This window comes from Phalacrocorax carbo, chromosome 6 (genome assembly GCF_963921805.1).
Source record: "Phalacrocorax carbo chromosome 6, bPhaCar2.1, whole genome shotgun sequence".
NCBI classification, from domain to species: Eukaryota; Metazoa; Chordata; class Aves; order Suliformes; family Phalacrocoracidae; genus Phalacrocorax; species Phalacrocorax carbo.
In genome coordinates this window covers 24,068,649-24,277,232 of record NC_087518.1, presented here as the reverse complement: position 1 = coordinate 24,277,232, position 208,584 = coordinate 24,068,649, and the positions used below count along the sequence as shown (strand labels likewise).

General features: G+C 41.3%; 2 protein-coding genes across 9 annotated transcripts; one reads left to right on the top strand and one right to left on the bottom strand.

The window, feature by feature from the left end:
* Nucleotides 1-12,017: 12,017 nt before the first annotated feature.
* WNK2 (WNK lysine deficient protein kinase 2) lies at nt 12,018-136,794 on the bottom strand. Of its 8 annotated transcripts, none has more exons than XM_064454270.1 (29): nt 136,500-136,793; nt 135,402-136,199; nt 89,573-89,745; nt 88,388-88,608; nt 84,762-84,919; nt 72,980-73,068; nt 71,900-72,119; nt 68,806-69,094; nt 65,460-65,656; nt 62,616-62,771; nt 58,844-59,035; nt 57,233-57,772; nt 54,365-54,583; nt 51,493-51,542; nt 48,913-49,078; nt 48,717-48,833; nt 48,386-48,553; nt 48,137-48,182; nt 46,824-46,940; nt 45,289-46,370; nt 43,807-43,879; nt 42,162-42,217; nt 41,399-42,084; nt 39,937-40,151; nt 37,708-37,923; nt 36,650-36,748; nt 31,353-31,397; nt 29,597-29,850; nt 12,018-13,226 (listed from the first exon to the last, which is right to left on the bottom strand). In XM_064454270.1, the coding sequence occupies exons 2-29, from the start codon at nt 136,110-136,112 to the stop codon at nt 13,119-13,121; spliced, it is 6,663 nt and encodes a 2,220-aa protein (XP_064310340.1). In that variant the 5' UTR covers nt 136,113-136,199; nt 136,500-136,793; the 3' UTR covers nt 12,018-13,118. The 8 variants fall into 8 exon arrangements, with proteins under 8 accessions (XP_064310340.1, XP_064310344.1, XP_064310341.1 ...); XM_064454274.1 differs by having other exon boundaries at nt 43,828-43,879; XM_064454271.1 differs by having other exon boundaries at nt 58,844-59,032.
* A 51,087-nt stretch (nt 136,795-187,881) lies between these two features.
* On the top strand, nt 187,882-205,678 carry NINJ1 (ninjurin 1). Its single transcript, XM_064454269.1, has 4 exons — nt 187,882-188,268; nt 196,178-196,412; nt 199,628-199,789; nt 202,775-205,678. The coding sequence occupies exons 1-3, from the start codon at nt 188,197-188,199 to the stop codon at nt 199,777-199,779; spliced, it is 459 nt and encodes a 152-aa protein (XP_064310339.1). The 5' UTR covers nt 187,882-188,196; the 3' UTR covers nt 199,780-199,789; nt 202,775-205,678.
* The last annotated feature ends 2,906 nt before the right edge of the window (nt 205,679-208,584 follow it).

Genomic DNA, 208,584 nt, shown 5'->3' with positions numbered 1-208,584 from the left:
CTAACTTAGTCACCTGAGAAGTACCTTCAAGATGACAGGATTCCACCACTTGGTATTACCCAGTACTGATTCACCCTAACCACATCAATTGGTAATTTCACTTTGTGTATTCTGCAGAACAGACAGCCAAGCTCCTAATAGTTCAGTTTCTTTCTAAGAAATGGGGCATAACTATTTCCCATCAAGAGAATGAATGCAAGTAGACGTCATTGGAGAAATAGCTCCTTTCACTTAAGAGTCCACAGAAATACAATGGCTGTGATATAATGGACAGAAATAGTTTAACCAGGCCTGAAGTTCCTAGCAGGGGACTGAGGAAATCGATAAAGCAAATGGGAGAGATGGACAGTTTATGATGCCTCAGCTACTCTATAATGCCACACAGACTTTTATTTATTAGGAAAATAAATGTATTTTAATGAATGAAATATCAACTTGTGATGCCTTCTATGTTGCAAAAAGGTGAATATATTATTTATTGGGGTGGTCTAGATATTCTCCATTTGTTCACGCACCATGTCCAGTGTGTTCAATCAGAAATACAGGGTGCAGTCCCCTGACAGATGTGAAGCTTCTCGTGCCAAGCCAGCGAGTGGGATAGCAGACGACATGCCCATTGTGCCTCCTAGCACTGAGGCACATGTCCCAGCACCTTCCTCACCCACAGTTCAGAAAATCACAATTTTACACACCTGTTTTTCACTGAAAGACCACTGAGTAATGGGATGGCCTGTTGCTTACAGCTGATCTGTAGAGACCACGGGACACTGCTATATGCTTGGGTAATAAAAGAACCCATGGCTGGAAGGGAGACCAGGGTTACATAGCTGAGGCTCCAACATCTGCATGCCACTGGGCAATAGATGTCTTGGGCAAAACGGTATGAAGGATATCTGCTTATGTGCCACAGGCACACTACCACCAGAGCCTGTAGCAAAAGACCAAGCTGTGGCATGTACTAAGACCAGAGTTAGTAGTAGTCATCAATAGCATTGGTTCTTGATGTGTATTTGCATCCTGATGCAAATTTGTTTAGTGAAAATTGGTGGTGATCTTTAGGAAGTGAGCGATGTTTCCTACTACGCAGGAGGACAAGGAATACCAGCTCTTGGCCATCTCTGCTGCCTTGGCAGGGAGAGGAGCTTCCATCCAAACCAGAATTTGAGTAATCTGACTGTGAGAAACACCAGCCAGACCCCCATGAATTTAATGTTACTTAGCAAATCTCACTTATATCCAGTTTCTGGCTGTGACTAATCTTCAGTGGTTGAGAGGATGGGGAAAAAATAACAACTCAAACCCCCATCTAACTAAACAAGTTAGATGATATACCAACAGGAATTTTTTCTTGTCCCCACAGACAACCAGCAGAAACCTTAGGACTCGTAGACTATGAATCTAGTGTGTGAAGGGGGGAAAACAGCAATCCCATCTCTTTTCAACTACAGCAGCATACCAAATCCTGAAGGACTCACAACAAAAAGCCATTTTCTGTATTCAGGAATTTCTCCTTTGTTGCACGAGCCTTCCACGAGCTTCTCAGACCACCTCTGCAATCACAGGGGGCTCCAGAATTTTGCTCCTCACATTACTGTTAACTGTCTCCTAATTTCCAGTCTGCCTTTATTCATGACTAATTTATATCCATTTGATCCCAGGCTAGCATTAACCTTTAACTCATGCAGTACTTCCTGCTTGATATTTACCCTTAAGGGTATTTATAAATAGTTGCCTTCTATCATGCTTAGTTTGGTGGGGCTAAAAAAGATAAACTGATATTTATCAGTCATGGAAATCCTTCCTGCATGAGAATGAATGTGTCCCTTCATCCGGTGCATCAGCCCAAAATAGGTCCTCAGTTTGTAAAAATACAGCAGTCTCAGTAACATGTAAAAGTTGTTGGTTTTTTTTTTGTAGTTAAAGTTATCAGGTATTAGGTGCAAGTCCCAGCCATATATTGAATGAAGATAACACTGCACTTTCCAGTTATGGTCTTGCTCTGCTGTGCTGCTCTCATCCCTGACAGCTCTACTGGTGATGCCCAGCAAGCCAGAAAGGTCCATGCAGGGACCTACGGACACCTTTACTGAGCAGTGCAGGCAAAACAGTCCCATCACCTTCTGCGATGCTCTTCCCAGCTGGGCTCTCCTGGCTGGTTGAGAACAGGACCATAGTGACGATGTGCACCAGGAGGGGAAGATGTTGCATTCAAGAGTGGTGATATTTGACAAGCCTGGTAATGCTTGGAGACCAAGTCATTTTCCTCCACTAAGATCCTTTGGGCTGGTCAAAGATCAGCTGGCAGCCTCAAAAATACATAAAATGGGTTTGAAACTATCAGGGATTTCCAGCACAAGAGCAGAGCGTTGCTGACAGCAGCACGTTTTCAGAAAGCACCTTGTTTGTAAGGTTGGCTCAGCCTTACCTGAATGTTAGGTGCACGTTGTGTAAGCATCCCCTCAGCAGCAAAGAATTATTAATTGTTCTAATTGTTATCTCCCTCTACCAAACTCTCTCTGCTGCTTTGCCTCAAGATTATTGCTTTTTTTTAAAAAAAGAAGCTTACCCTAGCAGAATTTTACTAGCAAAGAGCAGAGCCTTTGGGAGAACTTCCTTCAGTTTTGGTTAAATTCTCCATGGTGTTTTCTGACGACCATTTGCACTCTTCATTTCCCGCAGAGGCTGTTACCTTCATTCCATGCACTGGTGTCCTCCTCCCACCTTCTCACTGTTCCCTCATTCAGCCTCTCATGGAGCTGTTGCTATAGATCGCTTTGCATTCCTACAGGTTTTGAGCTCTGCTGAGCAGGACGCGGTCTCTGCCCCAGCCCAGCTGGTTCCTTCCCTCCTCCCACCCCTCCTTCTGTCCCCAGTCCCAAATCTCAGACACATACCATACCAGGACAATGACGGTGGTGGGACCTGGGACATCTGGAAAGGCAGCGTTAAACACTGTAACAGTCCCCAGGCGGGGGCTGGAGAAGAACATCTACCACCCATATATTTGTTATATGTGTCCTCCATTGTGTTTACTCCCCACAAGTATCTAGCAAAGTAAGTTTAACAGTAAAAATATTTGCTAAGAAAGCAACCAAAGCAATTATTCCTGCATGTTTGTGGAGTGGGAAAGAGTCCCTGCCACTGCAGGTGCAACAGCACAGCCCTCGGGCAGCAATGGCCCTTCTGTTTGCCCCATCCCCGAGATCCCTGCCTGGGAGCAGTGCCAGAGAGCAAAACAGTGCTGTGAACATGTTCAGCAAATAACTTTATATAATACTGAAAAGGCTGCCTCTACACCAAAATGCATGTGCTTTGATGTGCAGAACTTCATCATCTGTAGAAAATATTTCTACAAAACCCCTACCTGCCCAGAACTGTATCACTTGTAGCAGAACAATGCTTTGCTTCCATATTCACCTGTTTTGCATTCTGCAATACAATTCAATAGGCTGGACTCCGATGAAGCACCTGGACCCAGTGTTTTGCACTGGTAATGAATTACAAGGTTGAAAATGTTCCTGAAAAGCTGAAGGTCACATTTTTGATGGTAATGCCTATCAAGTTACTTTTCTTCTAAACATGCAAAGTTGCAAAATTCAATGTAAATAGAATCCTCCAAAAGAAACAAGTACTCCAACTTAAGAAAAACCAAATATTGAACTTTTTTAAGGAATGGCAGCAAAAATATTGAGAAACTCTTGACACGCCTTCAAAGGAAATTCCCTTTCTGTATTACAGAACTGTTTTTTAGATCACTATGCTGAAACTAGCAATATTGAAACATGTTTCTAGCCATCCCTTAAAGAAATCAAAAGGGATCCCTTTATCTTTTCCTGCAAGACAGGGATTAACTAAATTTAAAATGCTCAATGCTAAACTTTGAAAACATGACTTTAGGTACCTGAAGTTACACTGGATCATGCTGCCTTAATTAAATTAGTTTTCAAAGCAAAAGGCAGCATTGAAAAATTCACTCCTTAGAGACAAAATATTTTCTGTTTTCATTACTACCAACAATCAGGAGTCAGATCAGTGGCTTGAGATTAGGAATGACCTTTTAGGAAAGCATCTCCCAGCAAAGACTATCTGGATGTACGAGGAAGCGATCCCACATACGTGGCTGATTTTCTTTTACGCCTGCAGCCTGGTTCCTGGTGCGTGCGAGGAAATCTCTCTCTCTCTGCTAATAAAGAGGGAAAAAGCAGCATTTGCAGAATGAGATGGTACTTTCTGGGCATAAGGGGAGCTGCAGGCTCTGAAACACTGCTTTGCTAAATTTTTTTAAAAAGTGGAACACAGTTAATTTTCTTAACTTTCACCTAATTAAGCCTTTTTTGAACAGCACTCTGTTAAAAGCTGTCAAACTAAGAGTTGTCATGCAGTGACTGAGCTGGCCAGAGGTGGCTCATGGCTACCTGCTGGCACAGGCAAGGCTGCAGCAAATACAGCCTGCTCTGGATTGAGCAGCACCAGGTTAGACCTGAAAAAGTGCACATGGTTACCGTGGTCTAGTCCAGGCGAATCCATCTGTGCTGCTCCAGCTGCTGGCCTTGGCCTTCAGGAAAGCTGCCCCAGCGTCACGACGTGGACACCCCCAGCCATGTTGCAGCAGAGGGCATGTTGCTTCCCTGGGTGTCCTGGTGGTCCAGCAGCCGACGTCAGCCCAACCAGTGCTCAGCAGCTCCTGGCATTTGCCATGGGTACATCTCAGCCCTCCCAGAAGCAAAGGTACCTCACGTCCTGCTGGCAGCAGGATGGACCCCATTGCCCTCAGCATCCAGGAGCAGCCACCCAGGGCTGGGGACAGTGCACAGATGTTGCTCACATTAACAACCACATTGTGCTTCCAACTGCAGCTTAAGGACTTTATGCTCCCTGAAGATTAGGGCCATGTGCACCCACCTCAGCCAGAGGGGGTAAAGGGAAGGGGCAGAAAGCAGGGGATGCCATCACTGGTGGTGGCAAAGGGGCTGTGGCTGTGTTGGGGGGCCCCTCCCTCAGCCCCCAGCGACATCCCTGCTGCCACACAAAATAAATCTCTGCCTCCCAAAAGCGATGAGAGTGAAGAATGGAGAAAGCTGTTTTCCCTCTCTGGGTCAGGAGACAGCACCGCTTCCTGGGCTAATGGAGAAGGAGCCCTCCTTTTTTACTGCAAATTATTTCTCTTTAAGCACTGCCAAGATTCCTTATTTATTTGGCAGACAATCAAATAACACCCCCTCCACAGTGTGCTGCTAACACAAGCGGCTCTTGGCCCTGACACCTGCAGGCAGATGGGCCCCCTCTCCCCTTTCACCTCCCCCAGGGTGTTACAGGGACAGCTTTGCTGGACAGTTAGCTGGAGCTTTAGTGAAAAAAGTTGATTTTGAAGAATAACCAGCATCACTTAGATCCACTACCTTTCCTGGGCTCATTCTCATTTGACAGAAAGCCATAAGTAAGTAGGAGCCATGGCAGCGCAAGCTTGCCTCTGAATCCCTCAGTCCGGGGCATCGCCGCTGGGGTCCTGCTGCTCTCACACTCCAGCGAAGGTAGAGGAGAGGGATGAACCACCAATAGCTGAGAGAAACTTCTCTGCAGGGCCAGTTTGTATAAGAGCTGGGGAGTTTTCACCTTGGGTGAAAGTGGGAAGTTAAAGGGTCCCCGGGAGGCCCCTTGCTCCCCTCATCTCCATGAGGGGCAGCTCACCAAGAGCCCTGTGCCTATCACCCTCCCGGAGCTGCAGAGCCCCTTCAGCTGCTGGACCCTGTCCCCACAATGCTAACGAGGGGGAGCGGATGAACATCTGACACTGCCAGACATGCAGGGACCCTGAACACCCTCCCACCACTCCCCTCTGCAGTGCTGGCACAAAGGGAGGACCACCAGCAGCCAGGGGGACGCTGCGGTGTCTGCAGCGAACAGTTCCGCATGGGTTGGTGGGGGAAATTCAAGCTCTCCTTGAACCTTGAGATGAGCTGATCAGCACCTACATCCTTAGCCCAGCTTAACTGAGAGGCAGGGAGCACTTCCCCCGTCCTCACTCCCCTCTGCGGAAGAAGGCGAAGGGCTGACCCCACACTGCACTGTGCTCCTGGGGACTGGATGCCAGAGTGGTTCATCCTCCTGGAGAGATACCAAGGGAAAACTAAGGCGCAGCTAATTTTAGGAGGAAATAGGTCTTTATTTTGCTTCAGTTTCTCCTTAAATTCCCCCTTGTCCATAGCAGAGCAGGACAATTGCCAAGGGCACAGCAGCAGCTGATCAGTAAACAGGACACCAATTGGGGACACTAAATCTTCTAAACCCTTCCCTGACAAAAGCAAATGCCAGCACAACTGCTCCCATCTCATGCAAAACGATTGGGTTCCTCTCATCGCTCTTGGGGCTTGCAAATAGATCCTGCGCTTATATTAAGTTTTTAATAAAAATAAGCTCACATCATTGTGCAACTAACCTCACAGCTGAGAATATTTTGTCCACCAGCTGCAGCTGGTACCACATGGCGTTTATTGCTCTCCATCCCTCCTGTGCTCCTGTAGCAGGGGGAGGAGTGAGGAGCTTTGCAGAAATCCCCCCCACCATAATTTTGGCACCCTTTTTTTTTTTTTGGTGGGTTTTTTTTTTTTTTTTTTTTTTTACACAGCAAAGGATGAGCTCAGGAACGAAATGTTTTGATTGGGTTTCTGCCACAACTAAAGCAGCAATAAGGAATGCATAGCAGCTGAAACATGCTGGCTCCCAGTTTTAGTTTAGCAGCTCAGAAGAGATTTTCCAGAGACCTTTTCATTTTTGCGATTATGTTTCTGGGCATTTAAATGATTAGTGAACTTTGCTCACTCTTAATATACAAAACTCTTCTAAGGAGATGAAACAGTCAGCACTGATATTTAGGACGACAGCAGAAATCAAGTCTATCTGATCCTGAGTATTATAAAAACAAGGCACAGGGAATAGACCGCTGCTTTCAGATTACTTAATTAGTTTATACACTGAAACTATGAATAAAAGGGCTGTGCAGTTGCTTTGGCTTTGGTAGTAACCCTGCAACCATGACAACAGTAAAGCATTACTGAATCACCATGACAAAGAATGAGAGAAGAGGCCTGCTGCCACAGAAAAGCTAACTTGGGCCCATCAGAAATTTGGTGTACATGGAAAAACACATCCTGCCGTTGTTGCTTTACTTTAATACTCAGGTTTTAGTGCTCTGTGAAAATAAATGCTTTGAAATGGGATTTGGGCATCTCACAAGTGTCCATGTCATTTCAGTAACTGTTGGTAACAGCAATATCTTGCAAAGCCAGGATGTAATGCAGTTATTTCTTAAAAAATAAAGAGAAAATATCTACAGGCTGGTGCTGCCCCTGCCTCCCTGCCTGCGCCTGCCCGGACCCCAGCCTGGCCAAGCTTCTCCTAGCCTGGGCTCAATGCCTGCCCCAGGCCCAGCTGGGCGCTTGGGAATGCTGCTCTCAGCAGAGCCCAGCTCGCCAGCACAGAGGCTGAGGATTTTGTCCTAGATCTGATTTAAAAGGACAATGAAAAAATATAATGTTTGCTCCCAACCCTTCCCGCCACTTCACATACTCCTAAGAAACACACTCTAAAATGAGTTCACAAGCACAGGGATTAAACTTTCGCGTAGTGTGGAGGTGCGTACCCCCTCATCGCACTCCATCCTGCTTTCTTCTCTCATGTCCCATCAAGCAGCCCTCCAGCTTCAGAGACCCTGCTCCAAAGGGCTGGCATGGGCCCTTGAGATGCTCCTTCTGTACAGAAGATGGAGTGGAAGGAAGAAGGGGTATTTTGCTTTTTCATCTGGAAAACATAATCTCAGACTGACGTCCTGGGCCAGCGGGGATCGCTTGCTCCACCTGAACCCCTGCCACCTCCACACCCATCCGTGGGTCACTCCCTCCAAGCCTGGTGCAGCTATCCCACACTGCCATTTCACAGAGGGTCCATCGTTCCTGTTGACACTCATTTATTATCTTAACCTAAACTCATCTAGCACTTAGCAAAGCAAAACATTTACCCAGAAAGGGTAAATAAAGAAAACGAACAGTGCTGCCCGAAAGACGTGTAATCAATTCATCTACCTAACAGAAATAGTGCTGGAAGCCTGTAAGCATGGACGAGGTGCTTGGGTCAAAGGAGGTAACCAAAGAGCACCTCAGAGTTTATTTTAAAAAAAGCAATGGAGAGCAATGCCTACCTCTGAGATGGTCCTGCTTCTTGTGGGACAGGGGATGGGATAGCCTACTTCTAAGTTGTTTCTAATTTAGCTGGAGCTAGACACGGGAAATCTGTTAGTAGTGGCACTTCAAGCTGAAATAGAGTATTTGGATTTTGCTTGTCCAGCAACTACATTTTCCCACTGAGGAACTATCCAGGCGGGTAATTTTTGAACAATTTTACTTCTCTGCTTTTATAATAATAGACGTTAGAAAACAGCAAAAAATAGAAGAAGAGGACAAATAAAAGGCTCCAAGTGCTTAACTCTGCAAGATGTGTGTCCTTTTACTTATCTTTGCTGTCAGTAAACAGGAATCTTTTTCCTTCTGCATTGCTAATTGCCATCTTTCTTTCATATTATCTCTTAACAATGACTATTCATCAGAAAAAAAACATATGGAAATACATTAATGGAACCCTACTACAAGAGCAAATGCAATGCTGCCACTAATTTTTAGGTTTTTACTTCACACCAGCTAGAGCAAAACCACAGGGATTGTCTTAATACGGTGGACACGTGTCTTCTTCCCAGCCGCCTGCCACCTTCTCTTGTCCCTGCTCCCCCCAGCGTTACATGACAGCATTGAACATGAAAAACCAAGGTTCATTCTGCCACCAATAGGCAGGCACAGCAATGCTGAACTTCATTGACTCCAATTTCTGGTGGTTTTGTTTGGTTGTTGTTGTTGGTTTTGGTTTTGGTTTTTTGTTTTTTTTTTTTGTTTTTTTTTAAAACCAATGCACACTGCAATTTGAAAAGGACACCAAAACCAGGTTACCTTCTAAAGTAACTCCCAAATATAACATTCAGGGCTGCAAAGTCTTACAAAGTCTACACACACACCTCTTTTCAAAAGCACTCACCACATTGACCCCTGCCAGCAGCCGACAGGTGTACCCAACAGCCTTGGCTGGCTGAGCACTTGTGTGCAATTAGTAAATATTTGAGAATTATTTTGCTATGTTTGGGATTCAGTCAAAAATGTCAATTTCCACGACTATGTTAAACACCCCTGGAATCTTTGTTAAACATCTAACAGCCTCAAATATCTTCATATGCCCCCAGCATCAAATCAGTGTCTCACCAAATTTATTCCTTCTTTTCTTTCCAGAAATTCTGCTCAGAGCACTAACTGAAGCCAGAAAATAAGCCTTTTAAATATGCCTTTAAGTTTCACAGAAACTGTACAACTCCAGAGAGGATTTGACAACTTTTCAATTTTTGATCCCCCCCTCCCCCCCCATAAAACCCACTCTGCGTTTTATGAGTGGATCTTAGAAGGATTTGACAGATCAGCCTCATCGTTCTTCTGATTTCATTTGTCAGAGCATATAAATTGCTATGCAAACATACCTGCTTGGTGAGTTTTGGGGTTGCCTTGGTTCTTCAGCCATTCAGCCCCTAAGCTGGGCTCTCAAGGGGTTTGGGAGCCCATTTTGTCTCAGCTAAGAGCTAGGAAAGCATCACATTCAGTGTAGTAACAACAGCGCGTTCAGCAGTGGGGCTACCTTTAGTACACTTACAAAGCCTTTACTAACTAGCTACTCCTCTAGCTATTGTAGAAGCCTGAGGGGTAACTGATAACTCAAACTGTTTTTCCTGAGGATTACACACTGATTAACAGATCACAGAAAATCTTGAAGCTGAGGCCTCACTCTGAGGACATCCCCAAGGATAGTTTCAATATATAAAGATACCCCATACTAACAACCCAGAAAATCTTTACTGAAAGCTATCCCAAGACTTCAGTTGCTTTACATCCATATCTTGGGATGGAAGAAACTGGGAGAACCACCTCTAGGATTTGGTCTACAATTTAGCTACAGACAGGTTGGTTTTTATCTTAGTCTTGTACAACTCTCTCTAAACCTCATAAATAGCATGTCCATAGCTAGATTGTAAACGCTTTATTTTTCCTTAAACACTTGCTTTATATTCAAAGTAATTTCAACACCAACACCAAGGAGTCCCATTCTTATGGGCATGTTCATGGTCCAACCAAATATGCTGGATTGCTCAAATAGCACATAGCGCCCAAACTGGAAGTTTTTGGTTTGGTTTTTTTTTTTAAAAAAGTTGGTTTTTTAGGAGGTGGTACAGGCCTGTATGAACTGCAGTGATTCACAGGTAGCATGGGAGAATATTCTTCAGGTATCAGCATTAGTTGGAGACTTCCTGAGAGGCAGCAGTGCTGGCAGAGGACCCTCCTGGGTTTCCTGTGAACTCAAGCTAGGCAGCAGAGGCAACAGAGGCTGAAAACAATTCACTCCCAATGGCCCAAGGGTCAAACCCAAGGGGCTCCATCACAGGAAGGCCAGGGGCTGCTGCTTGCTGGCAGCTGGCCAGGGCTGTCCACCCATGGGTCCTTGCCCCTGGTCCTCACTGCACACTGCCCTGGCAGCTGCTGAGCTTAATGCAGGTATAAACTAGAACAAGCATGTCCGGCCTCTGTGGGAGAAAATGTGTCAGCACCTTGATGGAATCATGGACTAAGCTTTGCATTTTGGAGCAAAGTTAAAGCTTGAGTCTTTGTATTCCTCCTTTTCACTCTTATGTGCTATGTTAAACCTTGTAATGGTCATACTCACCTGCTTAGGCTTTTGATTATGGCCAGCAGAAAATACTTCTGATTAAAATTTAAACCATAACTTTAGCTTGGCATCACATTGAGAGGAGAACATTTGGTTTTGCTCTGCAAGGAAGAGAGAAACTGGAGACAGCAGGTAGGGAGGAAAAGCACCAAAACCCAGCTCTTCCTCTGCAGAGGATCCCAGTCAGTGGTTCAAATTGGAGGAACTCAAGGACCCTTAGCACCTCTTAGGGCTTTTATTTCAATCTGCAATGCAGGCAGCAGATGTGTGGGCTACACCCCAAAACAGAGCAGCCTTTTGCAAAAAGAGGTTATCTAAAGCCAGGCAAACCTGGCAGAGGTGGGGAGCAACCACCATCCAGGGTTTGCCACAATTTCCACTCCTGATCTTTCATCCTGATACCAATCCTTATATTTAATCTGAATATTAATAGATTATTTTCAGACTGCTTATCTAGAGACATATGCCTATTGGCTTCCTGCAGCTATAGCTGGGGACATGGAGGAGGAGCCCAAGGGCCTGCAGAGCGAAGAGGCTCAGGCATCAGAAAAACTGATCAAGACTGCCCACGCTGAAGATGACCCAGACCTCAGGAGACCCAGCACAGAATTTCCCTGGAGAAAGCAGCCGTGTAAACTTTTAGGGAATAAAAATATCAGCTGAAGGCACAGTGTTTTGTTGTCATGATCGCTGGAATAGCAGCTCATCCCTGGAAAAGCATGTCAGGAACATGACACCCTTGTCCCCTGCATCCAGCCTGCTGGTGGCAGTGTGGGGGACCAGTGGGCGAGGGAGGTATATTCACAGCCATGGAAAGATGACAGCAAGCAAAAAAGAAAATGAAAGGTGTAGTTGGACCCCCCCATCTCCCACCCATTAGAAAGGGAAACAGATCTGGTCCCTCTTACAAGCAAAAAAGCCCAAGACAAACAACAATTTAGCAACAAGCTGTACCACTTATCTAGCCCCTGCTCTCATATGGGAGATCAGTCCCATTTCCTTAGATGGGTATAAGACAAGAGGCACCCCAGAGAAGCACTAAGTTAACACAGAGATATAGTTTTCTGCTTCAAAACTCTGAATTTATAAAGCATTTGAATAGTTCTTTGCTTTAGGGCTCTTCAGCTTCAGCAATATATCTAAATCCACCTGCACTCTCATCACTCTTGCTGATGGGCAAGAGAAGCTGAGGTGGAAAGGAAATAGGGAACAACGGCATCAAAATAAGATTTATTATTTAGAACTGAGATTTGGAAGAGACAGACATGGCAGGTAACAATGAAACAATACACCAGGCTCCAGCTATGAGAAAGGATGGTACTAAAAGTCTTATGGGCAAATAGAAATTCCTGTTTCTCTGGTATCAAAAACAAGAGAGTGAAAAGGTCAGAACATTGTGGTCTCAAACTGTCTAAGGGGGAAGCAACTGAGGTCCTTGGATGCATAGCAGCAGAGGGTCAGAAGAGTTGGGGGGCCAAATGTAACAGCAAGAGCAGCAGTCTTTCCCACTCCTTAGGAACAGTGCTAAAACCCATCTTTCTAAAAAAAAGTTGAGTAGTCCTTTATAATAAATGATTACTCATGAGATTATTGCTACAAACTACTTTATACATCACCTCAACCCAGGAAACAGCTGAAACCCATCGTCAGGGAATCAAAAAGAAGAAATCTCCCACTACATAATTTTAGCTTCTTGAAGGCACTTTAAAGTCTTTTAAAAATTGCTCCAATTACTGACTTGTCTGTAGAAGGATTCTAGCCTTACATTTAAAATTAGAAGTGACTTGAAAATTGTTTTTAACTCTGGCAAGAAAACACGGCTGGTTTATAAGAAAAAAAAAAAAAGAGGTAAAAAGGGAAGTGATAAGTACAAACTTACTCTCCAGTGAAGTCTCTGTAGGTTTCTTTACTTGATTTAAGTGGATTTAAAATAGAATATTATCTTCGCAAAAGAACTGTGTGAAATTTAAATGGAATTGGAACTTATCTTCCTTGTACTAGAATCTGAATACATGTGCCTAGCTTATCTTTTGGAAAATTACTTAAATTACAATTAACTGTGTGAAACAAAAAGTATTTGAAGGAGTGCCTCCTCTTCCTCCCTCTTCTCCAGCCACTGCTCATGGGAACCTGGCTTAAAACAGAAGGGAACGATTTGGAACAAAATCCTTTTCCCCCAAAATAATTCTCCTTTATTTTTTTTTGCATAACATTTTTGTATTTGCAACTGTAAATAAAAAAATGATTAGAAAGAAGTTACAAAATTGCGTTGAATGGACCAGAACAGCACAGAATTTCTCACACATGATAAATCACTTCCCATCTTCCTCTTCCTCCTCCTTAGCCATGGCAGGGCCTCGCGCTTGGCACCGTAGCTGAGGGGGCCACGTGTCAGTTGCTGATGATCTCAATTTCAGAATCTAAAAAAAAAAATCCATATATGGATTTCACATATAGGAAAACTGAAACAAAACCCAAAAGGGCCACATGAGATCATGGACCCGGAGAGCGCAGAAGATGCTTCTGCCAGAGCGTGCCAGCCGCTGCGCATGTTTCGGGTACCGCAGGGAAACAGAAACTGAAATCCTCTGTTAATGTATCACCCATGTTGTACTGAAATCTTAGAAGCATAAACATATTTATGTTGGTGGCAGAACTCAAGAACCTTGTGGAGTCACTCAGACCAGAGTCCCAAGTACCACAAGGGAAGAGCTAATCTCCTAGGAGGCAAAAATAGAGAATGCTAGAGGTGCCCAGTGTTTGTCTCGTTTTATGGGACTCTGACGTTGATTAAGGAGGGGATAGGGACATGGTACTGTGTGCCAACCAGTGGCTGCTACAGGGATGGTGGGGCTGCTGGGGAAAGTCATGGGCACCAGCTCTCCTGCACCTGCAGGCTCAGCAGCATGGCCCAAGCTTGCCTCCTTTGTCCAATAGAAACAGTGCCAAGCCTAGGATCCTCCTCCCACCTGGGAAGCAGGGATGCCATACCCCATGCCAACAGAACACAATGCAGGGATGGGATCCATCAGTTGCCACCACCCTTTGCAGACTGCAGAATGAGATGGCCGGCTGGACACAAAACGGTACAGAGGTGCCGAGGGCTTGAAATGACAGTACCAGAATAACATGCAATGAGGGTGTCAAGAGCACAGCACAAGGCTGAAGCAGCAGCGACACAGGGTACCACCACATGTCCCCCCATCCCACGGTACATGCCCCACCGCTATGTATTAGGTGTGGTGGTGACATGCTCACAGTGACATACGCTAAAGTTCTTCACTCTACAGCACAGAAACACGCACATTGTTATTGTATATGCGAGCGTATACAGTTTTTACATAGCATACAGTTTGCTAGATGCTAGATACTTTCACAAAAAAAATGCAGTGACTCTTTTAGAACAGCAGGAAGAGCAAGGGACATTGGGGAAAAGCATGCTGTGCAAACAGACATCATCTGTGTTTGGCATAGCTCCTGGTGGGTCTCCACGTGTTAGGCTTTGCTTTTATTTTGCAGTCCCAATTTTCTCCCTCCTGTATTTCTTGGTCTGCCTGCTCATAGGAAGAGTCACTTTTAAAGGATATAAAATCATGCCTAGATTGTAGTTCCTCCCTGAGCTTCTGATCAACATCAGTTCCACAGATCCACCTGAATCCACCACCATTCTCAACATCTCACTATTGATAACCAGCATTTGGCACAGAGTTCATCCAGGAAAATAAAATAAGGCAAAGTTAACTGTCTCCAGGTAATGAGGAAAAGCCTTAAGACAGCGGTGGACCTGACTCCTGGTTACATCACAGGTCAGCCACAAAGCCCAAACCAGAGCATGCTCTCCAGGTGCCTAGCTCTTCATACAAACCGTCACAGACGCTTAGCCCATGTCGCAAGCACAGCCTCTTAACTTCTTATTCTGAACTCCATCTGAACTTTCAGTCAAAGACTGAAAGGACAACAGCACTGAAGAGATCAGTGAACTTGGTTATACCCAAAATTTTCTCAGTGCTGGGGAGAACTATGGGAAAAAGGCAGTGATTGCACATCTTGTAGCGGCTGACTAATAGTGAGAACAGTATTAGATATAGTCTATCTAGCCTGATAAACAAAACCAGAATGCTGAGGAAGTTTTCACCTTATTTGCAAAGTAATTAAAAAACCAACAACACAAGAGTAAACAATTTTTTGGGGTATTTTATGTCAGACCTAAAAAACACCTGTTTGAGAAGGACTGGCAGCTGGTTATTTCTTCTTCAGTTTTCTAGGTTTTTACAATGTGTCAAAGTCCCATATATCTCAGAAGAACTATGAACACATCCTGGCTTGTATCAGGAATAGTGTGGCCAGCAGGAGTAGGGAAGCAATTGTCCCCCTTGACACTGGTGAGGCCACACCTCAAATACTTTGTTCAGTTTTGGGCCCCTCAGTATAAGGAGGACATCAAGGTGCTGGAGCATGTCCAATGAAGGGCAACAAAGCTGGTGAAGGGTCTGGAGAACAAGTCTTATGAGGAGCAGATGAGAGAGCTGGAGGTGGTTAGTCTGGAGAAGAGGCGGCTGAGGGGAGATGTCACCACTCTCTACAACTACCTGAAAGGAGGTTGTAGTGAGGTGGGTGTTGGTCTCTTCTCCCAAGTAACTAGCGATAGGATGAGAGGAAACAACCTCAAATTGTGCCAGGGAAAGTTTAGATTGGATATTAGGAAAAATTTATTTACTGAAAGAGTGGTCAAGCATTGGAACAGGCTGCCCAGTGAAGTCATTGAGTCACCATCCCTGGAGGTATTCAAAAGAGGTGTAGACATGCTGCTTAGGGACATGGTTTAGTGGTGGACTTGGCAATGTTAGGTTTACGACTGGTCTTGATATCTTAAAGGTCTTTTCCAGTCTAAAAAATTCCATGATAGGCACAAAAAAGTCTGCAGAAGAGTGGCTCAGGAGGTTCTCACCATGCCCATCCTGTCACCTGAAGCTCCTTGAGAGCAGTGGTGCCACAGCTGCCCTCAGTGGTGCCTCAATAATGAAAGGCAAAGTATAGGGATCTGCTACTTTCCAAGGGAAAAAAAAAATCCTAACTTTTTTTGTACCTAGTTAATGTGCGAATGCAACAACACGCTAAATAAACACCATGAATCCATCTAGTGGCACCACATCAAAAGAAATTAACCCAAGGCTTCCCTTGCTCACCAGACTTTGAAAAACCACTAACTTGTCAGAAGAATTTCACTGTTATAACAGATACTTCATCAAAATAGTAGGTAGTCTTCTACACATAGCTTCTCCACACTTATCAAGCGAAAGCTAAAGTTTAATGAGGCTTTGCATGTAAGCCTGAAAGCTTGAATTAAGCAGCCTCTAAACTTTTCATGTGAAAGTTATTTCAAAGGAGAAGTTTTATAGTCAAATATAGATCCAAGTGTATATAGCAGCAATCTTAATAGTACACTACAAGTATCACTATGAAAAAAAAAAGGCAGAAAGGATCTCGTAATTTACAAAAATTGCTGCCTCCTGGTACAAGCTTGACTTTCAGATGAATCAATTGCAGGTAATCTGTTTACTGACACAGCTAACGTCAGCACCACAGTACATCCAAATCACCCTGAGCAACAAATTCTTTCATATTGCAGAATTTGTAACCTGACAACTCCTAAAATCCATTTCATTGTGTTGCACTTCTGGAGCTTATCTGGATTAATAAAAGAACAAGCATGGTCAAGACTGGAATATCACCTTCCTGCTGCATCTGCAGGGATGGCTCCATAAGCAGACCTACCTGAAAAAGCAAGTATAGCCCCAGTCAAAAGTCATCAACATGTGTAAGTCACAACACAATTCCCATCTGATCAGCAGTTCATTTCAGGAGTATATAGACAGGAAAATAATTTTATTTACTGGGTTCCTTCAGAAGAAACACCACAAGCTTCAGCACACCATACAGCTTGCCCAAATACTCAACCGAAGCTCAGCCAGCCCAGCCAACCACAGCCCAATACCACAAATCAAAGAAATGCTCCTCAAGAATTCAATCAATAATAAGTAACCCTAGCAGGAAATCCCACACGATATGGTTTTGCTGTTTTATAAATTCAATACTGTAGCAAGATATTAATCTGTGATAACAGAGACCACATGAACTCCCTTCTTGTATACTCTGCAGAGACACCTTGCCTACATTCAGCAACCATACACCTCTCCGGCACTCCTATCTTTCCCCACAAGCATCACGAGAAACTGGGGACTGAGAAGGGCAGATGAGGAACCAGAGAATGCAAGGAAGTCTTAAGGTATTAAGCATAGTCACAAACATTTAATTTGTGACTTCTGTCTCCAAGCCAACAATTTCAACAGCAACTATTGAAAACTCAGGTGGGGCTAGTTGGCAGCAAGGCAGAAAAACTAGGTAGGTTTTTGCCATATTAATTAACACCTGAGACATCATTGAACCCTTTGCTTAATTAGCAGGGGGACAGGGAAAGCAATACAGAGGACTAAACATTTCAAGAAGGGAAACTTCTGATTACAACTTTCCAAAGCCAACTTCCAAAGAGCATAGGAGGACACATGTTCCTCCTATTCAAACATACACTAACTGAACAATACCAACATGGACCCACCAAGTACTAAGTCCACGGGGCTTCTTTGGAAAAATTCTGAATGTTCTCAGAATTGAAAATAGTGCACTGGGACAACAAAAAAAGTGCTTGAAGGGAAAGAGCAACTATTGACACAGCCAAGTTAAACTAATGACTGATTCAAAAGTATTAGGGATTTCCTTCCACAAACACCAAACGGCAAAACCTGCAACTTGGTTAAGAAGTTCATTTCAGAAATACTGCCATTTAGCACAAGAGTGCCCTATTCCCAAACACAAATATCTCTGTAGGAGCAAAGAGACTGCCACATTTAGCCCATTCAATCCCTCATCATGTCTTCGATACGAGCCAATGTCAAATATTTCAGAGAAAAGTAAAGTTGTGCAGTAGACAGCAAAAGAGGAGTACTTCTGAGGTAGGTATAAAGTAATATTTCCTCTTTATAGTTGTAGAACGAAGACGAGAGCTAAACATGCAAAGGAACCACAAGGGACAATTTTATCTTTTTTTGAATGAAATCTGTGTCAGGATTTGCAGAAGAGCCTTAAACCATCCAAATGTGTCTCCCTGACACCTCCTGCTCCCCACTTTGCATCCCTGTGGCAGACAAGCAGCACTGGCAGCAGCAGCTCTCCTCCCTGCACAGCCCTGGCTCCAAGCAAGCCAGGGATGCAGTGGGAAAACAAGATGTGGTTATGCATTTAGATACTCCATCTTTATGTACAGCAATTGGAAAGCCAAATTAATGGCATATGGTCAAACTTAATTTGGCATTTCCGAACTACTGGGTGCGTGACTTGGTGGTTTAAAATATTCTTTGAATATTTGTATTAAGTTTCTGTAACTTCTAAACGATTGAGAATTGGGGGATCTGCAAAATCCCCCATTAAACCTCATATTTCAAACTAAGGATCCATACTGACTTACACACATCCTTGCAGAGCCGCTCTGGGAACATCAGGAGATGGCAGAGCTATGGGACATGGTTGCAGGCCTGCAACTGGTGAGGTAAGGAATTCTACCCAGCTGGTTTGACGCCTGTTTGCTGGACATCAAAGTAATATTCAGAGTCAGGAATAAAATTAATTCAGTCCTGGGATCTGCAGGGGAATGTCTTTTTGGGTACAGACCCCCCACCTCCAATAGTGCAGCACAGACCCCTTAAGTCCCTCTCACTCCTTTGTTCAACTTTTTCTCAAGAAGTTGTCCCATTTAGTTCATCTCATGTTAATTGCCACTGAGGCTCAAAGCATCCTTTGACACAATTGGCACGATGGAGGGTAACAAAACATAGCTTGAAGTTAAGTCAGACGAATTGCAGCCAAGACAACTATCAGAAAATTAAAATCATTAATACCAAAATATCAGATATCAACTTCTGAGCCATTATTGGTCCCAATACCAGCTAAAGATGCAATAGTTAGGAACACACCTACTAGAAATTTGGAAACTGCATTTAAGCTTTGCTCACACAGGCTGTCCCCCCTGCCCATCATTGGCTCTGCCTGAGTGCACGGCACATGCAATGCAGCTGCTGGCCTGCAAGAGAAGGACTCCCAGCGAGCTGCAGCACAGATTGCAGACTTTCAAATGTACATTAGCACATACAGCAAAGCCGCACGAGTTGGATGCACAGGAACACAGAAGCAGAAGTATCAAACCTCCTCCTGCATATCCTTTCCTAAATTCTCCTGAAGCCTATACCAATGACAGTGGCCACCAAGAGGGTGCTTGCACAGGGGCCAAATTCCATATCTTCATTTGCTTGCATTCAAATGATGCCAGGATCTAGTCAAAGGGCTTCCCTAGCACTCTTCCATGTAGGAGAGTCAGTCCATGTGCCTCTTTCACCACCTACCAAATTCTAGCATCCTCATGTGTACCACCAGCTATACTGAAGATACCATCTGCTTAAAGGAACCCATTTAATGTTCCAGTTGGGTCTGCTTTGCAGCAGTGTAACGTCACAAATACTGCAGTGGTCAGGCGGTTTCAAGCAACGCAACCTGCAAAGTGGCACTATGCAAATTCTGGAGTACCGTTTCAGTTCTACAGCTGCCAAGAGGTGGGACATGTCAGTTACAGGCAGAACCTGAGAAACAGTGGAGGCATCACATCTGCTCCTTCTACACAAGTCAAGGGATAAGAGTCTGGAAAACAAATGTAGAGTTACCCCAAACAGCCGGGAATGGACACAATTCTACGTTTTAGAAAAACACTGGGTTTTTCACACAATTTTCAAGCACAAAATGTTTATTTTTCTCCTTTTTAATCTATACAGTTTCTTGGGGTTTTTAGTGCCACTGACTTTGTCAGTATACAAGGGATGGACTATACAACAGGCAATAGCGACATAAACTGTAAGATTCAGTGCAAGCCGAAAGAAAACTGGTGTGAGAACATATTTTCCATGTTTGCTCATGAAGCATACAGACATGAATCTAAAAAACCCAAATAAATTAAAGATACATGTTACAGAGAACACAAATCTCTTACTACAGTAAGTATTTTGCTGAGGCAGAAGACTCTGCATAATTGTCTATAAAATTCAATTCTAACTGAATTGATGGAATATTATATTCAAAGGGTACAAACAAAATAGTTTAGACAGATATAATGCTCAAAGTACAATAGAACTATACAATTCACAGCTTGGCAGCACAAGACATCTCTGCCTTTCAGCAGACAGTATAAAATGTCATCGCAGTAGAGACACAGTGCAACGTGCCTTCAGATGTGGCCACATGGTTTGTGACCTGCGCCTGTAATGCTCTCCCTTAGTGCTTTCTGGTGAAAAGAGACTTACCATCAGCAAATCAGTTTTAGTGGTTATCTTGTGCCTTTAGACTGAGAGCTGCAGATGGAGACTGTATGCACAGTAAAATGGGGAAAAAGCAACTTTCGAACAGGAGAGATGTGTCCATGCTACGTAGACTGCAAACTTAACTAAAATAATATAAAATATATATTAAGACCCCCAAATTTTCAAACAAAAGATGGTAAGGCTCCAAAACTGAAGTAGCAGATGTGAAAAAGAATAGCTTCACATTTTTAATCCGCTTCAGCATTAATACTGGTAGCATGTCAGTGGCAAAACACCATTCTTAATCTTGGTGGGTGAACTGAAGCCAGAATCCACACAAATGCTGTACTTACGCAGTTCTTACAGTAACCTGGAGATGTGTTCTCCTACAATCAAGACTTCAGTTACATTTTTTCACTTATGAAACATGCATGAATTTGTAATTTAACTATAAAAGCCCAGTAGGGGAAAGAAAATGTAATCCAATTTGTTGCTGATCCAGAAGAAAACAGTATTTGCCTGCCTGTTAGAGAAATAAGTTGCCATCTACAACAACTTTACCAAAGACTGGGGAAGAGAATGAACTGCATTGCTCGAAGCTATTACCTGTCCTTATATACAACTTACTTGGATCACTCTGCAAATGCTCCCGTTTTAAAATGTGTATTTCACTACTCCTTGTACAAACACAAACAATTTTTTGATTGGCATTTCAAACAAACCTCACCTCACAATATTTTTTTTTAAAAGCTTCGGAAACTAATTCAACCCATGAATTAAAATAAAAGCATTTACAGCAGAATGAAACTGATGAAGAATGTCAACTGTAAACCTTCGATACCTTTGCAAGTAAACAGAACTTCAACTCACAAGCAGATTGTAAATAAAATACACCTTTCAAATAATTTTACATCTCTTTCCAGCTGCAACTGAAAAGCTGAAATTCAAGGCACTGTACTCCTGCAGGGGTTAGTACAATTTTCTAGTCATCAATTCAAGTACATCGACTTTAAGGACCGCAAGTGTAAAACATCAGAACATAATTAAATAAAGTGTCTTCAGCAATGAAATATAAGCAAATATTGCCAGAACAAACAAACTGTCTTGTGAAACCATTTCACAGTGATTGCTGGATGCAGTGTATGGCTGTGTATGGTAGCGGGCCTGACCCGGAGCCCTACCTTGTCCAACACGTATGGCATCTACAGATCAAACACTCCACATAACAACGCTGAAACCATCGTTACCTACGGCAAGGCAACTGAGCTACGTCATTCGCAGGTGCGGGCCAGGTGGCTCCGCAGCAGGTCGCTGCAGCGGCACTGGGTACATCTGCAAGCAGGTTTTGGCAAGAGGTGAAAACCGTGCAATGCTCGGACCTCCGACAATCCCAGGCTGCGCAACTGGCCCCGACCACTGCACTCTGTAAATGGGTGTAGGGAAAACTCCTCCGTACTGACAAAGAGGCATCACGTAAGGTGGCACTGTGCCAGAGAGGGCAGGCCCTGGCATAAGCACTGGCAGGGATGGTGAAGCTTCAGGAGCTAATGCAGCAGGCATGGGGCAAGACACTGGAACAATGCACTTTTTCCCCAATCCTGTTCTTACTGAATTAACCTACAAAAAGAAAAAAGAAGCATCGCTATTAAGCTCCTCTCTTTCCGCCTGCTGCAGGCAGCACTGGCGTGCTGAGACACGCGTGTCCACGCCGTGACTGCGGCGACACTGCTCCCCCAGCTGCATGGCTCCTGCTGCTGCCCCACAGCCCCCCTCCAGCAGCATCCCTGCCTATGTCTGGGCACTTGCAAGTGGGCTGTCAGCCCTGGGGGGAGTGCAGGGGTGGCATGGTGGCCTTGGAGCTTGGAGGTGGGGGCTTTTGTGGGGGGGGTTTGGTTCCCCCCCCCTTTTTTGTTTGTGTTTTTTTTCTTTTGTTTTTTAAGAGAAAAAATTTGGAAATTAATAGCAAAAGTTGATGCAGGGAAGAGGAGGAAGCTGTCTAAAAATATAATCTTACTATTTAAGGAGGCAGGAATCATCGCTGAACAGATGAGAACAAAATGCCACACAAAAAGCCATAAAAACCCTTGAATGTCCAAAGTAACCCAAGTATCTTTTATGCTCAGTCTTGTGCATAGAACAAATTAAGCCAAATCATTAAGAAAACCCCCAATCTTGCAAAAAAACCAAACAAACCCTCAAATCTTGCAAAAAAGCCAAGTCTTGCAAAAAGCCAAAATCTTACAGCCATCCCAGAACAGGTTTTAAAAATTCTAGCAGATATTTCTGTAAAAAGTTGTATGTGCTGTGTCATCTGGCCTTACTGAGCTAAGGGTAGCAAAGAACAGAAAGAGATTTTCCACAGCAGTTAAATAGCCAGCATTGGTTGTGGTTGAGACCATGCGAGGTAAACCAGCAAGGACACAGCGGGAGCTGCTACTGCCTCAGGGTCTGCTGGAACCAATTCCAGATATTTTTCTAAAATTCTATTAACATCCACTACAATTATTCAGTTTTTGCGTGCGAAGGACAGAGAAAGCTCTCTTTCCTAAACACTGGGATAGCAGAGATTCCCAAATTATATGCTCCATCATGTGCAATGCCATGGAAACAATCGTTATCCAAAATGCTGCCCGCTCTCTCTATGGATGGGGTTTGCAGTGTTGCATTAAGTTTTTAACTTCACAGAATTTACAATTCCCTGTTATGGTTTCCACCAAACAGCATCTATTCACGGCATAAGGGGGGAAAAAGAAAAAGGGTATTATTTAAGCCCAAGAATCTCCTGTTCATTTGATATTTCACACTAAATTGATAAAATTGGTATGAAAAAATTTATAAGATTGTGTGGAATGCTCACTGTTTCTGATTTTAGTATCTCTTCTCAATTAAAAGTAAAAATGGCAACGTCGCTCTGGAATTTACTGCTTTGGGGTAAAGCAGTAAATTCCTGAGCTCCAAAGCCAATTTTAGAAAAATATAGAAATATCTGATATCCTTCACTTCACTGTCTCCAGTTCTAATCTGAAACAAATCTGATGGTGAGCATCTAAGAGAAATAGTTGTTTCAGTATAATGAATTTAAAATCATAAATGTATAAAAATCCACCAAAATTAACAGCAGAAACAAAAGAACAATAAACAGAATAACTGAAGAGACATTTTAAGACCTGAAAACTACTTAAACCTATTATTAGACCCATATTTTAACATCCTCAAAATGATCGTTTCCACCAAACTAGACAACTGTGAGTGGATGACAATGGATGGCTGTGAACATACCTAACTCAAGTATATAATTTCTTATACAAGCACTAGATTACACAGTGGCATTGAAAATGGAAGGTGACGTTTTAGCAAGTGGTCTTATTTAAAAATTCTAACTTGAAAAAGCTTACTTTCAGTTCTTTTAAAATGCTGAGAAACCTACCTCTACCTAATTCGTGTTTCTTGACTTTTTCATTCTCAGCTAAATTACTCAGTAAAGAGCAGCTGCATTTAAGGCTTTGTATGTGCAACTGGGACTAAAATTACATCATGCTCCAAAACCAACCATTACACATACTTACTAAAACCTGTTAATGTCATGACAAGTGCATGTTAATGATTTAAGGCTGCTCCTCTACCTTCATCACATGCCTCAAGGGAGCAAAACACACACTTTAAGAGGCAACAACACATATACCTTTTGCATCTTGCCCTGGATAGAAGTCTTGGTCAAAGGCACTTTTTAACCATTATCTTTTAACCAGCTATGATGACTCAATACCAATTGAGGCCAAAACAACCCATTTCTTCCTGCATGTATACACTGACTGAAACGTCAAAACCAACATGCACCAGAACAGTCCTCAAAACAAGCACAAGGAACTATGGATCTTCCTGCAGAGTATAAAGCAGAAGTGGCCTCTTTTCCCTTCCTAATTCAAGTTTAGATGATGCAATGAGGAATGAGACTGAATGTATGACTTAGCCAACTATAGATGGCATTACTTAATTTTTAATATTACAGTATTAATTCACTTCTGTTTGTTCTGCTCCCTGTCTAGAGCCTAGTAAAGTAAGCTGACCTGGCCTTAAGCAGGATGATCAGGTAGACACAGTATCAAACTTACTGAATTTAACAAATGCCCTGCAAAATTTACCTTTGTTGTCACTGTGTAAAAGTCTGTCTACTAGAGATATTTTATAGGTTGGGTTTGGGGTTTTTTGGGGGGGGATTGGGTGGGGGGGTGGAAGGAGACTGTGTTGACATCCTAAAATGTATCCTATATTATATGGGAAGGAAGTGAAATTCTGCCTCCCCCCTTTCCCTCGCATCTCAATTAGCCTCCTCTATAGAAGCAATACACTTACTTAACAAACAATTATGGTGGCATCTCAGCTTGCTACCTTTGTACCTCCGCTCACACCACCTCTTCTCCTGTGCTTGCCAAACTCTCCCTGCATGAATAAACTTCTGCCCTGAAGGCTCATACAAGTCTCTGCCAAGTAAGAGCCACCTTGGCTCCTGCTTCCCCACATGCCTGCCTTCTGATGCCAGTCTTACCCTTGCTGCCATTTATTCCTATTCCCCCAAATAATCATACTCATTTAGATGCTCATACATACGCATTTAGGAAACAAGAATAATATACACGTGAAGAACAATATACACAAAAGCATATGTAAAAATGAAACAAACCCCACTGGACAAAGGCTATGGTATTTCAGAAAAAAAAATATCTGTTCTTTGGACTTTTTCTCTACTTTGTCATCATGTTTTACCAAGTAAGCACTAAAGTGCCACTTTAGCAATATTCATAGCTACAGTACTGTGAAAGTATATAGCTAATAATTGTCTTTGACTTATAAATAACAAACATTTAAGTTTTTACATTAAAACAGATGAAACTGGGTAATTCTGTGTGAAAGCTGACCATAACTATCACAACTCATTCTAAAAATGCAGGATTTATATTATTTTTCTTCCAGCTACATTTTGATGGCCACATTATTAGCATTACTGTTTTACTTCTGTATGGTCCAATTACAGTTGAAACAAAACCGTCTGAATCACAGGACAGGGTTAGAGCTGGCTGCCACAAGCAGGGCAAGGGTGTTAATGCAGGCTTTTTACCACCCTTTTGCAGCTTGCTGAAAACCCAGAATTCTTAGGAGCTACTGAAGATTAGTGTTTGTGGTCTTCCAGGTTCCTGGAAACCTATTCTGACATTCAGACCAAGAAGGCAGTGTTGAATAGCTTCAAACACAGATTCATCCTTTTTTTAAATTATTCTTCTAATCCAGTGGAGACAGAAAACACAGTAAAAGGTGCTAATAGTCATTCCATTCCTTTTTCACATCTGTGGCTATCTCCAGAAAGCTTGCTTGCCAGGCAGTCAGCTCATTTAAGTCAAGATGTACTAAATGCAAACAGATGTGCGGCTATTACTGATGGTGTCTAAACCTCAGCACATGTCACCGACACAGACCTGTATGCTTCACAGAAACAACCCGATTATGGACTTGGAATGTTTACAGCTTTTTTGGGGTACACAGTTTTTTCTTTAAAACGCATGGAGCTATATAACAGTATGAATAACAGAAAACATGTTTTTGGTAAGCCCTTTATTCCCAGGCATCTTCAAATAATACCTTTAACTACACAATATTCAGTACCCTCTACACACAAGGCAGCTCATGTTCCTAGGCACATTCCTTGACTGGTAGTAACCACAATTACCTGTAGAAGAGGATTGTTTGATCATGTCATGTCTTCAACATGGATAAGCATGAAAGAAATAACTATCATTAGACAGTTTGACTTCAGTCCTTCCTAATATCTCCTATTACATTTTTAAAATTAGTGGTGATGAGAATCCATGTGTATTTCTATGTTTAAATAAAACATTTGAAAAAAGGAATACTTCAATGCTCCTGTGACGTAACTGGATGTCTGAAGGTTCCTCCACAAACTTCTAATATGCAACAACCAGGATTTGCATCCAAAGCAACAGGTAACTTCCACAGAAACAAAGCAGAATTTAAAGATTTCCTTTGCATCCTAATTATTTTATTGCTTTCTACCCTTCTGATGATAAAGAAGAAAGTTAACACACTCTTATTCAAAGCAGCACCTCTTTCTCTTCTGAATTTATTTCCAACCTTAAAGAGTAGCCTTCACTTAGTTTAAAAAAAGGTGCCAATAATATATTGTAGTCACACAGCAGACAACTTGCTGACAGTGGTAGAGGAATCTCAAGAAAAAGGATAACTCAGGAAGCTAGTCTTCTGTTTCCAGGGTGAAAGAGAAGACTTGAACTCAGCCATACAACTATCCTGCATATTAGTAACAGTGGGTGGACAGTAAGAAAATTATAAATAATTAAAAACATAAAATAACTCTACCCCTAACCAATAAGGATTTGATGCAACTTTCCTCTGACCTAAGAGACTGAAAAAAAAAAAAACAGAGTAGAAAGGGGCCATTTGGTTTGATGCCTTCTTTGTTATACCTTGTATAACAGAAGCCTTAGGCTTTGACACCACGAAGATGCTTATCACCTACGTGGCCTCTGTGTCACAGAACTCTGTGAGGTGTCAATTCCAGGGGACCTATAACCAACAGAGCACCATGGGACAATTCATGTCACTCCTACTCCAGTTTAACAACTCTTGAAAAGACATCTTTCTGTCAATCACCAGAGAAAATTTAGAAGTGAAGGTATGAATACTGCCTCCTTCTTGTCCCTCATTTCAGTCATTGCAGAGGACCAACAATAGCATCTCCTAAAACAAAACACCGAGTCTGAAGATAGGAGACAACCTGGACTAACAGTTTCCTGCTAGTTTGTTCCAGTCAAAAAAAAAAAAAGGGGGGATAAGAATCACCACACTTCCAATTTATCTAGCCTTTATTTCCAACATAAAACCTATTATAACTCTCTTTGACGGGCTGGAAATCTATTTAGTGCTCCTTATTATTTTCTTGCAAAGGCATTTTTGTATTTGATCAAAAAGATGATTAAAAGATGGTGTTAACAGATGGACTGAAGAAGTACAGCCTCAGCTTTATATGCTTCCTGTTAGAAAGCTATTTTTTCCATCCTTTATGTGATTTCCTGAATTCTTTTTGTCTTTTTAATACCATTTAAAGGTGGACTCAGTGGTGATTCAGTGCAGGTATAACATCTCCTCATGTAACTCATCACTCCAAGAACTGATGTTACGGGTCACTTGTCTGGCTGTCCAGACTAAGGGTCCTTACACACCATTTCCTTCCTCCTGTTTTGGCTATTTTTCTCCCAATATCATGAAGCCCTCTCCTCCCTTAACCTCAATTTCCCCTTTAGGGTGAATTTCAGAAGTGCAATCAGCAGGATGACGCTCAACTCCAAAAAACAGTCCTTGTGCTGTTGTAGAAGTCTTTTAAATAATATCCACTGCCTTGCTTTCTGTTACCTCCAGCACGCAGTGCTATCTTCATGGCCAAAATACCCCAACAATAACCATGCTAGAAAGATTTGCCACCTACCTTTGGCATCTCTTCAGCAGGTTGCACAGCCCTGGAAGGACTTTATGCACAAAACCACCCAGGGCAAGCTGGCGTGGTGCTCGCAAGGTCTCCAACTGACTGCCACTCTTCCAAGCAACAAGAAATTACATGAAATGAAGAGCAGGGAATCCCAGTCTCTCTGAGCTCTTGGTAAATTATCACTAAAAGACTTTAACCAGCCTTGATAATTCTCTGGAACAATTGCCATGTTCTCTAAATGAATAAACCCTCTAAAATCAATGTATTAAGACAGGGACATTCCTGTTCCCCTCACAGCGATAGTCGTCTCCACAGTCTTTGAAACAGAAACACCAAGACTGCATCAGGTAAAATTAATCCTAAATTGATGCTAATGGATGATTTAAATAAGCAAAATAACGACTCTCTTTTCCAGAGTTAAAAGTGGGCAGAACACACTCTTCAAATCCTTCAAACTACTGCAGGATTCTTGGGGAAAAGACATCAAGCTGCAAAAAGCACATCAAAAGAGAGCATGAAGTGACTTAACAGAACAAAATCCATGCCCTCACCATCACTTTCTAGAAATCTTTACTTTGTGTTTACTAGCACCTCCTTTGACTTATTTTGTGAAAACTAATAGGGTCTTAAATAGATGTTGCTGTTACTCCAGAACAGGTTTATACTGGTTAAACCATCACTATGCAGGCAGCTTATTTACTTTGTGTTTTGTTCATTTATGGCAACTAAGAACTGGCATAAAATTGCTTTATAAATTTTCACAAATGCTTTTCCCTGTGAAGTCAGTGACCCTAATAACTCTGAAACCAGCAGGTACCAAGCAGACACGTTAGCGCACACCTCGTGAATAACTACAGAACTACCACTGCTGCTTGCAAGTTTGGTTTTTTTTTCTAACTTCAACATGCCAAAAAGGCAATGGTTTACTATACAGATCCAGTTATCTTGTTTTTAAGGGATTACAGAGCAGTCCCTCACTGGTTTTGTTTTCACTATTTCTTTGCTTTTAAAATTAATTTCTTTTCCTCTATTTTGACTCAATTTCCAGTCTTCCAAAAAAAAAAAAAATAATGAATCCAGCAAAAATGTCTAGTCAAAGAATCATCCAACTGTGAGGAGGAAGAGGTCTGGAAACCCAGACCAGGGTGGGACAGAATGGTAGACTGGGATTCTGGATACATTGTTATTCATTTTTGTGCCTGCCTCGGTATCATCACTCAGACATGAAAACAAGCACTGAACACAGACACAAATGATGTCGCAAGGGGTTTTTTTTATGCTACTGAAAATAAGAGGGAATGAATGGAGGCACTTCCAATTTCCATTTTGTTGTAGTTTACTTTCACAGTATTTCTGAAGATGATATTTCATGAGGCAGAGAGCCTCAGAGATGCCCAGTATAACAAGCAAGGGTTAAAAACACATCCAGCTATCGTCTATCTTGGCGCAGCACTCACCCTGCTTTCACTAAAACAAAGGCTTGCTACCACCAAGCCACCAGCCAGCCACTGTTCTGCCTAAAGAATATTAATATTAAACATCAAAAGAAGAAAACTTTAGGAATAGTTAAAACTTAAGTAGAGCAACATATGGTTAATGGTATGAGTATTGCTGTATACCGCTGTTAATAAGCGTTCTGCAATTTAAAAATATATATATTTATATATATATTGCAGCCCATATATCCCTCAAGATTATTCCAAAAGACAATTTAAAAAAAAACCCACAAAATCTGGTTTAGTACTTAATGAAAGAGATGGACATTTATAGAAATCATCTATCTGAAGTAATTTTAGTCTATGTCCTCCTCCAAATCTGAGTTCTGCAAAGGCTTTCAGACATATAGTAACAGGTATGTTCTTCAAGGAGTGCCACTTACTCCACATGTCTCATTCTGTGTTTGCATGGGATTAGCCTTTGGCTCCATATCTTGCCTTTTTTGGTTCTGCTTCAGTTGGTTTAAAGAAGGTTTTGTCTGTGCAGTTCCAATGGTTTTGCTTGTCCACTGGTCAACCAGCTTATGAAGATCGTCTGTGAACATCCCTTTTTTGTTGTTACTGTTGTTGGCCTGAACCTGCAGAGTTGATTGCGGGAGTGGCTCAGGACACATTACGAGACTGTTTGTCGAGGATCCTGGAAAATCACATACAAAGAAAATTGACAATGGTATCTCTGCTTCACCACTTCGTAACTCAAACAGCTTCTCATCTACTGCAATTCAAATAGTGGCTTTTCAGACTTTTAACCCTCCCCCTCCTTTCTAAAGAACACCTTTGCTTAAAGAAATGGTCCAAGTCCAATGCATTCATATTTTCTATCTCATTATGCTACCTCAGCCACTAGATGTTGCGCCTACAACTTCTTCTCCAGGTGAAATTAACAACTCGAAGAAAAGAAACAAATGCAGTCCCAGTAACACTGACATCCTAAGGCTTACAAAGTCTCTTCAGAGAAGACTACCATGAGAGAGTGGGAGGCAGGATATATTACTTGTTAAAACCGCATGCATTTTAAAAATGAATTTACCATTTATTTTACTTGCATAAGTGTATTGTCCTCTTAGAAAAACTTAATTGTCATATAGATTACAAGTAGGGTTGGCTACTACGCCTCAAAGGTTCTGGGAACCCTCAATCTCTCTCGATGATGTTAGGACCATTTACTCTGCCATTTGGATATTTTTTGGGGAAAAAACCCCATCAGGACCATGAGTGTATAGAAGAAAAGAGAGAGGAGGACATAGTGGGTGTGCAAGTTTCTGAGACAAAGAGCTTTCGGTATAGATAAAAGCAGACAGGGAGAGTATCGACAGAGATTTGGTTTTATATGTTTAGTTATTTCTAGAAGAACTAGGGGAAAACAAAATTGTCCCTTTTTATGTGTAGGTGACTGCAAGTCTGACATAGCAAGATTGGCAGGGAACAGCAACTGAAGGTGCCTGAATTTGACCTAAGCTAACTTATTTGATATAGCTAAAGATTTGAAAGACCATCTCTCCAAGCAAAAAGTTCATAGAACTGTAGTAAAATTATTATATAATCAAACATGAACATTCAGTCTTCTTTTTTCTGTTAATCAGTTACCAGCTAATGAAACCGAGTAAACCAATTAGTCCTATGGTTATATATGTTAATAACCTTTAAATGATCATGCATTCAACCTGCAACATAAAATCTAAGTGAATATTGCTCATTTCCTTTTCCTTTGCTTGGGAGAAGGGACCAGTGAGAAAAATAAGTATTTTGACAGGAAAGCTCTTCAATTAGTTTTTAATATTTCATGCAGTTCAACAGGAAAGAGATTGTTTTAAGCTATAAATTCCTCCAGCAGAAGAACTGCAGTCATATAAAGGTGTGTATTTCAGAAAGACAAACACTGAATCCAGTTTCCTTGCCGCATGCGTGCAGTCTCACACACAAAGAATACCACAACTGTCTTGCAGCATGCGTGGTTCCCAAGACATCACAGCACATGCATTATTATGAAAGTATCACAATTTATACATTCTAATTTCATATCAGTATAAGTGCACCAGCTTCATTTATTAAAAAACTAGCTTTTAGTAAAAAATAATAATAAAGCAAAATATCCCATGCCATAACGGAAATACTGAGAAACAAAAATGGGATAGTTACTACTACTGTGATCTTTGCCTAGACATAGTCGTTTCAAGGTGGACCCTACAAGGTAAAACAATACAAGACATACAGAATTAGGTAAGACTAAACACAACAGATCTGACGGACAAGCTTCTGTACTTTTAAGCAATCAAAAGTAGTTATTATGCAAGAAAGGACAGACAAAGTCAGCAGTTCAGGTGAGTAAAGGAAGTCTAAATAACTGGACAGCTCAAACCTTCCTTAATGTGCAGCCATTCAGAAGCTTTGAAAAGTATAATAGCATGCCAAGGTCTCACGACTTAAAGATGCATTTGTTTGAGGGTTTGTTTTATTATTTTTTGTTTGTTTGTTTGAGGTTTTTTGTTTGGTTTTAATTGCCTTGGCTTCCTAACAGGAGGTTTTGATTCCTACTCTACTTATGCAGGAAATGATGTCAATTCAGTTAGTGATAGGAGGCCAAAAATGCTTTCAGGAACAAGTCAAGCTAGTCTGGCTGCAAAGACAAACTGTAAAACAACCCTAAAAGTCCTGTTTTACAAGTCCAAAAAGATACATTGTTCTGCAGGTCTGAGGCCAATTGCTTCAAAATACTTTATTATTACGATTTGTGTCTGGATGTGAGATTCTGAACTTCAACTGAAAGTAACCATGACTGAATTTCCCTTATCCCTTGTCCAAGTGCAGAAGAACAATCCAGCAGAGTAGCTGAGTTTTCATTTAACCAAACCACATGTTTTTTTTTCATCATTATCTCATTACATCCTTCATCATGATTTTACATATTCTGTTGGATAGACAGAGTGCCAGAAGTGTACCAAGAATCTTACTTGACTGTCAGATCTTGCCAGACATAAGCACTGTTTCTATTTGAGTGCCAAAATTTCCTGAAAGGTATTTTGGACTTGGTAAGAATATCATTATGGTATGGGAGGAGATGAATATCTGACATGGGGCATGGCAAGTTTATTGTGAAGAAGCACTTGAAAACATGAGCAAAATCAGAGAGTGGGGCAAAAAGCAAGATACAGGATGGATGTGCTTTTTCTCTACAGCAAACCAGTGTCGATATTTTATGTTACTGTGCCAGAAATGCAGCTTTAAGCTCAGATATTGCAGGTCCAGGTTGACATAGGCTCTGAATGAGTCTTCAAATGAGAAAGGAGAGACATCAGTCAGAGACTGAGGAAGAAAAAGTAAAGAGGGAGGAAAAAAAGGGAGAAGAAATGTTTGTTTTGCTACAGGTGGCATGAGGAGGAACAGAAGGATTACTTTGAAAGATTTCCTTATTTCATATAGTTTAATGAGGTTTCTATTCCAGGAAAATCAGAAGGACATGACTACAGTAAATGTCTTATGCAAGCACGACCAAGTTTGTTTCTCATCTCAAAGCCTAGATAACAAATAAAAGTCACATTTACAACTGAACAATCCGCATTGTTTTTAATTTTTTTTCCCCTCTTCCCTCAGATAGACCTTACCTGCCTATCTCAAAGTTAGCTAGCAACTCCCATTATGTAAACATCACTGGCAGTAATACTAGAATGCTATTTTCCTAACTATCCTGCAGCATTCTGCATGTAGCAATAGGTAGTATTTGGCACAATATGTATGCAAATGAAAAGGAACTGCCTGTGAAAAATAAATGCAGGCAGCTGACTACAATATGTGCTGAAATGCACATAAAAAAGTTTAATCACCAAACACTCTGCTTCCTGAAAACCGAGTCACAAGTTTATATGCACCTCAGGTGCTAAATCAAACCTGGGGCCCCCATACATGTAAGGAAGCCAGAGAACAGTGGTACTACACAGATTCACAAAATACCTGCATGAGTGGTGCCAGTGTCATGGAAAATACTACAGGAGAGTCAATCACCAAAAAGAGAGCTATTTCTTCCAAATTGTATCACTCCAGCATATTGCTTGGGAGATGAGAAACATTATTTAAGTGGTGATATTGCCTGATGCAGGGACTGACAATCATTGGCTACAATTGGTTTTAAATTCAAATCCAATTAAAAATGCACTTGGTAAACCTAATTCACCAGATTATGTTACTTCTAAAATAGAGTTAAGGAAATGAATCATAATTAAGATTTAATCTAAGACTCCAAAAGTTCAGCATAGTGTTTTACCTCCAGTTCCAGATTTCTTATCTGAGAAATAAAGTAGCTATTCTATCATAAAGGACAGTAAAAATCCACTGTCCCATACTTGCACTCTAACAGCTGCCAAAAAGCTTGAAAGCTAAAATAAAACTGAAATGGCAAGAAACTGTTAGACCATTTCCATAATTGCATATGCGCATACAATATATCAATTACTACAGACCTGACAAAAATTGCTTTACAGAAGATTACAAGCCTAAGCCAAATAAAGTTTTTGAAAATTCCACTCACAATCAGCACAAACTCTTCCCTAAGGCACCCTTGCAATTTAACCCAGGGAAGGAGCTCAGGCTAAGATTATGCTGAAGCTCATAAAAGTATTTTATTCCATAAAAAGTGCAAAGGAAAACTCAATATTGGACATGGGGAACAGATCAAGAAGCTGTTCTGGGAAAACACTGTGAAAGCGCTTAAGTTTGATGGATCTTGTAACCAGGGCAAGATATTTGTTTGAGCTATCTTTAATGCATCTGAACATTTCTTTTTAAAAGCGTGCTGCTAATTTGTCTGCTAATATAGTATGGGCTTCACACTGGATTATCCAAGCTCCCCAAAGGACTATTTTTCCTTAATCAAATGTATAGATTCAGAGCATTTCTGAAAATCCAGTGCGGCTTTTCCCAACAGCTCTCAAGCAAACAAAAAAAAATCCCAGGGAAACTTCAACTTGTAGACTAGACCCAGCACCCTGACCTGCCCAGACACGCCACCGAGCTGCCTGCACTGGGCAGCCACATCCCAGCCCCGTATGCCCAGCATTTGCTCACTGTCTCCAGCACTCTCTCTCCTTGCTCAAGCATGAAGCAAAGATGCAAACATGTTTAGCACCTAGTCCAAACACTTGGCTCTGCCTCCATGCTGGGTCAACCTATGTCCCTTCCAGAGAGGAAGGGGCATGAACCAGCTGGCATTCCCATTATCATCATCTAGCATTATTTTTCCTGAGGCCCATGGTCATAACTGCTCTGGATACCAGCTCAATGGAACCACCAGCATTACATACTTCCAGCAGCAGTCCCAGCCCCAGCCACCCTTGGGAAACAACAGGGCCACATGCAACCTCATCTTCATCACACACACACTACCAATCTGTTGGACTCACTGGGAAAAGAAGCTAAATAACCTGTCCCCATCAAAACCTACCCATAATTCAGCTGTGGAAAACTGTCCAGCAACTCAAGTGACAGGCAGTATTTGAAACTAAGCTGCACTCTGAGCAGCGGTGACTTTGGATGGATGTGTTAGGGTTAAGTGCCTGAAACTCAGTCCATCTCCTTGTATGACTCAGAAATGGGGGAGTACAAACCTCCTTTCCGAACACTTTGCCCAGAAGAAACAGAGAAGAGAGCATATGGGCTGAGAACAGAAAGGAATTAGTCATGCCAAGTTATTTAAGCATTGGGAAACCATGATTTGAAGGATTTACATATTCCCTTGGTTTCATTCACAATATCCATGCACCCAAATATTCTTAATAAACTGGTTTTTAAATGCCATCTCCCAGCCTTTTTGCATCCTACTGAATAGCAATTACAGAATCACAGAATGGTAGGGGTTGGAAATTCTATGAAAGATTAATGAAACAACTTCTGAGAATTACACACGCAGAGGAAGAAACTACTATCTCCATTATTATACAAAATGTGAAAATTTGAACTGAGAATTCCCCTCAGGTTCTCATAAAAAATGCCTGAATTGAAAACTGTCTCATGACTTCAACAGTTCTTAAAACTTGCATGATAATAAGTTCAGTATGCCGAGCAGTAAACATCAGTTTTCAAGAACCTGAGAGTGTTTGGACTTTTAGGGACCTCAAACATGAAAAAAAAAATCAAGATTATTTTTAAAAAAATTGTTTATTCCTAAAATTACGAGGAGCGTATTTGAGTAGTCTTGTGCCTTTGATCTGCACCACTTGGATAATGATGAGCAATGTAGAACTCCAATGGGAGATCTGATATTAATGCAGATGAACAGTTAACCATTTTCTCAAGAACATTATTAGCCTTCCTAATGTTTTATGTAAGTGGCCTATAGTACCTGTTCAGCACAACATATCTTTATTGTACAAGCAAAATCTGGTTGCCTAAAAAGCAGCATATATGATTGGATAAAAAGGTCTTTTTTTTTTTAATTAAGTAGCTTGATGTCATTTGGTTGAATTGCCAATTACTTTAGAAGTCATACAAATAGGGTACAAATAGCAGGTGCGCAATTACTTGAAACAAAAAATACTGGATCCTAGCAATGCATTTCAAAGTATCATCTGAAAATCCGATATTGCTTTTTACTTATTTATGTTTTGATGAACTGCTAATTTGACTTCATCTCTGAGGTCACATAAGGTCATAAGAAAATAAACTGAGTGAAGTGCTTCAGCCAGATCAGCTTACACAAAAAATGTTGATGGTACTCTCCCTTGGAATAACCAGATCTTCCTGCTGCTTACGAGTATGTTAAAAAGTTGCTCACTTAAAGTAATTAAAGTGAATGCATGGGGAAAAGCCCACCTATAAAACAGATTTTGGAAGAACTAGCTGGAGCACTATTGTCTCAGCATTTCCACATGCAAAGAGCGGGGAAAAAAATTAAAGAAAATAGAGTGGATATAAACAGTACTGTATATCGTGTTAATACAGCCCTTGTATTGAAGTTATACCCTTCAGTGACCTTCTAGTTTTGTATCAGCTTGCTACATGCATGTCTTCATAGTCCAAACATGTGTGAAAGAGACCATTCGTCTACAGAAGGATGGATTTCTTTTTGTTGTCGCTGGAACCGGGACAGCAGACATGTATATTTGCCACATTGCAAATAAAATTACTTCAACATAAATCACAAAGTACAAAAGCTTTGATAAGTCCAGGGTAAAATTTACCATAAAGCTATATAATAAATGATGAGATCTTCCACACATGCTTTTGGTGCCCAGGCACGAGCCAAAAGCAGTGCAAAAAAAGCTTTCATATGAAAAATTAATATAAATAAGGTGTGTTCATGATGATTACTTGAAAGAAAGATGAAAAAGAAAGAAAAGATGGTTCAGAAAAAGGGGCATCCTGCCAAACATATTAGAGAGATGGAATTGGAAAAGGGGGTAAAAGAAAGATGGGCTGTGATAAAATACAAAAGAACAAATACAAACAGATGGACAAAGACACAGGTCCACTGAGGAATCTGGTACGAGGTTTGCTACTAGATTTATAGGTCACTCTCTCAGACGTTTGGTGGAAAACCGTCCAGCCTGCAAATGAATATAAAGGGAAGAAAACAAAGACACTTATAAAGTACAAGTAGCTGTGATCAGATGTCCTATACCATCAGTCAAATCAGCTTTGTTAGTTAAACATCCACATCTCCATTTTAACTTTGCCAAAGAGGAGTAAGTTAATTGACCATACACAAAGGATGCAATAACAGCAGAAGAGAACAGATAGATATTTTGTAGATTAGTTTGGCAGGATGTGCAATGAGAGGAAGGTATTTTAATCATCATTATAACTTCCAATATGCATGGCAACAAGATCAGTCAAAGCCTATGGAGGTGTGCAATACACAGAAGTATCAGGTTGGGACTGGGGAACACAGCCAATCCACAGTCATTTAGCTGGGACTTCAAAGGCATGCACAAATTTAACACCTTAGATAAAGGAAGCATAACTTGGTTCTCTGGTTTTGGTTTTCCTTTATTTTTTTCCTTTTCTTTTTTTCTCCTTTTCTTCCTTGCTTCTCCCCCCACCCCCAACATATTTTGGTAGTTTCCAGTGAGGAACTCTGGGTCTACCAGTATCAAGGAGCTAAAAACAAAGCCCAAAATGAACCACAGGAGACTATCTCTTATCCTTTTATATCTTTTTCGCTTTCCTCTTTTTTCTCAGAAATCTGTAATGCAGACTCCAGAAAAGGTGTCAGTATAAAGCCACTGATGGCAAAATTAAAAGGTATTTCTCTCCTAAAAATTAGCATGCCTTCTTGAGTGTTAACTCTTAACACTTGGTAAGATACTTTAACTTTTGTTATTCTGACAACACTGCAATGATCTTTTTAAAGATAAGCCAGTAATTTGGATTGTCAAAGGTTCAAGTTCCTATATCACTAGAAATGAAATCCAGTCCTAAAAATTTCAAGCATAAGGGAGGGGAACTAATTTTAGCATGTGCTGCAAGACATGCTGAACAGCTGGTATGAAAAAAAAAAAATCACCTTGGCCAGAGCTTGCATTCACGTCACCTCCTTCGGGGCCTAAGCCAGAGCAGATGTCAGAAGACAAAGAGGCTTTGACAGAGCACGGCTGCTGTGTCTGAACAGCCTTTCCAAAGGTGGCTGATGCAGGGGAAGTTACTGCTGCAGCTTCAGGAGATCCAGGCTGAGTTTTAGTTGTTTCTTTGTGGGGTAAGTCTTTAGAGTCTGAAAGATTACCTGAAAGAGCAAACAAAATATATGCAATGAAAAATGCTAGGAAACCACTGAATAAAAAGCCATGCCTAAAAATATTCATTACTTTGCCACCAAGAGGAACAGTGCTTTACAATTCTGAAGCACTGTATGAAGCACAGACTTTACGGGTAGCCTGCACCAGAAAATAATCTACATATACGATCGCTCATCCAGTTTTTCCAAGAAGCTTACAGAGTAGGTTTGATTTTTAGTTTCTTTTCTGCATTTTTCAGAAAGGCTGGAGTCAGGACCTCACAAGCAGCACCGCTGAAATAGAGAGCGAGCTGCAGAAGTGCCTAAGTAGGAGGTGGAACGCACAGAACAACAAGAGCGAAACATGTAGGTTTGCTCTCAAATGTGAAAGGTAAAAGTAAGCAAATAGAGAGAAATAAAGAGTTGCTACAAAGACATGAAGAACTTTATTTATAGCTGTCTTTTTATAGTGCTACACGGATATCTCTGGTAAAGAGGTTTTACCACCAGAATACCATTGTAACTATTTGTTACGTGGACTTATCAGCAAAACTGTCTAACAGTGGGAACGACAATTACATCAATAACCAGTAGAAACTGCCTGCTCTTCATCCCTGAGAAAGGACCTAGGAAGGCCAAAAGTAAGGAATCTACACAGTCAAGGATGAGAAGATTCAGGCAGGAATACAGATTCTCAAGATAATGTGAACTTTACACAATGCCTCAAAAAACTGGAAAATAACACAGAAGAAATGCGTGAAGGAAAGCATGCACCAAAGTAGCAGTCTGAGAATATCTCTGTTCTCTAACTGCAAGTGACCAAAAAAAAAAAAGACAAGAAGGAAACAAAAGGAGAATAGGGACATACGTAGAAATAAACTTAAATTCTTTGGACTAGGGTAGCACACTGATATGAGCCAAGATTCATGAGTGGAGACAGATGTGGGGTTTGTGAATAGACAGAGGGAAAAATGGCTAGAGAACAACCCAAGAATAAACTGGAAAGTGAATGGACCAAGGATAACGGACATTCAGATTATCTCATCACAAGGAAAGGAAGTAAAACCTATGCATGTCAGCCAAGCAGCAGCTAAAGAGGTATAAAGCATTGAACATTGCTTCAGTTCCTGTAGGCAAGAATAATGAGATTCAAGCTGGACTGCAGAATATCTTGCCTCTGAATATCTTTGCTTTTCCTATATCAGTTGAAATCCTTAATGAAAAGCAGAAACCTCCAAAACACTCTGTCTCAAATTAAGATTGGTGCAGTGAAATTTGAAGTGGACCTACGATGCAGTGACTTTGAAAATGAGAGCTACCAGGTTTGAAATACAGGGTTAATGTTGGAAGTGCTGCTGCTCCTCTAAATAACAGCATGAATTAGTTGAAGAAATATTATTCATGTTCTATTCTACATTTTAATGAAGAAATAGGTACTCGGGTATATCAACATTTCCCAGTTGAATTATACCTTTATACTTTTCAAAGAGATAACGACTCAAGACTGTACTACTGTTTGAAAAATCCCAAACTCTTTCAGATGGTCAAAGCATCCATCACAGTTTTATAACTGTTTTTACTTCCCATCTTTTGCGGGAGCAAATGCAATCCAATCTTTTCTATATGGCATCTTGTAGGAAAAAATAAACAACAACGAGATACAGCACATAACCACTAGAGGATAACAGCACCTAAGAAGTGAATATAAACATCAGTAAGTTGCATTTGGAGAAAGGATGAGAAAACATAGCCAGGCTGTATTCCAAATTAAAGGGGAATATTGTTTCTCTGCCAAGCATTGTAACCAATGCAGAAAAGGTATGTATGGTTCAGCACTGGGCAGCTGTAATAAGCCTGTCCCAAAGGAAGCCCACTTCAAAAACAGTTTGCAGTATGCAAATTTGAGTCACAGTATTAAAACCAAGAAAAATTCAGTGTCTTTCCTGCAGTCCATGCAATTACACAGCAGAACCACAACCAACACAAACGACAGGCATATGGAAAGGAACCTAGTGTACATACTTGTGCTTGATGTTCCACTCCTGAGCTGCTGGACCAGAGGGTTTAACAGTTTTCCGCCTTTCAGTTTATTTTTGCTGGTTCTTCGGCGACGGCTGCTTGGTGGGGCTGAGTGAAGGAACCCCAGGTTGGGAGGAAGGGGTTTCCCTAACCGAATATACAGTGCCTCTATCTCATTCTTCTGCTGAGTCTGAAGTTCAGCAATTTCTTTCATATGCCTAAACATAAGAAATACAGAACTCTGCTAGTGATGTATTTGATAAAGCACCACATCTTGATGGCATAATTAGTTTTTAAAAAAGAAACAAAACAGTCTTTGGTTATAAAACAATCAACTGCTCATCTAAGAGTATGTGAAGTTATAACAATCTACCTGGCAAATATGGTGACTGACTTCTCAAATATTCATTTATAGGATGGGATCCTAGACAGCTAAAAAGCTTTTCAGCATCCTCAGCAAAAACAACTGAGTTTGACATGAGGTCTGACAGCAACTGCAAACTATTCCAGAATTTATCTTTTCAAACCAGTGTCTTCAAAAAAAGTTAACTCTCAAGGCATATACATCAATTTGAAGGAGTTCAACATGAAGAGAAATAGAAGTGCTTCCCATAAAAACACCATTAGCACATGAATCATTACCTTATTTATAATGCAGATTTCATGATGCCATAAAGTCAGGATAAAAGATTTGTATTACTGTCGTTCTGTTTTGAAAAAGATGCATCATCTGTATTCAGTAAAACCATTATACCTTGAGATAAAGTTTAACATATTGGTTAAACTAACATATAATGCTAGTTTTACCCACCACCTGCCAGGAAAGAAAGAAAATGTTCAAATTTAAAGAAGCTAGCTCTCAGGACTGGCAGCATGAGAGACTCCTGCCAGGCTCACCCAGCCTCCTGCCAAGACTGGACCAATTACTTGATGAGAGATCTGATGGGAGGTGAAGCAACGGGCTCATCTGCCTAATAGATACAAGGTCATCTACTGTAAAAGCAAGTCTGGTAATAGTGATGGGTCCGTAGACCTGATGGTCTAAATCACTCTTATGGGGAAGAGCATGAAGAGAACACGATGGCACTGGTCTATGCAAGCATCCAGGTTACTTCCAGGCCACCTTAAATAGTGTCCACATGGGACCCTACTATGACATACAAGTGCTATTGTTTGCTACTATATCAACATATCTTTTCCACAAGGAAACTAGGTGTCACAGCAGACATGTTTTGGCATTTTAAAAAGTTGTTATTGAATTATTCTTCTAAACGGAATTGACAAAGTGATGCACAAAAAGATGCAGTATGACATTTGGGGGAAGGTCCCAGTGATGTTTAATTTGCCCAGAACCAGTTCACTCGTTACAGCTACGAAAAACCATGCATTTGCTCATCACGTGCAGAGATTCTGCCTAGAGTTCTTAACACAAGCTTCCCTAGCATTGTTTGCAAACCTGACATACTTTTCTCTCAGGTTCTGCAATTCTTTCTTCATATCTGCATCTTCAAATTCTGAGTCATTGTCACTGCTCACGTAGGATGACTGTGAGTGGAAAGATGTTATGTTGATGGTAGGAATTTTTGTTCCTTGCCCATTTGGTGAATCAAGGCCTAGTGAGCTAGCTTTGCCAGATCTTTGCAGAAAAGCAGCTGCTTTTTTAATTAAGTCAGTGGCTGCACTACTGCTTGGGGGGGACAGTTGGACAGCAGCAGCTGACTGAAGATGGAAAGGCTCATCAGCAGAATCACTCGAACCCTGGTCACAGAGGACATCGACAGAAGAGGCTGTCTGCACCCGTCGGACAGCTGTCTTCAGATCAGGACTTGAAGGTAGCTCATCCAAATAGACATCTGGGGGTGCCGAGAACCTTAAGCAGTGTGGTGCCGTTAAAGTTAATTCATCCTGCGTGCTGATTACTGAAAACCTGCCAATAGTTTTGGCTGGTGTACTGCTATCATGAATTTCAGCCTGTTTTCCATAGGAACCAGAGTCTAGAGAGTCATCCCTTTGAAGGTTATTTATCACCCCATCTGCTGTAGATATCTGTGTTACATTATCTGTGTGTGCAGACGAAGTCACAGTCTTTGCTTTCTCGTTCCTTTTAGAAGTTTCCATCTGTTTAGTTATGCTTGATGATGTAGGTGCAACCTGGACAAAATAATGGAGATTAATTTTGAAAGTAACTGTAAAAATCAAGCATAAAACTGCTCCTAGATTCTGGTTACCTGAAGGAGGCCTTTTGTTGTAGTAGCAGGAGCTGAAGTGAAGCTTGCAGCTGAACCTGTTTTACAAGTTTGAAAAAAAATATATATTCATGTCTGGAATGCTTTAGTCTGATAAAAACCAACGTGTTTATTGTGATAAACTGAAACATCAAGTGTAGCACTGAAGAATAATTTAAATATCCAATCTTTGTAATGCAGGAGCTATAATACAGGAGGCACTACCGATGACAATATACAATATCTGCAGGTAGGCGCTTTCTATTGATTTGGGGAATTCTATTGATTTGGGGAATTCAAGTAGTAATAGGAGTGTGGAATTTCATTAGTTGGAAATTTTTAAGGAGAAAATCAGAAGAGGAATGAAATCTGCATGGTATGTTGGGCCGCCATTACTATGGTGTTCTTGATTTCTCAGAAAAGTAATTGCACTTGGCTATTCATGCATACAAAATGCTGCAGTTGACCACAGATGGACTGGTATTTCACACCTTTCATTTGACAGATACTGACACCAACAATTAAAAGTCCCTGAAAAGAAGTTAAACGCACATTGCTGAAAGTGGAAATTTTCAACTCAAAAGATGGTTACTCAGACAACAGAAGCAAGCAAGAAGCAAAATATTACTGGCTGTAATCAAGATGGAACTATTTCACAACCCAGACACTGGTTTTGAAATTAAACCAATAAACACAAGCTTTTCAGAAAGCTGCTTTCTTATGGCGCATTGTATAGAGTGTGCATAAGGCAAAACTCTGTCACTTCATATTTCTGAAATGGTGAAATACATCACTGCTTGATGGTGTCTAAGATACATTAATTTTACTACACATGGCTACATTCCACTTGCATACTCTCTTTTCTTTGTCTGTAGCGAGACAGATGAATGCAGGCTACTCAGTTTTCCCCTCTCACACTGACCTAAAAGCAGTGGCCAATCTACACCCACCAGGATAAGAATGATCTACATTGTTGCACAAACCTGGGAGCCAGCTTTGCCATGACAATCTCAAAAAAAAAAGTATATTATAAGCCCTCCCCAACCCCACCCAAGACAGCAGGAGCAGTTTTGAGTTCCTCAGCCCTTAAAAATTCCCATGACTTGCAAGACAGGTAAATGGAGCATGATAAATATCCGGTTTCTTACTATGGCTACTACTATGTTATTATAAAAAGTGCCGTTGTATCTACAAGTACCTGAAGAAAAGCACTCTTTAGTAGTTCTCTAGGGTACTTCCCTTGAAAATCTTACAGGCTTCCCCCCCAGAGGGGCTACCCTCATTCATGTTATTTTTGTCAACATGTTTTTATGAAACCCAGGAAATCCGAGGGACTTTGTTTGGACTTTTTAAGGGCACTGGAAATTTATTATTTGGAATGTAGCCTTCCATGTGAGTACCACACCGCAGGCATGTATTACATATTTATGGTTTAAAATAAGCCTGCCTGCAAGGCAGTTTCTTTCTAGGAAGCTTGATAGAAGTGAGATGTTTAACATTAGTTATATTACAACAGGATCAGAAATGCCTTGTGCTGGGCGGTGCTCTGCAGTTAACCAGAAGGGTGAGCAACAAGCGGACACTGGAGAAGAGGACCATGCACTTGATTAGATGCGTCACTGCCATTCATCACTGAAAGGAGCATTACCTTTTCTGCTTGCTGACCCACCTCTTGCTTCTGAGGAATGAGCACTGATGCCAATGACCTCTGACTTTTCAAACTTTCAGTTAAAAGAAAAAAGAAAAAGAATTTCAGTCTCATGCACAAAGCAGAAAGGCAATGCATTCTCCCTTCCCCCTCTCTCCCTCTCTGCTCTCACACTATTGTGGAATATTACACTACTTTGTAGTGTCTGTGGAGGTGGCCTTCTAGCTTTTCTTTCAACTCCTCCATTTTTTTTTCCTCCCTTGGAAGACAAAAAACCCAGTGGCAGTGTCACAGAGGGAACTGCAGCCTAAGTTATTAAAAAACTGGGACGGAATTATATATATCAGTTTGGGGTTTTGTTTCGGTTTGCTTTTCCAGACTGTACATTCTTCATCAGTATGTCTGTCTTCAGAAATTGTATGTCTCTCTTTTCTTACCGGCACAGATTTTAACAGGACAAATTCAAGTTACTGGAGAGACATAACACCTTTCATAGAGAGAGAATTTTATCTGCTGTAGAGAGTCATTTATCATTATAAACAATATGTGCTAAAGAGTTACTCAAGTGCAGCCGTCTTTCCTGTAACATACAGCATCTTTCAAGCAGTTGATACAGTTCATCCAGCTGGCACTACAAAGAACAGCCTCATCCTTGCTAATGGTGATGTAATTATCTCCAGAAATGCTACTTTTCAAGTAAAATATACACTGATCTTCCAGCAGAAAGTGCTGCAAATCTGTTGAATTTCATAAACTCAGGATTTTATCTGAAAGAACACAAGGCAGGTGCACAATCAAAATGTTGAGTTATTTAACCCAGACCACCTGCTCCAGATTTCTTTAGATGCTTCCCAGTGAAGTCTTGCTCTGCCAAGTTCAGGAAAAGACGAAAGAAACCATTACTGGAAGCAGAGCAAGCTTCTACCTACAGAGTGTCTTCCTTTAGCTACAGAACTTGAACAAAGCTACAGTTCCTGAAGTGTTTATTTTATTCAGACTGACTTGAAAGGCAGGCATTATAAAAACTGACATTAGTTTGTATTTTAAAAAATTCCTATTGAAGCATGATTGTCTTAATCAGAATTTGAATGATTATACACCTTCATGTGTTTTACATTCTTAAACTACAATAAAAATTATCACATTTCTGTCTGCTTTAGAAACAGGACACGAGAGGAGGAGAATGAGTTAAGATATTATACTGCTTTTAAACCCAAAGGAAAAGTTAGGCTTTCTCTAACAAGCATTTATCTAAAATGAGTCAGAACGCATCTGACAGTAAAAACTTCAGAGAACTTTCACATTGGAAAGCAGTCAACCGACAAAAGGTAATATACCCAGGAGCAGAAACATAAAATGTTTAGAGAACCAAGAAATCTATACATGTCCTACCACAGGCTCATTGGTTCTGAGCTCTGCTTTGGTGGTGTCCCCAACAGCTGGATTTGGGGGTATAAACGGCAGAGTCATTGCTGGACTAACCAGTATCGGGTAGGGTGAGATCTCAGATGGTATGAGTGGCTCTGACTGGGCCTCAGCAGCAGCTTTCACCTCCTGGCCAGTATCTGCAATGCTATGGCCTGGCTCTCTCAAATCCAACGTCAATGTGGAAACTTGGTCTTCAGGAAGATGTGGCAAGTTAAATTCATTGTCACCCTGTTCTAATGGGACAGAGGTGTCTGGAGTCCCTGCTGATGCAGAAGAAGTAGGAACATATTCCTGGTAAAGTAAATTGCGCAATTTCTCATCAAGGCTTTTTATTGTGTTGTCAACAAAGTCCACCCTGGGTGGTCCCTCTCCATCAGACTCAGCGGTGCTTGGCTGCTGCTGTTGCAGCAGACTGATTCCTGCGCAGGCTACAGGCTGCACCTGGGACAGCATCACATGCTGCTGGGATGCAGCCACTGGTACCTGAGTAGGGCTCTGGAGCTGAGACCCTGCCAGACTGAGAGGATCGGATGCAGCAGCTGCAGGGAACGCTTGGTTCATGAAAGGATGCTGCACCATACCAGTCTGGCTGGCCTCTGGCAGGTGAGGCACCTGTGCCGCAGGCTGCCGTTCCAAAACAATGGCATCCGGGAGCACAGGGAGCGGGCAGAGCTCTGCCACCTTTGCAGGAGCTGCCGGGACTGACCTGTGTGGCCCAACACTGCAACAGGCTATCTCTACATCAGGGACACAGGTGCCCTCGTCAGCCTGCAGCTGCAGGTGCTGAGGAACAAGGAGAGCATCAGAACACTCCTCCAGCAAGGCAGCATGTGGGGCAGGAGCACCTGGCTGAGCAGGCATCACTGACTTCAGTGGAGAATACTCCAGCTGACCTCCATTAGCAGCCACCTGCTCTAGAATATTTGGAGCAGACCCCAGTAGTGCTGGAGCTGAAAACTCTGCCTGGCTCGGTAAACTGGCAGAAGATGCTGCAGCAGGAACTTGTGCCAAAGATGGAGAGGCTCCAATGGGGCTGTCACATACACCTGCTTGTAGGGGAAGCTGCTGACCAGCTAAGACAACAGGTGGATCCGTCACCACAGAGCTCACTTGCTGATCATCCATCTGCTCCAGGTCTAGAAAGCATAAAAACATCAGGTTAACTTTAAGCTGCACAGAATGAAAGTTACTGCAAAACTTCCTGGTTAGCTGCAGTGATAACCACATGTAGCCATAACCCATTAGTGCGTCCTGTCAGAAAATAACTGTTATACCAGTCAAATCAGAACCTAAAATTATACATTTTAGAAAGATATTTCACTGAAAAGACACTGCTTATTAAACAGCAGTGGCTAGAGCTTCAGCTACTTTATAGTGTAAGGCAGAGTTAAAATACTGAGGCTGTCCTAAAATTAAAATATTCCTGATTTCATTCAATACCAGAAACACACTTAAAATGTATGACTTAAAATTCATCGTTTTCTTCCTCCAACTAAATGAAATGAAACAATCACAACTAAGTCAGGTGAGAATAGAAATGACAAGGCAACTTCAGAAAAGAAAACATTTTCTTTAAAGTTTGTAACTACCTGGAGCTTCAGATTGCTGTGTACTCTGAGGCACCGGTGGAGAAAATTCTGGTGCATCAGTAGTAGGATTTTCCACAACAGGGCATATAATAAACCACCTTTTTCCAGTATGTAAAACTAGAGATGAAAAGAAAGTAAAGAGTAAACACAATAGTTTCCATTCATTCCAGATCATCCGTCAAAACCTAGTCTTAACTTCCATGTTTAGAAAGAAAATCAGAACTTCTACAAGTATTAGCTAAGATTAAATCAACAACTCCTAATTTGATTCTCATTACTTCTGGAAGGGAGATGATGATGCCTCCTGATTCTGCCACATACTTTACGTTATTTGAAAATTTATTTTCAATTGTTCATACTTTTAGAAGGGTAATAGTTATGTACATGAAAATTTTATTAATGGTACTGTGAACAGTTTTCTCACAATGAAAAATTTGTTAATTTTGTAAAGTTTATCCAGCTTACCTTTTCCATGTTGGAAGTTTTCTAACTAATATTTCCTTCCGCATCTTATCTCAAAGCCTGGCATATGTAAATGGAAAACCAGAACTATACACACTTTCTCACTTTCATTAGTAGATATATAAATGTTATGTTAAAAAAGGTATACTGAGAAAATTATATGACATTTACAGGAAAAAAAAATTAACCAGATCTTCTGAGTACCAAGTCTAGTTTGGAGGATTACCCAGTTTCTGCACTTGTCAGAGAAGTCCTAAATTATCCTTCTTCCCCTGTCAGCATGGAGCAAATACACAGCACCAGGTGCAGTAACAAGAATTTTGGAAACAGTGCTTCCTTCAGCAGGTTTCATTTTTCCCACCAGCATACACTTACAGAGAGAATCAAGGGCCATTTCCCCTTCCTGTTCCATTTATCTGTACAACCCATAAGATGCAATGGCGTTCAGAGGGCCAAGATTGCCCCTGTAATATCAATGTAGCTGAAAACTTACAGGTTAGAAATGTCAATTAAATTACCAATGCAAACATAATCTTTTAGCTTTCTCTTCCAAATGCAGTCATTGTTGTGGAAAGAGTATGCTTGCCCATACCTTCTTGACTGTTCTACCACTGATTATCAGCTTGTGTACTTCACGGCTTCCCTACACACCCCCAGATGTTAGATTCATCCAGGGTAGCCCTGTGATCTTCCAGGTTGCCACAGCAGGGACCACTGTTATACCCATATTTCTAGATACATTTCCAACCACCAGTAACTGGTGGATTTCCTCCTGAATGTAGCAAACTTCTGCATAAGCTCATCACTGCCTTAGACCTTGAGATTAAGATTGTATTCAAAGGCACATTTACCATTTTGTTGATAGACAGGTGTCTTCAATTGAGACTGCCGCTTCTCCTGTTAAAAAAACAAAACCAAAACAATAGAACTAGCTGTCTTGTATCAATGCAAGAGGAGCATCATTCTAAGGAGCACTCACTATAAGCATTATTTTTCTACCTAGGAAACTTTTTATTTAACACAGGATGTAAATTAATTTACAATAACTGGCTGTTAAGAAAAAGGAATCAAACTAGAAATTTTTATTTAACATTTCTTACCTCATTCATTTCCAGTCTATCAGTGTCTTGTTGGGGACTCGTTCCCTGATCAGAACTTCGTTCTCCTTCTGTATCTTCACTGAGCATATCTTCTGCTTTATCAATAATATCTTTCATTTGCTCAATAAATGTCTCTTTTTCACTCTGCAATATGAATTCATTCTCTACCTATAAGGCCACATCAAAATAAAGAGGAAAACAGTAAGGTTTTGATTAATGCCCTGTACCACAGCCTCCAGAAAGCTTGGTCAACAAGCACATGTGAGAATAAGTTGGCTGCAGCAACTTGGTGCCTCAAAAGACTGCAGGCAGCTGCGTCACCAAGTCTTACCATATAAGTAGCAATTTCCTCTGGTGCATCACCATCCAAATCAAACTTAAAAGTCACCATTTTGTGATTGTGTGTTTCAAGTTGGCACTCCACCATCTTATCTCCCGTGTTACAGACCTGCAGGGAAAGATTAACAACATCATTTCTGGCACACCCAAAGGAATCCTAAAGTTGCCCTCAAAGAGATTGTACTTGCGTTTAATATGGTCAGTTTTGGTCTGCTTGACTTCTCCTGGCGTGAACGAGCACGTGTAGATTTTTTATGTTTCTTTGAAGACTTTCCTTCTTGTTTTCCACTTCCTATTGCTCCTTCAAAGCTGTCACTCATCTCTTTACCCGAAGCAACATCTGGACTCATGTAGCTTTGTAAGAGAAAAAGAAAAACCCCAAAATAAAACCACCACCCCCCACACTATAGTTATGCCTAGATAAGATACACAACAAAGACTGCAAAAAGAGTGCACATTTGCATTCTTTTGGCCCAAACTGAGCCCGCTACTCAGAGATGCTCAGAACCTGAAGAGACTGATGCAAATCAGGCATGTTCTCTGGCTATCACACCTAACAGGAAATGATCTATTAACATTTCTGCCAATATCAAAGGCAAGTCCCATCACTCTTAATATATCACTAATCCCCCATATCCCTTCACTTCAGGGATCCTTACAGTCCCTCTCTGAACTGCACATGTTCCTCTTCTTCTAAGGTCCAGTCTTCTCAACTCCTGCCAGTCCACATACACAGCAGAAGGTCTAAACCGAGTCAGTTTATGTTTGCCGGAGATGAAGGTAAAGCATGTGAAGTCAGTACAGCAACCTGTAAGAGACTGCCTCTCCTCTCTCTGCAGATCTCAAGAACCAGAAAGAAGGTTTTTACGCCACAATATCCCAGACAACCAGTTAGCAACAGTATATTATTTTTAGCAGCCAAAACAGTAGCTGCTAACAACCGTATTGTAATATGACACGTACAGAAAACATCAGCATGCAAATAATTTGCAGGAAGTTTTCAGTGGTTCATAAAAACCATGTCAGGAAGGAACCTTGTAAAGGCCATTTGGCCTATCTATTACCTCAAGGTATGATCAGCTCTAAGCCAGTCCTCACAGAGTTTTGTGTAAATTGATCTTACAAAGCTCCTATGAGATTTCATAACCTTCCAGGGCAATTTATTCCTGCATTCAATTAGCCATACAGGCATAAAGGAATTTAAGTCTAACTATGGATGCCTCGCTTAAATTTAAGGTCGTCTTGTTCTGCATGAGTTGCACAGACAGCTTATTTCTACTCTCTTTGCAGCCGCCTTGTACACGTAACTCATACATTAGGAAAGTGAACACATTTTGTGCACAGGAAATACTCCATATCTTTGCTGCAACTGCCAGCCATTTGATTCACGTGCCATTACCCTCCACTCTACAAAAGCACAACTCAACTCCAGTGCTGTTACCTATGCACCTGGAAAGTATGGGACCTCTCTCTACGACTACGAGATGTGTGCTGACACAGACTCTCCATGCTGCTGCAGTCGCAACTGTCAGCTTCTCAAACACAATTCTGGAACAGGCAAATCAGAATTCAATAGATGACTGAAAATTTGATGTGCCTTTCTACAACAGATTAGATAGACAAAATGAACTCATAGAACTAACCTAGTCACAGAAAATTAGATTTCGCTTTCCATGCAGTATTTAAAAACAGCAAATTCTTGGGAAAAAAGGTTCCATTCTAAGGTTGTGGGGTCGCATTGACTTGTGTCAGGCTAACTTTTTTGGTGGGGTAGAACGAAATCAGTAAGAGAGAGGCATCTTAAAAGTTCATAAACTTAACTCGTCTATTCAGGAGACTAGAAAAGGGTCACTAAAATCCTAACCCCAAAGCTTTATAATCAATACAGACAAAGTTGATCCTGGCTCCTGCAATAGGCAAGGCATTCAGCTGCCTATGAACACACACTGTTCGTATCTACCTTATCCATATCCAAACACTGAAAAAACTGGCTTCCTGCTGGTGCTGAAGCAGGAGCTGTAGGACTGGAGCAGCAGATGTCTGGGGAGGGGAGTCCTGCCCAAGAAGCAGCAGCCACTGCCCCCAGTCAGCACCTCTCCAGTCCAGCAGCTAGCCTTCCTTTCCAGGGCTCTTCCTCACTGCTGGTTCCAAACCTTGCTATTTCCCCTTGTGCTTCTGCGTACAGAAACAGGCAGATGAGGGCTGGCAAAAATTGAAATTTGCTTTCTCTTCTGAGTAGTGCTGAGCTGGCTCTGGGGGTTATTTATCATTAGTTCTGTAATTAGTATTACTTGTCTTGAGTGTGACCTCAACATACAGTAACATTACCCACAACATACCCGGGGAAGGATCATTACAGAAGGTGATACAGGCATACCTAGTCTGAAGAGGGAATAAACTATACTCAATTATACTAGTGTGGCATGTCTTTATACAGATTCAACAGCATCCAAACCAGGGACTGTACCACTTCAGTTATTTTAAACAAAAAAAGGTTACATGCTGAAATGAAAGCTGTTGTACATACATCAAAGCTAGAAAGCAGCACTAAAGAATTAAAAGAGTCAGAGGAGCCGGAATAGGCACACTGCACACAAAATATCTGCAGCTTTCTCCCTAGACTTGCACCCTTCCACCTCCTGGTCAGCTCCTGCTACTCTTCTCAGCCAAGGCAAAGGCCAAGCATTTGGCTTAGCCTTGTAAAGAGAGAGAGGAAAACAGCCTCCAGAAATAAAACATTTCCTATGCCAAAGAGATTATAATGATACCTTTCACAGCTCTGTGACAGAGTTTGAAGTTTGTCCTGTATTGCCTGCTCCTAAAATGTAAGAAAAAGGAATTTAAGTTAATGCATTATATTGGCAGATGAAACACACCATTAAGAAAGCTTTGCTGTTGAGACAAGTAATCCTACACCATTCTGTTTAACCAATTCTTGGAACTCAGTGTCCCATTGTACCCTCCCAACATTACTTCTGTCTAAAGCATCAATATCTGTGCACAACCACTTTTTAAGACAGAGCCACTAATCTGCTAGTCCCCTTCTGCTGTCTCTGAAGCAGAAGAGGTGGTAAAAGAAACAAAACAGTTCTCACCACAATGGAAAAATTTGATTGCAGGACAAATCCACATCAGCACCTACTTTTTTTTTTAATGGGTATAAAGTATAAGCTAATTTGCTTCGTTGCTTTGTATAGTTTCCTGAAATATGTTAAGTATTTTCATTGTATTTCACTTATTGTGAAAATTTGAGGAACTTACAAATAAAAGATGAAAATTCATCATTTAAAAATAGCACACTCATATCTTGTCCTCTTTCTCTCTACGCAATAGAAATTGTCCCTAAAAGGTTCCCTCTTCACAGGTTGCAATGCTAGGACAGACATCGATAATGTTATTTTTGCATCAGGTAGACCTGTTTTCACAGAATTTGTGATGATGATGCTACTGGCCCTACTGAAACAAACTTACCATACATATACGCAGACACAAACACACCTGTGCATGTATATAATTGTATTATATACACACACCCCAAATATATATAATTATATATATTTATGAAGATATTTTTATATATATATACAAACATACACCTACAAAATCCTTCCACAGACACACAGCTAGAAACAAGCCCCTTGACTGTCATCACTACATCTCAATGCCAAAGCAATTGGCAGACTGGAGTTAAAATCTTAGTGGTTTACCAGTCACTCCCACCCATTGCTTATAATGCCACACATATGCCATGCCAAGCTTGAATGAAGTTTCAATAAAACTGCAAAATTAATGAACACTGAGAACACAGGCATAATGTATCTAAATTTTAGTAATGCGCTTGATCAAGTACCTTACAAAATCTCATTTGCCTGATCAGTTTGGATTGGTTCAGATTTAAGTACTGCCACACATTTAAACAAAAGATAAGGGATAAAAGCGTTATGGCAGAGTAGCAACAAAATGCTGTGTTTCAAATATATACAGATATGAAACTCCTCTTACACTGTAGAAAACCTCAGCAATATATGTCATAAAATCAGTATGTTGAGCCTGTTGATCAGTTTGACCATCCTATGATACTGGCTTGATTTCTTAATTGAACAAGAGAAGGGAGTTAACTTACAGATGAAATATGAGAACAAGCTTAGCTAAACAGTGGTTAAATGTTCCTAGGGATATGATAAAATTTCAGGACAGACATATGCCTTGGTGGGCACAGATTTCTCAGGTAACACAGGACAACTTGTATCCCCCATATCACACTGCACAATAACCATGAAGGTTATTCGTATTTCCAGAATCTCTAATGGGATGGACCCTACATTGAAGGCCATAGCTTTGACATCAGCATTGAACCTGACATGAGTTGTGCATACAGAAACAAGGCAGTTGGAGGAATACCTTGAGTAAGGAATATGCCTGACACAGCCAGGCTTTATTGGGGAATTCTGCAAGTAAAGCACTATAAACTGGTTCTACCATTTCTGCTATACCTAACCTAGAGGATACAGAAATTCACATGGAAACATCCTGCATCACAGCATAAATATTTATTTGACAAGAATTAGACTGCCACTAGAAGGACAGGGAAAATGGGGAACTAGAATCTCATTTTAGTGTTAGCAGCATCCTTACTGAACATCATCTGGAAGAGGAGTTAAGCTGTACTTCCAATGAAATTTGTAGACTGTACTATGTAGTCAAGGCATGCAGCAAGTGCACGGAAGCATGGGTAAAAAAAATTTTGTTTGAAAAGATGGAAACTTACTTTGGGAGGAAAAGTAACTCAGAACAGAGAGTCTTAAGAGGAACAAAGCAGAATTGCTGAGGGACATTTCCATTCAGAAGTGGAGAACACATTGGACTTTACTGAAATCTGGTAGAAATGCCAAAACCTTTGTTTTGCTTTGCTTATGGATATCTATTAAAAAGTTGAAGAGAAGTGACTCTTCTGTGACATTGTGTCAAGACTGAAGGTTAAACAATTATGGGAGTGGAAAGAAAAGTCAAAATAGCAGACAGGAGGAGCTGACAGTTTTATAAAGAAAAACAATAAAATGTATCTTGCTTTTATGACCACTGAGAATTGGGAATGCCTACGAATATCTGAAGAAACAAAATTCCCAGGGGTAGACTATAATTCAGGCAATACAGGCGGATACAATGCTAAATGAAATGGGAATAAGGCTCAAGCTGAGGAGCATGAACAGCTTTCACATAGTGAAGAACCAGTTTATGAAATAGTTTCTTCAGGCAAATGATGGTTGCACAAGGGCTTGAGATATTTAAAACAAGACTGGACAAAACATGGATGAAACTCTACAGAACAGCTTCTTACTGACCCACAGCACTTTAAGTAATTTCTAGCTCTGTGTTTGTGCTCAGCTATGGACAAAGGGGTACTTAGTTCTGCTGCCTCATTACTTCAAGGAGACATTTCACAAGGTACAACATGCAAGTTTCCAGCTTCATTTGAAATAGCTAATTATTTGCTGACCCAGAGTTGCTAGCATCTAGGACAAGCAGATCATATGTGGTGAGCAGGGATAATCTCCCTTGTGAAATAAGCCCATTATTTCACAAAGAAGTAATAAGGTTAAGGGTGAAGCTAGTGAGTTTCTTCAGAGGAAACAGCTCTACCTTTTGAGATGGCTCTGCAACTGCCTGGACAGCTGAGCAGGGAGCTGGGAGCTGCTGACCCAGTGGCTGGGAAAGATCAGGCTGAAGCTGCAGCAGGCCAGAAGGCTGAAGAGTCAGACAGTGATCTATGGGGACAGGCGGACTAGCTGTAGCAAGGCTGCCATGAATCTGTGAAATGCCTTCTGGAGCGACGCGAGGAGGCAACAGTTCAGGCTGCAACTGCAAAGGCAGTGACATGGCTATTGAAGGTTGCACAGGCAGCACAGGCACCTGGGCTCCAGCTTCCGAAGCATACTGACTGTGTCCAGTAATCTGCTGTAACACAGACAGCTATTAAAACATATCTCTACTTAGAGTGCTTGTGTCTTACACGACAATGTACTAAAGCCACTGAGTTCACAGAAAAAGGATTATAATTCTGCAGTGAGACTGTATTCGTGTGGTCTCTGCTTGGAAAGGTAACTACTTAGGAGTTTAAACTTGCTTTGAAACAACCAAATAAAAACCTAGACATTCTTCCTACATAATTATGTCAGTGTGTATAGTGCTCAGGCACTATTTAATTTATAGAAACAAATGTGTTTTTTGCTATGAAATTAAAATCTTCAGCTATGAATTCATTGTCCTGAATAGTTTGCTCTGCTTTCGACGAACATACCACAATGTCCATGCAGAGGAAAATATACTCTACCCATAAATCTAAATTAGGATTTTTTTTAAAAAAATCTGTTTTATGTGTGGAACCAGTAGCTGGTATAGACCCCACAATTAACTTTTTTTTTTACTGAATATACAACAGTGTCTTACAGAAGACATTGTTTTCTATTTAGTTTGGATGTTTAAGACACAATGTAAACTCTTGACATGCTAAGCACCAAGGCCCAAATTCTGCAAACACTTCCTTGTGTTCCATGCACAGAGGAAGTTTAATTTATCTCAGTGGATTTCTTTAGTGTATTAAAATAACTTCTGTGCGTAAGCGCTTTATGGGAATTGGACCGATGCGATTAGATGCCAACTACCTTAGAGACTATGTTGTTATTCTGCATAATAGTTCTGTTGAGTTGTACATTTAAGAACAGAACATTCTCCTTTTAGGTACATCATGTATTTTTCCAAGGGACTGAGCTTGTGGGAAGAAGAAAGAGGAGAAAAAGGAAAATATGGAAGAAGAAAAAAAGGCTAAAAAGTGTACTAATAAGAGTACTAGGTAAAACTTTGCTTAATTTTTACTTTTTTTAAGTATCATCACCTAGAGATTTAGACTACTTGGAGAATTTATTTAAAAAAAAAAATCAATACTCAGATAAGAACTAGGCCACACAACTTCATTACTGCATGCTTTCTTCAGTGTCTGGGTATGAGCTGAAATTATTCCAGGTTTTAATGTGAATAAAAATAAAGACACGGTGTGCTTCACAACACAACAGTTACATGACTGCCTAAGTGGAGGTTGTTAGTATAGCAACTGTGGTGTACATCACAGAAGAGCAGTGAAATTTTTTTTTAATCTTATATAACCAGAATAATTCACAAAATGTTTCAATGTATAATTTACCTGGGCAAACCTAAACACACAGGTGGTAAACATCAACTGTCAAAATAGCAGTGCACTGGAAAGCCTTTATTTACAGAAATTTGAATTTTTGAATATTCCTCTGTACTTGTCCATTTTGTTTGTAGTAGCTATTTTAATCCTAAAAAAATCACTATGCAATTCTTCCATACATGTTTTATAGGTAAATATTAGATAGATAATGATTGTGTCAGGACTGTTTGGGAACATCAGTTCTCCAGTTTTGGTGCTAGCCATGCTTGCCAGGCATAACAGGCCTGATTCAATTCCCTCTAAAGCCATTGGAAACACTATGGCTAATGAGCTCAGCAGTAACTGACTCATGCTCCATGTTGCCTACATTTTCACAAACAATATTTCTGTACCAAATATATGGCTGAAGACAGAAATTTTAAAATTATGTACTATTTTGAAGATGCCATGATATGGCAGGTTGAAATGGGATGTTATGAATTTTAATCAATGTGTTATAGCACAGTGATGTAGTAGAATACAGATTTTCAAGAATGCTATTATTAATAGATTTAGTGCTCTCTCCTGTTGGGTTAGACTGCATTCCGTGTTATCATATCACAGATGTGGCAACAGGAGTATTTACAGACTGTCAACAAGTCCTGAAACAGTTGTCTTGTAAATACTTCTAATATTAGAAGCTCCACTTCATGCTGCATTTGTTTTAAGGAGGAAAGGGTCCGCAGCTAGAATTCATTCTTGTCTGATAGACCTTTTCCATGCAGTTTTCTGGAGTTGTTATCAAATGGCCATTTTCCTTTACTGTTTTAAAGTAGTTCTACATCAAAACCACTCTTATCAGTTCACTCACTGCTGCCAGCTCGCCCACACTTTGCCAGGAGCATACAACAGCATATGTACGCATCATGCGCAGATGGGAATAAAGCCAAAACCATCAGCAAGGCTGTGCAGCTGCTGTCACGGCTCAGCCTCTTTTCCTGTCACAGGAGAATAACATATTTGATTTCATATTTGAGGTGGGAGAAGGAAGAGGGAATTCAAAAAGTACTCATCTGCTCGCTTTCCATAGCCTCTTAGGTTATTCCCTATATCCCCATGATATTTACCTGTCCCTGTATTAAGACCTCACCTGCTCCACCTGATTTTACAACTCTACTAACCACCTCCAGGACCAAGGTCAAGAAGTTAACAAAACATCTTAAGAGCAAGGAAAAAACCTCCCCACAGAGTGTTTACAACAGAGTGAGCCCCAGGAACGCCTGCATTCAGTAAACACCCTGTGGTATGGCATTGACAGAGCCCCATGCCCAGTGGATTACCTGGTGACCAGCCCCAGGCGCAGAAAGAGTCTGTTCTGAAGGATGAATTATGCTTGGCTGAAGTGACTGAGGAGGTGGAGGTTGCTGCGGCTGGGATACTGCTTGAGTGCTCTGCGTGTGATGGGGAGAGGGCACTTCGTTCTGAATGATCTGCTGGAAGGTGGTCTGGTACATCTGCTGCTGGGGGAGCTGGGGCACCCCGTGATGTGGTGGCAATGCTGGCACTCCTGGCGGAGCCACAGCAAGCAATGGTATCGTAGCAGCTGACATATTTGGCACTATTGTTTGGCAAGGCAAGACCAAAGAAGCCACGGTTGTATGAGGAAGATTGACTGCCTGCATGGGGAGGGCAGGGGAGTTTGGTGCCATAGGCAGAGTGGGGTTCATGGGGAGGCTGGGTAAAATCACAGCTGGAGCAAAATACTGAGAAGGAGCAGGTATGGGGGGCACATTTGCAGCAGGTATGTCAGAGAGGTTTGGAGGAAGGCTGTCAAGTCCTGCCAGAGGAGTAATTGCAGGAATGACAGGAAACTGAGGAATCTGAAAAAAATATAATATCACATAAATTGCAAGTGCTTTCACCGATGGTACAAAGTAGTTTCATTTGCCATAAAAGTACGTAAAAATCACCTGTGCCATTATGATAATTATGTCTGTTTGTAAATCACTCCCATTCATTTCCTGAGGTTTATAAACAGTAATAAAAACCACCTTATACTTAAATTATTAGTAAGAGAGAAAGAATTTCATTTCAGGGGGACATTTTTATACCTTAGAAGCTTAAAACTATTTCTAACACTAGCTTGAAGCCTTCAAGCAACATACTAATTAAAAGCTGCTTTCATTTTAACAGAAATGAAAAGGAAATGGACCAGACAAAATGCAAAACTCTTTCATGCAAAATTCAGTAAGACAATTTAAACCCCTTGTCTCTAAACAGGTTGGCTGGAACCCAGGCAGCACAGAAGATCTCATAAAAAGGATTTTACAGTCAAAACCTCCCAGGTGATGTAGTGGAAGGTAACTACCCTGTCATCACAGAAGCAGCTTGCTTCTTCCCTGTGGCACAAGCTGCTTCACATCATGGTGGCTGTCACTAGCAAACACACTAATAGCACCAGCAAACCCTTCCAAGGCCAAGGAAAGGGTCCATCCCTGCTACTGAAAAGAAACAGGGCTGAAAGCTGGGGTGGGGGGGACAGCGTGTGGGTGATAGGGAAAAGTGGTGAAGTTAGGGGCTCAGAAACAGGAAAAAAAATGGGCAACTTCTCATGCTTTTAAGCCTGGAATGGGGAAGAGAATGCCATTGAGGAAGATAGGGGGAAAAAAAAAAAAGAAAAAACCAAAAAACCACAGTTATTGCAATTTTGTAACTGCCATTAACTGGATTCTCTAGGCATGACACAAGATTACTCACAACGGAGAATTCTGCTTCAAACAAAAACAAATAGTAAAAAAAATATGGGAATTAGGAAAAAGCTATATTCTTATGGACTAATTAAATTGGCATGCATTCAAAATAGCCACACAAAAACTGCAAATCATGTTAATTATTAGCTGGAAAGCTTTTCTCAAACGCATGTGTTCACACACAGTTTTCAAAGATATTACCTGGGGAGGGGCCACGGGTGGAAGCTGTGGCACAGTTGAAATCTGAAGGGGTTTCAGTGGTGTACTGCTAGCTGCCACCTGAGAGGTCTGGGGCTGATACTGGGGCAATAGATGGGTTGCAGGCTGGATTGGACAAACTGGTTGGCTGGCAAGTACCTGCTGCAGAGAAGCTTGCTGTGATATGGGTTGCTGCTGGGAAAGAAAAGAATAAAAAATGTTATAGCCTGTGTATTATTAAAGAACCAGTTCAGTGGGCACAGCTACCTGTTTCTCTCTCTTGTTCAAACTGCACAATCAGAACTGTTGCTTGGAGTAGGGACTATCTATAGAAGAGAAGAGTGCTCCTAATTTAAACACCGTACAACAGCCCATGTTTAAAACACATTTAAATGCAAGATACATTACCTGAAAAGACAAATTCTAACTGTCTTGGAAGTGTTACTTGTAATAACTCAGACTCTCTAAATCCCAAAGATTGTTATAGTTGGCCCTGTAAAATCCCCACATGCTAACTTTAAAGATTCCTACTATGCATATTATACCCAGCCAACCTTGGCATTCAAAAGCTGACTACATAATGTAGCAGGCATTGAAATATACAATGCTTATTACCCGAAACATGACTAAAACACAATAATTATAGTAAAAGCTGGATCCAAGTTATTTCTGAGGTGCTGTAGTAACAATGTGGCAGCCAAAAAAATCAGTTTTACCATTCCAGAGAAAACAGTGCTCCAATGGCCTGCCAGATTTCATACAGTAGAACAGAAGTAAAAAGCTGCATTAAAGTTGAAAATAGTCAGTAACCAACCTTCACATTTTTCATGCCACCCAGTATCTCCTTCTTCAGTTCCTCTAATTACTGCTGAAAGTACTTTAAAAAAAAAAACACCACCTTCTGTTTCAGAAGCACAGCACTGAGGCCCCACATTGGCTCTGGACTGACCTACTTAGGACCACAGGATTGATTGCTTCACCCGGGCTCTGCAGCACATAGATCCTAACATCATGCTCAGTGGTCAAAAGGTAACTGTAAATGAACAGCCAAGCATTAATAATCCTTCATCTTCACCACTTCCACTGGAAATCAGTATCGTAATATTTTGCTCTGCATTTTTTTAGTATCAGGATTCTTCAACCAGAGTCTTTAGGTATTAATACAGTAAAACCGTAGAAGATGTATCAAGGAAGCAAGACACCATCCATCCCTAAAGAGCTGAAATTCAACCACAACTGGTAAGATTCCAGTAAAAGGATTGGTGGAAAAAAAAAAAAAGAGTATTTGGCAACTGGTATCAAGTGTCCAGGGCTGAACGCACCAAATGCCACAAGCAGTGCAAGACACGCTGGAGATGGCATTGAATAAATGCACAGCACCAGCTCAGCTCCTGCAGCGTTTATTAGTCCTATCTGAGCATTCACCTTGCCACATTAAAGAAAAAACTAGTGACATGGCTCTGTATTGCAGTTTCTGCCATTCCAGGCTTTGGGAAAGCTGGAGCATTTACCGAATTTACCCAATCCCAGACTCAAGGGAATGGCAGTGCTGATGCAAATAAGCAGCTCAGCAGGAACTGGCCTGGCACTGGTGATGAAACAGAGCAAATGGGCTGAGATGGACCCCACCTGAGGCATCTGGGGCAGCCCCAACCTGTCCCACATCACAAGGTCTGCTTCACCAGGCTCTGCAACATGGGAAACTCCTACTAGACCTGACCAACCTCTGCTGAACAATCACACTCACATGGTGCTGGACTGGAGCTAATAAACCACCTTGCCAGCACACAGAGCCAGCTTAGGCATCTCAGCATCCCTGGCTGGGTTAATTTGCAGCTCTGACAGGCTGCCCAGATAGCTGAGGATTGAGCACACTGACACAGGCTGTTCAACCCACTTTCAACTTGAGAGGACACTGTTTAAAGCAGAAGAATTGTGCTCATGGAACTAAGCAGCTTCCTTATGCCTCTATTTTCAATTCAGCTTGTGTTTTACAAAATGCTTGCAAACTGGATGAGACATAGGGAGGGGAAAAAATCAAAATCAATTACGCTAACTTTGCCCATTATAACCTTAACATTATAAATGCACAGATACCCAAATTGGAAAAAAAAAATGAAGACATGCAATATTGACCTCATGTGTCTGAGCCATCAGTGAATATTCATACAAGATCAATAAATTCCATTCTGTTAGACAGATTAATTATCTCACCCTGATTTCCCATTCTTTTGTTGCTCTGCCCTACTGCTCATTTACAAAAGACTACAGATCTCCACTGTTCAGAGCATCATGCCTGGAGACTCTGGGAACACCAGACCTACTTCTGTGTAAGGCACACAGGTGCTCTGGGAAGTTCTGCACAGAAATTTTGCCATTTTACCTATTTCTGTTATAATAATATTGTCTCTGTTTTCTAATCTTGCCAGGAAGCCCAGTAAAAGACTGACTTCTTACAGTATTATTATTACCGAAATAGGTAAAATGATAAAGTTACCATCAGGGATTGAATTATTTTAAGAGACAGTGACAATGTGAGGAAAGGGCATGTGAAAGAAAATGAGCAAGTTGGGCAAATATCCTTTTCCAAACCAGCATTTACTCATGGGGAAAAATAAACAACAGATTTTGAACTGTCAGCATAAAGCTACAGAGGCCACTAGAGAGATTTCTGCAACTGGTGAGGTCCTAAATTTGCATAAAAGTAAAATTTTTGGCTGAGAGAACCATGAGAATATGCCTGCTCTTTAGAAAAAACACTGATATATGACAAAACTTCACATAAGTGTGTGTTTTTCAAGGAGACCAAATTACATTGTTCTCATACTGATGCTTTCAGAATAATAGGGCATGTTAAAAAAGGGGGTGGGGGGGAGGGGGAGGGAATCAACCTGTGAGATAAATATTGATAACTAAAAAGGTTTGGAGAGGTATGATACATGCCAGTCACAAAGTATACAGACACTCCCCAGTCCCAGTTGACTGGGGCTTGCTGTTGAGTTGCTGACTCCCCAGTCAACAGTTCCTACTAAGGAAGCCATGCTTTTGGTAGAATCACAAAAATGAGCCACGGATTGCCATGTTGTACAGGTCTGTGGCTGCATTCCTTACAGGCTGACACCACCTCTGCACAGAGGTGACTGCAGCCTTCACAGCAGCCCCTCAGTTGCTTGAAAGACGTGTTTTGTAACTCCCTTTAAGGAACAGAGGTTCTAGGAGGGAATTTGGTAATACAAAACACAAAGAATTACTATTTGGAGACAATTCAGAAGACACAGATTCTTCTCTTGGACGATAAAGCTGCTGGCTGGATGCCTATGCTGAACTACATTTAACACACATGCACAAGTCAAAAAGCAGCATCACCAAGGATCTAAAGACAACCGTTACCAGGCAACAGAGTCTTTTTCTAACCTTTTAGAAAGGTTAGAAAGGAGGGGCCAAGTAATAACACAAAATAAACAAAAAACTATTTGATTTCTAAGGACAAAGATAGTACATTGCAATCAATGTAAGGCTTCAAGACAGTGCTGTTAAGCCACATGGAAGAGAAGCCTTAAGCTACATGAAGACATTCCAAGGTATCACACAATTGTCCTCAAGCCCATTACTCTTCCATCCCTTGAACCCAACACCCTTTGCCCCATCCCTAAGTCTCTCCAGCTGTAGTTCATAGTTTCAAACTCCTCAAACTTGCTCCAGATACGGGTTGGAGCAAAGCACGGGCAAGGAACGGGACGAGAAAAGTGCTTATCGGCAGCAGCCAAGCTCTCACCTGCTGGCTGGCCAGTACTGGCTGCGGCTGTCCCAGCTGCAAGGAGGCAACAGTGGTGGGCTGGACAACAGGGAAAGGCATCGCAGGCTCCTGGTAGTGCTGGGGCCGCTGGGACACCACTGCAGGTGCAGCCTGAACCGCAGGGAGGCCAGGCTGCTGGAGGGAGAACAACTGCTTTAGAGAAGATCCACCCTCATGTTAAGAGTCTCTGCAACTGTTCACCAAGAATGTAATTACAAGGAAATAGCCTACTGGGTACTTGGTTCAAAACAAAGTGGAAAAAAAAGTATGAAAAATTATCTGAAATGAAAGGAAAGTTACTTAATCTAAACACATGGAAAAAGTTGGCAAATTCCAAATAAGACAACCAAACTGCAATGCATTTCTTTCTGGAAGCAAGCATGCAGACCAGTAAAACCACTGAAAGCGCACACACAGAGTGAGACTATACCAACAGAAACAATCTGTTTAACTGGGAGAAAAAGAAATTTATCTTCATGAAGACTCTTAGAATTTCAGAAAGAATCTTTATCTTTAAAAAAAAAAGCAAGTAATTTACTTGAAATGGATGCCAAGAAAATGAATAAAGAAATGAGAAACAAATTAAAACCACAGTGGAAGTGAAAACAAAATAAATTATTTTTTTTTAATTCAGGTAAGGTTTGTAACAGCAGTTCTCTAAAACTTCAGCTCAAAGTAGATAAAAATAAACAGTACATCAGACTGAGGCTCATAAGCCTAAACAAACCTACTACAGCTCCAGTTATGTGCTTGTTATCTTAGTAAATAATCTCCCACATAAATACAGTGAGTTTTCTTTCTTTTTCTTGGAAAATGGAAGGTTTTGAGTTGGAGTTTTGTTTCCTATGTTTGTTGAGATTTTTCAAACCTTGGAACTTTTTACCTAGGTTATTGCAGGAAGAAAAATACAGAAGCCCCATCAGAAAATAAATGGCTATAAGAAATATTTTGCTCATGAATAAAGGTTATTATCTTGCCAAACCCTCAATCACAAAAAACGTAATGCATTTAGGTTAAAGCTACTGAAACGTATCAATGGAAAGAATGAGTCTGCTCTAAAAAAGTATGCTGCACAGCTCAATTTAATAAAAAAAAATTGTGTTCAAGATGTGCCTTTTGAGTGTTATATTTAGAGTTGATAAGGTAGTGCTTCAGGTGAACAAGAAACAAGGAAGGATGTAACCCAGGAGACGTATGCACCTAGGAAATGTGGTTTCCACAGTGGAGGTAGCTGGCTACAGATGCCAAGAATGATTTTTTCCTTCAGGTAAATGGAGTCATGTTTCAATGCAACCACAAAGTACACTACATAATTTGTTGCAGGCATTTTGAAAAATATAAGATAAAACGAGGGAAAATTATGCACTTCCCAAGTACACAGGATAAATCCGTATCAAGCAAGATAAAACCATTGGCCCTGGATTTTATTTTTTCTTAAGTCAAATAGGATGAAACAAAACAAAAAACCTACCACATTACTACAATTTTTACTAGGCAGGTTGCTTCCACTGCTTGGGGTAGCTGCAGTCACCAGCTTGCTCTCCACCAGTGGTGTTTTGCCAGCATACACTTTACAACAGGGCTGGGATCATCCAAGCAGACTGGCTTCTCTGCCATCGCAGGATTCAGAAGGCAGAACGTCTTCTGCAACTCTTGCAGACCTCATGGGAGAAGTACTGGTCTTTTGGATAGTTATGCATTGTAAAGATTCATGTAATAAAGGCAGGTCTAAATTTCTGCCCCGTGGTCTGCTGATTTGCAGGAGAGGTTGAGACACTGAGTTTTCTGGGAGTTGGCTACCTGGGGAGCGAGCATTTTCAACAGGCATCAAGACTTCTGACATGTTTTGATCTTTGCCAGACTGAAATAAATAGGCTAGACATGTCTGCTGAGGCTGTTTAGGAACCATGAGCTCCCATAGGGTGTGCAGAGGTCCCCAATGCCACCAGAGGCAATGAGCCTGCTGCTACTTCTCCGGTCTGCAGGTACGCATTTTCCTCTCCCGGTTCTTGGGGAAGGGACATTGTGTTTGGTGTCAAAGCCACAACGGGGTCACTGTGGTGGCGAAAAGCAGCACGAGCGTTGCCTGTCATGTGTAATGGGTGCAGGCTGGAACTGGAACATGGTGCTGCCACAGCTTCTGACAGATGCAATACACTCATGTTGTGTCTCTCACCAGAAGCGGCTGAAGATTTATGTTCACTCGCATGTGTTTGTTCTTGCACCAGTAGTTCCATTAATTGCTTTTGGTCAAGGTCATAACAGCATGAAAATAGGAGCAAGCATGAATGTCTGACTGGGCTACCAATGCCTGATTTTGGAGCCCCACTAATGGATGTACATCACCAATGTGAAAGATTAAATCCAAACCCAGAGCCAGAAAGGTAGTAACTGGATGTGCAACCTTTGGTCACAACTGGAAGAAACATCAGACCCAAAGAGGCTCTTGAACAAATGGAGGAACAATAACGTGCGGTTATACTGACAGTGAACAAAACCAAACAGAACAGTTCCCAAATACATGCATGAGAGTAAAAGTAATAACTGCAAAGCTACTAGTGTAGCTCAGTGACAACGGATTGATCAGGAGCTTTTTAACTGAAAGGATGACATCTGCCAGTGAGCATTTCTTCAGAATGGCAAACATAGCTAGCCAGACACCATCTCTAAGCACACATTTCAGATCAACCAGGAATGTATCACTAAGCAAGTCACCATTGGTAGAGCAGAGTGAGGAATCCAGACCTACTGAAAACAAGAGTATAAGTGAGCCATTAAGTATGATCTAGGATACAAAATGATTTTGAAAAGCTATAGACTTACTCCTGAGGGCTGCTGGTAGTGCCCCAGCTGCTGAAGGCTATGGGGCACAGCCTGGCTCTCGCTCAGCGGTGGGCTATACACCCGTTGGATAGCAGTAGGTACTGAATCAGGCAGAGACGAATAGATCACACTTTGCTGGCTGCTTTGGGAGTCTGAATAAACAGTGGACCCCTGACCACTGTCAAATGTGCTGTCAGCTGAAAGAACAATATTTTTTATTAAAAGCTTGACAACTCCAAATGTTCAAGTAATGATTTTAGAGCAAGGTCAACATTGGTTTATGTAATTACCATTTTTACTATCCTAGATCATTCCATTATATAAATAAATTATACAACACAAATGTTATTTTCTACAAAAGGCACATACTGCTTTTCTTAAGCCAAAAACCATCCCCATGGATTTCTGTGCATGATGATATTTTAGGCACATTGATATTTCCTTTAAAGGGCATAAGGTTGACATTAAGAATTGCAGACATTTATAGATTTTGTAGGATGAAAGGAGAGGAAACCCTAACTGTAATGTTCACAGCAGATTATGGAGTCTTTTAAGAGTTAGATTTCCCAGGGATACATTGATTTTAACACCTTTTTGCACTGAAAAGTACAAAATTCTTTATATTGTATGCTTTATTAGTTCAGCAAATCATACCCTACTTGAGTATATTGCAATATCTCAAGATGAAGAGCAGATAACAAAATAATTTGAGGGTTTGCAGTGATTTAGGAGTACCATTCAGAGCTCTGTCAGAGTTTCTCATGCAGAGTGTTTGCCCAGCTAACCTGCAGAATTGCACAGCTATGGGTACTGGGCAAGCATCATATCTTTTCTCAAATGGAAATAAATCTTAATTGTACCATTGAGTATTACTGATTTTTATAGTGTCTTTTGACAACTTTTGAAGCCTGTGAAGTACAGGTGCCCAGTTCTTCTTGAGCATAAGATATTGTTTTCACCATTTGAGAAATTAAATTAGACACTCAAGACCGTAGACGTATGTATCCAAGAGAAAAATAGCTTGTAACAGATTTAAAACTCAGCACTGAAAGGAAATTGTAATACAGTTACAAAAAAGTACTTAAATTACAGCTAAATGTAAATACTATTTCTTTTTTGGACACCCTGCATCTTCTCTTTTTTCCATATTCCAAATAAGGTTTTACTTATCTGGCTTTTAAATAAATTATTTTTAGTAGCATCCAAGATTACATTTATCCCTAGTACTCACAAACTATTCTCCCAACAGTTTTTTTGCAAAATTAATCTCCCCTGTATATTTATTCAGCTCATTTCCAAAAAGAGTCAACATGGCCCTACTCTAAGAAGGCACAGATTTCTGCTGCATACACACTTCCATTTTATTGCAAACAACTGTTTTAAGACCTCAAAGGAAAAAAAAACCAAACCAAAACAAAACCAAATAAAAAAATAGTATAATGGTAGAGTGCTAGAGTAAAATCTGAGTCAGTCGCATATTTTTATAGAACAACATGCATTACACACATTATTAGTTTACATTTTTAGAGGTCTTAGGCCTAGCATCACTAAGGAAATGTTCAAAGACATCTCATACTGAATTGTCAAATAATACCAAGTATTGCTTAAAAGTTGAGGAGGAGTAGGAAATAAACTTGGGGGGTTTATATTTAGTATAAAATTCTGCCAACTCATGTCCAACAGAGCCATGAGAAGCACAAGTAGCCTCATTGTATCACTGGAAACAAAAAGTCATAATTATGTTTTTTCTCAAAGGAATAAGATACCATGAAATAAGCTTATGATCCAAAAAATGAAATGAGATTAACTTTACAAAGCTTTTTTTTCCTGAAGTTAATACTGCAATATTCTGAGCCTTATGCAAATATGGCCATTTCTCATATCTTGTAACGGTTTGTTTTCTTGTAGAGGCATGCTTTGTTATTTTAGTATTCAAACCAGACCTCTATATAGCAATTTATACAATACCTGAATTAAAGCAGCAGCTGTCTCTTTGCTAAAGATAATGCATCTTTAATTTAAATATGCTTACATGAAAGTCCAGAAGAGTAAACCAGAAATATTATGATAATAGTTTAGTAGCAAAATACATATATCAGATTTTATCAGAAAAACTGGGTAGAAAAGAAACTCAAAATTTCTAATCTTCCAAGCTAAAAATATCTGGCAACATTTCCTTCAAGATGTTTAAAAGGATAAATAGATTAAGATTTCAATACCAGAGCTTGACTTGGTAACAAAGGTTGATTTTAGGGGACAGATACAGGGATAAGTTACTTTTGGAAAATGAAAACACTACTTCCTCACGCCTTGCTGTTTGCTGGAACTAGGTCTGATGCTCAGAAATAAAATGAAGAAACAAGCAGCTCTGCAAGCAAAGCCAGGTAGTTTCTTATTCAGGGATAGACCAAAATCAGTGCTTGGAATTGAAACAAGAGATGTAACTCCACCTGTCTTGAAATAGATCACTCTTGAATCAACCCCCAGCTGAATGTAAAGACTTGCCAGATCATCAGCTTGTAGCTACCAGGGCCTGGACAAAGGAGAGCAACCACCTACACTGACCTGCCCTAACAAAGATCAAACAACCCCCTTGCTTCAAGGCCATGAGCTCAGGACAAAATAGAGAGCCTGAAGGAACTGACAGAGCACCCACATCATGACCTAAGGCCCCCAGTAATAATTACAGTGTCAGCCCACAAGGTTTGGTGCTCTCAAGATGCAAAACCAAACCACAGTTCATATTTCTCACAAAACAGGGAAGTGTTGAATTACATTATGTAACATTCAGAGATGGATTTTTTTTTCCTGCTGTAGATCTTTGCACAGCTTCACAAAAAACTTCACGCAAGCCATCAAGAGTAACTTGCAAAACAGAAGAAACTGCGGCGCTTTGGTTTCAGCAAGGTCTGCTTTTGAATAAACATCTCCATGTTGCCAACATAATTTCAAAAAGCCACCAGTCGCTCTGACCAGTTTGGTGCAAATTCAGCTTCTGCAGGCTCCGAAACTGTTTCACACAAACTTAGTGTTGATACCACCACCTGGCACAGAAAACATGTATTTTTTTTGTGTCTAGCAGCAGGTCTTCTTGATTTGCCATTTACAAATATATTATGTGTCTGTATTGCTACTGGAGGAGGAGCTATCTCCATATTTTATGCTTTTTCTTAAAACTTTATTTCTTTCAAAATTGATATGCATCTGTCCAAGACAATTCTGTTCTTTTGACCTATTGTGTAAAAACACACACAGCAGCTCATCTCACCACTGAGCTCAGATTATTGTTGATTTTTCCCTTCAGACATTCATCACACTGTGCACAAAAAAACAACAAAAGACTTACATGCAACAGATGTGACACTGGTGGGCAGGTTCTGTTGAAAGGGATGCTGGTCTGCCTCAGGCTCCTCCGACTCCGACAGGACATGGTGACCAGTGTGAGAAAGGTAAGTGACCTGGACCTGCTGCACATGCGACATCTTCAACTTTTCCAGACATTCAGAGTCCCGACGTTCCTCTGACTGCATCCTAGGCCAAATTCTCTCTCTTCTCCATAGTATTAATGCCACTCTGTCACGTATTGACTTCGCAACTATCTTGAGATCATTTTCATGAAAAAATCCAGAGTCAATCTACAGAGGAGGCACAAACTTAGCAAGATTATGTGCTCATGGGTGTGCATGAAGCAGTCTCTTCCTAACAGAGGAAACATCAGTTTGAAATAACATGAATTACATATTTATTCCTCATAACAACAGAAACTCAAGAGCTCAACAGGGGTTTGTGGTTTGTTTTGGTTTGGTTTTGTGGTGGTGTGTTGTTTTTTTTTTTTTTAATAAAACTTCTATCCCTAATGCATTTTAAAACAATATGTAATTTCTAAGACCTGAATATATACTGAGTCAATTTATTCACCAGTTAACATGCATTGAGAAGAGAGCAAGTTTAACTGCAGATGGGTTCCCCTATGTGCCACCCCCCTCTTTTTTTTTTTTTTTTTTTAAGACTAACAGAATAGTCAAAACAGGAAAAAAAAAGATTTGAAAAATGCTCTTTGAACAATGCAACTGGAGTAAACCATACTAACCCTAAATCAGAATTTATTTCCTTAACCTTTCTGGTATAGATTTTCCCAAATTGCTGTGCTTAATATCACAATAAGTCATGAAGTAAAAGATGTTAACAGAATTTAATCTTAAATTTACTTCTCTTAAATGGTAAAGTCAGTCAGTATTGATTCACTTTTATAAAGAAAAAGGTTGTCATTGAATCAAACGTAGTCTGTTCACATTTGACTGAAAAGGGGACCAAGCTTTCTCGGAAGTCAACTGCTCAACAGATAAAATTGAAATTAATCTCAGTGCTATTTGTTTGCATAATCTCCCATAGTGTGGGGTATGAATTTTAATTTAATAATGATCTACCAGAGATTTGTCTGCTCTTCCTACATTCTTAACCTGCATATTCGACACATTTGGAAGCAATTATACCTATGGAGGAAGTCTAGAGGTTTTCCTTCTGTGCTCTTGCCCAAACACAAAATGGTTTTACAGCTTAGATTTTTACTGTTTAAAATTAAAAGGTGCAAATACAGCTGCAGATGGATATGGCTATTTTCCACTAGCTATGCCCTCAGACCTTACTGACATTCCTGAACTGATGATGCAGCAAATGCTAACAACAGAAGGGAATTAGTCAAGAGAAGAACCACGTGGGCCTAGAGAACCTTGTATGGTATTAACTAATGTGCCCAGTAGATTCTTCATGACAAAGCTTAACAGCAAAGCACTGAAAACCTGCCACATTAACAATTTTTTTAAAAACAATTATTATTCCTACATTTCTATATAAAGATGGTTAAATATTAATGAAGTCATGCTATTTTACAGTACGCACTGGTTGTGAAAGGTAACTTGAGGTTGCAAACCCACCAGAACATTTTAAATTCCTTTTGCCCACATTGTTTGGACAGGCTGGAACACCTGACTATTGAAAACCCCTCAATAATGATAAATAATTCCCCATATTCGAAAGGTCTCCCGCATTCTTCTGTTCCACAGCACATAAAACCAACATGAATTAGTGAAAGCACATGACTTTGGCATTCCATACATAATGGCTAGAAAAAGACATCCAGAAATAAACATCCCACTTTGCCTGCCCGCCCCAACAGCCTCAAGTTTGAAAGCATTTCCTATGCAGTCACTTAGGTAACACTTAATGTAGTAGTAAAACACAGGTTTTAAAATTATTTGGGAAAGGGTATAGTATCATAGTAATTCGGGAGTGATCCTTTTAAACATTTTTACAAGAATTATTTCTTCTTCAAAGCACAATATCACAACCATGGGCCAAGTAACCTACAGAACTTCAAAATTCCAATATTTCCATAAATAGTTAAATGCAAAACATAATAGCAAATAACTGCACCAGAGCAACTTTTACATTAAATGAGTTCTGTAACAATACATTGCTCAAAAAATATTGGACCTACTACAAACAAGGCAACAGAGGCCTGAATTTCTCCCCCTAAATTTGGAGTACATGGTGATGAGTCCAAGCATAGTAAGGCAACATTACCAAAATGAGTGCCTCCTAAGCAGGACTGGTGATGGCAACATCACTAAATGGGATCCTTTGGAATTTAGATTATAATAGGAACATTTCTGCAAGCACAAGAAAATTCAGACCCTTGACTCAGTGCTTCCTGAGTCTTTGTCTCCGTGGCATTAGAAAACCTAAACAACTGCAGTAAAGACTAAAATACAAGTTCCAGGACTATATAGTGAAACTGGAGCACGAAACAGTTTTTCTAACAAAACCCCACAAGTTATGAAGACACAGAAATTCACCAAGTTAAGCTTCTGTTAAAAAATCCAAAGCTTATTCATAACTCTGTGCAGTGGGCTTGAATCTAGTTTCCTATTTATATTTGGTGACAGGATGGCTGACCACAGACTTTCCTCATCTACATTCCTCCTAAATAACACTGACAGAAAAGATGGAAAGAACTGTTTTGAAGAATTCAGTGCAAAATCTTTTGTGACTGAATTTTTGAACTCTCCTAATTTCAAGCTGCTGTCTGAAACTGAACAGATTCCAAACAAATTTAAAGACATTCAACAGCTAACAGAAATTGGCAAAAGCGTTTTCAAAATATAAAAGTAGAAGAGACCTCTATGGTCCCTTATCTATTTGAAATGGCATTTCATGAATCTGTTTTCATACTTGGTAAACAATATTTTTCAGTTATTAATTCTCCCTCGTTTACACCTTTCTTGCAGCATTCATTCTAAAAATCAATGCAAACTGCTTATCCTAGTCACCTGGAGTGGTTTAAGTGGAAGTTACTTTACCAGACTCATTCTTCCTGTCCTTTGATATTTATGCACTACTTTATATATATACACATTTCTGTCAGGAGAAGTTTATTTTACCATTTCTTGTGCAACATCATCAGGAGTTTCCTTCTCCAGATCAAAAGTAAACTCAATGGCTCCATTATCTTTGGGTTTTCCTTTCAGTTTCTTAGGATCTTCTACCCAGAGTCTTAAGGCAATAGAAGATTTCCTACCATGGTCTTCTTCTGCAAGTTCCACTCTTACCCCAGTATCTTCAGCAAAAAAGGCATGGCTTAATAAATCTTTAATTTCATATCTGCAATGGATATAAAGAATATTCAAATAATGCAAGACTTAAGCAATTTCAGAGGTCTGTGACAAGAAACTGCTGTTAAAGGCAAAAATATTTACAATATGTTTGGTGTTCATCCATACCAAATTTCTGTTCTTAGCAGAAAGACGTAGTATTTCCGGTGTTACTGAGGACTGATGAAAAAACATCTCTTATTTCACAAAGCTTCAGCAATATTCATACACCATAAGCACGTACAGAAATGCAGACTATAGCTTTGCTCAACTTTTCTTGTGTATCTGAGCTTAAAGTATACTAAAGAAGAGGTTCCCTCTAGGTAAGCAGTTGAAGTCCCTAAAAACTGTACTTGTGAATGTTACGAAATACTGAACACACTCACTCATCTAGGAGAGACCAGCATAAGAAGATTAGGCTTTAAAACCAAAGCTGTAAACAAGGCACAATTTGTTTCCATATACAGAGGCTAACGAGTCAAAGGAATCTACTATAACAGCTTTTGATTAATCTACCATGTCGCATTCATGGTTGACCACCACCACAGTCAATGCTCCACACAGAACATTCTGAGTGAGATTTGACAGACAGGTATGCCAGAATGTGCTAGAATATGCTAGCTCACATGTCCACAGTGATGCTTTCTGACCTCACTGTTTGAAGCAGAGAGGTTGAGACACACAACAAATGCATTTATTCAATTATCCTGGCATTATATGGCAGGAAAGTTGGCAGTTATATTCTTATTTCCATTCTGCATTTTCTTCTGCACAGGTGAGACCCAGAGGCCAGAAAGAAAAATCCACAGACAACTTAGAAATCCCTGCATACACATTATATAATACAAAATTTGATCACTTGAAACAAACCTTTCTTCTTTATTTTTGCAAATGCACTCCCCAATTATCTCCTTTATTTCAGGATCAGTAACTTTCTCAAAGCTTGCTGGCTTTATACCCTATAAGGATAGAGAAAACAATTTAGTTTGAAAAAGAATTACATTATAGCTCTTAGGGACTTTTTTCGTACATTTTACAGTCAATTCAACCCTTGGAGTAACTAATACTTTAAAGTTGTTAGTCTTAAGGCAAAACTGAAGATTTAGGGCTACCATATTTCTAAGTACCATTGCATTTCAAAATAAGCACACTAGTTTGTACATGAACTCAGCCAAACGCAGGGCAAATCTCCCTTTTTCTTTACTAACCTTTGCAAACCTTACCTTTATATCTGTGGACTATGAAGTCAATATTCAAGAAAAAGCAAATTTCAAATTTTCAAATAACTCCTTTCTGAATTTACTCCTTTTACATTTTTGCCTTAACTCTCAAAACACTAAATTAATAAAGACAAGTAATCGTGTTTCTCTTCAGACAGCCAGTTTCAAGAATGAGTCAAAAATTCATTGGAATATTCCATATTCCTGTTTCCCACTAATCTTTTGCCCTTTTATGTCTCCAACACACTGACACCCCGCCCCCACCCCCCCAAAAAACCCAAACAAACCCCAAACCCCAGTCAAACCCCAAAATCAGGTAGGGGAGCAGGAGAATATGCCCAGCAGTTCTGTGTAGCTCTCACATTTCCCCAGCACATTGTCAGAATCTCATCAGGAATGAGTGGCAAAGCAGGTGTAACCTATAAATCAAGTTAAACCTCTGTCAAATGTTAACAGTTTTGCTAAGAATACTGTTCAGTTCTAGAGCTGGAACAGGTAAACTGTGAGCATGGACTTTCAAGGAGAAAACCCAACTGTTCATTGCAGAAGAAAACTTAGAGAAGCAGAACCCACTTCTCCACATAGGGAGCTTAGGCTTGACATAGGTGTAACAGGTATAGTTTGCATTTCTTTCAGGCCAGGTGGGGTTGTTTTAAGATGACAGAGACTATTTAAAAGAAACATCCAGAATCACAGAATAGAAGGGACCTCTGGAGATCATCTTGTCCAACCCCCCTGCTGGAGCAGGTACACCTAGAGCAGGGGGCACAGGACCACATCCAGGCAGGTTTGGGATATTTCCAGAGAAGGAGACTCCACAACCTCTCTGGGCAACCTGTTCCACTGCTCTGTCACCCTCAAAGTAAAGAAGTTTTTCCTCATATTCAGGTGGGACTGCCTGTGTTCCAACTGTGCCCATTGCCCCTTGTCCTGCCACTGGGCACTACTGAAAAGAGTCTGCCCCCATCCTCTTGACATCCACCCTTTAGATATTTATAAGCACTGATAAGAACCCCCACAGTCTTCTCTCCTCCAGGCTAAACAAACTCAGGCCTCTCAGCCTTTCCTCATAAGAGAGATCCTCCAGTCCCCTGATCCTGATCATCTTGGTAGCTCTCTGCTGGACTCTGTCCAGTAGTTCCCTCTCTTTCCTGAACTGCAGAGCCAAAACTGGACACGGTACTCCAAGATGTGGCCTCACTAGGGCAGAGTAGAGGAGGAAGATAGCACCCCTCAACCTGCTGGCCACACTCCTTTGAATGCACCCCAGGATACCATCAGCCTTCTTGACCACAAGGGCGCATTGCTGGCACATGTTCAACTTGCTGTCCACCAGCGCTCCCAGGTCCTTCTCAGCACAGCTGCTTTCCAATAGGCCAACCCCCAACCTGTACCGGTGCATGGGGTTGTTCCTCCCCACGTGCAGGACACTTCCTCTTGTTGAATTTCATGAGGTTCCCTCGGCCCAGCTCTCCAGCCTGTCCAGGTCTCGTTGGATGGCAGCACAGCCTTCTGGTGTATCAGCCACTCCTCCCACTTTTGCGGATGATACAAACTTGCTGAGGTTACACTCTATCCTATCCTCCAGGTCACTGATGAATACGTTGAACAGGACTGGACCCAGCACAGACCCCTGGGGAACACCACTAGTGACAGACCTCCATCCAGACTCTGCCCCATTGATCATAGCCCTCTGAGCTCTGCCGTTCAGACAGTTGTCAATCCACTTCACTGTCCACTCATCTAACCCACACTTCTTACGCTTACCTGTGAGGACATTATGGGAGAGAGTGTCAAAAGCCTTGCTGAAGTCGAGGTCAACAACATCCACTGCTCTCCTTTCATCTACCCAGCCAGTCATGCCATCATAGAAGGCTATCAGGTTGGTCAAGCGTGACCTCCCCTTGGTGAATCCGTGTTGACTAGTTCTGATAACCTTCTTTTCCTCTACATGGCTGGAGATGACTTCCAGGATAAACTTTTCCATCAGCTTTCCAGGGATGGAGGTGAGGCTGACTGGCCTATAGTTTCCTGGGGCCTCCTTCTTGCCCTTTTTGAAGACTGGAGTGACATTGGCTACCCCCTCCTGTCCTCCATGACCTTTCAAAGATGGAGAGTGGCTTAGCAACAGCATCTGACAGCTCCCTCAGCACTTGTGGGTACATCCCCTTGGGGCCCTTGGATTTGTGAGGATCCCATTTGCCTAAATGATCTCTAACCCTATCCTCCTCAACCAAAGGGAAGTCTTCCTTTTTTCAGATTTTCTCTCTCTCCTCTGGGAGCTGGGATGCCTGAGGACCAGCCTTATCAGTTAAGACTGAAGCAAAGAAGGCATTCAGTAACTCTGCCTTCTCTGCATGTTGCATATCCAGGGGACCCGCCTTGTTCAGCAGCGGGCCCGCAGTTTCCCCAGTCTTTCTTTTACTACTGATGTATCTGAAGAAGCCCTTCTTGTTATCCTTGATATCCCTTGCCAGATTTAGTTTCTAGTGTGCCTTGGCCACCTTCATTGCACTCTGCATACCCTAACAACATTCCTATATTCCTTCCAAGTGGCCAGCTCCTTTTTCCACATACTGTAAACCTCTTTCTTCCATTTGAGTTTCCTAGAAGCTCTTTGCTCATCCATGTGGGTCTCCTGGCTCCTTTGCTTGACTTCTTCCTCAAAGGGGTGCACCGATCTTGAGCTCAGAGGAAGTGGTACTTGGATATTGGCCAGTTCTCTTGGACCCCCCTGCCTTCTAGAGCCCTAGCCCATGGGATTCCTCCAAGCAGGTCTTTGAAGAGGCCAAAGTTAGCTGTCCTGAAGTCCAGGGTTGTAATCCTACTTGTCACCCTGCTTCTACCACATAGGAACCTGAATTTGACCATCTCATGGTCACTGCAGCCAAGGCTACCCCTAATCCTCACATCTTCAACCAGACCTTCTTTGTTTGTTAGTATAAGGTCCAGCAGCACATCTCCCCTTGTTAGCTCCACCACCTGTGTCAAAACCGCACACACTTCTAGGGCAATCATAGGTTATTTTTCCCTACTTTCTAATATTTCAGGACCAAAATCTTAACTCAGCATGACCCTCCTTCAGGGTATAAAGCCTCTTAATTAAAATAACATATATCTTACCAACGTAAAGAGAGACTGTAGAAGTAATAGTATGCAAGTTCTCAGGCTAAATAACAGTTTATGTATTATGTCATCTTTCTGTACATGTAATCAAAATATACTAAAAAATAATTACCAGCAACAGCTGGGCAGTTAACACATACATCCAGCTGTGCTTTTTCAAAGCCCAGGCTTAAAATTTCTTCTGATGCCAGGTTGCAGGCAGGGAAGAAGTGATGTTCTGGTAGGAGCAACATCATTTCCTGTGAGGCCACCTTACTGCTCTCCTTGTCAAACAATGTAGGAGCAACTACCAAATACCCAACACCTGTAACACTGGTAATTCATTCCATTCAGTTCAACAGAAGATTTCCTGTGAATACTTTTCATGTATATATTCAGCTACAGATGAAAAGAGTGGCAACAGAAGAAGTTATCCTTTTTGTGATGTTCAGCTAAAAAAAAAAAAAATCACAAAAAAAATTCATCCTGTTTTAAAAACAAGTTAACATCTCTACCTACTAAAACATGATGCATATGAATGAGAATTTGACAAAATTAAATTGGGAACAGATTCTGCAGTTAGACCCTATTACTTAAGGACCCAAGTATTTTCAATGAAGTCAAGAAGAATAAAAAGGAAACATGATTTCCTGTCCCTAAAAAACCCAGAATTTGATTAAGCACATAACTGAATGGGATTTGGACATTGAACTCCATTCAAATCTTTTTAAAGTTTCCCCCTCAAAGAACAGTAAATAATAGGTCATGCAGTGGCAGATGAGGAGACCTGAAGTCCTGATGAATGGCATTTTGGCTCACCTGATGCTGCCTTGGATAGAAATAAAGAAATTATGTATTTCAGAAAGTGTCTGCAAGCACTTTGTTGCATTTAGTCTTGAATAAATTTTATGGGTGAATTTCAATGAGGGCTGGCACCTCTCTAAGAATTTCTGAGTATTCTAGTGTCAGATTATATTTTATCTTTTTATTAACATTATGTTGCCATTCAAGCCTCAGATTCGACTTTAAACTTGGATTTATTTATTTATTCATGTAAGGTCAACTAATCCCTTCTCATCTTAAAACTCAAGAGTGAAATACGTAATTAATAAATTTTCGGGGGAAAAAAAATGATGGAGTGGTCCTACAAAGACTCAGCTTCCCAGTTTTGCCGAGGCAGACAGCTGCTGAGATCCATAAAAAAAACATTCCTTGTGGGAATAAAACAGAATAATCCATACACGTGGCTCACTGGCTGTGACCCACTAAAAAGAATTATTTGCTTAAGCAAACCTAAATCTTGCTTATGAGATGAGAGTTCAAATTTTGTATATTAGAAAAATATGCCAGAATGATAGGGAGTGTCTAGCCTACCAAAGCCCAGGCTTGCTCAAAACAAGCAAAAGCACACCAGAGTATGTCAAGAGTGTTTAAGAGAGCTCTGATACCTGAATTAGAAATGAAAGAAAACAAAGAAGTACCAAAAGACACTTTTAGCATGAATCATCTATAACCTAATACACCCTAAACCTGCAGGAGCCTACTGTGTTCTCTGATGGGGAGGAGTTTGAAGAAATCTTCAGTTCACAAGGGAAAGCAATAGGACAAACCTCTACATTTTTGAATGGTCTAGTTTGCTACAGGAAACCATTGATTTCCATCTTAGTGACACTTATCAGGAAGAATGGATAATAAAGACCGTCATCTTATATAGCTTAATATTTACTGAAAAATATCCCACAAATATGCATCAGTATCATTTTAACTTGGAAAAAAAACCACCAAACACCCCAAAACACCAAAACTCCCCCCAGCAAGGTAGTAGAGGCAACTTTCATCATACTATTCTAAGAACTTTCAGTTACCTAGAGGAATATATTGCTTACGTATCTGTGCTCTCAAGGGTACCTGCCAATTGCTTTTTATAATTGCAGAGTGCTTCATGGGTATCTTAACACAAACTGAGCATATGAGACACACAAACAGCATAAGGCATATTTTCTTTTCCAGAATTCATGAACAATCTTCATTTTACATGGTTTGACTGGAACTCTGACATGACTGGGATTGAGCTGGGCAAGGTATATTGGGCATGTAGAAATTAGGTTTGCCTGCAAATGATCCTTTTGACAGATCCCTGATGACTGGCCCCTATTTTTGACCTTACAAATTGCTTCCACAAAAAAAAAAATCAGCTCCTCCAAACACCATTCTACTTTCAACATCTTTTGAAGGAACACTGACTCCTCTCCAAACATCTATTGTATAATCTACTGAACAGCTAGGCTATGAATAGATGACTAAAACAAACAAGGACAAAATATGCCCAAAGTACTGAAAAAGAACTGCTTTGCAAAAGTGTTTTCTCAATGCCCATATGCTATAGCATGCTTTTGCTCCTTACTCTTCATTAAAATCTCCTAGACCATCTCATTGTAATGCTGCAAACCCTCCCTACAGCACTGTGACCTGATGCTTACCAGCCTCCTGATAATGAAGGGGGGTTATGCAAAACATGGGTTTCTATTTGCAGTTAAAGGACTCGTTCATTTATACAAAAGCCATCTGTCTTTCCTGAGCATTCCCAAGGAAACATGGCACCAAAGTTCAAAGTATATTAGCTAAGGAATTATCCATGACAGTTTGAAAACTGTACAGCCACCTTGTAAAAAAAAATTACTTCAACACCACTGCATCTGAATTGTAGGGCTAACTGTTTGATGTAAGATGCATTGGGGTATTTTAATACAAATTCTTTTAATGCTAATATATATACGTGTGTGTATATATATATAAAGAAATCCAAGAGCAAAATGAGAGGTCATCAAATAATTTCCCTTTTAAGAATTTCTCTGTCTTGAACAGGGTTATTTACTTGGAATCCCTCACCATCACTCAGTCTCCTCACCCTTTTCTGAAGTGATTTGAAATACATTGCACTCCAGTACATATTTGAGTCTACAGTCAGGCACATCTAGGACATGAAAATTTTAACCTTTATATTGGGGGCAAAAACGTGAAGCTTGTTTTTCAGAGATCTAAAAGTAGCCACTTGTCATTTTTCCATCAGCAGAGCATGCTTTTAAAAGAGTAACACACAATGCTTTATAAGATGCACAGTGAATGCCAAACTAATCAATGTGAAGTCTGACCCATGTCAGCCAGTAATTTTTCTAAAGGCTTTCCTTTTACCTGGGACATACCCTCCTAGTCTAGATATAGTCTACTTCAGACTAAAACTCCACCTTCTACCTGAAGGTAGTCTCTAGACTCATGTAGTTACTAGAAAAGGAAAAAACCTCTTCTTCCAAAATACCTGAAATCGTGTTTCCAACTGAAATTCCTCTCTACCACACACTCTTTGAAGTCAATAAAGTGGAGAAATTCTCAATTTTGTCAGGATTTTGTTCCATGACATTCAGCAGCAAGATCACTGCATGCAGTTATAAACTAGTCTCTATTTCACTCCAAAATGGTACTAAATCCTAATGCTAATCTAAGATTATCTGCAGACCTAAGAAAATACCTGAAACTCACAAAATCTCAGTGCAATGACACTCATAACACCATTTCTCTGTTGTTGCTGTGCTAAAGCTATAGCATTTATTCTACCTGTACGAGCAATATACGATACAGTCTGTGAATGTTGAGAAAACATTCAATACAGGTATAAAAAAGGAAACAACATGAAAACATGAAAACTTAAAATGCAAAACTGAACACTATAAACATGTGGGTTGTTTAAAAGCACAGGTTTGTGCTGCTAAACCCAGCGAGGTCACCATGGCAGATGTAGCTGGTCTGCTATGCAGTCTGCAGTGCATCAGTAAGAAAACATTGGACTGGAGCTGCATGGGAAGGTCACAGATTCCAATGTTTTGCCACTTAATATGCCTATTGTCTACATCAACATCACTTGGCAGAATGATCAAACAAAAAATCTGATTAAGAAGAGCCATCAAGTTATGCATGGAAAATTAGATTATGGCATCAGCATGAAGGTCACTGCAAACATGCTGACCAGGAAATCACTTCAAAGTTAACTACAGTAAATGTGGCTTGGACCTGTTGCTTGAAAAGTATGTATTTTCTATTTATGTTACATATCCACTTTTTTAATGTTTACACTCCAGAATCCAGGGTGAAAGTGCAGAGAGGTGACAAACCATAACATGCATGTCTAATCTGGCAAAGAAATGAATCCCCCTGTACATTAGGAAAGAGGCTTAGGAAATGACTGCCACTTCATCCTGACTATTAATACATACAGCTACACATATGTAAAAGCAAGAGTAGAAAACTAAAGCAACAGTCCATGAGAATATGAGCAGTTAGAATAAAAGGTCACTGAAATAAATAAGCATAATAATCTTACACTACAGACATGCATAACATCTTAGCACAAAATCGTAACGTCTCAGAAAGGTAATGTTTCTATTTTCTGTACCAGTAAGGAGTACCAATGCATGTGACAAACACCTGTGACTTCAGATGTATCTTACGTCCTAAAAGCAGGCAAGAGTTTGACAGAGTATTAGGATACAGTAAAAACAATTGAAAAAGGTGTTATAATGGCAAAACCAAAGTAATACGCTGACTGTGCTGGGAAGCAGAGGGAACGTACATCCAAGCATAATCCAAAGTAAGGTCAGCGGCAGTCTAAAGAATAAGGTGGTTATTATACCTTCACTAGCAAGCAATGCTAGTGTTTGCACCAAGCAAACAATTCCAACCCTTTTAGATGCTATTAGCACCTCCTGTGGTTGCCACCACAACGCTGAGCCCAAGGCAGAAGTCAGTTATTTCATATTTTTAAAATAAAAGCATCAGGAAACTAGACAGCAATCACATTTTTACATTACATCGTCCTTCAGTTTAAGACTAAAAATAGCATTTACACCTCTGGTGAAAAAAACCCAATTTAATAAAAATTTAGTTAAATTTCTCACTGACAAGCTGAAATACATGACAGCATTCAGGAGTGCTGCACCATTGATGCCCTCCATCTGGGAAGTTCAGGGCCACCTTCTGCTCCAGTGAGAGCCCCAAACCTCATCTCACACTGAGAAAATGGTGTAATTCAGCCTCTTGGTTTTAGTCAACACTAAATTTCAGTCTAGTAAAACCTAGCAATAGCTGCTGCAAGACCAACCCTAACTCTTCATGAAAAGTGATTTTAAAATGTTTTCATCTGTAAAACATCAAAGCCCTAGCTCACGGGGCAGACCCTACTATTAGGTGATAGCTCAGGACAAGGTGGAGGGACCCCATACCCTAAAATGCCTACACCTCAACAGCAGCAACAGCATCTTCCCTCAGTCCGTGCAGTGCTGGCTGAGTGACTCACGCAGATTGAAGCAGGGTCCCCTCCTGTCGCCAGCTCTTCTGTGGATGCAGCTCCTCTAGAGAAGCTGTTGAGCCACCAGAGAGGTTCTTTCTGGGACTGGGGATTTCCCCCGGGTGCCTGCTGCTCTTCTTGCACCCTCACCAACAGGTCCACCCCCTGCTCCTCCTCCGTGTCTGACAGTTCATGCAGCTCACAGCATTTGACAGGGCTTTTTCCCTCTCCAGAGAGCTGGTTAACCCTTTCCTTGGAACAACATTAAATGCCAATTTTTCCATCTAAGGAATCCCGGTGCCTTTGCTCCCAATGCTACTTCCCTGAGTTCACCTGAGAACAGCAGTAAACACATCCTCCATGTCTGTCCCTGATGCTTTCTGCCTCAGCGTTCCCTGCTAGACAGCTGTTTCAAAAATACCCCTTACAAGTAATAAAATGACCTTTCAACATCATCTGTGCCATTACTCTTCCTTCATGATAAGCATTATTTTCCATCTCTCTAAAGTTGCTAGTATAAGACCAGTTTACAAAGTTATAATAATTTACCATACAATCTTCAGCTATGTAAAGGTTATTGCCACAGAAAATTATCTAGTTCAGGCTTCCATCAGTGTTTAAAAAAATGACTACTTAAGCCTGCAAATTGAAATAAAACATCTAATTAGGAATCCTCCGATTAATCATTATTCTTTGCCATCTTGGACCTTGCTTTGATAAATGAGTCTTAGGAGTCCTACGAAGTCTTAATTGCCAATATTCCAGATGGCTAAGAGTTGTACACAGAGTTTCTCTGGGTATACGGAGCAATGGAAGACATCTATATTATTTGTGGCTCTAAAGGCATACACACATACCCATGTCGTCTTAGCATCAGTTAATCGTGATGGCAGCTCCACAAACAAGTGAGGCATGCTGCTCATGCAACACCTGTCCAAGGCAGCAGGTAACACACCCTACACTTCTCATGAAAACCACTCAAGATCTAGGATTACAAGATCAAATCACATCCAGGAGATGAGACCCCAGAGCCTAAAATTAGAAGAAACTCCTGTTGTCACCACGTGAAGGTTTAGAGCCCAGGGAGGTATCTCCTAAACTACATAGATGGCATTTAGAGCACATCTGAAGGACTACATACCTAAATGAAGCCAGCAAGTCGTCGTGCCTAACAACATAAACTTTTCCTTGAAGGGGAGGAGTGAATGGAATAACAATGTGATAAAGCACTGTGGAATGATGATGTGGAACAAGCAGCCATCCTCATAAGGATTCAGACAAGCAACTCCACTAAGCCATCAAACCTATTTCACTCTTTTAGAAGATGTAGCACGCATTTCCAGCCAGCGCATAGTGCAGAGCAGAATGCCCTGCAGTCAGTAACACAGCAGACTTATCTCTGCACATACTCCCTTCACTAAAGCCCTACAGGGAGCTGCTCCGACTGTAGCAGTTAAGTTATCTGCACTGCTAAGCAGCCTCGGTTGCCTTTTTCTTTAATTATTTCCTAGTAGATATGGGTTCACAGGAACACCCTAGGAAGAGCTAAACTACTAGAAACCAGGGTTGTGGTTCATCAGGAAAGATTCAGCTCTACCAAGCTACAGATGTCAGCTTGCAACAGTTTACACAAACATGGGATAAAGCTACTTTTCCCCTCTTCATGTGTGTCCTCCTGCTTTCAGAAAGTCATGGCATCTCTCTCATTTCCAGCAGGGACATCCTCCTGTGTCTTGTGACACTGACTTCAACTTTCAAACACAGACACCTGAATTGTTTGCATGCTCCCTCTCCCACCAGCTTAGCATTGTCACAGCTGGTTAGCACAGCAATATACAACAAGAGCACCAACTTCCCAGCATCCCGGTCTTCAGTGGTGGGAAAAGACAGATACTGAACAATACAGACTATACCTATAAAAATTAAATTGCACATAAACACATCATTTGGCACATGCAAGTGTTTGGGTATCCAATGAAACTATCTCTATATCCAGTGCACACTGCATCTTTCGGTGATTCTAGAGGGCCAAACCACACAGCTCACTTCTGTCTTTTGTAGCAACCAGATGGAAAGTAGTACCTGGGAAAATCTTTGAAAAACCAGCCTTCTTAACATGATCTACACTGAAAAAACCTCCTGTAACCCTTGGTTTCACTTAACCAAGCAGAACAGAATATAACCATAGCTGCCAAAGCCTTTGGCAAGCCTCATTTCTCTGCAGTTAGTGATTTGCAATCTGATAGCATCTTACAGACTGAGGAGTTTTTTCAGGAGTTTGCAGTACAGCTCATGTGGACAAATACATTTATCACCTGGGGGTGAGAATGTTGGAGAGGGTATTTTAATCAGTGTATACATTATTTTAGACTGACTTCTCCAGCCTAACCTCACCTGCAAATGTTGCAAACCCATTTCCATGGTTCCTATCTGGGGATAGGAACTTGGACTTTGCAGAGTTCCAAAATGCAGAAATAAAGCTCCTCTGGCTGACTCCCAAACTAAACATTGATATCTTTCCCCTTCTATATCTTCAGATAGTTTGTTACACATACAAACAGAGAATCTGTGCTGGAAGCGTGAATCAAGCATCCTTCACCATATAAGTAAGTATTTAGGCTGTAACCTAAAAGTCCTTTTAGCTTTGTGGGAAACTTGATCAAGTCTGAAAAGTCCCCATTTAGGCAGCAAGACTAAAGATTTTTGCCCGCTCATTCTTCCCAAGTTCTATGTATTTTTGGCTGATGGAGACAAATTCAGTAACAAAGATTACTGAAAATATTTTATGCAGCTGCAGTACAGTCAAACACCATCCAACCGTGGAATTGCAAGCTTACAAATAGACCTACAGTAGGTTTGTGTAACCCAGAACTCAGATACCTCAACTTCTACAACATACTATACATTCAACAGTACTGACACCTCATCAAAATACGTTTTAAACTTTCAAATTACAAAATCCCAATGCAAATTAAGAACATTTACTCACACAGGTTACTTTCCGGTAAATTTGAGCAGCATTCTGGCATTCTGAGTAAGGGTATTCTGAGGTAGCCATTTCTAACATGCACATTCCAAAAGCATAGACATCCACAGATTCATCATAGTGTTCCTCATACATTTCCGGGGCCATAAATTCTGGTGTACCTAACACAGACACGCACAAAAAGAATGTAAATTTTTGATAAAGGCTAAATGGCTTTAACCATAATCTTTTTTGCCTCTAAGAAGTATGACCATTAGAGCTGTGTAAGGGTGCATGCAAGATTATTTTGGAAGAGGGAAATAACTAGAATAAGCTCAAGCACCCTCCAGGGAAGAAACCCAAGGTCACACACTTACATATCCATGGCTCAACTGGTAATACAAGGGAGAAGATGGGGGTGGGGAAAAAAAAGAAAAAGTATCAAAATTTCAAGAATTAACAAGAGAATGAGGTATGGCACATTGCCCAACCATACTGGAAGCCATGAAATGGTTTCTTTTTTTCTGGGTGAAGAGAGAATGTCTACAGGCTTCTGGAAGTGAAAAAGGAGAAAATAACCAAAAAACTTTTCTCGTCCAGAGATACATAGCAACAACCCAGCAGACAGACAATGCTTTGAAAGAAAGTGGTATCACAAATCACCTACCAAGTCACGCACAAAACATTAAACATAATTCTGTCACCGGTTTAGTGGGATAAATCAACGAGGCTACTCACAGAACAAGGTCCTACTCAACAGGGATTAGGGTGTCAGAAATCTGATGCAACTGGATAAATATTAAGTTAAGCACTGTACTTATTGCTTCATAATGGGAATTTGCAGCTTTATGACAAGTGGCAACTTACAATGCCTGCAACGTTTGCACAGCAAAGTACTCTGAAAAAGTGTGGTCTTAAAAAGCAAAAGGGAAAAAAATTAACAGTTCCTGGAATAAATTACCTAAGTGTATCTTGTAATGTAATTTATGCTTAGGAGTCAAGACTAATTTATTTCCTTTATACATTTAGAAACGATGAAGGAAGATATCAATGTAGTTGTGTATTGTGGGAGAGGACCAGCAAGCCAGTGAGAGGTCTCGGAGTACATGAAGGACATGCCAAACTCTGCCCATCCAGCCCAGCAGAAGCCACCACCTCAGCACCCACCCCAGAGCCCCGCAGCAGCCTGATGGGTCCATTAGTTTTTTGTTATGACATTTCTACTTCAGCAGCAAAAGCACAACTCTAACATACACTGGGAAAAAATAGTTCTCATATGTTTGGGGACTTGATGTAAGGTTGTTTTTTTTTTTTTAATGGCAACATAAATGATGTCTCTCAAAATTAGGGTCCATTAGTAAAACCTCTGCTTTTGTACGTTTTCTGAAGTAGGCTTGGCCTAACTTCTAAAACCTCAGCACAAGCATTTCTGTAAAATTCATTTTGCAAAATTTGGGAACTGTCTCTCCCCTTGTTTATGTTCCTTCTGCCTCAAAGACACAATTCCTTCAGCCTTTGTAAATCAAGCAGAGTCATCTTGTGAAAGCTTAAGGTTTTACTCCCAGCTGTCACATAGGCCATGGCTGCTGCTCTGAAATGGTTAACAACTGCCATAGAGAATGTTTTTTGGAGCTGCTACCTTGTTTTAGAAGGAACAAGATTCAGAGGCAGGAGTGAATCTCATGAATTATGGAGCATTTAAAGCAAATCTGAAAAAAGCAATAGCAATAGTCTAAGAAGCAAATTAAATTCTTGACACCATTTCAAAATAGCATGAAAATTACATTCCCCCCCCCCACCCCCTGCCTTGGGGGTGGGAAGGAATACATACAAGTATCCTTAAACAAAACAGACCACCTAAATGTAAAGCCACTCAGCATCTATTCAACTCCTCTTGGCAGAAGGAGTTTTGCCCTGGCTCAGCTCCCTGCAGAGATACATTGCAAGGTCAGATGAGCATCAGTGATGGCATGAATGCAGCAAGGGAAAAATTGGACCTCAGCCATGCTGACTTCATTCAGGTCAGACCTATGTAAAATTGCAGCTACTAATATTCTTTTAAAGATATTACATCTACAGACTGGGCAGAATTACTCATCTCAGTGTTTCCAAGCCCTCCTAATTCCTTCCTTGGAGCAGCACTACTCATGAAAAAGATAAGCTTGGTTATATTCCCAAAATGAATGCAACCTGCCACCCTTTTCAGTAGTGAATTCCATTATGTCCCATGGACAATTGTTATTGCAAAAAAACTACGTGAAGAAATACTGACCCTAACCATAAAAAAAAAGGCCAGCAATTATTACATGTTAAAACCAGAGAAACCTAACGGATATAAACCAACATGATTTCACTAAAATCAACAAGGTTAAGCAGACCCTCAGTAGCCAAGCACATATCCAAAATTTCTATCATTTTGGCTTCAACAATACTGGGCTCCCTAAGCATTAAGGTTGATTCTTTTGTACAAATAATTGTAAAGATTATAATCTCTGAAAATTTGAGACGCTTAATTATTTAAGCAACTACTGCTTGAAAGATGGGATGCTATCTTCCTATATAGTAAGGGAACAGTAGTTGTCATTATCAGTTCGCTAACACTAATTACCTAGAATCTAATGTCCATTTATATTGTAAGCGGAAATACAGCTATGTGCATGATAACTTCCCTTACTTCCAGCAACATTTCTCAGGAATTTGCAGCTTCCTGGAACCATCACCTACAGATCTGAACAAGGGAGATTTGCTACAGAAGCTTGCAAAACATAAATTGCCTGAGAACTCAGGAAAACTTTATATTTACACAGAAAACATGAAATTTAACTTTTGTCCTTCTACAGCCATTCATAAAACATCCTCCCAGTTCAGGCAAAACCAAGTTCTAACACTCCTCATGTGGGCACTACCTAAGGGCCTCAACTATTGCATATCCTAGTGGAAAATTCTTTTAACTTTGTACCTACTGATTTTTAATAAATTGCAGATTATGTTTCAGCAGAACCCTGACAGGACAGTATCAAGGCAGGGACAAGCTCTGCAGCTGCCTGCGGAAGCAGTTTGTTTTGCTGATGCCCCAGTAAACGGGGATAAGGTGTTCCAGCCAGACCAGCTCCCCTATGACCTCTCTGCAAAGGAGAGAAACCCAGCTCTGCAGGGCAATACTGCCTCTCTCCTTCAGCAAAAGTAACCATCCTTATCCCAGCATCACTGGAAGCAGAAGAATTCCCGGGGGCTTTCACAAGCTTTTGCAACACTACCCGGTTAGGGAGAGATCAGGACATCCTTCCTCTTCCCTCTCCTCCCTCAGCAGGCACTGAGCCTGTTCTCAGGCAGATGATGCACACAAGCTGCTGAGAACCCTTGTTGCTCCTTTTGAAGGAGAGAGGGGAAGGATTTTTGGATACCAAGTAATATTTCAGTTAAACAAGAAAAAAGTGTTTTACCAGTGTAATACAGAAGGAAGGAGAAGAGGAAGTCATGATACCATCTCCTGATGGAGATTTTTATAGTGGTATAAAGGTCACAAACCCACTTTAATCTCTACTACCAACCTACAAGTTAAAAAAAACACTAATGCAAAATGCAAAAGAAATATTAAAGAGACAACCACCATACCAACAGAAGGAAGCCAAGGAGAACAGGGGGATTACCTATTACACTTTTGGCAAACGAAGCTCTCTTGAGGGTTGCCAGACCCAAGTCTCCTATTTTCACAGATCCAGTTGGTCCAGTAATAAAAATATTGTCACATTTTAAGTCTCTGTGAATTATTGGTGGAGTTCTTGTGTGCAAGAAAAGAAGACCCTTCAGGATTTGCCGGCACCAACTACGCAGGACTTTTGGTTTCATCACTTTAAATCTCTTCAGATACCTAGAGCACAAACATACTCAGAAGTGGTTATAAGAAAATGAAGTGTTATTAGAGATTCTAGCGACTTTGACAGCTGAAACCCCATTCTGGATAAAAGCCCCTTATTAGATGCCAGAATAGCAGCTCAGAAATACCACAAAATTAAAAGAAAGATCTTTTCAAAGAAGGAATTAGAGCATTCATTTTTAGGGAGGAAGATAATAAGCATTTTTGGTGCAAACAGAACCAAATATCTGCAAATCTAATAGTACAGCAATTCACTTAATTCAGAAAACAGCTTCATAATATGTTTCATATATTCAAATCAGAAGAATACTGAAGTTTAATGTTAACCACAAGACTTGGACCTCTGCACCATGATCTACATTTTTCCATTTACTTAAAACACTGATTGGAAGAGTACGTTTCAGAAAAATTTAAAACCTGCTAATGCACTGGCACAGTAGCACACTGGATATATGCAGTGATGAGTACTGCTCCCATTGGGGCTGAAAATCTGTTCCAAAATTCACTGCCAAATGTTTTATATCAACCTTAACAGGACTGTCAGTACCAAAAGCTATTAGTTAATATTGTTTAGTAGGTAACCTAGAGCACCTTCTGCTTCAAAAAGAGATTCTACCATTCAAGTGCTGTTCTATCTGAATTTTCTAACAAAACATGCAAATACAAGCACAAAAGCAATCACCCTGACAAATGAATATGTCACAGGCAGAAGATGAAACACACCAGAGAACAGCTTCTAGCTGCATAACTGAAACAGGAGAGCAGGAAAAGAGACGGAGGCCAGAATTCTTCCTGTCAAATCAATGCAGTTCAAACACAGGGACAAATGACAGACACCAGGACAGATCCATTTTTTTTCTTTTAACTGGAGAAGCCTTTTTTCAGAATATGAAAGTAGGATTTTTCTAAAAATTTCCATCACTATTGTTAGCCTCCTAACCAGGAGTGCAGTACTTACGTCTTCAGTGTTCCAGAGGTCATCAATTCAGTAACCAGCACGATACACCTTTTGCCTTTTACACAGGATTCCCAGAAGTCATAAAATCTCACAATGTTTGGATGCTGTAGACCTTTCAACATTTCTGCTTCCTCTTTAAATCTCTGCCTCTCTACTTTTGTGAGTTTTCTGTCCTATAACATAAAATAAGACGCTATTAGTAGTGAACGTACAAAAATAAAATAAAGGCACTGCATTGCTAGGGTATTCAGAATTTTAGGTTTGTTTTATGCTTGTATCAAGAATAATTATAAAATCTTTTATGTAAGAGATAAGCAGCATGAACTAGTATGAACTAGTACGAACTTCCCTTAAATTCAGTGTCAAGAAGACAACGACTTGCCTCTGAACAAAGAGATGTCTGTGCTACGCTATGCTACATGACAGCATTAATATTTCAGGCAACATAAGCACACCCATGGCTTGATGGATCAACACACAGCTATTTACTTCTTGTTTTGGTTTTGTGAGGCTCATTATCTGAGAGATTAACACACACAAGATTTCACTTCCAGGTATGAATGTCCTCCCAGCTAACTTGCTGCTGTCTTTTACAGCTGTGACTGCTTATCACCTTCCCTGACAGCTTCTGCAAAGCTATGGCAGTGACCAGCAGGTGAGGTCCCTCAGTAACCACACTGGGCTGTACAGCCCATCCCATTTCTCCACAGACGAATTAAAACAACACCCCTCTCCAAGAAACCAATCATTATTTTTTCTATGTTTGCTGTTCTGCCTAATTTTACAGACTTCTCTTTAAAGTTGACAAAGGAAGGATTTAAAGCTGTCCTTCAGCCTTTCCTGTAAGCTGCACATTGGCCACATGGAAACACTTATTCTTTTAGATCAGAAATGTGAGGAATGTCATGTTCTACTACTCTGGTTTTCCTAGAGCAATTTAGGAGCATTCACAATAAACTCCAGGCTGTCAAGTGACCCTGCAAGGAACACACAGAGCCTGTCTCCTCCTCCCCACAAGTCAGCAGAAGCCTACTGGGCTGCCCAGACCTCACTAGCAACATGGAGTCCCTACAACAAGAACGTTGTATCCTCTTTCAACAATGTAAAAGAGTAAAATAGGACTTTCACTGAAGAACACACCGTCATCATCTGGTTTGTCTCACTTGGATGGTTGGCTGGGCTGGGAGAACTTCCCTATGCTGCCCTAGAAATGACACTTTTTTGTTCTTTAAAAGGCACAATTGTGCAACTGTTCTTACTTGCAGAAGCAAAGGATCACAAATCACAAAGTTTAAGTAGTTCATATTTTAGCCTCAGGCATTTTCCTTTCCTTAGGCATGTTTATAAGAGCATATATGTAGTGAATTAAATTGGCACCCAGCTGATTTGTAACCGAAATGCAGAGGGATCAGGCCACTGCCATTTTGATAGCCTGCCCTCATCTGTGATTGCAAAGAACCCAATACAGGAATGCAAATTTCTGAGGTTACAAGCAAGTCAGCTTTACACAGAGACTTCACGAGAGTAAAACCTGGGTTGAAATGATGATTCTTTGGCTCTTCTTGGACAGCAGAAAACCTCCTTCCCCAGCAGTATGCATGTGTTGGGGAAGCATTTCCATTTTACACTGTGGCTACTGAGGAGGTTCTCCGTTTTCTTTATATTTTATGGAGCAGCATCAGAGTTAACATTGCCCCAAGCAACAGCAGCCATCTGGGCTGGCACAGTGGGGTGCCCTTTGGCGACCGATGCCCAGATCCCCAGGGGCAGCCAGGAGCACCCCACGCCCAGCAGTGCTGCCAAGCAGCAGCATGCTGAATGCCAACAGCTGAGAGCAAGGCAGTATTTCTGCTGCTGTGTACCAACTGCATTTTTTGTAAGTTTAAGAAAAATAAAATAAAGGCAGGCTGTCTAATGAGCCAGGACAGAAGAGCCTGAGAATTGCTTTCAAATCCATCACTTCTTCCCCTACTGCTGAGTTTCCTCTTAATTTAAACCCTGTAGAATAAGTCAGACACACTACTATAGAGGAAAAGGAGCAAGTCCTTGCATGAGACAGGAAGAGCAGAGAGTAGGCTAGCAGAGAAAGGAAAAGGCAGTGACACAGATCCAGCAGTTTTTTAAAAACCTCCTAATTAAAAAAAAAAAGTAATACCATACCCTTTGACTCTCATTTCCAGATTTCTGAGTACTGTGAGAAATTTTCCACTGCTACTTTAACGGTAACTTTTAAAAATATCCTTCTGACATTGTAGACAAACAAATTCTGTATATTCTACATATTATGGGCTCCAGATCATTTGGGCTGCTGTCTGAATTCAAAGTATTAAGAGAGCAAGCTGGGCAACTGCAACAAAATGATTCTGGAAATCAAATGTGTGTTTTTTCTACAATGACAGTAGAAAGAATCTGGATTCTTTTTTCCCCATCAGAATGATAGCTAAGCTTCTTTCTCAGGAAAACACCTGGGTCCACTCAAGAGGAGAGGCAAGGGCAGGGAAGAGGTACAGGCAGGGCTTTGGGCAGAGCAGCTGCCCTCACATGCTGTGTTCCCCACCATGGGAGGGGTCTCCGGTGCTGTAAGGACTCAATCTTTTCTAAATTCCTCTAGGCTTATCCTGACACAAGAGTCATTGGCCAAAGCGTAAGCTGTTACTGAAGGGGCTCAACAGTTGAACTGTTTTTTACTCTGAAGTAGCAAAACCACCCATTTAACTACGTGACTCACTCAGGGTTTAATCCAAACCCAAAAAACCTTCACTGGGGTCAGAGACACTTATTCCCCATCATATAATACACACAAGGCAAAACACCCTTATGCTGAAGGTAAGGGTGTAAGTCTGAGACAACCTTAGGACGTGAAATTTTAAGATAGGGAACAGGATTCTTTGGAAAGGTCATGCCAAAGAAACCTCATCCACTCATCTGGATTTAAGGCATCACTTTGCATAACCCAAATTTTGATAAATTTGGGGGAATGGCACAAGTTTCCAGATTCGCCCAAGGAGTGAGCCTTCAGCCATCACGCCATCTGCAGCAGATGTTTACAACATTGTACAGCTGAACAAGGAGGCCTTGTTCACAATGGCCTGCTCCTCCATAGCTCCACAAGTGCAACAGCAACATCACACCAAGTTGACAACCAAGCTCATTACTCAGCCTGCTCCACTGCATTCATGGTAATACTGCTATTCTAAGATTCCTCAAGACACGAGACTTGAAAGTTGGAAAATGTTTTTCTCAACATGATCCAGGAGATATCAATATTCATTTGCAGATATCTACACACTTCCTCTCCATTTAAGGCATTCATACTTCTTGGCTCTTTCCCTCCTCAGTAGGACACAATGTCTTGGCTCAGGAGGCAACATTGTAATTCCATTTCAAATAATTGAAAGCTTCTCAAGCCTACTACTTAGCACCAAGATTTCTAAAATAAACTTCAACCTTCAAACGTCCATAGCAATCACACTGAGCTGGTTCAAGTTTTCCAGACAAACTGAAATTAAACAGAACCAAGCAAGAAGCAAGGCAGCTGCTCAGTTTGTGTTACTACTAAGAAAGAATCTGTAAATTTAACTTGTTTCTCCATCCTAATAAACTGTGAAGAATCATCAGCTTAAAAGGCTTCAGTACAGATTTTGTTAGCGGCACAGCTGGAATCAGAGCACCAGAGGGAATGGACATAGTAACAACGAGCTTTCCCACCCTCAGAGCTTTAGATGTACCAGTTCTGCAAATACATACACAACGCAAACACATCAACTGCCTGTTATTTTACTGTGATGCCATATCTGGAATCATGCCCACCAGCAACAAAAGCAGTAAGACATACAAAACACGAGCTGACAGGACATTGCATCCACTGCCATGCAGGCTATAAAGCAGACTGGTTAAAGAAGGCATTCCCCAGTGCAGGCACACTGATCTGTGGTTGGCTGCCCTAACCCTGTGTTGAGAATTTGACATTTAATTATTACAGCTACTCTGGGCTCCTGCGGTTAAGTGCTTACAGAGTCTTCTGCCAGAATAAACTACAACAGCAAGCACTCATGGTGCATCTTGGGCACAGCATCACCAGTCACACAGACACCATCCAGTCACACATACAACCTGGCTGGCTTATGGCTCCATGATTTCACCTGCCACATAGATAAACAAGCATTAAATGCGTTGGGGTTATACAATGTATCCTTCACTATGAAGCACTGTCCAACACACAGATATTAAACAAGTAGTAAGTAGAGGTTATAAATTGTAAGCTACCTTTTCTTCATTAATTTTCACAGCTTTCCAGCTGCAAATCAGATTAGAACTGCATAGCCAGTTTTAAGCATTAAACCACTGAAAGTTATTTGCTTCTTTTGGAAGGAAGAAATAATTCCCAATTAGTACTTTATAGCCTCACTCCTGGTAAATTACACACCTATTCAGAGAGACTGGAGTAAAATGATGTTTGCAGCAGGAAGCTATGTTAAAGCAAATTTCCTACCTGTAAATCATATATCTGGTAATCTAACATGCATATGCTCTCTGCTTCTCCCTACTCGTTGCAGGCAGGGCAAATAAATACCTCTTTTTGTTAATATAAAATTTATCCCTTCATTAAGTTCCTTAGTGGGGAACAACAGCAAAGACTGGAATTAATAAGTAAATGTGTTAACAAATGAAAGGGAAGCTTGAGAATTAAATTTCTGGAATGACACCCAAATTAAGAGCAGGAACATGTTCAGTTAGTCATCCCCAAGCATAATTTCTTCCAGGTTGTAACATATGGGCTCTGACTAAAACTTTGAAAGTTATACAAGCAAGAAACTGGCTTTCTCCTGAATCTTCAGAAGATTTCTAAGAAAGTTTAACAGAGGTGGTTTCTTGCCTACTTATTTGTGAGGGTCTAACAGATACGGGAATAAACTACATTCTCACCCCACGAGGAATGGGGATTAGATAAAAGAAATAAAAATAAGACCACACACAAAAAAATTATTTTTTACATAGCAATGCCCATAACTATGTAACAGCAAGGTTTGAAACACAGCTGTTACCAGACTAGAAAGTTGTGCTGCTTTGCAGTTTCACTGTGTTTAAGTTCCTCCTTTTAAAGTCTTGAATTTTCAGTAACATTAAAAAAATTAAACTACTTCAAACACTATAAGTAGCAATGACTGAAGAATAAACTCACACTTACTAGTGAGCAAGCCCAGGCCACAGTACTGCTGATTTCAGACAGCCAAAGTTTTCCTGTCTCACCCTGAAAAGACTCTTTGCTATTTTCAGAGATCCCTCACCAGCCCTGACAGGTTCAAGCTGACCACTGCATGCCTTATAGCCTTGCTAAACACTTCTGAAAACCCCCTCTGCTCTTACCCGCACATTTGTATGAGCATGTCTCCTTCCCTGGCATACAACTTGGGTATCTTATCTAGACTTCTTAGCCTAAGGACTTCTACTTCTGGGTCCAGCTAGCCTATAAATACTGTTTGTTTGGTTTTTTACTGCTTAAACTCACATAGCTGTATTTACTGATGGTTATTTAATTTTGCCTAACAACAAAGTCCTCATTTTAGAACAGATTAAGATCTCTGGTGAAGCAAGAAGGAGCAGCAGGTCAGCAAATGAGGGAAGGGTTAACGTCTGTCATGCAGAAGCTATAACATTTCTTACCTATATTAGTGATGAAGAAAAGGAAACTGAAGAGGCACTTCTGACACAGGAACAGAAATCAAGTATCTAAATCAGCAGAATGAACATCTGTTTAAATCATTACATTTTCACATCTGCATGCCAAATCTGTACATTTGCTCATGTACTGCAACTACTCTTCTCAGTTATCACCTTGAGATACAAAATCAACAGTGGAACCAGTTGACAGCTTTCTCCTATGTAGCTGTCTATAGGTTTATTGTGTATTTATGAACAGAAGTGCAGTTCTAGTCTGCCCTGCAGTCACAAATTTGATAATGAGATATCCAGCTTCGTGGGAACAGACAGCAGCCTTCCCAGCCATCCTGCAGTGTAAGCCAAGAACTTGCTTTGCTCTGACAATGAACTTAGGATGCATTAGCTGGCACCTGCATATGACTATTAATTCATTAAATTCTGTATTGTCAGTACTGCCTCTTCAGGGAAACGTCATAATTCTGCAAAAGTTTTCAAATTTTAAAAATTCAAAGGCCTTCAGAAATAAAGATGAACAATGACACATTTTAGAAGAGGAAAAAATAAAAACAACTTTTGTATTTAAAGCAAAAGCTTCGCTTATTTAGCACAATCACCTTTTGCATTTCACATTAAGACTTGTCTAATTCACTGTCAAAAGGAATCTAGCATTCTCCCAAAGACGTAACTGGGAGCAAAAGCAGGCTCAAACATGTAGTAGTTGGGACTGTGAAGAGCTCAAGATGTTACTGAAGTAGCTGTTCTCTTATCAGGTCTATGCCTTTACTATTATTATGCCTACACTATAGATTTTTAATAGCATTCAGGACATTTTATTCCCACACCCTGTACATTCAATTATAAGCACATATCAATTAAAGCAATTCTAAAGGAGAAAATCCCCTTTCTGTGAACAAACAGCAGATGCCATTAGACAACTTGCAAATCAGGAAAAAAAATTTACAGCTTCATCATATATCAGCATTCAGCCAACATTCTTCTTCATTAAGTCACCCTTGGTGAAGTTACAGCCTGCTGTATTAGTGAAGCACAGTGACATTTCCCAGTGGTAACTCATTTTCCAAATGCATAAAAGGCAGCCCTTGCCCTCAAGGATGCTCATAATTCCATGAACAGGAGTTACAGAACAGGCTGAGATTTACTCATTTGCCTGAGTCATTGCTACAAACCTACAGAAAATTAGGGCCTGAACGGCCCAGATCTTTACGGCTAAATCTGGCACTGTAGAAAAGGCTGAGCTTGCATTTTTGCTGTATACAAGTACAGCTTGCTACTTATAAAATTGTTTAAGGGACATGTCAAAGTCTTACAGCAGAGGAATTGAGATTCACGTCTCCTACTGAAAAACTCACCCTGCAAGGTGCAGAAGGAAGGAGAATTGACATCTCAAATCACAGATCTCAACACAAGAGCCATGAGAACACTTTAAAAACCCAACACCATGAGCAGAGACCGTGTTTTACAGATTAAAACCTCCCAACACAACTACACTACAATAGCCTATGGTTAAAATAGTTCTTGTCACAAGCAACTGAATTAATTGCAGGTAGCACCCCATTAACTCTGAATTACCAGTGCTTCACAGGTTCCACGTAAGCTTGTAATTTTAGATGAAATACCAGAAACCATTCAGACTTGCTTCACAAAATGGCTTTTTCAAAGAAAACTGAAATCAATATGTGAACAAAACCTGGACAAACACTGTGACAATGGATCACCTCTGCTCACACAGGAAAAAAAAAACATACCACCAAAAAAACATTTTAGGCACATCATGGGAATTTGGGATTTTGGCATTTTCTAGAATTGACTTCTGAACCTAGTGTTCATTAAAGTTTATGCAACAGTTTGTGCTGTTTTTAAACAGCATTTTGCTTTACCTGCTTCATGGCATCTATAGACAGTATTTGGGCATGTAATATGTCTAACACTGAGGCATAACATCTCAAATGGATGAAGCAAAATGCCTATGTGCCTGTGATCCTGGTCCTGTGTCCCACCCGCAACAGGCTCCTACTTCTGTCTTCATTGCTAAGGGGTTTGGAAGAGCCTGACTTGCAGCCTGGAAGGCTCAGAAAGAAGATGCAAGTACCCCCAGGTACAATGGCTGATGCCTTGCAATTTTAATCACTGTAGTTATAAATTATCCTTGTTTCGGTGCTGGACTCATCTATACCATGCAGCTAGACAGAGGAGGCAGCTCCAGCCATTCCTCAGAGGCTCAGTTGTTCTGGCCTGGGCCACAGCAGGAGTGGAAACACATTTCAGTACTGCTGCCTAAAACATCTTCAGAGAGCTGAAAACATGTGGAGGGAAGAGAGGAGATACGGCTGCCCTCAGAGAGCTGGAATTTCCCAGTATAACACAGGTATAACATGACGGATAAAACCTGTCTCTGGACCAGTACAGTGGCAGGGCATTTGCATGCAGACAGAAGCCATCCGATTTTTTTCTTCTTTCAGCTTCTCTCCTGACTCTAAGGCAATTTCCAGATTAACTTATTTTATGGGTATGAAATCCCCTTCAGTTTCTTTGCTGTGTGCTTGCTAAGTAGCAATATTGTCTTTCCTAGAAAAGAGGGGGTGCCATTCCTCACCCTCCAAGGACACGCAGCCAGAGGAGCACTGCCACCTTTCTCAGCCTTCCAAGATAAACTGAAAATGTTGCTATTTACGCCACATTAACATTCACTGTGTAAATGTTAACATTCATTTGGCTGCCAAAATTAACCCAGCACGAAGAATAAGCAGAATGAGGCAAGTTTTATTTAGCTTTGCCCTGCGAATTTAATACGAGTGTGTCTCGCATAGCGTTCAATCCTGCCTTTCTAACAGGCAAATTTCATTTTCATCTCATTATTGCTACCATTTCCCATCCTGCTATAACCTAGCAATTCCATACTTCAGTTTGTAAAACACATTTAAAGTGAAACATTCTTACCAGTGAATTAACTATAATCCACCAGTAATGTTAAGTAGAGAATAGGATGCTCAGTTACAGTCAAACGTTCACAGATAGTAAAACAGTTTCACTGTAAACTCAGTGCAGCCGCATAACATGTACCTTTTGGCATTGTGTTTTGAATGGTAAAATCTGTCAAAATGGTAAATGTGCTAAGACCCAACAGAAATGTTTGCATGGCTTTACACTTTCAGTAAAATGCTTTGTAAACTATTAAAATTTTCTTAGCAGTAGTAGCAAAGCTAAGCACTAGCTAAACCAGATTCATTTCTATCTACTGACACCTTATAAGTGGAAGAACATAAATGTGACATTTACATAATCATTTTAAAATATTTGTGAAAGCATATTTCATCTTAGTGAAATGCTAATATAGAAGTGTTGCTTAAAACAAACCATTCCCTTTGGAACTTTCATTTAAGCAGAAATGGAATAACAGGAAATATATTATCATGTTTGTAATGGAGATCATTCAAGTCAGAACACCTATTTTTTGCTTCCAAAATTAAGCCCTTGAACTGTGTTGGAGTTGCTACTCAGTGACAGGTTAGGCAGCCTTACCAATCCTAGAAGATACCCACTGAACAGGTCTTCAGACTTAGTCTCTAATTACAGACTAAGTCTATTTATTTTAGGGAACTACCTCAAAAGTTTTTCATATTATTAAAATAACCAAACAAAAAAAAAAAACACAAAACACCAAGACTCCCCACAAACCAGACAGCTGGACTGACAACCATTTAACAGCTCTGCCTGTGGCACGCTGTAGAAAGAAGTATTTTTAGAATTCTTCAAATCATGATTCTTACACAGCAATAAACGCACTTTTAATTTGATCACTCTTCAAAAAAACTACCTTGTGTCACATAATGGCAGACTTAAAGCCATTTCTTACTTGTTCGTGTCCATCCAATGCAGCATAATACTTTAAGACCTTAAAACACATCAGCAAAGCAGAGCTGAGCTCAGGAGAGCACCAAGAATATCAGGAGGTCACAGAACGGCAGGGGTTGGAAAGGACCTCTGCAGATCATCTCGTCCAACCCCCCTGCTTGAGCATGTACACCTAGAGCAGGAGGCACAGGAACGCATCCAAGCAGGTTTTTAATATCTCCAGGGAAGGAGACCACACAACCTCCGGGCAGCCTGTTCCACTGCTCTGTCACCCTCACAGTAAAGAAGTTTTTTCTCACACTTAAGTGGAACTGCCTGTCTTCCAACTCATGCCCATTGCCCCTTGTCCAAAGGGCAAGGTCTGAGGTCCAAGGTCCCTTCGGTCTCACTGGCTGGGGCTGCAGCAGCTGCCCCAAGCTCTCCGTGCGGAACAACTTGTACCTTCTGTCTCCTTTATCTCCCCAATGCAGCATTTAGCTGGACATATTTTCTTCCCAGAGAAGAGCTGTCTTGGTGCACAAGCCAGGTGAGCAAGGAAAACTTGCCTATACAGCCTTCAATATAAGTTCATCATCTCAACTTGTCATGTCTTTGCTTTCACAAAACAAGTAAGACTGAACAAGTGCATGTGCGTCTATGTACATACATCCTGAACTTAATTACAGAATCGTAGAATCGTTATGGTTGGAAAAGACCTCTAGGATCATCAAGTCCAACTGCCAACCCAACACCACCATGCCTGCTAAATCATGTCCTGAAGTGCCACATCTACACATTTTTTGAACACCTCCAGGGATGGTGACTCCACCACCATCTCTCCTGGCAGCCTGTTCCAACGCCTGACCACTCTTTCAGTGAAGAAGTTTTTCCTAATATCCAACCTAAACCTCCCTTGATGGAGCTTGAAGACATTTCCTCTTGTCCTATCGCTACTAACTTGGGAGAACAGACCAACACCCACCTCACTAAAACCTCCTTTCAGGTAGTTTTAAAGAGTGATAAGGTCTCCCTTCAGCCTCCTCTTCTCCAGACTAAACAACCCCAGGTCCCTCAGCCACTCCTCATAAGACTTGTTCTCCAGATCCTTCACCAGCTTTGTTGCCCTTCTCTGGACATGCTCCAGCAACTTGATGTCCTTCTTGTACTGAGTGGCATAATAATTATATATATATTATAATTATATTGAGGGGAAGGAATGTAAGACAGCTAGACAACAGAAAAGTGATGGGTCTTTGCACAGACCTTAATTTGAACTCTAATAGTGGCTTAATGGATTCCTGGAGAAAAACTTTTCCAGTTCTTCCCTCACACTGTGGCCTGCTGAGCCACCTACACTTAGTCATTTAATTCTTCTGTGCCCACATTGCACACCTCTAGGACACAAAAAAGTGGTAAGGAGTTCCTCAGTACACCCTGGAGATCCATGGATAAGCAGCACCATATCCAGCAGTATCATGAACTCCTCCTAACTTGCTTCTGTTCTTTGCTAGGGACATTTTGTAGAAGTTCATTGGAAAAGAATACAGGAAATCAGTCCTTTAATTTGACTTGGTCTTTCTGTTAAAAAACAAAACCAAAACAAACAAAGCACACACCCTTGCAGAGGGCCATAGTATTGCAAATACCCAACTTAAACTCCTACACCTGGAAAGCCAAGAGTCTCAGAGGCCTTGGAGCTTCCACAGGAACACTTTGCTCTCATTACAGCCCTGCTCCACAGCACACAGCACCCGAGACAGGACCAACTACTTGTTGCTGTTGCTGGAAATAAGATTCAAAATAAGGTATGTGAGAAAGATACAGCACAGAGATGAAGGAAAAAGCCAATAGGCCATCTTTTCTGCTCTAACAACTCAGAAACTGGAAACAAGCATTCCCTGTAAGCATGCCTGCGAAACTCCTGGAAAGTAGGGACAGAGACCTTTCACTGCCACAATGACACTTTGCAGATTGGGGTATCCCAGCTCCTGAACACTTACACAGTAATTTAACTAGAATTTGGAAATATCTTACTTGGGAACCTTTTTAAATGCTGAAAAGAGCTGCCACTTGTTGCGCATTCCTACCACCATTTGACAACCTGTTAGAAAACACTCAAAGGCAAACTTCACTCCTGGCCAGGATACATTAATCAGTTTACCTTAACAGTTAAGAATTAAGCAGAAAACAACACATTTGTAACAAAATATTTCCTTTTTCTTTCTTTTCCCTCCTGCAAAGTGTGACATTCTTTAGCCCTGCCCAAAAGCATAACACAAGCTTGTCAGCTAAAACATACTAGCAGCTAAAAATTTAGCTTCCCATCCCTTAAACAGCAAAGCATGAAACGATAACATCAACGTAGGTTTATGAGAAACAGATCTTGGCCACCTTCCAATGAGATTATATGTTTGGGTTGATAAAGATAATAGCATTGACATCATAAACTCAGATTTCTGCAATGCATTTGCTTCACATTAAGAAAGGACAAGAATGAAACAGAAAATATCCATTTACATACATTGATTAAAAATTGGGTTAAACAATCAGTCACAAAATACGTTACACAAAAATACATGTCCTTGATTTTTCAAGAGGTTCTGCAGAGCTTAGATTTTGTTCTAACAGTGTGATTTGTATTTTTATAAAGAACTGTGAAAACAGCCCATTGTTACTAACAAATTTTACACTGTGAAAACAATCAGGAGAGTGTTGAAGCATAAAGATGACAGGTCACAGAGACAGATGCTTGTGTAAGCTGGGTGCAAGCAGTCTAACAATGCTTGACTGACAGGAAGTTGTGTAACTGACCAGAGGCAGATCAGCCAGTGCAGGGGCTGGAGAGCCAGCCTTGCCAAACAGTGATTCTAAACAAGACCTAGGGAGGCCAGGACAGCCAAGCACAGCCTGCCGGGCAGCAGTAATGCAAGGCTGGAGCAGGAGTGTGAAGCAAGAAGAGTCTGCTGTCTTTTGATGCAGAAAGTGCAAAGCACACTTTTCAACATGCCCCTCCAGTTTTAAGGATGGGCCATGAGAATAGCTAAAGAGTTGGGCTGTACTGTCCATGACTCAGGAGTTCAGTCTGCACAATTTACCTGAGACAGGGTAAGGGATTGAGAGATTCATCCAAGAAACTTATGAACCAAGGTGCATAGGAGATTGGATTAGATGATTGCAGTGGTACTTTCTGACCTGAAGTCTGTGACATAGTTATAAGACACAAGCCCTTGGCTAAGGTCCCAGAATACCAATTTGAATGCTAGTTATCAAATGCAAACAAGATAGTTCAACTCCTGGCTAGACAGGACCTATGAAAACATGAAGTCAGCAGTACCAAATCTAAACAAATGTGAGTGATGCTTAGTGATAGGAGCTCCTGCAACCCACCATGATGAGTTTGAAAACTGGAGAAAAAAAAACCACAACCAAAACAAAAACCATATCTTGCACTGGCAGATTCACAACTGGTGGCCATAGATATTTTTCTTACTAATAAGCATGTTCAGTCCCCTTGATGACAACTATTTAATAAACTCTCTAGCCTACAGAAGTATGGATTTTTATAACGTGAGGCAAGGAATGTTCCCTATACTATATTTAACAAACATCAGATGTTCAGAGACTCTACAGAAAGCAATATTAATCAGAAAATTGAGGACAACACACTATATATAATTTTATGAAAGATTTCAATAACAGAATCATAGAATAGTTTGGGTTGGAGGGGACACTTAAAGGCCATCTAGTTCAACCCCCCCTGCAATGAGCAGGGCCATCTGCAACTACATCAGGTTGCTCAGAGCCCCATCCAACCTGACCGTCAATGTTTCCAGGGATGGGACAGCTACCACTTCCCGGGGCAACCTGTGCCAGCATTTCACCACTCTCAGCGTAAAAAACATCTTTCTTATATCTACTCTGAATCTACCCTCTTTTAGTTTAAAACCACTACACCTTGCCCTGTTGCAACAGGCCCTCCTAAAAACTCTCCCCATCTTTCTTACAAGCCCCCTGCAAGTATCAAGAGGCTGCAAGGAGGTCTCCCCGCAGCCTTCTCTTCAGTTGGGCTGAACAACCCAACTCCCTCAGCCTTTCCTCATAGGAGAGGTGTTCCAGCCCTCTGATCACTTTTGTGGCCCTCCTCTGGACCCGCTCCAACAGGTCCATGCCTTCCCTGTGCTGAGGGCTCCAGAGCTGGACACAGTACTCCAAGTGGGGTCTCACCAGAGCAGAACAGAGGGGCAGAATCACCTCCCTCCACCTGTTGCCCATGCTTCTTTTGATGCAGCCCAGGACAACGTTGGCTTAAGAATACTTAGACGACTTTTAAATGGGAATATTAGGTTATAAAAAAGAATGTCCTGGTAGTTTGGGCTTCACACTCAGACAGATACTGTCGACAGACATTATTTGCCAAACAAGTTTTGTTGTGTGTTTGATCATGTATTATTTCCTACATCCATAAAACCCAATACCAGTTAGAAAAATATACAGAAACCTTCCTCTCTGTTCTCTCTCTCTCCCCCCCAAAATGCTATGCAAACAGGAGAAAATGCAAAAGCCAGCTTCACTTTATAAAATCCCTTAAGAAGGGGGTTTATAAAGATATTCTTGGCTATCTTGCACACACTAATCATGTGTACCTATGCAAAACATTAAAATTCTGCTCAATTTGGCTAGTGTTTGACTTCAAGTATACTAACAAGGTACTACAGAACTGAAGAACCCACACACAGAGAAGTAACCCAACAGAAGTGTTTGCCCTTCTCTATTAATTTCAGTAAATAAGGCTAAAATCTCCTTGAACAAAACAAAGAAAACCCAATAGTGCATACAAATATAATATTAATTTGAGTGACATCACCTGGTTTGATTGTTTGGGGCTGTTTCGGTTTGGGGGTTTTTTTTAAAGACAAATTGTATTGCCTACAAAGCTTAGGATTGGAGATCCATTTGGTTCAATGCACACTAAACAAAATGGTTCTGTATTCAGTAGATGAATAATATTGCTGCTAAACACTTTCAGTAAGGACATATAAAGACTATACTTTTTTTTCCCCGAAGATGGACCTCTTTGCTTAGTAAAAGTTAACTGCCTTTAAAACACAAAATACAGCATAGTGAAAATTTGACCAGAAGTTAGGAAAAATGACCTGGGAATTCTGCCTAGTTTTCATATGATTTTAAAACTTTTATAAGTAGACTTTAAACTTTCCAAAACTCAGGTATTTCATCTCTCCTCAGATATTTTCCTAGTAATAAAGATCAATATGCCCTTTTAAGGTTGTAAACACCAGCCTCTGAAGTCCCTCTAGCTTGCATAGCGTGAAAGTTTTTTCCTAGTATGAAACAAGAGCTTAATTATTAGTGAAAGAGCATCAGCAATTCAAGTAAGACATTTTTCAGTCACCAGCAGTAATGGACATTCACCATAAAGAATGTAAATCCTGGAACTGTGTTTCCCACAGTCCCCAGGATAAGTGACAGGTGAGTACACAGAAGGGCTTAATCAGTCAAAAAGTTACTGTTCAATCGTGGGGAAAATGGTACTCAATGGGGAAAATGAAAGCACAGATGTCTGCAGAGTAGACTAAAAAAAAAAAAGAATGCAATATTTAATCACATATCACAGGACATTACTAGTAATTGCCATACCCTGAGGCACAGAGATGTTTTCGGATATATTCTTGCAGGAAAATATTCAAGACCATTACCAAAATTAAAAGCAAAACAGATACCCTCAAATTATTCTATTTACTCTTTCTCAGTAAAATCATTGTTTCTATATAGCACCAATTTTATAACACTTATTCAGCTTTGGCTTTCCCCACCGCTCAGCCTTAGTTTGGCTGGCACCAGACAGCCTCACCCTCCACTAATGCAGCATCACCCCTCATTGTCTCAGACCCTGGAGCTACCATGACCATGTGGAAGAGCAGGTCATAAACAGTTACAGATGCAGTAAAACGCAGCTTAGTCTGAGGATGGCAAATTGCCACCAAGAAGAATTTTCTGGCTTCCTGGGGAAATCAAAGAAAGTGGTGAAGTATGTGTTTTGCATGAAATGCTTTTGCTCAGAATTTCTGAAGCAATACAGTCTCTCTGCTGTGAGGCAGTACTAAGAAGAAATTTCAGAGTCTCTGCATGTGCATTTATGTGTCTCAACTATAATGTTTTCATCCCTTTAAATGAAATATTAAAGATCCCACTTCATGTTTGAATTAATTCTTTTATAGTTTATTTCTTTATACATTTTCTATAGAGATTTCAGCAAAACCTGAACTAAGGCAAGGTATAGCAGAGAGGATGAATGAATTTAAATTGATGAGTTTAATTCAATCTGTAGTATGACCAGAAATGTCACCAATTCTTGCCCAATAACTTGTCCAATTCCTCCCAAACCCTCCCAACATCTCTTTTTTGTATAATTGCATAGCAAATTCAGGTAAGACACCATGATAAAGAGCACAAATCAGGCATGAAAATACCTCAAAAGCTTACATAAGAGGGCATGGGTGTCTTTAATGTGCCAATGAGCTTTAAAATCCAAGGCCATGCACTCATTCATAATTGACTGTACACAAGTTCAAAGCATATGCCACAGTTTCAGTCCATGCAAATGAAGTCAGAAACAGCACTTTGCACTTGTATTTTCAGCTCATGCTGATGTGTACGCTACGGTGAGAGGTACAAAAAAGTTCAGAAAACATATGAAAATAAAAATCACTGTGCAACTTGGCAGCTCTCTGTCAATGAGCTTCACTTATGAAAGCTGCGAAGGATTTCTGAGCCTTCATACTACTTTCCAAATGAAAGCTTTATCATAAATACCATGCAGTGCATTAGAGTTCATTTCTCAGCCACACCAGGACCACAAAGTGTTTTACAGATGCTAACTTTGCCAGGTCACAATTTTGCAGGTAGAAATCACAGCCAGTCTGAACTCATTCAGGCTGTCCTTTTCTGCAAGATTTCTATATAGGACTATCCACATACACACGGTGCAGCTCGCAAGAGCCCACTCTGCAAGCCTGGTCACCCAGAACATGCTGGAATTATCGGGCACGTACAGCCTGACTAACACACACCCACTTGAAAGTTAGTCTGAACAGAGACTGGCCACTTGCCTCAGATCCCTGGACATTGTGCCGTCAAGCCCTCTATTTTCTAAACAAAAATTCATAGACTGAGAAAGGGGAGATACCCAAGAAAGCCTGGGCAACGAACAGCTCTACTTGTCTTGCAGGAAAGCATACAGGAGCTGTTTTCTTCCTTCTCGTGGTAACCATACCTCCAAGCTCTCAACCCTATAAATCATTACCCTGTTAGCATGCCAGGCAGCACCAGATTGGACATATGATGCTTATCTGACTTGTTAACACCATCTGCCTTCGTGTGTGAAGGAACAGTTCAAGTCACATAGACGCTGCATTACTCTCCAGAAGAGTACTAGTGGAAGTGATTAATGCCATTATTAAATATTGTTCATGTTCTGCTAACAAAAACCCAAGGACCCATTTTTGTTTAAGAAAACACTGTCAGGGTCCATTGGTTTAATTTTATCCTGAAACAGGAACATATGGAAAATCATCCCACAGGGATCGGTGGTGTTCTCCTAAACAGATGTTATCACCATAGGAAACATTTAGAAGGAAAACAGGTGTGATGGATGAGATGGCTGACAAACAAACCTTTGCCACAACAGGAACACCATTTCCATTCAATTCTTGCACTACATCAAGGCTTTAGAAGAAAAGCAATCATAGACCTTTGACAGACAGGGAGAAGGGCAAATGCACACTCATTTTTTATCCTTACAGAAACAATGCTGTGTGTTAAAATAATGCCTAGTGAAAGCAGCAATAATCTTTCCAATAAAGTGTTATTATTTCACAAAAAAATAATTCAACATAAGGATTCTACAGTAACCGATTTAGAGCTGATTTACCACTACAACAAATCAGATTAGTTTCTCTTTGTTTATTACTACTCTTTCTCTTAACCAACCCTAAGTTAATAACCAATGATTTCTTCTAGTCTGCTTGGTTGCTTCACTAAATATGCTCCCAGCCAGTAACAGGAGACCTGCTCTCAAGAGATGAGGCTTTGTGGAAACCCACTCATTAACCTCAGTGTTTCAGCCTCAGCCAAAAATTACACATTAATACTTCATTGCTTTTGAGATTGAAGCATTGTGTTTTTTCTCTACTATGACAAAAACTCACCACGTATGTTCTGACAGTATAGGCACTAGCTCTAAATTTTCAGATTACCCTGAGCAGAATCTAGCAAGACACTTGATACACACAATCCTCAGGAAGATTGTGTCCTTACAAACAGCGATCTTGGCAAATGCTCACAGACACAGCATTTCTAGAAAGTATCAGGAAAAGGCTTCTTCATTCTGCAGATTTGCCATATGATGTGCAGTTACCCTTTCAAATTAAGTCATAGAAACACTGACTTAAAACATTTTTCCAACCCTGTCATTTAAAAGAAAAAAAAGGAAAAAGAATCAACACAAGTAGGCTATTTAAAACAAAATCAGAAAGACAGCAGGAAATACCAACATCTACAGGGAACACTTCCACAGCCATAAAAATGAAGCCTAGTAAAGTTAAGGATGACAAAATTAGTTCACAGGTGGAAGGTAAGCCCCAGGGGAATGACAAGACAAAGAGCCATGCAACAATGTTGCCCACTCCCCTTACTAACTCCTCTGCTCTGAGGCTTCAGTGTCTCAGCTGCTGAAGCACCATGATCATCTCTGCGTGCTGAGAAAGTCGGACAGAACAGTATTTTGCCTAAAAATAGTTTGTGTGTTCTGTGCTGGATAAGCAACCATTAGGTCACACCCATTTATCTCTGCTCTCAAGTTCAAGGCTCCACTACGTCAGACACTTGGGTTAGTTTTTCTGACTTAGCCTCCAGCCATTGCCAATAACTCCAACAAAAACTAAATTCATAAACAAAAGTATAAGTGTATAACCTGAGATGCATCATGGCTCATGAACAGAATGAGAGCCTTTCTTCCTGTTTTTTTTTTTTTTAAATAGGAAGCACTATTGGAGAACACAAAGCTTTACTTTTACAGGTATGTTCAAAACCTAGTGATTTATGCAGTTGCAAACCTGACCTATCTTCAGGATACAATAGACCTTTAAAAAAAAAACAAAGCACCAAACAAAAACCACAAAAAAACAACAAAACAAACAAAACCTGAAACAAAAGAAACAAACAGCAACCTAGAAGTAATATGAGCACTTAAAAAAGAGAGATTTCCAAATTAAAGTGTTTTGGGTTTTTTATTTGTTTCTTTTTTGTTTTTAATGTTCCTCTATGAAGTTTCCATTTTGTGCTAGCACATTGCAGGTGTTGGATGAAACCTGAAAATTTTGACAATAAGGTTCCTGTCTTTTGGAAAAGAAAAAAAAAAAAAAAGACAAGCAATAGCTTAAGCTCTTCGCAGAAAGTTTCTTCTTCTTGGAAGCCTCCTACATAGGAACTTTTGAGGTCAACTGCAAGACTTGACAGATAATCTTGTTCATAAATTCAGCAACCTTAATCTTAAAGCAATCGGAATTCTTGTCATGCCACTCCTAAAGCAAATTGGTTCTAAAACCTTATTCCTCCTCTTTGTTTAGTTTACTCAAGGCCAGTTGAGATACAATGCTTCCCGAGCCAATTTCACCCTTTAGCCTTCATGGCTCTTTTCCTTCTACTGAGTTTTCCGTCCTTTTACCTCTCTAGAGAGCGATTACTTCCCCTTTTAGTTTGCCAGGCTAAGCAAGCTAAAGTCTAGCCTTACTTTATAAGCAAGGTTCTCCACTCCCTTAGTTGCTCTACATGACATGTTCTTCCTTCTTGAAGATAGTGACCACAACTGTAAGGGTAGTCTCTGTACCCAGACAAGTCATTGCTTATCTTAGGTGCTTGATTCCTCTGTGTGCAAAACAGGGACAATTTTTGTTGTCTGAGCTATTATTTGAAGTTCCACCATAAGACTTGCAACATCTGAAACCAGTTTAACAAACTCTTAATGAAATGCAAATACAATTTCCCAACAGATCAATTTAAAGATGACTTATGATAAGGTTGGCTTATGGTAAGGTTGGCTCCTTACCAAACTAAACCAAACTTACATGAACCATGTGTTGATTGAAATAACAGTGCTCATGGGACTCACCAAATCAATAAAAATGCAAACCTTGCAACCTTGGTTATGTGACCAACACCACAGCATAGAACAAGAGAATCACAGCAAGTGGGTCTTGAAGTCACCCAGAAATATAAGTAGTCTACTCCCTTGCTCCAAGACAGGAGCAATGACTTCTAAATTATTCCTGACAGACCTGTAGACCAGGTCCAGTGAGCCCCCCTAGTGAATATGTCAATGCTTAACAGCTCTTAGTTGGAAAATGCTCCCTTTTGTCCAACCTACATCTTCCTAGTTTCAATTTAAGCCCATTAATTATTTGCCTCTACATAGTGGGAATGAAGAATAATTTATTCAACTCCTCCTTTAAGTAGGCTTTGGTTTTTGGTTTGGCTGTTTTTTGTTTGTTTGGGTTTTTTCCCAGATACTATTCTTCAAACATCCTTATTTTCAATATCTTTATCTCAGTCACCTCCTCCCCAGACTGGACAAACCATCTCTCACTATCAGCCATGTACTCTAAATCTCTGCTTGCTATTGTAACCACATGCTGGATTCTGACTGACTAGTCCACACCTTTCTTGAAGCAAGATGCATGAAGTGGTTCACACTGGAGAGCATGCTGTAGTTATCCAATGGAATTGTCCAGCGTTCTGTATATTAAGATTAGGGAACATCAGCTGAAAGCAGAGTTTATGGTTCACACCCCCCCTGCGGACACATATCCCAGCTTTTGGGGACAGCAGAGACTCAGCAGGTATTTCACAGAGTCTTAATTAATGTTAAATCTGAAAAATAGTATTTCAATGGTCAGCAGCCAGTTGAGGTTAATACGACTGTTCAAACTTTGAGCTGTTGATTTAGTTTACCTGTGGGATCTGGAACCCAATACTGCTCTAATCCATTTTCCAGAAAACCTTTCAGGTATTGGTACACTCACTCTGCCTTAGAACCATGGGAGAAGGCACCCCAGTGAGAGGAAAAATCCAGAAAAGCCTATAGGCACTGCAGTACTTGGGATATTAATCTTTAAACAGAAACAGTTTTTCAGAAAGGTTTGAGCAGGCTCATACATCCCCATAAGATGCCCTCCTAAACCAACTTTATAAGCAGAGGAGATTGTGCTGCTCATTCTCATCAGGGCATCCTCCTTTCCCAGCAGCTGTGTTCACAACCGTGCCATCTGGGCAAGCTCACTCATTTGCACCTTCCCCCCAGTACCACTGCTTTGTACACAAGAGCATGCTGCCTTTTCCCACAATGGCAAGGCAGGTGATGAGTCAGACTAAAAAGGTACTGCTCAGAAAAACAGCTGAAGAGCAGCACAGATCCTGTGGCACACCAGTGTCATGGTTTAGCCAGCAGCTCAGCCCCCACAGTCGCTCGCTCACTCCCCCACCAGTAGATGGGGAAGAGAATCAGAAGGGTAACGCTCGTAGGTTGGGATAAGAACAGTTTATTAAAATTAAAACAACAACAGAAATGCAACGTAAAGGAGAATAACGAGAGGCGCAAAACCCCGGAGGGGGGAGGGGAACGAACCGCCAAAACAAACCACACATGACACAGCCGCCCACCGACCCGACGCCGTGCTGCTCACGAGCTGCAAAACTGCCCCCCCTCAATATACTGGTCATGGTGTCACATGGTATGGAATGAACATCCCATTGGCCAGTTGGAGTCAGCTGCCCCGGCCGTGGCCCTGCCCTCCCGCCACGCAGCAGAGCACGGGAATCTGGAAAAGTAGCCGACCCCCCACGGTGAGGAGAATTAGCCCCTTCTCAGCCAAAACCAGCACATTCTCCACCCCTTATTCCATACCATTTACACCATGCCCAGGTCCCATATGATGCAATACAACCATACCAACCACCACCCCTCCCCTTCCCGTCCTTTAACATAATACACAGACATCATTCCCTTAGTTCATGGACCTTCCCTGTAAAATGTCCATTAAAATGGCAATTGAGTTCACCCAGTCCACGACTCTGGGCTCCATCTGTCATATCAGTCTTTCAGGGTGGGAGAGATGGTGCGTGGGGCATTGGGTTGTCGCATATCAAGTCAGTCATTGTTTCATCACGACTGCACTGCTTGTTTCATAGTTGATCTTCCATGGGTTGGGAGGCTTGTACTGATATAATTGATAAAACACAGAGGTGAGACAAACTATTATATAGCAGTCCCCAGTGTGCCATTCAGTTCATTGACTGTTTTCACCCAGAATCAAATCCCCTTGAGGCACACATCGGATTTCTCCATCCTCCCGCATCACCCACCAAGTGCACCCAGGTCCTCGAGCAAAAGCAATCCCACAAATGGGTTTGCCTTTGCCTGAGGCCAGAAGAACCCAGACTCTTTTGCCCAGCATACTTTTTGCGTGCACTATAGGGATTCTATCCCCTTCCACAGTATGTAGGATTTCTGACTGGGCAGGGCCAGCTCAATTGGCAGATCCCCTCATGTTGACTAACCACGTGGCTTTTGCTAAATGTGTATCCCAGTGCTTGAATGTTCCACCCCCCATTGCTCTCAGTGTAGTTTTTAACAGTCCATTGTACCATTCAATTTTCTCAGAGGCTGGTGCATGATAGGGGATGTGATACACCCACTCAATGCCATGCCTTTGGCCCAGCTGTCTATGAGGTTATTTCGGAAATTAGTCCCGTTGTCTGACTCAATTCTCTCTGGGGTGCCATGTCGCCACAGGACTTGTTTTTCGAGACCCAGGATAGTGTTCAGGGCAGCAGCGTGGGGGACAGGATATGTTTCCAGCCAGCCAGTTGTCGTTTCTACCATGGTGAGAACATGGCGCTTGCCTTGACGGGTTTGTGGGAGTGTGATATAATCGATTTGTCAGGCCTCCCATATTTATACTTCAGCCATCGTCCCCCATACCACAGAGGCTTTACCCGCTTCGCTTGCTTGACTGCAGCGCACGTTTCACATTCGTGGATAACCTGCACAATAACATCCATGGTCAAGTCCACCCCTCGATCACGAGCCCACCTGTATATGTTCCATCTCTCCCTTGATGGCCTGAGGTGTCATGGGCCCATCGAGCTAGGAATAGTTCACCCTTATGTTGCCAGTCCAGATCCACCTCAGCCACTTCAATCTTGGCAGCCTGATCCACCTGCTGGTTGTTTCGATGTTCTTCCGTGGCCTGACTCTTGGGGACGTGAGCACCCACATGACGTACCTTCACAACCAGGTTCTCTACCCGGGCAGCAATATCTTGCCACAATGTGACAGCCCAGATGGGTTTGCCTCTGCGCTGCCAGTTGCTTTGCTTCCACTGGCTGTAGCCAGCCCCACAGGGCATTTGCCACCATCCAGGAGTCAGTATAGAGATAGAGCACTGGCCACTTTTCCCGTTCCGCGATGTCTAAGGCCAGCTGGATGGCCTTCACCTCTGCAAACTGGCTTGATTCACCTTCTCCTTCAGCAGTTTCTGCGACTTGTCGTGTAGGACTCCATAGAGCAGCCTTCCATCTCCAGTGCTTTCCCACAAGGCGACAGGACCCATCAGTGTACACGGCATACTGCTTTTCATCTTCTGGCAGTGTGTTATACAGTGGGGCTTCTTCAGCACGTGTCACCTCCTCCTCTGGTGATGATCCAAAATCTTTGCCTTCTGGCCAGTCCATGATCACTTCCAAGATTCCTGGGCGACTGGGGTTTCCTACTCGAGCCCGCTGGGTGATCAGTGCAACCCATTTACTCCACGTAGCATCAGTTGCATGGTGTGTAGAGGGGACGTTTCCTTTGAACATCCAGCCCAGCACTGGTAGTCAGGGTGCCAGGTGCCAGGAGCAACTGTGCTTCAGTACCAACCACTTCTGAATCAGCTCGAACCCCTTCATACGCTGCCAATATCTCTTTTTCAGTTGGAGTATAGCGGGCTTCGGACCAGCTGTATCCCTGTCTCCAAAACCCTAGGGGTCGACCTCAGGTCTCCCCTGGTGCCTTCTGCCAGAGGCTCCAGGTAGGGCCATTCTCCCCGGCTGCAGTATATAGCATATTTTTATATCTTGTCCTGCCCGGACTGGCCCAAGGGCTACTACATGAACTATCTCGTTTAATTTGTTCAAAGGCTTGTTGTTGCTCAGGGCCCCATTTGAAATCATTCTTCTTCCGGGTCACTTGATAGAGAGGGCTTACGATCAGACTGTAGTGTGGAATATGCATCCTCCAAAAACCCACAACGCCCAAGAAAGCTTGTGTTTCCGTTTTGCTGGTTGGTGGAGACATGGCTGCTATCTTGTTGATCACATCCATTGGGATCTGACAATGTCCATCTTGCCATTTTATTCCTAAGAACTGGATTTCTTGTGCGGATCCCTTAACTTTACTTTGTTTTATGGCGAACCCAGCTTTCAGGAGGATTTGAACTATTTTCTTCCCTTTCTCAAAAACTTCTTTTGCTGTATTGCCCCACACAATGATGTCATCAATCTATTGTAGGTGTTCAGGAGCTCCACCTTGTTCCAAAGCATTATGGATCAGTCCATGGAAAATGGTAGGACTGTGTTTCCACCCCTGGGGCAGTCGATTCCAGGTGTACTGGACCCCCTCCAAGTAAAAGCAAACTGTGGCCTGCACTCTGCTGCCAGAGGGATTAAGAATGCATTACTGATATCAATTGTGGCATACCACTTGGCTGCCTTGGACTCCAGTTCGTATTGAAGTTCTAGCATGTCTGGCACAGCAGCACTCAATGGTGGAGTGACTTCGTTCAGGCCACGATAGTCTACTGTTAGCCTCCACTCTCCATTAGACTTCCAGACTGGCCATACGGGACTGTTAAAGGGTGAGTGGGTTTTACTGATGACTCCTTGGCTCTCCAGTCGACGAATGAGCCCATGGATGGGGATCAGAGAGTCTTGGTTGATGTGATATTGCTGCCGGTGCACTGTTGTGGTGGCGACTGGCACCTGTTATTCTTTGACCTTCAGCAACCCCACAACAGAAGGGTCCTTCAAGAGGCCAGGCAAGGTAGACAGCTGTTTAATTTCTGCTGTCTCCAAGGCAGCTACACCAAAAGCCCACCTGTACCCTTTTGGGTCCTTGAAATACCCTCTCCTGAGACAGTCTATGCCAAGGATGCACAGAGCCTCTGGGTCAGTCACAATGGGGTGCTTTTGCCACTCACTCCCGGTTAGGCTCACTTCGGCCTCCAATACAGTTAGCTCTTGGGATCCCCCGTCACTCCAGCAATTCTGATGGGTTCTGCCCCTATATAGTTTGATGGCATTAAGGTGCCCTGTGCACCGATGTCCACTAAAGCTTTATACTCCTGTGGGTCGGATGTGCCAGGCCATCGGATCCACACAGTCCAGTAAGCTCAGTTATCCCTTTCCTCCACCTGGCTGGAGGCAGGGCCCCTCTAGTCTTGATCATGGCATTCACAACTCACTTCCTGCAAATATGAGTCAAGAGTCTCTCTATTAAGCTCATAAATAAAATCAGCGCTTCCACCCCTTTGTCTGCGGACCTGCTCACTGGAAATTGGAGCAGCAGCTTTCCTGGAAGAGCCTCCCTGAGTGATTGTTCTTCCTTGCAGTTCACGCACTCGTGCCTCTAGGGTAGAGGTAGGCTTGCCATCCCACCTCATCATGTCCTCTCCATGGTCACGCAGGTAGAACCATAGGGTGGCCTGTGGTGTGTTTCCCCTCCTTTGAGCCAAAGGACACTTATTCCTAACAGCTGAGACACTACTCTGTAGAGGTAGGGAACAGAACATATCTTCTTTGAGTTGCTGGACCTCCTGGGATAGTTTCTCCACAGCAGAGACAAGCGAGGAAGAGCTATTTGCTTCGTAATCCCAGAGTCTATCAATCAACTCCACCACCATTGGTGTCTCTTCATCTTTCCAGGACATTACTGCCAATGAGTTCCTATGTGTCGATGTGGAGGTTTGTACGGAGCCCACCCACATGGGTCGTGTGCACTGGGATTCATCTGGATCTTTGGATGACCGTTGATCATTCAGGTCACCATAAATCACCTCAAGCACAACTAATTCCCTTAGATACTGGATGCCTTTCTCCATAGTTGTCCATTTTCCTGGGCAATATGTAACATCTTTAAAGGGATACCTTTCCTTCACTCCAGACAGGAGTCGCTTCCATCGACTGAGGGCTTGTGTTCCTTTTCCAATTGCTTTGTCAACACCCCCTTCCCCAGTTGTTTGGCTTCTTTTCCCTCTAGTTCCAGGCTACTGGCCCCATTGTCCCAGCATCGGAGCAGCCAGGTGACAATGTGCTCACCCGAACGATGGCTGTAATATTTTTGCATATCTCGCAACTGGCTCAAGGACAGGGATTGGGTGGTCTCTATTTCATTTATGACTTCTTCCTCCTTTCCCCATGACAGCCCTGCTTTTTCATCAACCCATTCTAAACGAGTTGATGTCCGCTTCCAATATTTCATCTTGTATATGGGGGCAACTGATACTGGTACGGGTTGATTCTCTGAGCCAGCTCCAGTACTTGTTGTGGGGGTTTGAGTGGCTGCAGTGCCTGTCTTCAGGGCTGGAGTGACTATAGCGCCAGTCACTTTGCATTTCAATCCAGAGACATTCTCTTCCCCCTGGGGGCACTGAATACTGTTGAGCAGGGCTCGGTATGCATGGGCCAGACCCCAGCATGTTGCCGTTATCTGTGTCTCTCTGGAGTTCCCAGTGTTAACATACTTTCTCCAAATATTCTACTAGCTTTTCAGGATTCTGCACTTGTTCAGGGGTGAAACTCCAAAACACTGGGGGTGCCCACTGCCCTAGGGATTTGCCCATGCTATCCCACGTGCCCTGCCACTCATAACTATCAAGCCTCGGGGCAGATTTCTGGGTGATATTCTTAAGTTGCTTAGTCAAAACCAAAACAACATGCCCAAAAACTAACAATAAGTGCACCTTAACCACCCAAGGATGTTCAAGATACAAAAACGTTGTTGTAACGAAGGCAGAGACATCATAGAACAAAGTTGCAAAGGTATTATTCTGTATTTCCTCCATATAAAATCTCTCCGAGAAGGAGGCATAATTGCTAATTGCCTCAATAAGGTGGTATCCAAAGTACAGTAACGGTTTCAGCAAAAACCCCAAATACCAGATAAAGCTGAAAACGAGTGTTTGTATAACCAATCTTGTAGGCAAAACATTACTAAATCACAGCAGACTAAACAAACCAACACCAATCTTTAACACCAACTGCAAAAAGGACAACATGGTGCTGTGACCAGCAGCTGTTATTCTCTCCAACCCTTGAGCCCCACGTTGGGCACCAAAAAGACTGTCGTGGTTTAGCCGGCAGCTCAGCCCCACACAGTCGCTCGCTCACTCCCCCACCAGTAGATGGGGAAGAGAATCAGAAGGGTAACGCTCGTGGGTTGGGATAAGAACATTTTAATAACTAAAATTAAAAGAAACAACAACAGAAACGCAATGTAAAGGAGAACAACGAGAGGCGCAAAACCCGGGGGGGAGGGGGGAGGGGAACGAACCGCCGAAACAAACTGCACGCGACACAGCCACCCACCGACCCGACGCCGCGCTGCTCCCGAGCTGCAAAACTGCCCCCCCCTTAATATACTGGTCATGGTGTCACATGTTATGGAATGAACATGCCATTGGCCAGTCGGCGTCAGCCGCCCCCACCATAGTCCTGCCCCTCCCAGCCCCCCCCCCCCCCCCCCCCCCCGCCACGCAGCAGAGCATGGGAAGCTGGAAAGGTAGCCGACCCCCCACGGTGAGAATTAGCCCCTTCTCAGCCAAATCCGGCACAACCAGAGGGGCAGACAAGAGGGGTCAGAGCTTTTCCATGGTTCACTGCAATTGTAATGCACAGGCAAGGAGAAAGAGTAGTTTGGGCAAAGTTTTACCCAGATGGATGAAATCCTCCAAGTCCCAGCTCACATCAAAGGATTGTAAAATGTGTTCATCTGATTCGTGTCAATATGGAACAATGCTAGAGTCACACGGTGAAGTGTGACCTTCTAGCATTTGACCGTTCTGTTTGTGCTTGTGTAACCGAGAGCCGTTCAATTGACTTGTTAACTGTCTTAATGGTTGGAATGTTGATTGGCGATTTGGGTTGATGGTGAAGACAAAAGAAGACCCAAAATTGATCAGATAACTGAGGGGCTGGCGCCTGAGAATTTTAACAAGATAATGGATGGTGCTTGGGCCGGTCGGGAGGGCGTTAGCAATGAATGCTGCATTGACAAGAAGCCTCCTAAAAAGATACAATTCAGTTGACCTTCAAGGACTAACAGTGGAAACACCCTGCTACGAAGGGGAGTGACCAAAAAGACTTGCCCCCCACACCCGTAAAGAGCATGCGGGCTAATCTACATGGCAAGCGTGACTAATTTAACTACGGCTGACCAACGGCAAGTGGGATGCTTATCACTGACCAATGAGTGTAAACTTAGGCGTGTTTTTACTAATTGTTATTAATTAAGTAACTGAATATAAACCCTGTAATTTTGTATGACGGTATGCACGTTAGGCGGAAGTATCCCCCGTGCATCCAGCGCTGCTTGCTTGTCTCTATTCAATAAATTGTAAACTTTGATTGAAATTCCGTTGAAGGCTAAATTAATTATAACAGGATCAAGCCAGCTTCAACTCAGGTGAAGGAGCAAGAACAGGGATTCAGACAATCCCAGGAGAGAGGGGATAGGAAAGCATCCCCCACTCTGACTGCACATGGCCCACAGCTCCCAGCCCCTGGACTTCTCCCACTCCACAACCACCCATCCCCATTTATCCCAACCCCTCGTTCCTCTCCTCCCTCCATGCCCTGCTGAGTCCAAGTCACTCCTCTTCCATTCATACAGTTTATCTTCCCTTGGAAAACACCTGGAGTGCCTTCTCAATTTTTTACTGTGTTGACATTACATTATTCCCTCCTTAACTCCCAGGGGAAAAAAACACCCACCCCACCCCACCCCCCCACCCCCCCAAAAAAAAAACCCCAAACCACCCAAAAACCCCACCAAGTCACCAAACAAAAACAAACAGATCAGTGCAACGTAGTTTCCAACAGTGGCCAAATCCAACCTGACACCAGCTGGGTGTGTATCAGGTTCAAGGCTAACTGTATAGCACATAATGGTAACCCACCCATAGGCAAATCAGCAGGGCAGAAAGCTCTTGGTGCGCTGATGCAGAGAGAGGCAGTGCCACTTGCATGGCTCACTCATCTAAAGGCCTTAATTAACTCTTTCCTGAATTGCATTTTCCTTCTGCTGTGCCTAAAGAGTAGTGAATATTATGCAAACATTTGGGGATCAAACAACTTCTGGAATAATCACATTCCCTCACTTTGTGTTGGTGTTAAACCTCAAGCCTGCCTTTCCTAACCAGTCACATTTTAGCTGTCCTACAATTCACTAGCAGACAACAGTACTTGCTGTCCTTTATAAGCACATTATATAACTATGCCTCTGCATATGGACAAATCTCTCCAATATCAGCTCTAACCACATTTTCCCATGTATGTTCACAGCAATTCTGAGAGGAACTCACTCTTATGAATCATTGTTTTGCCTTAATACCACACGCAACCCTGCCTTCAAAGCAGACCAAGAGAAACAGCCTCTGCAGAAACAACCCATGGAAGGGGAACAAAAAGGCCTAACAGCAGTCTAACCTGCTATTTTGGCAGAGGCTCTGTTAGACTTCCCTGTTTCCAAACAGCTCAAATTATTCACCTGTTTATCTGTGCCAGCAGAACAGCAAAGGAGAGCAATGCCCGCAGGGCTACCAGGATCCTCATTGCCACCACCTGCTGATCCCATTGCAGCTTGTTTCCCATCCCTGAAATACACAGGCATTGCTAAACTAGCAGATTTCATAGCAGGTAACCCAACTAATTGTTGTTTTCTTGCATTGCTCCAGGTTTTGCCAGACTCCCTCTCTCAGGGCCCGCTGCCCTACAGAGAGGGGTGATCTCTATCATCTGACAGAGACAACACCATGTTCTCTGACTAACCTGCCCTGCACACTCCGCAGAAACGGAGAAAGTACAGAGGTCATTCAGGGAGACAAATTCTCAGCTTCTGCTGTCAAAGCTCCATTTCTGATGATGATAAAAAGACAACTGAATAAAGCCCTCTAAGTCGATCTCTCTTCATCTGCAAGACCTGAGAAATATTGTTTTATCACAGAAGAATTTAATATTTTTCATATTTTTAAATTCATATGGAAGTTTTGTTGTTAACTAGAGTATTATACAGTACATTCAAATATTATGTGCCTTGTGTTCTTTATAATATAAGTTTGATTTGAGACATAATAAATTATTATGTAAAGTAAGGAAAGGATTTCCTCACCTAATTAAACTTGCAGGCTCTTAAAAAAATTCAGGAACATTTCAGCTTAAAAGGATGTGAGAAACAGGCAGAGAATGCACGTGGTCTCTTAAAAAAAACCACAAACAAACAAAAAACCCAACAACCCCAAAACCAGTATGCACTTAAATCCAGGAAAAAACTCATCTCTTAATTCAAATAACTCAGCAGAGCTTAAATAGTTTGAAATAGGACTTGAAGAATTTATAGGAATAAGTCTTTTCAGAATTCAGGTAATGTAAATAATTTTTGTGACATTAAATTGGGATCCCTTTACAACAGGGATACGCATCTGGAAGAATAACTAGCTGGAAATAAACTGATGAAGCACAGTTAGTTATCCTGGGTAAGCCAGGCCAGCATCATTATTTACTAGAAATCTAAAGGAAAAATGACATAAAGGAAGCCACCACAGGCCTGTACGTATTAGTTTAGAGGATGTTCAGTTAGACTGAGAAGTGGATGTAACTAATAATTTTCTTATTATGGCTTTTATATGTTGGCTGCTGTTCTAAGGAAAGATGGATTAAATACCATGTCTGTCTGGTTGGACTTCAAATTAAAAGCTCCGTGATGACCTTTCATTCCCAATAGGGTGCTTTGGTTTCAGTTGTTCAGGTTTTTTAAAGTCTATTAACTACATTAGGTTGTCCAGAACATTACCGTGAATAAAAACGGTTTCAAATGTGAGACACAAAAGTAGAATAGGAAATAAATACATCAGCAGAGGTTTGGCCTACAACTTCAATTCACAAACCTCCCAGATTTCCACCCTACAGATGACCAAGGGGAGCTTTTGGTCCTGCTGTGACAGACCTGAAGTCCTCCTCCCATCCAAAGCCATGGCTGCCAGGGCACCTTTCAGCCCCAGAAGTTAAGACTATAAGCAGACAAAAAGAAACAAACACTAAGTCCATGCACCATAGTATTAAGACGTTTCACACAGAGATAAGAGTTTGCAATTTATTAAACACACACAACCAAACTTTTCTAAAAACCTTGCAGGCTCAGCCTTTAATAGGATTTAATATTTCCAACTTTGAATATGGAGGCTGCTGTGGGAAAATACTAGCCATAATCTGCAGCTTCTGAAAGGAACCAGGAAACATAGGTGTAGGACATATAATGCCCTTACCTTTTTAAAGGAAGCACTTCAGAATTCACAACCTAAAGATTTTTTGGTTTTTTAAATCATTCAGGCATGCTTTGCCTACCAGAAGTATATTATATATTCTGCACTACTACAATTAAGAGTGCCACATACTGTAATTAAGTTTAAAAACGCATATACTTTAAAGGGTCTCTTAACAATGAATAATACTCATTGTGATGATCTTATTTAATAGTTGCTAAATTTAGGAGGACATAGACAATTTTAGATTTTTGTATTTATCTCACCTGTACAAACATTTTATCACTATTATGATATTGCATATTTGTGTGTTTTTTTAAAGTAACTCTCATATCCATCTTTCCTGTATGCAATAAGCAAAGACCAAGCAAACAAACAGTAAACACTTGCCATTAATATGAAAGTAACCAGCAACTCAACAGGTAAGAGCAAAACAATCTAAATCAAATCACTACACAGCCATTACACCTAATGAATTCCCCGCTCCACTTGCGGTATTGTTACCAGATCTATCAACATCAGCTATTTAGCAAGGCTTAGCACTACAAAATGAACGCAGATAGCAGGTATAATGTTCCTTAAAAAATTTCTTCAAGAAAGGTAGAACTACTGGATTTTTTTCTCTGAAAATCAAGGGAAGCATTTGAGCGTGTATTTTATCTCCACATCCAGGGTTAAGGGCAAGTCATTCACATGAACCACTGACTCCCTAGCTATGTTGTAAAAATATATATTTACAAATATGTTGATTTTGCATTGTGTTTTCCTTTGTGGAGTTTACAGCTCTGGTACAGGCCTACATACTGCCACTGCTGTATATTCTACCTAGCTACCTAGTTGCTTTTGATATCTCTCTTCAATTAAAAAGAAAAATTGTTTATCCACTTTATCTTGCAAGAGAAATAACACTCTCAAGACCTGCTATAATCACACTGCTAATGTTAGCATTATTTGCTAATAATGCTATTCGCAAGAAATTATTTTTAAAGCAGGTAAATTTGCATGGTAATTTTGGGCAAGCCTAAGAATAGAAGCTGCTCTAAGAGTAATTAACATTTCAGCATGTTTAAGATCATCTAGTTAAACCAGTCCTTCCATTTTTCTATCCACGCAATTAAACACTATGCTTTGTCACAGATTGTAGTTCCTTCTGACCCCTAAGTATGTATCCTCTGGGAAAAATACATGCAAAACTGTCCTAAGTTGATGGAAAAATTGAATACATGTTTTTCAGGATTGATGCAGCAATGATAAACACGGAGTGGTTTTTACTTAACTCACCCAGGCTGGGAAATTACTTTAAAACAGACCTGAAACATTCCACTGCATCCTCCATATAGACTGCATAGTCATACATCCATTATTATACAAATATGGTAATTTATAGTGCTACAAAGAACAAGTGGGCTGTTTTGCCAGGTTAGGCTGTCAGTGGGACGCAGAAGAGCATTGCCCCTCTAGGCCACTGCTGGTCCAGCTACTGGCATCCATCTCCGTGGAACCACTCCACAGGAGCAGAGTAGCATCTTTGCAGGTCACGTGCCATCAGCACAGGCTGCAGCTCTTGTTACAGCACTCGTCCCCAGTCACTGGGAATTCAACATCTTTCACAGACTTAATAAACTCAAGAAAAGCAAGATAAGAAAACTCATCCCTTCTAGTTATTTCTAGTGGTTGTAAAAAAAAATTTCAAAGGTGTTTTTTCAGCCTTTGTTTTTTCAGGAAAAGACTGCACTCATGCTGTGTGTGTATGCATGTATACGTCTCTGTCATTTTCCATAATACATTGAGTAAATCAGGTAGTGACTCAGGGAAACAAAGCACCTTTCAATTTTCACGAAAATTTATGTAAAAGGGAAAGAAATTCCCTAGTTGCCCCCACTGAAGGAAAAACTGCAGAAAAAGCATGACCCCCAGTAGTTGTAAAATCCACAGAAAAGCACATTCAGAAATAACTCAACTGTGAGAAGCAGTTTCATAGGGAGATCACATCTTAAGCACCAAGGATTCCAACCACAAGATGATTTCATTAGTTACCCTGCTGACAGAAATCCATTTTGAAATATATGCTATATGCATCTTTTAAGGTACAAATGTCACAGTTATTTAGAAATTACAGGGTTCTCTCTTCCTGCACAAAAAAATCAGCTTAGTAGAAATGTTTTAATGGTTTTTTTCCTGTCCATAACAGAATTTATAAATTACAATTTCAGCTCTAAAAATCAGAGTTAATACAAGTAGGATTGCAGATAAGGCATACATAAAATACACAATAAGTGTTATCAAAACTTTATTTTAAAAAACATATGCAGCAAGGGCATTTTTAAATCAAGTGCAACATCAGAATTAGGGTAGGTAAGCATCAACAAGGTAGTCAGACTACTTGTATCAGTCACTGTTAAGAATCAGAAGCTAACAATTATTGCACAAGAGGTTATAAAATGCCTTTTCATCTCACCTCACTAGATGCTACCTCATCTTCCTTTATTTCTCTGCAAATTCTGATTTTCATTTCAGGTTCACCAGGATTTTCAAAAAGATCAGAAGCTACCACAGCTGTCACTGACTGACAATCTCCTTGCTGCACAAAGCAGCTGCCCAAGAAAACACCTGGCACAAATGGAAGGCTGTTAGGTGAAAGAATATCTTATAAAACTAATCAAAGAAGATAATTTCACGAGAACGCAAAGATGACCCCCTAAAGAAAAGAAAGGGACATGAAAAAACAGCAAGTGCATTTGTATACACCCTGTGGCAGTGCAGAAGGTGTTAAAGAGCAGGGCCCTGTCTGTAACTTTTGGGGGGGTGGTAGAGAGCAGGGAAGAGAAGGAAGACAACATTAAACTGATTTTTTAAAAGCCTACTGGAAAGTGTTTATGAAGTAGCATCCATTGTTAATAAAGCCTCCCTAAAAATGCACAAAGGAATGCAGGAACACATTGATGAACCACCCTGTGTAACCCTTCCCTAGCCTGTAACAAAACCAGATCAGCATCAGTCACACTCTCTCCAACGCAGACCACACTCCCCAGCAACATTTGTTATAAATTAAGCAGTGTTCAGCAACATCACAAAAAAACCCGAATAAAAATAAGGATATTAATGTGGCAAAAGTCAATAAACATGCACAGTTCCATTTATTTGCAAGAGTTGCTTTTTGAATACACAGCCTCCATCATCCCAAGTGTCTTATTTCATACGTGAGAGTTTGCAGCCCAAACCCAAAGTGAATTAGAGTTTTCTTTGGAGCCTACACGAGTGAGCACTAGCATGCTCTCCCTCTCCCTTGAACCACCTGAAAGCTTCATTTATTGAAGTGTGTGTATGCTCTTCTTGGCGTTAATCTCTGTAGTTAATGCTTCAATGTTACTTAGAGGAAGAACTGCTGTTGCTAATAGTTTTGTAGCTTCAGTGGTTAAAAACTTGTAATGCTGGCTTCATCTCAGTAAACAAATCCTTAAAATGTGTATGAACCACTTCTCATGCTATGGGATGTTAGAATTATCTCTGGAAGCAGTGATCACAGCTGCTTTTCTCCTGTCATACCACAACCCTTCCATATTAGCAGCCCAAGTGTCAATGTAGTGTATTTTGTGGTAGGGGTATGGGCTTTGGCAGAATGCTCAAGAGTGGAGGTGGAAAGGGAACAGGAATTCAAGGAATCAAGCCACACAAAAAAAATCTCACAAAATATCTATCATTTATTCCAGAGAGTTAAAAACAGGTTTCACTTCATTTCCCTCTCCTAACCACAGATATTTGCTACAAGTTTTTCTTCTATACTTTGAAAAGAAGGCTTAATCCTCTTCCCCATACAAGGATTCAGAGAGCTGTCTATAGCCTACAAGAAACTGCAGGGTGCCTTTGTAGGAGTATCTTGTATCACATGGGAATCTATCCAGTTGGCTTAGTTTAACATGAGACTATAAAAATAAGGCATAAAATTGACCTGAGTCCAAACGTACTCTCCTGAAAGCACTTGTGGCTCTGACACCCAGTCCTCCAGCTGCCAGCATACTGAAGGCACCATGCCTTTTCTTAAGATGAAGTGCCTGCAGAAGCTAAGGTCTCCCACATACACCCCATATGGTGTATGGTGTAACCCAAGTTAAGACAGAGGCCATCTTGTATGTAAACACACCTTGTATGTAAACACAGCTGGGACCCAGAAATGAACTGTTCATCCCTTCCTCAAATAAGTGAGGCCAAGAGACATTTGCAGAGCACACCTACAACACTGAAAGAGCTGGTTGACAGCACTGACTTTCCTCTTACATGATACCTAGAAGAGGTATTGCCCATGTCCCCTCCCATGACTGCAATGCCAAAGGACTTAATGAACAGGGAAGATTCATTCCACATTCCGATCCCCATCTGTAGTGGTCATTGGAGCCTCTACCAAAGCTTTCAAACTACTACACTTGCAGCTAAGAGTGAGAAGCACACCTCCTGTGGCTTCATGCCTCCAAGACATGAGATTCTTCCATTCTCAGATAAGATGTGAATCCCAAGAGGAAACATTGGAGCCTGCTAGATAGACACTCCCTCCAGCAGAGAGGTTAGTGACAGGTCTCACTTCCCTCCCTCATCTCCCTCCCAGGCAATTCACAGGTGTGATGGAGCAACCAGCTGTTGGATGGAGCCTTCCCCATCAGGATGCTGCTCTTTTGTAGCCTTGCTCTGAGCTAATGCAGCTCACTACCCAAACTGCTGGCAGCATGCTTAACAACAGGTTACAGGCTGCACTTTCAATCTTTATAGGAACCAGCCCCAGATGTCAGTTTACCACCCACTGCCTGATGCAGGTCTGAAACCAGCTTAAGCAGGCAGTCCTTAAGGTCTGACATGAAGATTCCAGAATGAATTTTCTATTTAAAGACTAAGTGATCACTGCTACTTGACACTGATGGGGCTCAGAAGCTCTCAGCAGCTTAGAAGAATTTGTTGCTCAAACTCACTTCAGATAACTTTAGTCCAGTTCAAGAGTCTGTCACATATCTGAAGACTAGCAGATAAGCAGCAGAAGCTTTCCCCTCACTTTTAGAAAGAAGTTACAGAAAAATCCCCATTTTTCCTGGAACAGTGCTACAAGAGCTTCAAATCAACAAGGCCCTTACAATACAAAGAACTCCCAAATATCACATGATGTTCTCTCTCTCACTTGCCCCTCATCTGCCTGTTCTGGAAATTCCTGGACCTCACAGGCTTTGGTTAGGCTGAACTGCCACAATGACTTTTTAAATTCATTTAGGTCAACAAAAGATGTTACACAAGTTATTACAACTTGTGCAAAAATAAAACAAGAAGCCTAGAGGGCAGTAGGGACTGATGTTACATCCCAAGGAGCACGTGCAAAACATACCACACAAGGGAGAACATAACCTAAAGAGCCTGGATCACAGGTGGACTATAAAAGCAACCATTCTACATTGTTCTTACCAACTCATTTTGCCCTATATCCTGTGGCTTAATACAGGCAGTTGTATATTTTCTCTACTTTTATATACGCACAAACAAAATTAAGCACACGCAAAGTCACCCATTAGTCATGATTGCACTGTTTGCCAAAGGACAAGATATTCTCATCCTCCATCAGTAATCAAAGGCAATATAAGTCTTATTGTAACAGAGAGAAAAGCAAGTCCATTTTATTGCTTTATTGTCTGCAACCACCTTTGAAACAAACACTGATATGAAAATGAAACAGAACAAATTCAAATGTGCATAACCATGGAAATTTTGCTTAATTAATCAGTAAAGCCTAGAACAAAACAAACCTATGTGGACTCAGATTACAAGATCTAGATTTTATCGAATGCTTCAGCAGAGCTGCATCGGCCTGCAGAAATGAGATACATCCGCCAGAAATTTTGTGATTCTCACCCCCCCTTCTACACTGTTCTATTTTAACAGACAAAATTGATTCTGCTCAGTCAACCACCACTGCTGTATTAGCTCCAGCAAGTACAATGGGTCACCCAAAATGTTGCTCTAACTGAAAAAATCCAGACAGCATCAAGAAAAGCAATGTTAAAAAGCTGCTTATTGTACAAAAATCTGGAATAAACACCATCATTTTAACCCTTCAAGCACATGCCAGCAAGCCAAAGGAAGCCATTTCAGAAGCAGATGGAGTCAATGCCGTTTTATACTGTTTTTGTAAAATAACTACTCAGTTATCCATGTATGAAGTGAAAAAACTGTCATTTTTTTTAATAAAGTCTTATTTTATAGAATATAAATAATTTTTGATTATTTGGCTAAAGAAGCTTTCTTCTATCTGTTCAGTCTTATCAGGTTTTAGACAGTTTTAAGCACCTGAAACACTGACAACAGTATTTGGACAAGTCCTGATAATATAGGAATATATGGAACACAACATTACTGTGCTCTGTACAAAACCACAGTTTAAGGCCCATACTTTGCTAAAGAGTTAATATAAAAGGTAAGATATTTCCCCAAAAGTATAAACATAGCTAAAAAAAGGTCAGCCATTATCCATACAGATTTACATTCAAATTATCTGCATTAAGATGAATCAAAACGCCTTTTAAGTAGTTTTCCAGAAAGCTAGACTACAGCAGGACTTTGGGAATTTGAGAAAGGTGAATTGTTAGCTTTAGTAACCAACTACAGTACAGCTTTCCCCCAAAAAAGCATTGGAAAAAAAAAAAAGAGGGACTAGTATGTAGCAAAAATGCCCACTTCCTTTCAGGTTTCCATTTTCTTAGAAAAAGCTGGAAATCAAAGCAGTTTCAAGTTTCCCTACGTAATCAAAAATACATTAAAATTCAAATTAACTTTACCAAAATGGTGCACAGATTCATAATAGGCTCAAATACTACTTAAAGCATGTTTAGTTTTCCTTTAAGCAGTCAGGAATTAAGATCAGACTGAATTCACAAAAATAGCCAAATAAGAAAAAGACACAAATGTTATTTGAGCCTGCACTCTCCTATCTGCTTTCCTCAGAGTTCATGAATAAGTGTTTTGTATCCCTCTGTAGCAAACAACTGAAGAACAGATGGTATTAGGTCTTAAGTTACTCCTTCCTTGAGAGTTTAAGCAACGCTTATATTCCCATAATATGGCACTTCATTTTACCTATTACTCCCACTGCACATTCAGCCACCATATTATATGGCCATTATGCTGTATTAACACAGTACAGCAAAATAATTTTCTAGTGAATCACTTATAAAATCTGATTGTGTATATTGACACCTGATATGAATTAAAATGCATGCACACATATATGGAATATTCTGAAGAGGAGGAGAGAAATCCCATCAGCTCCAGAAATTTGCTTATTCTGAATAACACTGTAGCCACAATGGGGTCAGACAGACTATGACTTGTTTACCTGGGGTAATAAGTTTTAAAAAAACATTGTTGGGATGATTCTGAACCAAAAGCCCAGGTAAGACCTTTCAAGCTTGAAATGGAGCACCCTCCAAAAATAAAATTCAAGATGAGTACAATTAGATGAGTTTACTTATTTTTTCTTTCAGGGACTGAGTAGAAGGGAATGTCATCACACACCATTTAACTGTACATATTTGGTGTAAACCAAGTCACTGCTAACTCTAGAAAGTCTGTGGTACATATTTCTTGCCAGCTGATTTAGAACTCAGTCTAAGTTTATCAACCCCTACAGACAACTGACTGGCAACTAAGATGGTTCCTAAAACTTAGAGGTGTTCAGTGATACCCTGTGTCCACAACAGAGGTGATCACAGGAGACACAGGCCTTGCAGCCCTCCCCTTGCACCAGATTCTCAGTGTCTCTTACATGGGAATGATCACCTGCAAGGAGGAAGCCAGAACAGCTCAGAAGCTATGCAGCATTCAAGCTAATTTGTAAGGGACAAAATTCCCAACAAGCAAGCTGCTCTGGATAAACATCATGCCAAAATGAGCTATGGACTTGATTTCTTTGGAGGACAGTGAGATTTCATTCAGGGATATGGGAAGCTGCTTATTGTTTGAAGATTAGATTGGTCCTTGCTTTGGAATGGACTAACACAAAAAACAGGCTCTGTTGTGTTTTATGTGGAAACTGGATTTAGAAAGATCTACAAGTACTCTTTGGGAAGAAGAGAGATATGGAGAATGCGGGTGCATGCTCACTTTTTACATATTAAACTGCTCACTCTTTTGTCAGCTGATCAAAGCCTTTTTTCTTATTTTCTCCACAGAAGTGAAATGGAGGTAAAGAACAGCTAAGACTCCTCTCTAACAACAGAGAGAAGTCATCACACCATATACAGCAGAGATTTGAAAGTATCATCTTGCAGTTTTAACAACTGATCCAGATGCCACCACAGAAGAGGCTGCAGCCATTAATTGTTTAAGATGGTACAGAGAATATAACCTTAAAACTCACTCCTGGCAGAAAGGCAGGTTTCTCAGAGCAGGCAGAAGGGCAGTAGTAAAGTATGTGTTGGTTTCTCCATTTCAGAGCTACATAGGAAGAGCAAGATACTAGTGAAGGCTGTTTCTAGCTGACTTCTCAACTCCGCCAGGGCTTGGGGAGTAGAGGGAGGGGAAACAACAAAAAAAACCAAAACCAAAAACAACTTTTCCCTTCCTTGCCAAGCTAGGTTTCAGGCACACTGAATTCAACACTGAGATAGCACCCATGTTTTCCAGATGTAACTTCAATACCACATTAACAAACTTAAGAGGAAAACCAGCTCTGCTTCTGCATGACTATTTCAGATATTCTGCAAACATTGTTTGCATAAACCCCTCCTATTCCAAAGCAATGAAGATGTCTCTTCCAACAGGAGTGCAAAGTGCCATACATCTCACATGACATGCTTTTGGCTACCCCTTTTCTTATGCCTACTGACTGTCCAGGTATCATAAATATAAGGTAAGTGCTGATGCATGATTTCTGGCTAGACCTAGCACAGAACCTACTGAACACACAGGTAAGTGTTCTGCTGCTTGCAATGTCATGGCAAGTCTAAAAACTGGACTTCCCCTGATCAAAGAGTTGTAGCAAGCTCTTCTCAGCAAACCCAGATGTACCACTCCAGCTGGGCTCCTGAACCATAGAAGATTTATTACTACCTCCTTCCTCAACAACCCCCTCATGCCTGATCCTTACAGCAGGGCCTCCACCCTCCATCTACCACCCAAGAATCACTCTTCCCAACCTCTGCAGCATCTGATCTCTCAGGGCATGCAAAAATCCTGATAACTCTAGTAACCGACAGCTGGTGCCCTTTTAGCACATCATTACTAGTGCCACTGAGCTTTCTTCAGACCTCTCTTACGCACCAACCACAAAACAAGGCAGCAATTAGACCATAAATGTGCGCATGTTATACAGAAGTCAGACTGCATCTTAAGCTCAAACATTAAGATGACATCAACCTTTCCCTGTCAGCTGTGGACAAGAGATGACCAAAGGGACCCAGAAATATCCTTTACACCAAGTTCTGGTTTTAAGTCAGTTCCTCTTACTGCAAGTGGATCCCACACATTCAGCATTTATCCAGGATTACGAGAACATACAGCTAACCCTTAGGCAAAATGTACTCAAAAGCAAGACAGTCTTACTCGATTCAAAGGTGGAATCTGAAGTCTGACCCAGCTCTATTTCATGTACTAAATTTGAGAAGCAGTCTATTAATAGTTTACTACCATATCCCTATCCTGCTTCTCCATGTCAGGAGAACAGCTATACTAACAAACACCAGTGATACGGGCACATGTTTTCATATTGACACTGTAAAGCAGAGCTAAACCAATTGTTTAAACTTAAACAGAAGTCACTATCTCAAGAATTATCTTGAAACAGACAAAATTAGTCTCAGAGTTAATTTAATATGATCACACAGCAATACCAGATTCAAGCTTTCAGATACAGTCTCCCTCCTTCCTTCTCCCAAACAGATTTTTCTAAATTATTCCTTTCATTTACACTACAAAGTTTACCTGGCCAATAAATTAACAGCATAGATAGTAACCAGCTACTATTGCGACATCAGATGAATGCTGTCGCCCAAAAAGCATGCTACAAAAGCCGAACTACCACACTGGTGAAAATCCTGAAGAGGTTACCTATTTCAGAAAGAAATCCCCTGGATTCTTGATACAGGGACATAGGATGTCCTCCTACTGCTCCTACATAATTTAATTTTCCTGGAAGGTACTTGCCAGATATAGAGCAAAGTGAACTTGCTTTAACGCTGTCCATTTTACAGGCTCCTGCTTTTAACCACACAAACATATCTGCGCACACAAAAACATCTGAGCCATGGACCAGTAATATCACTTCAAACAACTATCACAGATCTTCTAAGTGGACATAAGATGAAAAACACTGCTTAAACATTTAAGAAAATAGCTACATAGGCATCACAGCTTTCTCATATATAATGTAACACTCTTAGATGAACTGCATGCTTCTCCTCCCTTCCTCCACAAACTAGAAATTTGGCTTCAAGGAAAGATTATCAGCCTTAAAAACAGAAATTAGCAAGTTCACATAGGTCTAGCATTACTGATTTTTAAATGTCCTTTTTATTTACCTTGCATTAAAACAAAGTCTAAGCTCATCTTTTACTTCTAGAATATTCACACCCTGTTAAAATCAGCTGGCTATCAGCCAATCTGGATGAGCTTCTCATTTAAGGAATAAAAACTGAAATCAAGAAGATACATTTGTTCCCATACTAATACTGCATGAGTCAAATGAAAGAAATGTTCAGAAATGCATCCACATTTAGAACTTGATTTTCTGTTAAGATCTGTGCCCTCCATAAATTTGAAACTCCTGAATATCTGAGTGACTTAAGACACAGAACATACTTTCATGGTTTTTCTCTGGTTCAGGCAGTCTGAAAAGACTGGCAATGCCATAAAAAGGAAAAAGTTCTCAAAACCATAAAAAAGACACTTGTCTTGTAAAGTTAAGTTTTCCCCTACAGAACCATACTATCAGCAGCTTGGCAGAAGAGCTGCAGGTGTGGGGGGCAAGAAATTGCCACCTTGGAGCAGCATGGCTATTTGTGGATGTTTTTCCATTACAGACCCCTTGGTTTGCTGGCCATTTGGAAAATGCCATCAGAGCTATTCCAATATCCTTGATTTCTGATTTCAACTATATAGGCAGGAAAGGAGGATTGACTTCTGGCCATCCTTCACCCTTACATAGCTCCCCAGACACCGCTAACGTCCAATACCTGAACTGACCTCCGTCCCAGGGAGCATCAAGGACTCCACACATTCTCACATGGAGCACCTGGAGAACAAGTGTCCTGAAGAAACCAGCATCCATCTAAGTACTGGCATGCAAAGTAGAGAACAAGTCTCGGGCAACTGGTGGAAAAAGCCTAGCTTCCCTGCAGTGATCACCAACAGACATTTCTCACCTCCCCATCACAGATACAGCAACAGCAGCATGAGACAGTTAATCCTTTCTATGTTTTCAAAGAAAAATAAAATTAAATGCAATCACACAGGTGGTCAGCGTTCACAGTCCAAGCAAGAACCATAAAGTACAGTGAGGTTTTTACATTTGAGATAGTACCAGGTTTGACTCTTCTGCAGTTTCCCTACAGGTTTGCAAAGGGAAATAGGATGGGAATTTTGAAACCATTCATCTAACTAAAAAGAACATTTGGCTTGCCATCAGTAGATTAGTAAAAGCCTATATTCCTTATTCATGACCTAACATTTTACTTAAGGAGTGCAACACAAACACTGTTGTGCTGAAGCCTCACCACACAGCAATTGTATGCCACCAATTAATTTTAATTATAGCTGTTGAAAACCTTAGAAGGAGAACCATTCGAAACAGCAAGGCCACACTAATCCTGCTCCAATACTTCAGTTTCAGGAAGGAACAATAAACTTATTTTCTAGCTAGAATTTGACTACAGCTTGTATGTCTTTAGACAGGTCTAAACCCCAGATCTAGTATGGTTAGCATTTGGATCCCCCCCTAATTCAAGCCATGATTTTTGTTCTGAACCCTAAAGCCATCTTTTCAATGAAATAAAACCACTGAACAAGAACGGCTTGCAAGGTCTTTGTACAGACGGACAAAAGACAGCTACACAGGCAACAGTACAACTGGGCTGAAAAAAATGCTGAGCAAAGACAGAGGATTAATGCCTGCATGGAGCCTCAATACTGTTAGTTTTTAACTCTCCAGGTCTAAAAGTAGCAAGCACAAGTGCATCTCCAGGAGAAAGACAAAGTACAATTTGTTGCAATTTTTCCACAAAGGCTCTGGGATGTGTTTTGATGGTGTGAGACTGCAGAGTAATTTTGCCTTCAGCAGCATGGCAATGACAACTTCCACTCAGTCTTCTGCTACCTAAATCTGAACTTAAAATTTCTAGAGACAAACAGGTGCATATCTAACTGGCACAGCTTACATAAAAATTTTCAAAATGCTGTGAATAAAGTGATTACTTGACAGCAACCTCTGAATCTTTTCCCAGCAAAAGTCCCTAGCTGAATTAAGAGAGTACTCTACAAGTCAAAAAGCCCAAGACAACACACAGCTATTCACATCTCCTCCTTATTGCTTCCTTCAGGCAAACTCATCCTAGAAGCACAGGCTTCAATCCCATGGTGAAAGACTTTTGTCATTCAGTTACTTTCTCAATCCAGACCAAAGTACTGGTTTTCAAAATTCACATACTATCTCACATTACCTTGCCTCTGGCATAATCTCCAAATCTGCATGGCAAACAGACAGCAGTGTTTAAGGACAACGAGCAGCCCTCACCTACTTCTGTGGATTCACACCAATTCTGCTAAAGCAGCTAAATATTTAATAGAGTTTTTGTTCTACAGTTAGAGGCCTAAAACAAATTCTGTATTAAACTGAAAATATCTAGTAGGAAGAACTGATTTAAGATGAAGCACATATAATGGAAACTAGTGAGAATTAGGGAATTATTACAGATTATTTCTTCACATGCAGTCTGTTCAAGGCTTCATAAAGCAGCGTAACTAGAAATAAGCAAACGAGTCACTAGGTAAGCTTCATACCGCCATTTTCCCTTCCCAATTCCTTTAAGTGTAAATGACTCAAACACTGGAATTTCAGTACAGCGTGTCCTCCAATACATTTAGCAGCCTTTTGTAGTTAAACCTATTCTGTTACAAAAAATACGTTGAAAATACATTTATTTCAATTCCCTTGCTATAGCATGCTGAAAAATTTGGCAACCAGATGAATTCCTCATCTGCATGATTGCTCTGCAGTGACAGAGCTAGTCTGCATTGATCAGACCCACAGATGAACACCACCAAGCTCTTCCTATGGACAAACCTTCCCTCCAACAGCATCCCAATTATCATCCTAAATTAATTTCAGGCTACTGAACTAAAAGCCTTACACACTCGGGATTCAGTTTCAAGACAAAGACAAAGACCAGGCCTGCCAGCAAGTCTGTCCTCCCAGCAGTGCCAGCCTCACTCAGCTCCCCATAAACCCCCCAAACGCCCCGGCAATCCCACAGCCTCTCCCCCTTTCCCCAGGAGCCCTCCAGGACCCCTTCCAGCCTGGGGAATGAGGAGGGGTTAAACCCCTTCCCACCACCCCTTTCAGGTCCTCTGCTCAGAACCTTCCCTTGCCCAGATGCTGTAGCTCTATATTTTGCATTTCTGTCTAATAAAAGCCCCAGGAACACAGGGTTATGAAGACTGAGAAGTGCTCCCCATACTTCTTAAGGAAGTAGTGCTGCAGTGAATTATGATTATATTGTGTAATGAAATCATTAGGGAATAAAGACTATACATCCATCCCCGCCTACCCCAGAAAGCCAGCAGTGATTTACAAACAGATTGGGCCAACATTAGAAAATAAACAATGAGGAGCTCAGGCTTATTACATCACATTATTATTAAGCATATATTACAGTGATTTTTACAGAAGAATATAAAAATCACTAGGAAAAGTATAACAGCTATGTCCCAAGCCAGCAAAAGATGGTATCTAAACCTTCACTCTCTTCAGATATTGCTGGATGACTTCACTCTAGAGATCTGGATTTTATTTAAAAATCTTCCTTTTAAAAGGTATTTGGATAGACAGGTCTTTGACTTAACTGAAGCACTCAGGTGCTTTCAGAGGTTTGATTCACAAGAGGCTGGTGACAGCCACAATTTCAGAGCAAAGGGCAAGTAAGGGGGCAGCAGATCTTCAACCTTTATGAAAAGGACAGTGCATTTATATTTGTAGAAAAAGGAAAGTTCACTCCTGCAAATGCTCTCCAACTTCACTTATGTTTAGTGTCTTTTTAATAGAGACCTGCTGGTCTGCTCCTGCTAAATCAAGCTGCTGCTTTCTGAAGCAGTGGGGGGAAGAAAGGAGCTCCGTTCAGCAATTTTCAGCATGCTTTGCGCGTTTGGAGAGCGTGACTCGCGACCCTTTTATGCAACACGACAGGTCCTATGCTAACATCACTAGTGTTGGCAGTCGGATCCCAGGACCAAGAGGGTTAAGCCTGGGAGGAGTGTACATAAGGTGGTAGATTCAGAGCCAATGAGGATATTGCGCTATAGTTAGACACTGGATACTAAGCAATGGTGACTATAAAGGCTGCTCAAAGCTGAGCTTCTCTACATGACACCAGCAGAAAAAAAAAACAAACCACCCAACAGAAAACCAGCACAGGAAGATCAGCTGGGCTTACCTGCAGTTCACACCACGCAACTTCCACCCACGTCTCCGTGTCCAGACCTTTATAGACTGTTTTGAAGGATCCCCTCCCCAGTTCAATATCAAACTTTAGGAACCTGCCATCCAGTGAGGTGGCAACTGCTTTCATATCAGCCTCCTCCTCAGGTTCCTCTTTCTTAGCTTTGCTCTGGTCTTTGGAAGCATCCGCCACCTCTTTCCTCTCCACATCTTTGCCAGCTTCCTTCTGCTCTTCAGCCCCTACGGCGCTGCCGGGGGCCGGCGCTGCCTTCAGCCCCCCAGAAGGCTCAGCCTCCTCCAGGCACACCTTCTCCGCTGCCCTCTGCCCTGCCTTTGCCCTCTCCGCAATTATCCTCCTGGTTTTAGGGAGCAGGATGATTTTCCTCTGATGCTCTGACTCGGGAAGGTCGAAAGCAGGTTCCTCCTGGTCCGAGTCCACCACGCTCCTCCGCAGGAACCGCTGATGGACCATTTTGGGATCCCTGGAGCAGGGGGCGCGGGGAGGCGGGGCGGGCGCTCCCGGGGCTGCGGCAGCCTCCCGGGCCGCCCCGCTCCTCCCGCCGCCGGCGGGCCCAGCAATATTCATGCTTGTCTCCGCAGCCGGGGGAGCGCCGAGCTCGGCAGTCGCTGGAAATCCGCCACGGCCGCCGCCTCCTCCTCTGCCTCCCTGCCGAGGTGCCGATCTGGCATCGCCCCCGGTTTCCATTAGGTCGGAAGTGTCAGCGCCGGCCGCCGCCCGTGGGTTGGGGAAGTCACCGTGGTCCGTGCCCGCGACGAGCCGCCCCACCGCCACCTGCGAGGGGCGAGGAGAGCGCAGCACCCTGAGGCACCGGCGGCCCGGAAGGCACCGCTCCCCACGCCGGTACCCCCGGCCACGGGGCCGGCCCCGGCCAGGCGCTACCCCGGGCAGAGACGCACCGGGGCTTCGAACTGGAGGGCTGCGGCGAGCCGAGCCGGGCCGAGCCGCAGCCACCGCGGCCGCCCTGCCCGCCCCTCTCCCTCCCCACCCGGGCAGCCCTGCGGCAGGGCCGCCTCACCTGCGGCGGAGGCGGGCAGGGCCGCGCACAAAGGCGCGGCGCAGCCGCTGACTTACGTGAGGAGCGGGGGATTGCCGACCTCAGCGCCATGGACGGGGATGAGAAGGGCGACGGGGAGAAGGGGCGGGTACCGCCGTCTGTGCGCCTGTCTGGGTGTGCGCGCCGCGGAGAGGGTGCCGGGGGTAGCCAGCTGCCGACGGCGGGGCTCCGCGGCCCGCCCCTGTGCGCTGCAGCACGCCCCTGCCCGCAGTGCCGGCCTGGCGTCCCCCCTCCGCTCCCCTCCCGGCGGCTCGGCTCAGGGCGCGGGGTGCGCCCCTGCCCGCGGCAGCCTCCGCCGCGCCCCCATGGGCGATAGCCGCCCCCGCCCCGCCGCGCTTTTGTCAATGAGAAGCACTGCCCGCCGAGCGCCCTATTTAAGGCACCGGCGCTTCGGCACCCGCCAATGAGGCTGCGGGGGGCGGCCCGCCCCGGCCCCCGCCGCCTCCGGAGACAATGGGAGGGTCCCCGGGCCTCGCTCCGCCGCGCGGGAGAGGGTCGGGAGCGACCCCGGAGGAGCGACCGCTTCCCGCGGCAGGTGCCTCCGCACCGCGCCGCTCCTCCAAGGAACATCTTCTTGCGGGGGTGCGGGTCTCGGCCACAGCCCGCGGCTCCATCTGCTCTCTTTGATCCGCGTAAGGCGAGGAGGTGACCGCACCGAACAGGCAGTTATTTCTGTGTGCAATTAAAAGGAAGGTTACATAGAAGAAACAAAATATTCTTCCTACTCGCCATTTTTCAGAATCCTTCTGGACATAAAACAGGAGTAGGGAATAACTCACACCTGGCATTTGCTAACACAGTATAGCCACCTGCATTTCAGTGCTGTGGGTCTGAACATACAGTCTGCAACATGAATCTGGGTTTTTCTTCAGGGATTTTTTTTCTCCATTCCTAGCAGTTTGTGCATCATTCTATGAATCTTGACTTCACGGTTCATTATGACGCTTCACATTAGACAAGACTGAGGAAAATTTGGATCTGAAGACCAAGCTGTGCTTCCCCTTAGGTCAGGTTGGAGACACGGGGCACTTGCTTTGCTAAAGGCTGTGCCCATCAACAGCTGTGACATTTCTGCTTTGTAAATTCACAAAAGGACTCTGGCCTCCACTATAGTGAAGATTGCTTTCTTAAGTACTAGGTACATACAAGCAGGCTCTGTTTCAGTAATTAAAATTCAACTGAATTTTAAAAAATTAGAAGGTTTACCAACTAATTGTTCTCCAAGATTTTTCAAGAAGGAAAGGAAGTTGACTGCCAGGCAACCATAATTAGTTTTTCTTTTAATTAATTAATTTTTAATTAAGGATGATTTTAAAAAAGCTTTTAAAATAAGAAAACAGGTGGTTATTTTAAATAGAATATCAGGTGTTTTCATTTGTCAGACATGGTTGATGGCTAATAATTCAGCATTACAGATACATTCAATCTTTAAGTAGTTTGTTTTCAAAGGGTTCAAATATATGTGATATTTCTAGGGCTTGCACAAAACACAAGTTTGCATGATGTATAGAAATACAGAAATACCTACCACTAGTTCCATATGCCAGGCTCTTCTTACACCACAGACAGAGGAGTAACAAGCAGAAAGCTGTATGAAGTTACGAAGAGAAAAGCAGGGAAGGTTAAGAGTTCTGACTCCTTCTCCCAGTTATTACATAAACTTGGCCTAGAACTCTCTTCCCAGGTAGAGAAATTCCAACCACTGTGTAGAAAGAAGGGCAAGATTCAAACTAATGAGACGACTATAAGTAGCAGGCCACATTTCACTCAATAGGTGGACAGAACAAAATGGGGAATATTCTAGAGCCAACTAAATACCAAAACCTGAAACCCACAATAAAAAAAAATGTGGGGGGAAAAAAAAGATACTTGCTTCCCCCATTTATTTTTCACTGCCAGGCCTTTGTGGAGGAAGTCAGGTATCTCTGCATTTGCACATGAGGAGAGTATGGCAAACCAGCCTCAGGAGGACACACAGGCATTGCTGACACACAAGTGACTCCTGACCAGTCTGTAGTGCTGGGCAAATGAAGGAAGACCCATCCTCCCATCAGCTTGCTTATGCCTGAGTTTCCTCTGGTGTTTGTTGTGCTGTTCTATGTCAATATGGTGCTTGGTGCTTTTCCCATGTCCATTTGGCTACTTAGAAATTAACATAATTAGCGTGTCACAAACTTAATCATGATCAAGTGCTCTCAATCTGTTTACACGAATGATTTTTAATAGTACTTAAACAGAAGGAAAAAGCTTCTTCATACTCCTGCTGTTTGGCATTCTCCATGCTACTATACATTTGCTTACCATCCTCAAGCAAGTAACCTCGGACAGCAGTCTGACAACATGTGGCGATGTGCAGCATCAAGAGGATGCATTTTGCATAGAGCCACATGCTAGAGCATAAGCAGTTCTGAACTGGTGCATAGTCTGATCCAGGGCTTTACAGCAGCTGATGATGGCTTTTCCCAGCAGAATGATGCTCCCTAGCAGATAGAGAATCATTCTTTAGCCTTCAGGAGCTGCCTGTCCAGGCCTTCCCGGCTGTTGGTGACCACAATGGACAAAGCAGCTGGAGAGACATTCTGGGCTCAGTTCTGTAACGCACTCTGTTTGAGCAGTCTCACAGACAGCTTGCCATTCCGGTGTGTGCGCCTGCTTGGCAAGGAGAGCTTGACGTCTATACAGAGTGGACTTTAAGGAAACCTAAAGGTACAGACTGACACACTCTTCATTTCTACCATCTAGCCACAGACTCCTCAGCTGATTCGAACAGTCTCACAAGCTACGTAGCTTACGGGTAAGCTATTTTATTGAGTTTCCTCTATCTGCCCTCAATTTACCTATAACAGAAACACATTATTGATTCTTCTGCTGTCCTGATTTCAGCTCGGTGTGAGCCAGTAGACAAACAGATAGACAAGGGTATGCTTTATTACCAAAGGGCATAGAAAAAGGTAAACAGCTACAGTATTTCTGATTGTTAGAGCATCACCAGAGCAAGCCTCAAGTAGATTCACCACTGAGAGCACACCCGTATGCAGGTGGCATTGTAAATTATAGCATGTTTCATCAAAAAGGTAGTGAAGGTGCTACCTCAGCCATAGAGACCTTCATCAAGCCTTTGACTTGGAGAACTATTGTTTGTATGTATGAAAGCCAAACTGCTCATGCCAGTGGATGAAATTCTCTCTCCATGCAAGAAAGCTGAAAGAGCCACACATCGCCCCCGGAGCACAGATGGATATTTCCACTTGACAAGCAGATCAACACCATTCTGTCTGTGACTCCCCTCACCACTCTGCTGACTGATGTCAGGAACAATCAGCCACTGTCTAACACAGAGCAGGACAGCTTGTCCAAGTTAATAGCTAGTGTTACTTTTAAAAGCGAGAAATATACCATTTTCTCTGAATAACAGCCATTATTTTCTTTCTGTATTTGTTAGGTTTGAGCGAGGAAGTTAAGTCCAGTCCTCCATGTTAACAGCTTGACTTTCAGTTACTCATATACTGAGAAATGTTTTAGTTGTTTAAAATAAATGTTTGCAGGGGACTGTAGAAGCATTTATGTTGGCCTCCAATTTTCTATTAACTTGTTTTTTATATAACTTATAACTAGATTAAAAACAGGTCAAATACCTGTTGAGAGCTACTTTCAGGTGCACCGAAGGTGTGCTCTTATCACTGTACATGTGCTACTGGCCCTAATGCAGTGTTATACAATAATTGTGTTTTCTTTAAAAGAACAATAATAATAATTTTAAAAGCTGCTTTCACAACATATTCTCAATTAGGTCATCTGTATTCTGGTCTGTTTGTTTATAGATACAATAGTTCAAGTCATCAAGTTAATATAAACTTATTGCAAATGCCTAAAAAGACTCTCTGTGTGTCAAAATGCCAAATGACATTGGCAAAGTTGACTAGCAGGTACAGCAAATCAAGCAGCAAGTGGTGGGGCATATGTACATTGCCCACCTCAGAAGGGGAAAAACTCCATTTGTCTTTTTTTTTCCCTCAAGTATGACACTGATACAATATAACATTTTAACAGGCATGACAACCTTGAACTTAAAAACTGTTCTGTGGTTTTTATTCCTACAAATCTTACTAGTAGCTTATACAGCCCATAACGATATGCCATAACGTTACCTCTCAGGTTCCTCAAAATAAACATACCCAATGGTGCTGCAGAAAAGTTAATGGACAGTATCTTCATTGCTTTATGGATTTATTGAAGTGTGTTCCCTGCACCCGTGCCTAAGGAACAGCTCTGCCCCAGGGAGCTGTGTTAGGGCCTCCCTGAAGGGCAGCTAAGTCAGCAAAGTGACAATGCACACTTGTTTTGCATTTCTATGGGTTACGTGAAGCATCATTTCTCCAAGCCAATTCATGAAGGTGATGTTTGTTTTTTGGACAAGCCGGCTATCACCTTTCCACCTCAAATCTGACCAATGATTAATAGTTGTTTTAGAATCACTGTGTAATTCAAAAGTTTGTATTTAATTATTTATCTGCTTTTATTTGCCAGAAAATGATGGCTTTGAGCCTGCAATAAACTCAAATGAACTATGCAATTAATTTCCCAATGCTTCTGTGTGGCCATGAGGATTCTAAGAGCTCAAACAGCACACTGGTGTTTTTAAAACCGCTCCCCACTTCTCAAAGCATTTTCTGCTATGATCCATGCAGTACCTTTATATTGAAAATAAAATAGTTGGATAGAGCAAAGTAAGGATTAGAGCAAAATGAGTAATAGTGAAACAGACCAAATCAATGAGTCAAATGTGGCACTTCATAGCACAGTTAGGACTTTCCAAAATGTTAATGTTTATGTTGAGCAAGTGAATAGCCTTTACTTTTTTTTTTAGCATGATGCTCTATTTTATCGAAGAGCCCATCTAACACATTGTGTTGCAAAATAGGCAGATTTAAGACACAGTGACAATGCTGTATTTCCTCCTAACATAAAAGATGAGTTCTTCCAAGTTTAGTAAGAACATCTGCTGATCTCATCTCAATGCAGTGCTGCTTGTTGTACTTAGCTCTTTGATCCTGGTTTTTTTTATGAATTGAAGTGATGAGAGCATATAATCTTAGCACAAAACCCTCCCTTTGTGCAGTGAGCATTCAACTGACAAGGTTCATTTTACAAACTGGAGTAAGAACCAGCACTGTGGTATGAGGAACGCGTCCATTTGTCTGACTGGTTCCAGTAACTCCGAACACATCACTATGATCAACAGTCAAAAGCCAGAAGTATACCTACTATGGCATTAACTTGAACTAAAAGCAATTTACGCAAAGGTAAACCACGTAAGTAAGTAACATAGATACTCTGTCACCCACAGATGAAAAAACCCCACCTGAAGAGTCAACACCTATGCTCCAAATAGTCTTCGTCCTCCACCCTCTTCATTACAAGTCTCCTATTTAGTATATTGGCACTTCATTTTTAAGTATTTTTCAGTAAGTAGCGTACACCATTGACTTCCCAAGAGGTGTCACCACACAGACACACAGAGATCCAAGGCTGTTTAAGGAGTCACAAAAAGACAAGGAGCCTTCCACATTCTCAAGGTAACTGAGGTATGCACTGTCTGGCTTACTGGTCCTGACTGGTCTGCTGGAATGCTAGGGGATCATTACAAAATACACAATACAATCCGAATAAGAGGGGTCCATCAATGGAAACAATGCATGGACAAGGAGTGTGGGCTATACAGGAGAGGTAGCCACGTGTACTATGAGTGTCATCACATACAGTCATATGTAGTTGCTTAGTATAATCTTGCTTTTCTCTCTGCTAGCTCCCATGTAAACATCTGAAATAGTCAATTTAATCTGCATCATCCTTCTGGGCAGAATTACTTGCACTGAATTTTGTAGTAAGTACTACTAGACAGACACTGAACACTAGCCACTGATGCCTATGTGTGTTACAGACAGTTATGGCCAGCTTGGGATTGTGTTTAGAGCCCCTAACAGAATTTTGCGCTTACCCTCATCCCTTGTAAAATGCCACACCAGAAGAACATTGATATACTACCAGTTTTCAGTATTTGATAAATATGTATGGTACATTGCTATGTCAGAAATTTCCATCTCATCTCTCAGTTGAACACAACAAAAAACAATTTGGGCAATACCATGGTGAAAAGAAGCTGCACAGTTACTGCTCTGAGGTCCTAAGAGGAATCCAGAAAAGCCACTGACTTTCCTAAGCTGCCTACATAGGAAGACATCTAAGACTGCAGACAACAGATTTCATGACTGAGTTCTCTGTTCTTTTTCCTTCTTTCCCCTGACAACAGCAATGAGACTGAGTATGTATTTCTGACAACTCTGCTTAGACAGCAAGGGTCCTTCATTAGAAAGGTCTTTGGAAGAATCATTGAGACCTTTTAGTTACAACATACCTACAAAAATAAAAGCAATGGCCCTCACTTCAGGTACCAAACTCCAAGGTCTGAAGTTCAGATTCAGATATTAAAATTCAGTATCCCCAAAACACCAGATAGCATTCGCCTGACAATATAATTTGTTTGATAATTTAGAATAAAGGAATTATTAGGTAAACATTCAAAATTAGGACGCAGTAAGATTTGTAGAACAACTAATTCATATTAACAACAGACAGTTTACATGATAACAGGGTCAAATTGGTTTAATATCCTGAATTGCCAGGTAGGCTCTGAGCAGAAGTGTTTTGGCTGAGCACATAATTAGCCAAGGTCCCAGTTCTGGTTTTATTGACCTGACTATCTTTTGATTTAAATGAAGGTAGGACCAGTGTGTGATACAATCATTTCCCTATTTAACTGTCGATCTGCTCACTGTTAGCGTGCTTGTTGAGGAAAAGCACACATTCAAACAAATGTGAGGTCTTTCATCCAGATACATGTACACATTCCCAAAATTCTGCAAGAGAAGATAAAATTTAAAATTTAAAACGTTATTTTAAATCTGAAAAATAAAACAGACATGACATAACTCTACCCCTCTCTCATCCTGTATGTCATAAATACCAAGATCCTAAGCCTGGATTTTAACTTTTTCTTTAAAAAATTAAGACACCATATATTTTATTGCTTTCAAGAGGAGAAGGGATGATTACCAAATTCATTAGCAGCTAAGAATCAGCATCTGGTTTTTTAGAACTTAGAGTACACTTTTGACTTATTTCCTTAGTAGGGATTTGGTCCATTTTCAAGATATACTGATGACTGATTGTGTAATTAACCAGTAAGTTTTCAAAACGATGTCTGTGATAGCCAAAATCACTAAGCTCCACCAAGTGGCATGAGAGAGAAGGTGTTACCATAACATTCGTGTGTTGGAGTGGCTTCAAAGGCAATTGCAATCACCCTTTAGACTGCATAATTAATTATGCAGCTACTTTTGTTCTCTAAGATGAGAAGGGCACTGGGGGAAAGATGCCCTGCAATATAATTATTATTCATATAATATTCAGCTTGTGATCCTGAAATACAAGTTTACTCATCCATCCCACTGGTTATGAGGTTGATTGTGGAAGTGTCACACTCCTGCGTAACTATTTGCAGAACCACTGCCTCTATGAACATACACATCTGGGACAAAAACACCAGGCATTACTCATTTCTATTCTGGCAGTGTAACAGGCAGGACATGGATGGTGTTACCAGTGCAGAAAACAAAGATGGCTCCTGCCCTGAAAGGTTTCCAGCCACTAAACTAACCCATATCCCTTTTTGAAAACACTAGGAAAAGTAGATGGCTTGCAAGAGAAGGTAACAAAGACAATGACATACCACAAGTGCTAACTGTCTTGATCCTCAAGGGAGGAACGCTTTCAGAAGCCCTACTCTGTCTCACAGGTTCAGATTGCCTTCTCCAGTCTGTTTTTACTAAGCAGGTTTTAAGTTATTATTAGGTTGAGTCCAAAAGTTTGTCTGCTTTTCTGGCTGTATGAGCTGATATCAAAGGCTATCACCTTCCTCCAGAAAAAAAACCCAAACAAACAAAACAACAAAATAACAACTTCATTGCACAGAGCTCCAAGAATGTTACTTCTAAGTTCATTTAACAACATGTTTAATATCAATCCTAACATGATGTTTTCCGCTCTCAGTTTGTTGTTCAGAATTGCAGTGCTCCCCCAGAACAGAATTTCCTGCATTCTGGAGGTGCCAGACAGAAACGCAGATCTCTCTGTTCTCACTGCCACATGTGAAGAGATTGAGGCTGAACATACATGAGATGTTGTCAACACTCAACTCCTATCCATGGGAGTGTGGAAAGCTCCCAATACTCTGGGACATGTCGTATAGTGATGTAAGTGATAATACTCTTATTGGTAATGCTTTTTTTTCTTTTCTTTTTTTTTTTTTTTTTTTTAAGTGGACAAATACATGTTATATAACATGTTTTAAATTCTGAATTTAGCATGGGAAACAAGTCAGATGATATACATTCAGTGTGCCCTGAGCACAGAGGGAGAGAGCACACTGGGCAAATAAAAGCCGTAACTTTGGTTTACCATGCAGTTCCCCTGGTGATTTAATCAATGCAATGGAGAGTGTGGCAGCAGTAAGGGGGAGGAGTTGAAGTTGCCACTGCAACCATCAGGCATCTCAGGATGCTGGTTTATAACCACATCAGTCAGGGAGCATTAGGATGGCAGCAACCATCCAGCCAGGCAGAGAAGGAAGAGAAAACTTAGAAAAAGAAAAACAAAGAAAGAAGAAAGAGTGAACAAAATGTAGGGTAAAGCACATGAGAAAAAATAGGTAATACCATCTTGAAGTATTAGGGTTAGGAACTACTAGAACGAGATTTGGATGTCTTATTTCAGCACAGAAACCCACAAACAGCTCCACCCTTTTCTAAAAATTTCTCTGCTCAGGAAGCAGGTCTTTACCATCAGCAAAAATATTAGAAATTTATTAAAAATCAGCCTCAAGAGATTCGATGCTTGGGGATTTTTGAAGGCATTTACATAGGTATCAAGACTTGTATACAGAACTTGTGCAAAATGAGAAAACTGAAAGCCAGAAAGCCTGTGGATGAGAATGTGATAACCATCTTAGGGTCAGTACTCTTTAATGTCTTCATAAATGACTTGGATGCAGGACTGGAAGGAATACTAGTTAAGTTTGCTCATGACACAAAATTGGGAGGAGATGTTGACACTCTTGAGGGCAGAGAGGCCCTGCAGAGGGATCTGGACAGACTGGAGAGCTGGGCAATCACCAGCCATATGACATTTAACACGGGCAAGTGCTGGATTTTACACCTGGGGCACGGCAGCCCTGGGTGTACATACAGATTGGGGAATGTGAGGCTGGAGAGCAGCCCTGCAGAGAGGGATCTGTGGGTTCTGGCTGACGGCAAATTGAACATGAGCCAACAGTGTGTCCTGGCAGCCAAGAGGGCCAACTATGTCCTGGGGTGCATCAAGAACTGTATTGCAGCCAGTCGAGGGAGGAGATTGTCCCGCTCTATTCTGCGCTGGTCCGGCCTCACTTCAAGTATTGTGTGCAATTTTGGGTGCCACATTATATTAAGGATATAAAGCTACTAGAGAGTGTCACAGAATCACAGAATCACAGAACGACAGGGGTTGGAAGGGACCTCTGCAGATCATCTCGTCCAATCTCCTGCTTTAGCAGGCACACCTACAGCAAGGGGCACAGGACTGCATCCAGGTGGGTTTTGAATGTCTCCAGGGAAGGAGAGTCCACAACCTCTCTGGGTGGCCTGTTGCACTGCTCTGTCACCCTCACAGGAAAGAAGTATTTTCCTCATATTTAAGTAGAACTTCCTGTGTTCTAACTTGTGCCCGTTGCCCCTTGTCCTGTCATTGGGTACCACTGAAAAGAGTTCAGTTCCATTGTCCTGAATACCCACCCTTTAGAAATTTACAAGTATTGATGAGATCCCCCCTCAGTCCTCTCTCCTCCAGGCTTGTGTTTGTTTACCCAGGTCTCTCAGCCTTTCCTCATAGGGGAGGTGCTCCAATCCCCTGATCTTCTTGGCAGCTCTCCATTGGACTCGCTCAAGCAGTTCCCTGTCCTTAAACTGGGGGGCCCAAAACTGGACACTGTACTCCAGATGTGGCCTCACTAGGGCAGAGCAGAGGGGGAGGATAACCTCCCTCGACCTGCTGGCCACACTCCTTTGAATGCACCCCAGGATACAGTTGGTCTTCTTGGTGGCAAGGGCACGCTGCCCTTGTGGTCCAGAGGAGGGCCACAAAGGTGGTGAAGGGTTTAGAGGGGAAGCCGTATGAGGAATGGCTAAAGTAACTTGGTTTATTCAGCCTGGAGAAGAGAAGACTGAAGGGAGACCTCATCATGGTCTACAGCTTCCTCACAAGGAGAGGAGGGGCAGGTGCTGATCTCTTCTCTCTGGTGACCAATGATAGTACTCAGGGAATGGCAGGGAGATGTGCCAGGGGAGGTTTAGGTTGAATATTAGGAAAGGTTCTTTACCCAGAGGGTGGTAGAGCACTGGAACAGCCTCCCCAGGGAGGCAGTCATGGCACCAAGCCTGACAATATTCAAGAAGTATTTGGACAACGCCCTCAGACACATGGTGTGAATTTTGGAGTTCTCCTATGCAGGGACAGGAGTTGGACTCAATGATCCTTGTGAGTTCCTTCCAACTCAGGACATTCTATGTTTCTATGAACCTGAAGGAATTTGATTAGCTGTCCTCCTCTCCAGATAGCAGTCTGATGAATCTTGCCGTAAGCCAAAGTTATCTTCTGGGCTGGGCTAACTAAACCTTTTTCCAGACATTTTTCAATTCTTATTCCATATAACATCTTATCAAACATAACACAGTCGTCTTTGTTTATCAGTCTCTTATTAGTCAGACCAGAATGATTAAAGCTCAGTTAAACCCTGTAAGCTATGTAAAAATAATGCTAGATTTTAATCTTTGCCCAAGACAACTGAAGGTATTTTTCTCATCCTCACATATTACTTGTCTAAGTAATGTCAAGACTGACATTAAAAGAACTTCCCTAGCACAGAGAAAAAGCTATTACTATGTTCCCAAGGTTTAAAGATTAATGTCTTTTATATTAAAAGTCTCCTAGCAACATGTGTTCTTAGCCTAGAAAGTATTCAAAAAATGGTGATGCTTTCAGTATTGTATCTATCCCTCTGTTTGAACTAGTCGCTATGTTCTGTTGTCATCCTTGCCTTCACAACCCATAGTGTGAATGAACAGTAGTCATCTTTTCCTAGGTTCAGCTTCTCACCGTCTCCCACTTTGGTCTTACACATAAAAATATCTACCCACCCTTGTCTAGTAATGTGTATCTTCTGCCTTTCTCCAGTGTTCTGTGGAAGCACCTCCTTTTGTCTCACTGAATATTGATCTCCTGAATATTTCTGGATCTCACATTACTTAGACTGTATACTTTCCAAACTAGGGAGCTATTTCATCTGTGTTTGCAAATCTGTGGACAGCTTAAGAAAGTCCCAGACCAGCACTGTCACCCATCTGCCTGCAGCACCACATATTCCAGCATTGTTTATGGCCAGCAAGAACACTTTCCACAACAGGAGCTATGTCCCACACAGAGAAATAAACACAGAAAAAGTCTTATCAAACCATTTTTTTAATATGCTTGGGGAAGCAGGAAAGGAAAGGAAGATGGGACCAACAAAATTTCCTAGGACGCATTTCCTCGTGACACTGAAATGACAGAGAAATTGGTCATGGCCAAGGACAAGCCAAAAAGACAAAATATATTGGATACGCATCTGTTTTTCACTCTCTAGCTGCCCTATGGCAGAGCAAACATATGTAACACCATTTTGTGTTGTTGTGTGACACCATATCTTCATGCATTATCCAGTAGCTCCTTTGAAAGGGAAGCATGATCGAAAGGGTTGTGCCAGGTCACTGAGCCTTGAGGAAAATCTTTTGATGCATGAGTGTGGAGGTACAAGTCCGTGACAAACGGTTCTTCTCCTGCCCAAAAGCAGCCCCCATCTGGGCCACCACACTCTCCATCCCAGGCCATTCCCCTGTTATGAGCAGGGCTTTCTAAATACTGAGAGAGACAGCAGGTGAGGAAACAGGTAGGGAGATGTGATTCTGGGGAATTAGTTAAGGTTGAGAGGAAAAGAATCCCACCCCTGACTATTTCTTGGAGGAATTGGGCCCAAACACCTGGATTGTAAAATGCAGACAGACAACTCACCCTGACAACCTCAAAAAACACTAGAAAGAAAAGTATCATGTACTGATCCTCCCCTGTGACCAGGGGGTGCCAGCAGAAAGAGATGTTTAGGGATTCAATGGAGAAATTACACAGCCTGAGAAAGAGGAGACTGTGCCTCACCCACATCTAGATGCAGTGGGTCCTCAGCAACTGTAGGGTAGATGTCTGGAGCTTAAATTGGAAGTCCATAAAATGGAAGTCCAGTCTTCACTGTCTTCCACAGCTCCAAGGAACACTTGAGGACATGGGGTGCAAAGTCCAAATAATCCAGATCCCAAAGGGAAAGTAGCTTGCTCTAAGGATTCTAAGCACTTGTGTGGTCTCAGAGGAATAGGAGGGCAGTGGGATATCGGACAGTTCCTTGCCAAAGTAGTCTTTTCTAGCAGTTGTTTATATGGAAAATGTCAGAAAATTGTGCAATTTGCTTTTTGCTTAGGTTTAATCCCATTTAACAGCTATCAGAAATTTCTAATTACAAGGCTAAACCAGGAGGTAGACTGCTAGCAGACTCAACAGAGCAGCATACAAGAGTAATATCTGAGCTGTTTCAGGATCTCTTTCTCACTTATTTAATGTAAAAACTTACTAGTAAAGTGACAATGAAGTTATGCAAAAGCAGCTGAGATGGTACACTCTCAGTGTTTTTGTAATACAGTATTTGCTTTAATATATCCCTCATCAGAAGGCTGCAAGGCTGAGTTATAGATGCTTTAAAGAACATTACTCTCAATTTACTCAATTACTTCCTGCGTTGGGAAATTAATCTGTAATGTCACAGAATAACTCTCCATTTCTTCATTTCAACAGAAGAACTGCAGTAGCCCATCACATTAAATGAAGGTGCCCAATGTTAACTGTGCCAGCCGTGTTTGCTCCAGAGTCTGCTAGGTGCTGCAGAGAATGCAAAGCTGGAAGTTGATCACTTGGCAGACAGATCCCACACACCAGGCGACTGAACAGGCTTTGGAGTTGCCTTCGGACAGGTAGGAAACCTTCTTTGGGTTTGTCTACTAACCAAGTGGTCCCAATGTTATAGGAGCTATAAAACAGTTGGAATATGCTCTATACATTAACCTGCTTTCATTAGCACCAGCTGCAATCACCCTCATTCATGTATTTTGGTATCTTATTGCAGAGGAGTCAAAATTGCCTAGAAAAATTCCAACACACAAACTGTGAGAAGGTACTTGAACCCACTCCAACTGTTTTGAGAATTCATGCACCTATGTGAGAAAGGGCATTTCTTCTGTTGGCTAATAAACATAAACGTTCTTTGTCTCTGATTAGAACAAAAGTGAAGCACAATTACTTTTAGAGAAAGGGTCCTCCTGGTGCATTGGAGGCTAGTGGAGGAGAAAAAGGCTGTGCATTTCTCTTTGACCCCTAAGATCAGCCCACAGCCCCTGCCATTTGGGAGCCAGTGGCTGCCCAAACACAAATATCTTGATGCTGAATGTTACCAATCCAGCAACATCCTCACAAGAGATAGGTTTACCCTGCTGAATGTCAGGGGTGTCTCACCCTCCCCCTTTCTCTCCCAGGGGACTGGGCTGCAAAAGGACTCCTGGAGATTCTGTATTTTTCTTGATTCTGTTAATTCTGGGATAAAAGGGGTATTTTTGGTTCTTTCTATGGGAGGAAACAAGATAACTTTTACAGTGATAATTGCAGTACACACAATGAAAGCTTAAGCCATACATTATCATATGGCTTACAGAGCACATGTTTCACACTATCCTCTCTCCTTATCAGCTTCCATATCTTACGTACTTTATTTATAGATGTCTGCCTTTCCTCATACCATAGCTTTGGCCCTAACCAGGCTTTTGCACCGTTTTCTTTCACTTGTCAGTCATATGTTTCACCTACCTTCTCTCTCCAGAGATTCTCAAAGACAACCCCAAAATGGCTGCTACTAAATGCATTTATTTTTGTCTTGATACTAAAGACTAATCAGAGAGATATGTGGTCTAAACATTTCCCCTGGGGCAATGCGCTGCATTGGGGTTCCACTTCAGCTATGCAATTAAGGGATCTCAATAAGTTTTCTCATTGTTTGGAATACTCTGAGATGTGGTGTTAAATAATTTTGGTAAAGCAAATCTAAAAGATATTATTTCTAAATTAAAAATCTCTGCAACAAGGCATTTTCAGTTTGGTGCAGGTTTGAAGCAGCTTTTCCAGAGAGCCAAGAGATTTGGCAGAAATGGCTGGAACCAGTTATTGCCAACTGTCTCTGTTAAACCCAGACAAATGCAAATATGCTGTTGGAGAACAGTGTTTGCAGGTATTTTATGCTTCTCATTTGAGAGATGAAGAGAGTAAGAAATGGCGGTCAGATATATATTGGTGAGATACTGAAGTTGTCACAGTTAGGTGATTAGTTACACTTTGTCATGGCCATGTTTTTGAAACCTAATTGACTCTGACTTTCTGCAGTCCAATGATTTGGGACATTTTGAGTCATGTTGTTCACAGAATCCCACAGAAGGAAAAGCCTTTCTTTTTGTAAAATAAAAACCTGCCATTTTCATGCTGGACTCGAGTGCTTTGATATTAAGAGGACAGGTATCTTATCTAGATTCTATTTCCACATGCAACTTTCACCCAGCAAGAAGCCTTCAGGCTTTAGATTAGATCACAGCAATATGATCAGAAATAGAGAAGGATATAAACCATGCCATTTCTTATGACAAATTTCCCAGTACTAGTTTAGAGGCCCTCTTTCAGACTACTTCCCATACTCTTTGTGTATGATATTACAAAGTCAATCAAAAGCATGTGCCTCTCCTCTTTCATCTTTGTGGTATGTCACACCCAATTGGTAATTTGAGTAATTTGTTTCATTACAGACAACACATCAAAAGAATTAAGCATTGAGAGACCATACTTCTAATGCCAACCTGTGATTTTACACAGTTACCCCTGTGGGCTACCACACTATCTTTGCCAGGATACAAGGCATGCAATTGAGCAAAACTGACATTCTAGCCAAACATATACCTGACAAAGTACATATGCAAGCCCAAGTGTGGGAAAATTAGAGGCTAAATATGGTGCAGATAGCTCATGGTACAAGGTAATTTTCTCCCCTCAGTTGAAACACCCATTTTCTGCACTATTTGGTTACTTTGCACATGCTGTTCAAAAGTTAACAATGAGTGTTACAGCTTCTATCCTGTGCCACATGCAAAACAAACAAATGAAGAATACCCCCTCAGCCCAGGAGTGCTGCCCTGCACATCTTACCAAAGCCACCGTAATGCAACAGCTAGAAAAAATTGGATCATATTATACTCCAAGCTCCTATTCCATTTCTGCTTCTTTAAGTGTGCAAGTGTCTGCCCTATTTCATTCAGACAGGTGTAAAAGAATTCCTTCATAAACTTCAACTTCATAAATTCATAATTGCATCTTATATATACTACTAATTCTCTGCTCTAAATCCATCACCTGGATTTCAGCTGTGTACACAACACTACCATCAATGTATCTTCAAAATTCTGCTAACATTTGGTTCTTCTAAAATAAACTGTTCAAAACAGGATGGAACTCCTAGCTCCCCAAGCCAGACCCCAGGAGTGGAGCGAGGTATCTCCTGGCACTTCTCAATCTTTCAGTAGCACAGAGTCCTTGTAACTGTTGGAGTGGAACATTTTTCCCCAGGGGCAGGAACAATCAGCAGCAGCCTCCAGGATGCTTCAGCTCTAGATGCTTACAGTCATCTTCGTGCTATCATGGGCCAGGCACTGAGGGTGAGAGAGACCAAGAGGTTTCTGCCAATTTTCCTTCCTATTTGGTACTGCTCTCACATAATAAAAAAAATCGCGCTGAAAGTTCAAGTGTGTCTTTCCGATTTCAATTTCACTGACCAAGTACATAAACTTAACTTCCTGATCCTGTTTTTTCTTTTTTGCAGAGGTTCTTGTTCTTTCTTAGGTTCATATCGTAAGACTTCATTTCCTATTACTTGTACTCTGTGTTGCTCTAAAGAAAACCTGTCATGAACTTGAGGAGGAAAAACCCAGTAATGCCTGTATTCATAATTTCTCATTTTCTTTACAGTTTCGCATGATGTTGTTAGAAATTATGTTGGAACAGCTGTTTAGTACTGTTTCTGCTCTCTGCAAATTAATGAGACAATGACAAAACACTCAGAAACTTCAGTGGGAATAGAGCTGAGGACTACCATTGTGACAAGGATGCTGTTATTCCTGAGCTTCATGAATATACTGTGCTGTAGCCATCTGAGAAACCATTTTGCTCATTTTAGCAGTCTACATTTTAATTAATAGTCAGTGTGGTTATCCTTCCCCATGGTGCTGCAAAACTGTAAATAGCAAAAAGAATAAGAATAGGCAGTCTGTCAAATGGCAGAATATTAAAAAGGTCATAAGTCGTACAAAACACCAAAATAATGGAATGGCTGTATTACAGAGTGGAATTCCAATAATAGCCTCTCAACTCCAAAATAATATCAACATGAAAAACTAGCACAGAATATTTAATTCAAGTAACAGTGAATTTGGAAATTTGGAGCAGTTTAAAAAACAGGGTTTTTTCCAACACCCTAATTTCTTTTCCAGATGTCAGCTAAATTCTGTAGGCATTATCATCCTTTGCACTGGAGGCCTTAATGATGTTCCATTATATGAAAATGAAGTAGATTTAAGAAAAGCCTTGGTTGTTCACTTTGATCCTCCACATCCATTTCCCATCAAACAGGCTTTCCTTTAAAAGGCTAACATCCAAGCTCTGTGAAACACAGTAAGCCGTGTGCATTCTCCTCAAGTATGAAAATGCACACATCTCCACATTGACATAGAACCAGTGCATACTAATAACGGGTGCGACCCGAGGGAAAGAGTGTAAGAGGGAGACATATAATTGCATATTGGTTGGTAGATCAATGGCTTGTGAGCCCATCATCCTGGGAGAAGCAAGCCAAGCTGCTGAGTCATTGATTATTTCAAATGATGCGGAAAGTATTTTCTGTACCTGAACACCAGAATGGCTTTAGGCATTTAAGACAAACTCAATGATTTCTTCCATTTACCCTCCCAAAAAGGATGCCACGTCTTCAAAGTCTTCAAAATCTGTGCTATTTCCATAACTATAAGAATTGTTTTACTTGTAGGATTTTGATCTAAAAACCATATATAACCTTTCAGGGCTTCTGTCAGAACACCATAGACAGAGAGAAATCTGTGTTGCTACTGGAGACCAAAGAGAGGAAGGGATGTTTTCTGACAATACTAGCTGACAATGCACGTCATTGCATAACAATGGACATCACCTGAAAATCACCTTTTTAACTGGGCAAAGCGTCTTTGTATTAGACAGGGAAATTTGAATTAGACAGGGAAAAGAAGTAGTTTGTAGCTCTCACAATCAAATGCCTGAGCAGCATGTTTTCAAGGTTCAGGAAATTGTGAGCACGTCACTGGAAATTAATGAGAGGCTGGTGTATTTCAGCGCATACTGAAAAGGTTAATCTACAATTTTCATTACACTGATATGCAATAAACTGTAAACAGGGTGATAATTTCTAGAGGGTGAATGTGCCATCCTGTGACAGACTGGGAACTGAAAGTGGCTCAGCACTTCACCCAGGCACAGAGTCACCCAAGTCCAGCTTTCACCAAGCTGATCCTAGTCTTTCCTACTGGGGAAGTCACTTCTTGGCCAACCAGTTAAACCAGTTCACAATATTTAGTGAAATTTAACATATACAGCCTAAACTGGCAAAAGCACTAATTTCTAAAGGAGATAATAAGCCTGGCATATTCCCAAATGGTGGAAAATACTGTGGGAAACAAGGGTGGATTTGAATGAGGATGCCCAGTTTTTGTCTGGCTTCCCATTCTTTCTTTAAGAGGCGCTATAGGAGGCTTTATAGCATGATATTTACAGTGAGCAGAATAACTAGCGCTTCTGTTATTCCTCTTTGTGCATGTTTTTTCAGTAACTTACCTGTACTTTATAAAGGAACATCTTCATTTTCAGATAGTGTTATTTAATATTATCATTATTTTTAAAATACTGCTGTAAACAACGGTGTTCTTATAAGCTTAAAAAGTCATTAAAACATGGGTCTTTCAGGTCATGTATCAGAAAGGCACTATATTTTCGGCAGTGTTTGACAACAGGGCACAGAGCATTCTTTACGGCATTTCATTACAAGTTTGAACAAACTTGAAGAATAAAATATTTCGTACAAATTTGCTGTTCTACAGATGGATTTACAAAGTTTTCATCAGAGGTTTGCAGAAAATGTTTGCTAAAAATTAAATGTAAACCAATTATAAAAATATTTTTTTAACATTTTAAAGCAAAATCCTCATTCCTCCCTTTTGCATAATATCCAGTTACAGATGGATCTTTTGCTGTTTCATTTTGTGAGGCAGAATTGCTCTATATAAGTCAATAAAGTAATACCTCAGCACGGAGTTCTTCAAGCTCTTTTCTTTTAAGCATTTATATTTTCTAAAATGTTATTCTACTCTTACCGATAGAGCCCAACTTCAATAAGTGATTGAAACTGTATCTGTCTTCAGTAGATTGGACATCCCTGATCTGAACCCCAGGGGAAGAAAAATATACTTTATCCTCCACACTGAAACCCTGACAGTTAAAGTCAGCCCTTCCTGCTGATTTCGCAGTTTTTACAGCAGGATTAACTATTCAGTGCCAAAATATGCTATTGGGTACATATCCATTTGGTTTAATTACTAAATAATAAAATAATTGAAAAAATAAATGATCAGTTTCTGGTGTGACCTATTTAAATATATCTAGTTGTCCTTTATACCAAGGATATAACGGAATTAATGAAGTCGACAACCTCAAAGACTGTATCACAGCAAGGAAATCACCACTGCTTGGAAATGCATTTTCCCAATGTGCCCAATATACCTTTTTTTTTGCTAGAAGACAGTGAAAATAATGGAGTATTCTGCCTTCCCCACCTCAGCTCTCTCCCTGAAACAAATGGGCTGAGCTGAGCTCAGCTGGGCTGAGGTTGCTGAGTTATTCTGCTCATCACTGCTCAGCCTGGAAAGGTATGCTGCTGTACATTGACTTACAGAAAGACCCCTCTTACCGGTGTCCTCTGTGAAACCTGCAACTGGTAAAAAGGAGGCAAAGCCAACCTGCAAGTATCCCTGAAAGTTTTCTCTCCTACAGGGAACTCTTAGAGGAGCTGGGTTTTGCCAAACTGGGGAGTGGGTATGAGCTTATCAGAAGAATGCCATGAGCAAACAACTGATGCTTTTGCAGCACTTTTATTCCTATGGTAAAACAAAAGCCCCAGTGGGTTCTGTCTTACTAAGAGGGTTATGGACAGTTAAAGCACACAAAACACGTCCTTCCCAAACATGGTAGCATTCAATGAGGGGGGAGTCCCAGAGCTGGAAGAGCAACAAAGGGAACTGAGGTGCTGGGAATGACATGGAGAAAGACAGTGCCAGTACCAGGAAAACAATAACATAGTGTCTCTCTAACGGGATAGGAGGAGATCACAGAGACAGTAATCCTCCAGTCCAACACAAATGTTCTAAAGGCACTCAGTCTGCTTTTATCAAGATCGTCTGAAATGCTTTGCCAGCATTTTTGTAGGTAGTTGTGCAATATCAGCCTTCGTTTTATCAAAGAACAACATGATGCAAGCTTTGCAAGAGTACCTGCTCATGGGAAGGCTAGGCTATAGATGCTGCTCTCACAGCGCAGGACATGAGACAACAGCAAAGGCAACGATCTTTTGCAAGTATATTGCTGTATTTAATGCCTTTTGCAACAACCTAAAATAGTTCTATTTGCCTTTCTTTTGTCATAACAGTTTCTTCACTCCCAAGCTGGAGCAGAAGAGTATTTTCTCACCTGATTAATGCACCTCTAGCAAAATTATTTATAAATAGATATAGAACAAGCTTTGCTGAAGTGTAAAGGGCTTGAGCCTGTCTACCACATTTGGTTTCATAATCATGAACATACTGTTTTCCAAGATTTAGCTGTCCTCTTTTCCATTCTTCTGACTCAAAAATAGGGATGTGTTAGATTCTTTCATAACCACCATATGGTGCCTGGAAAACCTTTCATATATTTGCAGTTCCCCAGGGCCTGATCTAGATTTAAGAAATAGAGTTCTAAGGATGACTATCATTTACACCAGCTCAAAAAATTTTTAGAGGTGGGTTTTTTACCACTTTTCTAGTGCTCAATACATTTGCCAGATAATAGGCAGTGTCTCAAGACAAGTGGCTCCTCAGTGAAACTGTGTATTGCCTTTTTGATACATCAGACTTTATGTCTTTTGATTTAAAACACTTGCTTTTGCAGTAAAAGTACATGGAAGTGCAAGCTTTCTCTTCAGTTCTCTAAGCACATCCACTGTATCCCGTCTTACCTGTATTCTCCCTACCTAAAATTTGTCTGGCTTATCTCTTACCTACTTTTCTCAGACGCTTTTATTTCAAAAACCCTTTTGCAAACAGAATCAAATGCTGTGCTTCAGGTGAGGTGGTGATGTGGATTTCAAATATTACATGATTACATTTGCAGTAGTATTTATCTAGATCATTATCCATCTTCTCACATTTTATGAGACGCTACTGTCACATTCTGATAAGCTTCCTTTAATTTCATCCTGGCAAGGTTTATAGGTGCTTCAAGTTTCTTTTCCATTGTGGGTTGTTTTTATCGAGCCTGAATTTTATCTACATTGTGGCTGGGTTGGTTAGGTTTATCTGAAATATTTAGGTTTTATCTTTTAATCTAAATTTCTTCTTGAAAACTCCAAGATATGAGACATTCACATTTATTTTCTTGTCCTCTTTGTTTTAATGGATTCTATAATTTCTTCTGTTCCAGGGATAAGGATAATTAGTAATGAGTCTTAAAAGATTTTATAGTTTTGGAGTGTACTGTTGTTGCTAAAATGAATATTCCCATTCTTCTGAAGGCATTTTAAGACAGCTGGAGGTAGGTGAATTGATCTGAAGAAATTAACAACTAAACTTTCTCACAGAAAAGACCAAAGATATAGTCTGAATTTCAAGAAGTTAATTCATTCCTTCCCATTCTTTCTGGAAGTTCCTTGTCCTAGCTGTTTTTGACCCCACAATGGAAGCAGAAATACTTAACAATAACCACATATGTTGCCTTCCTTAAACCACTGACATGTCAACAACATGCTCCAGATTGTGCAGTTTGTTTTGGGGAGACTTCTGCCCAAATTCTCACCCTAGGCATTTGATCGGAGTTTTTCCAAAAACCTAATATGTAGCGGTCATTGATAACAACATAAATAAAAATAAATAAGGATGAAGTTTCATTACAAAAATTGGTTAGAACAAATATAGCAGCCTAAAATTAATCTATGGTAGATGTAATATACCCCCCCAAAAGCCAATGAGTTGCTGCGATGAAAATTAACTGAGCACTCTAAAAAGCATGGACTTACTGGAATAAGTAATTGGAAGTAGACACATTGTCCTGGTTTCAGCTGGGATAGAGTTAAATTTCTTCATAGTAGCTAGTATGGGACTATGTTTTGGATTTTTGCTGGAAACAGCGGTGATAATGTGGAGATGTTTTAGTTGTTGCTAAGTAGCAGTTACACTGGTCAAGGACTTTTTCAGCTCCCTGTACTCTGCCGGGTGCACAAGAAGCTGGGAGGGGACACAGCCGGGACAGCTGACCCCGACTGACCAATGGGATATTCCATACCATATGACATCATGCTCAGTATATAAAGCTGGGGAAGAAGAAGGAAGGGGGGACATTGGGAGTGATGGCGTTTGTCTTCCCAAGTAACCGTTACACGTGATGGAGCCCTGCTTTCCTGGGGATGGCTGAATACCTGCCTGCCCATGGGAAGTGGTGAATGAATTCCTTGTTTTGCTTTGCTGACTGGGGCTAAACCACGACACACATCTTTAGTAACATAGTAGACTCTGGAAATCTCATTACACACATTTCAGATGTTAACTACAAGAAAGGCTTAGTTAATTACTGCGACTTTAAAACACATAGTTGGCTTTAGGTGCATGGATTGACCAATTCCTGCATAATGCAGCCATCTGGCAAAGTAACACATAGAAACAGGCTTCTAGTTGCAGAATCTCCTGTGAACAGGTTTGTGAAGAATTCCCCAACATGACTGACCCTCGTGAGTAAATCTGGTTCAAGAGACATCATCCCTCCACATATTGCAAGGACCAGGCTACTCCACACGGTAGCAGCGTGGACTGCTCTCCGTGGTGGCAGACATCACCTTACCCTTCCCCCGGGACAGACCTTTCCTGCCGGACACAGGATTCCCTTCTGCCCAGGTCCTACCAGCCAGGCTACGAGCTGAAACTCTGCAAAGGTGCCTTCTTATTTTCTTAGAGTTTTTTTCTTCACATTTTCCACTTGGGTGTTTCAAACATCTTCTCTGGTGGAAACATATTGCACAGAGCAAGCTTTCAGCAGAATAGCAGAGGTATTTTCCCTGCTAAAGGACGTATATTTCGAGACACCCAAGACCTTAACAGCTATAATAAAAACAAGCATGCTAAAAAACACTGTCATATCTGTGCTCCTGTAAAATAATTTGCAAAGTTTCTTACCAGGAAACAGAAAGGAAATGTTATACAGAATTCTGTCACTCATGCAATGAGTATATTCTTCACTGACCTAGACTTACTACACCAGTGCACAGGAATTGGCCTGTTTAAAGCATGGACTGACCCTAGATCACTAGCTCGTAAGCCATTTGTCGCTATCATGGAAAATTACCATGAACCAGCAGCTATAGGAAGATGTGGCATGGTCTTGCAACCTTGCTGCCAAGTATTGTCATTTTATATAGAACCATGGGCTGTTTCCAGCTGCCCATTCTGGAGGTGAAGTTAATGAACATAACAGCAGGAAAAAACAGATTCAGATATAGAAAAATAAGGAAAAACAGTAGGGAAACATTCATGTGGAGGAATAAAACCTTTTGGCCAAGCTTTATACAGGGGCATTATTTCTGCTGACAGGAAGGACATACCTTACCAAAGTGAGAGAGGCAGTTTGAGTGCGACTGCAGAGAACTGTTCCTTTCTGCTAGAGTTGGATAAGGATTCACACCATCCAAAAACACTTTATGATGCCAACAGCATAAATAAAGTACAGAGCACACCACTTTCAACATGCTTCTGCTTTCTGCAGTTCTCCAGTTTGTTGTATATTTCCATTTTGGCTTATATTGGTGTGCAGCTGTGATCATAACTCATAGTAACTTTCTTCATACCTCCTTTCTGCAGTAATAGAAATTCTTCCTACCTTGCACATGGCAACCCATTGGCAAGAGTTAATGGACCAGATTATCAGGGAACAATCCCTGTCAAATATCACAGCTGAGCCATGAGGCAAGTGTTGTTTGAGGAAACTTTCATTAGCTGTGCTTCCTCTACCTACATACTCCCCTCAATATTTTCTGAATGCAAGTTATAAAATAACTGAATAACATATGTGCAAGTTAGATGAGGTTGCTGTATGTGTGAAATGGCATCAGTGGTTAATTTTGTCCACTGCCTTTTCTGGGACCTGTACTACGTATACAGAATCTGAGGTAGACCTGAAAAACCTTATTAAAAAACATGATCGAAAAAGAATATCCAAACACAAACGTTAAAAAAAACCCAAACCCTGCCCCGTTCTGTAACTCTTGGACTGAAAATTGAAAAATATCTTTTGTCACAGTCATAATCAATTATATCAAGCCAAGTATTATGGCACTAACCAGTGAAGTGTTGATAAATTCAATTTTAAGAATATATTAATATTAAATGAAGACTGTATTAGTATGCATAAGATAGTAGAGCAAAGCTGTCCTGATTAAAAACTACACAAGGATTTTTTTACTTACATTTAGACTAGATCAAGAGAGAGAGAATTTCTGCCTATTTTCATTACATTAGTTTACACTGAATACATTTTTAACAACAATGGGACACCCCATTAAGGATATGAAGAGCTGTCAGCAATTTTCACTGAATGTTGTGACATTTCCAGAGTACTCCAGATGATTCAAATAATCAAAGTACGTAATCACGTCTGGATAAAACCCTGATTGTATATTCACTGACTGAAAATTGCTTAAGAGAAAAGCATTTTGGGGGGTTAAATTGCCTCAGAAGGGATGAACAGAGCAGTGATTTTTCTACATTCCCACCCTGTCCAGCCAAGGACTGGATCCAATCAGTCTGCTTGGAGAGACTTCACTCAGCTGGACAGAGCAGCAGGCTCTGCCTCTGTTCCAGCTGTCCTCAGGTGTCTTACAGAGTGAGGATTTGCATACAAGATAAGAAGAAACAGATAAAAAGCCATATTAACTGTCTCTAAGTTATTGTACCATGAACCTGGCAATTCCTGATTTTGTTCTAGGGGATAGCTACATTTGTTTGGACTGTAATTAGCAGGGCAAAAAGGAAAAGCTTTTGCATCATAAATCCTGATGCATCATAACTTAATAGTGTTCTTTCAAGTCAGTCAGAATGTATTTAAACAAGCCACTGAGGTAACAGCACAACACCAACAACTTCAGATGTTGTGTTTCCCAAGCAAAACAAGGCCCCATCCAACTTCAGTTGGATATGTAATTTTAAGAATCAAAAAGGCCTTAAACTGAATTAGAGCAACTTTTAATGTGAGTTTGTCCTCCATTTTTTAAAGCCAAATACATTCCATCTTTATTGTAAACTCAAAAGATTATGAAGGCATGTGACAGATTTGAAGAATTGCACCAGGAAAACCTGGTGCAAGTCTGACTTCAGATTAATTTTCCTGATCTGGATCAGCTCTTTCAAAGTTTTTAAATGGCAGATTCAAAAGAAATGTAAATAGATTTTGGAGCATCCACCTGGAATCCAGCTAGATACCTTTGTCTTCTCTTTGTGTGTTCTGCACACTAAGGCCTCTCGACTGACCTGTTCAACTAGTCTCCAAAGCTAAGCTTTGAAACAGGGGTTTGGGGGCCTTAAGATCATGGTTTCATGAGAACAGCACATGCTCTTTTCCCCTTTGTACTGCTATAGGAGATGCATGCTCCTTGTCGGTTCTGCAGCTTTCCCCTGGGGTCTGAGCCACTCTCCAGTTCTTTATTTTCTCAGAGACAAAAACGGAAAAAGTTACTTTTGGGGGCAAAACTTTAGATGCACTTGGAGACGTTGCTTAGCTACACATAGGCATTTACATTTGGATTGCCTGTCAAGCAAGGAAAAAATACAATTATACTGGAGTATCAGGGATAAAAAAGCACTTTAAGAGAGGTCATCTAGTCCAAAGCAATGCTTTGAGGTGGCCTCCTCAAAGCACATAATACTCCTGCCAAGTAGTTACATGTTGTTCCAGCCTGTTCTTAAAAGACCTCCAGGGGTGGATAACCCACGTTTCACAAGGCAGGCCAATGGCCAGGGACTTAGTGGAGGATGGTTCCGTCACACCAACAATGGTCCTTTCCATTATGTTTTGGCAAACACAGAAGGGAATTTCTTCTGTCTCTTGGATCAGGCTAATTCCCTTGCTTGATTAGTTTGTCAGCTGAGCTTTGAAGATACCCAATAATTTCAGTCCTAGGAGAGTATTATGAGCTGTTCTCTGATGAACATATCATCAAGGACAACACTGTAATGGGTTTTTAAATTGTTTCCCTTAGTCATTGGCTTAAAATAAGAATTAAAAAGAGGCAGGAGAAACAGTACAACCATTAGACAAATGTAATAGGAATGCTTAGACACTGTAAAAACCAAGGGAGAACATAATTACAGATGATGTTTCACTGAAAGTGTGAGTCACTGAAGAAGACTAAAAAAATGTTTTAAACATATATTTTCAGCTTTTCAGCTGATAATAATAACAATAATAATAAAAAAATCCCCAAACACTTCAGGGCTGGTCTCCTTGAATACCTCTGATTCCTAAATCCAGAAATACAAATAAAATCGCCACATCCTCAAGTACAGTAGCAGAGTGTGCCAACTCACCCCAGCTATGAACCTCCTGCTACAGCTGCAGATCATACAGACTTCTGACAAAACATACCTGCAAACCCAAGGGATAGTGAGAAAGATGAATATGTTGTACATATGGCTTATATTTAAGTGGTGCATGAAATCCATCAGGCTGGGCTGCCTGTGAACAGCCTCGTATCCCAGCAACATTGGGTGTGTTGTTAATCTTAGACAGCAGTCAGCAGAGGTACTTTCAATAAAAGCAGATCTGAAAAGGCCTTTTTTAACCATTGTACACTTGTCTGCACCTATACGAGATCATTGTAAGCTGAGTACATCATAGCATGTCATATGTTCAACTGTAGAAGTGGTTTTAGCCTGAGATACCAGCTATGTGTTGCAAAGATTACAAGGAATAGTATTATTTCAGACATGCAAGTATTAGTACAACTATACAAAAAGCAGCATGGTTTAGCTGTTAGCAGCTCCTAACAATGGGGAGGAAGAACAAAAAATCACATCTGTTGAGAAGGTAGAAGTCAAGGTTGCAAGCATTGTGTCTAAAGTAAACAGATGTCTGAAAACTCTGCATGTACTAACACTTCTGCACAACTAATTTACATCCTGCAAGCTATCAGGTGAAACCCTGATGCTGCACTCCTCTCTTGTATAGCATGCTACTGCATCACAGCTCATAAAGACACAGGCTAAAGAAAGCACTACAAGTCTAAAAACACTTCCCATGACAAGAAGAAAGAAGTTGTTCTTGTAAAAGACACTGCTTATAACAAAAAGTAAGGTAATATGCCTTACATCTACTTGGAGCAGCAGTGACTTTGGATACTGCATGTTGCAAAGCAGTTAAAGCCTCTGAGGGGTTATGTGCACCCAGTGTATTCAAGTCCTATTCAGGGTTGGTTCCCTAGAAGGCAATACCACTAACATTGTGTTGGATGCAGAAACTGGTCTTTCCTCATTTGCCCATGCTTCTCTGGAAACTTTGGCCACAATTTCTTCTCTCTTTTTCCTTACAAATTGCAGAAGAAATGAACACATATTATATTTTGTGTATTATTCCAGCCCTCGGGGTTGGCCTACCCCACACATTCACTTTATGTCAACTCAGTTGCTGCCAGATTGCTTGGAACTCTGCTGAAGTTTTTTTTGCTGGGGGTTATTTTGGTACATAATGCTGTCTGATACAATCTGTTGTGAACTTACATCATGGCCTGAAAGTCATCCTACACACTCACGTGCAGTGAGGCTCCATCATACCAGAGAAGTTTCTTGGGATTATATCTTTTTCCTATCAGCTATGCTGCAAATTTACTCTTTCATGGTTATCACATACTGTTGTGGTTTAGCCAGCAACTCAGCCCCACACAGTCGCTCGTTCACTCCCCCACCAGTGGGATGGGGGAGAGAATCAGAAGAGTAACGTTCGTGGGTTGAGGTAAGAACAGTTTAATAATTAAAATAAAATAAAATAAAAAAAACCAACAACAAAAATGCAATGGAAAGGAAAACACCAAGAGGCATGAAACCGTGGGAGAGGAGGGAGGGGGGAGGGGAATGAACCAACAAAACAAACCGCACATGACACAGCCCCTCATCGTCCACCAACCTGACACCACGCCTCCCCGAGCCGCAACTGCCCCCCTTAATATACTGGTCATGGTGTCACATGGTATGGAATGAACACCCCATTGGCCAGTCGGGGTCAGCTGCCGCGGCCGTGGCCCCACCCCTCCCAGCCTCCTGTCGACATGGCAGAGCGCAGGAAGCTGGAAAGGTCCCCGACCCCCACAGTGAACAGAATTAACCCTTTCTCAGTCAAAACCAGCACACATACCTGTCCAGACACAGAAAAGGGATGCTGTAATACTGTAATACCAAATTAAGACAATTCTCTATTTCCAAATTACAGGAACAGAAGGGGAAGTCACATAACGTCCTGTAATTTTATGGGATGTAGTGGAACTGTGAAAGTCTTCTCCAGCAGAGAACCTGTTGCATTATTCTGTGGAATCAGAGACTCCCATGGGCTGAAAGGCACATCAGGAGGTCTCTTGCCCAACCTCCTGCTCAAAGCAAGGTCAACACTGAGTTCCAATGAGGTTGCTCTGGCATTACCCAGACATCTCCAAGGGCCCTGCTCAGTCCTTATTCCAGTGTTAATTATCCTCAGAGTGAAAAATATTTTCCTTACATGTATTTGGAACCTCACATTTATGACCATGGCCTCTCGTTTTCCCATCATGCCCCTAAGGGAAGTTGTTCCTGGTAACCACCTCATAGGAAAGACTTCTGTTATGCTCCCTTCTCTCCTCTAGGCTGAACAAGCCCAGTTCCCACAGTCTCCCTTCATAGTTCATGTGCTACAGCTCCTTGGCCATCTTAGGGCCCCTCCACTAAACTCATTCAAGTTTATCAACATCAGAGGGCCCCAAACTAGGTGAAAAATTCCATATGTGGTCTAACAAGTGCAAAGTAAAGAGGAAAAAAATCACTTCCCTTGATCTACTGACTATGGTGCTGTTGACAGAGGCCAGCACATTGCCTGTCTGCATCAGTACCAGGCTGTAATGCTGACTGACTTTTAACCTACTGTTTGTGAGAACACCCAATTCCTTTTCAGCAGTTTGCTACCCAGCCAGTCAGTCCTCCGCCTGCACTGCTATAGAGGTCTAGTCCATCCCAGAGGCAAATATCTTGTATTTGACCTTGCTGAATTAATGAAGTTCCTGCTGGCCCTGTCTTCTGGCCTGCCTAGGTCCCTCTGAAGATGGCCCTGCTCTTAAGCACATCAACTGCACTGCCTAGTTTGGTGTGCCATCTGCAAACAAGATGAAGGTGCATACCACCTCCTCCTCCAGGTCATTGATAGATATACTAAATTGGACAGGTCCAGCACAAACCTCTAAGGAACTCCACTTGTAACCTGTCTCCAGGTTGAACATGAACTGTTCTTTGAGCCCAGCAATCCAGCCAGTCTTTCACTTGCCTATCAGTCTAGGCTGATACTAGATTATAACTAGACAAGTCTCAATGTGGATACAGGGATGCTCTGAGAGCCTGTGTGAAAAGCCTTGCTAAAGTCAAGATAGACAACAGCTATTGCTCTCCCATCATCCACAGATCTAATCGTTTCATCACAGAAGGTGAGCAAGTTGGTCAAGCATGAGTTACCCTTGGCAAACAGGCTATTCCAAATCACCTCCTTCTCTTTCACATGCCTGGAAATGGCTTCCAAGAAGACTTGCTGCAGGATTTTTCTAGGCAGAAGTGAGGCTGACTAGTCTGTATTTCCTTGGATTGTCCTTATCAGCTTTTTTTGAGATTATGTACAACATTTGCATTTCTCCAGCAGTCAGGGATCCCCTCCACCCAATTTGACAATCTGTATCCTTGCAATTGTTTTTCTAAAAGAGTTGTAGAATAAAGAAATGCTTCACTTTTAGAAGTTATTTCTTTGGAGATGGTAATTTATTTCCTGAATTCCTATTCATAAAGACCTTAATTTGTTCCTTCTTTTGTTAACACCAATATTGTTATCATATATCTAAGAGTCCAAGATTACATAAAAAGAAAATTTTCCATCTTGCCCTTCTCTATTTGAATAGAATTGTTTGAAACTCCACCTCAGAAGCCAATCACATAACAATATGATTGGCACATGTGCAGGGGATCAGGCTCAGCCAGCATGGGTTTATGGAAGGGAGGTCCTGCCTCACTAACCTGGTCTCCTTCTATGATAAGGTGACCTGCTTAGTGGATGAGGGGAAGGCTGTGGACATTGTCTACTTGGAGTATAGTAAGGCCTTTAACACTGTCTCCCACAGCATTCTCCTGGAGAAGCTGGCGGCTCATGGCTTGGACAAGTGCACTCTGCACTAGGTTAAAAACTGGCTGGACGGCCAAGCCCAGAGAGTGGTGGTGAATGGAGTCAAATCCACATGGCAGCCAGTCACAAGTGGTGTTCCCCAGGGCTCAGTGTTGGGGCCTGTCCTATTCAAGATCTACACTGATGATCTGGATGAGGGAATTGAGTGCACCCTCAGTACGTTTGCAGATGACACCAAGCTGAGTGGAAGTGTTGATCTGCTTGAGGGCAGGAAGGCCTTACAGAGGGACCTGGACAGGCTGAATCATTGGGCCAGAGCCAACGGTGTGAGATTCAACAAGGCTAAGTGCCAGATCCTGCACTTGGGTCACAACGACCCCATGCAACGCTACAGGCTTGGGGAGGAGTGGCTGAAGAGCTGCCTGGAGGAAAAGGACCTGGGGGTGTTGGTTGACAGCTGCCTGAACATGAGCCAGCAGTGTGCTCAGGCAGCCAAGAAGGCCAATGGCATCCTGGCTTGTGTCAGGAATAGTGTGGCCAGCAGGAGCAGGGAGGTGATAGTGCCCCTGTGCTCGGCACTGGTGAGGCTGCACCTCGAGTACTGTGTGCAGTTTGGGGCCCCTCAGTACAAGAAGGACATCGAGGTGCTGGAACATGTCCAGAGAAGGGCAACGAAGTTGGTGAAGGGTCTAGAGAACAAGTCTTATGAGGAGAGGTTGAGGGAGCTGGGGTTGTTTAGTCTGAAAAAGAGGAGGCTGAGGGGGGACCTTATTGCTCTCTACAATTACCTGAAAGGTGGTTGTAGCGAGGTGGAGGTCAGTCTCTTCTTCCTAGTAACAAGCGATGGGATGAGAGGAAATGGCCTCAAGCTGCGCCAAGGGAAGTTTAGGTTGGATATTAGGAAAAACTTCTTCACCAAAAGGGTTGTCAGGCATTGGAACAGGCTGCCCAGGGAGGTGGTGGAGTCTCCATCCCTGGAGGTATTTAAAAGAAGGGTAGACGTGGTGCTTGAGGATATGGTTTAGTGGTGGACTTGGCAGTGATAGGTTAGCGGTTGGACTCGATGATCTTAAGGGTTTTTTCCAACCTTAACGATTCTATGATTATATAAGATGTGATTGTGTTTACTGGCCAAAAACTGTCTTTCAAATGACGACCAATGCACTTAATGGCTCTAATTTATTCATAGGGCTGAACAAAGGCTTTAGACCCAACCTTTGCTCTCATATTGACAAAGGCTATAATTAAATTTTAATTGACAACCTGAATCTGCCCCAAGAGATATTTCCTCTTCTCTTCCAATGAATTGCAAGGTGTTCTTCCCTGGACCTAGCTTGCACTCACCCAGAGCTGAAAAGTGCTTACATGAGCATTAGGGTTTTTGCCAAACCCCTTAATTCAAACCCCAGCTCTAGAATGATGATTAACACACCGAACCTTTGTCTGAATCAAAGGTCTTTAATTTTTACATTATGGATTAGAATTCTTGAGGAGAATGGTGGTCATACTCCATGGGTAGGGCTCCTAGCAAGGCACCATGCACCTGCACTAACACTTCCTACAGCTCCTCTCTGAACAAAGAAAACCCTTGATCAGTTGACTCTTACCTTGTCCTTCAGTGGTGAGGTTTTGAAAAGCTCTGCAAGGAGGAGATCTTTACTCTTCCAGCCTATGTCTCAGCAGAAAAAGAGCCACCGCTGCAAACAGCTGTCACCTGAGCAGCTGGGGTTGGAACCTGTGGAGTTTCCCCTGTCAAAGGGGGAAGAAAGTACTGGCAGAGGAGAGTACACACTAAGGCATTTGGCCCTGTAGGTGCTCACTTAACTGCACTTACATTCTACTCAGACACCACCCCTTCCTGAGTTGCCCATGTCACCTTTAGGAGAACACTCAGGACTGCACATTTCCATACTGAAGCATTATCTCCATGAACCATCCTAACCACATTCTGTTAGACAAAAAGCAAAGTTAACAGAATACGCCATTGTCATCTTATAAGGCATTCTGGCGACTCTCCAGGTAGAAGGATATAGCCATCTCGATACAGATCCAGCCATAGACTACAATCACTGTTTTGGGACCAAAAATGGGAGCATTCATTTGTTGCCTGCCACCCACATTATGTGTGCCTTCCATCATGCATTCCTATTTCAGCCTAAACATAAATAAATAGGGAGACTGCAGAGAGTTATAATACTGCTTCAGGTTGTGCCTATACACTTCCATTTTTAATTTTAATATTAAAATTAGCATATATTACAAACTGCAGAGAGAATATGATACACATATGGGCTGCAGTACTTGAGCTCTTCCCACAGTAAGCATCTTTATGCCGTATTTCAATACAATGAATCTTTTTCCACAGGACTGTTGATACAAAAAAAATCATCGCTGATGGTGCTATGAAAAAGGTTGTGCTGATTACCACAAAGTTAAAAAATAATTACTGTGCAATGCTGATGGGCCAAACATAACCAAGCCTTCATGCAGGGCTGCAGTGCAGTCCCCATACACCATGCAAGCATAGATTTGCTACTTCCATTTTAACCTACAGCTCCCTTACCTCAAAGCAGCAAGTACTTTGTAAGGAATAAAGAATTCTGCCCTCCATGGTGAGCTAGCACATGGGCTTAAAAAGCCATTATTGAAACTTTTGCACAGAGCCTACAAAATGGAATTGTTCACTCTCCACACATAAAGAAACTGTTGAATATGCTCCAGAGGATTAAAAAGCAGTTAAAACACTGGGCACAGAGAAGACATCACAGGAAGATGGAGCAGGCAAAATAGTGAGCTGCAAGGAGGGAGATGGAGAAAACCAGACAGATACTCTACTGAAGTACGATGACTTAAAAAAAAAAAAAAAGAAAAAAAAAAAGAAAAGAAAACAAACCCCACAGCAATACAGACTTTAAATATGTTTGGGTTTTTTTCCAATGAGGCTGTGAAGGTAGATGGGATGTTTGATACAGTCAGTGTATTTTTATTCTGGAAGCAGCCTGGTTCTCCCTCCTGCTAGTGCATTTTATACCTACAAAAGACTACCAGCTAAGAAGAGAAACCCACAGCTATAGAGTCTATATAAACTAAAACAGTGAGACCTAGAAAAGCTAAAGTAGGCAAGCCAATTAAAGAGTAAGGCAAAGGAGATAAAACGTGAACTACACAGCAGGTAAGAAATGTCTTTCTTTTAATTTATTTAAAAGAAACATTTTTATTTTGTATCTTTTACTGCAGTCTTGGTTCATGTTCAATGCACTCAGCAAAAGCTCACTGCAGGATTTCCTTCAACTTCAGCAAGATTTAGATCAGCTCATGAAAACACAGGTTCTCTTTCCCATAATGATATGCACAGTACATAGGCAATATAAGCAAGATGCTCACCCATACATCTACTACTTGGAGAACATACTGGTAGCAGCTCCCTCCCCATGAGTTATTTCACTTTAAAAATCAAAAGTCTCTTTAAAGATGCATCAGAATGATTGCTCTGCTTCAGTGGGATTGCATTAGCAGATTCAGGAATATTGTCCAGCAGCCAGAATACGCACCTATTTTCTATATTACAGTATTACCTATCTAGGGTATAAATATTGGGTGGGGGAGACAGTTTATGTCTCGCTCCTTAGTATGTCCCAGTATAAATATCAATGGGATAATACACAGTCATGTGCCTTGTTGCTTTTTAATTCACTGGCACCATGAAATAATAGCAAAGTGAGAAATAGTGTTATCAAAGTTAAATATGTCTGCACTTACTCAGAACCTTTTCCTTAGCCTGGCTGTTTGTCTTTCCAGTAATGCATAGACGCTTTTCATACCAAATTTATACTGAATTGTATTTGAAGAGAATGGGTCTAGACAGGTTTAAGCTTCTAAAGCAAAGAAAGCTGTATCTCAAAACCTGAACAGATACATGGAGGGAAGGAATACTTTTTTAATCTTACTCTTCATTTTTTAATTCAATTCCTGGCTCTACGGCTGCATAACAGGGAAACCTGGCCAAAAGCCTACAATTTTATGCTAGAATCATACTTTGAGAGACTAACCCAAAGTATCCTCAAATGTACTGTCTACAGGCCTGGTTTACCTTTATTAAGAAGCCTTTTGCATCCTTTGAGTAATTTCTGAAGGCATGTTTCACTATACTCTTGATGTCTGGCTTCTAACACACCCTGGGAACACTGACAATGGCTTTCTTGTTTCAGTGCAGATCCAGGCTCTTTGGCAGGGCAGTAATATCAAGGTATCCCATGGCCTCTGCATACAAACAGCTTATTGTCCTTGTTATCCACAGCTGACCTGAAGTGATGGCACAAAAGATCCTGTAGGAGGGAAAGCCTTATACACTCTGCCCCACCACTCCTTCCTTGTCGCAAAGCTGGAGGGCTGCGGCCACTGGCTCTGCTCTGTGCCAGCGGCTGCTCCCAGGCTGAGGGATGTGGGAAACGCTCTCCAGGCAGAGAGGGAGCAGCTTCCCCCACACCCTTCCCAAAACTGCAAATATCCTGGAGCTCAGCATTGATGCAGCATTACTTACAGAAACATTTTTAAGACTTTCTTAGTTTCTAGCTACTTGACCAGGTTTTAAATCACAATGCAATTTGGTTCCTTCCTTAAATTACTTGAGAGCTTTAAGAAATATCTTTATTAAAAGCTTTGTGAAAAATATAAGTTAAACACATCAGCCATTTTCAAATCCTTTCAAAGACTCAAAACAGGTTAAGGAATTGCAACATGCTTTTGGTTATGTTGTGCTTTTTGGGCTCTATGGGACTGCATTTTTTTCAAGTCTTGTGTAACTGTCCTTAATTATACTTTCAATTAATTTCCTAAATGGACAGTAATATGTACATCACATAAAAACAAAGCAAATACTTTCTTGGGATCATTATGACAATATGGTAATATAAGACTTTTTTTTTGTATACTGAATAGCATCAGGAAAAACTTACTCAGATCCCTGGCCAAAGATGCCCTTTCCTTTCTGCTTATGACAGATTTATTAAAAAAAAAAAAAAAAAAGAAGAGAAAAATATTGTGGGGTAGATAGTCAGATAAACTGACAGACTAGCTTTGTATATACTTACTGAATTAAATTTCCTTTAATAAAATGGAGCTGTTTTAATAACATTAATAAAATCCTAGAAGCTGGTTTCTAATAATTCATCACATAAAATAGCAGCAATCTCTATTTTGCATTTTCCTTATGAATTGGATAAATACCATCTAGCAGCAAGGTATTGTGAGTCTTTGAAGGATTAACGTTGTGGACTCATCTTCAGACTTTGCCGTAAAGTTACCAAAGACTGTTCAATTCCTGGAAAGCCACTCTAAGAGAGCATTGGTTGCCCCTCTCTCAGTGAAAATGGACATAAATATCTCATTTGGTTTCCTAATGATCTTGTTCCAGAAGGACAGAACAAGATGGATCTCTTTGCATAGAATCATAAAATCATTAAGGTTGGAAAAGACCTCTAGGATCATCAAGTGCAACTGTCAACCGAACACCACCATGTCTCCTTAAACCATGTCATGAAGTGCCACGTCTACATGGTTTTTAACGCCCCCAGGGATGGTGACTCCGCCACCTCTCTGGGCAGCCTGTTCCAATGCCTTACCACTCTTTCAGTGAATAAATTTTTCCTAATACCAAACCTAAACCTCCTCTGATGCAGCCTGAGGCCATTTCCTCTCATTCTATTGCTAGTTACTAGGGAGAAGAGACCAACACCTCAGTCTCCTGTTTTTCAGACTAAACAACCCCAGCTCCCTCAACCTCTCCTCATGAGACTTGCTCTCCAGACCCTTCACCAACTTCATTGCCCTTCTCTGGACATGTCCCAGCACCTTGATGTCCTTCTTGTACTGAGGGGCCCAAAACTGCACACAGTACACGAGGTGCAGCCTTACCAGTGCCGAGCACAGGGGCACTATCACCTCCCTGCTCCTGCTGGCCACACTATTCCTGATACAAGCCAGGATGCTGTTGGCCTATGCTCAGCTCATACACATACCTCATATTTTTATCCTATTGTATAGCTACTTTTAAGCTTCCATCAAAACAACAAAACGTACTTGACTATGTTTAGCCTGAAAAACCGTTAAGAACACTTTAAAATTTCGTGCTTTTTTGAACCAGTTCATCTTGGTGTCTGAATCATGTGGGCTTTGATACTGCAAGTGGATCTGACACAAAGGTCTCAAAGCTGAAGCTTTCAGGTCTTCAAATTCTGGTCTTTTTTATGCATTATGGCAAGAATTATTTGGAACAGATAATCAGAAATCAGCATCCCTCAAATGGGGTTAAATTTGAATCCTTAGTTTTCACAAAATATTTCCAGTCAATTGGTTTGGAAACCAGAACCAGTTTTAAGCATTCGCTTTTCATCTTCATGCTAGGTTTGCTAGGTTTTAGAATAATGCATTTTAGGTAGGTAAGAGACAGACCAGCAGCAATTAAGTACATCAGAGCAGTATTATTTGTCACATTCTGTATTCATCCTGACAACAGTTGTTTAAGGAGGTATATGTTCAGAGTAATGAATAATGTTTCACTTCCCATATAGGCAGCACCATTGCAGAAGCTGAGCAAATTTGCAATGTTACTTAGCAAGAAAGTGATTAACCACAAATACTGAAAATAATTTAAATATTTACACCATACCATAAACTAGGGCTTTAGAACATGGTGACTAGTGCATGGTGCAGCCAGACTAAGGAATCCAGATGCAGATATCCTTCTCATCCTCCTAAATAATCTTTATAGGCCACAGAAACGAAAAAATGCAGTGTTTCTAAGCTAGGCTGAGACTCTGTATTTTTGCTACCTAAAAATATGAAAGTGGTTATTTCTGTCTTCATCCAGAAACTGCAACTTGGTCAAACTTTTCTTTTTTAACCATTTCAAAATTCCTGTTCTGTCCTTTTGAGTCTCTAGTAGCAATGCCTTTATAAAGGTTCTGAGATTGCCCAATGGGTTGGTATAAGCATCCATTATTCTTAGACATTACCATTAGAGTTTCTCTTCTGAAATAAAACCCAAGTCCCTAGAAATGCAGCATGCAGCAATATCCAAACCACAGTTGCCTTGGCCCCAGCATTAGAATGCTTCCTGTCTCTCAGGCATTGATTACCTCTTGTTTGTATATCAATCCTGCAGAAAAGCAATGCCAGAGAGAAAGATAAATTCATATCTCACTCCTTCTTCCTACTTAGGAAGTCAGAAAAATTATTTGGCGGTGCTTAGGAAGGAAATCCTCAGAAGAGACTAATGCCTTCCCGTTTTATTGTAACCCTTTTACAATCTATCACATTGACTGGTAGATTTAGGGCTTCACAGTTAGACCTCCTGGTAACCAACTGCACTGCAGAAGTGATTCACGTATAGTCCTACAACAGAGACAGTTCTAGCCCAAAATATTAAATTCTGCATGCATCCATGCCTTAAAAACAGCCTTCCCTGGAACCATGGAGGCTGGCACAGAATAAGAACACAGGACTGCAGACAAGGACACCTGGATTCTGCTCCAAGCATGGATGTAGCCTGTGTTTAATCACTTGAAGTTTCTTTAGGAACCAGATCCAATTACAATTGGATCTGGCTTACAATTTGCAATACTTCACCCTGAAGCACCTGATGCCAAAGCAAGTCTGGGGATCCTGTGTTTGGTACCTAGCTGGTCTATCAAAATGAGATCCAAAGTAGCCAGCATGCTAGATTTCCTTTTGGGGACCACTTTCATTAGTATGCCTGGCTTGCAAATGGTTTGAACCAGCAACTTTTCCTCCTCTGTCCTCACACAGTGTAAGAAGTCACTCAATTTCATTTAAGAGCCATAGCACAGAGACCAGAATGACTTTTCCCCCCCCTAGAGATGTGTGAAATTCTTTATTCTAAAATAAAGAAGCAGCAGTGTTTCCCTTTTAAACTGCAGCAGTGTAGTTGTTAGAGTACTTAGTGATGTTCAATTCCTTTCCCAATGAGAGAGATTCAAACCTGTGCCCCAAAGACTGTAACAATGGCTTTCACACTATGCTAGTCGGGGTGCTCAGCACCTCTCACACTGAAGTCATGACACCACTCCTGGAAAAATTTGCTTTATCAAGGAAAATGTGATTTCAGATTGGCTTTCCCTCTGCTCCCCAAAGCATCCACTAAGCAGCTCCGTGCTGGGCTGAGACCCTGGACCTCCCACTTCAGGGCATAAGTCCAATTTTTTATCTAGAACTACCAATTTGCCTCCTCTAAGGACCATGTTTTAAAGTAAGGTAGCATCTTACTCCTGCGCTCCAGAGGGATTCCAGTCTTGTCAATACAAACTGAACACGCCCTGGGGTAGATGGGGAACAGAGATCTGTCCTCAGAGCCCTCAAGGACATGAATTAACCAGCCTTTAGATTTCAGTCCAGCTTCAGCATTAAGATGTGCAATGCAAGCAGTTCTTGACTTTAAACAGAAGCACAACTATTGATTTTAATCTCCAACTAGACAGAGGGTTTAAAAAAATCACATTTTTGGATCTAAACCCCATCTATCTATGCCCCTTATAAAACAGTATTTAGTAGTTCTGGTTCATTTTCTCCATACCTCATTTTAATTTTGTAACACTGGACTGGTGCTCAACTTGTTCATATGAGTAATGCGAGCATTAAACAGAGATGTTTGCAGCGCAGTTCAACAGATGGCAGAAACTAACACAGCAGACAAAGTTGAAAAAGTAAAATATGCATCCTACTGGGGCAGTTACCCTAAACCCACATTCCATGTAAGCTCCTCACAAAGCTTACAACAAAAGCAGATACAAATGAATTACAACAAATACTCTGTAAACACAAAGATGTTTTTATATCTCTGGGCTGTGTAACTGCCATTATGATATTCTTGATAGCTTTTTTCTTTATTTTATGATCTATTAATGACTTATGGTTTAATTCCCTGATTATTATATTCCAAGTCAGAGAAGATTACTCACAAAATTTAAAAAGAATACAAAATTCACTCAGCAAATAAAAGAAAAAAAAGCCAACAATGAGAAATAATTGCAAACATAAGCACATAATGAAGCGAAAACATGGCAACACAGTGATAGTAAACTGGCTATACTGGAAATTTTTCATATACTGTACTAAATGTTGTCACTAGAAGAAACAAAAAGCCAGATGGCGCTGCTTTATTTAGGCAACAGGTTTCTAAAGAACAAATCACATATTATGTATTCTTGAAAGATAGGAACCAAAAGAAAAAACATGTGCAATGTATTTCTGATAGTCTGCCAGTAAAGCACCAACATCAATCCGTGTTTCTAAAGACAGCCAATAATAACGTAACTGCAGAGGGGAATGAGTGAAGAGCACAGCTGGGATGAAATAATCTACAAGTTCTGCTGAGGCACTCAGCACTTTCAGGTCTAAGTTGATTAAAAACATTCTTTATGTATCATATTTAATGTTATAGCCCAGTCTAGTCTATAGGCTGATTGTTTACCACATTCCAAAACTGTTGAGTACCTTCAATATCAGTTTTAAAAGCAATGCCAAGAACTTAAACAAAACCAACTGTCTTTCTAAAATATATGCTCTGGTTCAACCACAAGCTACTGGACAAACTGTAAGTGGTGCTGAGCGAAATTCAAGCTAAATGACCACAATAGTGATTTCTGGCCTTGAAATATACATTTAAGGTGGAATTTCCTCTTCCTACTTTAAACCATGTCTCAGTAATGAACAGCAATCAAACTGTGCAGGTATCATTTAAAATGATACAGACCTAAAGATTTCATGTGGTTTCCTCAAACAAGCAAACAAACAAACAACTGTACTGTCAAAATCCTGGCTTTCCAAAAAACTTCTGCCTATGAAACTGGCAAAAAGACAATGTGAAAGGGATGCAAATTGATATTGTAAATTTATATTGGGAGATTATCATGACAAAGAAACTAAAAAAAAAAACACTTCTAGGAGGATAAGGATGACCCAGCAACGTGCTCTGTCAGCAAAGGTGGCCAATGATATCCTGGGCCATGTTAACAACAGCATTGCCAGCAGATAGTGGGAAGTGATTATCCCCCTGTACCTCTCAGCACTGATGAGATCACCTGCAGAAAACTGCACCCAGTTTTGGGCACCCAATACAAACCAGATATCAATAGCCTAGAGCGAGTTCAGCATAGTTGCCACCAAGGTGGTCAAGGGACTGGAGCACTTGTCCTGTGAGGGAGAGGCTGAAAGAACTGGCTTGTTCAACATGAAGACTTGAGAGAAAGTTGTAGCAGCCTCCCAATACCTACAAAGAGCCCACCAAGGAGACAGAGACAGGCGCTTCACAGTGGTGCCTCATGGGAGGATGAAAGATAACAGGTGTTAGCTGAAACAAGAAAGATTCAGACGTGACAGTAGAAATAACTTTTTCACCATGAGGACAAACAATGGAACAGGTTGTCCAGAGAGTCTCGAACTTTGGAGGTTTTCAAAACCAGCCTGGGATAAAGTCCTAGGTCACCTGGTCTGACCTCACAGATGATACTACTTTGAGTAAGAGGTTAGACTAACTGACCTCCTGATGTGTCTTTCAACTTGAATTATCCTAAGAATCTAGAAACATACAACTTCCAGAAATTCTGGAAAAAACAACCTTAACTGGGCACTCTTACTTGACAATGAAAACAGCCTCACTATTTGCACACTCAAGACACATGGTCTCTCTTGTTGCATGCATTGGTCACACTGATAGGCTTCTTTTGCAGTGTTTAAGTGCACATGTAATGCACATAAACTTGGCCCATTGCATAGAATGGAACTTGAACTCAGCCTTGAGAGAGTCCAAACAAAACCAAACAGGTTCAGCCCCTACAGCCTGTGCAGCCCTGCACACTGTCACAATCCTGTTAAAACAAAAGAGCTCTAAAAACTTTGATTGCTGTAAGACTGTGATATCTAGCAAGGATCACTTTAAAAAAAAACAACACCACAGTATAATTAATAAAATACATCACAAAAGGGGATGGGCTGGACCTTGGCAATGGAGTCTACTTTTCTGTTCTTCATTTCTCTCCTCTGGCCCATTGCAGGGTAGGTGCTTTAGGACCTCAGGAACCTCACCACAGCTATAGCACCTGTGGAGCTGGTGCTCTACCTTGTGGGGAAATTCTCTTTCCTCCTTTCTTGCTCCTTCCTTTCCATGTACATCTTGTGAGCTGGGAACTACTCCTAAATGCATGAGTTTCTGATACAAAAGAACCCTTTGAACAGCTCTTTTTTTCTTTCTTCTTCTTTTTTTTTTTTAAACTACACTTCAATAGCATGCACTGTTCTATGAGTTACATTTTGGAGTAATTCTGTATACAGAGGTTTTTTCTTTTAACTGGATTATTCCTTTCATGGAATCACACTTTGCCAATAGTAGCTATTGGGCCTGATTCTTCACTCACTTACCCCATTGTTGACAAGCTATGTAAGGGCATACAATTCAGGTTCACACCTGTACAAAGACCTGGCATTTTAAACAGATGCATTCTTTACTCATGTTTACAGGTAACCTCCTGCCATTCTCTCTTCCGGAGCACTGCAGCACCTCTGCTGACAACATCTGGAAAATACATTAAGCTTGCTTCTTTAAACTCATTGTTTAAATGTATTTGGAATGTATTACTGGTCATGTGTCATCTCTGACCTATATCTGAGTATACACTTGATGAAAAAAGTTAAAATGAACCTTTCAAAAATAACCATTATTTCCCAGAGTTTGCACATAGAGGTTTTTAAATAATTTTCCATCTATTTTATGCAATAAGTTTTATTAAAAATAATGCAATGATAATAAGAAGATCCTGTTGGCTAGAATAAAACAATGACAACACATTTTGGAAATTTAAATGCAACTGATTCCTGATCTCACATTCATTACATAGACATAAATTCAACACCTCTAAAGTAAATCACCTGTACACCCTCTAAAAACACAGCACCATCTCTTAAACCTGTATGTTATTTGCATACGTTGCAGCACACAGCTAAGTTACACAGCTTCAGACACATGCAGACATGTGCTTTTCTTAGCTAGGTAATTTACCAGCTAAGATAAATTATTACTGCGCATCACATTACATTTCACAAGCAGTTTTAATAAAGACAATGTTCAAACTCATCAGAACTTTTAGACCAGCCTCACAATGCAAAACTCGCAGTTTTACATCCCATCCCATTTCAGCTATACAGTTTTTCACATAACTTTTGCATAAAAATAATGTCTTCTGTAATTGTAGAAGTGTGTAAATACACACACATGTATATATGCTGTGGTTAAAAAAGGTGCAGTGATTTTACTGAGACTTTAAAAAGGATAAAAATATAGAAATAGACTAAGCTAAGCTATTCCAGCCTGAAAACATAAGAGTTATGAAGTGCCTAAGTTTGAGGATAAAAATAGGAGCTTTATTTCTTCCTGTTGAGTCTCTTCTATCCATAGTCTTGACATTTATTTCCTATTTTAAACAAAAGGCTGAAACTAGTTTCTCAGATAGTGTTGTGTGGTAACACTGCCTGAAGAGTGAACACTGTCCCCTTACAGGAAAGGCAGATGCAGCAATGTAAGCACACACTGAAGCAGTCTTTACAGGATGGCGTTAATAGAAAGCTTAAGCCAACAGTACTCCTCAGGAAGTGCGGTCCAGAATTAGGGAACAGCAGAACCACCTGACCACCTGGCTGGCAGTCATCATAAAAAAAAAAAAAAAAAGATCAACGGACTCTCCAGGGAGGAGTGCCAATAATTTTTATAAAGCACAGTTTTTTACTTGATGGGCCATGCTAGGGGACTGCACAGCTATCTGTGTACACATTGTTTGTAATTAGACAGCGTGCTGACATATGATGTCAACCCTATGCAGATTTCTTTGGTTTCCAGATGATGTCTGGCTGTGCCATTGCTTTGGACTCCACGTTCAGATGGGACACAGCCACTTCTGGACACCTCGTCAGTGCCCCAGCCACCTCCCTTCCATGGGAGGCTGAGGCCACTAGGGCCCTCTTCTCCCTAAAGCCATCCTGTCAGGCACAGTGTACCTAACATCTGTACTGCTGTCATGCTAGCTGCTTAAATAAACAGTACAAAGCACTTTATTCTATGTGAACATCTGTTTGCACAATGCAGAATAGAGCAGTTAAGAGGTTTATTTGAGTGCACAGCTAATCTGATGTGTACTGTGAATACAATGCACTATACAGGAATGTGTCAGTGTGTGAAGTACAGCAAGCCCAGGGGAAGTAAGCACTACAGCATGGAAGAGTCATTTACATAACAGGTAGTCCTTGCTCTTTACTGAGAAAATCAACTGCCTTACACTTCTAAAGGCATGAAAAATGAATCTGAGAGAGTATTGTTAAATTCTATATGCCAGGTCAGATCATTTTCACAAACTCCAGACATCCCTATTTTAATGCTAAAACATTTGTGGAGATGTTTCTGCATATTTTTATGCAGAAGCTTACTCATTTCCTTCTGGCATCAATCCAGTGCTGCTTGAAACCTTCTCTTTCTCAAAAAGTCTGTTTCAAGTACATGTGGGCCAAGCAAGCCAGCACATCTTAAGCAAAAGAATATTTTTAATCACTAGTTTCACACATTTTAAATCCAAAATAGACAATTGTGATTGCTGAATCTGATCTTCTAAGAGGCCAGAGGTTTCCCTATGTGCTTCATGCACTAAGCCCACAACCAGTTCTGTGTTAATAGGCAAAAAATCTTTCCAGAACCTACTGATTAAAAGTGAAAGGCACCATCACTTGCCTTGATCATTGGCTTTTCATGAATGCTCATAGTAAATCAAAATATTCAGGTCATTTTCAAAATTCTGATATTGTCATAACCGACCACATACCTTGATTCCTGGGGACTACCAGGCAGACCTACAATTTAAGCTGTTCTGGAGCAATTCCAGCTGCTTGCAAAGCAAGTAGGCTATTATATAGAGGATTCAATAAACCTCCTCACCGCTGTGTTATGCAATGGCAATTGTTCACAAAATGGTTTCTGAAGCAGCAGAAAATTAGTTATCTGCCTACAATACAGAAAGCTGTTCTGTCATACCAATATTATACACTCTTCCCCAGACACTTGTTACAGCCCCTAAACCCCTCTTCCCCAGACACTTGTTACAGCCCCTAAAAATATTCTGATGGCCTGCTTCTCTGATTGTGGGGCCATAGTAGATGTACTGCTACAACTAATTCTCAGATCAAAACTCTACTTTGACAAGTTTCAGATTACCTAAATATCTTTCAGTGAGTGTGCCCAACCAACTCCTCCTTCCACATCATCTCTAATATTAGAGATGGCTGTAGCCATAACCCAACCCAGTTTTAAGTCAGTTCCTTCCTCTTTCTCTCCAATGCATAGCCTTGTCCAGATATCCAATATAAACTTTTCTGCAGTCTGTACTGCTTGATAGCCATGATTACAACAGACCTTCCAGCCTTACCTGCCCAATATTGCCCCAGACTAAGTCACAGTTTTTCGGAAGTAATTTTTTTAACATAAATATTGTAAAATACCTTATGGCTCTATGGAATTATTAGTGTCATTTAAACATAGATCTACTAAAGAGCCAGAGTATGAAACAGGTCAGATCTGAATTATGTATCATGACCCCCAGACACAGAACGAACTACAGGATATTAGCTTGCAGTGTCGGTTACATCACTGGATATGTCTAACTGCAAAGAAGAAATTCCACACAGGCACCACTCAGAATAGAAAACAGCACCATTTTCATACACATTATGAAGTTATTTTAAATGGGTTGCCTTGCTGAGAACTAGCAGACAGAAGCACATGAAGCAAAGACTGATTTTAGAGAGATGAATGGAAGATGCAGGAAATTTTGCAGTTCTGCTGCTGGGCTAGATGTTTGTCAGGCCCTTCAAATCTCCTTTGCTTTTTCTCCAAATTAGTGCTTTGATTTTTTTACCCACCTAATTTTTCTTTGAAAAGGGACAGTGGGACAGGTCTTTTGCTCTTAGGTAGAGAATATCTCTCTACTGCATCCCGTCCTGATATTCACAAAGAGCATCATGGAAACTCTTTTTTGTCTGTCTTGTCCCAACTCCCAAGTAGTTCACGTAAACACAAAGAGCAAGTGTCAGGCTGGAAATTCTAACTGGAGACCACAAGAAAACTAGGCATAATTCAGGTGAAAATATAAAGAAAAAAAGTCAATGTCTTTACTAGACATCACATGTATCAGGAGTCATGAACTAAAATGATATCAGATACTATTTTTTGAAGTGTTATTTTCATTAAAATCTGTCCGGCATTTGAATCAAGAACTACCTAAACTAAGTATTTACCTTTAAAGTTATTTCTAAAACACCATGTTTTTTTGCAGGGTGTAATGCAAAGCTTGAAGGACTAACAGAAAACCCAAACGAGGAAGAAACAGCACAAAATAATGTGCTTTCACTCCAAGTAGTTTCAATGATACTACATACTTTCACAGCTTCCCCAAACAAATAAACAATCAAACTACACATATCTTAAAGTAGATAGAAAGTGGTTTTTTTTCTGTTGAGAATTGCTGCCAGGGCAAGCAACTAAAAATTCATGTATGTAATAAATCTAGATGCCAGAAAAAAAAGCAGGATGTGCCTAGGGAGGTAGGAGATTATAAAAGGTGATGCCCTTGTAACTGATACAAAATACCAGTTCCAGAATTGCAACATCTACATCCATATTAAATTGCTCAAGCAAACTCATTTTTTTTCATCACCAGTACCTCCTCCTTAGAGCCTTCCCTCATTCTACATTTTTTAATGACTGATCTGTTTTTCCCATAGAAAGATTATACCAAATGCCATATTGTTTACTTAAACTTGTGCTTTAGTCAGGAAGTACCAGTTTGCATAATGATGTGCTTTTATAGTGACCACAAATGCCAGGTAGTACCATCTACTTCTTATTCTGGTCTTCTTCATATTGTCTCTTTGGCCACATAAATAGTATACACTCAGAGAAAATTAATTCCAAGATTTAAAAAAACCAAAACAATACAAAAAATCAAACAAAAATACCCTTGAAATTTTGGTGAAAATGCATAAGTTGTCCTTTCAAGTTAGGTTTCATTAGTGTTCTAGGGTCACTCTGTGCCTGTCACATAGTTATCACAGCAATTTTGAGGGGAAAATAGCCCAAACAGTTAATGATTAATGGCTTGAGAGTCTAATACAGCCTGCAAATTCATTTTATGGCTAAGACGCAAAGACGCAATGTGATTGGCCTTTTTTCTTTTCACTATTTCCATCCAGGTTTCAATGGCTGCTCTGACAGTGGTCCCCATGACCCTTTCTACACCCTCCAATATCTGCTCTGCATAACACTCACCAAAAATCCTGACTCAGACTCATGTGATAACACTTGCAGAGTTCTCATTTTATAATGACTGTGCTCAAATTCACACACAAACAAGAATGACACAGTATTGTTTTGTTGCTTCATTACATGGCTACAGACTGATCACATCACCAGTCTTACCACCAGCTTGAGTCTGCAACTATTTTTCTATAAGGAGCACAGGGTCCTTTTCATAAGCAGCAAAACATTTGGGGTGGGGGTTTTGTTTGTTTCAGATTCACCCAGCAGAACTAATTCAAAGGCTGGATAACAGGAAGTTTTATTGTTAAAAAATTGATTCTGGGATGACAAGCACAACAATATAAAGATGCAACAGAGAATTAACCGTTTCAGACTGTATATGACTATTGGCTCACAGGCCATTTCACAAGGTCAGGTGAAGCAGTTTCCCAGCTCCATTGATATTACACCCATTTCCTATAAGATTAACAACAGGTCCTATTCTCACGGATCTCTTTGGCAAGTGACCGTGTGGTACAAATAAGAGTTAGCACAGTGAAGAAATAACTCAGCGCTATCACTACTAAGTGTCACCTACAGAGAACAGATCTTCTCTAATTTTTAGGGTTAAGGGCAGAATATTTTCACTAGAGTGAATCAAACATTTACAATTACCAAACAATTTTGTCAAAATGCATTGGCGAAGAGCTACAACAGATGAAAAAGGGGCAATAAAAAGTATAGCAGTATCTCTGAAAATGTCACCAGACACTTGCAGCCAGAGAGGATTCTGACCAGCTTTTCTTGGGGTCCAAACACCATGGCAATTACAGTCCAAGCATATTGAATGACTGTTAAATTAACTGGTAATGTGTCTTAAAAAGGCTAGGCTATTTGAGTGCATTACTGACGTTCAGCTACTACAGACCCAAAAACTAAGGACAGAACACAGAATCATAGAATTGTTAAGGTTGGAAAAGACCCTTAAGATCATCGAGTCCAACCGCTAACCTATCACTGCCAAGTCCACCACTAAACCATATCCTCAAGAACCACGTCTACCCTTCTTTTAAATACCTCCAGGGATGGAGACTCCACCACCTCCCTGGGCAGCCTGTTCCAATGCCTGACAACCCTTTTGGTGAAGAAGTTTTTCCTAATATCCAACCTAAACTTCCCTTGGCGCAGCTTGAGGCCATTTCCTCTCATCCCATCGCTTGTTACTAGGAAGAAGAGACTGACCTCCACCTCGCTACAACCACCTTTCAGGTAATTGTAGAGAGCAATAAGGTCCCCCCTCAGCCTCCTCTTTTTCAGACTAAACAACCCCAGCTCCCTCAACCTCTCCTCATAAGGCTTGTTCTCTAGACCCTTCACCAACTTCGTTGCCCTTCTCTGGACATGTTCCAGCACCTCGATGTCCTTCTTGTACTGAGGGGCCCCAAACTGCACACAGTACTCGAGGTGCAGCCTCACCAGTGCCGAGCACAGGGGCACTATCACCTCCCTGCTCCTGCTGGCCACACTATTCCTGACACAAGCCAGGATGCCATTGGCCTTCTTGGCTGCCTGAGCACACTGCTGGCTCATGTTCAGGCAGCTGTCAACCAACACCCCCAGGTCCTTTTCCTCCAGGCAGCTCTTCAGCCACTCCTCCCCAAGCCTGTAGCGTTGCATGGGGTCGTTGTGACCCAAGTGCAGGATCTGGCACTTAGCCTTGTTGAATCTCACACCGTTGGCTCTGGCCCAACGATTCAGCCTGTCCAGGTCCCTCTGTAAGGCCTTCCTGCCCTCAAGCAGATCAACACTTCCACTCAGCTTGGTGTCATCTGCAAACGTACTGAGGGTGCACTCAATTCCCTCATCCAGATCATCAGTGTAGATCTTGAATAGGACAGGCCCCAACACTGAGCCCTGGGGAACACCACTTGCGACCTGCCACGAGCCGGATTTAGCTCCGTTCACCACTCTCTGGGCTCGGCCATCCAGCCAGTTTTTTACCCAGCAAAGAGTAGACCAGTCCAAGCTGTGAGCAGCAGCTTCTCTAGGACGATGCTGTGGGAGACAGTGTCAAAGGCTTTGCTAAAGTCCAGGTAGACATCATCCACAGCCTTCCCCTCATCTACTGGGTGGGTCACCTGGTTATAGAAAGAGATCAGGTTGGTCAGGCAGGACGTGCTTTTCATGAAGCCGTGCTGACTGGGCCTGATCCCCTGGTTGTCCTGCACATGCCTAGTGAGCTCAATCTGGATGAACCACTCCATAACCTTCGCCGGCACCAAGGTCAGGCTGACTGGCCTGTAGCTCCTTGGATCCTCCTTCTGTCGTCTGGGACCTCCCCTGATAACCAGGATGGTTGATAACTGATGGAGAGTGGCTTGTCAAGCTCCTCTGCCAGCTCCCTCAGTACTCTCGCTTTGCTTCAAAGTGGCCCAGTGTCCCCTCATGGTGCTTGCTCTTTGAGACGATAATTGTGCCCACCCTGGCAAGCTGTAACACCACCTGAGCAATGAATATGATATTCCTATCCACTGGAAACATTGCAGGTGAGGGTTCAGCATAGCTCTTGTTCAATATAGTGCAACATTTTTTTCAGCTAACGTCCATTCTTCTCCTTTTACTGTATACTCTCCTCAGCATAAGAACAAAAGATAAAAATATATCTTTGCCCTCAAAATACATTGTTTCTTCCATTTTCTATGGACCATAATAACAAAACTTTCCCTCTCTCTCTAAATAGGTGTTTTATAGCCCACTGTACTTAAGAGAGGCAGAGAAGGCCACTAGGAACCAAGATAGATGAGGATTTCCTAAAAGGTCCAATTTCAGCCTTGAGAAAAGGAGGCTCCAAGAGGATTTCATCACCATGTACCAGTACTTAAGGGGTAGCTACAAAGAAGATGGAGACTCCCTTTTTACACGGAGCCACATGGAGAGGACAAGGGGGAATGGACACAAATTGCTCTTGGGGAGATTTCAATTGGACACCAGAGGAAAATTTTTCACAGTGAGGACAGTCAACCATTGGAATAATCTCCCCAGGGAAGTGGTTGACTCGGCCATGTTGGACACCTTCAAGAGTCGTCTGGACAGGGTGCTGGGCCATCTTGTCTAGACTCTGCTCTTCCTAGAAAGGTTGGACTAGATGATCCCTGAGGTCCCTTCCAACCTGTGATTCTGTGATTCTGTGATTCTGTGATTCTGTGAAATAAATGTTTGCTGTACAGTTTGCAAAGGCAGTAACTTGTGAGTGTATACTGTGTCAAGGGATTTTTGAGACAAAAGTTAGTGACCAATTCAACACACTCATGAGTACAGTGAAATGTAATCTTCAGCATTAAAAATGGAAGGCTAACATGGTCTTAATTTGTGCTTACCCACATTTGGTTGTCCATATCCTTTTGCGTGGACTCTAAAAATGGATTCAGTCACCAATCAAGTCTGCTTTAGCAAAAAATTACTGTGAACTCAGAACCTAATCTTAGCTATGAGAAGTGAGTGCAGTTTAATGCTGAGGTGAATATGAATTTCCATCAAACCCCAGTGGAGAAACTCCAAAGGACTAAACAGTCAGACACTCATAAAATTTTAAGGTGGTTGCCACGGTTCCACCCTCATATCTGCTCAGTAGCTCTTGCATGTTAGAGAGGTGTGCTCATCTGCTGCATGGAAAACGTTGCAGTGATATGGTATATGGTAGAGATTTTCAATCAATGTGTCACAGTCCTTAAGCCTGAGTCTGCATTTTTGAGCAGACCCACTTTGTAGGGTACGCTGCAGCCTGAGATCTCATATAAAACTTTCTGACTAGCCCAGCTGGGGGACCTGCTGAAGTAAACTGCAGATCCCTCCCTGCAGACAGGGCATGGTCTTTGTGTGTGTCTGAGAGTCTCAAACAAATTGGCTAATTCCCAAGAACAATGGCTATTGAGTGAGGTCAGCCAAGTGTCTAGACCTCCTTTCAGCTGTGGCTTCTTGCAACCTGTTCATGATTGTAGGTCCTACTGCTTTGTGTTTATTGCACTCAGCTTCCCTCCACAGGAGCTGCTTATGTAAAAATCCTACCCTGGTAATAAGGGAATCAGTAGTAATGCTTCTCCATTGTCTCTCTTTACGCAAGGTCTAACAAAAGGCCTTTATACCTTTTTATAAAAAAATCAATTTATAAATATTTATATTTACATTCTGCATGTTTATTTATATTCTATATATTTGTTTATGTTCTGTAAATAGAATATACTTTAACTGTGCTTAAAGAGTGAGAAAAGTGATTCCTAACACAGAAGATTTTGAAGGAGTTAACCTGAGGACTATGTGTTTGGACATCACACATAGGAACAGGTTAATTGAACAACATTTCCAGCACAGATGCGTAGTTCATTGCTAGCCTTAAAAGAGATAACAGTGGTCATATAAGACATTTTTGAAATTTTTATTTTTTACTCTGAACACTGTTAAATGTTAAATTTAAGTAGCAGAAGGCTTCTTTGTAACAATAACTCTTTAAAATCTAATTTTATTTATTTTGCTTTATTTCAAACTTTAGGCTTACTTTACTGCTCTTCTTGCCAGTTGTGTTGTTTCTGTGCATCCAAGTTCCATCACCATCAAACCTGTATGTTGTTTTTATGTGCGTCTTTTGCCATGGTACAGGTGGGAAATAAGTCTAGGGACCAAAAACAAATAGGATAATGAAACTGAAAATCTAAAGACACTCTAGCCTTCAACTTCCATTTTGTCAAGAGAGAGTTTTCTAAAATGGAACATTTGCATACAGTACTGATTACCTATACACCTCCCCAGAATACCACAGACTATGATTCTTGGCCAACCCAAGCTGTCCGTGCAAGGCAGCCACCCAGGTCGCCAGATCCTGCTCAGGACACCAGACCCTGCTCGGGTCCCCAGATCCCGCTCAGCCTCAAACGCAGCAGGAGCTGAAGACCCTTCGGCCCGAGCCAGACTTCTGGCAGGACAGAGGGCGCTGCCACGGGGTGGGCGTGGGCCCCAGCTGGCCGCCGGCCAGGTCTCCGTCCTGCGCGGAAGCCTTCCCCCGCGAGGACGGCGGGCTGCTGGCCTCCACTGGGCGGGGAACCTCGCCGGGGCGGCGTGTGTGAGGGGAGAAGAGGGACGGGACAGGCCCGCCTCGGGGGACCACCGCGGCAGCCCCGCCGATCGCCGCCTCGCTGAAGACTTTCTCCTCAGCGGCCGGCGGCCTTTCCCGCTCCCGCCCCGCCGAGCCAGGCCCAGCCGGGCCAAAAGGGCTCCCCGCGGGCAGGCGAGGCTGGGGCCGAGGCCGCACCATCCCCCCTCCCCGCGCCGCCGCGATGGACTCCGGCAGCGAGACCTACGAGCTGAACGGGCAGGCGGAGGGCGCGCAGCCGGCGGCCGTCCCGCGGGTAGGGCTGGGGCGCTTCCCGCCGGCCGGGGCGGGCGTAGGGGGGGAGCGTGCTCGGCTGGCGCAGCGCCCGGGTATGGCGGGCGGGAGAGGGGCGGGGGTCCGGCGGAGCCCGCGGGGACGCGGGCCGGGGGAGCGGCGGATCTGACAGCGGCGGCGAGGCGGGCATGGGGGGCCCGGGGCGACCGTAGCCCGGCCGTCTGCGGCGCAGGGATAGGTGCCCTGCGGAGCCCTTCCGCTGAGCCGGGTCGGGAAGAACCTCCGCGAAGGGGATGCTGTTGCTGGGTGCTGCCGCAGTCCTATATTTTTTTCACACGTCTTCCATTAATTCAGTACTTTTTTCGTAGGGATGCCACTGCAAGCGTCCCATTTTGTCTCGCTTCAAAGATAGAAAAGTGCCAACGAAGGGCTGAAAAGAAAGTCCTTTTTAAGCCTCGGCACAATGGCCCCTTAGATCCTGTACTGTGACAGCCCAAAGGTCTCCCCATCCAGCAATCTCTGCTCGGAGCACACCGGCACCACCCTGAACCTGGGAGGGTTTTTCCACCCAGATGACTTGGGAGAGGATGGAACAGTTACTCAGGAATAAGGACATAGGAGAAAAGTGAGCACAAAAGTAGGAGGAATTACTTTACAGGGTTGGGCCTGTGTGGTTCTTTTTCCATAGAGTAATTCAAATAAAAACAAGATGAGAAATACCTAGCTTTTTACTACTTCATGTAGTCAAACTTGACCAGAGATCTTCATGGGAAGGCATTTCATCACATATTCTGTTTATGCATAAGGGATGTTTGCCCAGCATGCCACTTATCTGAAAAGCCAGGCTGGTAAAATAACATCTTCTATATTGTTTTGTAAAGGACTAAACTGTAAAAAGCAGCTCTTATTCCAACCTAAGGCTCTGCCACGTAGAAACAGTTGTTCTAAACCACCTTCTATGTCACTGGTAAAACTTGCTCTTTACAGGCAGACTGGGGTGATTGTGTAGCATATGTGTCCTTCTTCCCTCCCTTCCCGACAAACCCTTTTATTCATGAATATCATACTAAGAAAAGAAAACATCAGATTTTAATAAATCCTGGAAAGTGCCTGAAGAGAATCAAGGCTGGAATACACGAGTCAAACTGGTGTCCTGAAGGAGTTTCCTTTAATCTGCTGACTTCCCAGCAATTTTCTTTTTTATTAACATAGAGTTGTGATTGCATCACAAGTACTAGTCATGAGGATTTTTTTTTTAACTTTGTGTGCTCCAAGAATTTTTCTGCAAATTTCCTGATTTACTTCATCTTCAGTTGCAAGCAACCATCATTTTGTTACGTGTCCCATAGAAACTGCAAGTTCTATGTGAGTGCCCTATAAAGAATAAGTAGCAAGACATATTGTTATATTGTATTATATGTACACAGTAGCACTTTGGAGAACTCTAGAGACACTTTTTCATTTTCTCACCAAAAGAAAGAAAGAAGTATATGCAAGGTAAAACAGATGGAGACAGGTTTCTTAAAAACCAATCTGTGAATAGGAGATAGCTTAAATGATCTGACCAAGTTCACAATTTACACAAACAAAAGAATGCCTTCAACTCAGCAGCCAACTAAACCTTGAGAGACCACAACCATGCAGGTGCCTAAATCTTAAGTATTGGAGTCAAAAGTGTGTTAAGCATCTGCTTTTAGGAAGGCTTGCAGGCATTGCAACTTGGACCACCCTGGTTTGCTGTCCTGGTTTTGGCTGGGATGGAGTTAATTTTCTTCATAGTAGCTAGTATGGAGCTGTGGTTTGGATTTGTGCTAAAAACAGTGTTGATTATGTGGAGATGTTTTTGTTGTTGCTAAGTTGTTTAAGATGTTTAAGTTGTTGCTTAATTCAAAGCACATGAATGAAAAAAAGACTAGTTAAGCCCACTGTAATTATGAATGAGTGGTCACACTCATTTTGTTGTGGTTTAATGTGATTTTTTTAAACTCCAGTATTAATTTGGATAAATGTCTTTAGCAGCTGCCAAGCTTTTAGAAGCAAGAAATTCCTTGCTTCTAATACTGGGTTGGCCTGCCACACCTGTCGTAGTTAACCAACAACAGTTACTTGGGAGGACAAATGCCATAACTCTGAACGTCTTCCCCTTCCTTCTTCTTCCCCCAGCTTTATATGCTAAGCATGATGTCATATAGTGTGGGATATCCCTTGGGTCAGCTGGGGTCAGCTGTCCTGGCTGTGTCCCCTCCTAGCTTCTTGTGCACCCAGCAGAGCATGGGAAGCTGAAGAAGTCCTTGACTAATGTGAGCACTGCTTAGCAACAACTAAAACATCTCCACGCTATCAATACTGGTTTTAGCACAAATCCAAACCACAGCCCCATACTAGCTACTATGACGAAAATTAACTCCATCCCAGATGAAACCAGGACAACACCTCACTGACTAATGTGAATAATTACTCTTGGCAGAAGTGTCCGGCCGCATCTGCAAAGGATCTGTTCATACAAATACAGGTAGTAACTGTTTTTTCATCTTGCCCTATTTGCTTTCCTTGTTCATGGTCCATATTGAAATATGGACCTGGATTCACTACATTGTAAAATCTAGTCTAATGTTTCCAAGATAACAGGAAATTCTAGTTGAAAGTGTTAAACAAGAACTATGAAAAAGGTGCACAAGAACTGAACAGTCAAAAAGAACATCTCTGGAATAGCTGGCTTCTATTATAGTCATGTTATTACTAAAAATGTATTCAAGATTGTATGTTAATTCATAAGTAATTTTGGGACATGGAAGTTTCTTGATATCATGCTGCAAGTAACAAACTTCAGATCTGTAGGCACTTGAAATTATTTTACTGCATATAGAATGAAATGGCATGTTCTAAAGCATTACTTATATCAGATTGAATTTGGGGTATTTGATATACTCAAAATATTTAAACTATTGGTGATAAGTTTTTGTTTTCTTGTTTTTTAAGTAGCTAGAATAAACAAACAGTGCTTTAACACACAAAATAAGCCAAAATAAGTCCAGTTGTAAGAAATAGTGGTATAAGACCAAATCACTGGAATAAGCAGTAGTAATGCAAGACAGAAAATAAAATCATACAGGAGAAAGCTTCTATTTAAATAATTGTATGAAAAAGTTTATTACTTCTTTTCATAAACTCAGTCATCAGGTGTGCTGATTATTTTTAAGTCATTTAATAAGTCAAAATTTTCTAACTTGGTCCTGGAACCAGGATAGCTTTAGGAAAACTTTGCTCTGCCCTGAGCTAATGTGACTGTAATTTTCCCTTTTTTTATACTAACTTTTTAGCTCTCAGGAATCAGCCTGGTTACCATTTTTTTTTCTTAAGGTAGTCATATTGGCATTTTCTGTCTATCTGTAAAGAAAGTGGCTCTTCTTAAGTATAGGCTTTTAAGGATGCTAGAGAATTGATGCCATCTATGAAATACAAACACAGGCTGAGTTTTCCCCCCCTTTTTTTTAATTGCATGCAACCATACTGTTATGATTAATTTAGCCTTCAATGGAATTTCAGTCAAAGTGTACAATTTATTGAATAGAGACAAGCAAGCAGCGCTGGATGCACGGGGGATACTTCCGCCTAACGTGCATACCGTCATACAAAATTACAGGGTTTATATTCAGTTACTTAATTAATAACAATTAGTAAAAACACGCCTAAGTTTACACTCATTGGTCAGTGATAAGCATCCCACTTGCCGTTGGTCAGCCGTAGTTAAATTAGCCACGCTTGCCATGTAGATTAGCCTGCATGCTCTTTACGGGTGTGGGGGGCAAGTCTTTTTGGTCCTGAATTGGGTCGGTGGTCGCAATCTCCCCCTGCCGGAATTACCTTTCCCCTAATTTCCATGCTTCAGCGTCTTCTGAGCCAAGAAGTTCCCTGTTATCATTACTGGCTGATTTGTGGTCTTCCCTTATCTTGGCACTCTCCTTTGTAGCAGGATGTTTCCACTGTGAGTCCTTGAAGTTCTACTGAATTGTATCTTTTTTGGAGGCTTCTTGTCAATGCAGCATTCATTGCTAACGCCCTCTTGACGGGCCTAAGCATTAATTGTATCTTTTTAAAATTCTCAGGTGTTAGTTTCTACTCCTAACTAAAATTCTTTCTTAACAATTAACTTAACAAATCGACAATCAACATTCCAACCATTAAGACAGTTAACAAGTCAATTGAACGGCCCTCGGTTACACAAGCACAAACAGAACGGTCAAATGCTAGAGGGTCACACTTCACCGTGTGACTCTAGCATTGTTCCATATTGACACGAATCAGATGAACACATTTTACAATACTGTCTCAAGAAGTGATTGCAGAAGTCTCACAAACCTAGTTAGTGTCACGCCATGTTGGTACTTGGATAGACAGATTCCCAACACCCCACCCCCCCACCCCCAGCCCATGCAATAAAATTCTTACAGGAAATGTAACTTATGATGTAGGGTTTTTTCTCTCTGAGTCAGTGCTAAGCTGAACAAGTGATCTAATGTTTTACTGCGGAAAAAGAAATAATATCTTCTGGTATAGCTTAAAATATTTATTTTCTTTGTTTAATATTTTCCCTGTTATTTTAGATCAGCAAGATCTCTGAGGCAGAGAAGAAGTCTAGTTGCAGAGTGGCCACGTATGGCCCATTAAATTTTCTATATGCAGGTGATGGAGATGTGGACAGAAATTCCACATCTATCAGGATTATTAAATAATGGTATAAAGTTACTAGTTCAATTCTGTAACTGTAGGGGTGATCTTAGGAAAAAAATAAAAGTGAAGTTCTGAAATTGTGTTCTGTTTTAGTCCTGCAGGTACCATGTCCTTACAGCATAGTAAGTGTTGTTTGGTGCTGCGGGCTGCATGTGTTGCTACATGCTTGGAATCTCCCTGAAAAAATAAAGCCACATAACAAAGTTCCCATATAATTTGTGTTGTACATGACTGTCATTATCCTGAGGTTAAGGCAACAGCTGTTCTTTCATTGCCTGTCTATATACTGCTCTGTAACACATAGTCTGATCTTAAAAATTGCTGCCACAGTACTGACTGCGTTTGTTTCAATACTTTCAGCAGTTGCCTTCAACTTGCTTCCAGAAGGCAAGGCTAATTTGCATTTTTTTTCTGTTTTATCATTTATGGTTTTCCAGCATGAGTCATGTGGTTCCATTCCTCAACCAGGAGATGAGAAATGATTGTTTCTGGGGCTTTCATGTTTACAGGTTCTTTTTCCTGGCAGAAGGCAAGATCACAGGCTTGTGAGAAAAAGCCCTGTACAGTAGAACCAGTATTTTGGTTCTCCATATGCCTAGTTCCAATTCTGAACTGGTGTGCTTTTAGAAGTGGTAGCTGAAAGCCTCTTAACAGAGTAAAATGCCATTTTTTTGGAAATAGCTGAGTTGTCATTCCAGGAATGGGAAGTTATGCCTTAGTATGCCGTAGCAGCACCCTACTTGGAAAAGTCTTTTCCATGTATTGGAGTTCAGAAGTGACTCAAAACCTGTGCTTCCACCACAGTTCAAAAGCCATACCCTGCTATTTCCACCTGCAAGTTGACCACACAGAAAATCAGCAAACCTCAAGGTCCTAAAAGAACATTTCCCCAGGAAAAAGAAAAGATCATACTCTGTTGTTTTATGTAGTCACAGATGTAAATGAAAGGAAGATGTACACCAGACTATTTACTCTTTTGTATAGTAAAAAAAGGAAAAGCCATGTCAAACATGATCACATTCCTACATTAAATGAAAACAAAGAAACCAGTCACCTTGTTTTAACTGCAGTCCCCTCCATCAGGATTAAGAACTGAGTCACAGCTACCCGTGTAGAAAAACTGCAGTGTTACACACTGCAGCTTTGAAGACCCAATAGATATTTGATAGTATTTTTGGCAGGAAGGAGTTAATTAGCTACTATTTCCTATGTCTATAGGAAAAAACTTCCACTATTATGAACAGTGGCAAAATAGATCATATTACTTCCACAGTATACTGAGAAGGGTTTCTTTTAAGTTCTTGCCCATAAATTGAATTCTGCTATTATAAATGTAGTCCGTTCATCGTCCCCTCTTTCACTGCTAGCATTTGGTAGCCAAGAGCTAGATCTATGTGCTTAGCTTTTTACTGTACAATAAACAGTGAAAAATGTTCATCTGGATTTTTCTACTGAGTACTGCCAGCATATTTTCAATAACAAAATGAACATCCACACCTGGTTTAGTGTTTCTGGTGGATGGTATACTAGAATTACAGTGCTTTTATTGAAGCATCCAAATGCTATAGTGGTTTAATGGGGTGGGGGGTTGGGAAGAGGAGGCTCTTCTTGGGGAGAGAGAAGGTAAAAAGTGTGGGACAGATTCCCCAGCCAAATTGCATTTTTAGGTTGTAGCATATAGACAAAACCAAATAAGTATCGAGTTCTTCCTGAGTGAAGCCAGTAGCTGTCTCACACCCATTTTCTTCCTGGGAACTTGGTCTCAGTAAAGAAGCCATCTGCATGAAGCTATGATTACATGGCTTCCTTCTCTGCAGAAAAAGTCTACTGCTGCCCCATGACATTTTTCACTCCATAAAATATTTAAGCTGTGGTTGATGACAACATCTGGTGAAAACAGGTCAAGTGTGGTCTTTGAATGCCCTACCTGGAAAAACTGGCAATGTGTTAGCTGTATGCATCAATATCTGCTCTGTTTAAAAGGATACTTTTAGGTTTGGACAGTGGCGAACCTGCCTTTGGAGTCAGAAATTTGATAGTTATTACTGCTGCTGAAGAGAGTAATTAGAAGGCGTCTTCTGCATTTGAACTAACCTTCAAAGTGAGACCTTTCTCACGGTATTTTCTGGCAAGAGGGAACACATTTGTGCAGTAAAAAGGTCTCTAAAAAGCAGGTTTAAAGAAGTCAGCTAGAATAAGCTTAGTCTTAATATATTTGTGTATTATTTTTGAAAATAAAGTCTAGAAGTAAGAGCAGTGAGAATGAAATTCCTAACCTGTTCAGAGACTGCAGAAAAGAGTGTTACCTACTCTTTCTTCCTCATGGAGTTAGGCATCTAAGTCTAACCTAGTTACTGTAAGCTGCATCTAATCCGTAGTGAAATAGACACCTCTGGGAGACCAGCTGTCAAATTTAAAGTTAGGTCACATGAATCGTCATCAGGGAACACTCCTTTTACTCTTCCTGCCAGGTTAACTAGCTCTAGTTTTGTCCTGCAATTGATTTTTATTTTCCTGTTTGTTTGCAGGAGAGTTTAAAAAAAACCAAAACAATCAAGACCTGCTGATACAAAAATGGACAAAAAAAGCCCTTGCAATTGGGCAGGGCTTGGCAACCACAGATCATAGGATATATAAGTGGATGAACAGTTCACTGTATATGGATAGACGTGGACAGTGGCATGGAGGAGTGAGAAGCAGCAGGGAAGGAGGTCAAGCAAAGCTCATACAGTGGCCAACTTCCACATAAATCCTCAAAATAAGACTCATGAGTAATTAAGGAACTATGTAGATGTGTGATGACAGAGGGTGAATTTAATAAATATTTGTATTTTTAAGTACACCTTTAGGAGTAAATTACAGTCTGTTGTTTGCTTGATCATTTTACAGTGGTTTTTCCCTCTCAACATTTCAGCTTTTTCAATCTTTCATTTTCCCAGGGTAGAAACATACTGACTGTTTGGACTGATCCTACAAGCTGGAAAAAGTGTATCTGCCAAAGTGCAGTTCAGACACTATTTACTGCTCTCTTGTCAGATGGAGGACAGTGGTAACAGTGAAAAAGGTGCACTCATAGTCTCAGTGCTGCTATTACTCTGTCAGTATGAGTACAGAAACCAGTTGATGGGCCAAGTGATCTCTTGCTTATTACACCAATTAAAAGAGATGTCAATAATCCTTTTCCTCTCTCCCAATTTTAGCACAGAACATCACAGTGGTTTCAAAGAAATGGAACCATGAATATAAACCACTATGCAAATAAGAAGAGTGCTGCAGAGAGCATGCTGGACATTGCCCTGCTGATGGCCAATGCATCCCAGCTGAAAGCTGTGATGGAGCAAGGACCTTCTTTTTCCTTCTATATCCCACTTATTGTTCTTATCAGCCTGTCGCTCACACTGCAAGTTATGGTGGGAGTGCTCCTGATATTCCTTGGTATGTAGCAACAGCAAGAACCATTGATGTGTATTTTTCTTACAGGATGCAACCTATAAGATGGTATATAAGATGGCATATACACTCCCCATTTATTTTTAAAAAGCTGTTATATTTGAAAGTCTTTACCTCAGAATTGATTAAAGTTTTCTCTTAAGACCATAGATAATATCGCAACAAAAGGAGTAAGGGGAGGTTTATGTGGAATCTTCAATTTTGATCAACTTCCTCATACTCATTTGCCTAGAGTATGAATTTTTTTTCTTTTCAGAAGGCCTGAGGAGGAAGGAAAATTATGAAATACTGTAAAAGAAACATTAATAGGCCAGATAGGGTCATGCAACCTTCCCAGTTTCATAATACTCTTTCTGGTAAGACCTGTTAACTTAATCTTAGGACTGAAATATATTTGTTCCATATCAGTCATATCATAAGTAATATTTTAAGAATATATTGTGAATGTAGAACTCCGAAACAGAAGTGAAAGCTGAAATGTCCATCTTCATGTTGGTGTGGCATACTGTTCTTAGTTTGTTTGTGTTTCTGCAGTCAAATCAAAGGTTTGATAGCAAAGTCTTGACAATAATGAAGAAAACCCCTTAGTTTTAAATTTAGGAAATTATTCAAAGCATCCTAAATCTCTAGGTGGGGAAAGGTAGAAATGTAGTTGTTATTGCTAAGTGTCAGACCTTTGTTAAACTGAAATTAAAGTTAAAAAAAAGATAGGCTACTTGGAAGATTTCACCGTAAGAACGTACCTCATCTATTATCCACATACTATGACTTCAGTCAAAAAGTTTGAAATTATATGAACACACATTCCGATTCACTTCCTGGGACTACAAATAGATTGTCTTGAATTATGCTTATCACTTGGGAAACCTTTTCTACATTCTGCAGAAGAAATGAGACGCAATACCTTTAACTAGAAATAACTTCAAAGAGAATGAGTTCAAATAAGAGTTGTGTTAGTGCATGCTTTGAACACATTTAATGAGACAGCTGTAGAATTAGTTCCCTGCTCCCTGCCTCCCCCTCTCCCCTTTCTGTCTTATTTGTTGAATTACAGATCTTCGCATTCGTAGAAGTTCAATGCAGCATTTTTGCTGTTCTCAAAAATAAGAGGTTCCACTATTCAGTATTAATAGGTACAATGCTGTGAGGCACAATAACCAGTGCTTGTCACTAAAAATTTAGGTATTTTAAGTTAGTATTGCTAGATCAGTAGCACATACGTCCTATACCCTCCACCTTATTCTGTAAGGCAGAATGTTGATATAACTAGCTATAGAACCAGGCTCATTTCTAAAACAATGTCATCACTAAGTGAGCATGAATTGCCCAAAAAAAAGCCCACTAAAACCCTGCAGGGAGTGGAGAGACAGCACTCTTCTGGAAATCTCTTTTGATCTTAAACAAGTCTTCAATACTTCTCGTTGCTATCTTAACCTACTGTGATATTTTCCACCATGCTTTTGCAAGGCAAACTGCAAAAAGAATCCAGCATCACTTTCTAAAGTTGCCAAAAACCTGTGACATTCATTAGCAGCACCCAAAACACTAGACCATAACTTTGGAGAGTCAGTCAGGGATACCTGTGGAAATCAGAGGAGATGTTTTGATTTTAGCATCAGTTGAACCTATTATTCACTGAAATAAATGATGCCTTCACTGGTAGGAAACAGCTATGGATCACTTCTTTTGCTAGTGACATATGATCATTTATACTCGTAACTTTTTTCCAAATCTTTTGCTTTAAATTAATGGGCACTGTATGACAGATCTTAAGTCTACTGTAAATGAAAAGCCTTGAAGGTGATAGCCAGAGTTCACACATGGCATTTACTAAGTTACAGGTGCCACCTTTGGCAACTGTGTTAGTCTTTCAATGTTCCATTTTTTAGCACTACTGAAAAAACAACTTCCTGTTCAAGGAGGAAGTTCCTAGGAAACCAGGATACATAAGGCTTGTGATACTGATATGCAGCTGGTGTAGCTTTTTTTCTTTCTTACAAAAGAGACAGAATACAGCTGTGTCTGCATTTGGTAGAGTTGGTACAAGAGCAAAATCCAGGTCCTGCCTCAGAGGAGGTTCCAGAAAGGGACTGGAGAAAGCAACCTGATGATACTGGGGGATGTGGGAAGAAATAAATGGAAAAATCAGCAGAACACATATGTTTCTTGCTTCAAGGCATCTCCCTGTTGGTTGTTTCAGTTAGCAGGCTTTGAGGCTGTGAACAAGTTCTCTGCTTTTTGTTGGGCAAGAATTTCTTCCCATTTCAGTATATGCTGAGACATTGCTTTTTAATGCTTGTTTGTGCCAGACATTGCTAAAGTGGCTTCCATCTTTGCAATTTTTATCTTCGTCACACTGAGAGTAAAGAGAGTACCCAGCAGCCCCAACTCCCACGCTGGGCTGAGGTAGAGTTCACAGACCACTTAGCAAATAGTGAGATTCATCAGGAGTTCAGCCTGTGCTCTGCAGTCAGCCATGGCTGCAGGTTTGGCATATAGAGGGTGACAGAGCCCTTGGCTTATAGTGGTATGCTGTTGGAGTGATGCTATCATACTGAGGTCAAAAGTACTGAAGATAGGAAATAGGATATGAAGTCCTATTTCAGGAAATAGAATATGAAGGCACAAAGATACAGGCATCATAGCAAGGACTGCAGCTACACTGCTTTGAAATCTTCCTCTGTTTAACAGCTATACCCTTGCTTTCTAAAGACAGAATCAGTGTAAAAGCAGGGAGTACAGCTGGGGAAGGGCCCCAGTATAAAAGAAAATCCATCGCTGATAAAGAGATTGGGCTGTCTGCTTTTTAACGGTAGGAAATTTAACTTCATTCCATCCTATCAGGGCTTCAAGCTTCATGTATTCAAGACTGAAATAATTTTTAAATGCTTAAAGTCTGCAGTAAAACTAGGTTTCAAGAACTCAGAAGATTTCTAGTAATGTTTGGGTACCCATTGCTTCCCATGTGCATCCACAAAGATCAGATGCTAATTACTGGAATTTAATGGACTCCTTGTGGTTAAAGATCTTCTCCTTGGCACTTTCACTGGCACTGCAGAATTTTACTTCCCTTTTAAGTATGACTGATGCAAATAGCTCAGTGTAAGAAAAATTCTTGAACTACATGAGTAGTGAAGATTTCTGTTCTGGATTTTGAAATATACATCTAATTAAAACTTGTTTTTCCTTTCTCTTTGAAGTAAAATATGACCTTAACAACCCTGCCAGACATGGAAAGCTGGATTTCCTCAACAACGTTGCAACTGGACTAGTATTCATTATAGTAGTTGTGAATATTTTTATCACTGCCTTTGGAGTGCAGAAGCCAGTTGCTGGGTCAGCATCAGGATAGTAAATACAAGGTGAGTGTGGTCTTTATGCATCCTAAGGTAGCAGGGCATAGCATACAAGAATGCAGTACACACCAGGGCATAGCTTTAAAAATAGGCAGGAGCTTATCGGTACAGTTCTAGCCTTTGCAGATAAATGAGTTTACTTCAAACTATTGCAAAAGCAGAAGCTACTAGGAACTGCTAAGTTATTACAGTGTATTCGTGAATGTGGAGTTCAAAAGTTGATGGCAGCACTTTATTTTGTCAGAGGTCCCTCGCATGGGTCACGCACAGGAAGTGTGCTTAGCCACTCCTTTTCCTCATTGCTGACTAAGTCAAGGAGGAAAATAATATTGTTTTGCTTCCTCCAAACTCTTTCTCTTTTTAACAGAGGTTTGTAGTGCACTGCATCTAGGCTGTTATGAACACTGAAGACTTAATCTTTATCTAAGTAACTAGGGCTATTAAGTCCAACATATAATACTACACATCATTGGAGCCCTTCAGTTCCTGTGCAAACAGTGTGGCTTTTCTGTCTGTCCAAGCTGCAGGGTTTTTTTTTTTGTGGGAGACTCAGCCTGCAAAGAGGTACACTATTGCTTTACTTGATATATGCAGTCATTTAGAACAATATTGTTCACTCTACCTGGATTTTAAAATTTGTTATTTACTTATACAGAAGGATAAATATAGGAATTGTGGGAATCAAAATGGGTATCTTCTTAGCATCATAGCTATGATGAACAATCTGGGAGGAGATAACCCTAAATTGTAGGCTTGCAGCCCAAGAAGCACCATAGTCCAACATCTGCTTTTAAAATAGCATTGCTAAGTCTGTATGTGCCAACATTGCTCTGGCTCTTTATCTTCCAAATCTCCATTATGTTCAGAAGACCTGCTGAAGAAGGAATTACTTGACTTTCCTGGCAAGCTGTGGTACACTGGTTGCTATACAGACAGCCCATACCTTTAACATCATCGGTTTGAGTTAACGTCTAGATGAAGCCCTTTCTCCATGAAAAAGAAGATACAAGGCCTTTAGACCCCTAATCTGAAAATGAATGGCACAACAGAAATCTGTAACAAGAATTAAAACCAGACCAAAATATATCGGACTCTAAACAGCATGGGGGGAAATCAGTGCAACAAATTACTAGGAAGATGAAGAATGAAAATAATTTATTTCAGGGTGTGGGCAGAATCATCTGCTTTAACCAAAACCTGTGAAATTCTGGCAGTGAAGCAAGATAGTTCTTCTGTATTTTCTGGCCATAGTCTCTACAAATAAACTAATAAATATTAAACTTTAGCAAAAATGAACACATAGATTATCTGAGATATTATCAGAATTACAGGTAGAACATCCATTCCAGCGGTATGTATTAAAACAATACTGAAACACTAACCACAAAACCGCACTGGCAAATCCAAGAGAACTGAATGAGGGATTATTGGAATTTTAGATGTCTTCACAGGAAGACTTGTACAATAGCCAGGAACAGAAGCCCAGCCATGCCTCTTTTTGATACAGCAAAAGAACTTAAGAGGGAAGAGAGGAGAAGCAGTTTTTGCTTATCACACTGATGTGCACTAAGTAGAGAGGAAGATGAGTTGACAGTCCAATCCCAAGCCAGTAAATGCCTTAATATAATGGTATATTGAGAAGTCAGCTAATAGCCAGAAAGGTAGGTGTCACACACCTTGCCTTAACAGGATACTGGACGGGTGAGCTCACCCTCATTTCATCTGCTGTTTCTCTGCTAGTATCGTGTTCTCTAGTGAGGTACCTTACTAATTCTCCCCAGTACCAGTGCCAGATCTGCTCCGTTTTTGATCTTTCGCTGGCTTTTAGGAGATGCTGCTTCTGCAGTGTTACCCAAACATGACTGCTGTATTTCTGTACAGCAGAGCTCAATACTGAAGTGCTTTGAAGAACCCTGCTGCTGTTACAGAGTTTGCAGGACATCTGTTTTGTGTATCACAAGCTGATACAGCTCTGGGCAGCACTAGCGTGCCAGGCTGGCTTCTGAACTTCTTTAAGCACGTAAAGTATACCCCCTTGCAAATTTCCCCCACCTGTCCATGGACTTGGTCTCCTTTCCCCTTCCTTCACACACATATGTGGCTAAGTCTTATGGAAACAGTGGTGGTTTTGTGCAGTGGCTTACTGCTTAGCTGGCACTGTCTGGGAAGAAAGGGCCCTTCACAGCATTTGGTTAGAGTTTCTCTTCTACTATTCCTTCTGCTCTCCATAAACTGTCAACCCAAAGGGTTTTGTGGCTTAATTATGACTAGGATTGCGGAATGTCTAGTTAGAAAGCTAGGTCTTAAATGAGAAATGAATTCACATGTAACTGGTCTGAGATCATTATGAGGGTGTGAAGCACAGTTCTGTCTAGTGGATGGTACTAGCTCATACAGCTATATATCATATATCACATAAAGCTATGCACAGCCAGAGTATTTGTACACATACATAAACTTGGTTGGTATCTACTGCTGAAATTGGTTTAATAAACTTGCAGTGTCTCAATAAAGGAGAAACAGCAGCCTTTTTATGTAACCTTAGGTAGAAGCAAGACCAAGGATGTTTAAAGCAAGTTTACGTCTGTACAAAAACAGCAGCTGTGTGATCCTTCATGCTTCTTACACATGCAGTTTCTTAATAAAATGACCAAATGACTGCGGCCTGTGGTTTTTTTTTGCTCCACACTTGTTAAATGTGGAAGATCTTCATTGCTTTGGAACACTACATCTGTTGTTTGCTGTACATATTGCCCTTGCTAAAAACACCTGGTCATCTGAGTGAAACTTGAAAAATAAGTTGTCTTCGCCCTGCTGCCACAATCTCCTCAAAGCCCTAAGAAGAGTGGGTGGCCACCATTTTCTGGCTTCACCTTCACTATTATGCACACTTTTCCAGAGAAAAAGTAATTCCTCCTTTAAGGCAAATTTGTCATTAACTGTAATTCCTGTGTCACTAACATCTCAATATCTTTGTTTGCTATTTCACAGATCTGAAGCATCCATTCTTCCATAGATGGCATTTGCACTTGAGCCAGTTACGCTTGGACACAGTGGGAAAAAACAATCTGAAGAAGCTGGACATACCGAGCAGATTTCTCAAGTTTCCAACAACCAACACATTTTTGCACCTAAAATTTTCCAATGCGTTAATATTTAAACTGTTCAGCGTCTAAGGAAAAGTTGATTTTGACCCAAGGACATGGCTTATCTGGAATATTGGCATTTCAATTTCTGTAGAAATGAATCGTTTTTCAGAGAAGTGGCATAAACTCATCAAACAAGATAATATCAACTGGTGGCACTTCACAGGACTTCCTGTTTTTCCATGGCTTTTGTTTTTGTGGCCCTTTGTCATTTCCAGCATGGTAAGAAATAGCAGGCCTTCAGTTCTGGCATGGTCCTTTATTTCACTCAGTTGGGACAAAACCTACTTACTCCATAACACAGGAGTGGTCTTCCTTTACAGTGTGCAAAGAGCTATGCCTTGTTTTCATTTTTTCCACTCTAGCTAAAGCAAAGATGAGATAAACAGAAAGAGTAGGCTATCTTTTGTCCAGTTTTACTCACAGGTTTTTTGTCCTGTTTCTTCATCTCTGGACCACACTTAGAAGTTCCTTCTCCTTTGTGCACAGACACAAATAACCTAATTGCTAATAGTTTCTTACTATTAACCTCTATACTCCATATTCTGTGCATTATATGTATTTCTGGAAACCCTGTTAGAAGCGCTGCCTTTTCTAGGCCCAACTAGAAAACTAGGGGATACAGGGTGAACTTCACCTGCTAAACTGAGCACCTGTCAGTGATTCAAGTAGCAAATTGAAAGAAGTTTATCCCTCTATAAATTACTTTTCCCTCTTCTCTTCCCAAGATGGATTGCTGCGGTTGTGTTACTCTCATAAGTTTATGGCTAAAAGCATCACTCATTTTTTAATTTTTACTTTTTAAATATATATAGAGATATAAATATCTTCTAGGTTCTTACCTGCTGGCTCAGGGACTGATACTTTTTTCTAAATACACTATTGTTAGTAATGGTGTAAGTTATAAACATTTCTACAACAAAAACCTTTCAGTATTTTATTTCCAGAGTATGATATCTACAAACAGAAAAATCAGTTTTCTAGAGTGTGCTTACTTGTAGATGCAGATTTGTACAAATACAAATCCATGCTGTTAATTTTTAAATGCTGTCTTGCACATATTAATAGAAGTTTGACTTCCATGCTCTCATTTCATTTACAATTTTTATTGATCACATTTCTCTTTAGTTTTGTCTCAAGGCCATTAATGTACCATAAATTAATTTACGTTTCCTGTAAGCATTACTAAGAGAAAAAAAATCAGAAACTTTTGTGATTAGTAATAGAATAGACTTTTTAATTTATTTTTAATTAATCTTTTGTTGCTTCATTTCCAACTTAACATGTATTTAACCAGGATCTAGTAAGCAATGGCTCTAGTTATGTGTGTTGTACTAGCTCAGAGCAGGTTCTGAAAGAGGTACTCAGTACTCAGGACAATTTTCTTTATTTATTTTTTACAAACCAGCAAACGGTTGAAGGACTATTCCTAGATATTTTTGCTATCGCAGTTTTGATGCTGTAGTGTACTGAATTGACTGGAAAATAGAAGTTCTGAAAACCTGAAAAACCTTTCTTTTGGAGAAAATAGGTGACTGTAGGCATGTTCCAAGCATGAAATTTATCTGTGGCTCAACATAGGGCAGTAATTTTGATAAGATTCTTGACTGTACCACCTTTGTTACCTTTCACCTTTGTACTCACTGGACTATTTGCCTGTCTGTGCATCTGATTCAGCCTGGAGAGGCTCTCTGGAGTCATCCACCTCTCTTCTGTATAGGAAACCTTGTACCTAGCTAGATGTCTGAAGTAGTTGCTTTGTGTTGTCCTAAATACATAACCCATCCAAAAGATAGTTACTTTTAACTTATGCATGAATATTAGACATTTTTCATTGCCTGATTTGCAACTTCCTAGTTTTCTAAGCACGACATAAAAATAGGAAGAAATATGAGCAACCTGATCTAGTTGAAGATGGTCCTGCTCATTGCAGGGGGATTGGACTAGGTGACCTCTACAGGTCCCTTCCAACCCAAACCATTCTATGATTCTATGTTTCTGGCACTTAGCTAATCCTCTCACTTTTTGCCTTGTCCTTAGTACCCTGAAGGCAGATACAAACATCCACTCAGGCTCTACTGCTATTTACTGTATTTATACATGGTGGTGATTTGGCCCAAGCAGTCAAAGGGCGCTGCAGTACAGACATACCAGGTCTTTCCCCATTTTATTCCCCTCAGTATTGGACCATAATTTTTCAGGTAACTCAAGCAAACAAGCTGTTATGGTAGGTTTCTCCTAAAGAATATAATAGCTGTTCTTACAGCATCTTTACTGCTAAACTGTTGTCCAAGAGAAACTACCAACTATCCCATCTCCCAGCGGCTTGTAGAACTAACTGGATCCAGAGTGGTATGGTAAGGAACACTCACCAGACGATGACTTGTCAACTACAGATTCCCATGGACTTTGCGAGACGCAGGTTTTGGGACATACAGGAGGGAAAGAAAAAACGCTTCAAGCTTGAATGCATTGTTGGGCGCCAAGAGCTGGATGTGGAGATCTGCAGTGTGGGGGTTGGTGTCTGTTCAATTCAAGTCTTCCAGAGCCAGGCTCAGAACAACAAGCCTCCCCTGCCCCCATGATCCCTTCTGCCTTCTGAGTTCCTGAAAGTGTGACTGAAGCATCACAACAAAAAATGATCTGAAAGCCATCCATCTGACTACAAGACTGTACTGGGCATCAGCAGGATCCAACGTGCAACTGGATGCCTTTTTTTAAATAAAAAGGATGCTAGTTTATTACCGTGTCTTCTATTGCAATTAAGTAAGATTTGCAAAACCTCCTCAGACATGCGATCTGTGATTTAAGTCTCTGAAGCCTTCAGACATCATGTATCTTTTAGCAGACAAAAGCATCTGCAAGTTGGTTTCAAGTATAAATAATTTAATTGCATTATTATTCTTTTTAAGTCAGGTGCTTATTTAAAATCCTAGAGAATATCTCCTAGGGGCAGAAAACAAATGCATTGGTTTGAATGGTTCTTTGGTTTGCTGTGCTTCTCCAGAGTTCCTGGTTGCAGGCAAGCATTTACCTTAAAAAGAGGTCATCAATAATGAAGTGAGATGAATTTTTACAGGCTGTCTCGGGAAACGGTTCATGCCAGGTCATCCGTTTACTTCCATTTCATAAGCTGCTGAGCAGAGTAAGAATTACACATGCTGCTCTGGTCATTCTCATTAGTCTCTTCAGCATCTAGGACTGCATGTGTTGAAATTTTCAGTGTAGCTGTACTTACTGAAGCAGGTGACAACAACTATATTTACAGGAACTGACTTTTAAGTATTTGTCTTCTAAACCAGGTCACTGCTGAAGCTTATTCTGCAGCTGAGTATTACATAAAATGGGCTGAAATAGAAAGCAGAGTCCTGGTTGCTGTTTCCCCCTCAACTATCATTTGGAAGGTTTTGGTCACTCCTTTAATTTATTCTAACAAATGCTTTATCCTGTTTTCTGCCACGTCCTCCTGCAAGTCACACTGAGCCCTGCCAATCACGCTTTGATGTAGGTACTGGTTGACAGAGGGGGGGCACACTGCCATGTACCTGAGGTGCCAGTGCTCTACGCTCATCTCCTTGGTCAAGGGCACGGGCTTGTTACTACATGTTACCCTACAAGCCTGGGTGCTCTTTTATTGTTAACAGCTGGAAGAAACATGATCATCTTGATCAGTCAAATATTTACTGAAGAGTTATCAGAAATGAGTGACGGAATCCAAATGCTAAGCACTGCTTAGTTTCTAGCTTACCAAAGGCGTTGCCATTGTAAGTTTTATCTGATTCAGGAAATGCTGTGTGTGGTACCAATTCATGCACAATTTTACAGTTTGTTAAAAAAAAAAACATACCAAAAAAAACCCCAATGTCAAAAGCTGGTCCTTGTTCTACGATATAATTTTATCAAGCGACAGGAGATGAGGCTCCACTGAAAATGTATTTACTTAGTACAGGGCAGTGGGAGCACTTAGAAGAAAACTGATGATATGCTTTCATACGTATAACTCATATCTTGATAAAACCACTCTCTGAAAAGAAATCATTCAATCTCCCATAAGGTTACAGGCAGAGTAGGGCATATACTGAGACTGAAAAGAAGGCGGCTCTCCTCCTTAGTTCTATGCATACAGGAAAAAGCCATGTTGCTTCTAAATGGCAGTGTTTTGCTTTTAAAGAAATGATTTGCAGGTTATGTACATAAACAGAATATCCAAATGCGAGAGGTGAAGCCTCCCATTTTTGCAACCCCACAAACCCTACACTTCCATTAGGAAACGGAAGAGCTTCTGAATACTCCCAGCAGTTTTGCTATGCTGTCTGTATGGAAATGATCTAACAGAGCAGAAGTAGTCCTGTATAGTTCTTAATCCACTGAGTAATATCACTGTTCAACCAATATCCAGGAAAGGATGCTATGGAAGAATAGTGTAGATACCACATTTCCCTTAGAATAGCTCAGGAAACAACTGGTACCCCAGATATCACCATTTGTAAATTACTTGTTTTCTGCTAGAAACAAACATGGCTATGATCACTTAAGTATACACAGATTTAATGGCCTTAAAGTGAAGTTCACATATTGTAAAGACCACACCACCAGTATGATCAGATGCAGATTTTGCCCCAAGGAACTACCCCAGAGGACAGTATGTATCTTGGAAGAGACCTCCCACGTGATGGGAAATGAGAGGATGTTCTCCTTTATGGGATAACATTTCAGCACTTCATTTTGTGTTTAGAAGCTTTCACATACAACAGCGCAGGGCACCATGGTCAAAAGTCTTGAAAAGCAGGCAAACTCCATCTCAGCACTACCACTAAGCTCGAGCTAACTACTCACTTGGAAGCATGCAAAAGAGAAGAAAGTTTGCTATGTCCCAGATTCCCACCTTTCTCTCAGAAAGCTACATGTCTGAGGAGTAGGCTCTCTTTCTCCCCTGGAAAAAGGAGAGGTCACTTCTTTACAGCTGAAGCATGTAAGGAGCAGGAGAGGAGCCAATCTCAGCTCCCTGAAGGGAGGACCCCATGTCACGGAGGGGTCTTGCTGCAGCCCTTTAATGTTCACAGGTGACCAACAAGGATGGACCAGAGTGAAAAGCTAAGACAAGACATTACTAGAGTAAGAAATAAAATAAATGAGAGAAACCACTGAGGAAGAGATAAATAACTGGATGGCTACAGCAGGCTGTTTGAGCAGATTTTTCATCAGAGGCTGAGTTAAATCCAAATGCTGCAGGAGTGATGTGTCAGCTGTACCCAGAGGTTTACCCCTATCCCCACCATCATTTATTCACATCCTTACATTTGAGCACATCCAACAGCAGTGGGAGGGCAGAGTGGGCAGGAGCATGGGCAGAGGTCATGGGAACGCTCACAGTGTTAGCAGGTGGCTCTTGGCTGTGTCGGGGAGCAAACCCTGGCCATGGCAGGTACAGACACAGCAAAAAGGCCAACATGAAAAAAATGTGGTGTTTAAAGGCTTCTTCTGCAAGGACAAATGTCACGTTTTCACACTGATTGAATAATTTAGTCTGCATTAGATGCACACACTCAGCCTTGGTCCCACTTTTCTAATGACCCTTGGCTGTGACATAGGGAGTGTTACCTACATGTCATTGCAGGATACGTTATGATAAATAGCGGAAGACACAGAATACAA

Bases quoted from the DNA above. Each gene is read 5' to 3' on its own strand.
- WNK2 (XM_064454270.1), bottom strand. From the start codon at position 136,112: ATGGAAACCGGGGGCGATGCCAGATCGGCACCTCGGCAGGGAGGCAGA. The intron at 62,772-65,459 runs GTAAGTCTATAG...TTCTCCCTCCAG, and splicing joins ACTACCAGCAGCCCTCAGGA to CAGCCTGGCCTCCCTGCGGT. The intron at 48,834-48,912 runs GCAAGTACAATC...CTTTCCCTGCAG, and splicing joins CAAAACTGACCATATTAAAC to GTCTGTAACACGGGAGATAA.
- NINJ1 (XM_064454269.1), top strand. From the start codon at position 188,197: ATGGACTCCGGCAGCGAGACCTACGAGCTGAACGGGCAGGCGGAGGGC. The intron at 188,269-196,177 runs GTAGGGCTGGGG...TCCCAATTTTAG, and splicing joins AGCCGGCGGCCGTCCCGCGG to CACAGAACATCACAGTGGTT. The intron at 196,413-199,627 runs GTATGTAGCAAC...TTCTCTTTGAAG, and splicing joins AGTGCTCCTGATATTCCTTG to TAAAATATGACCTTAACAAC.